This window comes from Saimiri boliviensis, chromosome 5 (assembly GCF_048565385.1).
Source record: "Saimiri boliviensis isolate mSaiBol1 chromosome 5, mSaiBol1.pri, whole genome shotgun sequence".
Lineage (NCBI taxonomy): Eukaryota > Metazoa > Chordata > Mammalia > Primates > Cebidae > Saimiri > Saimiri boliviensis.
This window is the reverse complement of record NC_133453.1, coordinates 38,032,646-38,309,461: the sequence shown is the minus strand read 5'-3', so window position 1 is coordinate 38,309,461 and position 276,816 is coordinate 38,032,646. Positions and strand designations below refer to the sequence as shown.

General features: G+C 39.5%; 2 protein-coding genes and 1 pseudogene across 6 annotated transcripts; 2 read left to right on the top strand and 1 right to left on the bottom strand.

Moving 5' to 3' along the window:
- The first annotated feature begins 23,779 nt into the window (after positions 1–23,779).
- On the top strand, positions 23,780–25,742 carry LOC101039892 (ubiquitin-like-conjugating enzyme ATG3 pseudogene; annotated as a pseudogene).
- A 31,526-nt stretch (positions 25,743–57,268) lies between these two features.
- On the top strand, positions 57,269–187,284 carry FAM117B (family with sequence similarity 117 member B). The gene is made up of 8 exons (XM_039470100.2): positions 57,269–58,086; positions 113,449–113,600; positions 142,992–143,084; positions 144,320–144,433; positions 171,137–171,280; positions 172,863–173,088; positions 174,758–174,878; positions 182,919–187,284. Exons 1-8 carry the CDS (start codon positions 57,276–57,278, stop codon positions 183,235–183,237), a joined length of 1,980 nt encoding a protein of 659 aa, XP_039326034.1. The 5' UTR covers positions 57,269–57,275; the 3' UTR covers positions 183,238–187,284.
- A 5,479-nt stretch (positions 187,285–192,763) lies between these two features.
- On the bottom strand, positions 192,764–274,948 carry ICA1L (islet cell autoantigen 1 like). 5 transcript variants are annotated; one of them, XM_074399246.1, is made up of 15 exons: positions 274,517–274,948; positions 255,962–256,130; positions 253,658–253,730; positions 253,172–253,264; positions 249,310–249,433; positions 247,616–247,814; positions 245,131–245,256; positions 243,318–243,416; positions 242,063–242,145; positions 240,115–240,158; positions 216,786–216,860; positions 213,145–213,240; positions 208,609–208,869; positions 205,744–205,827; positions 192,764–195,862 (listed from the first exon to the last, which is right to left on the bottom strand). In XM_074399246.1, the coding sequence occupies exons 2-15, from the start codon at positions 256,121–256,123 to the stop codon at positions 195,747–195,749; spliced, it is 1,635 nt and encodes a 544-aa protein (XP_074255347.1). In that variant the 5' UTR covers positions 256,124–256,130; positions 274,517–274,948; the 3' UTR covers positions 192,764–195,746. The 5 variants fall into 5 exon arrangements, with proteins under 5 accessions (XP_074255347.1, XP_074255348.1, XP_074255349.1 ...); XM_074399247.1 differs by lacking the exon at positions 274,517–274,948 and adding an exon at positions 273,856–274,485; XM_074399248.1 differs by lacking the exon at positions 213,145–213,240 and adding an exon at positions 209,266–209,298 and having other exon boundaries at positions 193,494–195,862; positions 274,517–274,946.
- Positions 274,949–276,816: the final 1,868 nt, after the last annotated feature.

Below are 276,816 nucleotides of genomic sequence, written 5' to 3'. Positions count from 1 at the left end.
CCTACAGCGCTGAAACACTGACTTAAAACGATTTACCTTTCTGTTCTTTGGTTAAATGACCATACCTGATATGGGACAAATTGTTTCATTTTGTTTGTTTTTAATAAGATAACTTAGTAAAGTAGTTCCTCTCAGATAGGATTTTCTCCACAGACAATTTAGGGTTATGAAGCGTTCTTCCAAAAGTGAACTAAGTATTTTATAACTTTAGTAATAACTTGAATGGTTTTGAGAAAATAACCTATAATATTTATCACATTGTCAGAGTCAAACAATTTTTCTTTGAATAAGACAAGTTCAAGCTCTAAATTGATAAGCTATATACTTAAAATCCTAGAAAGTTATCCATAAGCAGTCTCTTGTCTCAGGCTCTTTACCTTATTACCAATCCTCTCAAGTATGTAAAGGAAACATATTTTTAAAGAAGCTTAAAAGTAAGAAAAAAAATACTTAAAGATGCAATTCAAAGATGGATAGGTCCCAGTTTAACATTGAATTGCCTGACTTCTGTGGATTTTCTTTTTCTGGCCACATTTATTTATTTAAGCAATTTTTGTATGCCTTGTCATTTTGTTCCATGGAGATTATATTGTATCAGTGTTTATGTAAGCTGGAATCATCCTCAGTTTTCTGTTGATAATTTTTCAAATAAAGATACATGGATAATTGTAAAATACACTAACTCTTAGGGTGTTGTAATAGCTGAAACGAGATGTGTAGCTGCCATGCTTTTTCTGAATGGACAGGAGAAACATAAGCTACAGAGTTTTCATTTCTGAGGATGCTTTTCTGGAAAAAGAAAGGCTAGAAAATATTCGCACTTCCTCAGAACCCTCTTTCTTGTTAACGGGTATCTTTTGTTGGTGTGTTTTGCTCTTACATTACAGATAGACTGTCATATATGAATTTATGAATAATTTCAGTTATTTTGCTTTTGTATAAGCTGTCTGAAACCTTGCTATGCTGTATAAGTTGTGTTTGATGAATCAGTGTGAGTATAAAATAAAGCAAATCACTCTTCTTTTGTATTATCTATGGATGCCACTATGAAAGCTGACATTAAGCCACTAAAGAGTTTTCTATGAATAAGTGTAAGTAAATGCTTTGATATATATAAACCTAAATAAAAAGATTGTATTGATACAGAGACATTGGAGAAGGAGATTTTAAGGCAGTTCTTTAGGTTTAAAAAGGCTTGCTGTAAAATGGTGCATTATTCCGTTTATTAAAGATCATATTAATGACAATAGTAATTGTGTTTTTTTATTTTATGAAGTCACCAGAAATTATTGTTAGTATGATAATTAGGTATTTTGCATTAGAATAGTAAATGTTCTATCTAATATGACTTTCATAACTCAGTATCATACATTTTTAAAAATTAACTAAATTTAGTATAATAGTTGCTATTCCATCCTGACTAACATGTGAAACCCCGTCTCTACTAAAAATGCACAAAATTAGCTGGGCATGCTGGCATGCACCTGTAGTCTGAGCTATCCTGGAGGCTGAGGAAGGAGAATCATTTGAACTAGGGAGGCGGAGGTTGCAGTGAGCCGGGATCGCACCACTGCACCCCAGCCTGGGTGACAGAGTAAGACTCCGTCTCAAAAAAAGAAAAAAAAAAAAAGTTCCTTATTTTCTGACCACCTATTATATGCCAGGCACTGTGTTAGTTATTTTGCATACATTGTTGATAATTCCCACAACAATCCTGCAAAATATGTGTTACTATCCCCTTTTATAAATGAAGAAACTGAAAGTCAGAGAAATTAAGTACTTTGCCCAGTCACTGAACTGTCAAGTGATGAGATTCTAATGCATTTTACATTTTGCTTTGAACTGCAGGTTTCAAGCTCTTCTTGTGGCAAGGGAAACTCAAAAATAAAAATAAAAATAGTTCAGTAGTTAAGAGTAACCAAGAATATCCCTGGAGTAATTGAAGGGTGCAGAAAAGCTAGCAGGTACCAAAACAGCTATTTCTATTGGCCTAATATTGTGTTTATGCTTCACATCATCAAATGATCTTTTTGGTTGGATCTTTGTATCTTTAGAAAGCCTTGTTAAAGCAAAATATGAGTTTGTGAGGGCACATATTGTTTGTCTCCAAATTAATTCATTGTGTTAGCTAAGCGTCCTGGAGCAGGATCTCGTATCAATCCATGGGGCAACCATCTTTAAAAGGGTACTGGGCCACTTTTACCTATATGCCAAGGAACTTTTGCTTGTGGAAAACATGACCTACTCCTGTAAGTCTGTCGTAACCTTAAATAATACTTTATTTTAGGGATAGAAGAGATTTGGGGTATCCAGACCTTTGGACTCATATGTATATGCATAACCTTACAATCTGGTATGTTACAGGGTATCACTGCAGCTTTCTACAGAACCCACTATGTAATATTCAAAAATACCTAAATGTCCTTAGAGAAAATGCAGTGACCTGGGAAAAATGTGTAATAATAACCTGCGGAACCTTGTAATAATGACTTGCCGCAAGTAAAATATTTTAACTTACACCTATCTGATCTACCTGGTTAACATTCTTCTCTGCAAAAGAGCTAATAAACTAGTAATTAATCTTCCTCTTTATTCTACAGTGTCTTTCAGATCAAAGGCCAACTTTATATTCTAGCAGCTTTTATTTTATTGATGTAATTCATTATTACTCACTTTTTCAAAATTGAATCATTGCTGCACTGAGAAATACCAGAAAGTATAATATGATCCCTGCCTTCCCTTACTCAACAATTTCCTGGATTGGCCTTATCTCCTCCATGCCTACCTAGGAAATTATTGCATCCAATTAAGATAACATGTAAGTGCCCAAATAAATGGTAAATTATATGCTCAATATGTATTTGAAGAGTCAAAGAAGACTTCAGTTGAGGAAATTATTGTTGAACTGGGAATCGAAAGGATGGATGAGACATCAGTAGAAAAAAATGAAGACAATATTTAAAGTGGCCAGAAGTAAGGGAGGACATGGACTGGAAATAAAGCAGACAAAGTAGATCCAAACTGATACAACTTTTGAAAGCCAGATCCCAGTGTTTGGGCTGCTGTCATAGACAATACGGAGAACAAAGTTTCTGAGGAAGGAAGGACCTTGATAGAAGCAATATGATGAAGTTTGGACTGACAAGTATGCAGGATAGATTAGAACAGGAGGGATTGCACCAGGGACATGAGAGAAACTACAAATAAAATGCAATTTCCATTGTGACTAGTAAGTCCCATTTTCAAGGGGCATCAAAAACAATTTTTTGAACAACCAGTGTGTGGCAAGTGCTCTTCTAGAAGATAAACAGCCCTGCTCTCAAGTTGCTCACAGTAGATTTGGAAAAAATGATAGTGCAAATTCAAGTGTTATGAAAGTGAAAGCCCAGGATGTCGTGAGAGTACATGGCAATGATACTTAATCCAGTCTTGCTGAATCAGGTAACTTTTTGGTAACTTTGATGACCGTCAAAATGTGAGTAGGAATTAAGAGATGAGCAATGACTCTCTGCCTGAGAGGGTAAAGTTTTTTCAAGGGGATAAGAGGAAATTCAGTGAGAATAGGATTTGAGATGTTACGTGGAAGGATGGAGAGAGATGGCTACACACACAGCTATTGCAGAAGGGTTAGCATGCTATTCTTAGTGTCTGAACTTATCCTAGAAGTCACGGAAGAATTTAAACAGTGGGTTTCCAAAATAGATAACTCAGTTGGTAATATATAGAATGAATTGAGAGGAAGGGAGAAACATAGAAATACATATACCTGGCTGGGCATGGTGGCTCACACCTATAATCCTAACACTTTGGGAGGCCAAGGCAGGAAGATTGCTTGAGGCCAAGAGTTCAACACCAACCTGGCCAACATAGCATGACCCTGTCTCCATTAAAAAAATAAACAAAAAAGAAAGAAATACACAGAAGAGTTTGGTCTTGGTGAGAGATAATGAAAGCCTTAAACCAAGGTTGAGTCAGTAACGGCAGAGAAGGAGCAGCTTGGGTCTGTGTTAAAGAGAATCAGTAGGACCCAGTGAACCATTAAGATGAGCATTGGAGAGAAAAAGACTGTTAACTTCAGGGCTCTAATTTGGAAAGGGAGAGAAATGAAAAGTTTCAGAAAATGTGCAGCTGACAAAGGGTCTTCCCTTTATAAGTTTTAAAAATATAAAAATTTTGATATATTCTGTCTTGTTATTACATCATGTGTTCAAATTTTTGGTTCCAAAAATATAGATAGACAACTTTCACCGATGGTCTCTGCAGAAATGTCTCAAGAACCAAGCCTTCCTGGGTAAGTCACACAGAAATTCAGTTTGATCTTTTTGAATGAATGCGTTATGAGACCAACTTGTTGTGCACATTATTTGTACTAGGAATTTTAATGAAGTGGCCCTGTGCCTGCACTTTAAAAATGACTATGAAGAGCAGCCTTGAAAGGAACAACCTGTCCAGAAATGGGTGGTGGAAAGATGGCGAGGGGATTGTATCAATTGTAGATATGTGATCTTCCAAGTACAGCTCCCTTCTCTTGCCCAGTGCTTCCCTCTCCCATCAAGTCCTCAACTAGCTTAACTTCCCAACCTTGGAGCTCTTCAATTCCTGTCTACTTAATTAGAAAAGAAGGTGACAAAACTTCAAAACTATTTTCTATTCAAGGAAACAAGTGTCCCTTATTTGTATGTTTAATTATTTTTGAAATTGTGATAAACGGGACAGATAAAAGGGAAATTTTCCTTTGTTTACTAACTTTTCCAATGATGATTGAACTAATCAATCTTTTATATAAAATGTCATGGAAAATATGCTTAAATTCCTAAGGAAAAAAAGTATTTAAGGAAATGCATTCTTCTCTTTGAATGTCATGTAGAACTACAGAATTACTGTTTTTTTAAAAGAAACATTTTACTACCCAGGCACAGTGGCTCATGCCTGTAATCCCAGCACTTTGGGAGGCTGAGGTGGGTGGATCACCTGAGGTCAGAAGTTCGAGAGCAGCCTGACCAACACAGTGAAACCACGTCTCTAGTAAAAATACAAAAATTAGTCAGGCAAGGTGGCATGCGCCTGTAATCCAGCTCCAGAGGCTGAAGCAGGAGAATCACTTAAACCCGGGAGATGGAGGTTGCAGTGAGCCAAGATAGTGCCATTGCACTCAAAAAAAACAAAAAGAATTTTTTTTTTTTTTGTAAATAGGTAAGTTAATTTTTTTTTTTTTTTTTTTTTTTTTTAGACGGAGTGTCGCTCTTGTCACCCAGGCTGGAGTGCAATGGCACGATCTCGGCTCACCGCAACCTCCGCCTCCTGGGTTCAGGCAATTCTCCTGCCTCAACCTCCCGAGTAGCTGGGATTACAGGCACGCGCCACCATGCCCAGCTCATTTTTTGCATTTTTAGTAGAGACGGGTTTTCACCATGTTGCAGGATGGTCTCGATCTCCTGACCTCGTGATCCACCCGCCTCGGTCTCCCAAAGTGCTGGGATTACAGGCGTGAGCCACGGCGCCCGGCGGTAAGTTAATTTAACTGGCTTATCCATGATATTTGGTGATGCCACCTAGAAGTCACATCTCACTTTTAGAAAAGTAAAATTTTTAAAAAGTAAGTAAAAATGATTACATCTATCTCATTCTCTTAACCCCCACTGCCCTTTCTTAGCTGAGTTTCAAAACCCCACTGTGACCTTGGTCTTCCATATATATATATATATACATATATACATATATATGTATGGTTTCTTCCTTCTCCAAGCAATGTTATACTTTGCTGCCTGTCATCTTTCTTGATGCTCTTACCAGGTTACTGGGTTTAAGCTCCTTAACCTGAAATTCCAAATTTTCTACCTTTAGTAGCCATGTACCTTCCCAACCGTATCTTACTTTCTACTTTACACTTTATTAAGCTACTTAATTTCCTTACTAAATTGTCAGCCTTTTGCATCAGGAAGAGAGTCTTATCAGTTTTTTCCATTTCTGAAGTACCAGTATTTAATTTAATGCTATTATGATACCAAAATAGTCTTATTTTTATTTTAAAGTGCTTTCTCATTTAACCTCTATTAGCCAGGATTCTTAGTACATTTGAGTCACTCTATGTGCTGGAAAGCAATTTAACTGCAGGAAATTTATTTAGTTATTCTGTGAGATTTGTGACACATCTTTCTGGTTAAAAAGGACAAAATAATAAGCATTGAGGGAATGTATGGATGTGCGATATATACAGAGAACTTTAAATAAACGAGTACCAGTATTACCTACCTTCAACATCATGGTTTTAGAAAGAGTAAAGATAAATTTGGAAAATAGGTCTTTCTTCAATGCTTTAACCTTTTTGTTTTTTACTTCAGTGTTTCTATTTTTTACTTTACGTTAATAAAACGGTAAAATCACGTTTCTCTGGTGTTCGGGGCAAATTTGTGCACCACTTTGACCACTAGGCGGCTCTCTTATTTCATGCTCTGGTAACCGGAGGCGTCTTCGTTCTTTTCAAAGGATAGACATAACCTCTGTTGTCAGATATGGTTCATAACATTTTCTTATTTATTTATTTATTTATTTATTTGAGACGGAGTCTAGCACTGTCGCCGAGGCTGGAGTGCAGTGTCACCATACCATCTCTGCTCACTGCAACCTCTCTGCCTCCCAGGCTCAAGCAGATCTGCCTCAGCCTCCCTCGTAACTGGGACTGCAGGCGTGTTCCACTACGCCCGGCTAGTTTTGGTATTTTTATTTTTAATTTAATTTAATTTATTGTTTTCTGAGATGGAGTCTTGCTTTGTCGCCAGGCTGGGCGCGATCTCAACCTCTGCCTCCCAGGTTCAAGCAATTCCCTGCCTCCGCCTCTTGAGTAGCTGGGAGTACAGGCGCGCCCCACCACACCCAGCTGTTTTTTAGTGTTTTAGTAGAGACGAGGTTTCACCATGTTGGCCAGGCTGGTCTCGATCTCCTGACCTCATGATCCACCCGCCTCAGCCTCCCAAAGTGCTGGGATTACAGGCGTGAGCCACCGCGCCCAGCTATTTTTTATGACAGAGTCTCACTCTGTTGCCCAGGTTGGAGTGCGGTGGCACGATCTCGGCTCACTGCAAACTCCGCCTCCCAGGTTCAAGCGATTTTTGTGTCTTCGCCTCAGACAGCGCCATGCCAGGCTAATTTTTGTACTTCTAGTAGAGACAGAGTTTCACCGTGTTGGCCAGGCTGGTCTCGAACTCCTGAGCTCAAGTGATCTGCCTGCCTCTGCCTCCCAAAGTACTGGAATTACAGGTGGGAGCCGGGGTCCCCAGCGAACATGTTCTTCTTGATTATGAATATTCAGTAGGACAGGCTCTGTGAACACCATTTACGTTTAAAGAGTCCAATGCTTTCCACCGGCTGAGAAGGTTTGGGCTTGGCAGAAAGCCTACCGGTTACTTCTCTCCAGTTTATTTGCATTGCAAATAACCAAAGCCAGGCCTGAATAAGCATGACCCTGCTACCCTGTGACTTCACATTCATCCCACAGTAAAATATAATTTATAATTTCTGAGACATCAGAAAAGGTGTCTAGATGCATGTCATTCAAACAGTTTCATGGAACCCTAGCATTTGCCAGGATTCTATCAAAGTTTAGCAAAGTCCCATGAAAGCCTTTTATATGCAAAAGTTAGGCTTTAGAGTTTTTAAAAAAACATTACTGACTTTAGCTTTCTTTTTGTTTTTTGCTTTGTTTTGTTTTTTGGAGGGGTCAGAGTCTCACTCTGTGACTCAGGCTGGAGTGCAGTGGTGTGATCACAGCTCACTGTGGCCTCGACCTCCTGCCTCATCCTCCCGAGTAGCTGGGAGTATAGGTGCATGTCACCACACCCATCTCATTATTATTATTATTTTGTAGAGATGGGGTCCCACTATGTTGCCCAAGCTGGTCTCAAACTCCTGAGCCCAAGTGATCCTCCCACCTCATCCTCCCAAAATGCTAGGATTACAGACTCAGTGAGACACCATGCTCAGCCAACTCTGGCTTTCTTGAAATTTAATTTTTTAATAGGTTTAGTGACTAAAAGTGCAGTTTTGCTACATAGATATATTGCATAGTGGTGAAGACTGGGCTTTTAATGTACCCATTGCCCAAATAGTGTACATTATACCTATCAAGTAATTATTCATCTGTCACCCTCCTCCCACCCAGTGTCTATTATTCCATTCTCTATGTCCATGTGTACACATTATTTAGTTTCTATCTATAAGTGAGAGCATGCTGTATCTGACTTTCTGTCTCTGAGTTATTTTACCTAAGATAATGACCTCTAATTCCATCCATGTTGCTGTAAAAGACAGGATTTCATTCTTATTTATGGCTGAGTAGTATTCCTTAGCTTCATTATTGTGAATAGTGCTGATACAAACATTACAAGTGCAGATATCTTTTGGTATAATAATTTATTTTCTTTGGGGTAGATACCAAGTAGTGAGATTGTTGGGTTGAATGGTAGTTTTATTTTTAGTTTTTTGAGAAGTCTGCATACTATTTTTCATAGAAGTTGTACTAATTTACATTTCCACCAACGGCGTATAAGCATCATATTCTCATCACCATCTGTTAGTTTTTTACTTTTCAATAATAGCCATTCTGACTGGTATCACACTGTGTTTCTTTTTGTTTTTTTTTTAATAGAGATGGGATCTCACTATGTTGCCCAGGCTGGTCTCAAACTCCTGGTCTCAAGTAGTCCTCCTATCTCATCTTCCCAAAGTGCTGGCATGATCATTGTAGTTTTAATTTGCATTTCTGTGATTATTAGTAGTCTTGAGCATTTTTCATATATGTTTGTTAGCAACATATATGCCTTCTTTTGAAAAATGCCAGATGGGTTTGGTGGCTCATGCCTGTAATTTCAGCACTTTGAGACGCTGAAGCAGGCAGATTACTTGAGGTCAGGAGTTCATGACCAACATGGTGAAACCTTGTCTCTACTAAAAACACAAAAATTAGCCAGGCGTGATAACAGGTGACTGTAATCCCAACTACTCAGGGGACTGAGGCCAAAGAATCACTTGAACCTGGGAGGTGGAGGTGGCAGTGGGCTGAGATGGTGCCACTGCACTCCAGTCTGGGTGAGAAAGAAAGATAGAAAGAGAGAGAGGAAGAAAGGGAGGGGAGGGGAGGGAAGGAAGGAAGGAAGGAAGGAAGGAAGGAAGGAAGGAATAGAAAGATGTCTGTTCATTTTTTCCCCCAACTTTCTAATGGGGCTATTCGTTGATGTTGTTTTTTTCTAGTTGAGTTGTTTGAGTGCCTTGTAGATTTTGGAGATCCACCCTTTGTCAGATGTATAGTTTGCAAATATTTTTTCCCATTCTGTAAGTTGTCTCTCTTTCTTTCTCTTTCTTTCTTTCTCTCTCTTTCTTTCCCTCCCCCTCTCCCTTCTTCCCTCCCTCCCTCTCTCTCTCCCTCCCTCCCTCCTTCCTTCCTTCCTTCTTCCTCTCTTTCTCTTTCTTTCTTTTTCTTTCTTTTTTTTTTTTTTTGTTTTTTTGTTTTTTTGTTTTTTTGTTTTTTTTTTTTTTTGAGACGGAGTTTTGCTCTTGTTACCCAGGCTGGAGTGCAATGGCGCGATCTCGGCTCACCGCAACCTCCGCCTCCTGGGCTCAGGCAATTCTCCTGCCTCAGCCTCCTGAGTAGCTGGGATTACAGGCACGTGCCACCATGCCCAGCTAATTTTTTGTATCTTTAGTAGAGACGGGGTTTCACCATGTTGACCAGGATGGTCTCGATCTCTCGACCTCGTGATCCACCCGCCTCAGCCTCCCAAAGTGCTGGGATTACAGGCTTGAGCCACCGCGCCCGGCTTTCTTTTTCTTTCTTAATGGAGTCTTGCTCTGTTGCCAGGCTGGCGCGATCTCACCTCACTGCAACCTTGACCTCCCTAGGGCTCAAGTGATCCAAGTGATGCTCCCACCTCAGCTTCCCAAGTTGCCGGGTCTGTAGGTGTGTGCCACTACATCCAGCTAATCTAATTTTTTGTAGGAACAGAGTCCAACTATGTTGCCCAAGCTAGTCCTGAACTCCTAGTCTCAAGTGATCTTCCCAAATCAGGTTCCCAAAGCACTGGGACTACAGACTTCAGCCACTACACCTGGCCAACTATTTATTTTGTTGTGCAGAAGCTTTTTAGTTTAAGTAGACCCCATTTGTCTATTTTAATTTTTGTTGCATTTGCTTTTTAGCAAATAAATTTCATAAATTATTTGCTTAGGCCAATGTCTAGAAGAGTGTTTCTAGGTTTTCTTCCAGGATTTTCATAATTTCAGGTCTTACATTTAAGAATTTAATCCATTTCAAGTTAATTTTTATATACGATGCGAGATAGGGATCCAGTTTCTTTCTACATATGGCAATCCAATTTTGCCAGCATCATTTATTGAATGAGGTATCCTTTCCCCAGTTATATTTCTGCAAACTTTGTTGAAGATCAGTTGGCTGTAGGTATGTGGCTTTATATCTATGTTCTCTATTCTGTTTCACCAATCTAAGTGTCTGCTTTTACATCAATACTATACTGTTTTGGTGACTCTATCTTGTAGTATAATTTGGAGTCAGGTAAGGTAACACCTCCCGCTTAGTTCTTTTTTGCTTAGGATTGCTTTGGCTAGTCAGGCTGTTTTTTGATTACATATGAATTTTAGGATTGCTTTCTCTAATTCTGTGAAAAATGACATTGGCAATTTGATAGGAATTGCTTTGAATCCATAGATTGCTTTGGGTGATGTGGTCATCTTAATGATGCTGATTCTTCCAATCCATGAGCATGGGGTGCTTTTCCATTTGTTTCCTCTACAATTTCTTTGATCAGTGTTTTATAGCTCTCCTTGTAGAGATGTTTCACCTCTTGGTTAAATATATTCTCAGGTATTTTATTCTTCTTTTAAGTATTGTAAGTCGGATTGAGTTCTTTATTTGGTTCTCAGCTTCAGCATTATTGGTACATAAAAATACTAGTGATTTTGGTACATTGGTTTGTACCCTGAAACTTTACTGAAGTCATTAATCAAACCCAGGAGTCTTTTGGAAGATTCATTAGAGTTTTCTAGGTGTAAGACCATATCATCAGTGAATAGATATGATTTTAATTTGGATGCCTTTTATTTCTTTCTCTTATCTGATTGCTCTAACTAGGATTTCCAGTACTATATTGAATAGGAATGGTGAAAGTGGACTTCCTTGTCTTCTTCCAGTTCTTAGGGGAATGCTTTCAACTTTTTCCAATTCAGTATGATGTTGTCTGTGGGTTTGTCATATATAATTTTTATTATTTTGAGGTAGTTTATTTGAGGGTTTTTACTAGGAAGGGATACTGAATTTTATCAAGTATTTTTTCTGCATCGATTGAGATGGTCATATGGTTTTTGTTTTTAATTCTGTTTATGTGGTGAATCATATTTATTGATATCTATGTGCTGAATCATCCTTGCATCCCTAGAATAAAACTCAGTTATTGTGTTGTATTATCTTTTCAATGTGATGTTGGATTTGGTTAGCTAGTATTTTGGTGAGGATTTTTACATCTATATTCATCAAGAATTTTGGCATGTAGGCTGGGTGCAGTGGTTCATGCCTGTAATCCCAGCACCTTGGGAGGCCGAGTCAGGCAGATCATCTGAGGTCAGGAGTTCACGTCCAGCCTGGCCAACACAATGAAACCCCATCTCTACTAAAAATACAACAATTAGCTGGGTGTGGTAGCGTGTGCCTGTAATCCCAGCTACTTGGGAGGCTGAGATAGGAGAATCGCTTGAACCAGGGAGGTGGAGGTTGCAGTGAGCCAAGATTGAGCCACTGTACTCTAGCCTGGGTGACAGAGCAAGACTTCATCTCAAAAAAAAAAAAAAAAAAAAAAAAAAAAAAAAGAGAGAGAGAAAAGAAAAGAAAGAAAAAGAATATTGGCGTGTAGTTTTCCTTTTTGGTTGTGTCCTTGCCTACCTTTTGTATCACAGTGATGCTAGCTTTGTAGAATGAGTTAGGGAGGATGCCCTCCTCCTCGATTTTTGGGAACAGTTTCAGTAGGACTGGTACTAGTTCCTCTTTGTAAGTCTGATAAAATTAGGTTGTAAATCCATCTGGTCCTGGGCCTTTTTTGTTGAGAGATTTTTAAATTACTGATTCAATTTCACTGCTCATTAATGGTCTGTCTCTTCAGGATTTTCTATGTCTTCCTGGTTCATTCTTGAGAGGTTGTGTGTTTCCAGGAATTTCTCCATTTCCTCTAGATTTTCTAGTTTGTGTACATATATAGTCATAGTAGTCTCTGATGATCTTTTTTATTTCTGTGGTATCAGTTGTAGTATCACCTTTATCATTTCTGATTTTGCTTATATTAATCTTCTTTGTTACTTGGATAATCTAGCTTACAGTCTGTCAATTTGTTTATATTTTCAAAATCTTTTCATTTATTTGATCCATTGTTGTTGTTGGTTTTTGAGACATGGTCTTCTCTGTCACCCAGACTGGAATGCAGTGGCATGATATGGCTCACTGCAGGCTCAACCTCCCAAACTCAATCCACCCTTCCACCTCTGCCTCCTAAGTAACTGGCACTACAGGCACATGCCATCACACTTTGCTAATTTTTGTATTATTTGTAGAGACAGGGTTTCATCATGTTGCCCAGGCTGTCTGAAACCCCTGGGCTTAAGCAATGTTCCTGCCTTGGCCTCCCAAAGTGCTGGGGTTACAGGTATGAGCCACTGCATGCAGTCTGTATTATTATTATTATTATTTTTGGTCTCAGTATCATTTAGTTCTGCTCTGATGTTTGTCATTTCTTTTTTTCTGTTAGCTTTGGGTTTGGTTTGTTCTTGTTTTTCTAGTTCCTTGAGGTGTGACATTAGGTTGTTAATTTGAGATCTTTCTATCTTTTTGATGTAAGCATTTAATGCTATAAAATTTATTCTTCCAACTGCTTTTACTGTATTCCAGAGATTTTGGTATGTTGTGTCTCTGTTTTCATTCATTCCAAAAATTTTTTATTTCTAGACTGAGCACAGTAGCTCACATCTGTAGTCCCAGCACTTTGGGAGGTGAAGGTGGGAGGATTACTTGAGGCCAAGAGTTCAAGACCAGCCTGGGCAACACAGCAAGACTCCATCTCTATAATTTTTTTTTTTTAATTAGCCAGGCATTGTGGCATGTGCCTGTAGTCCCAGCTACTTGGGAAGTTGAGGCAGGAGGATCGCTTAAGCCTAGGAGTTTGAGGTTGTAATAAACTATGATCATGCCGTCATACTTAAATGTTTGTGACAGAGTGAGACCTTGTTTCAAGAAGAAGGAGAACATGAGGGGGAATAAAAGTGTTTAAAAATGTCTACCTTAATTTTATCATTTACCAACATTTAAGATCATTCAGGAGCAGGGTGTTAAATTTCCATGTATTTATATAGTTTTGAGAGTCTTTCTTGGTGTTGATCTCTAGCTTTTTTCCACCATGGTCTGAGAAATACTTGATATGATTTTGATTTTTCAAAATATATTGAGACTTACTTAGTGGCCAAGCATATGGTGTATTATGGGGAATGTTCCTTGTGCAGATGAGAAAAATGTATATTCTGCTATTGTTCTCTGAACATCTGTTGGGTTCATTTAGTCTAGAGTTCAACTTAAATCCAGATTTTATTTGTTGATTTTCTGCCTTGGTGATCTGTCTAGTGCTGCAAGTGGAGTGTTGAAGTCCCTCCTACTTTTGTACTGTTGTATTGTTGTCTATCTCTTTTCTTAGGTCTAGTAGTATTTGTTTTATGAATCTAGATAGACCAGTGTTAAGTGCATATATATTTAAGATTGTTGTATCTTCTTGTTGAAATCTTTGTCATTATATAATGACCTTCTTTGTCTTTTTTTTTTTTAACTGTTGTTGATTTAAAGTATGTTTTATCTGATACCATTACACTTCAATGTTGATGACAGAGTGAGACTTTGTTTCAAGAAGAAGAAGATGAGGGAAAAGAAAAGTGTTTTAAAATGTCTACCTTAATTTTATCATTTACCCAAAGATCATTCAGGAGGAGGGTTTTAAAATTCCATAAATTTTCCTCACTTTTGTTTCCATTTGTGAGACATTTCTTTTGCCACCACTTTATTTTAAGTCTGTAAATGACTTTACTCATTAGGTGGGTTTCTTGTAAGCAGCATGTGATTGAATCTTGTTGTTGTTCTTTTTTTTTTTTTTTTTTTTTTTTGAGAAGGAGTTTCGCTCTCGTTACCCAGGCTGGAGTGCAATGGCGCGATCTCGGTTCACCGCAACCTCCACCTCCTGGGTTCAGGCAATTCTCCTGCCTCAGCCTCCTGAGTAGCTGGGATTATAGGCACACGCCACCATGCCCAGCTAATTTTTTGTATTTTTAGTAGAGACGGGGTTTCACCATATTGACCAGGATGGTCTTGATCTCTTGACCTCATGAACCACCCGCCTCAGCTTCCCAAAGTGCTGGGATTACAGGCGTGAGCCACCACACCTGGCCGTGTTGTTCTTTTTTTTTTTTTTGAGATGGAGTCTTACTCTGTTGCCCAGGCTGGAGTGCAGTGGCATGATCTCAGCTCACTTCAACCTCTGCCTCCCAGGTTCAAGCTATTCTCCTGCCTCAGCCTCCCCAGTAACTGAGACTACAGGTGCATGACAACACACCTGGCTAAATTTTTGTATTTTTAGTAGAGACAGGGTTTCACCATGTTGGCCAGGCTGGTCTTGATCTCCTGACCACCTGCCTTGGCCTCCCAAAGTGCTGGGATTATGGGAATGAGCCACTGCACCCGGCCTAGTGTTCTTTTTATTTTATTTATTTTTTAGATAAAGTCTCATTTGGTCACCAGGCTGGAGTACAATGGCACAATCTTGGTTCACTGCAACCTCACCTCCAGGGTTCAAGCAATTCTGCTCCAACCTCCCAAGTAGCTGGGATTACAGGTGTGTGCCACCATGCCCAGCTAATTTTTTGTATTTTTACTAGAGATGGGGTTTCACTATGTTTGCCAAGCTGATCTTCAACTCCTGACTTCAGGTGATCCATCCACCTCGGCCTCCCATAGTGCCTGGATTACAGGTGTAAGCCACCACGCCTGGCCTGTTTTTTTTTTTTTTTTTTTTTACTTCATCTGCCAGCCTATATATTTTAAGTAGCGCATTTAGTTCATTTACATGCAGGGTTAATATTGATATGTGAAGTTTTATTACTGTCATAATGTTAGTTATTACTTAGTTGCTTTGTAGTCTCATTTGTGTAATAGCTTTGTAAGATCTGTGAGTTTTGTACTTTTGTATGCTTTTATGGTGGCAAGTATCACCCTTTCATTTCTATGTTCAGAACTCCTTTGAGCATTCCTTGTAGGTCTGGTCTAGTGGCAACAAATTTCCTCAATGTTTGCTTGTCTGGGAAAGACTATTTCACCTTCATTTATGAAACTTAGTTTAGCAGGATATAATATTCTTGGCTAGCAGGGTTTTTTTTCCCCCTTAGGAAGACTGAAAATAGGACCCTAATCTCTTCTGGCTTGTAAGGTTTCTGATATGAAGTACTTTATAGATGATTAGATGCTTCTCTCTTGCTGCTTTTAGAATTTTTTCCTACATAATGACTTTGGATAGTCTGATGGCAGTATAACTTGTTGAGGTTTGTCTTGCAAAGTTCAACAAGGCACATTGTTCTCTGAGCTTTCTTTATCTCTAAGTCTTTCTTTATGTCTAAGTCTCTAGCAAGACCAGGGAAGTTGTCCAGAATTATTTCCTCAAATAGATTTTAAAAAATTTTTCTGCCGAGTACAGTGGCTCACACCTGTAATCCCACAACTTTGAGAGGACAAGGCAGGTAGATCACAAGTTCAGGAGTTCAAGACCAGCCTGGCCAAGATGGTGAAACCCCGTGTCTACTAAAAATACAAAAATTAACTGGGCATGATGGCACATGCCTGTAGTCCTAGCTACTTGGGAGGCCGAGGCAGAAGAATCACTTGAACCTGGGAGGCGGAGGCTGCAGTGAGCTGAGATTCAGCTGAGATTGTGCCACTGCACTCCAGCTCCAGCCTGGGCAATAGAGGGAAACTCCATCTCATATATATAATATATATATATTATGGCTAGGCATGGTGACTCATGCCTGTAATCCCAGCATTTTGGGAGGCCAAGGCAGGTGGATCACCTGAGGTCAGGAATTCAAGACCAGCCTGACCAACATGGTGAAACCCCGTCTCTACTAAAAATCCAAAAATTAGCCAGGTGTGGTGGTGCATGCCTATAATCCCAGCTACTCAGGAGGCTGAGGCAGGAGAATGGCTTGAACCCAAGCCATGAAGATTGCAGTGAGCTGAGAATACACCATTGCCCCCCAGCCTGAGTGACAGAGCAAGACTCCATCTCAAAAAAAACAAAAAAGATGTTTACTTTTTCTTCTCTTTTAGAAATATCTATTATTTATAGGATTGGACATTTTACATATACCCATGTTTCTTGAAGTCTTTGCTCATTTAAAAAAATTCTTTTTACTGGCTGGGCATGGTGGCTCACACCTGTAATCCTAGCACTTTGGGAGGCCGAGGTGGGTGGATCATGAGGTCAGGAGTTCCAGACCAGCCTGGCCAACATGGTGAAACCTCGTCTCTCCTAAAAAACACAAAAAAATTAGCCAGGCAATTTTTTGTGACACGTGCTTGTAGTCCCAGCTACTTGGGTGGCTGAGGCAGGAGAATCACTTGAACTCAGGAGGTGGAGTTGCAGTTGGCCAAGATCATGCCACTGCACTCCAACTTGGGCAACAGAGTGAGACTTCATCTAAAAAAAAAAAAAAATTCTTTTTTCTTTATTTTTGTCTCACTTAGTTAAATCAAAAGACCTGTCTTCTTCTGCTATTTTTTTTTCTTCTGCTTGGTCTAGTCTATTTCTAAGTTTTTCATCTGTATTTTGTAATTCCTTCAATAAATTTTTTATTTCTAGAAGTTCTGTTTTTTAAAGTATCTTATCTCTTTAGTAAGTTTTTTCTTTTTTGTAAATTTGTCACTTATATCCTGAATTGTTTCTCTAATTTCTTCATGTTGGTTTTTTCACCTTTTCTTTTTTTTTATTTTTTCTTTTTTGAGACATAGTTTCACTCTGCTGCTCAGGCTGGAGTGCAGTGGTGTGATCTCAGCTCATTACAACCTCTGCCTCCTAGGTTCAAGCAATTCTCTTGCCTCAGCCTCCTGAGTAGCTGGGATTATAGGCACGCGCCGCCATGCCTGTCTAATTTTTGTATTCTTAGTGGAGACAGCGTTTCACCATGTTGGTCAAGCTGGTCTCGAACTCCTGAACTTGTGATCCACCTGCCTCATCCTCCCAAAGAGCTGGGATTACAGGCATAAGCCACCACGCTCAGTGGTTTTTTCACCTTCTCTTGGATCTTATTAAACTTTCTTACGATATATATTTTGAATTCTTTGTAATTTCAGAATTTTCATTTTGATTAGTATCTATTGGTAGAGAGCTAATGTAATCTTTTGAGGTTGTTGAAATACTCTGTTTTCTCATACTGCCAGGGTTCTTACATTGGTTCTTTCTCAACTGGAGAATATCTCACTTTTTAATTTTGAATTTACTTTCATTTGGACTGGACTTTTAAAATAATTATCCCCCTGGAGGGTGTGACTGTAATGTATGTTATGAATGATTGTTTGGCTTCAATTCTGAGTGCTGTCAGGGGGCCAAAGTTCTGTATGAATTCCTTGGTTATAGATAGCCTTAGAGCAGTGGCTTTCTCAAATGCTGGTTGTAGTGGCACCGTGCTGGGCATATTAGCAGGCTCACTACCTTCTGCAGGGCTGAGCTTATGGAGGTCTTTGGAAACTTACCTGGTTCATAGCATTGTGCGCTACTGTCAGAAGGCTTTGCATTGGGTTGTGCAGTTCCACCTCTAGGCCAGCAGGTGGCAATTATGGGTAAGAGTCAGATGCTGAGGGTATGTGCTTAATCTTTGTTTATGGGGAGGGGCTGTCTGTTATCTCAGGTGGTGAGCTGATCTGTGGGTTGGCTGATCTGTGGAATGCTGGATGCCTTGAGTTCCCTGCTTACCCCCAGGAAGAGGGGATGAAGCTGGGTGGAGCTGGACTGCTAAGCTCACCTTTGGATACCCCAATGACAGTGGAAGCACAAGCCCTGATGAAGCTAGTCCGGGGCTTATGGTGAAATGAGCTGAGGTTTCCATCACAGGCAGAAAAAGCTGCACCAGCTCCATGTCCTGAGCAAGCAGGAATGTGATCTGCCTCCCAATCACACCTCTGTCCTGGGGCTTTGTGACTCTGAGATAGGCAATGTTGTTTATCTATAGGCTGCAGTATAGCTGAGGGCTGCAGAAATGCCTGTCCCAAGGTCTTCCACTGAGATGGCTGCCCATGGAAGGGTTCTCCCTTCAGCCTAACACAGACAGCTTTGTGGCTTCCTTGATCTCTACTGCAGGAAAACTGCTGCTCCATGTAGAGAGGGAGAGGGGCCTCACTCTTTAGGCAAGCCAGGCCCAGGGTGGTGGTAGGAACACTGACAGTTGGGGTGCAGCCATTCCTAATAGCCCTGCAATGACCATCCATAGTCATACCTGTGCCAACTCCCCACAGGAACACCCTGGCTATGTACACAGCAATGAATGTAGGGAGAAGTCCCTCTCTCTATGCCTCTTCTTGAACACCAGTGCTGCCTGCCCACTGGGTGGAACCACACTCCTCCAGCACCACACCTGCATCTCTGCTAGAAGGGGCACAGTCACAGTCGGTGCACAGACAGGGAGCTCTCAGGCACAGGAGAGCCTGTACTCTCATCTCCTTTGTCCCAAGGTGTGCTTTGACACAGTGTACACTCTCTTCCCCTATGGACAGTTTGTCCTCAGGGTTAGACTTTGAGCAACCCCACAGCTCCCCCTGGATCCCACTGGCCCTTGCAAGTGCTAGTCTGAGCAAGTGCTAGGGAATGTTTGCCTGGGACCCAGTAACGCAGCAACACAAGGGCTGAGACTCCCTGGGCAGGACAGAGGCCCTCAATGGATGCAGAACCAGTATGGCACCCACCACCTCAGCTCGGGTCTAGGGCCAGGGTGAGCAATCCTGCATCAGCTGGCAACCTGGTGCTCTGCCCTCAAGAAGTTCTCAAATCACTGCTCATACTGGTGCCAGTTCAGGAGGGCAAAGGGGCTCTCCAACAGTTTGGAAACCAACCAGCAGTCTGCTGCAGTGAGGGTGAGTGAAAGAAGCTACAAACATCCTCACCTACCCTTTCCACAGGACTGCAAGTCCCTTGGGGATTATCAAACTCTTGCTTCCCTCTTTTTTCGGTGCCCCAGCTTCTTCCTGTGGGTTTTGGCACTCTTCCCTCAGTATTCCGCTTGGGCCACAATTATTAACCTTTGGTTCTTCTCTCTGAGGAGAACTGGCATTCAATGTTTCTACTCAATCATCACTGATCTTTCCGTTCCTCTTTCCCATATCAATTTCTACTCATGGCTGTTGGATAATTCGTATTTTCTCTCCAGATCTACTCTCCACTCTGCTCTCTGCTGCAAGGAGCTGACTTGTTTGATATTGAATGATTGATTGATTGATTGATTTTCTATGAGACAGAGTCTCACTCTGTTGCCCAGGAGGGAGTGCAGTGGCATGATCAGGGGTCACTGTAGCCTCAAACTCCTGGGTTCAGTCTCCCAAGTAGCTAAGACTACAGGCACATGCTACCATGCACGGCTCATTTTTTTTGTTTTGTTTTGTTTGTAGAGATCGGGCCTTACTATGTTGCCCAGGCTGGTCTTGAACCCCTGACCTCAAGTGATCCTCCCACCTTAGCGTCCCAAAATGCCAGGATTACAGGCATGAGCATAATGTCCATCTGATAACTTAATATTTTGAAGAAACAATTTCTGATTACTTTCTCTCCTTATTTTCTCTTCTCTGATAATTTCTACCTAAAAATTGCATTCTTACCAACATTCAGAATTGTTGAAGAGCCTTCAGTGTTTCTTTGTATGCTATCATAATAAAAATAAAAAGGTACTATTTTCTTATCGCTATAAACCTTTTAGATTCTTTAAGTTTCCATTAAGATTCCTCTAAATGTGTAAACTGCCTAAAGGTTTTCCAATTATAAGAACTTATATTATATTGGAAGTTTTAGGTGATAAATGAAGCTACTGATAGCTGCTTTACTAAAGATGAACATGACATATTGAGGAAAGAAGTAGACATTACTATATCTATCCTGATAAGTCAAAATACTGCCAAATAATCTGGGGAGTGCTGTGCTATCTATCATGGATTAGATCTGACTCAGCAATTAACTTTCAACCTATTGGGGTGGGGGAGGAGGAAGCTCCATCCTTTCAAAGGGATTTACACTTAAATAGTTTATATTTCTCATCCCAAAGCAGATTTGAAGAATTAAAATCAGAAACCAGGCCGGGCGTGGTGGCTCATGCCTGTAGTTTGGGAGGCCAAAGAGAGTGGATCACCTGAGGTCAGGAGTTTGAGACCAGCCTAAGCCTACATGGTGAAACCCTGTCTCTACTAAAAATACAAAAATTAGTTGTGTGCCGTGGCCTGCACCTGTAACACCAGCTACTCAGGAGGCTGAAGCAGGAGAATTGCTTGAATCTGGGAGGTGGAGGTGGGAGTGAGCCGAGATTGTGCCACTGCAATCCAGCTTGGGCAACAAAGCCAGACTCCATCTAAAAAAAAAAAAAAAAAAAAATTAGCTGGGCGTGGTGCATACCTGTAGTCCCAACCACTCAGGAGACTGAGGCAGGAAAACCTCTTGAATCCAGGAGACAAGGTTGCAGTGAGCTGAGATCTCACCACACCACTCTAGCCTGGGCGACAAAGTGAGACTCTGTCTCAAAAAAAAAAAAATAATAATAAAGTAAAAATTAAACATGGAACCAGAACCAAGATTCATCAGTTCAAAATTCTGGAAACAGCCTTTCCTAAAGTATGTAGAATTTTAGTAAATCATGCTCTATCTAGACCTTCCTCTCAATTACTTATGATTTTCTGTATCATGTGCATATTTGCATACAAGAGGGATTACTTTAAGCTCTATTCTCTAGGAAAGGAGGAAAAGCATGATGAGCATAGGGCTAAATTTAGCCAGCCAGCTGTGGTTTTTTTTTTTTTTTTTTTTTTTTTTTTTTTTGCCTGCAAAGTATTTAACATTTGTTTTTATTTGAATGGCTTTTAGGTGGGACCTAAAACAACCCAGCAACTTCCCCAAACCCAGCAACTCCCAGTTGTCTTAACCAAACTAGATTTACCCATTTATTTTACCTTCCTAACCTTGTAATCTTTGGTTTGTGCCTTCTGTAAGAACTTTCATTGCAGACATTATGTGAATAGAATAGCCTAGAGGAAATGCTTGGTGTTGTGAAATTGAGAGGAGGGGAACTTGAAAGGAGAGCCATCTCTGGCTAAGACTCTGACGTAGGGCAGATTGTCTTCCCTCTCCATGGCACACACTTGCCTTCTTCCACACAAATCCATCGTTACTCTATTTCTCCATTCTCCATGCCCCCATCTCTCATTCAAACCTGTACCTAAATAAGATTCCAATACTCATTCATGGGATAAATGACTACCCCAAACAAAACAAAACTGTGGCTTATCTTCAACCTCAAACAAACTTTCATTATATAAGCATCACCAAGCAAATGGGGTACTCAGAATCATTGTACACTCAGCTTGGTTGTTTGCACAGAGGCTTCTCTAAAATAATTTTTCTTTTAACTTGATAGGAGAAATAGGAAAAGTAGAAAAGGAAAGCCATGCTTGAGAAAAGAAAAGTGAAACAAAAAGAGTTTTAATCCAGTCTTTCAGAATGTAGGACCAAAGGGAAGAGGTATTCAGGAATATTTGCTCTAAGTCAAGCCCCTGCTTCCCTGCTAACTGAGGCAAAGAAGTGCAGAACTGTGTGCTAGTAACCTCAGATACGCACTCCAGTGCCCTTCACCTTCACAGTCTTATTTGTACTAGGATTTATTTGTACTGTTTCTCACCCAAATTTTTTCTAGTAATACCTCTGGGCTATTTATTCTTATAGTCACTCCTGTCAAAGAAAGCAGTAAATAATATCCTTTTATCTATTTAAAAGTTAATGAGGCCGGATGCCTTGGCTCACATCTGTAATCCCAGCACTTTGGGAGGCCGAAGCAGGCAGATCACTTGAGGCCAGGAGTTCGGCCTGGCCAACATGGTGAAACCCTGTCTCTACTAAAAATACAAAAATTAGCCGGGCGTGGTGGTATGTGCCTGTAATCCCGGCTACTCAGGAGGCTGAGGCATGAGAATGGCTTGACCTGGGAGGCAGAGGTTTCAGTGAGCCAAGATCACGCCACGGCATGCCAGCCAGGGCAACAGAGTAAGACTCTGTCTCAAAAAAATAAATAAATAAATAAATAAAGTTAATGAAAATCTTCCCTATAGTTTTTTCTTCTCCAAACTACAAAATCTCCTCCCCATCCCTTTAGCCTCTTTCTCACATGTCTTATTTGAAAATGCTCTTCTCATTTATTGTTAAACTTTCTCTGATTTATCTTCACCTAAATTATGGGGGCCCAAATTTGACTTTTAGTATTTTCAACTTTAGTATACAACGGATAACTTAGAATTTTCTATTGAGTAAGGTTATTGATGCTACTGATCCTGTTAAACTGCCTTTTCTGGACCAAAATGTGAGTGAAATTCAGGCTAGAATTCAAAAAGCGTAGAATTTATTTTTCAACATACAACTATGCCTCTCTTTAAGCAAATCTGCTACCTGAAAACATGACTTTATAGAACAGAAACTGATTCTTTAATTAAAAAGATTCACCAGTACTTTTCATTAACTAAACTCTCCTCCGATACAAATAGTTTTTTCAGTTACACATTTATCATGCAAATCCACATGCACCTGTAAAATTTGAGAGGGTGAGAAGAAAACTATGTGCAAATTGAAGCAATAGAAGAGCTGCCAATTGTATAGGAAGTAACAATATGTCCTGTGTCATGTAATTTTACATTGCTCTTTCCTGCACCTTCCTTAGTAAGTCTCTACCCAAAAGCAAAATTAAAGGGTTTCATTTCTCTTTCCACTAGACTAAGTACATAAATTCCTCCCCAAACAGATAGTGAGTAAACAGAAAGGAAATTAACTGCTCAATTAAAAAAAAAAAAAAAAAAGTAGGCTGGGCCAGGTGGCTTTGGCTCACACCTGTAATCCCAGCACTTTGGGAGGATCTCCTGAGGTCAGGAGTTTGAGACCAGCCAGGCCAACATGGCAAAACCATCTCTACTAAAACTACAAAAATTATCCAGATGTGGTGGCACATGCCTGTAATCCCAGCTGCTTGGAAGGCTGGGGCAGAAGAATTGCTTGAACCTGGGAGGCACAGTTTGCAGTGAGCTGAGATCATGCCACTGCACTGGGCAAAAGAATGACACTCCATCTCGGAAAAAAAAAATTAGCCAGGCGTGGTGGCATACACCTGTAATCCCAGCTACTCTGGAGGACTGAGGCAGGGGAATTGCTTGAACCCGGGAGGCAGAGGTTGCAGTATGTATATATGGAGAGAGAGAGAGAGAGAGAGAGAGAGAGAGAGAGAGAGAGAGAGGAGAGAGTACTACTAATGGCCAGAAAAGAAACAGCATGGGGGGGCTGCTGCTCGGGGTTGATGTGAGGCAGCAACAGCGGGGACGTTTTCTGACTCCTGGCCCCTGACCTGGCTGCCCTTTCCATCCCGCTGCCTGCGGGCCACTACTCCAGCCCCAGAATTCAGAATGTGATTAACAAACACAGTGAAGAGTAAAGCACTGGAAGTGGTTGAGTACCTGACCCCGGTCCTCAAGGAATCAAAGTTTAAGGAAACAGATATAATCATCCCAGTAGAGTTTGTGGCAGCTGTATATTGCTTAATCCACCACTGTCCAACATGGCAATGGGCTACAGGGGAAGAATTGAAAGTGAAGGCATACCTACCAACAGGCAAACCATTTTTGGTAACCAAAAATGTTCCATGCTATAAGCAGTGCAAACAGACGGAATATTCAAATGAATTGGAAGCTATCATTGAAGAAGATGACGGTGATGGCAAATGGGTAGATACATATCACAACACAGATATTACGGGAATAACTGAAGCAGTGAAAGAGATCACACTGGAAAACAAGGACAGTATAAAACTTCAAGATTGCTTGGCACTATGTGAAGAGGTAGAAGAGGAAGGTGAAGGAGAAGCTGTAGACATGGAAGAATATGAAGAGAGTGGATTGTTGGAAAAGATGAGGCTCCCTAGATACAAGAAAAATAGTAGAAGCTTGTAAAGCCAAAACTGAAATCCTCTGTGCTTTGCCTATTTATCCCCCTCAATCCCTGGTAACCACTTATCTTTTTTTTGAGACAGAGTCGTGCTTTGTTGCCCAGGCTGGAGTGCAGTGGTGCAATCCTGGCTCACTGTAACCTTCACCTCCCACGTTCGAGCCATTCTCCTGCCTCAGCCGCCCAGGTAGCTGGGACTACAGACATACACCACCATGCCTAGCTACTTTTTTTTTTGGTATTTTTAGTGGAGATAGGGGTTTCACCATGCTGGCCAGGTTGGTCTCGAACTCCTGACCTCAAGTGATCCACCCACCTCAGCCTCCCAAAGTGCTGAGATTACAAATGTGAGCCACTGTGCCCGGCCCACTAATCTTTTTATTGTCTCCATAGTTTTGCCTTTTCCAAATGTCATATAATTAGAATCATACAGCCCTTTCAGATTGGCTTCTTTTAATTATCAATATGCATTTAAGTTTCCTCTACATCTTTTGATGGCTTGATCGCTCCTTTTATTTTAGCACTAAATAAAATTCCATCCAATGGATATACTACAGTTTATTTATCCTTAGTTGACTTCTTATTTCTTCCAAGTTTTGGCAATTATGAGTAAAGTTGCTATAAACATCTGTGTACAGATTTTTGTGATTTTTTTTTTTTTTTTTATTAAAAAAGTTTTTAGAGATGGCTTCTCATTCTGTTGCCCAGGATGGACCTGAACTCCTGAGCTCAAGTTATCTTCCCACGTCAGCCGCTCTGGTAGCTAAGACTAAAGACATGTACCACCATGCCTGGCATGTAGGCATAAGTTTTTGATTCCTCAGGGGAAATAGCAAGGAGTACAATTACTGGATCATATGTATGAATGTGATTAGTTTGTAAGAAACTGCCAAAGTGTCTTCTATACCATTTTGATATCTCATCAGCAACGAATAGGAGTTCTTGTTGCTCGGCCTCCTTGTCACCATTTGTCATCTTTTGGATTTTAGCCATTCTAGTAGGTTTGTACTGATATCTCATTGTAGTTTTCATTGGCAATTCCCTAATGACTTATGATGTTGAGGATCTCTTCATTGCTTATTTGTCTTCTGTGTATATTCTTGGTGATGTGTTTCTGTTCAGGTCTTTTGCCCATTTTTTAATCAGACTGTTTTCTTACTGTTGAGTTTATTTTTGAAATTATTTGTATTATTTTTATTTTTTTTTAAAGAGGGGGTTTCACCGTGTTGGTCGGGCTGGTCTTGAACTCAGGTGATCCACCCACCTTGGCCTCCAAAGTGCTTGGATTACAGGCATGAGCCACCACGCCCGGCCTCTTCCTGTTGAGTTTTAAGAGTTTTATAAAAATTTTTTTAGTGACCAGAAATTATGACAAACTTTATTATTAAATGACACACAATTATAGCTACTTTTCTTTTATTTCAATTGGTTTTTGGGAAACAGGTGATGTCTGGTTACATGAATAAGTTCTTTAGTGGTAATTTCTGAGATTTCGGTGCAATTATCACCAAATCATGAGCAGTGTATGAGCAGTGTACACTGTACCCAATGTGTCATTCCTCATGCCCCCTCACCCCTTCCCCTGAGTCCCCAGAGACATTGTATCATTCTCTTCTTTTTTTTGAGACTGAGTCTCACTTTGTCATCCAGGCTGGAGTGCAGTAGCATGATCTCAGATAACTGCAGCCTCCACCTCCTGAGTTCAAGTGATTCTCCTGCCTCAGCCTCCCAAGTAGCTGTGATTATAGGTAAGTGCCACCACTATTTTTAGTAGAAATGGAGTTTCACTGTGTTGACCAGGCTGGTCTCAAACTCCTGACCTCAAGTGATCTGCCCACCTCGGCCTCGGAAAGTGCTGGGATTACAGGCGTGAGCCACTGCACCCAGCTGTCCATTGTATCATTCTTATGCATTCGAGTCCTCATAGCTTAGCTCCCAGAGTTTTAAGAGTTTTTTGTGTATTTTCAGCTGAGCGTGATGGTGTGTGCCTGTTGTCCCAGCTACTTCAGAGGATGAGGCAGGAGGATGCCTTGAGCCCAGAAGTTCTAATCCAGCTTAGGCAACATAGCAAGACCTCATCTCTAATAAATAAATACATTTTAAAAATAGTTATTTGTATATATTTTTTAAAAACAACATCTCTTTTTCCCATGAGACAGGGTCTCACTCTGTTACCAAGGCTGGAATGCAGTGACGTGAAATTATTGCGTAGGATACTAAATTTGTGGACACATGTCATTATACATTTGTGAAACCCACAGAATATTCCACACCAAAAGTGAACTCTAATATAAACTATGGACTTTGGGTGATAATGATGATATATGCATGAAGATTCAGCAATTGTAACGTAAGTACCACTCTGGGGCATGATGTTGAAAATGAGGGAGGCTGGTGTGGGGAAGGGGTCATATGAGAACATGCTGTATTTTCCACTCAATTTTTCTGGGAATTTAAACTGCTCTATAAAATAAAGTTTATTTAAAAACACAGGCCAGGAACAATGGCTCATGCCTGTAATCCCAGAGCTTTGGGAGGCCAAGACGAGCTCTGTCTCCAGCCTGGGAGACAGAGTTAGACTCCATCTCAAAAACAAAACAAAAAATAGTAATAAAAACCTACATATTGGGCTGCTTTTTTTTTAAGACAGAATTTTGCTCTTATTGCCCAGGCTGGAGCGCAATAATATGATCCTGGCTCACTACAACCTCTGCCTCCCAGTTCAAGCGATTCTCCTGCCTCTGCCTCCCGAGTAGCTGGGATTACAGGCATGCACCACCATACCTGGCTAGTTTTTGTATTTTTAGTAAAGATGGGGTTTCTTCATGTTAGTCAGGCTGGTCTCGAACTTCCGACCTCAGGTGATCTGCCCACCTCGATCTGCTTTTTATTACCACCGTGAGACTTTAGTTCTAAACAATGTCAGGGATAGAACATTCCTCTCTCCAAATTTGTTTTGTTGTTCTGAATTCTATAATGATTGTGGCTATTACTGAGTTTTATTAATGTAAGCTTCAAATTAACACATTTATATTCCTTATGTCTCAATAACCATTTTATTTTACATAAAAGTTAATTAAGAGAATTTCCAATTATACAGTCGGCTCCTGACACATGCCAACTCAGCTGCAATAGTCACGTCAGGAGTCTCACTCTGTTACCAAGGCTGGAGTGCAGTGACGTGATCACAGTTCACTGCAGCTTCACCCTCCCAGGCTCAAGCCATCTGCGTCACCAATCCCTGCTAACTTTTTTTTTTTTTTTTTTTTTTTTTTTTGTAGAGATAGGGTTTGCTATATTGCCCAAGCAAGTCTTGAATTCCTGGGCTCAAGTCATCCATCCGCCTTGGCGTCCCAGAGTGTTGGGATTACAGACATGAGCCACTGCACCCAGCCAGGAAACACTTTTATCAGATATGTCTTTTGAAAATATTTCCTCCTAGTCTGTGGCTTAACTTCTCATTCTCTTGATGAGCTTTCAGTTTTGTCTCTTCAAAGCACTGTTTCATGTGACATTTTCAATTTTTAATTATTGTGTTAAAATACACATAACATAAAATTTACCATCTTAACCATTTTAAGTCTACAATGGAGTGGTATGAATATATTCAAAATTTTGTGAATATATTCACAAAACCATCACCACCATCCACCTCTCTCTTTCATCTTATAAAACTATAACTCAGCCGGGTACAATGGCTCACGCCTGTAATCCCAGCACTTTGGGAGGCTGAGGTGGGCAGATTACCTGAAGTCAGGAGTTTGAGACCAGCCTGGCCAACAAGGTGAAACCCCGTCTACTAAAAATACAAAAATTAGCTGAGTGTGGTGGCACGCACCTGTAGTCCCAACTACTTGGGAGGTTGCGTCAGAAGAATCACTTGAACCCAGTGCGGGGCAGGGTGGAGGCTACAGTGAGCCAAGATAGGACCATTGCACTCCAGTTTGGGGGACAGACAAACAAAACAAAACAAAAAAAACTGAATCTCTGTGACAGTTTTATTTTAATTCAATCCAATATGTAAATATTTTACATTGGATAAGACTCTTTTTCCCTTTTAAAAAATAAAACTTTGTTTTTATTATAAAAGTAACATGTATTTCTTTTTTTTTTTTTTTTTTTTTTTTTTTTTTTTTTTTTTGAGACGGAGTTTCCGCCCTTGTTACCCAGGCTGGAGTGCAATGGCGCGATCTCGGCTCACCGCAACCTCCGCCTCCTGGGCTCAGGCAATTCTCCTGCCTCAGCCTCCTGAGTAGCTGGGATTACAGGCACGTGCCACCATGCCCAGCTAATTTTTTGCACTTGTTAGTAGAGACGGGGTTTCACCATGTTGACCAGGATGGTCTCCATCTCTCGACCTCGTGATCCACCCGCCTCGGCCTCCCAAAGTGCTGGGATTACAGGCTTGAGCCACCGCGCCCGGCTAAAAGTAACATGTATTTCTAATGGAAAATTTGAAAAACACAATTAGAAAAAAGAGGAAAAACCTGTGAAAAACTCTGGCACCAGGAAGACTAGTGGCCTTGGAAGTAGTCTGGAAACCACACCCTTAGCTGGGACAATTTGACAGACAATACATTAGAAGCATAAAAAAGATACTCTTTGACCCAACAATCCTTGTTTCAAAATGTATTCCAAGGAAATAGTTGGATAGGTGCCCAGAGAGTCAAATGCAAAGATGTTCTTAATTGGAAAAAAAATGGCAAACAAGCTATATTTGTTTTCTTGGGCTGTCATAACAAAGCACAGCAGATCGGCTGGTTTAAACAATGGAAATTTATTTCTCTCAATTCTGGAAGCTAAACGTCTGAGATCAATGTGTCAGCAGGATCTTCACATGGTCCTTGTAAGTTTCTATGTTCAAATTTCCTCTTTTTATAAGGATGCCAGTCATATTGGATTAAGGCCCACTGATGACCTCATTTTAAATTAATTATCTCTTTAAAACCCTATCTCCAAATGCATTCTGAGGTACTAGGGGTTAGGATATCAACATATGAATTTTGGGGGGACACAATTCAGCCAATTATGCAAACCTAATCTAAGAATTGAGAATTAGTTAAATAAATTAGGATGCAGTCATACAATAGTTCAATTGTACTTTTTAGCTCATATATGAATGTTTAATATCACCATTAAAAATGGCCTTAGGGTCAGGCACAGTGGCTCATGCCTGTAATCATTGGTGGATATGGAAGAAGTGAAAAGAAATCAGGATGTTGCCTACCAACATGCCTCCACTCTGGGAGGTTAAGGTGGGTGGATCACTTGAGGCCAAAAGTTCGAGATCAGCCTGGCCAACATGGCAAAACTCCTTCTCTACTAAAAATACAAAAATTAGCTGGGAGTGGTAGCACATGCCTGTAATCCCAGCTACTCAGGAGGCTGAGGCAGGAGAATTGCTTGAGCCCAGAGGCAGAAGTTGCAGTGAGCCGAGATCGTGCCACTGTTCTCCAGCCTGGATAACAGAGTGAGACCTTGTCTCACAAAACAAACAAACAAGGCCTTAAGGTTATATATGACATGGAAAGAATTTCATGACATATATTGTCAGTGAAAAGAACAGGCTACAAAATAATACGAGTAGTATGATCCTTGCCCTTCCTGTATGTGAAATATAGAGACAAATGCACAGAAAAATGGCTAAAAAAGTTCATTATATTTTGGGGATGATATGGGTGAGTTTTCTTTGTTTATGACTATTTATAGCTTAACTGAGAATTTAAATTTTTACCACACTAAGACTTTGACATATATGTATATATAATTATTATTATTATTTTTTGAGACAGGGTTTCACTCTGCCACTCCAGCTGGAGGGCAGTAGTGTGATCAGGGCTCACTGCAGCTTCTACCTCCCGGGCTCAAGTGATCCTCCCACCTCAGCCTTCCAAGTAGCTGGGACTACAGGCACATGTCACCACACCTGTAGGTGTGAGTTCAGAGCCTGATAGGGCTATTCTCAAACTTGAGGAGAAAATTTTAAAATGGAGTGAGTTCCCAAAAAGAAAGGAGAGTGACTGTGTCCAAAAAGGTGGGGTGGGAGGAGACGGGGTGGTCTGAAGTTACTTGCCTTTTTCTTAGTTATTGTTTTGTTTTGTCACTGGCCACCTTCATTATTCACTGAATTGAGTCTTCCACTTAAAAAAGCATATCATCTGCAAAGATCTCTGTGATTTTTAGATCTGGAGACAGAGGGTGCCTATTTATATCTCATTTTTTTGTATAGATGAGGTTTCAGCATGTTGCCCAGGCTGGTCTTGAACACCTGGGCTCAAGCAGTGCTCCAGGTCTCTCTTTTTTTTTTTTTTTTTTTTTTGAGGCAGAGTTTCACTCTTGTTACCCAGGCTGGAGTGCAATGGCACGATCTCGGCTCACCGCAACCTCCGCCTCCTGGGTTCAGGCAATTCTCCTGCCTCAGCCTCCTGAGTAGCTGGGATTACAGGCACATGCCACCATGCCCAGCTAATTTTTTGTATTTTTAGTAGAGACGGGGTTTCACCACGTTGACCAGTATGGTCTCAATCTCTTGACCTCGTGATCCACCCGCCTCGGCCTCCTAAAGTGCTGGGATTACAGGCTTGAGCCACCGCACCTGGCTCAGTCTCCCAAAGTGCTGGGATCACAGGCATAAGCCACCATACCTGGCCAGTCTTTGTAATATTTTAGAAGAACCCCTGCCCCCAGCACACACACACACACACACATACCCCAAATAAAGAAAGAAGAGGGAAAAGTCTACCCCATGCCTAAAAAATGTTTTAGAAAACAATTCTCTAGTCATGTAGTTTTCCTTTAGCAATTTCTGCTTTCTGGCTGCTAGGGTGAGTTTCAGTGGGATATGAAAGCTTAGTGTTCATTACTGTTTCTATTTGCCCCTATATAGTAATGTCCCGCTCGTTTAATGTGCAATGAAGTGCTCAGTGTACTTTTATTCCTTTTTGGAAACTCTTTGGAAAGGTTTTTGCTTAATCATAAGACATTGCCAAAGCCAATGACATTATGATTGAATGATTCATCTTGGTATAAGACTTATGATCAGACAGACTCTGAGTTCTACTCTCCAACCTGGGGAGAAAATTTTAAAATGGAGTGGGTTCTCAAAGAGAAAGGAGGGTGACTGTTCAGGGTTCTGATCTCTGTGATTTCTAGCTTTAGAGGCAGAGGGTGCCTATTTATGTCTCATTTATGAGAGAATTGACTGCAGGCATCTTTCTCCTGAAGTCTGTGATTTCTTTAGAGACTGGGCCTACCACTCCAGTTATTTTCTTCTAGGTCTGCTCTTCCTCTACTTCTGTAGCTTGGGTTATTTATGCACAAAACAGGCAGTGTTTGACTAAAAGGACAACATCTACGTCAAGACACAATAAAATAATTAGAGGTTACCTGTGTACATGATTCTACATGCTAAGCTTTCACTTTGCATAATATACCAGCATGGCCATTGAAACTGTTGTTAGTGAAGTGAAATCCAGCCACTCCCCTGGTTGTTACATGGAGTGGTGACAGATTTAGCCTCACTACACCTGCATAAGTAGGTAGTATACAACAATAGCAGAACTTGAAATTTTGGTCTTACAATAGAAGGGGTATCTGGTGTTAAGTACCGTGTCTACACCTCTGACAAGTCTTGAGAATGCCTCTAGAACTGAGAATCCTCTGCAGAAATGAAAGTCTAAGCTCTGGGAATATCATGAGATTCCCAGGAGCGGGTACTATGTATAGTGAGGGTTGGAAAAAATGCTCAAGGACAAGATCCATAGTTAGAGACAGAAAGTCAACAAAGAATACACAGTAGAAATGGGGCTGGGTGTGGTGGCTCACCTGTAATCCCAGCACTTTTTGAGGCCAAGGCAGGAGGATCACCTGAGGTCAGCAGTTTGAGCCCACCCTGGCCAGCATGTGAAACCTTGTCTCTACTAAAAATATAAAAATTATCCAAGCGTGGTGGTATAGGCCTGTAGTCCCAGCTACTTAGGAGGCTGAGGCAGGAGAATCACTTGAACCTAGAAGGTAGAGGTTGCAGTAAGCCGAGATCACACCACTGCACTCCAGCCTGGGCAACAGAGCAGGACTCTGTCTCAAACAAACAAACAAAAAAGAATACACAGTAGAAATGGAAGAAAAGCAAAAGGCAGGAGGAGAACTAAGACAGTGCTGAAAATATTCCACAGAGATAAAGACAAAATTTCAAGGAAGAATGGTTGGACAACAGTGATATAGATCTCAAAGAGAGGTAGAAGGAACAGGTCAGTGGGCTGTTTGTTAGGTGATCTTTGAGAACCTTAGTTGTTTGAAAAGTAAGTTAGAAAAGCCAGAAAATAAAGGTTACCTGGTTGAGTTGAATTAGTGGATGAAGAAGACTTCAGGAAGTTTGCTAGTAACATGAAGGTGGAGGGCAATGATGAGATACATTAAAACAAAGTTAAGGTTCAGAGTTTGTGTTCAGATTAGAATTTTTGCAATTGAGTCTCTTAATTAGATAGTATTTCATCCTTTCTTTTTCTTTTTTTCATATTATATAGCACATACTTCATAGGCAACTTCTTGCCCTTGGTTTCCCAAATTAACATAAATGCTTACGTAGATATGTCCATGTTCAGAGCAAAGCAATGAGGATGCACTGCAGAGTCCTGGCATTTTGTTCTGACCCAGGATCAAATTTGAGGTAATGATGATTTATATCTATTGTTCATAACACTCTTGGTGAACAGCATGGATGTTGCAAAGTCTGATCTATCACATTTCTGCCAGCAAGCCTCAATTAGGAATGGTCTTCAGGTGGGTTCTTGCAGCAACCCTTACTTCTTGTAATACTTGGAAGTGGGTGGATATGTAAGAAGTGAAAAGAAATCAGGATGTTGCCTACCAGCATGCCTCTGGCAATACCATCCTGAACAGAACTCATGTTTACTCTTGTTTGATCTTTGGTCAGACCTGGATAGTATTTAGATAAGGCATTATAAGTCTTTCTCTAGGCTGTCAGCTCCTTGAGAGCATGAACCATGTCTTATTTGTCTTCAGAATCTTAGGCCTGGAACAAAGCAGGCCCGTAATAAATATTTGTTCTGCAGGGCGCAGTGGTTCACACCTGTAATCTCAGCATTTTGGGAGGCCGAGGCAGGCAGATCACCTGAGGTCAGGAGTTTGAGATCAGCTTGGCCAACATGGTGAAACTCCATCTCTACAAAAATACAAAAAATTAGCCAGGCATGGTGGCATATGCCTGTAGTCCCAGCTACTTAGGAGGCTGAGGCAGGAGAATCACTTGAACCTGGGAGGCAGAGGTTGCAGTGAGCTGAGATCATGACACTGCACTGCAGCCTGGGTGAAAAAGTGAGACTCTGTTGCAAAACAAACAAACAAACAAACAAAAAACCCATAAATATTTGTTCGAATGAATTAGCAATCAACTACTTGCTTACCACCCTTATTTTATATATATCTTTCTAATCTGGGATATGATAAAATTCTATTTGTGTCATGCAGCTTGAATATTGTTCTAATATTATTCTAAAATATTAGTGATGAAGGAGACCTTAGAAATCATTTACTAGGCTGGGCGCAGTGGCTCATGCCTGTAATCCTGGCACTTTGGGAGGCCGAGGTGGGTGGATCACCTGAGGTCAGGAGTTCAAGACCAGCCTGGCCATCATGGTGAAATCCCATCTTAAAAAAAAAAAAAAAAGAGGGCTGGGCGCAGTGGCTCAAGCCTGTAATCCCAGCACTTTGGGAGGCCGAGGCGGGTGGATCACGAGGTCGAGAGATCGAGACCATCCTGGTCAACATAGTGAAACCCCGTCTCTACTAAAAATACAAAAAAACTAGCTGGGCATGGTGGCGTGTGCCTGTAATCCCAGCTGCTCAGGAGGCTGAGGCAGGAGAATTGCCTGAGCCCAGGAGGCAGAGGTTGCGGTGAGCCGAGATCGCGCCATTGCACTCCAGCCTGGGTAACAAGAGCGAAACTCCGTCTCAAAAAAAAAAAAAAAGAAAAGAAAAAAAGAAATCATTTACTATAGAGTGGTTTCATTTTGCAGATAGGAAAACTGAGGCATAAAGAGGTTAAATGACTTGTCAAAGTGGCAGAGATAGAGCCAGAAGAATCCAGGTCCTCTTGATTCCTAGTTTGCTATTAAACACCCCTAAGCCACAAAGAAGGTTGCTTCTGCTTTATTTTATACTACATTTTTTCTTTCTTTCTCTTTTTTCATGCTTTTTTTTTTTTTTTTTGTCCCACTTGAACACGAGATCAACAAGCAAATCAGAGAACCTGAAACTTTTGAGAAAAACGAGGACTGTTGGGTTGTGGCCCAGCAAACAGGGAATGGAGGTATGAGAATTTTATCTTTCTACAAAGTTATTGGGTTTACTGAAGTTTCCTGGGCCTTAGTTGAATGTGAGAGCCTTTCTCAGATGCAGGCATTTTTTTTTTTTCTGGTCAGTGGATGCATCAGAAAGGCAGGAGACCAGGCCAGGCGTGGTGGCTCATGCCTATAATCCCAGCACTTTTCGAGGCTGAGGTGGGTGGATCACAAGGTCAAGAGTTTTAGACCAGCCTGGCCAACGTGGTGAAACCCAGTCTCTACTAAAAATACAAAAATTAGCCCGGTGTGGTGGTGCACATCTGTAATCTCAAGAACAAGACTCAGTCTCAAAAAAAAGAAAGAAAGGCAGGAGACCTGAGCTCTCACCTGTGTCTGTTATCATTCCTGTGGCCTCCAGAAAGTGACATTTCCTTCCTTGGCCTCAGTTTCCTAATGTGTAAAATATGAAACTTAGAATACATGAGTTAAAAATTTTTTCGGCTCTAAAAATCCTATGATTCTACCTTCCGAATTATGAAGGATTTAATTTTTTTTCTACTGTCCAAGTAAAAGCCATACTTAAGTCCCATGGAATTTGATCACCCCTACCTTTTTGTGTGAGTGTTGACAGGCCTTCTCTTCTCTATTAGATATAATTGGAATGATTTTGTTTTCATTTTGATGGTTTCAATGATTGTTTTCCATTTGTCATTCTACCAAAGAAGTAATTGGCTCAATGGTTAAAGGTGATCTATGACTCAGTTCCGCTGGATCCCTTTCCAAGTGTTACCTTGCAAATCTCTAGACCTCCTCCCCTCTATGTCTCACTCATACAGAGCTGGATGCCAACTATGGATCCTATCTTCTTTTGCTTCTTTTGGAATTGGGAGAGAGGTCATAGGATGTCCTCAGGATTAGGGATCCAAGGAGATGCCTGGAAGGAAGAATGTGTACTCTCAGTAAAGAAAAGGGAAGCTGCTGGGTTGCTGACTCTGCTATAGCAGATGACAAGGAGTTAATTGTAACCTAACTCCTCTCCTCAAGGTGGGTGTTACTGGCTTTGCATTGTCTTGGCAAAGTCCTGTAGACATGTCATGGCAGCCTATCCCTTGCTTTCTTCTGTCTATATGCCTACACACCCAGGGATGGAGAATCAAGGGATCAGTGTTCTGGCTGCCATTGAAAGGATGCTCTGTCAGAAGCAGAGACCTGACTTATTCTGAGGATTACCCTGATGTGCAAAGCTGCAGAGCGCATCGTTATTTGTTACCTGGACTTAAAGAAACACAAGGCCCAGGGTCACGTTACTTTGCCTCTAACAGACCTCTCTTGAACTGACTGTTTCATGCCATCAGTCACTTACCTCAGCATGAAGGAAAGGTTGAAAAGGAAGAGAAACCATGATCTCAGGCAGCAACGACTAAAAAATTGCTGTAAGAATAGAGAATGCACAGAAACAGTAAGTACTATAAAAACAAGTGCAAATTAACATAATACATAGTATTTCCAGAAATATTTATAAATCAATTGCAATGATCAAACCTAGATGGAGTTAATCAGAATCATGGTACCCAGTGGGATGACTTATAACCATGAGGGGAAGTTAAATAACTTGCTCTAGATCGTGCAGCTATAAGAGAGGAACTGAAACTTGAATCCAGGCACTTTGACTCCAAAGACATTTAACATTATACTAGATTGCCTCTCTGAAGTCAAAGAGCAAGGGAACAAAACTACCCTAGTGCAGTGGTTAAGAGTATGACCTCTAGACTCAGACTCCCTGGGATTCTGTCCTGCCTCTAGCATTTATTATCCACTTCCGGACAATCCACTTAACATTCTACCCCTTCTTTTCCTTATCTATAAAAATAGGGATAATAGGCCAGATGTGGTGGCTTACGTCTGTAATCCCAGCACTTTGGGAGGCTGAGGCAGGTGGGTCACAAGGTCAGGAGTTTGAGACCAGCCTGGCCAACATGGTGAAATCCCATCTGTACTAAAAATACAAAAATTAGCCAGGTGTGGTGACAGGCACCTGTAGTCCCAGCTACTCAGGAGGCTGAGGCAGGAGAATCACTGGAACCCAGGAGGCAGAGTTTGCAGTGAGTCAAGATCGTGCTACTGCATTCCAGTCTGGTGACAGAGTAAGACCCGGTGTCAAAAAAAAAAAAGGTGGGGGGGAAGGGATAATAGTAACTGTGTATGAAGCTGCTAAAAGGTATAAATGTGGTACATAGTATGTACAATATACCGCCCAGTGCCTGAGACATAGTGATTGCTCAACAAATGTTAACTATCATTAAAACAATTATTATTATCCTCTAAGAACTTGAAGTCCTGCCAGGATAGTAACTCTAATTGCCAGAATAAGAAGGGGAAGTTTGGGTTAAGTTATTTTATACTCAGAAGTCCTCTGCTCTTCAGTTAGAGAAGATTTAGGGATCAGTAAATGACACTGAGGGAAGTGAGGAGAAACTGGGGGAAGTTCTAAGAGAAGAGTTAACTCAAAATGTCAGTCTTACAGAGCCTAGAAGAAAAATCACGTCAGGAGGGAGGGAAAGGAAAGGAAACCAAGGCTCTGGTTAGCGTAGGCCCCTCTTGAGTTGTGGGCAAGAGGGTGTGGGACTGCCATTTTATTAGTAACTTATATATTGTGCATGAATTTAACTTCCCTTTTGGTTTCCTCTTTCCGTCCTCACTATTACTAGACCCTGCACATATTGAGAAGTCATCTATGCTGCAACTCTCCCTCAGAACAGCACATACTTAAAATCAAGTTCGTAGAGATTCTAAAAGGACTTCACTTTAAAGAAAACACAAAAAGCCAATAATGTATAGAGGGCTGTCATCATTCATAAGTCAGGGAGCCACTAGTCCCCTGCAGGTCTTTTTTCATAGAGAGATCTTCAAGAAGAGGTCTTTGTGCCCCATATGTAATGACTACTTAGGAGCTGAGTCAAACTAAGAGTCTTATTTTAGTTTTCTAAATACCAAGTTTGGGCAGGCCTATGTTTTCACTACATAGGAGGAGTCAAGTATCTTTTCACTACGTGGGAGGGGTAAGTGGTTATGTTTTTTTCATGTGTTAGCTGCCTAAGTCATTCTGCTGGGTACCATGGCTCAGTTAATTTTCTCAATTAACCAAGGACTACATAAGTGGGGGCAAAGCTACACCCCACTGTGTGTGACAGGAAGTAGTGACATGGCACTCCGTCCTTTGAATTAATTCTATATTCTGGGCATGGCTAAGTGATACTGAGAAAAGATAGCAGTAATCATTAATGACATTAGTGCTCTCAAAACCATTAGCTCACAAATACTTATTGACAACAGTAGAATATCTGTAAAGAACACAGTATTTGGCAAATAGTAGAAGCTCAAATTTTGCTGACTATATGCCAATGTTTGGGCTGTGCATTTGCCAATATGCAGCATTTAACTGCATTTCTTCAAACGAAATTCAACTCTATCTTTAGAGTAAAAGGACAGGAGAAAGGGGATGAATTAGATACAATGTCGTTTGGATGTATTTTTCTCTCTTCAGCTTCCCCACTGTTAAGAAATCCCAGCTCCAGTTCAGCAGTGGTAAAGTGATTGCTATTACCGAGCAATGACTGGTGTCTGTGAGCTCATGTTGAGCGGTTGTTACAGAATTTGAAAGGGCAAGGCATATTTCATATACTAGTCCTCAACCATCTCCATCAAGCTGTCACCATAGAGACCGAGAAGTTAAAGACTTCCTTACCATCATCTTGGAAGGGAAATGTCTATTTCTGGCTGAGGCTTGGCCTCTCTGGAGTGGAGTTTATAAAGAATGTCTTACTGTCTGCTATGTAGTGAGAAATTTAGGACAAAATTTGGAGTAACCTTATTGAGTAAGATAATCAGCACTTTTAAAACAGAAAAACCTACTTAGATTAGCATAGAGCTAGATCCTACAAGTCAGTTATGACTGGGATAGAATTTAGGGACTCTGGAAATCACTAATTTTCATGTTCTGTGGCATATAAGTTATGAGAATGGTTAGGGCAAGAAACTAATTATAATCCAGAAAGAGGTAGAAAACCTATGGGACAATCATCACCCTGAGATTTTCTGCAAATAGTTGTCATAAACTTAAATATCAGTTACCAAAGATCATAAGGTTTAAGCAACTTTTTTTTAGCTGCTACTTTCTTCAATCCTTATAGATAAGACCAAGAACCTCTTCATAGGCTGCCATTTTTTGCCTTTCCTGGAATGCCAATCAAATGGCTTCTTAAAGTAATCTAATTTGGTTTTTTAGAAAGACGAGACTTTAGTCTTTCAAATAGCCTGTGTTAGCACTGATTCTGAAGCCAAGCAGGACCCATGGAAAAGCAGAATTTATTTTAGTCTATTTTACCTCTTGGAACATTAATTCCATAAGGAAAGCACTTTATTAAATTCTGCTGACATAGAAAGCTTACAAAATGTGTTTCTTGTTTTTTTCTCTTTTTGTATTAAACATTTTTCTTTGGGCTGAGCATGGTGGCTTATGCCTGTAATTCCACCACTTTGGGACACCAAGGTAGGAGAATGGCCTGAGTGCAGGAGTTCAAGATCAGCTGGGCAACAAAACAAGACCCCATCTCTACAAAAAACCCACAAAACTTATCTGGGCATGGTTGTATGTGCCTGTGGTCCCATCTACTTGGGAAACGGAGGTGGGAGGATTTCTTGCGCCCAGAGGTTGAGGCTGCAATGAGCCGCGGTCACACCACTGCACTCCAGCCTGGGCGCAAGACACCGTCTCTAAGAGAAACAAAACAAAACACAAACTTTTTTCTTTGATTGCTTCCAAAATTGCATTGGAATCCATTAAATTTTAAAATACATACTCTTGGGTACCACAAATTTACTTCAAGGAATTTCTTCCAGACAAATATTCCCATTAAATGAAAGTCTACTCTGAACCTGAAGTGCTCAGGCTAATTGCTGCACTTGGCTCCAAGAATACTAGGCAAAAGACTGGCAAATTATCTTTTGGAAACAAATCAACAGCACATCAAAGCACATATGGGAGTTCTACAATGAGGCAAGTGGATCCTGCTTAATGATTCCAAAGTGAAATCTACCAGAGGACAAGTATTTGAGTATACGGAGATAATAATCAACTATTATGCGAAAGTCACTTGACATCTGAGGAATGTCTCCATCAGACACTAAAACAATGGAATTTAGGGTAAACAAAGACAACGCAGGAAGAGAGATAAATTATGAAACATAAACAACAACAGAATGCTATGATAAGAAAGAATTATCAGTAGACAAATACTATGTGATTCCACTTATATGAGGTAGAGAAGGAGAGAATGGTGGTTGCCAAGGGCTGGGGGAGTGGGGAGTTATTGTTTAATAGAGAAAGAGTTAAATTTTGCAAGAGGAGAAGTTCTGAAGATGGGTGATGGTTGCATGATATTAATATACTTCATATCACTGAACTGTATACTTAAAAATAGTTAAGACAGTAAAGTTTATGTTGTGTATATTTGACCACAATAAAAAATTGGAAAGAAAATGAATAATGGAAGCTCTTGGAAATGAAAACTATGATTGCTGAAATAAGAAATTCATAGAGAGTATGGAAGATGAAGACAAGGAAATTTCCCTGAAGGTAGATTCAAGAGATGACATATAGATGGAAAATAGAGGACAAAGTTAACAGATCAGCCAGCAATCCCAGTGCTTTGGGAGGTTGAGGCAGGAGAATTGCTTGAGCCCAGGAGTTTGAGACCAGTCTGAGCAACATAGTAAGATATGTCTCTGTTAAAAATATTTTTTTTTAAGTTCACCAGGTGTAGTAGCTCACATCTGTAGACCCAGTTCTCACATCTGTAGACCCAGTTACTTAGGAGGCTGAGGCAGAATGATCACTCAAGCCCAGGAGTTGAGACTGCAGTGAGCTATGGTTACAGAGCAAGACACTATCTCTAAAGTATGTGTGTGTGTGTGTGTGTGTGTGTGCACGCGTGCGCACGTGTGCATGTGTGTGTGTGTGTGTGTGTGTGTGTGAGAGAGAGAGAGAGAGAGAGAGAGAGAGAGAACCTAATTCAGCACATGGGCACATGGTTTGGATAAAGAGATTTTTATGACATGATCCATTGTCATCCTGTCAGTAATCACAACTTATTCTCCACTACTCAGTTAAAATTATCATAATTCATTTATTATACATCCCTACACCAAAAACAATCAAAATGCAAAAACATAAAGCCCCCTGAGAATTAAAATGAGTGAAAACCTATTCACCTCCTTTACTACCCATGGAGTGCAATGGCACAATCTCGGTTCACTGCAACCTCCACCTGCCGGATTCAAGCAATTCTCCTGCTTCAGCCTCCCAAGTAGCTGGGACTACAGGCATGCACCACCATGCCTGGATAATTTTTTGTATTTTTAGTAGAGACAGGGTTTCACCATGCTGGCCAGAGGGGTCTCAACCTCTTGACCTCATGATCCGCCCACCTCGGCCTCCCTAAGTGCTGGGATTAAAGGTGTGAGCCACCATGCCCGGCCCAGCCTACTATTTTTTAACCAATTCAATGATAACTTATCCAACGTCTCCTTAATTTTCTCTTCTGACCCACTGAAATCACCCCTTCTAATCTTAACAGCCCAACTACTTCCTCTTATAATTCTAGCAAGCCAACATCACCTGTCCAATGAATCCCTCCCACGAAAAAGCTCTATTTTTCTGTATTGATCTCCCTACAGACTTTTAAAAATCATAATATTCACAGCCACAGAACTAACTATATTTTATATCCTCTTTGAAGCCACGCTATGTCCTACCCTAATTATCATCAGCCACTGAGGCAAATAACCATGCCTTAATGCAAGCTCATACTTTTTATTTTACACACTAGTACAATCCCTTCCTCTTCTTGTAGCACTCGTTTATACTCGAAATACCTCAGGTTCACTAAACATGCTAGTAGTAATAATACTTAACTACCTAAGAGCTATTAACCACCTGATCCAACAACCTTATTTATCATAGAATTGGATAAAAAATATAGGCTGTGGATAACCATGTTGATTCTGATCATAAAATTTTTAGAGAACCATGTCATTGGGATCATAAGATTGCATAGGTGAATAAAAAGTACCACTCTGGCTATATGTGGGCTGGGGTGTTGAGGGGGTTGACTAATGCCTAGTTATCTGGGTCACCCAGGAGATCAGGTGAAAATAGTACTAAAGTTATTAGAAGGAGGAGGAGAAAAATTAAAATATATTTGGTTGTATGGTAAGGATGGAAGGTGGTTTTGTATCAGAATAAATGCTGGTGCAAGATAGGGTCACCCCCGCTAGCAGGGTCAAAGAAAGTAGTGTTGAGGTTATGGTCAATTAATAGTATGAGTAATGCCGGCAGCTAGGACTGGGAGGGAAAGGGGTAGAAAGGCTGCCATAAAGAGGACAGATCAGATGAAAAGGGGCGTTTGGTATGGGGTAGAGCTGGAGGTTTTATGTTAAAAATTGTGGTAATAAAGTCAATGGCCCCTAAAAAATAGAAGAGACACCTGCCAAGTGGAAGGAGAAGATGGTCAGGTCCACAGAGGCTCATGCATGTGCTAGCTTTCCTGCTAAAGGGGGATAAACTGTCCAGCCGGTTCCAGTGCCTGCTTCTACTATTGAGGACGCAAGTAGGATAGAAAAGACGCAGGGAGTGGGGTGAGGGTGGGTGAAGTCAGAAGCTCATGTTATTTTTCTCGGGGGATGCCGTATCGGGTGCACCAGTTATCAGAGGGACCAGCGGTTGCCGAACCTCCAATTAGGATTGGTATCGCCATAAAGAAGATTGTAACGAATATGCATGGGCGGTAACAGTAACATTGTAGATCTGATAATCTAGCACAGTTCCCGGTTGGCCTCGTTCTGCTCCAAGTGGGAGGCTTAAGGCGGTGCTTACTATCCCTGCTTATGCGCCGAATAGCAGGTACAGTGTTTTGATATTTTTGTGGTTAGTTGAAAACGATGAATGATTGATGAACTTAGGTTGGCGGGGCAGGGCGGGGGCCGCAGGGGGGCGAGGCGTGATAAAATGGCTGAGCAAGCATTAGACTGTAAATCTAAAGACACAGGTCGAGGCCTCTTTGCCAGCCCTGTGGTGATTTTTCATGTTGAATTGCAAATTCAAAGGAGCAGCTTCAATCCTGCTTATTTTTATAAAATATTAACCCTTCTATATGCTCTTTCTTAGGAAGTAATTATAAAACAAAAAAATAAACAAACAAATAAACAAAAAAGGAAGACCCTGGGTTGAGGGAACGTGGGATACATGCAGAGACAAGTGTAGGGAAATCCTGGGAAATCATAGGATAGCTATGCAGAAATCCTAGAACACAATCTAGTTCAGACAGAGCAGGAGAAAAGGAGTTTCCATTAGGACGCCTTTAAAGGAAAAAACAAACCACTATCACTTTCAGAGAGGTTTAACAATTCTTTTGAGGTTTTGGGGAAAACGATGAAAATGAGCAAATGACTACTTTAAAAAATCATTCACTTTGGGAGGCCGAGGCGGTTGGATCACGAGGTCAAGGGATCGAGACCATCCTGGTCAACATAGTGAAACCCTGTCTCTACGAAAAATACAAAAAAATAGCTGGGCATGGTGGTGCGTGCCTGTAGTCCCACCTACTCAGGAGGCTGAGGCAGGAGAATTGCCTGAACCCGGAAGGCGGAGGTTGCAGTGAGCCGATATCGCGCCATTGCACTCCAGCCTGGGTAACAAGAGCGAAACTCTGTCTCAAAAAAACAAAACAAAACAAAACAAAACAAAACAAAACAAAACAAAATAAAACAAAAAATCATTCATGGCGGTTGCAGTGGCTCATGCGACCACCATGAATGTGACCGCCATTGCACTCCAGCCTGGGCAACAGAGCAAACAAAACAAAACAAAACAAAAACAAAAAAAATCATCCTTCAAATAGTATTTGGTTGTTTAAGCTGTGTATGTAGATTGCTTTTATACAACATTAAAATTTAAAATACTCTCTCAAGAGTGAAGACATAAATGTAAAGGTATCATACACCATTTTATGTAATTGTGTGTCCATTAGCAGGAGACTGGTTAAATTGCGGTACTGTCAAATGAGAGAATACTATGTATTCTTCAAAAGGAATGAGGTAGACTCTAGATGTATACTGAGTCGAAAAATGTACTAGATATATGTTTAAGGGAAAAAAATACAGGTTTCAAAAATTATATCCATAATGTGATCCTATATTTTTAAGCAAAAACAAGTCTTAGAAATACATATTACTTGATCCATAGAAAAATGAAAAGTTAGGGGAATTGTGGAATTTTATTTTCAAATTTAATAATTTTTATATTGAATTGTTTACAGTGAGAATGGACTTTGTATATTCAGAAAAAATCAATACAGATGAATTTCTAATAAGATTACTTTGGGCTTATAAATCAATTTTTCCATAGCTTCAGTTAACAATATTCATTCATCAAACTATTGTGCTGGGTATTAGAGAGACAGAGATGAATAAAATACATTTTCTGCCTTTAATTTTTATCACACTACAGTGGAACAGTTTTTAAAGTGCTCTGTGTTTCAGGAGTGCAATATGTGTTTTGATCTGAATTTCATTTTCAAAACATATTTTGTGTTTTTTTGAGACAGAGTCTTGCTCCGTCTTCCAGGCTGGAATGCAGTGGTATGATCACGGCTCTTAACAGCCTCTATCTCCTAGACTCAAAGAATCCTCTTGCTTCAGCCTCCTGAGTAGCTGGGACTACAGGTGGGCACCAACCTGCCTGGCTAATTTTTTGATTTTTTTGTAGAGATGAGGTTTTGCTGTGTTGCCCACGTTGCTCTCCAACTCCTGAGCTCCAGTGATCCTCTTGCCTTGACCTCCCAAAGTGCTGAGATTACAGGCCCAAGGCACCATGCCTGGCCCAAAACATATTTTAAGTATGTAAAAACCTATAATAAAAATCAATTAATTAATATAATAAATTTTATTTTATTTATTTATTTGTTCAAGATAGAGTCTCACTTACTCTGTTGCCCAGTTTGGAGTGCAGTGGAGTGATCTCAGCTCACTGCAACCTCCACCTCCTGGGTCCAAGCAATTTTCCTGCCTCAGCCTCCCGAGTAGCTGGGATTAAATGCGTGCACCACCACGCCTGGCGAATTTTTGTATTTTTAGTAGAGACGGGGTTTCACCATGTTGGCCAGGCTGGTCTCGAACTCCTGTCCTCAAGTGATCCACCCATGTCAGCCTCCCAAAGTGCTGGGATTATAGCTGTGAGACACCATGCCTGGCCCATATAATAAGGTTGTAGCTTTACATTGGTCTTTTTATTAGTACCACACTCTAACTAACTGAGCTAACTGGCCAGCTACATTGGTTTTCCTTTTTTTATAGATGGCATTTCACTCTTGTTGCCCAGGCTGGAGTGCAATGGCGCGATCTTGGCTCACTGGAACCTCTGCCTCCCAGGTTCAAGCAATTCTCCTACCTCAGCCTCCCAAGTAGCTGGGATTACAGGCATGTGCCACCACGCCTGGCTAATTTTGCATTTTTAGATAAAAAGTAACAATAGAATAAGGAACTACCCTATACTTGTCACCCTGCTTCAACGATTATTGATATTCTGCCATTCTCATAGCATCTATATCTCCATTTGATCTCTTTATTTTTTTTCCCCAAAAAGTGTTTTCCATTGCTCCTATTTTAAGTCTGAGTCTGCCTAGTTGCAGAGCAATTAAAAGAACACTGTTGGCCAGGCATGGTGGCTCATGCCTGTAATCCCAGCATTTTGTGAGGTCCAGGCGGGCAGAACCCAAGGTCAGGAGTTTGAGATCAGCCTGGCCAATATGGTGAAACCCTGTCTGTACTAAAAATACAAAAGTTAACCAGGTGTGATGGTGAGCATCTATAGTCCCAGCTACTCAGGAAGCTGAGGCAGGAGAACCTGGAGGTGGAGGTTGCAGTGAGCTGAGATTGTGCCACTGCACTCCAGCCTGGGCAACAGACTGAGATTCCATCTTAAAAAAAAAAAGAACATTGTTACCATTTGCAATTACTTCTCTGTATTCTCAGGATTTTCTCAATATTGCTCAACCCAAACAAAATACAGAAATATTTTGGATACTGAAACTATAATTTATAAACCCTAATTTCAAATTGTAGTGCTCACCAAAATAATCTTGTTGTCTGATATTACTTTTTTTTTACATTTCTTTCTTCAGGGGCTAAAATGAATACATAAACATTACTTTTAAAACTTCAAATAGTACAAAAAGAATGTATACAAAATGACATGTTCTTCCTCTCTCTACCCCTCCCAGTTCCCCTTTACAGAGGCCAGTTTCTTGGGAGAACCTCCAGAGATAGTCTACGCATGTGCATACAACTACACTTATAACTAAAGTCTTTAAAAAGCAAAGGCTATTGGTAGTATACACTGTTCTAGATCATGTTTTTGTTTAATTAGTATACTTTTTTTGAGGCAGAATCTTACTCTTTTGCCAGGCTGGAGTGCAGTGGTGTAATCTCAGCTCACTGAGAACTCCCCATCCCGGGTTCAAGTGATTCTTGTGCCTCAACCTCCTGAGTAGCTGGGATTACAGGTGCGCACCACCATGCCCAGCTAATTTTTGTATTTTTAGTGGCAAGACAAGGTTTCACCATGTTGGCCAGGCTGGTCTTCAACTCCTGGCCTCAAGTGATCTGCCTGCCTCAGCTTCCCAAAGGGCTGGGATTACAGGTGTGAGCCACCATTCCCAGCCTCAATGAACATACATTTTAATACACAGATTGAAGAGTTTCTGAAAGGATACAAAACTGCTGGCATAATGGAAACCATTTCTCTGAAAGTACAATGTCAATGAACCAAAAGAGGAGGGAGCTGGGGGTTTTGCCATGTTGGTCAGGCTGGTCTCAAACTCCTGACCAAAAGCACAATTCTGTGCTTTTCTCCTTTTTGAGACAGAGTCTTGCTCTGTTGCCCAAGCTGGAATGCAGTTGTGCCATCTCAGCTTACTGCCACCTCTGCCTCCCGGATTCAAGCAATTCTCCTGCCTCAGCCTCCCGAGTACCTGGGACTACAGGTGGGTGGCAACACACCCGGCTAATTTTTTGTATTTTAGTAGAGATGGGGTTTCACCATGTTGGTCAGGATGGTCTCGCTCTCCTGACCTCGTGGTCTACTCGCCTCAGCCTCCCAAAGTGCTGGGATTACGGGAGCCACCGTGCCCCGGCCTTACGTCAAATCTTGACAGAATATTGAAGCATGGCAGAAAAGTAGATTGTTTTAAGTGGTAATATTCACCATTTCCAAACATAATTTTTTTGGTTCTCCTTCTTCTTCCCTTTTTTCTTCTTCCCAGAATGTTAGTTAGGTACAACGTATCTTGAGCAGCTGCTGGTCTGTTGAATGTCATCCTGACTGGGCATGATGGCTCATGTCTGTAATCCTAGCACTTTGGGAGGCCAAGGGGGATGGATCGTTTGAGCCCAGGAATTCAAGACCAGCCCTGGCAACATGGAGGAACCCTATCTCTACTAAAAATACAAAAAGTAGCTGGGTGTGGTGGCATGCATCTGTAGTCCCAGCTACTTGGGAGGCTGAGGTGGTAAAATCACCTGAGTCTAGAGTTCAAGATTGCAGTGAGCCGTGGTCACACCACTGTACTCCAGCCTGGGCAACGGAGTGAGACCATCTCAAGAGTCTCTTGGGGCCGGGCTCAGTGGCTCAAGCCTGTAATCCCAGCACTTTGGGAGGCCGAGGCGGGTGGATCACGAGGTCGAGAGATCGAGACCATCCTGGTCAACATAGTGAAACCCCGTCTCTACTAAAAATACAAAAAACTAGCTGGGCGTGGTGGCGCGTGCCTGTAATCCCAGCTACTTAGGAGGCTGAGGCAGGAGAATTGCCTGAACCCAGGAGGCGGAGGTTGCGGTGAGCCGAGATCGCGCCATTGCACTCCAGCCTGGGTAACAAGAGCGAAACTCCGTCTCAAAAAAAAAAAAAAAAGAAAGTCACTACCCTACTATAGTGAAAGGATGATGGAATAAGAGTCGAAGGACCCATGTTCTAATTTTAGGAAGCCATTTAACGTCTTTAGTATCCTCACTTATATCACGAAGATACCATATGCTTGCCTTTTTTATTAGATTTTTGAGACAATCTGCTGGATAAGAGTACCATCCTATGGTGAAATCAAATTGACTTTAGAGTCTAAAATCATGGGTTTGAAATCAGTTGGTTTTTAATTTTTATTTTATGTTTTCTGCTGTGAATGGTATAGTTGCTAAATCATCCATTCCATTAACAGGAAATTATTGAGTTTCTGCCATATGCCAGCCTCTGGTAGGCATAAAGATACAAGGGTGAACAAGACAGACAGGAATTTAAATTGTGTTTTTTTTTTTTTTTTTTTTTTTTTTTTTTTTTTTTTAGCACTTAGTGTGTACCAGGCACTCCGGTAAGGCAGAGAAGTAATGGTAAATCCCCAGGTAGCCTCATGTGCTCATACAGGTGCAAATAACATCTGTGTGCTGAAACCTCATGATCTGACTTCTCTGAAACTGAGTCTTATATATCCAACATATATTTTATTTATTTATTTATTTATTTTGAGATGGAGTCTTGCTCTGTCACCCAGGCTGGAGTGCAATGGCACGATCTTGCATCACTGCCACCTCCATCTCCCAGGTTCAAGCGATTCTCCTGCCTCAGCCTCTCAAATAGCTGGGATTACAGGCACCCTCCATGGCATCCAGCTAACTTTTTTTTTTTTTTTTGAGACGGAGTTTCGCTCTTGTTACCCAGGCTGGAGTGCAATGGCGCGATCTCGGCTCACCGCAACCTCCGCCTCCTGGGCTCAGGCAATTCTCCTGCCTCAGCCTCCTGAGTAGCTGGGATTACAGGCACGCGCCACCACGCCCAGCTAGTTTTTTTGTATTTTTAGTAGAGACGGGGTTTCACATGTTGACCAGGATGGTCTCGATCTCTCGACCTCGTGATCCACCCGCCTCGGCCTCCCAAAGTGCTGGGATTACAGGCTTGAGCCACCGCGCCCGGCCTCCAGCTAACTTTTATATTTGTAGTAGAGATGGGGGTTTTGCCATGTTGGTCAGGCTGGTCTCAAACTCCTGACCATAAGGTGATCTGCCCATCTTGGCTTCCCAAAGGGCTGGGATTACCAGCATCTGGCCCCAACATATATTTTAAATAATTCACTAAAAATCAAACCTAGTATGTCCAAACCTAAACTGATTTCAATACCATGGCTGTTCCTCCCTCCACTCTTCTCTTTCTCTATAAACACACCACTATCTACCAAGATGTTCAAGCTGGAAATCTGGGGGACTTCCCTGAGAGACCTCCCATCCCTCCCATCACCTGCAAGAAATATTAACTCTATCTAGAAGGTAGGTCTTGAATCCATCCACTTTTTCTGTCTCTGAAATCACCCTTGCTCAGACTTCTTTGCAATGGACTCTCTACGATTTTCCTTACTTCCTGCTCTCCTACAAGCCACTCTCCATACAGTAACCAGAGTGGATTCCCAGCACGAAAACAACAGCAACAGCAGCAGCAGCAATAACAAACACAAACAAAACAAATAAACAAAACTGAAAATACAAGTATTCTTGTATCCCCAAGTCTTCCTGAGAAGACTATTCCTCTGGGTTCTGGAACTTCTGTTGTGCTGCTAGGGATAAATTAATTAGAGATGCAGAAATGGTGAGGTCAGAAAGAACAGATTGATATACTTTAGTTTAGCAAAGGCAGGGAGTTATTCAAGCAGCAAGCATGGAGCCTAGGAGGTGAGAGACTGAGGCGGAAGAGAGAAGAGCCAGGTCCAGAGAGATGAGAGATTAGAGGATGTTGCTGTGTTGTGATGAGAACTTGGAGACAAAGATTAAGGGTTTTAAAAATCATGTCTATTGAGACTCATGCAAAGAAATTCCCCTTTGATAACCTTTTATCGCATATAAAATATGCTTATTTCATAGATTTCAGTAAATATTAGCTAGCCTTTCATTTCTACTTTAACTGGCCTCCTTTGAGTGAGACAGTGTGCTGATGGAGGCAATGAGTGGGCTCAACTCTATTCAAAATACATTATTGTGCTTAGAATAAAATCTGAATCTCTTACAAGGGTCTAAAAGTCTATGAATCTATGCAGCTATTTTCTGTTTAAAATGTTCTTTCCGGCGGGGCGCGGTGGCTCAAGCCTGTAATCCCAGCACTTTGGGAGGCTGAGGCGGGTGGATCACGAGGTCAAGAGACCATCCTGGTCAACATGGTGAAACCCCGTCTCTACTAAAAATAGAAAAAACTAGCTGGGCGTGGTGGCGCGTGCCTGTAATCCCAACTACGCAGGAGGCTGAGGCAGGAGAATTGCCTGAACCCAGGAGGCGGAGGTTGCGGTGAGCCGAGATCGCGCCATTGCACTCCAGCCTGGGTAACAAGAGCGGAACTCCGTCTCAAAAAAAAATAAATAAAATAAAATGTTCTTTCCATGATGGCCCATGATGGCTCATTCTCTCTCTCTCTCTCTCTCTCTCTCTCTCTCTCTCTCAATCTCTTTTTTTTTTTGAGATGGAGTCTCGCTCTGCTGCCTATGCTGGAGTGCAGTGGCACAATCTCGGCTTACTGCAACCTTTGCCTCCCGGGTTCAAGCAATTTTCCTGCCTCCTGAGTAGCTGAGACTACAGGCGTCTGCCACCATGCCTGGCTAATTTTTGTATTTTTAGTAGAGACACGGTTTCACCATTTTGGTTAGACTGGTCTCAAACTTCTGACCTCAGTTGACTCACCCGCCTCAGCTTCCCAAAGTGTTGTGATTACACTCATGAGTCACCATGCTCGGCTAACTCATTCTTATCTTTTAGGTCTCATCTTAACTTCAGGAAGGACTTCTCACCTAGCTTAGCTACATCTCTACTATTGTTCTTTTTGATGGCACTCTGTGTGTGTGTGCGTGTGTGTGTGTGTGTGTGTGTTTTACAGAATTTTGCAAGTGGTTATTTATCTATCTGTCTATCTATCTCTTTACTTTTGAGATGGAGTCTCACTCTGTCGCCCAGGCTGGAGTACAGTGGCACCATCTTGGCTCACTGCAACCTCCGCCTCCCAGGTTCAAGTGATTCTCCTGTCTCAGCCTCCCAAGTAGCTGAGACTACAGGTGCTGGCTACCACCCTCTGCTAATTTTTGTATTTTTGGTAGAAACGGGGTTTCGCCATGTTGGTCAGGCTGGACTCGAACTCCAGACCTCATGACCCGCCCACCTCAGCTTCCCAGAATGCTGGGATTACAGGCGTGAGCCACCACACCCAGCTAAGTGGTCATTTATTTACACATGTAGTTACATGTGTGCACACCCATGCATGTTTCATTTACTTGCTCAGTGTCTTCAGCAGATGTAAAGTCCATGAGGACAAGGAGCTTATGGGTTTGCTCATCACTGTAAAGCCATCACAGTGCTCTGCACATAGAAGGCAGTCAATGAATATTTGTTGAGTGAATAAATAAGCTCTTGTGGAAGTTAACACTGAGAAGGAAATATAGACGCTGAACAAATAATCGTGTTACGATGTCTATAACAGGGAAGTATGATGTTACTGTAAACCCAGGGAAACTAACTTAAGTGTGGGGCGGGGGTGGGTATGACAACGCAGGCCTCCTTGATCTCACAACTGAGTAGAAGTTGGCCACGTGACAAGAGTAAGGTGTTTTCCAAGAAGAAAAAGTAGCATGCGTGAAGGACAGGATGAGAGTATTGTGTTTTTGGGGGAAATGAAAGAACAGCAGTTTGGTGGGAGCCTAGGGAGGAAGAGAGGTCTGAGGTGGGCCCATGGAAGTTATGGTAAGCCTCAGGACTGGGAGATTGGTTCTAAGAGAGGAAGCTTTAGGCTGTGTAGTGAGGTGATTACATCTGTGGTTTCAAGAGGCCACTATAGATGTGTGGCGAATGGGAAGCTTGGAGAAGTAGGGTGGGGCAGAGATGACCTAGGGAGACTGCCTAAGACTGCAGGCCAGAGAAGATAGAGGCTTGGCTAGAAGGGATGGTAGGCCTGGAGAATAGTAGTAGATTCATGGGAGATTTAGGAACAAGAGTAGTTAAGATACAGCGATTCACTGCCTTACCCCAAGGAAGGGGGAGAGCCAAGAGGACTTCTAGGGTTTTGATTTAGACTGTTTAGCAGATGGTGGTACCACTGACTGAGATAGGGAAGACTGCAAGAAAAGTTGGTTGTTGGTGGTGAAGAGATGATGAATTTACTTGTGGGCAAGGCTTGTGGTACCTGTGAGATACAGGAGATGAGAGGCCAAACAGGCACTTGAAGAGATGGCAGTGTGACAGTCAGTGGAATTCTGGGCACAAATGCAGCTACCAGTCTAGGGAGTGAGAGGCTTAGATGGGGTCCTCAGGGCTCAGCTTCCTGAGTAGCTGGGATTACAGGTGCATGCAACTATGCCTGGCTATTTTTTTGTACTTTCAGTAGAGAGGGGGTTTCACTGTGTTAGCCAGGATGGTCTTGATCTCCTAATCTTTTGATCTGCCCACCTCGGCCTCCCAAAGTGCTAGGATTACAGGCATGAGCCACCGCACCCGCCAAGACTCTTTTTTTTTTTTTTTTTTTTTGAGACAGAGTCTTGCTCTTTTGCCAGGCTGGAGTGCAGTGGCACCATCTTGGCTTACTCTGCCTCCCAGGTTCAAGCGATTCTCGTTCCTCAGCCTTCCCAGTAGCTGGGATTACAGGCACCTGCCACCATCCCCAGCTAATTTTGTATTTTTAGTAGAGACAGGGTTTCTCCATGTTGGTCAGGCTGGTTTTGAACTCCCGCTCGGCCTCCCAAAGTGTTGGGATTACAGGCGTGAAACACTGTACCTAGCCAGGACGCTTACATTTTAAGGGTCAGATTGAGAAGAAACCAGCAAAAGTGACCAAGGCACAGTCAGAGAGGTAAGAAGGACACCCAGAAATGTGTAGTGCTATGCACACACATTTGGTCTAAGGCAAATTTCAGTGAAGTAGCAGTCAGATTTTAAGTATAGAATATCACTCAGTAGTTCCAAGTTTTTATAATTCTCCTTTTTATTAGGAAATCATGTATCAACATTCCTTGGGGAAAAAAACCTCTCTTTTTTTGTTTTTAGAAATAAGGTCTCACGCTGTCACCCAGGCTGGAGTGCAATGGTACAATCACGGCTCACTACAGCCTCCAACTCCTGGGCTCAGAGGATCCTCTCACTTCAGCCTCCTGAGTAGCTAGGACTACAGGTGTGTGTTACCTGGCTAATTAAAAAAATTTTTTTTTATGGCCTAGAGTCTCATTCTGTTGCCCAGACTGAAGTGTAGTAGTGTGATCTCAGCTCACTGCAACCTCTACCTTCTGAGTTCAAGTGATTCGCATGTGTCAGCCTCCTGAGTAGCTGGGATGACAGGTGTGTGCCATCATGCTTGGCTAATTTTTGTATTTTTAGTAGAGATGGATTCTTGTCATGTTGGCCAGGCTGGTCTCAAACTCCAGGCCTCAAGTGATCCATTCACCTCGATCTCTCAAATTGCTGGGACTACAGGCATAAACCATTGTGCCTGGCCCTAATTTTAAAAATTTCCATAGCGACGGAATCTTGTTATGTTACTCAGGCTGGTCTCAAACTCTTGGGCTTAAGCAATCTTCCTGCCTTGGCCTCCCAAAGTGTTGGGATTACAAATGTGAACCACTGTGCCTGGCTCTATTTTTGTTCTTTTTTGAGACAGGGTCTCACACTGTCACCCAGGCTGGAGTGCAGTGGTGTGTTCATGGCTCACTGCAGCATTGACCACCCAGGTTCAGGTGATCTTCCCATCTCAGCCTCCTAAGTAGCTGATATTACAAGTGTGCACCACCATGTGCAGTTAATTTTTAAATTTTTGTAGAGATAGGGTTTTGCCATGTTGCCCAGCATGGTCTTGAACTCCTACACTCAAGGCATCTGCCCACCTTGAGGCTTATGCATTTTATACAATTAATTATTATAATTACAATGGATGCATAATTTTGATTTTTTTATTTTAAAGTAGAAGGAATTTGTGATTTCATAATTACCATTTTGATGGCTGTATAATGTTCCATTCAATGATATTTTAGAGGTTTGTGGGAGGATAAGGCTAATTCTGTAATGACAAAAGGAAGAAAAGAAACCACTACAGGACAATAAACTCTTTCATAAGACTCATCTTCCTTTACCATGGCAGGATCATTGTAGTTAAGCAAGCACATGAGCAAATGAGCCTATTGATCATTTTGTCTTTTTGAAGTTTAAATACAGACAAACCAATTTCAATATGTTGCTTCTTGTCTACAATTTTTTTTTTTTGAGATGGAGTTTCACTCTTGTTGCCCAGGCTGTAGCGCAATGGCACAATCTCAGCTTACTGAAACCTCCACCTCTCGGGTTCAGGCGATTCTCCTGCCTCAGCCTCTTGAGTAGGAGTAGCTGGGATTACAGGCATGCACCATCATGCCCGACTAATTTTATATCTGCAGTAGAGACAGGTTTTCTCCATTTTGGTCAGGCTGGTCTCAAACTCCTGACCTCAAGTGATCCGTCTGCCTCGGCCTCCCAAAGTGCTGGGATTACAGGTGTGAGCCACTATGCCCAGCCTCTTGTCTACAATTTTGTATAATCACGTTTCAACCTTGGTGAGAAAATAGGAAAATTTAAATTACATCTCGATAAGAGCAGGGTTAAAGTAGAGAGATAGATGTTCATTTTGTTGATCTTTGAAATACAAGGACTCTCTTTGTAGATAAGCAAGCAAACTAAAAACCAATACATCACCTTGATGCATTGTTTTCTTTGAATCTTGAACAACAGATAATGAAGCCAAGGGTAGGCATAAATGATACTTTTATTCACTGCCATTAAATCTTAAAAACAGACTGAAGAGCTTTAAGGTATCCAAGCAAGTTTTTCTTTCCTTTTTAGCATTCTTTAATAATTTTATAGTTTTATTAAAAAAATTTTTTTTTGAGACAGGGTCTTACTCTGTCTCCCAAGCTGTAGTACAGTGGCATGATCTCAGCTCACTGCAACTTTTGCCTTCCTGGCTCAAGCAATCCTTCTACTTCATGAATATCCTTTAGTACAAAGGGGGCTGAAATGGTTAATTACCTGCTTTAATTGAAGTGCTCTCATGTGTTTAAATTTAAGCCCTAAACTGATGAGAGAGGTAAGCTGTCAAATAAGATGAAAAAGAGGAATATTCTAGAACTGTAGGTCTGAGTTTCTGTAGGAAACATAACTAGAAGCAAAAGGCGAAATGGCTCCATCAGATCTCATGACTGAGCCAACGACATTTTTAAGCTCTCTGATCTAGTGAAATCAGTTGATTTAATGAAATCTAGTAAGATCTGCTGAAATCAGTTATTTAGCTCAGGCAGGCTAAAAGCCTCTTGCCGCCAACAAAGATGCCTCTAGTTTGCTGATATCCAAATCAATTGATCAGGAAGCTAAGGACACTGGGGCTGCAGGACTCCCTTTGAATTAATTCAGTAAATATGTACTAAGGTTCCTACTTTGTGCAATATAAAATACCACATTCGGCTTCCATGACATCCTTATTTATTCACTTTTTGAGACAGAGTCTCAAATATATATATATACATATATATATATCTAATTAGCCAGGTGTGGTGACACGCACCTGTAGTCCTAGCTACTCAGGAGGCTGAAGTGAGAGGATCCTCTCAGCCCAGGAGTTTGAGGCTGTAGTAAGCCCAGGCTGCAGTGCGTGGAGCAATCTCAGTTCACTGTGGCCTTCAACTCCCAGGTTTCAAGTGATTCTTGTGCCTGAGTCTCCTGAGTAGCTGGGATTATAGGCATGCACCACCATGCCTGTTTTGTATCTTTAGTAGAGGCAAAATTACACAGTAGTAATTTTGTATTTTTAGTTTCGCCATGTTGGCCAGGTTGCTCTCCAACGCCTGACCTCAAGTGATCTGCCTCGGCCTCCCCAAGTGATGGGATTACATCCTTATTTAAAGGCGCATCTTCTCTATCCATTGTTTTCAGACCAGACTTGGCTCTTTGCATGGATCCTGTTGGCAGTTTCCTGTATGCCCTATCCAGTGAGAAGCTTTTTGTCCTCACTCCAGGTTGTAGGGGGCAGATAGTGATGTCAGATCTATCCAGAGCACCAGTCAACTTAAGGCAGGTTCCTGGCCTAAGGGGTTGGATGCTTTCTCTGTGGAGGGGTAGAGGGGAGGAGAAAGGAGAAGGGATGGTAAGAAGAGATGTGGGTCTCTGAATCACATGGAGACTGTGGAAGTGCTGACCACCTTCTACACACCGCATTCTTATATGATCCTTGGTTAATAATCATAACAACAGTATGAAGCACATGGTATTGTTTAACTGCATTTTACAGATAAGGAGACTGGCTAGTGACCTACCTAAGGTCACAGAGTAAGTGGTGGACCTGGCATTTGAATTTCCTCTCCAAGTCTTTAAAAGCCTTCCACCACCACGCACAGGGACCCAGTAGGATTTCACGTCCAGAGTGAATCATACCGTGCCCTCCACTCTCACATTTTTACACGACGAAATCTGTCTAGCATGTACAACTAATAAAAATAGTAGAGGGAGAAGACGTCATGAGTAGGCAGTTTATAGCCAGAGAGGTGGGAGTACAGGTTTTGGGCCCACCATTTTTTTTTGCCTTGATGAGGAGCCCTTTAGGTCGTTTTAGTACTAGTGTCACTGCCTGCCTTCCTGAGTCTTTGCCACAACAAAGACTTGTTTCCTCCACTAGACAAAAATATGGATGGCTGACCCAGTTCTGTCTCAAACAATGATCATAAGACTCAAATAAGGCCATCTGTAAACTATAGCACTTTACAAACTGGTAAGGTAGTAGCCATATTTCCAGAGTATCAGGGAACAGCGAAGCAGCTGATTAAAATAAAGTCTTGATTATTTGAGATACAGGAGGGTAGAAGTAACATGTGGTAACTGAACTCTATAGATACTATCTAAAATCGCATTCTAACAGGCAAGTTTAATCTTTCTTAGATTTGCCTTTTCCTAGAGCTTTAAAAAATAAGAAAGCAGAGGGGTGTAAAATGCCAGTAAGATTAAATTTCTTCTCCTTTTGAGCCCTGCCCATAGGTAGATAGAATTAGGGCAGGACAAAAAGATTAAGAATAAAAGCCCGAAGGAGAGGACCGTACATGTGAATACACAGTGAATACTGGGGTAAGGAAATGAGTTATGCGGAAAAGGCTTCAGATCATCCCTGTGGACTGCTCCGGGTCTGGACGTTCCCTTTGTCAACCTTCCAGAGTCTGAGTCCCCAGGGCTCCCCACGGCGGGAAGGAAAAGGCGCGCGTGGCTAGGCGCGCGCGTACACGGGCACTCACGTGTACACACACACGCGCGCACATTACACATACACACACGGCCCGTTTCCTCTGCTCCCTCCCCGTGGGGGGCGGGTCTCTTTCTCTTTAAAGAGCAGACCGTCTCCTCGCACACCCAGGCTCTCAAGGCCTCCGGGGCCCGGGACCCGAGGTGCTCGCAGCCAATGGGAATGGTGGAGCGGCTCGAGCGCGGCTGACGCTGCACCAATGGGCGCTCGCAGGGGGCGGGGGCAGCCGAGGAGACACTATTGTTGATGAGGAGCGGCGGCGGTGGCGGCGGCGGCTGCACCACCTCGTTGCTGCCGGTCCCGGCCTCGGCCCAGTCGCCCCCCGCACCTCGGAGTCCGGCTTCGTCACCCCGTCGCGGGGGCCTGCCCTGCGGCCTCGAGAATCCTACCCCTGCAGCCCAACAACAAAACCCCCCGTCTCGCCCAGTCACCGGGGAGGGGGGGACCATGTCCCAGCGGGTGAGGCGCAATGGGTCCCCCACGCCGGCCGGCTCCCTTGGGGGTGGTGCGGTCGCCACGGCCGGGGGACCCGGGAGCCGCTTGCAGCCCATGAGGGCGACGGTTCCGTTCCAGCTGAAGCAGCAGCAGCAGCAACATGGCAGCCCCACGCGGAGCAGCGGCGGCGGCGGCGGCGGCGGCAACAACAACGGTGGTTGCTGTGGTGGCGCCTCAGGCCCCGCAGGCGGCGGCGGCGGCAGCGGCGGCGGCCCGCGCACCGCCTCGCGCAGTACTAGCCCCACGCGCGGCGGCGGGAACGCGGCCGCGCGCACCAGCCCCACGGTGGCCACGCAGACGGGCGCGTCCGCGACGTCCACGCGAGGCACCAGCCCCACGCGCGGCGCTGCGCCCGGGGCTCGCGGGAGCCCCCCACGGCCGCCGCCGCCGCCGCCGTTGCTTGGTACGGTGTCGTCGCCCAGCTCGTCGCCCACCCACCTGTGGACCAGCGAGGTGAGCGCGGCCCCACCCCCAGCCCGCGTCCGGCATCGGAGGAGGTCTCCGGAGCAGAGCCGAAGCTCGCCGGAGAAGAGGAGCCCCAGCGCCCCGGTTTGCAAAGCAGGTAAGTGCTGGGGGTCGCGCAGCGAGGGGGAGGCGGCGGCGGGAAGGGGTCCCGGGCGCGCGCTGCCATCGCGCGGGGACTGCAGCGCTGCCGCGGAGCCCGGGTGGCTGGGGGCGGGGCTGGGGGCGGTGCCGGGCGGTGGGGATCGGGCAGTGTGGCCCTGCCTTTCCCGGGCCTGCCTTGTGTCCCGTTTGCCCGCCTCATTCATCCCTCTGTCCGCCCCGCGCGGCTCCTTGGTGGTGGAGGTGCAGCCGCTAAACCTTGGGCTTGGGCTGATGAGTGTTAATGATAAACCTGGCGTCCTGGCCTTCTGCTTGTTACTGCTCACGCTCCCTTGAGGGTGAGGCTAGGAGTGGTTTGTCATTTTGTTTTAGGGACAAGGTTAATGTTGACATAGCCCATGTCTGCTGCTTCTAAATATTTCTGTTCACAAAACAGTCTCAGATCTGGGATACTGAATGCATTAGCAGTGGCAGATTTGAATCACTGAACAGACGAGGCTGAGACACCCGTGTTTGAGCATTTCCAAGACTTGATAAATGGGTAGCAAGAAGTGAGAATTAAGCAAGATTCCTTAGGAAGGTTTATGGGTTTTGTCTGAGGCTCTGGGTGTATTTCTGATTTTGTGTACTGATTCTGTGTTTCGAACGTAAAAAAACAGAATACAGTGTTTGTCTCCATCTTGTTATTGTTTTAGGGAGCTAACATCCGTTGTTTTTCTGTTTACCTGGAAGCTTTCTCAGGAAAAGTCTTGAATGGAGCTGTTGGGTGCCCATGGAGTCATTCATAAAGAGTAACTCAAAAGAGAAATTCAGATTGGGGGAAATGGAAAGGGATAAAATTTATCATCTTGTTGCCTTGAGAAAAGAAAGGGGTGGTTTTTAGTTATATATTCATTTTTGTCAACATATATCTTTGTCTTTCCCTGTCTGGGGAACTTCTGTTAGAATCTTCCAGGCAGAATGGTTGGGAATTTGAGGAAATGAATTCAGATGAAATAGTTTCCAAAATGGAAAGAGTAGAATGACTCTTTCTATTTATTTTATGAAAGGTTTTAGATAATACTATTCTGGAGAGAATTTCCCTGGAAAGTGGTGAATAGTATTTTCTTTTTTTTTTTTTTTTTTTTGAGACGGAGTCTTTGTCGCCAGACTGGAGTGCAGCTATGCTCATTGCAACCTCTGCCTCCCGGGTTCAAATGCTTCTCCAGCCTCAGCCTCCCGAGTAGCTGGGATTACAGGTGACCGCCACCACGGCCGGCTAATTTTTGTGTTTTTAGTAGACATGGGGTTTCACCATGTTGGCCAGGCTGATCTAGAACTCCTGACCTCAGGTGATCCTCCCTCCTCAGCTTCCCAAAACGCTGGGATTACAGGTGTGAGCCACTGCGCCAGACCCAGAGCAGTTTTAAACCTTTTGAGAATGCACAATGCTTTTCTAAAACTGTGATAAAAGTGCTAGACTTCCTCTCCTGGCTTCATAACCTCTGACACCTACTGAACAACTACTATGTAGCAGGTGGTTTTTATGCAAAATCTCATTTAACCCTCACTGTAGCTTTTAGAGAGGTTAACAAGTGGCATAGTTAGTATTTATTTGAACTCTGGTCAATTGTACTCCAAAGATGATGTTTTTATATTAAGAAAGTGACATCATGATGTGTAAGATAGAACCTGGGAAATGTATAGCAGGCCAAAATGACATGTACTTAGTTAAGATGTACTTAGACATCTAATGAACAAAACTGCTTCAGTCCTTCAGCCTTCTGGAGCCAGCATAGTGCATCAGGTGGAGGGGAAAGAAAGCTGCTTATAAGTGAGCACTAGAGGTGATAGAAGGAGGCGCAACCCACAGCCTGATAAGAGAATCTGGCTCTCTTAACAACTGTTTGATACTCGGAGAAACATGCTGAGAAGAACTGGGTTGATTTAAGTATTAGCAACTTGTGGCAGAAGGTACTCTTTCCCTCTGATCTCTAGGAGGGCTCTGTTTCCTGGGATCTGAGGCTACTCCTGTGCCCACTCTACATGTTTTTGAAAGCTTCCCTTCGCCAGATCATCCTATAGAGTATATGCTGTAAAATTATCCTCATTAGCTCCCCCACCAAAAAAAAAAAAAAACCAAAAAACCAAAAAAACAAAACCAAAAGAACTTATTTTTCTAGTGCCAAACTTTCACTTAGATGTGAGAAATATTATCTGTTGTTAAGTCATACTCTAGTGTGAATGTCTCAGTTTCTTAGGAATTGTTTCACTCTTCTAAATGTCCAACAATGTAGAAGAAAGTGTTTTCAAATTTCAAGTGTTCATAACACACAAACTACAATTAAATCATTTGCTGTTTTTATATAACTAGATCTGGAAGGAGAGTCTTTGTAAACTCCAGACCCCCTTTTTTCTTTCTTTTTTTTTTTTTTTTTTTTTGGGAAACGGAGTTTTGCATTTGTAGCCCAGGCTAGAGTGCAATGGTGGCATCTCAGCTCACTGCAACCTCTGCCTTATGGGTTCAAGCGATTTTCCTCCCTCAGCCTCCCAAGTAGCTGGGATTGCAGGCGCCCGCCACCATGCCCAGCTAATTTTGTATTTTTATTAGAGATGGGGTTTCGCCATGTTGGCCAGGCTGATCTTGAACTCCTAACCTCAGGTGATCCACCTGTCTCAGCTTCCCAAAGTGCTGGGATTACAGGCTTGAGCCACCACTCCTGCCTCTCACCCCTTTTTTGATTAAAGGGAGGCTACCACCAGTTTGCAGCCTTGATGAAGTGTAAAAATCCCTACTGCAAAGGGGAAGAGCCTACCCCACCCACATAGTTCTATTAACTTCATAGGACTCAAATTTCAGGTTCCATCTAGATCAGGCTGTTGGCTTCCAGGTGTCTTATCAGCTGAACTGAATGCCCTAACCTTTGTTAGGGATCCAGTATCTCAGAGTCTCTAAGTTGAAGGTGTCAGGATCCCTACCCAGTTACTTTATTCTTCTGGAGTTAGAGCTTTTTGGCTCATGGCTGATGTAGAATTTCCTACTCTTGACTAGTATAAAATAATCCAAGCACCCTTCCCTGACAGATATTTTAAACTTCCCACCTTCAGTGACTGTCATCTCCATAGCAAAGCTGTTTGTCATTAGGAACTGAGATGTTTAGAAAAGGTATCTAGGCAACAGTGTTAACCAGGAAGTTTTTGTGCCTTCCCTGCTTTTACCCAACTTTGCTTTATTTATTAAAATGTCAAATAGATTACAAATGGAGAGATAGTATAACATAGAGGTTAGGAGGATATACTTTGGGTAAGCAGTTTGGATTTAATACCTGTGTTCCACCAACTAGAAACCATGTGATAGGAAGAGTTATCTGTCTTATCTGTGAAATGGATGGTAATATCTACTTTTTATGATAGTAGAGATTAAATAAGGAAAACTGAGAAACAGCACAGTACCTCAGTATAAAAGTTAGCTGTTGTGTATCATATTAGTTTTGCTTCTAGTTTTAGTGGATGTAACATAAATTGCCAGTGTAGGTTCAGTTTTCATGGTCGTATGAAATTGCAAATTGGTGATAACGTTGCCTGTGAACATCCACAGTAGTGTTTCTCAAAGTGTGCTCTGTGGTTCATCTGTATCAGAATTACTTAGGGTGTGTGGGATATTAAAAAAAAAAATTTGGCCGGGCGAGGTGGCTCATGCCTGTAAGCACTTTGGGAGGCTGAGATCACCTGAAGTCAGGAGTTCAAGACCAGGCTGGACAACATGGTCAAACCCTGTCAGTCAAGCCTGGGTGACAGAGCAAGACTCTGTCTCAAAAAAAAAAAAAAAAAAAAAAAAAAAAAAAAAAAAAAATTGATCTTTGTCTCTAGTTCCTTGCACAGAGATCCTAAAACCCTTGTAATTTCCTGAATGATAGGAGTATCTTCTATTACTCGTTTTGAGCCCATTTCAGTCACAGCTATGTCTACTGTCTGCTCTACTGAGGTCTTAGTTACAGAGTCTCACTTTGTCGCCCAGGCTGGAGTGCAGTGGTATGATCTCAGCTCACTGCAATCCCTGCTTCCTGGGTTCAAGCAGTTCTGCCTCAGCCTCCCAAGTAGCTAGGATTACAGGCGTGCACCACCATGCCCGGCTAATTTTTGTATTACTATTATTTTTTTTTGAGACGGAGTTTCGCTCTTGTTACCCAGGCTGGAGTGCAATGGTGCGATCTTGGCTCACTGCAACCTCCGCCACCTGGATTCAGGCAATTCTCCTGCCTCAGCCTCCTGAGTAGCTGGGATTACAGGCACGTGCCACCATGCTCAGCTAATGTTTTGTATTTTTAGTAGAGACGGGGTTTCACCATGTTGACCAGGATGGTCTCGATCTCTTGACCTCGTGATCCACCCGCCTCGGCCTCCCAAAGTGCTGGGATTACAGGTGTGAGCCACCACGCTTGGCCCCTAATTTTTGTATTTTTAATAGAGATGGGGTTTCACCATGTTGGCCAGGCTGGTCTCGAACTCCTGACCTCAGGTGATTCACCCACATTGGCCTCCCAGAGTGCTGGGATTACAGGTGAGAGCCACCATGCCCGACTGAGATTGGGCTTTATAAAAACCTTTGAACAGTGATATTTGGAGGGTTGGTGAACAAAAGGTGCTCGGAGGGTAGCATGCTTGGAGAGGAAGCTGGATACTTCTCTCTTCCCCATGCCTTGCCCTGTGCATCTCTTTCATTTTAGCTGTCCTGGGTTGTATCCTTTATAATAAACTGGTAAACCTAAGTGAAATATTTCCCTGAGTTCTGTGAACCATTCTGGATAATTATGAAACCTTAGGACGGGGTCATGGGAACCCTCAATTTATAGCCAGTTGGCCAGAAGTACAGGTGGCTTGGGACTTGGTGATTGGCATCTGAAGTGCAGGTAGAAGGGTGGGGCTGAGCCCTTAATATGGGGGAATCTGTGCTGATTCTGGGTAGTGTCAGAACTGAATTGAATTGTTGACCATTTGGCATCCAGATAATTGGAGAATTGGTGGTTGGTGTTGGAAAACAACCCCAGGGTGCATGTTAAAATGCAGATTCCCAGGCCATACTCTAGGCTTTGAAAGCCTGTTCCACACCCATGATTTTGCTGTACTCTGAACTGAAAAAGAATGACCAGAAGTTCCCAAGGAAAATAGTTCGAAAACTCATTAGAGAAAAGGGAACTACAGTGTAAGTTATTTTTGTAGTGTGGCTTACTGATATTAACATATAGGTAGTGGCTGGGTGCGGTGGCTCACCCCTGTGATCCCAGCATTTTGGGAGACCGAGGAGGGTAGATCACCTCAGGTGAGGAGTTCAAGACCAGCCTGGCCAACATGATGAAATCCCATTTCTACAAAAAATACAAAAATTAGCCGGGCGTGGTGGCACTTGCCTGTAATCACAGCTACTTGGGAGGCTGAGGCAGGAGAATCGCTTGAACCTGAGAGGTGGAGGTTGCAGTGAGCCGAGATCGCGTGCACGTGTGTGTGTGTGTGTGTATGTGTGTTTGTATGTGAGAGAGACAGAATATTTAAATTATATGTATTATATATTTTATACATAATTTATATTTTATACATTTTTATATTATAAATGTTGCTTGATATATTTATATATAAATATATAAGCATATAAATATTGCTTGCCACATTTATATATGTATTTTATATATATGTAGCAAGTTGTGTTCTTTCTAGTTTCCCTTTTCCTTTGGATGTATTAAGTTGTGTATAAATTTGGTTGTTTATTGGAGTGGGGGAGTGCCCAGGGCAGCAAAAAGAGATAACTTCTTTTTTATTTTCTTTTCTTGTTAATTTTGTATTTTTAGTAGAGATGGGGTTTTGCCATGTTGGCCAGGTTGGTCTCAAACTCCCTACCTCAGTTGATCCACCCTCCTTAGCCTCCCAAAGTGTTGGTATTACAGGTGTGAGCCATGGAGCCCCGCCAAGAGATAACTCTAATAGGCACAATCAAGAAGCAAGGTACCAGAACCTCATATTTGTGTCGTCATCTTTGATCTACTTTTTAGTAGCTTATGAAACAAAGCTCTAAGAATTTATTGTTTCTCTAACATCTGGAGGATTGCTGCTAACATCACACATTCAAGGGAATTTTTTTTTTTGGAGACGAGGTCTCTGTGACCCAGGCTAAAGTGCAGTGGTACCATTTTGGCTTACTGCAAACTCTGCCTCCTAGGCTCAGATGATTTTCCCACCTTAGCCTCTCGAATAGCTGGGACTACAGGTACACGCCACCATGCCTGGCTAATTTTCTGTATTTTGGGTAGAGACCAGGTTTCACCATTTTGCGCAGGGTGGTCTCCAACTCCTGAGCTCAAGCTATCTGCCTGCCTCAGCCTCCCAAAGTACTGGCATTATAGGCACGAGCTACCATGCCTGGCTAAAGGGAATTTTTTTGGTTTGTGATGTCTGTATTTTGCAATTGAAGATGAGACAAAGTAGAAACTTCTATTAGTTTTATGTCTTGGCTAGTAGAATTTGCATTTAATTAAGTTAGATTCTGTAAGCTTTGATTGAACTACTCTGCGTTATTAACAGTGTAATGCAAAGATGTAAAAGACGCAAGGAATTCCAGAGTCTCACAAACTAGCCATGTAAGACAGATACATAAGCATGTAATGTGATGAGTTCTCTGGCCTTAGAGGGTGAATAATTCTACAGGGGATGGGTATAGAAGTTCCCTTAGAGGATATGAATTTTGAGTTGGATTAGAAAGGGAGGAACAGAACTTTGCAGTTAGATCTTAGAGGTGTGAAAATATGCCTATCATACTCAGTTCTTTGTGGCTTGAAATGTAGGGTAATAGGGTGTTGGGATGGGGAGAGCAGGAACAGTAGGAAAAGAAAGATATGTAAGTTTTCAGAATGGCTTTGAATAGAACACATGAATTAGAAAGTATTCCATGGTTAATAGTATGTGCTCTGGAGCCAGACTGTCAGGGTTCAGATCCTGGCATTGCCATTTACTTGCTAGTAGTTTACCTTTAGGCAAGTTCACTTTGCTTGTAAAAAAGGGGATACCAATGGTACTTACCATAGAGGATTGTTACAAGGGATAAAATCCTTGTAATCTGTGTGTGGGATATAGGAATCTCAATATTAGATATTTTCATATCATTATCTTCCTTCTCATCCAAGGCTTTAGGCATTCAAAGTTATTACTAGTGTTTATATTCTTCGAATAAATAAAATATGTTGTATATAAAAAATATGTTGAGTAGTGTGTGTCTTGACTGTTATCACAAAGGCATTGATAACCTGAATCTAGGTACAATGGCAGTGGGAATGCCAAGAGTAAAAGAGATTGAAAAGACTGATTTGGTGAACTGTTGGATGTAGAGAGATTGAGAAAGGGGGAGTTGAGGGTGGTAATTTGGATGGTGGTTCTAACTGATAACAGTGGGGAGAACAGATTTGGGAAAAGAAAATGGACTCAGTTGTGCATGTAGTTGGTTTGTGCTCTCAGAAACTTAAGATAATTTTTTAGGTTTTGGCAAATAACAGTTTTAAAACTCACTATACAGTTTGAACTTGGGGGTAAAAATCAGGACTCATTAATTGCAGTTCAGTAAACATTCATTTAATGTATACATCATACTAGGCATTTACTTATGGGCAACACTCAAAATGACTAATCACTAGGGTGGATAAAATGATAAGGAAAATGCTGAATATAGAACTCTGGGAGAAAACAAGCATTATTAACGGTAGAAAGAAAAACCAGTGGGGCCGGGCGCAGTGCCTCATGCCTGTAATCCCAGCACTTTGGGAGGTCGAGGTGGGCAGATCACCAGAGGTCAGGAGTTTGAGACCAGGCCTGACCAACATGGAGAAACCCCATCTCTACTAAACACACAAAAATTAGCCAGGTATGGTGGTGCACACCAGTAATCCCAGCTACTCAGGAGGCTGAGGCAGGAGAATCGCTTGAACCTGGGTGGCAGAGGTTGCGATGAGCCGAGATTGCACCATAGCACTCGTCTTGGGAACAAGAGCGAAACTCTCGAAAAAGAAAGAAAGAAAGAAAGAAAAGCCAATGAAGAAGCTTGTGAATGTGGTAGGAGGAGAAATGGTAGAATAGTATTGAGAGAAAGCCTAAAAGAAAGATTGTATTTCAAGGAGCAGATAACAAAGATTTTTAAATGCTGTGAAGAGAACAAGTAGGCTGAGCCTGGAGAATAGGCCTTTGAATCTGGCATGTAGATTAGTCAACGATCTGTGAAAGTACTTTGAGAAGCATGTTGGGGGCACAAATCAAAGTGGAGGATGAGGAAGTAGAGGTAAGCATATAAAGTACTTTAATGTCAGTGGACGGAAGGAAAGTGACAAAACTGGGTGAAGGGTGTGCTAAAGTTTCAATTATTTATAGGATGTGGAAAACTTCAGCTTGTTTATAGGTTTTAGGGAAAGGATTTATAGAATGAAAGATTGCAAATTCAGGAGAAGATGGTAAATGTAGATGGTGCAAGGTTGTAGAAAATGTGAGAGGCATGGGATCTAGTACATGGTAGAGTCTGGAAATCTCAAAAACAAATTTTCTCTTGAGGAGGGAAAGAGGTAAACTGGGCGTGGGTTAAGATGATAGATAACTCAGCAGTAGAAGGGAAGGAAGTTGAGAAAGTCAGCTACTTCCATTTCCAAACTACTTGAAGACAAAAATAGCATGCTCTTCTTAATACTATATTTTAAAACTAAAATTTATTTTTCTAAACTACATAAACTGCATAATTTAGAATGTCAAATAGTACTAAACTTATTAAATAAAATTTTCCTTTGTCGCATCCTTTTCTACTCCCTCTTCCTGGCCCCTAGAAACAACCACTTTCAACTCTGAGCGGTTTCTTTGGCTATTTACCTACACATTTTCTTTCTTTCTTTCTTTTTTTTTTTAAGAGTCTTGCTCTGCCACCCAGGCTGGAGTGCAGTATCAGGATCTTGGCTCACCACAGCCTCTGCCTCCCAGGTTCAAGCAATTCTTCTGCTGCAGCCTCCTGAGTAGCTGGGATTATTGGTGTGCACCACCATACCTGGCTAATCTTTGTGTTTTTAGTAGAGATGGGGTTTTGCCATGTTGGCCAGTCTGGTCTGTAACTCCTGGCATCAAGTGATCCACCTGCCTTGGCCTCCCAAAGTGCTGGAATTACAGTAATGAGCCACCATCCCTGGCCTACATATTTTTAAATAATATGCTTATGCTACTGCTTCAGTAATTTTTTTTTCAGTTTTATGTATTATGTAGTGACTTGCTATTATGGAAAATGTACACTTAACTCTCTAATCACCATTCTATCCAATCCTTCCATTGTAGGTATAGTACGTTTGGGTTAAATCAGCATTAATGTTATGACTGTGTAAATATTGGTTACAGTAGAATCTAGTGGTATACTACAGTTATATTTCCTTTTTTAAAAATTACTTCATGGTCCTGGAGGTTAAAATTGTTTTTTATTTTGATTACGTTATTTTCTATGTGCCTATCACAAATTTATCCTTAAGAAAGTTTTGATAATGGAAACTTTCCTGTAAATAGCTAAAAACCTGTCAGTTTTTTTTTTTTTTTTTTTTTCCTGCTTGGAGATAGCCATTTTGGAGTCCTTCATCCTCCTATTCCAAATTGGCTCATTGATCTCTGCATCTGCGGTACAGCTATTAGAATCTGGAACTTCCCTGGGAATTCTCTTCACTTCTCTCCTGTTTTGGATACCATAATTTCTGGATCTTGTTTTGCTGGAGCATATTTTCCAATAATTTTTTGCAAGAGGATACATGGGAGGTATATGTTATACTCAGACCTTGAAAATCTACAGTGATGTCTTTATACTTGTTTGACTGGGCATAGAATTAGAATTGTAGGTTGGAAATAATTTTTCTACTGAATATTGAAAGCGCATCGTCTTCTAGCTTCTGGAATTGCTGTTGAAAATTTGGATGCTGTTCTGATTCTTAGTCCTTTGTTGGTGATGGGTGCGTCCTCTCTGGAAGTGTTAACCGCCATTCTGAAATGAAGATAGCTTTGTTGTGAGGTGTTTCGTTGTTTGTTTCTGTTCACTGTGCTGGTTATTCTGTGGGCTTTTTCAATCTAGAGACTCTTTCTGGGAATTTTTCTTTTATTATTTCTCCTTTCTGTTATCTTTGTTTTCTCTTTTTGGAACCCGTGTTATCTAGATGTGGTACATTGTGGAGTACACTTGTCATTTAACAATTTCTGTCCTAGTTTCCATTTCTTTATCTGTTTGTTTTTCTTTTTTATTATGTTTTAAAATTTCAAAATACATTTTCTTTCAAAAAATTGAAACTCTGTCTCACTGTATTGCCCAGGCTGGTCTCGAACTCCTGGCCTGAAGTGATGCTTTTGCCTTGGGCTCCCAAAGTACTGGGATTACAAGCGCGAGCCATGATGCCTGGCTTGTTTTTATTTTTATCAGATTTGTTTTATTTTATTTTCAGACGGAGTTTTGCTCTGTTGCCCAGGCTGGCGTGTGGTGGCACGATCTCGGCTTACTGCAACCTCTGCCTCCTGGGTTCAAGCAATTCTCCTGCCTTTTTCTCCTGCCTTTATCTCCCGAGTATCTGGGACTACAGGTGATCGCTACCACGCCCAGCTGAGTTTTTGTATTTTTAGGAGAGACGATGTTTCACCATATTGACCAGGCTGGTGATCTGCTTGCCTCGGCCTCCCAGAGTTGGGAGATTGCAGGCGTGAGCCACCATACCTGGCCTATCAGATTTATTTTTATCTTGTGTCCCTTTTATTGATTTTTGCCTTTTGGCCATTGTATTTCAGTTCTTCAAGAGTACTTGCCTTACTGATTATTGTTTGTCCTGTTAATGCCTTTCCTTTTTTTTTTTTTTTCTTTTTTTTTGAGACAGAGTTTTGCTCTTGTTGCCCAGGCTGGAGTGCAATGGCATGATCTGTGATCTTGGCTCACCTCAACCTCCACCTCCCGGGTTCAAGCAATTCTCTTGACTCAGCCTCCCGAGGAGCTGGGACTACAGATTCGCGCCACTGTGCCATGCTAAATTTTGGGGGGAGGGGGTTTCACCGTGTTGGGCAGGCTGGTCCTGACCTCAAGCGATCCATCTGCCTCTGCCAACCAGAGTGCTGGATTTATAGGCGTGAGCCACTCACCCAGCCAGTTTCTATTAATATTTGAGACACTGAAATGCCGATTAGATGTTTTGTGTGTCTAGGTCAGGCTGCTGGCCTGGAGCATCTTACTGTAGAAAGAAGATGCAGGGACTCCCAAATGTAGGGTTTTTTTTTTCTCTTTTGGGCCAGTTTCCCCAGTGTCATGCCTGAGGATGTGTGTGGTGTCTTTAAGTCCAGAGCCTGTGTCATTAATTTCTGTAGCGCAGATTTTCCCAATCTTTTTTTCTGGTAATTCCTTGGAATAATTTCCATTTCTCAGGGAACCCAGGCATTCGTGACCTGGAAGTTGAGATATATTACTCTAGTAATAATTAATGCTCTTTTGAGTACAGACTGATTTCTCTATAAATCTGTTTATTTGACGAACTAATTAGCCTATTCATTTTGTATAGTTTTCCCCTCTCCCCTAAGGATATCATTATTGTGAGTAGTGAAGTAAAGGAAACTTTAGTTTTTCCTTCTAAAGAAGTTTCTATATGATTTTTTTTTTACCTTGTTCAAGTGATAACAATAGTTTTATCCCCAGTTTTTAGTATATAAGATGCTAATGAGATATTATGTGATCTAGGGTATGTACAAGAGACACGCCCCATCCACCTTTTAAAACTAAACATGACATTTTCACTAACTTTTCTTGGGGGAAAATGTACAGTTAGCTTAGCTTAGCTTACCTTGAAATTAATCGCTCCCCTTTTCACAGCTTTTTAAAAACTCATAAGGCAACCATAATGTTTTGATGAAATAATTTGTATAAGACAAAATGGAACCAGGCGTGGTGGCTCATGTCTGTAATCCCAGCACTTTGGGAGGCCAAGGCATTCGGATCACTACTATGTCAGGAGTTCGAGACCAGCCTGACCAACATGGTGAAACCCTGTCTTTACTAAAAATACAAAAATTAAGTAGGTGTGGTGGCACGTACCTGTAATCCCAGCTACTCAGGAGGCTGAGGCAGGAGAATTGCTTGAACTGGGGAGGTGGAGGTTGTGGTGAGCCAAGATTGCACCACTGCACTCCAGCCTAGGTGACAGAGTGATCCATCTCAAAAAAAAAAAAAAAAAAAAAGACAAAATAGGCTTTATTTTTTCTAACAATGTTTAAATGAACTTAGTAAAGTTATTTTTTACAATAGAAAAAATTATTTATAATGTTTATAGTAAAACTACTAAAACCATAAAGCAATGCAATATGAAAAATTATAGCTTAACACAGTTTCATATAAAACCTTAAAAAAATTTTTTTTGTAACATGATCTGTGTTAAACATAGGTCTAGCAGAATTGTTAATGTGTGGTGATTTATTGGTCTCTATTCTAGACCAGTACGTAAAAAGTGATTTCGAAATTAAAAATTTATTTCAAAAAATAACAAAGTTTTATCTCTTTCAACAAAATATGTACTCTTTTTTTTTGTACAGATACTGAGTTCTGGGTTGAGCTTGAAATGAGCACACTCAGATTTTATTTTCAACTGAAATGAAACTTTTTTTCCTTGCTCTTGATGCTTGTTAAACAAGGAAAAGCTTGTTGATGCATATGAGAAGTTGAAAACTACAGTAAAATATTCATTGCTTACATGTGAATGACAAGACTTTATTCTTTCCACAGAAATCTAGAACTTATTTTGGGGTAGATGAGGAAATCTTAGGTAGAGCATAGGATCAGACTGCAGCTAAATTATCACCTAAACGTCTGCTTCCAAAACAATTGGGTTGAAAACTTGTTTCTGGTCTTGCTGCTTTTCCCATGTGCTGTGCTAGTGAGTTTATGTATTTTTATTTCCTCAGTATTATTTAACAGAAAGTATATGATTTTTTTTTTTTAATTGAGGCTGGCATGTATCAGTTGAGATGAAATTAGTGCTAGTTTAACCCAAAAGAAATTTGCATGACATTTTTCTTCTTCATGAGCTAGTATAGTATAGGCTGCTTTTTGGACTCTGCTCTCAAGGAACTAACTCTGTAATTGTATGGTTTAATTTACCTGCCAGAATGTCTCTCTTTTCTCTCCTTGCTCCCATACCTCATTCTTTCTTTGTAGGTAATATGCACATGATAAAAATTATAAATGGTAAAGAGAATACAGTCAACAGTCATCTTGCTGTTTGTCTCAGTTTATTCTTCTCGAGAAATCCAGTTAGTGTTTTTTTTTGTGTAATTCTGGAGCTATTCCATGTATATTCAAGTACATGTGTATGTTGGCCAGGTGCAGTGGCTCATGCCTGTAATCCTAGCACTTTGGGAGGCTGAGGTGGTCAGATTGCCTGAGCTCAAAAGTTCAAGACCAGCCTGGACAACACAGTGAAACCACGTCGCTACTAAAATACAGAAAAAAATTAGTTGGGTGTGGTGGCGCGCACCTTGTAGTCCCAGCTACTCAGGAGGCTGAGGCAGAAGAATTGCATGAACCTGGGAGGCGGAGGTTGCAGTGAGCTGAGATTATGCCACTGCATTACAGCCTGGATGACAGAGCAAGATTCTCTCTGGGGAAAAAAATTATATATGTGGAAAACAATAGCAACAACAACAAAAAAACAAAAGAAAAAAACAAAAAAAAAAGAAAAAAAATTATATATGTACACACACACGTATGTGTGTCTGTGTGTGTGTGTGTGATTGTGCACATAGGCTTATTGTGGACTATGCATTATTTCATCAGGCTTTTATTTATGAACATTGAGATCATTTCTAGCCTTTTGCTGCTAAATGGTGATAGGTTGAATATTCTTGTATACTGTATACTTCTTTGTGCACTTATATATAAATTTACCTGTAGGACAAATCCTTACAAATAGAATTTTTTGGGTCAGCAGGGTGTGTATTTTTCTTCCTTTTGTCAGTTATATTTTGGGAATTGATATTATTTCATACCTGAATTTCATGAACATTTTCCCCATCTTCCTTTGGCGTATGCTTTATTATTTCATTTTATCTTACTATTATTTTTTGGAATCCTTGCCATTAAGGAGTAAACTCTAATTGTACAGTTTAATCTACCTACCAGAATGTCTCCCTCCCTCTCTCTTTTCTGCCTTCCCTACCGTTACCTCTTCTTCCTTTGTTCTGAAGTGGTTGTGCTAAGCATTGCTGTCTAGTAGAACTTTGTGAATGATGGTGCGTTGTCTAATATTTCATATGGTAGAACCTTATATATAATTCCATTTCCTACCTCCCATCCTTTGTGATACAATTGTTATTTGTCACATATTTTCTCTCTGTTATAAACATCGTAATGCCTTATTTATTTATTTATTATTCCTTATTTTGAGACAGAGTCTTGCTCTGTCACCCACACTGGAGTGCAGTGGCGTGATCTCGGCTCACTGCAGCCTCCGCGTCTCGGGTTCAAACCATTTTCCTGCCTCAGTCTCTTGAGTAGCTGTGATTACAGGCATGCACCATCACACCTGGCTAATTTTTGTATTTTTAGTAGAGATGGGGTTTCATCATATTGGCCAGGCTGGTCTCAAGTGATACACCCATCTTGGCCTCCCAAAGTGCTGGCATTAAAGGTGTGAACTACCACGATCGGCATATTTATTTATTTTTTGAAATGGAGTTTTGCTTTTGTTGCCCAGGCTGGAGTGTAGTGGCGGACTCTCAGCTCACCGTAGCCTCTGCTTCCTGGGTTCAAGTGATTCTCCTGCCTTACCCTCCCAAGTAGCTGAGATTACAGGTGCCTGCCACCACACCTGGCTAGTAGACTTGGGGTTTCACTATGTTGTCCAGGATGGTCTTGAACTCCTGACCTTAGACTATCCACCCGCCTCGACCTCCCAAAGTGCTGGGATTACAGGCATGAGACACTGTGCCTGGCCCATAATGGCTTGTTATTATTTTTACTTTAGGTGGTTATCTTTTAGAGCAATTAAAAGTAGGAAAAAAGGCTGGGTGCCGTGGCTCATGCCTGTAATCCCAACACTTTGGGAGGCCAAGATGGGCAGATCACAAGGTCCGGAGTTCAAGACCAGCCTGGACAAGATGGTGAAACCCTGTCTCTACTAAAAGTGCAAAAACTAGCCAAGTGTGGTGTCACACCCCTGTAATCCCAGCTACTCAGGAGACTGAGGCAGGAGAATTGATTTAACCTGGGAGGTAGAGGTTGTGGTGAGCCAAGATTGCACCATTGCATGATAGAACAAGACTCTGTCCCCTTCCACCAAAAAAAAAAAATAGGAAAAAAGTCTTCTATTTATCCTCATTTCTACTATTTTCAGCCGCCTTCATTTCTTTGTGTGAAAATAGGGTGGTTGTAGTTAGTGTGAATGAAAAAGGGCTTATTTGAGAAGTGAAGAATTGATAGGATTTGTTAACTGATTAAATTTGGTAGATGAGAGAGTAGTGATGACTGGAATTTGGAACCTACTTGGGTAGTTGGGTTAATAATGTTGCCAGTATTAACTTGTTTCATAAATGCTGTTATATATTTTCTGTATGCATACAGATTAGGCCATGGACTTTTGAGCACAATGCACTAAAATTTTTATTCAAAAGTAATAAAAATATGGAAAATTTGGAAGATAAAGGAAAAGGCTGAAGTTTAGGGTTCTCTAGAGGGATAGAACTAATAAGATAGGTGTATACATAAAGGGGAGTTTATTAAGGGCTTCTGACTCACAATCACAAGGTAAGGTCCCACAATAAGCTGTCTGCAATCTGAGGAGCAAGGAAACCAGTCCGAGTCCCATAACCTCCAAAGTAGGGAAGCTGGCAGTGCAGTCGTCAGTCTGTGGCAAAGGCCTGAGAGCTCTTGGAAAACCACTGGTGTAGGTCCAAGAGTCCAAAAGCTGAAGAACCTGGAATCTGATGTTTGAGGGCAGAAAGATACAGTACAGGAGAAAGATGAAGGCCAGAAGACTTAGCAAATCTGCTTTTCCAAAATCTTCTCCTGTCTGCTTTATTCTAGCTGCACTGGCAGCTGGTTAAATGTTACCCACCCAGATTGAGAGCGGGTCTGCCTCTCCCAGTCCACTGACTCAAATATTAATCTCCTTTGGCAACACCCTCACAAACATACTTGGGAACAATACTTTGCATCCTTCAGTGCAATTAAGTTGATACTCACATATTAAGCATCATAGCTTATTATTATTTTTGGATATTCCCATCTAATTTACTTTTTTTTTTTGAGACAGTCTTGCTCTGTTGCCCAGGCTGGAGTGCAGTGGTACCATCTCAGCTTACTGCAACTTCTGCCTCCTGGTTCAAGCAATTCTTGTGCCTCACCCTCTGGAGTAGATAGGATTATAGTTGCCTGCCACTACGACCAGCTGATTTTTATATTTTTAGTAGAGATTGGGTTTCACCACGTTGGCCAGGCTGGTCTCAAACTCCTAATCATAGGTGATCTGCCCACATCAGTCTCCCAGAGTACTGGGATTACAGGTGTGAGCCACTGTTCCCAGCCCTTAATTTATCATACTTTTAGTTTTTGTTTTTTTGAAATGGAGTTTCACTCTTGTTGCCCAGGCTGGAGTGCAATGGCACAATCTCCGCTTAATGCAACCTCTGCCTCCCGGGTTCAAGCAATTCTCCTGCCTCAGCCTCCTGAGTAGCTGGGATTATAGGCACCTGCCACCATGCCTGGCTAAATTTTTTGTATTTTTAGTAGAGATGGTATTTCACCATGTTGACCATGCTGGTCTCAAACTCTTGGCTTCAGGCGATCCACTTGCCTTGGTTTCCCAAGTGCTGGGATTACAGGCATGAGCCTCTGTGCCTGACCTAATTTACCATTCTTAAAAATTTGTAATTGCTATTTTACTTGCTGTTCTACTGGGATATAATGGGCTATATTTAGTAGTTTCTGGAAAAACCATTTTACATTAATTATATTTTCCCATTGTGCATGCATGTTGGTATTTCTAAAGATGAAGACAATTTGGGATGCCAAGGTGGGCAGATCACCTGAGGTTGAGAGTTCAAGACCAGCCTGTCCAACATGGAGAAACCCCATCTCAACTAAAAATACAAAATTAGCTGGATGTGGTGTTGGCATACCTGTAATCCCAGCGACTCGGGAGGCTGAGGCAGAAGAACTGCTTGAACTTAGGAGGCAGAGGTTGAAGTGAGCCGAGATCGTGCCATTGTACTCTAGCCTGGGCAACAAGAGTGAAACTTCATTTCAAAAAATAAAAAAAGATAAGGACAAGTGATGTCTGTTTATATTATTTTTTTAAAGATAAGTTCTCGCTCTGTTAACCAGGCTGCAGTGCAGTAACATGATCATGGCCCACTGCAGCCTCAACCTCCTGAGCTTGTGATCTTCCCACCTCAGCCTCCGCAATAGCTGGGACCACAGGTGCATGCCACCTTGCCCAGCTAGTTTTTTGATTTTTTTTTGTAGAGATGGGGTCTCACTGTGTTGCCTAGGTTGGCCTCAAACTCATGGCTTCAAGAGATCCTCTTCCCTTGGCTTTCCAGTGTTAGGATTTCAGGTGTGAGCCATCCTGCCTGGCCTGTTTATATTATTTTAGAATCCATGTTCACTTTGTTCAGAGCAGGATGTTGAGAGCACATTTTTTGACCTTACGGACTTTAGAATTTAAGAAAGAGATAATACAGATTTTTGCAATACTCAGAGGTTAACAGTACAAAGAAGAAAATATGTATATTACCGAAAAGAGTAGTGCTTCATGACAGAAACCTGATATGGCCATGTGTGATCTATCTTGAGTCAGAATGCTTTGTGTGCAGTCAGGAATTGCTGGGTGATTTGTAGAGTAGAGATCGTTCACTTCTGTAGAAAGCAGATGCCATTAATGCTATTCCTCAGAATTTTTGGAAGGTCTACTCCTGGAAATTAATTTCACAGGATTGCTCCTCTTCTACTTCAGAGATGTTATATCTCAATTGTATAAGGAAGAGTGAGGACCCGTACCTTTGGACATTCTCTCTAGCAGTTAAACTTTACCCCCCCTAAATCCCAGTAACCTGCAGTCTGGAAAGAGAGAACGTGTAAGATTTTAGTGAGACTCAATACAAATTTTGTCAAATGAATAAATAGCTTGCTGTTAAAAAACAAAAAAAGCAAAACAGGCTGTGTGTGGTGGCTCATGCCCGTAATCCCAGCACTTTGGGAGGACAAGACCAGAAGATGAAGATCACTTGAGCTCAGGAGTTTTTGAGACCAGCTTAGGCAACATAGCGAGATCATCTTTACAAAAAAATTAAAAAATTAGCCGGGCGAGGTGGCTCACGCCTGTAATCCCAGCACTTTGGGAGGCCGAGGCGGGCAGATCACGAGTTTAAGAGATGGAGACCATCTTGGCCAACATGGTGAAACTTCGTCTCTACTAAAAATACAAAAAAATTAGCCAGGCATGGTGGCACGTACCTGTGGTCCCAGCTACTCGGAGGCTGAGGTGGAAGAATCACTTGAACCCAGGAGGTGGAGGTTGCAGTGAGCCAAAATTACGCCACTGCACTCCAGCCTGGTGACAGAGCAAGACTCCATCTCCAAAAAAAAGAAAAAAAAAAAAAAGTAATATAAAAATATTAGCTGAGCAAGGTGGCACATACCTGTAGACCCAGCTGTTTGGGAGAGCTGTTTGCTGAAGTGGGAGGATCTCTTGAGCCCAGGAGGTCGAGGATGCAATGAGTCATGATCATGCCACTACACTCCTGCCCGGGCAACACAGTGAGACCCTTTCTCAAAAACAATAGCAACAAAAGAAACCCCCACAAAAGTGAAGACCCATGCCCCATCCCCTATTCATTCATTTATTTATTTTTTTTTTAGGATAGGGCCTGGCTGTGTTGCCTAGGCTCAGGTGATCCCCTCAGCCTCTGGAGTTTCTAGGATTAGAGGCATGAACCATTGTGCCTGACTTTTGTCTTTTGTGTATCTGTTCTCTTCAGTTTGGAAGCTTTGGATAGCACTGGATTTTGTCTGTCCTGAAAACTGTTTTCTTGTCTTACAGTCAGTTTCCCTGACAATTGAGACGTTGAGAAATTCACACATGTTAACTGAACCTTAGAAATCCTCATAATGTGGCCGTTTGTTTACACATTTTTCTTCATTTATTTGAATGTGTTATATCCTCTTGGCAATAAAAGTGTGGCAAACAAAAAATTTTTGTTTTGCCCTAATCATTTATTACTATGGTGGTTGAAAAGGAATGATTTTCTATCACTAATGAAATATGTCTTCCAGGTTCTCTCTTGCGTTTCAAGTCTGCTATTTAACCTACTCTGTGCATGTATATAAGCATCTGTCAGAACAGAGGTAGACCTTGTGACCTCGGAGACCCTTACTAAATTGATTCTGATTGAAAAGAAAGTATAATATTAAATTTAAATTTTATGGGACAATTTTTTTGATTTATAATATTTGCTTTAAGAACATTTACTGAGATATAAAATCTGTAAAAGTCTACCTCAAAAAAAAAAAAAAAAAGTCAGTCACCATGCCTGACATTTGTCCTTTGTGTATTTGTTCTCAACAATTTGGAGGCTCTGGGTGTCACCGGATTTTTGCCTATCCTGAGTACTATTTTCTTATAATTGAGTTTTGTTTACGAAGGTTGTACTGCTAAACCACTATTGAGTAGTTTTAACATCTTCAAAAATCCTGGAAATCCTCCTTTTGGAATTTTTTAAATACTAGAAAAAATTTTTAAATACTAGAAAAATTTATGTTGTTTCATATACACATCGTTACTCTTCTGTATTGATTAATAGTATACACATCTTGCTAACTGCATTTCAGGCTGTGTATAGTTAGAGGTAATAGAACAGGTTCCCCTTTGTAACCTTTTTTATTGCCCAGGTTAGAGTCAGACTTGGATCATATTGTATTTTTAAAAAAGATTTGAAATGTGACAAATTTGTTAATGAGTCTGAACTGTCAAGTAGGAGGCAAGAAAGTATTATATGGTGTGTTGTTATATATAAGGTTGAATACTCTTATCAAATTCATAAACTTCTAGTGGGCATTTGTTTCCCTTTTTCTCTTTATAAATTACTCTAGTAAAAACACCTTTTTAAGTGTCTCTTTGGGGCTGGTATGAGTATACATTTATATACACCCTCTTTAGAAAAAATATCCCCCAAAACAAAAAAAGAAAAAATATCCCCAGGATTAAGATTATTTGTTAAGGTTTAAATAATTTAATGCTTTTTCTGGAGTAGGTTTGGTTTTAAGAAAAATTAATTAATTTTTGGTTCTTACAGTTTTACTTTTTTCAGAATGTCATATAAATGAGTTGTAGCATTTTTTAGCTTTATTCACTTAGCATAGTGCATTTGAGATTCATTCATGTTATTGCATGTTTCAGTAGTCCATTTTTTTTTTTATTGCCGAGTAGTGTTCCATTACATGAATGTATCACACTTTGTTTATCCATTATTAGTTGAAGGATATTTGGGAGTTTGCAGTTTTGGGTGATTATGAGCTGTAAACATTTGTATACAGGTTTTTTTGGTGAACCTGGCTTTTTTATTGTTGTTAAATACCTAAGATTAGGGCTGCTGGATTATATAGTAAGTGTGTATTTGTAAGAAACTACCAGTTTTCCAGTGTCTTTTGCTAATATTTTGTTGAGGACTTTTACATCTATATCCATGAGGTATATTGGTTTGTAGTGTTGTGTTGTTATGATGCCTTTGCCTGGTTTAGGTATTGGGGGAATGTTGGCTTTATAAAATGAGTTGAGAAATGTTCCCTTCCTTATCTGTTTTTTGAAGAGGTTGTGTAGCATTGATAGTATCTCTTCCTTGATTGGTAAAATTGCCCCAGTGAAATCATCTTGGCCTGGAGGGCATGCCAAAAGTGAGAGTGGGGGAGAGAGAAGGGGGAAAGAGAAGGGGAGAGAGAGGGGGAGAGAGAAGGGGAGAGACAGAGGGAGAGACAGGGGGAGAGGGAGGGGAGGGAGAGGGGAGGGAGAGGGGAGGGAGAGGGGAGGGAGAGGGGAGGGAGAGGGAGGGAGAGAGAGTTGAATACTAGTGCTGTAATGAGAAGGGGAGAAAGAGTAGAACAGGGAGTTTGTTCTGTAAGACAGTGAACAATCAGTTGAGATAACTTACTACATTTGGAATGCTTTTGTTAGAAAAATTTTAACTATAAATTCAGCTTATTTAATAGATTATAGGACTATTAGATTATCTGTTTTTTGAGGAATGGGCTTTGGTAGATTGTGTCTTTCAAGGAATTGGTTTATTTGTGGACATGCAATTGTGATATTTCATTATTCTTTTATTGTCTGTGGAGTTTGTAGTGGTAGCATCCTTTCTTTCATTCTCGATTTGAATATTTGTATCGTTTTCTTTGGTCAGAATGGCTACAGAGGTTTATTATTTTTATAGGCCTGGTCAAAGAATCAGCTTTTAGTTTCATTTACTTTTTTTGTTATTTTTTAATATCATTCATCTCTGCTCTGGTCTTTATTTTCTTCCTCCTACTTGCTTTTGGTTTAGTTTGCTCATTTTCTAGTTTCTCAGATGGAGGCTTAAAATGTTGATTTGAGGTCTTTTTCTAATAGAAACATTTAATGCTATACATTTTTCTTTAATCTCACAAAGTTTGATAGGTATTTTCATTTTAATTCAGTTCCATGTATTTTGTAGTTTTCCTCGAGGCTTGTTCTTTGACCCACAGATTACTTAGAAGGGTTTGTTTTGTTCAATTTTTAAATATTTGGGGATTTTCCAGATAGTTTTCTTGTATTGATTTTTAAATTTGATTTCATATCAGAGAACATACCTTACTGGATTTCACTTCTAAATTTGTTGAGGTTTATGTCCCAGGATATGATCTACTTTGATAAATGTTTCACGTAACCTTGTGTATTCTGCTGTTGTTGGGTGGAGTGTTCTATGAATGTCACTTAGGTCAGATTGATTGATAGTGGTTTTTAGGTATTACATATCTTTGCTGATTTTCTGTCTGTTTTATTAGTTACTCAGAGAGGAGTGTTGAATCTCCAAATACAGTGTTTTTTTCTGTTTCTTCTTTCAGTTGTTGCTTTGTATATTTTGAGGCTTTAAAAAAAGTGCATAAACATTTAGAATTGTTATATATTTTTTGGTGAATTGGCCATTTTACTATGTAATTTCCCTCTATCCCTGGTAATTTTTCTTGTTCTGAAGTCTACTTAATTAGAGTTTGCCAGATCTATTTTTTCTGTCCCTTCTATAATTCTATCCTTTATTGTATTTAAAGGGATGTCTTATAGATAGCATATTACTGGGTCTTGTGTTTTTTTATTTTTATTTATTTATTGTTTTTTGAGACACAGTTTCACTCCATCACCCAGGCTGGAGTGCAGTGGCACAATTATGACTCACCATAGCCTTGACCTCCCAGGCTCAGGTGATCTTCAGACCTTGGCTTCCTGAATAGCTGAGACTATATAGGTGCATGCCACCTCACCTGGGTAATTAAATTTTTTTTTTTTTTTGAGATGGGTCTCACTATGTCCCCTAAACTTGTCTTGAACTCCTAGACAAGTGATCTTCCTGCCTTGGCCTCTCAAAGTATTGGGACTATGGGTGTGAGCCACCTAACCTGGCCCCTTCTGCTTTTTGTTCCACAGTCTCCCTTTTTCTACCTTTCAGATTACTTGGCTATTTTTTTAGTAATTCATTTAATTTATATATATATTTTTGACTCTTTTTGTATGTTTTGTTTTGTTTTTGGTGGCTGCTCTGGAGTTTACAATATACATACCTAACTTTGTATTTTACTTAGTGTTAATACTTTACTGCTTCAGTTGAAATGCAGAAATCATGCAATCTATGTTTCTTTAAAAGCCTGTTTACATTACAGTGATTCTATGTATTACATCTTTAAACATTGAAAGCCACATTAGTTCACATTGTAATTTTTGCTTTCAACAGTCATGCCTATTTTAATGAATTTAAGGGGAGAAAAATAATGTTTTATGTACATGTATATTTATTCATTTGTACTTCCTTTATTTCTAAAAGTTACAGTTTCTCTTTGGTATCATTTTCCTTCTGCTTGAAGATCTACATTTAGCATTTGTTTTGGAAGAGATCTGCTTCTGATGAATTATCTCGGTTTTCCTTCACCTAAGAATCTTTTTTTAAAAATATTGAGACAGAGGCTGGGCATGGTGGTTCGTGCCTTTAATCCTAGCACTTTGCGAGGCCGAGGTCACCTGAGGTTGGGAGTTCAAGACCAGCCTGACCAACATGGAGAAATCCTGTCTCTAATTAAAATACAAAATTAGCCGGGCATGGTGGCGCATGCCTGTAATTCCAGTTATTTGGGAGGCTGAGGCAGGAGAATTGCTTGAAATAGGGAGGCGGTGGTTGTGGTGTGTTGACAGTGCACCATTGCACTCCAGCTTGGGCAACAAGAGCGAAACTCCGTCTCAAAACAAAACAAAAACACTTTGCCTTTCAGGCTGTAGTACAGTGGCTCGATCTTGGCTTAGTGCAAACTCTGCCTCCTGGGTTCAAGTGATCCTCTTGCCTCATCTTCAAGTAGCTGGGACTACAGGCGTGAGCCACCATACCTGGCTGATTTTGTATTTTTAGTAGAGATGGGGTTTCACCATGTTGACCAGGCTACTCTTGAACTCCTGAGCTGAAGTGATCTACCTGTTTTGGCCTCCCAAAGTGCTGGGATTACAGGCATGAGCCACTGTGCCTGGCCTAAGAATATCTTTACTGCAGGAAATTTTCACTAGATGTAGAGTCCTGGATGTATTGTTTTACTCTTTTAGCTCTTCAAAAATGTAGTTTGTTGTCTTTCTGATGAGAAATCTGTAATCATTGGAATCATTGTTTCTTTGTATGTAATGTGTTGTTTTTCACTGGCTCCTTTAGGAATTTTCTTTAATCTCTTTGATTTTTTAGCAGTTTGATTATTTTGGGGCATACGTTTATCCTGTTCATGTTCACTTAACTCTTTCTTTTTCATGAAATTTGGAAAGTTTTGTTTTGTCAAATACTGTTTTTTCTGCTCCAGTTTTTTTCTTTTGCTCTTCTGGGACTTCACTGACATGAACTTTTTGATATTCTCTCACAGATCTTTGAGGTTCCTTCCTTCCTTCCTTCCTTCCTTCCTTCCTCCCTCCCTCCCTCCCTCACTCTTGCAGGCTGGAGTGCAGTGGCATGATCTCGGCTCACTGCAACCTCTGCCTCCTGGGTTGAAGTGATTCTTCTACCTCAGCCTCCTGAGTAGCTGGGATTACAAGTGCGTGTCACCATACGCAGCTAATATTTGTATTTTTAGTAGAGATGACGTTTTGCCATGTTGGCCAGGTTGGTCTCGAACTCCTGACGTTAGGTGACCTGCCCACCTTGGCCTCCCAAAGTGCTGGGATTATAGGCGTGAGCCACCACGCCTGGCCTTTTTTTTTTTTTTTTTGAGATAGAATCTCGCTCTGTTGCCCAGGCTGGAGAACAGTGGTGCAATCTCGGTTCACTGCAACCTCTATCTTTTGGGCTCAAGCAATCCTCCTACCTGAGCCTCCCAAGTAGCTGGCATTACAGGCGCTCATCATCCCACCTGGCTAATTTTTGTATTTCTTTTGTAGAGATGGGTTTCGCCATCTTGCCCAGGCTGGTCTCAAACTCCTGGGCTCAAGCGATCCACCCACCTTGGCTTCCCAGAGTGCTGGGATTATAGATGTGAACCACCGTGTTCATTTTTTCCCCCCATCTTTTTTCTCTCCTGTTTGGATGGGTTAATTTCTGTTAATCTATTTTTAAGTTTACTGTTTATTCTGTCACATTCTGTTACTGAGCCCATTCAGTAATTTTAATTTTAGTTTTTTTTTTAATCAACATTTTTCATTTGGCTCTCTTTTATAGTTTTAATTTCTGTATGAAAATGTTTATCTTTTCATTAATTTCAGGTGTATTTGCTCTTATTTCAGAAAGCATGATTATAATAGCTGCTTTAAAATTTTTGACAATTCCAAAACCTGAGCCATCTTAGGGTTGGTGTCTCTTGCTTGTTTGGACATTTTGAATATTTTACTTGAGACTCTGAGTCCTATTAAAGACACCTGGAAAATGTTGAGTGTTTTCTTTTAGCAGGCAATCAACCCTGGTTATGTTCGTACTACAAGTGTCATCTTACTTTCAGTGGGCTATGGTTCTAACATCAATTTAGTTTTCAAAGTCTTTGTAGTACTATTTGGATCTGTCTTTTCTGTCAGTATGGGACCTGAGTGGTGGTCTATATCTATATCTTATTTTAGGTCTCAAGATCTATGTTATACTATTTTGGATCTGTTCATACATGCACAGCTTTTGGGAGTGCCCGGAACTTCACACATAGATTTAGGAGCGTTCCTTTTTCAGCTTCCTGTTCTCCATGATTTATTTTCACACTCTGTCTCCCAGGAGATCTTGTCCTCATTCTTTTATGACAAAGCCAGGATTTTTAATCTCTCCACACTATCATGAACTTCCTACAACTGGATATGCCTCTAGACCAAGATGGTGACAGAGAAGAGAAAAATAAATACCTTGTTTGTCTCTGCACCGTTCCAGCCACAGAGCGTCTGTTCCTCTGGTCAAAGAGAAGAATTCTCTCTTAGTTTTAGGTGCCTTGTGATCACTGCTGAAATACAGTTTTGTGAACTGGTACTTGAATTTGGGCTAGTACTTGAACTTGGGCCAGAAGAGTAAAAAAGAGAGAAAAAGAGCTGGGATTCCACCCATATGCTTCATCCTGCAGGGCCCTCCTACCTAGTCCATTGGCCACAAAGGAAGTGTTTCTCCTGGACTTATACCTTCCCACTCCTGTGTAGTTTCAAGATTTGGGATGCCTTTGAATCTAATCCAGGACATATGGGAGGTGGAAAAACTCAGTGAATCACTTCTCTATCAGTTCTTCTAATTTTTGTTTTGTTCCCCAATCTAGCTGTCATTATTTACTTTTCTGAATCCTCAGAAAACTCCTCCATGTATGCTCTCCAGAGTTTTTAGTGATAATTGGTGCTAGAGATAGAAAGTGTAGTTAGTTCATCTTAGAACTGTAGGCATTTTCTTTCTCAACTCTATCAACTTTTAATTTCAGACACTTATTTGAAAGTCTCAGTATAGTATGAGAAATAGTAAAATTGTGAATATAGTAAAACAATTATAGTACAACTGTTAACTAAGTTCCTTCTATATTCCAACTACTATGCTAAGTGTTTTGAATATGTAATTTATTTCTTAAACTGCCTTTAAAAGTAGATATTATTACCACTGTAACATAGAGGTTAATTAACTTACTTGTGGTCATACAGCCATTAAGTGGTGGAACTAGTGTATAAACATAAAAAAATTATATTTTTAGGCCAGGTGTGGTGGCTCATGCCTTTAATCCTAGTACTTTAGGAGGCTGAGGTGGGCACATCACCTGAGGTCAGGAGTTCAAGACCAGCCTGGCCAACATGGCAAAACCCATCTTTACTAAAAATACAAAAAGTAGCCAGGCATGTTGGCACATGCCTGTAATCCTAGCTACTTAGGAGGCTGAGGCAGGAGAATTGCTTAAATCCAGGAGACAGAGGTTGCAGTGAGCTGAGATTGTGCCACTGCACTCCAGCCTGGGTGACAGAGCATGATTCCATCTCAAAAAAATAAAAATAAAAAATAAAAAAATCGAATTACTGGGTATGTATCCAGAGGAAATGAGATCAGTATGTTGAAGAGATACTTGCACTCCCATGTTTATTGCAGAGCTATTCACAATAGCCAAGATAAGGAATTAACCTAAATGCCCAGCCACAGGTGAATGGATAAAGAAAATGTGGGGCAGCATGGATTAACTTGGAGGATATTATATTAAGTGAAATAATCCAGGTACAGAAATACAAACACCACATGATCTCATTCATGTGGAATCTAAAAATGTTCGTTTCATAGGAGTAGAGTAGATCAGTGGTTACCAGAGGCTGGAAGAAGAGGCGATGGGGGAGGAGGTGACTGGGAGAAGTCAATCAACTGGTACAAAGTTGCAGTCAGGAGGAATAAATTCTAGGTTCTATTACACGGGTGACTATAGCTAATAACAGTGTAGTCAAGATAGCTGGAAGGGATTTTGAATGTTTTCCTCACGAATAAATGATAAATGTTGGCCAGGTGCAGTGGCCCATGCCTGTAATCCCAGTATTTTGGGAGGCAGAGGTGGGCGGATCACGAGGTCAGGAGATCGATACCGTCCTGGCCAACATGGTGAAACCCCATCTCTACTAAAAAATACAAAAAATTGCTGTGCGTGGTGGTGTGCACCTGTAGTCCTAGCTACTCAGGAGACTGAGGCAGGAGAATCACTTGAACACTGGAGGCAGAGGTTGCAGTGAGCCGAGTTGACACTACTGCACTCCAGCCTGGTGACAGTGCAAGACTACGTCTCAAAAAAAGAAAGAAATGTTTAGTGATGAATATGATAATTACCCTGATTTGATTTTATACAGTGTATTCATGAATTGAAACATCACACTCTATCCTGTAAATATGTACAATTATGTCAATTATAAATTAATAAAGAATTTTTAGCTTCAGAATAATGAAGCATTGGAAGGACTCTTTAAAATTAAACATTCATAGTTTCCACTTAAAATATTAGAAATAATTTCCACTTAAAGTATTGGAATGTTTTAAGTGCTCTTTCCACTTAAAATATTGGAAATAATTTCCATATCAATAAGTACACTTCTACAACTTTCTTTTTTCTTTTTTTTGCCTCTGTTGCCAGGTGCCAGGCTGCAGTGCAGTGGTGTGATCTTGGCTCACTACAACCTTCACTTCCTGGTTCAAGCAATTCTCCTGCCTCAGCCTCCTGAGTAGCTGGGATTATAGGCATGCACCACCATGCTCAGCTATTTTGTTTGTATTTTTAGTAGAGACGGGGTTTCTCCATGTTGGGTCAGGCTGGTCTCCTGACTTCAGGTGATCTGCCCGCTTTGGCCTCCCGAAGTGCTGGGATTACAGGCGTGAGCCACCGTGCCCGGCCTGAATAACCTATTTCTACTCAAGTTGAAGTAGTATGCTGGCTATATTTATTTCTGCTAGGTTTCAGTCTTTTGAGACCTTTGGAATATTGACAGATGAGGAGATAATTGATAAGTAGTAAAGTGTGGACATCTAGCATAGCTGAACCACAGAATATCATAGTGGATTGAGATTAGAGTGATAATAGTGAAGATAGTAGTAGAGTAGTATTAGACGTAAAATCAGTATTCCTGGGCACAATGGCTCATGCTTGTAATTCTAGCGCTTTGGGAGGCCGAAGTGGGAAGATAATACTTGAGGCTGGGAGTTTGCCTAGGCAATGCAGTAAGACTCCATCTCTTAAAAAAAAAGTATATGTAAAATATAAATATATATATATACTCTGTATGTATATAAAATATATAAATATAAAAAATATTCATATATTAAATGCAGTGGCATGCACATGTAGTACTAGCTACTTGAGAGGCCGGGGTGGGAAGACTGCTTGAGCCCTGGAGTTAGAAGGTCCAATGAACTCTGATCTGGGCGTAGTGGTAGGTACTTGTAATCCTAGCTACTTGGGAGGCTGAGGCAGGAGAACCTGGGAGGTGGAGGTTCCAGTGAGCTGAGATCGTGCCACTGCACTCTAGCCTCTGTGAGACAGAGTGAGACTCTGTCTCAAAGAAAAAGAAAAAAGAAAAAGAAGGTATAGTGAACTCTGATCATGCCACTGTACTCTAGACTGGGCTACAGAGTAAGATCTTGTTTCAAATAAATAAATAAAACAAAAGAACATTTTCTAAAGTGTGGTATCAGGTGGTAGATTTTGAGTCACATTTTCTTTATTTTCTGTATCGGGAAAGAGAACGGAAAGGAAGTAGTATTTGAGTGCATGTCTCATGCATTAAATATATGCCTCTAACTTAGGCTGTATTTATTTCCATTTCATAAATGAGAATACTCAGTCCAAGAGAGTTAAGTAATTTAATGTTTCAGAGAATTTCTAAATGTGGGATTTCAACTCATGTCTGTTTAATTTTGGGGACTGTGTTTTAAAAATCTTCTCACAGTGTTATGTAATATAATTTAGCCAATATTAAACGTGTTACAAATAGGTATCCTACTAAGCTGCATAACTTACCAAGACAAGGAATAATATATACCAAAAGTTCCTTCCTTCTTGCAGAAGGGTTCAGACAGTTTCTGGTTGAAGCAGAGAATAAATACATTGATAAATCAATGGACAGAGTGATCTGGAATAATTTGTAGAAACTGGTTGTAAAATGATGTTTTAGGGACAGACTTTTTTTAGTCTTTTAAACCCATATCTTGATTTGGTAAACACAAAAATTATGCTATGATGTTGGAGATTTCAAAATAAGCATTTCAAAAATAAAGCAGCATTGATTCTAGGAAGAAAAAACTTAATCTTTAAGATATAGATATTTTTCTGTACCAATCATGTGGTATCAGTGTGGGTGGGACTGCTTATGACCGGGCTTTTGAGTCCCAAATAATATGGAAATCCGTGAATTGTTCTGTTTTTATTATCTGAGTGCAATAAAAAAGATTAGCTTTGTAAAATAAGAGAGGATAAATTTTGCTTATTTTGGGGAGTGAATGAGAAGATGTTTTCCCCCCTCAAATTTTCTAGTTTTTTTTTTTTTATAAGTTACTTTGTTAACTGAATCAAGTTTGAATGATAAAAACTGTCCTTTGAGATGTTTTGGCTAACATGGAACAAAACTAAGAAAAAATGTTTTTCACATTGTTTCAAATGGGATTTTCAGGCATGTCATTATGAAAGTATTTCCTTTAATCATCTTTTAGAACAAAAATACTGGATGAGTATTGCTTCCCCCGCCCCCCCCCCATCCTTGAGTGCTTTATTGGGTCAAAATGAGGAAATACTTTTTTTTGAGACAGTCTCATTTCTGTTGCCCAGGCTGGAGTGCAGTGGCATGATCTTCGCTCACTCTAACCTCCACCTCCCAGATTCAAGTGATTCTTCTGCCCCAGCCTCCTGAGTAGCTGGAACTACAGGCAAGTGCCACCACACCTGGCTAATTTTTGTATTTTCAGTAGAGATGGGGTTTCACCATATTGGCCAGGCTGGTCTTAAACTCCTGACCTCATGATCTGCCCACCTCAACCTCCCAAAGTGCTGACATTATGGACATGAGCCACCATGCCTGGCCTTTTGTATTTTTAGTAGAGACAGGGTTTCAGGAAACATCTTGACCAGGCTGGTCTTGAACTGCTGACCTCCAGTGATCCCTCTGCCTCAGCCTCTTAAAGTACTGGGATAAAACACCGCCCCCAGCAGTGTTTTACAGGATTCCAAGGAGCGTGCTTTCTAGTGTAGAGACTTTGTCTACGTAGCAGGGAACGAGGCCACAGACAATTGAAGACTCATATTTTCGTCTGCAAGACCCAAGTTCAGAGGGCTTCTTCTCCACCAACTCCAGCTAGAAAAATTCCAGGGAAGGATTATGTTTCATTGTGTACCCATTTCAGAGTCAGTCAGTACACCCAGAAGAACGAAGTATTGTTACTGGCTGAGCCTTGTCATGTACTTACCCTGTTAGGGACCAGCATCTGTTACCAAAAGACAGGAAGACCTGGGGGAAATGAGTATACTGGGCAGGCAAAAATAGTGCTAGTATGGTGTTTGCATTTTGAAGTTTAATTCCTTGTATTTAAAGCTGCAAATAAATTTGCCAAATACGTGAAGCTTTACTTATTTTGAAAGCTTGAAAGTGTTAATCTTTCTCATTTCTAAATCTAAAGTAATTGTGATCTTCAATTTGATATCCAAAGATCCAGACAAATAACTTTATGATTTAAATATACTGCTTTGCACATAATTCACTGTGTTGACAGGAAGGTTGTAGTCTTGTAGATCACAAACACAGCTTTTTGTTTTGTTTTGTTTTGTTTTGTTTTGTTTTGTTTTGTTTTGTTTTGTTTTGAGACAGAGTCCCACTCTGTCGCCCAGGCTGGAGTGCAATGGCATGATCTTGGCTCACTGCAACCTCAGCCTCCTGGGTTCAAGCGATTCTGTTGCCTCAGCCTCCTTAGTAGTAGCTGGGATTAGGCAACCATGCCTGGCTTTTTTTTTTTTTTTTTTTGTATTTTTAGTAGAGATGGGGTTTTGCCATGTTTGCCAGGCTGATTTTGAACTCCTGACCTTAGGTGATCTGCCTGCCTCGGCCTCCCAAAGTGCTGTGATTACAGGCATGAGCCACCATGCCTGCCCATAAACACAGTTTTGAGAGTTAATGCTACATGGTGATTTAATTTGAGTTCCACCAAAAAAGGACCCTGAGACAAAGATTTGTTTGGTTTTAATTGACGTTTCTGGGAGTAACTCCCGGGCTCTCTTGCTTGTCCTGCTGCTAAGCTGAGTATGCTCCTTCAGATAGAGAAAGCTCTTGCAGAGAGGTCCAGATGCTGAGATACTGTCTACTGAATTGTTCATAGAAACTACAGGTGCTCTCCACAGTGGCTATGAATAGAAATGGTTAGGACATTGATAGATTCAGCTATGAATGGTGTAATATATTCTCAAAATAGGTGAGTTTTTCCTTTGATTTTTTCATAAAAATTCCCATATGTTAGTAAAGCAGGGTAAGTACCTACGCTAACCATGCCCCTCCCACCCTGGTTCAGTTTATTTGCTTTGCATTAGGGTGGTTACCACTGCCTGCTGCAGCAAATCCCAGAAAGTTTTGTGACTTAACAAATGCTCAATATAGGTTGGGTGGCTCTCTGGCAGAGCTGTCTTCCAATCAATGACTCAGAGACCCAAGCTGAAACTCCACAATCTGAGAGTTTTTTTCTGCAGCCGTGTGGATGGGAGAAAGTACATCAGCTTTGGATATATTAGTTACTTCATAACCTATGGCCATGCCAGTGGCATGGCTCCAACCTAACTGGAAGGGAGCCTGGGAATTGTAATGAAGCATGGTTTCTGACCCATTTGACCTTGAAGAATTTTCACTTAGCTGTCAAGATTTCATTAATTTTAATAGGGTATTCAAGACCGCTCAAAATCACATTTCTTCTTTTTTATTTATATGTTATGTTGAGCATATAATTACTCTTTCCTTATTTTATTTTCTTACTTTTTTTGAGACAGAGTCTTGCTCTGTCACCCAATCTGGAGTGCAGTGGGGTGATCTCGGCTCATTGCAACTTCCACCTCCCAGGTTCAAGTGATTATCCTGCCCAGCCTCCTGAGTAGCTGGGATTACAGGTGCCTACCACCATGTCCACCTACTAATTTTTTTGTATTTTTAGTAGAGATGGGGTTTCACCATGTTGGCCAGGCTGGTCTTGAATTCCTGACCTCAGGTGATCCACCTGCCTTACCCTCCCAAAGTGTTGGGATCACAGGTGTGAGCCACTTCACGAGGCCACAACCCTGTTTATTTTACAGATGCTGTAAGAGAAATTCAGAACAATTAAGGAACTTAACCAGTTAGTAATAAAACTTATAACTGATGAAGTTGAATTTGAACCAGGTCTGGGTGGTTTCCAGTTCCATACTCTATCCACTCTGCTGCACTTCTGTTCCCCTTCCCTTCAATATGGACATAGCATAGAAAAATACCCCTAGGGGAGGACACAATGCTACCAACCTCTTGAGTTGCCGCAAAACATTTCATGTTGCATGCTTCTAGTTGCCTTGCTCACTTAGTTTACTACAATAGCTACTTAGCAGATCTTCCTGACCCAGTCTCTTCTCCATACTGCTGTCCAAAAATTTCTCCCTAAAATACAAGTCTGATTATGTCATTTTCCTTACTGCATTTGGGATAAAAACCAAATCTTTGGCATAACATCTAGGTTCTTCTCTGGCCATTTATGGTCCTATTGCATGGCCATTTTGTTTCAGTCATTGTAAAATACATGTTCTAGAGCTATAATTCACCATTTTACTTCTGTTTTGGTGGCATGCCCTTTCTTCCTCCATCACTCTCAAGTTCTCATTTTTACAAGTTGGGGCCGGATGCGGTGGCTCACACCTGTAATCCCAGCATGATTTGGGAGGCTCAGGCAGGAGGATTGCTTGAGATTAGGAGTTCAAGACCAGCCTGGCCATATAGTGAGAGCCCATCTCTACAGAAAATTTAAAAATTAGCCCAGGCATGATGGCACATGCCTGTAGTCCTAGCTACTCAAGAGGCTGAGGTGGGAGGATTGCCTGAGCACAGGAGCTTGAGGTCATAGTGCTACTACTCTCCAGCCTGAGCAACAGGTGATTTTTCATCTCTACAAAAAATGCAAAAATTAGCCAGGTGTGGTGGCATGCACCTGTAGCCCCAGCTACTTGAGAGGCTGAGAAGGGAGGATCACTTGAGGCTAGGAGGAAGAGATTGCCGTGAGCCAACATTGTGCCACCGTACTCCCACCTGGGTAACAAAGTAAGACCCTGTCTCAAAAAAAAAAAAAAAAAAGTTAGGTCAAGTGCTACCTCTCTCAGAAAACCTCTGCTTGCTCTTCTAGGCATTTCCTCTCCTCTTTAGTACCCCTCATTTGTGGTGTCTAGGACCTTGGTCATACCTCTAGTGGTAGGTAACCTCTCAGATGGCTCCCAGTTGTTCCCACCTTCTGGTGTTCATGTCCTATGTAATACCCTCCTTTTTGTGTGTGAACAGGACTTAGTGACTCAATTCTATACAGCAGGCTGGGCACAGTGGCTCACACTTGTAATCCTGGCACTTTGGAAGGCTGAGGTGGGTGGATCACTCGAGGTGAGGAGTTTGAGACCAGCTTGGCCAACATGGTGAAACCCCATCTCTACTAAAAATAGAAATATAAGCCAAACGTGGTGGCATGTGGCTGTAATCCTAGCTACTTGGGAGGCTGAGGCAGGAGAATCACTTGAACCTGGGAGGTGGAGGTTGCAGTAAGCTGAGATCGCGCCACTGCATTTCAGTCTGGGGGACAGAGCAAGACTTCATCTCAAAAACAAACAAAAACCAAACAATACAGCAAAAGTGATGGGATGTCACTTGTGAGATTAGGTTACTGAAAGATTGTCACTTATGTATTACTCTTCCCTTTTTTTTTTTTTTTTTTGCCATGGAGTGAGCAGTCTTATCCTGTCACTCAGGCTGGAGTACAAGTGGCACAATCTCAGCTCTCTGCAACGTCCGCCTCCTGGGTTCAAGTGATTCTCGTGCCTCCACCTCCCAAGTAGCTGGGGCTACAGGTATACCCCACCATGCCCAGCTAATTTTTTGTATTTTTGATAGAGATGGCATTTCACCGTGTTGACCGGGCTGGTCTCGAACTCCTGACCTTAGGTGATCCACCCACCTGAACCTCCCAAAGTGTTAGGATTACGTGTGTGAGCCACCACACCTGGCTGTTCTTCCCTTCTTATTTGCTTGTTCTGAGTTTTTGTTCTGTTGGGGAAGCAACTTCCTATGTTTGTTTGTTTGTTTTAAGATGGAGTCTTGTTCTGTTGCCCAGGCTTGAGTGCATTGGCACCGTCTCGGCTCACAGCAACCTCTGCCTCCCAGGTTCAAGTGATTCTCCTGCCTCAGCCTCCTAAGTAGCTGGGGTTGCAGATGCCTGCCACCACGCCTGGCTGTTTTTTTTTTTGTATTTTTAGTAGAGACAGGGTTTCACCACGTTGGCCAGGCTGATCTCGAACTCCTGACCTCATGATCCACCCACTTTGGCCTCCCAAAGTGCTGGGATTACAGACGTGAGCCACTGCACCTGGCCTAACTTGATATGTTTATATAGTCTTGTAGAGAGGTCCATGTGTCAAGGAGCTAGTGTATGTGGCCAGCAAGTCAGCATGGGACTGAGGCTTGTCAGTAACCATATGAATGAACTTGAAAGAAAATCCTTGTTAGCCTTGGTAACTGCAGACCCAGCTGATGCCTTGATTATATCTCTGTGATAGACTCTGAGCCAGAGGTATCCAGCTGAATCACACTAGGGTTTCTGACCCCAGTCATCTGTGAGATAATAAATGTTCATTGTTTTAAGCCACTAAGTTTTGGGATAATTTTTTGTGCAACAGTAATTACCTGATACAAATGTTGATGCCTGAAAGTGGGGTGCTGCCACAGCAAATATGTAGAAATGCAGAGTAAGTGGCTGGAGGTTGGAAGAATTTTGTCAGTCATGATAGAGAAATTCCCTTGAACAGACTATTGGCATAAATCTGAAATTTGAGGAAGCTGGGGTTAAGGACTTAAAAGGAGATGAGAAGCATATTGTTGAAAAATGGAGAAAGAAGAATTCTTGTTATGTAGAGGCAGAAAGCTTAGAAGCACTCTTGCCATTAATAGCATGGAAAATAGGAAGCTTGCTTAATGAACTGGGTGTTACTAAACCAAAGAGATTTCTAAGCAAAGTGTGAAAGCTGCCGCTGCGTTTCTTCTTGCTGCTTATAGTAAAATGCAAGAGGTGCCCTGTGAGTTTTCCTCTAGTCCTATGGACATGCCACTCTTAAAGTATTTATCATACTGTTTTATATACTTAACTGTTTGTATTTCTCACTAGGCTGTGAATTCTGTGAGAGACCTTCTAACGTGTAGTGGTTTACATTTTGCTCAGGTTCTAATTTTAAAGAGAGTTACATTTAAACCTTGACTCTCTCTCTTACAGACTAAGTGACAAGTTATTTAAATTTTCCATGCCTCACTTTCTTCATCTGGAGGGTAGGATTAATGATAGTAGAATATAAACTCCTAAAGTTTCTGTGTTTTTACTTGTGTGCTCACTACTAGCATCTAGAAGCATCTGGAGTCATAATAGGTGCTTAATAAATAATTATTGAATTAATAAATTGAGTAATTTCTGCCTCAGTGTTATTGTGAGGTTTAAATTAGGTAATGCATGGAAGCAGTTTGCTCAATTCCTAGTAAGTATTAATTGCTCAATGTTTATTGTGTTTAGCTATTTTTCTTCCTATTATTCATGTAGTCCTTGATAGATAGAAAACTGTTTTGTTAATAAAACAACTCAAAAAGCAAAAGATTTGTTTGTGGTTCTGGATGATACATCAGGAATCAGTTTAAAGTATTATAAACTAATTAACATATATTATCATAATCATCATATTATTTTATCATATCATATATAATTATATTGATACGGCTCCGATGAGTGGAGGAATACCAGGGTCCTTAGTCCGCACTGAATTGGGTAAAATAACACAGACACATGTGGAGTGGTTTTAAGGAGTGGAGCATTTAATAGGCAAGAGAGAAGGAAGAAGCTCCTCTATACAGAGACAGAGGGACCCTATGTGTGGTAGAAAAGTGGCTGCTCATATGAGGAGGCCGGAGGGGATGGTGTTTGATTTGCATAGGGCTCTGAATTGATTTGACCAGGCATGTTATTCACATAGCTAGTGAAAAAACTGGCCTTCCCACCCTAGCCTTTTTACTAGGGTGGCATGATGTTCTACACACTTAGGGATATGTGGGGGGCAGCCATGTTGCCAGGCACATGTTGGGCAAGGAAGAACACAGTGAGGATCACCATGTTTGGGTGGGCTCAGTTTCTAATGTCCAACATTTGCATGTCAAAGATTCCTGGCCCAGCTGTAAGAGCCTGGGCCTTCCTGTCAGATGAGAAACATTTCTGGAGCTGCTTTAAAAGAAACAAAAACTTCCCAAGGACTCTTTTTCCTATCTGCCTAAAATAATTTCTTCATAACTTCTGTAACAATATCATAATAATATCATATATTAGTACTTGGACATGAAGAGACTTTTTTTTTTTTTTTTTTGAGACGGAGTTTCGCTCTCGTTACCCAGGCTGGGCTGCAATGGTGCGATCTCGGCTCACCGTAACCTCCGCCTCCTGGGTTCAGGATATTCTCCTGCCTCAGCCTCCTGAGTAGCTGGGATTACAGGCACGCGCCACCATGCCCAGCTAATTTTTTGTGTTTTTAGTAGAGACGGGGTTTCACCATGTTGACCAGAATGGTCTCGATCTCTAGACCTTGTGATCCACCCGTCTCGGCCTCCCAAAGTGCTGGGATTACAGGCTTGAGCCACCGCGCCCGGCCTTGAAGAGACTTTTATTTCTGGCTGTGTTGAAGAAATAGTCCTTTCTGTGGTAAACAGTGAGAAAAATGGACAAAAGATACCAATTTGGCCGGGTGCGGTGGCTCAAGCCTGTAATCCCAGCACTTTGGGAGGCCGAGGCGGGTGGATCACGAGGTCAAGATATCGAGACCATCCTGGTCAACATGGTGAAACCCCGTCTCTACTAAAAATACAAAAAATCAGCTGGGCATGGTGGTGCGTGCCTGTAATCCCAGCTACTCAGGAAAGCTGAGGCAGGAGAATTGCCTGAACCCAGGAGGCGGAGGTTGCAGTGAGCCGAGACTGCGCCATTGCACTCCAGCCTGGGTAACAAGAGCAAAACTCCGTCTCAAAAAAAGAAAAAAAGATACCAATTATTTTTTAGATAACAAATTGCAGGCATCGTGGGAATATGATTTTTGAGAAAAGGGTAACATAGTAAGGTGAGCAGTATGATTGTCTTAGATTTCTGCCAGAAGACACATTTCAGATCATACTGTAGGCAGGGGGAATTTCAGGATATGATGCCTTGTTGATTCGATGAGATAGGGATTGGAATTCAGGGAAGTTTCAGTGACTGGAAAGAGCTTGACAGTTTCAGAGAAGAGGGAACTGTATCGAAAAAGAGCTCTAGAAATGTATATTGATGCTTTCTTTAGCTTTTGCTGAAGGAATATATAGAATGTATGTACAGTGAAACTCCATTAGGCTGGACAAGGAATGACTGAGGAACTCTAAGTTAAGTAATTCCCAGAATTAGGGAGTTCTTCAAGCACTGACCAGAGTGCTAAGTTGTTTCTGATCACCCAGTATGTTCAGTAGAGACTCCAAAAGAGCCATGCCTTAAAAGTAGGGCCAAATTAGCGTAGAGTAAAGGCTACTCCTAATTTGTCAAAACAAAAGCTTAAAACAAACTTTTAAGGATCAAGTTGGTAAACAGGTTACCTAACTGACTTTCACAAGAATCTTTTAAGAAAGATAATAAAATCCCAATATTTAAAAATATAATACTGTCTAGCATCCAGTAAAAAAAATTATTAGGAGCAGGAAAATGTAAACTCTAATGAGAAAACTAAAGCAGTGGAAACAGACTGAAATAACAGAGATGATACTATATGGCACAGTTTTTTTTTTAAATTGCATTTTATGTTTTGGGGTACATGTGAAGAACATGCAAGATTGTTGCATAGGTACACACACGGCAGTGTGATTTGCTACCTTCCTTCCCTTCACCTGTATCTGATATTTCTCCCCATGCTGTCTCTCCCCACCTCCCCACCCCGCCATCCCTTCCCCATTTCCCCCCAACAGACCCCAGTGTGTAATGCTTCCCTCACTGTGTCCATGTGTTCTCATTGTTCAACACCTGCCTATGAGTGAGAATATGCAGTGTTTGATTTTCTGCTCTTGTATGGCACAAATTTTTAAAACTGGTTTTATAACTATGTTCAATGTGCTCAAAGATTTAAAAGAAAACATGAATGTAATGAGAAGAATGAAATATATTAAAAATAACTGACCAGAATTTCTCAAAAGAAATTTAACTGAAATGAAAAATTTACTGATTGAAGTTAACAGTAGTTTATCTGATGAAAAAATCAGTGGAGTTGAAAACAACAGTAGAAACAACACAAAAATCAAATGTAGAAGAAAGATTAAAAGAAATAATGAGCAGAACCTTTGTGATCTATGTAATAACATGGGCCTGATTGTACTCTCAAAAGAAGGAGGAAGAGCCCCCCAAAAAAGTTTGAAGAAATAATGGCTGAAAAATTTCCCAACTTTATAATATAAACTATAATCATAAAGACTTAAGTTGTTATTAATCTCAAGCAGAATAAACACAAAGAAGACAATACTAAGGCACCATAATTAGATGACTGAAAACCAGTGATAAAGAGAAAAAAGTTTTTTGAACGACTAAAGAAAAATGACATTTTATGTACAGAGAAACAACAAAAAAGGGACAGATTTCTTGCCAGAAACAATATAAGACCGAGCAAAATAGAATTTGGCATTGTTAAAGTGCCAATAGGTAAAATGAAACTGTAAACCCAGACTGAATTTTATACCCAGCAAAAAAATCCTTCAAAATAAAGGCTTTTTTACATCCAAAATCTGAGAGAAAATTATACTGTAAAAAATGTTTAAAGATAGTTCTTCAGCTGGAAGGAAATGGCATAGAAACTTGGTATACAAAAGAATAAGCACCTGTAATAGTCAATTAATAAGATAAAAGGACTTTTTGGATATTATTTGATTTCTTTATGAGATAATTGCCTAAAGCAAAATAATAACATATTATGTGTGTATAGTGTCTGCATAAAATGAATGACAATAGTAGCACAAAGACAGGAGGCAGCAATGGAAGTGTAAGGCCTAAGGGTCCTATGTTATATGTAAAATGATGTATTTTTATTTGAAGGTACAGTGTGATAAGTTAAAGATGCATATTATAAAACCCTAGGTAGAGCAACCAAGTAAAAAGTAAAAGAAATAGAGCTAATGTGTCAGTAGATTACTAACCAAGTCAAGATTATGAAGGAAGAAAGGGAGAAAAGAGAACAAAGCACAGATAGAGAAAAAGGAAAATAAGCAAGATGATAGGTTGGTATGACCATATAATATTAAATAGCTTAACCATTTAAATTAAAATACAGAGATTATCAGACTGGATTTAACAAAAAGTAAAATCTAATTATATAACATCTACCAAGACATTAAAGAAACAGGTTAAAAGTATAAAGATGGAAAAAGATGTACTGTATAAAACTGAGCATAGGAAAATTGAAATAACGATTACTATTTGAAGGAGACTTAAGAGTAAGGCATGTTACCAAGGAAGAAGATATTTGATAATGACAAGGGGTTAATTTATCAATTGTAAGAGTGTTTGCATTCAGCAGGAAAAATTCAGAATTCATGAAGCAGAGTTCAACATTTGTTTCCTAGTAATTGATAGTATAAATAGAGAGAAAATCAGAATTTAGAAGACTTAATAGTATTATCACCATATATAACCTAAGTTGTGTTGGTAGAATACTAAACAAAAACCGTGATAGGGACAGGAGGCAGGGAAATTCTGGGAAAAGAGGGTGAATACCTGGTGAAGGTTCTACCCTCAAGCTGAAAAGTCTGGTACCATGGCCCAATGTGAGAACTGACATCCCTGTTTTCCTACTCAAATGTTGCCTTTATGGCTCGCCCCGCCCCTCATCTTGTGCTTATAAAAACCCCAGGCCTTGCCGGCAGAAAGAGGAGAAGCAGCTGGACGTTGGAGAGTACAGTTGGATGTCAGCGAAAAGCAGCGTCTTTCCCACTGAGAGCCATTTTCATTGGCAATAAAATCCCCTACATTTACCATTTCCTATTTGTTCGTGTGACCCCATTGCTCCTGGGTACTGGACAAGAACTCAGATGCCACAAATGTGGGTGCAAAAGCCTGTCATACCCTCCACTGAGCTGTTAACTCTGAAGCCGTCTGTGGGTGACAAAGCTAAAAGGGTGCTGTAACACTTCCCCTTGGGCTTCAAGGGTCTTTTGAGTACCCTCCCCTAGATGCTACCATGGGGCTAGTATGGAGTTCGTTCTTTCTGGCAGCCAAAATTTGTTACCCTGACTCCTGCACCCTCTCACCTGCTCTCTGTCTCCTCTGAGGGGTGGAGCAGCAAGTGAATAGAGTTCGCCTCTGCTAGCGCTGAAGTGGTCGGCTAGTTCCAGTGCCCATGCACCCCTGTTACTGCCTGAGAAAGGGGTCAGGGAAATGTTCTGCTTCAGTAGCACAGTACATATTATTTTCAACTGCACCTGGAACATTCACCAGCATACACTCTTTACTGAGCCATAAAATAAGTCTCAGTAACTTTAAAGAGAGTGAAGTATAGACTATGTTCACTGACCACAGCAGAATTAAAATAGGAGTCAGTAACAGAAAGGTTCTTGAAAAATCTCAAATATTTGAAAATTAAACATTTCTAAATAATCCATGGGTCAAAGAAGTCACAAAATATTTGGAACTAAATGGTAATGACAGTACATAATACAGTTTTTGGCATACAGTTAAAACATGTAGAAGAAAATATATAGCTTTTAAATGTTAGGAAGAAAGGTCTAAAATAGTAATTTAATTATCTGCCTTAATCTAGAAAAAGAACAAATTAAAAAGTAGAAAAAAAGGAAATTGTAAAGGTAACAGAATCCAGAGAATTAGAAAACTGTTGGCCAGGCACAGTGGCTCATGCCTGTAATCCTAGCACTTTGGGAGGCTGAGGTGGGTGGATCACCTGAGGTCAGGAGTTCGAGACCAGCATGACCAACAAGATGAAATCCTGTCTCTACTAAAAATACAAAAATTAACCAGGTGTGGTGCTGTGTGCCTGTAATCCCGGCTACTTGGGAGGGTGAGGCAGGAGAATTGCTTGAACTTGGGAGGGGGAGGCTACAATGAGCCGAGATGGCGCCACTACACTGCAGCCTGGGTGACAGAGTAGGACTGTCTCAGAAACAAAACAAAAAAACAAAACAAAAAACTGTTTAGTAGAGCAAATAAGTGAAATCACAAGCAGATTCTTAGGATAAATAAAGTTGATAATCCTTTAATCTGTGAAGGGGAAAAAAGATACAAGTTTTAAATATCAGAAATGAAAAAATAGATGTTAGTATAGATCTTACATAAATTATAAGGATAATAAAGGAACATTACGGATAACTTTGCCAATGAATTCAACAACTTAGATGAAATCAACAAATTCCTTAAAAGAGACAAAATAGCAAAACCGACTCAGGAAGAAATAGATAACTTGAATATCCCTGTATCTGTTTAAAAATTCATAATTTAAAAGTCTTCCTAAAAAGAAAACTTCAGATGGCATCAGTTGTGAATTCTGTCAGAGTTTTAAGAAAGAAATAATATAATACCAATTGCCCATAAACGCTTTAAGAAAATAGAGTTAATACCCTAACTAATTTATGAGGTAGTAGTAGTCCAATTCTAAAGCCACACAGGCATTGCAAGAAAACTATAGAACACAATATTTTACCTTTTTTTTTTTTTTTTGAGACAGGGTCTTTCTCTGTTGCCCAGGCTAGAATATAGTGGCATGATCATGACTGACTGCATCCTTGACCTCCTAGGCTCAAGCAGTCCTCCCACCTCAGCCTCCCAAACAGCTGAGACCACAGGCACGCACTGCCATACCTGGTTAATTTTTGTATTTTTTGTAGAGACCAGATTTTGCCATGTTGCTCTGGCTGGTCTCAAAGTCCTGAGCTTAAGCAGTCCAGCTGCCTCAGCCTGCCAAAGTGCTGGGATTATTGGCATGAGCCACTGCACCTGGCCCAAAACTTCATGACAAAATATTAGTGAGTTGAATCCAGAAATACAAATATAATAATGATACATCATGACCAGGTAGAGTTTATCCCAAGTATGCAAGTTTGATTTAATAGTAAAAAAAATCAGTATACAGTCCATCCTTGCTATTCACAGATTTTGTATTTGTAAATTTGCTTACTGGCTAAAAGTTATTTCTGACTCCAAACTTAATACTTAATTGCTATTTTGTGGTAATTTGTGGACATGCATGTGCAGTGGAACATTTGAATTGTCCAACATATACATTCCTGGTTGAGTCAAACAAGGTTCTCTGCCTTTTTCTTCAGCTTCTGTATTATCAACAAATGTCTTTTTCATGATCTGTTTAGTGCCATATTTTTCAGATTTTTTGCTAATGATTCTGTTGTTTGAAATCATAATGCCCCCAAGCATAGTACTGAAGTGCTATTTAACGTTTTTAAGTGCAAAAAAGCTATAATGTGCCTTCTGTAGAAATGAACATGTATTAGGTAAGTAACTTCATTTAGGCATGAATTATAGTGCTATTGGGTATATAAGTTTAATGTTAACGAACCAGTAATATGTATTAAATAAGATATCTTTAAACAGAAACATATATTATGTTAAACAAGGTTATGTATTGATTTGTTGATGAAAGTGTTGTGATTAGAGGCTTATAGGAATATAACTCTATATTCCCTAGGAACAATGGCTCAATATTTGCTAATTCATTGTTCATTGTGACTTTATAGAACAAATAACTAGCATAAATAATAAGAATCGACTGTATATCTGTTACTGTTACCTAAGAGTAAAGAAGGAAAACCACATGATTCTCTCTCTCTCTCTCTCTCTCTCTCTCTCTAAAGGATTGCTTTATTATACATAAGTATATATAATATAAGCCTGCAGTTAACATCATATTTCTTTCTTCATAAGATCAAGAACAAACTAAGGATGTCAGCTCTCACAATTCCTGCTCTGATCCTAAAATTTATGTGAAACTGCAAAGACTAAAATAGCCAAAACAATATTGAAAAGGAATAATTAAAATTGGAGAATTTGCATTGCCTGTGGACAGAGCTACAGATCAATGGAAATAATAGAATCTTGAGAAATAATTCACACATCTCAATAAAGGTTCCTAAGATAATTCATTGGGAGAAAGAATAGTATTTTCTGCAAATGAGTTCTGGAACAACTGAATATTTATATAGGGGAGGGAGATAATCACTTTCCTTAAATTGTACTCAAAAGTGAAATCCAAATGGATTAAAGACTTAAATATGAAGACTAAAATGGAAAGACTTCCAGAAGAAAACATAGGAGCAAATCATCTTGACCTTGGAGTAGGCAAAGATCTTTTAGTATACAAAAAGCATGAACTGTTAACAGAAGTAGTTGAAAAATTGTTGTCTATTAAAATTAAAAATTGAAATTTGAAAGGCACCATTAAAAATTGAGAAGACAAGCCAAAAAAGACAAGATAAAACTGTTCATATGCATGTATTTGACAAGGATCTTGAAACCAGAATACATAAATCCAATTTAATAAGACAAACCACCTAGTTAAAAAATGGACAATGGATTTGATCAGACACATCACTGAAGAAAATGTGTAAATGGCCAAAAAGCACTCAAAAAGCCCAACCTCATTTGCCACGGGGGAAATGCAAATTAAAGCCACAGTGAACCATTTCGGATCTACTAGAATGACTGAAATGAAAAAATATGACAATACTAGATGTTGATGAGGTTAGTGAAACAACTAGAGCTGTAATGCATTGTTGGTGGGAATGTAAACTGGGTGCATCCAGTTTGGAAAACATTTTGGCAGTTTCTTATGAAGTGAGACTTAACACTTGTCCTAAGGTCCAGATTTCCACTGTTTACCCAAGAGAAATGAAACACTTATCCAAGATAAGTGTTTTCTGGTTGCAAGTTCTTTGTCAAATGTATGCATATGAACAAAATTTTGCCTTGTCTTCTTTTTGGCTTGCATTCTCTTTTTTTTTAAAATCATCCAGAGGTCTTTTTTTTTTTTTTTTTTTCTTCAAACACCTATTATGCCATGAATTCATAGGGAATAGATTCCAGCAGCTCAGGCTCCCTACCATTGGTTCTCACAAAGTGTTCTCTGGGTGGAGCAGGCTGGCGCTTCAGCTGAACCCAGGTACCTTTCTCTTTGGCTTCTTTCTTTTTCTGATCATTTTCCTTCATGCGTTTCAGGAAGCTCTCTCAGTTCTTAGAGTGCTTAATGTGCTCAATACACTCAGTATGCACATTAATTCTCTTGGCAAGAATCTTGTCCTTTTTTTTTTTTTTTTTTTTTTTTTTTACAACAATGCCAACAGCGTGCTGGGTGACATTGTAGACTCTTCCAGTTTTGCCATGATAACACTTGTGGGGATTCCTTTTTCAACAGTACCCATTCCCTTGATGTCTACAATATCACCTTTCTTAAAGATTCGCATATACGTGGCTAAAGGAACAATTCCATGTTTCCTAAAAGGCCTAGAGAACATATACTGGGTGCCTGTCTTTCCCTTTGTGTTCATCATTTTGGTGAATTACTGGAAGATGGTGGTTCTGGCAGAAAGGGACCTTCTCAGTTTTTAATGGTGCCTTTCAAATAGCAATTTTTAATTTTAATAGACTACAGTTTATATCTTACGACAGGTGTAAGTCTCACTCATACACTTGTTCAAGAATTTTAGTATATGACTTATTCCTAATTGTCAAACACTGGAAGCTATCCAATGTCCATCAATAGGCTATTAGAGGCCGAGCGTGGTGGCTCTTGCCTGTAATCCTAGCACTTTGAGAAGCCAAGGCAGGCAGTTTACTTGAGGTCAGGAGTTTGAGACCACCTTGGCCAACATGGTGAAACCTGCCTCTACTAAAAATTACAAAAATTAGTCAGGCTTGGTGGCATATGCCTGTGTAATCCTAGTTGCTTGGGAGGCTGAGGTAGGAGAATCACTTAAACCTGGGCGGAGGGAAGTTGCAGTGAGCCATGATCACATCACTGCACTCCAGCCTGGGCAACAGAATGAGATTCAGTCTCAAAAAAAAAAAAAAAAAAAAAAGAAAGAAGAGGTATTAGATAACCAAATTGCTGGGCTTCTTTCTCTCTCTCTTTCTTTTCTTTCTTTCTTTTTCTTTCTTTTCTTTCTTCTCTGTCTCTCTCTGTCTCTTCTCTCTCTCTCTCTTTCTTTCGTTCGTTTGTTTTTTGAGACGGAGTCTCACTGTGTCTCCAGGCTGCAGTGCTGTGGCACGATCTCTGCTCACTGCAACCTCTACCTCCAGGGTTCAAGCGATTCTCCTGCTTCAGCTCCCAAGTAGCTGGGACTACAGGTGCATGCCACCATGCCCAGCTAATTTTTTTTTTTTTTTTTTTTTTTTTTTTTTTTGGTATTTTTAGTAGAGACGGGTTTCTGGTCTCATCTGCCTGCCTCGGCCTCCCAAAGTGCTGGGATTACAGGTGTGAGCCACTGCTCCTGGCCCCACATTGTGGTATTTTGTATTGGTCTGGGTTCTCCAGAGAAACAGAACCAATAGGATATGTATATATCTTATTTATACAATAACATATACACAGATTTATTTTAAGGAGTTGTTTCATGCAGTAATGGGGGCTTAGAAGTCCCATGATCTGCAGCAGGCAAGCTGGCGGCCAAAGAGAGTTAGTAGTATAGGTCTAGACGAAGTCCAAAGACCTGAGAACCAGAGGAGCTGACCTAAAATTAACTACTACATATATGTATACAGTGGAGTACTCAGCAATAAAAAGGAATGAACTGTTACATGCAACAACAAGGGTAGATCTCATAGACACTATGCTAAGTAAAAGAAATTAAGACACAAAAAAGTATGTGTTATGTGATTACATTTGTATGACACCTTTAAAAAAAGCAAAACTAATATATATATATATATTTTGAGACAGAGTCTTGCTCTGTCACCCAGCCTGGAGTGCAGTGGCTCAATCTCGGCTCACTGCAACCTCCACCTCCTGGGTTCAGGCGATTCTTCTGCCTCAGCTTCGTGAGTAGCTGGGATTACAGGTGCCTGCCACCATACCCAGCTAATTTTTTTTGTAGTTTTAGTAGAGACGGGGTTTCACCGTGTCGGCCAGGCTGATCTCAAACTCCTGACCTGGTGATCTGCCTGCCTTTGCCTCCCAAAGTGCTAAAATCACAGGTGTGAGCCGCCATGCCTGGCCAAAACTAACTTTTAATAATAAGAGTAGGCCAGAGTTTACCTGGGTTCAAGAATGGAGAGACTGACTTCAAATGAACATGAAAAATTGTTTAGGGGTTATGGCAGTATTCTAAATCTTGATGGTAGTGATGACTTAATGGCTTATTTGACTTTCAAAACTCCAAAAATGGGTCCAGATTTATTTATTTAGAGACAAGATGTTGCTCTGTCACCAAGGCTGGAGTGCAGTGACTCAGTCAGTAGCTCACTGTAACCTTGATCTGCTAGGCTCAAGCAATCTTCCTGCCTCAGCCTCTCTTGTAGGTGGGACTACAGGCACATGCCACCACACCTGGCTTATTTTATTTTATTTGAGACGAAGTCTTGCTCTGTGGCCAGGCTGGAGTGCAGTGGCACAATCTCAGCTCATTGCAACTTCTTTCTCCCGAGTTCAAGTGATTTTTCTGCCTCAGCCTCCTTAGTAGCTGGGACTACAGGTGTGCACCACCATGGCCAGCTAATTTTTGTGTTTTTAATAGAGACGGGAGGTCACCATTAAAGGATGGTCTCCATCTCTTGACCTTGTGTTCTGTTGTCTCTGCCTCCCAGGGTGCTAGGATTACAGGTGTGAGCCACTGTGCCTGGCCCACCTGACTTGTTTTTACATTTTGTGTAGAGATGGGGGTCTTGTTGTGTTGCCCAGGGTGATCTGTCTCAAACTTGTAGCCACAAGTGATCCTCCAGCTTCAGCCTCCCAAAGTATTGGGATTACAGGTGTGAGTCACTGTACCCAACCTAGTACATTGTATTTTATGTAAATGATACCTCATGTTACAAAAGTATAATTACTAAGTGGATTTTTAAGTTTCTAAAATATCCCTTATCTTTTTGATACCGTGCCTATGAGAAATCATTTTCTCATTAGGATAACTTATTTATTAGGTTCTTCTGGGTCCGTATTAATATTTGGTTATGGGATCTGTTAATGTTTGTTTGAAAACTTAGTGGAGAAGTTAACTGAAAAAGAAACATGAAAATAACTGGAGAAGATACAAAATTAGAAATTATGGAAACTCTTAAATTTCCCCTTAGATTATAAGTAAGTTCTTATGTAGGCTTATCATTTTTAAAATGTAATTTTAAATATCTTTAATATTCTGTGTATTTTCTAATTCAATTTTTGGAGACATTTGTGATTTGACTATTATGAATGTTATGAATATCTTTGTATTTGAAGCCTTTTTTGGCATTTGACTACTCTTCTGTATGGATACCTAGATGTAGATCATTGAATCAAGGAATATGAATTTCAAAAAATACGGATAGTAAATTCACATGTCAGATTCCAAGGGTAAAATTGGGAATACAGTGAAATGTCTTCCTTGTGCCTTTGTTGTCAAGTTTCCCTTCTTGGAGGCAGCTGGTGTCATCAGAATTTTGTGTTTTCTTCGTGTGTGTGTGTGTGTGCGTGTGTGTGTGTTTGTGTGTGCGCGTGTGTGTGTAGGAAGTTTAGACAGTGGATGACAACATTTTTTTTTACAAGAATGTATATTATACATACTCTTTAAAATAAAATCAACTACATTTAATTTTACTTGAATTTCATAAGAGAAAAGGAAACTGTAATGAAACTGATGGAACCTCTTTGAATTTAAATCTTTACTGGGAGAAAAGAGCTCTGTAAGATTAAGAAAAGAAAGGTTTGGAGTAATATTTTTGAAATATTGGTAATGTATAAAAGAAATATGAATTACCAGTGAAAGTATGACTGTTTTATAACTCAGTTATTGAAATACAAATAAATGATATTTTTATCTTTTATAGACTGGTGAAAATTGATAAAATACTAAGAATGTGGGAAAATGGGTACCTTTGTGATGTAGGTTTTTGTAAAATTCTTTCAGTAGAAGACAATTTGGCAGTACTTCCAATTTTAATCTCTTATCTTGAATATAGCAATTTGATACCTAGAACTTTTGACAAACAGATCTTGAAACAAGTGTAAAAGGATACCTATCTACCATGAAAGTGTCCATCAATAGAAGATTAAGTTATTGGGAATTGATCAAATAGGTTAAAGTACCAGTATTAAAAATAGTGATGTGTTATAGATTTTAATTTATTGCCATGGAAATAGGTTCTCTACATACCCTTTTTATTTCTCTCAACAATAAGTAACTGAATGCATAATGGGACCTCATTTATATAAAATCATATGTATGTGCAGGGGTAGACAGAATTTTATAAATACTCATTAAAGTGATTATTGGGCTGGGCACAGTGGCTCACACCTGTAATCCCAGCACTTTGGAAGGCTGAGGTGGGTTCATCACTTGAGCTCAGGAGTTGGAGACCAGCCTGGGCAACATGTCAAAACCCCATCTCTACCAAATATACAAAAAATTAGCCAGGTGTAGTGGCACATGCCTGGAGTCCCAGCCACTTGGGAGGCTGAAGTGGGAGGATCACTTGAGCCTGGGAGGCTTGAGGTTGCAGTGAGCTGTGATCATGACACTGTACTCCAGCCTGGGTGACAGAGCAATACCCTGTCTAAACAAAAGTAGTTAGCTTTAGATGGTGGACTGTTTGGAATTTTTAATGGTCTTATGTTTCTTTATGCTGAATATTTATCAATTATATACTTGGAAAATTTCTTCTCCTTTCTAAACAAATAGATACGTTTAATTTATCCCTTTTGTTTGCTATAGCTGTTGGTAATGGGAAATACAGCCTTTAAGACAGTACCTGAGGCCAGGCACAGTGACTCACACCTGTAATCCCAGCACCTTGGGAAGCTGAGGCCAGTGGATTGCTTGAACTCAGGAGTTTGAGACCAGATTGGGCAAAATGGTGAAACCCCATCCCTACAAAAAATACAAAAATTAGGTGGCCTTGGTGGTATGCACCTGTGGTCTGAGCTGCTATGGAGACTGAGGTGGGAGGATCTCTTGAGCCTGGGATGCCAAGGCTGCCATGAGCCCTGATCCCACCACTGCAGTTCAGCCTGGGCAACAGTGAGACCCTGTCCCCAACAAAAAAAGTACCCAATCAAGTTCTAAAAATATTTATATCTAACACTAGTATATCAAGGTCTATAGAACCTTTATAATGGAATGCCTAAGGGCCATGGTTTGGGATGCTTTATTAGTGTAATTGAAGTTACCCAGGAACCAGTTGAACTGGTACTGATAGTTGAGGAACTCTGAACTCCAGAGCCCAAGGCGTTGACTGAAAATTTCAGTGCTACACCCTGCTGTTATGTAGTTAATCTCTCCAAAGAATTAAGTTTTAAAGAGCAGGTCAAGTTTAAGACACAGTTTTGATTTACTTTGAATTAACCAAAAAGCATGTGAATTTATTGCATACACTTGTCCTTGTTGGTAAATGATGGTAATATTAGGAATCATTCTTTTCTCAGCATCTCAAGTCTTCTTCATTTAGGAAATTAAAAAAGAAAATTATTTTTTTTCATTGGCCATTTATGACATATTGACTGTATGTCAGGTTGCTTTAATCACTGGGATGCAGGGTAGGAAATAAAATTCTTGCCCTGCAGAATCTTACTCTGTACCGGAACACAGGAGCAGTCAGGGACCCTTCCAGTGAACTATGAGTTTGGGTGTCTGTTCAAGGAAGATTTCCAGAGGAAGTTAGATCTGAACTGAATTTTGAAAGGGTAAGCATAAATTAGCTACACCAAAGAAAGGGATATAAAGGTGGAGACAAACACCTAGAGACGTGTAAGGGCACAGTACATGCTGGGAACTGCAAGTCCATGGTCTTGGTGTAGGAATCAAGGCAGTGCAGGCAAGAAAGTGAGGCTTCAGAGGCCAGATCATGAAGAGTCTTGTTGGCTGTCAGTCTCTTCCTGTGGACTTCCTTGTAAATACAGCCTTTGTTCACTTAGGCTGGGAACTTTTGAGTCATCTTTGCCTCTTCAAGTTTTCCTCCCATCACCTCCTTAATAGGCACCAAATCGGGAACTCTGATTGAAATGGAAAAATAACAAGGTAGATGTAGACTGTGTTCTTTATTACAGGCTGTGACTTATTCTTTTTAATTTGTAGGGCTTACCTCTGGCTCATAGGCCCTTAGTGTCTAACTGAATGGATTAAAGGAAGGGAGTTCAAAAGAGAAAATGTTCAGTATTTTGACACATATAACTCATCTATTCTCCATTTCATTATTGAAATAATAATCTGGTAAGGCGTGGTGGCTGATTCCTGTAATCCCAGCACTTTGGGAGGCTGAGGTGGGTGGATCACCTGAGGTCAGGAGTTGAAGACCAGCCTGGCCAACATGGAGAAACTCAGTCTCTACTAAAAGCATAAAAATGATGTGGTGATGCATGCTTGTAATCCCAGCTACTCAGGAGGCTGAGACGGGAGAATCGCTTGAACCCAGGAGGTGGAGGTTGCACTGAGCTGAGATCGTGTCATTGCACTCTAGCCTGGGTGATAGAGCGAGATTCCATCCCCCAGCAAAAAATAAATAATAATAATCCAATAATTTTAATAATCTTTGGAGGCCTGCTTGAAAAGTTAACCCTTAGATTTTTAATTAAAGAAATAAAATGACAGCAGACCCATTAGTAAGGTCTGTTGAATTAGTGTACTGGTAGACAACTGAAGCAACAGTGGTCATAGTTAGGGAAGAAAAGTGCCAGACAGCTTTTAGCAATTCGATATAATGAATATATACATTATATATATGTATAATATACACATTATATATATGTATATATGTATTAATTACATTGTGTAATGTACACAATTCATGTACACAATTCATTTACATTGTGTGTGGGCCTCCCCACCCTGCCAGCTGAGACTAGTCTTGCAACTATCCCAAAAGGGATTATTTTATATTTTTTTGGTTAGAGGAAAAATTGTGAACATGTATATTTATTGCATTTCACTTGTCACAGTTAATAATGTGGGTACATATTTTCCTGAAAATGAGTATGTACTGCATTTGTTTTCTGAAAACGTACTAAAAAGGAAAACTGAACATGGAGAGATAGGTAGCACTTATAACAATTAGGTATTGTTTTGGTGAAATAACTGTGCCATTTTGAAAGCAAATTATGTATCTCAGACATATTTGTGAAGCAGCTATTATGATTATCAGCAACACAGTTGCTATGAATATATTTAAAAAATATTTTTAAAGCCCCTGTGAAAGTTAAGCATAAATTAGCTAAGCTCATCTCCTTCCCCTGTCAAAAGATAAATGATTTAAGGGTGTTGTAGCACAGAAACCAAGTCATAAAGACATGCGGTAGAATCCAGGGGTCAGCAAACTTTTTCTGTAATGTACCACATAGTAAAATTTTAGACTTTTGAGGTCAAGAGGTAAAATCAAAGGTATCACATAGGTACTAATATAAGAGAGCACACAATTTTTCACAGATTCTTAAAGGACAAAATTTCAAAATATAATTGAATGTATTTTTTGTAATACAGCTCTAATGAGAAGAGGGAATTCTTTTTAGAGGGATAACATTTCACTTAATTCTAGTTAAAAGTTAGTGTTCCGTATCATCAAAATAATTGCAAATGTTCATCTGCTAATGCTGATCTGAATGAAATTTTACATATCATCTTTGAATATGACATTTCACCCAGACAAGAGCTATACATGGCATAACTTTGTCGTCATGATTTGTAGTGCTGAGCAGCAGCAGTGTGGAACAACTAGAGGGCCATGTAAGGTCTTTGCTGTGTGTACTTAATTCTGCCTTTTTAGTACAAAAGCAGCCACAGACAACCTGTAAATGAATGATCATATTTGTGTTCCAATAAAACTTTACTTATGGACACTAAAGTTTAAATTTGATACAATCTTTATGTCTTACAAAATATTTTAATTTTTTTTTCACCCAGCCATTAAAAAATGTACAATCCATTTTTAGATTGCTGGCTATACAAAAAACAGATGTAAGAGAGATTTGGCCTGTAGGCGGTAGTTTTCCCAACCCCAGATATAAACCATAAAAATTGCCAAAGTCTGATATAGGTATTTTTGTATTTTTAAGCATTATATTTCAGAAAATTAATAACTCGTTTTAAAAGTTTCCATTGTTTTAATACCTTTTCTCTGACAGTATACTCCTTATAAAAATTCGAACATTATAGAAATGCCTAAATTAGAAATTAAAATACCAGTTCTGTTCCCCAAAAGGTTAGGTGCATACTTTTTCCAGATTTAAAAAATAAATGTATTAACCCTCACCAGGCATGGTGGCTCACACCTGTAATCCCAGCACTTTGGGAGGCTGAGATGGGTGGGTCATTTGAGATCAGGCATTTGAGACCAGCCTGGCCAATATGGTGAAATCCTGTCTCTACCAAACATACAAAAATAAGCTGGGCATGGTGGTGGGTGCCTGTAGTCCCAGCTACTCAGGGAGCTGAGGTAGGAGAATCGCCTGAATTTGGGAGGCGGAGGTTGCAGTGAGCTGAGATCGTCCCACTACACTCCAGCCTGGGTGACAGAGCGAGAGTCTATTTCAGAAAAAAAACATCAAAACAAAAAAAAGAAAAAACACTTTTATGTATATCTAATTACTTTTTAAAACAAAATATGAGATTATACCTTTGTAATCATGTGAGGACTTGTCTTTTTTCACTGACTTTATCATGAATGACTCTTTAGATAAGGACATGTGTACCTATATGCTTATTCTTTGAATGGCCTATTATATTACATTATATGACTGCCTTAATGTATCCAATCATCTTCTCATTTTGGACACTTTGTTGTTTCTGGTTTTCTGCAGTTCATTTTTATGTGCTCTTTTTGGAAATAAAATTTTAAGCTTGATCATTAATTCTGAAATAGTTTTTTTTTAATGCCGCTTTGATTTGGGGGCTCAGTCTTAAAGGAGTGTGCACATTGAATATAACATGAATGTAGTCCATTTATTTAGGAGAACACATTTCCTTTCTTTTACTGGCAACTATGGGGTAAGGGTAGTTAGAATTATTCTAACACAAAATTATACATGGATTTATTTTCCAATTATTAAATCATATGTGAGATGTTGATTAGTATTTAAGTCTTATTTTTATGCATCAAAATTTGGCCTGCATTATTGAAGAAGTTAAGCTTTTATAAGTGAAAAATGTTAATCAAATTAGCTATTGTATTATTAACTAGAAATCTAATGTTTACTATGTTTTGATTTTCTGATATAGTAAAAACTGTTTTCTATACAGTGAAAACAGACGTTACTGCAAAATCCACTTTTTAAATGTCTTTCCTCACAATACTTATTGCATATTCTTTATTGCGACTATATTGTTTTACTATTATAATTTACATTGGATATCTTATAATTACTATATTGGCAAATACCCACTTTGTTTGCTCAGAAATGAAACCTACCCCTGTTACAAAGCTGGTGGTTGGTTTTTGTAGTTGATTTGGTTTATGCATCCCCTAGGATATTCTCAAATGCAAGGGATCAGTTAGTAAGGTGTTGTCTTAATTTTTCGAACTGGTACTAAGTTACCATGAAGCAGATATGTTATTACTCCGTCCTCTGTGAATACTGAGGAATAAAATGATCACTAAATGCCAGTATTACTTTTAAATGTTATCAAATAATATTGTCACTAATTTTTTAGTGATTATTTAGTGAGAGATTGTCACTGATTTATATTTTCCCATGATGGTTACCATCTGTCTTATTTTTATTATGTCCTCACATTTCCCTGAAACCTATCAAACAAGTGTTTAATTTATAAACAAAAAGGAGATCCAAATAAGAATATGTTGGATATGAGGGATACATTGATTCTATAGAAAATTCCTGGGCCCAATCCCTAGAGACTGATTTTGTAGGCCTAGGGTGGGTCAACTGTTTTCACTCAGTATAATTCTCTGGAGAGTCATGCAAGTTATTGTGTGTATCAGTAGCTTGTTCCTTTTTGTTTCTTTTTTTTTTTTTTAATTAAAAGAATTCTTTTTTTTTTTTTTTTTTTTAAAGATGGGGTTTCACTGTGGTGGCCAGGCTGGTCTTGAACTCCTGACCTTAGGTGATCCACCCACCTCGGCCTCCCAAAGTGCTAGGATTACAGGCGTGAGCCACCGCGCCTGGCCTTTGTTTCTTTTTATATATAGTAATCCTTCCTCGTCCATGGTTTTCTTTATGGTTTCAGTTACTTGTAGTCAACCTTGGTCTGAAAAGATTAAGTAGAAAATTTCAAGAAATAAACAGTTTTTATGTTATAAATTCACACCATTCTGAGTAGGGTGATGAAATATCTTGCTGTCTCGCTTCCCCTACTGGGCACATGAATCATCCCTTTGTCTAACTTGTGCACATTGTCTATGCTCCTTACCTGCTAGTCACTTTGGAGCCCTCCCAGTCATTGGATTGACTGTCATGGTTTTGCAGTGCTGATATTTGAGGAACTCTTGTTTTACTTAATGGCCCCAAAGCCCAAGAGCAGTGATGCTTGCTTATTGTTATAATTGTTCTATTTTATTATTAGTTATTGTTGTTAATTTCATACTGTTCCTAACTTACAAGTTAAACTTTATCATAGATATGTATATATAGGAAAAAACTGTATATAAAATTGTGTTAAACCTGCCTTACTGGGAGTCTTGGAACTTAGTTTCTGCTTTGTTTCTTTTCTAACTTATTTTATTAAAACAAGCATTTTTGTCTTAAATCTAGGTGACAAAACACGACAGCCTTCTTCAAGCCCCTCCAGTATTATCCGACGCACTTCCTCCCTGGATACTCTTGCTGCGCCGTATCTTGCTGGGCACTGGCCTCGGGATAGTCACGGGCAAGCTGCCCCTTGCATGAGGGACAAAGCTACACAGGTAGGCTTATAATAGTTCTTGTCCTGAAGTGTTTCTCTCAGAAGCCACTTTTAATATTATTCATTCTGTTTTGAGTAGAATGAACATTAGTGTATATTAGAATTAACTTGAGAAACTTACCAAAAAGAGCAGATTCCAAGCCTGACCTCGAGGTATTCTGTAGTAGGTCTCGGTTGGGCCCTGGGAATGTGCATTTTAAATAGTTAGCACAGTAATTCTGATTCATACAGATATTTATGGACATACTTTTTTCCCAATTATTGTTTATAAGTTAGTTTGCAATAGGGATGTCCACTCTTTGTCTTCCCTGGGCCACATTGGAAGATGAAGAATTATATTGGGACACATGAAATATACTAACACTAATGATAGCTAATGAGCTTTTAAAAAATTGCAAAAAATGCATAATGCTTTAAGAAAGTTTATGAATTTGTGTTGGGCTGCATTCAAAGCCATCCTTGGGCTGCAGGTTGGACAAGCTTGGTTTACAACATCATAATATATTTAATATGGAATTTGGTCTTTTGTAACAGCAAAGATTACTGAACAACTAACCTTATGTTTTTCTGCCAAAAAATGTTGGGTGATGGATGCTGTATTACTTTGCTGATAGATTCTAAAAATGTAAATATCCTGACAAAGGGACTCTGGAAGCAAAGCTTTATACTTCTAGGTTTGTAAAATTGTTTAATATAAAGGGATCTTAAAAAATCATTCAGGGCCGGATAGGGTGGCTCATGCCTATAGTCCCAGCACTTTGGGAGGCCAAGATGGGCGGATGGCTTGAGCCCAGGAGTTCAAAACCAGCCTGGGCAACATGGCAAAACCTCATTTCTCCAAAAAATACAAAAATTAGCCAGGCGTGCTGGTGCACATCTGTAGTACCAGCTGCTTGGGAGGCTGAGGCAGGAGAATCACTTGAACCTGGGAGGTTGAGGCTGCAGTGAGCGGTGATCGTACCACAGCATACCAACCTGGGTGGTAGAGTGAGAACCTGTCTCGAAAAAAGAAAAAGAAAAAACAAAGGAGAAGAAATCATTCAGATCTACCCCTTAGTTTTACAGATGAAGAAGCTGAGGTCTGAGATCATACAGCCAGTTAAAGACTGCATCTTAGTTTGGTATAATTTCTTTCATAGTAGTTACCACAATTAATTAAATATTTGTGTAGTTATTTATTTATGGCTTCTTAACATTCGCTAGATGGTAAGCTCTGCAAAGATAGGGATTGTGTCTGATTTGTCTATTGCTTTCTAATTTTTTTGTGTTTTTAGTAGAGATGAGGTTTTGCCATGTTGGCCATGCTGATCTCTAACTCCTGACCTCAAGTGTTCTGCCCGTCTCGGCCACCCAAAATGCTGGAATTACAGGCATGAACCAAGGTGTTGGTCCCAAGCAAAAATTTGTTAAAGAACCAAGTAAACATACTTTTCTGTGGTGGTTTTGGATTTGTGTATTGATTTCCAAAATTCCAGATATTCTTAGTAGGCTCAGTTTGTTTTCTGTTGATAATCTTGAAACAGAGTCCAACTATTAGGGCACATTAGAATCTGGATTACCTTGGTGTTTATACTTAAGTGCCAACTACAGGAACGAAAATGTAGATTCTGTGCTCATCAAAAGTAATTAATATTTTCTGAAATTGACTTTTTTTTCCCCCGGGAATGGAGTCTTGCTCTGTCGCCGAGGCTGGAGTGCAGTGGCGTGATCTCGGCTCACTGTCACCTCCACCTCCCGGGTACAAGCAATTCTGCCTCAGCCTTCCAGGTATCTGGGACTACAGGCACATGCCACCATGCCTGGCTAATTTTTGTGTTTTGAATAGTGATGGGGTTTTACCATATTGGTCAGGCCGGTCTCGAACTTATGACTTCAGATGATCCACCTGCCTCAGCCTCACGAAGTGCTGGGATTACAGGCATGAGCCACTGCGCCCAGCCTGAAATTGACTTTTTTAACCAAAGAGTTCTGTGAAACTCTGTAGTTATTTACAATCTGTAACTTAGCTGAGCTTAGGGCATGTAGTATGGAAAATGAATATAGTGTCTACTTGCTTTCTGCTTAATCCACTTGTCACACTTAAATTTGTAGAAAGTTTATTTCTTTGAACATTTCTACAGCACCCTTTATTTCCACTGCAGTTTTAGGTTCAGTGGGCTCAGACATTTTGTCTTATTAGTAAGAGTATGCTATCATACAAGCCATTGGAAGCTCCTTGATCTGTGGAAGCAGTTCAGTAAACCTTTTCAGCAAATTGCTATTACCTACATCCACCTATATTGAATTAAAATATAAACCCCATAATCTCTGCCTTTTTCTAAATGTCCCCCAAATTGGGAATGTTAAGGGTACAAATAAGAAAATTTAGGGCCAGACATGGTGGATCATGTCAGGAGTTTGAGACCAGCCTGACCAATAGGGTGAAACCTGTCTCTACTAAAAATACAAAATACAGCTACTCGAGAGGCTGAGGCAGGAGAATTGCTTGAACCTGGGAGGTGGAAGTTGCAATGGGCCAAGATCGTGCCACTGCACTCTAGCCTGGGCGATGGAGCAAGACTCTGTCTCAAAAAGAAAAAAAAAGAAAATTTGTAATTATCATACTGTTAATCTTATTTGTACAGCTCATGTGTAGAATATCCCAAAGGGTAATGCAGTCATAACTGGGCACTCCAGCCTTTGAGTTACATAGTGGGCTCTCATCTTTGGCAAATGAATTTAGCACTAACACAGTTAATCAAAAACTCTCAAATTCCTTATTGGCAGATACTGGTTTTCCCTAACTGTATGCTAGTTAAGTCAACTTTTAAAAATTGAAGTAAAATATGTAAAACATAAGATTTGCTGCTTTGACTATTTAAAAATACATGCCTTTGTCATTTTATTGCACTTTATTGGGCTTCACAGGTATTGTGTTTTTTTTGCAAATTGAAGGTTTGTAGCAACTCTTCATTGAGCAAATCTGTTGGTGCCATTTTCCAAAAATGCGCTCACTTCATGTTTCTCCCCCATTTTGCCAGTTCTTGCAGTATTTTAACCATTTTCATTATTATTTTATCTGTATGGTGATCTGTGCTCCGTGATCTTTGATGTTACTGTTGTTTTGAGGGGCCATGAAACACGCCAATATAAGATGGAGAACTTAATTGATGAATGTTGTGTATATTCTGATTGCTGTTCCCCTGAGTCTCTACCTCTCCTTGGGCCTCTCTGTTTTCTCAGACACAACAGTCTTGAAATTAGACAAATCATTAACCTTACAGTGGCTTCTAAGTTTGGTTAAGTGAGGTGACAAGTTGCATGTCTATTTAAATAAAAAGCTAGACATGATTAAGCTTAGAAAGCAAGGCATATCAAAAGCTGAGAAATACCAAAAGCTAGGCCTCTTATACTAAACAGCTGGCCAAGTTGTGAATGCAAAGGAAAAGTTTTTGAAGGAAATTAAAAGTACTACCTGAATGAATACATAAGGAAGTGGAACAGCTTTATTGCCAATATGGAAAAAAGTTTTAGTTATCCAGATAGAAGCTCACACCAGTCACAACATTCCGTTAAGCCAAAGCCTGGAGTAAGACCTTAATTCTTCTCAGTTCTTAGGAAGGCTGAGATAGGAAGGAAGCTACAGAAGAAAAGTTTAAAGCTAGTAGGTTGGTTCATGAGCTTGAAGAAAGAAGCTATCTGCATAACATAAAAATGAAAGGTGAAGCAGCAAGTACTGATATATAAACTGTAGTAAGTTATCCAGAAGATCCAGCTAAGATTACTGTTGCAAGGTGGCTACACTAAACAATTGTTTTTTTTTTTTTTTTTGAGATGGGGTCTTGCTCTGTCACCCAGGCTGGAGTCCAGTGATGCATTCATAGCTCGCTACAGCCTTAAACTCAAAGACCCTGGGCTCAATCAGTCGTCCTACCTCAGCTTCCCAGGTAGCTTACACTGTAGGTACACACTGACATGCTTAGCTATTTTTTTTTTTAAGTTTTTGTAGAGACGGGGTCTCGCTATGTTGACCAGGCTGGTATTAAACTCCTGGCCTCAAGCTGTCCTCTCACCTTGGCCTCCCAAAGTGCTGAGATCACAGGTGTGAGCCACTGCCCCCTCCTAGATTTTTAATGACAAAACAGCCTTATCTTGTAAGAAGATGCCATATAGGACTTTCATAGCTAGAGAGAAGTCAGTGCCTGGCTTTAAGGGACAGATCAGCTCTCTTGTTAGGGGGCAAATGCAGCTGGTGACTTTAAGTTGAAGCCAGTACTCTTAAGGCTCTTAAGAACTATGTTAAATCTACTCTTGTTTTTGCTTGATTCATGGAACAACAAAGTCTGGATGCCAGAACATCTTTTTACAGTATGATTTACTGAATATTTTAAGCCCACCATTGAGACCTACTGTTAGATTCCTTTCAGAATATTACTGCTCTTTGGCAGTGCCCCTGGTCACCCAAGAGCTCTGATGCGAGTATACACAGAGAGGAATGTTGCTTTTCTGCCTCCTAACACAGCATTCATTTTGCAGCCTGTGGATCCAAGAAATAATTTTGACTTTCAAGTCTTAATATTAAGAAAATACATTTAATGAGGCCATTGATGCCATAGATACTGATTCCTCTGATGGATCTGGGCAAAGTAAATGGAAAAGCTTTTGGAAAAGACTCGCCATTCTAGGTGCCGTTAAGAACATTTGTGATTTGTAGGATTAGGTCAAAATATCAACATTATCATGAGTTTGAAAGAAATTGATTCCAACTCTCATGGATGTCTTTGAGGGTTTCAAGACTTCAGTGGAGGGAGGTCACTGCAGATGTGGTGGAAATAGCAAGAGAATTAGAATAGAAGTAGAACCTGAAGATGGGATTGAATTGCAGCAATCTCATGATAAAACTTAAGCATGGCAAATTGCTTCTTATGGATGAGCAAAGAAAGTGGTTTCTTGAGATAGAATCTACTGGTAAAGATGTGGTGAGTATTGTTGAAATGACAACAAAGGATTTAGAATATTACATAAACTTAGTTGTTAAAGCAATAGCAGGTTTTGAGAGGGTCGACACCAATTTTGAGAGAAATTGTTCTATGGGCAATATGCTACACAAGCAACATTGTGTGCTACAGAAAAATTTTTTGTGAAAGGACCTGAGTCCATTGATGTAGCAGAATTCATTGTTGTCTTATTTTAAGAAATTGCTGGCTGGGCCCAGTGGCTCACACCTGTAATCCCAGCACTTTGGGAGACTGAGGCAGCTGGATCACGAGGTCAAGAGATGAAGACCATCCTGGCCAACATGGTGAAACCCCGTCTCTACTAAAATACAAAATTAGCTGGGCATGGTGGCGCACGCCTGTAGTCCCAGCTACCTGGGAGTCTGAGACAGGAGAATTGCTTGAACCCAGGAGGTGGAGGTTGCAGTGAGCCGAGATCACACCACTGCCCTCCAGCCTGGCGACAGAGCAAGACTCTGTCTCAAAAAAAAAAAAAAAAAAAAGAAATTGCTGCAGCCACCTCAGCCTTCAGCAGCCATCACCCTGATCAGTCAGCACCCATTAACATCAAGACAAGACCCTCCACTGTCAAAAAGACGGTGACTCATTAAAGGCTCAGAGGATTATTAGCATTTTTTTTAGTCAATATTTTAAAATTAAGGTAGGTATATTTGTTAAGACATAATATTATTGCACACTTAATATACTTTAGTGTAGTGCAAACAACTTCCTTATGCACTGGGAAACCAAAGAAATTTATGTGACTTGCTTTATTGTGTTACTCCCTTCATTGCAGTGGTCTGGAACTGAACCCCCAATATCTCTTGAGGTTTAACTGTATATAATTTAGAAGCATTAATTACATTCACAATGTTGTTTAACCATCGCTAACCATGCACCACTATGCCCAGCTAATTTTTTGAATTTTTAGTAGAGACAGAATCTTTCTGTGTTTCCCAGGCTGGTCTAGAACTCCTGACCTCAAGAGATCCCCCACCCCCGCCTCCCAAAGTGCTGAGATTACAGGCAAGAGCCGTCACACCTGATGTTAATCTCTTTTAATGGGTGAATAATATTCCATTTATCGATATACTACAGTTTGTTTATTCATGAATCTGTTGATGGATATTTGGGTTGTTGCTACCTTTTGGCTGTTATGAACAGTGCTGCAATGAACATGCAAGTATCTGTATGAGTCCCCGTTTTCAGTTTCTTTTGATGTATACCCAGGAGTGGAATTGCTGGGTCATTTGTTAATTTGATGTTTAGTTTTTAGATGAACCACCAAACTTTCCCACAGCAGCTGTATCATTTTCCATCCCCATGTATGAGAGTATATAATGTATGAGGGTTCCAGTTTCTCCATATTTTCACTAACACTTACTTACAAAATTATAGTCATCCTAATAGGTGTGATATGGTATCTAATTGTTAGGATTTGTTTCCCCATATAACTAATGGTGCTGAGTATCTTTTCCTGTGCTTACTGGTCATTTGCACATCTCCTTTAGAGTTCAGACACTTTCTTAACATCTCTGTGCCTCTGTTTCCTTTTTGTAAAATAGGAGAACTATAGTACCAATTTTTCAAGGTTGTTTTGAGGATTAAACAAGGAAAACATAAAACTCTAGAGAACAGTATCTAGCACTTAGTAAGCATTCAATAAATGTTCTCTGTTAAATTAAAAATTAAAGTGATTACCTTTAATTATTATTGGATTTGAAAAAGGATGGAATGTAGGTTTCATCTGCTAAGTAATTTGATCAATTGCTCTTGCCTTCCTGGAGCATCCTGTTGAAAAGATTCAGGATAAAGACTGCTGAGACTGATAAGCGATTTCTGCCTTAATGAGGGGTCTGTGGCACTTTTATCAGTTTTTTGCAGTCTAGACAGTGCTGCAGCACAGCATGTTGGAAATAATTTATCTTAGGTTGTAGGTGGGTGCTTTTCAGAAAGTTGCTGTAGACTTTTGGAAAATATTATCTTGTCACTGTTCTGAACCCTGGTTTCTTGATTTATTTAAAAACATTTTTTTTGAAGGCAAAGTCTCGCCCAGGCTGGAGTGCAGTGGCTCAATCTCAGCTCACTGCAGCCTCCTCCTGGATTCAAGCGATTCTCCTGCCTCAGCCTCCTGAGTAGCTGGGATTACAGGTGCCCACCACCCATGCCCACCTAATTTTTGTATTTTTGGTAGGAACAGAGTTTTACCGTATTAGCTGGGCTAGTCTTGAACTCTTGACCTCAAGTGATCTGCCCATCTTGGCCTCCCAAAATTCTGGGTGTGAGCCAGCATGCCCGGCCTGATTTTGAAATAATTATGTATTATTCTCAGGCCTTTCCAGCTCCTGGGGGAGGATTGGAAATGGCAGAAGAAGGTTCTGGAAAATACAGAGAAATACAGCATTTAAAAAATTAAGAGGGCCAGGCGCGGTGGCTCACGCCTGTAATCCCAGCACTTTGAGAGCCTGAGGCAGGTGGATCACCTGAGGTCGGGAGTTTGAGACTAGCCTGACCAAATGAGCCGAGCGTGGTAGCTCATGCCTGTAATCCCAGGTACTCGGGAGGCAGAGGCAGGAGAATCGCTTGACAGAGGTTGTGATGAGCCGAGATCGCACCATTGCACTCTAGCCTGGGCAACAGGAGCAAAACTCCCTCTCAAAAAAAAAAAAAAAAAAAAAAAAAGGTAAGAACATGGGAACGGGTTTTGAAAGATGTTAATCTCTCCCCTGTCCCATACTGAGGGACTGTCTTCCTGGGTCCGCAAAGGGCATGGTTTCAAAGACAAGAACTTCCCAGCACCATACCTCTATTCCCCCACCCAGTCCGGGAACCTAGAGTTCTTAGACTGTCTAACTTTCCCGCGTGAGAAGGTAGACAGCCCAGGTGAGCTTCCTTTGTTTCAAAAGACCGCCAAAAGCCTTAGAAGGAGGGGCTCTATTGCGAACCAGGCAACCAGTCCAGCGTCAGAGTGGAAGATCAATCACTCCAGAGGAAGTTTGGAAAAATTCTCACTGGACAAGAACTTGAATAGTGTGGGAGTAACTCTGGGGTTAAAATCCCCACTACTACCTTACCTATACAGACTCCATCTCTGGATCCCCTCCCAGGACAGCATGGAAGCGCTTGTGTGCTCCCTCCTGTTTTTTCCTTTCTCTCTGTCTTCCTAATAAATTGCTTTTTGCCAAACTCTTTGGGTCCAATATTTACTTAAACAAGCCTGCTGCACCTCCGGGGCCTCTTTGCCCATTCCTGGGGCAGGGGTGGACAAAAACCTGGGACACCTGGTTACAATACCTCACCTCATCATGACTTTGGTCATCAGAATTAGTGAATGATTAAGGTTTTAGTGTACATGATTATTTATCATCATAATTACTGGACAAAAAGGTATTATTCTTTTTTTCTGTCTCTTTGGCAGTCATTCCTCACTCTGTGTATGTTCAAATAGCCTGAGAGCCTTCTAGCTTAGTGTTCCAGCATGTCAGTGGGCCCAAGTTCCTATAAGACCGATTTGCTGTTTGTACTTCAGAGTTTGTACAGAGCTACGGTGTCACCAGCCTCTGCCCCCATACCGCCTCCATGTTCTTTTAAAGATTCTTGTCTGATCCTTTGCTAGTTTGCCTTCCAAAAACGTTAGACTAATTTATATTTCCAGCATTAGCTACCTATGTGGCAATTGTATTAATTTACTTTAAACTACCTGATTTTCAGAGTGCCTTTTCTATTAGCTGACTATGCCAATTTAGGGAGAGAAGCTGTACTGTGTATGTGTGGTTGCATTATTTGGGATTCTTTAGTCTCAGAAGGTATTTTCTTTCCAACTTCCTTAACCTAGGCTTATTTATCTTATAGGTGGTTTATCTGAGTATGTAACTTTTTGTGACCAGGTGACTGATGTCTGGTTTTCTTTCCTATTTCTTTCTTATTTAAAAAAAATTTTTTTAGAGACAAGGTCTCACTGTGTTGTCCAGGCTAGAGTGCAGTGGCTATTCACAGGCGTAATCACCATGTACTACAGCCTCAAACTCCTTGGCTCAAGGGATCCTCCTGCCTCAGCCTCCTGAGTAGTTGGGACTACAGTCTCATGCTACCACATACCTCTTTCTCTTTCCTCTTTTTTTCAGTTTCGTTTCTTTATGGCGTAAACCAGTCATCTTTTGCTTTGAAAAATCTTACATTATTTGACTCTCTCTGTTTCTGAGGCTATTTTTTTTTTTAATCCTCAAAGGTTGATTCTGATTAATATTTTAGGAAAGTGTATGTTTTTTTCTAAAAAGATCTTGGTATCAATATTTTATGGAAGTATTTTATTTTTACAATTTATAGGCTGGCATTTGTTATTTATGGAAAAGTTGTGAGTTTTCCAATTTATGGAAAAGATCTGAATTCAGAAATGTTGTAAGATGACCTGTGATTAAAACAATAAAAGTTGAATATTTGGTAAACTAGAGATTAATGTTGAATTACTGAAGGTAGCTGTTCATAAATCTACAAACTTGTTTACAGGTTGTCTTCTTTGAAAGAATAATTTGTGATTTAGAGTAAAAATATCACCACGTTACATGTTTGGTAGATCTAAGCAATACTAAAAAAGTATATTTTAATGTTATGAAATTGAAGAGGTAAAACAACTTTTTAAAAAATTACTTTTTGAGTAACATTTGCTGTTTTGAATAAAACCTTGGTCTACTGGTTAAAATTAAAATGTAACAGGAGTAGAAGAAAATGTGTAACAGTAGGAGTAGAAGAAAATGTGTAACAAAAGAAATGTTAAAAATCTTTTTTTGGGGGCCTAAATTCAGTGATTTCAGTGTAAGTTCTGTTGTTGGCCTGTCAGTAGCTTTGCCTTCCTTGGGGTAAGCCCAGAAGTCTGAGAATCCTAATTTCCAAATCTTCACTACTTGGAGTGGTGTTCCTGTGCTTTGTTTTTTCACATTACATTAAATATCTCTAAGCCAGTGACACCATACATTGTTTTTTGTTGTTGTTGTTTTTGTTGTTGTTAGGGTCTTGCTTGTCGCCATGATCGATCGTGGCTCACTGCAGCCTTGACCTACCATGATTAAACAATCCTCCCTCCTCAGCCTCCCAAATAACTGAGACTGCAGGTGCATGCCATCACGCCTGGCTAATTTTTTTGTAGAGACGGAGGTCTTATTATGTTGGCCCAGGCTGGTCTTGAACTCCTGGACTCGAGCCATCCTCCTGCCTCAGCCTCCCAAAATGTTGGGATTATAGGTGTGGGCTACTGGGTCCAGCCCATTAAATAGACTGGGTAAATCTAGCAGATGAAGGGTTATATTTTTGAACCCTTTAAAACAAATAGTTTCATGGCCAGGCACAGTGACTCATGCCTATAATCCCAGTACTTTGGAAGGCTGAGATGGTCTTGAGCTCAAGAGTTTGCAACCAGCCTGGCCAACATGGTGAAACCCCCATCTCTACCAAAAATACAGAAAATTATCCAGGCGCGGTGGTGTGTGCACCTGCAGTCCCAGCATGAAAATCGCTTGAATCTGGGAGGCAGAGGTTGCAGTGAGCCAAAAATCATGCCACTGCACTCCAGCCTGGGCAACAGAGTGAGACTCTGTCTCAAAAGTCAGTTAATTAATCAGTCAATAACATGAATAGTTTCATGATTGTGTAACTTATTATTTTTTGAGACAGAGTCTTGCCCTGTCACCCGGGTTGGAGTGCAGTGGTGTGATCTTAGCTCACTGCAGCTGCTGCCTCCTGGGTTCAAGCAATATCTTGCCTCAGCCTCCCAAGTAGCTGGGATTACAGGAGTATACCAGGATGCTTAGCTAATTTTTTGCCTTTTTGGTAGAGATGGAGCTTCACCATGTTGGCCAGGCTGGTCTCAAACTACTGACCCCTCATGATCCACCCGCCTTGGCCTTCCAAAGTACTGGGATTACAGGTGTAAGCTACCATGCTCAGCCTAATTTTTTATTTTATTGTCATAAGACATTACTCTCAACAAAATTTTATGTGTATAATACAGTATAAATACAGCAGGTATGATATTATACAGCAGAGCTCTACAACTTATTCATTTTGCTTAACTGAAACTTTATATCCATTGATTGGTAACTCTTTCTCCATCTCTCCAGTCCCTGGCAACCACCCTTCCATTTCTGATTCTATGATTTGACTGTTTTAGAGTCCGCATATAAGTCGAATCATGCAATATTTGTCTTTTTGTGACTGGCTTATTTCATTGAGTGAGATGTCCTCACGGTTTATCCATATTATCATATATTGCAGAATTTCTTTCTTTTTTTACTGAATGCTCTAATATTCCATTATATGTATGTATCACAGTTTCTTTATCCATTCATCTGACAATGGATATTTAGGTTGTTTCTACACCTTTGCTGTTGTGCATAGTGCTGCAGTGAACATATGTGAGTGCAGATACCTTTTTGAAATACTGATTTCAGTTCTTTTGGAATTGCTAGAGCATGTGGTTTTTCCATTTTTAATTATTTGTTTTGTTTTTAGAGACAGGGTCTTGCTCTGTTGCGTAGGCTGAAATGTAGTGGCATGATCATAGCTCATTGCAGCCTTGAACTCCTGAGCTCAAGCGATCCTCCTGCCTTAGCCTCCCAAATGGCTGGACTCTAGGCATGTGGCACTACAACAGAATAGTTTTTAAAACATTTTAGAGATGGAGTGTCACTTTGTTGCCCAGGCTGATCTTGAACTCTTGGCCTCAAGCAATTCCCCCACCTCCATCTTCTGAGTTACTGAGATTATTGGTATGAGCCTTTAGGCCCGGCCAATTTCTGATTTTTTGAGTGATCTTTATACTGTTTTCCACAGAAGCTGTACTGTTTCGCATTCCCAAAAACAGTGTACAAAGGTTCTACTTTCTCTACATCCTTACCAACACTTGTCTTTTTGATAATAGCCATCCTGACAGGCACGAGATAATATTTCATTGTAGTTCTGATTTACCTTTCCCTGATTAATAATGTTGACCAGGCCGGGCGCGGTGGCTCAAGCCTGTAATCCCAGCACTTTGGGAGGCCGAGGCGGGTGGATCACGAGGTCAAGAGATCAAGACCATCCTGGTCAACGTGGTGAAACCCCGTCTCTACTAAAAATACAAAAAAATTAGCTGGGCATGGTGGCTCGTGCCTGTAATCCCAGCTACTCAGGAGGCTGAGACAGGAGAATTGCCTGAACCCAGGGGGCGGAGGTTGCGGTGAGCCGAGATCGCGCCATTGCACTCCAGCCTGGGTAACAAGAGCGAAACTCCGTCTCCAAAAAAAAAAAATAATAATAATAATAATGTTGACCATTTTCTTATATACCACTTGGGCATTTGCATGTCTTCTTTGAAAAAATGTCTGTTCAAGCCATTAGCCCATTTTTGAATTATTAGTTTTATTGCCATTGAGTTGTATGAGTTTCTTACATATTTTGGAGATTAGCCTCTTATCAGATATATAATTTGCAAATATTTTCCATTTTTCAGGTTGCTTTTTTACTCTGTTGATTGTTTTCTTTGTTATGTATAAGCTTTAGTTTTTGCTTTTGTTTTTTAAATCTGCATTTGATGTCATAGCCATGAAATCATTATCAAGAGCAATATCATGAAGCTTGTCCCCTATGTTTATTTCTAGGAGTTTTACAGTTCGTGTCTTATATTCAAGTCTTGAATCCATTTTAAGTTGATTTTTGTATGGGCTAAGAGTCCAGCTTCTTTTGCATGTGGATATTCAGTTTCCCCAGCACCGATTGTTGAAGAGACGGTCCTTCCCCTGTTGGCACCCTCATTGATGATTGGTTGAGTGTAAATGTGTGGATTTATTTCTAGGCTGTCTGTACTGTACCATTGATGTTTGTCTTATCTTTATTCCAGTATATTGTTTTTATTACTGTATCTTTGTAATAAGTTTTGAAATCAAGAAGTATGATGCCTCTAGCTTTGTTCTTTCTCAAGATTTATTTGGCTATTCATGGTCTTTTGTAGTTTGACATGAGTTTTAGAATTATTACCTATTTCTATAAAAATGCCATTGGGATTTTGATAGGGATTGCATTGAATTTGTAGATGACTTTAGATAGTGTGGACGCTTTAACAGTATTAAAAGTCGTCCAGTCTCTGAACATGAAATGCTTGTTTGTCATCTTTAATTTCCTTAATCAGTGTGTTTTAGTTTTCTATACACAAGTCTTTCACCTTCTTAGTTATGCTTATTCTTAGTTATGTTATTTTTGGTGCTGTTGTAAATGAGATTGCTCTCCCAATTTTCTTAAATTTTTTTTCCTTATTTTTAATGGTTATGGGTACATAGTAGGTATATATATTTATGGGGTATCTGAGATATTTTGATACAGGTATATAATGCATAATCATCACAGTAAATGAGATGTCTGTCACCTCAAGCATTCATAATTTCTTTGTGTTACAAACATTCCAATGATATTATTTTACTTACTTTTAGATGTATAATAAATTATTGTTGTCTGGAGCCACCCTTGTTGTGGTATCAAATACTAGATCTTATTCTATCTAACTATATTCTTTTGTACCCATTAACCATCCCTCTTCCCTTCTTGCTTGCTACTAACTTCCTCAGCCTCTGATAACCATCCTTTTACTCTCTGTCTCCGTAAGTTCAATTGTTTTAATTTTGAGCATGCACAATTTGTCTTTCTCTGCCTGGCTGACTTCACTTAACATAATGTCCTCCAATTCCATTCATGCTATTGCTAATGGCAGGATCTATTTTTTTGTTGTTGTTGTTATGACTGAATAGTGCTCTGCTGTGTATATGTACCACATTTTCTTTATCCATTCATTGACCGATGGATACTTAGGTTGCTTCAAAATCTTGGCTATTGGAAATAGTGGTGCAGCAAACATGGGAGAGGAGATATCTCTTCGATATACTGATTTTCTTTCTTTGAGATATATACCTAGGAGTAGGATTGCTGGACCATATAGTTCCTCTATTTTTTGAGGAACCTCCAAACTGTTCTCCATAGTGGTTGTACGAATTTACATTCCCACCAACACTGTATGAAGGTTCCCTTTTCTCCATATCCTTGCCAGCATTTGTCATCGTCCAGCTTTTGGATAAAAACCATTTTAACTGGGGGTGAGATGGTATCTCATTGTAGTTTTGATTTGTGTTTTTCTGATGATCAGTGATATTGAGCATCTATTCATGTACCTGTTTGCCTTTTTTATGTCTTCCTTTGAGAAATATCTATTGAGATCTTTTGCCCATTTTAAGTTAGATTATTAGAGTTTTTCCTATTGAGTTGTTTGTACTCCTTATATATTTTGGCCATTAATCCCTTGTCAGATGGGTAGTTTGCAAATATTTTCTCCCATTCTGTGGACTTTCTTTTCACTTTGTTGATTATTTCCGTTACCGTGCAGAAGCTTTTTAACTTGATATGATCCCATTTGTCCATTTTCACTTTGGTTGCTTGTGCCTGTGGGTTATTACTCAAGAAATCTTTGCCCACACGAACATCGTGGAGAGTTTCCGCAATGTTTTCTTGTAGTAGTTTCATAGTTTGAGGTTTTAGATTTAAGCCTTTAATCCATTTTTATTTCATATTTGTATGTGATGAGACATAGAGTCTACTTTCATCCTTCTGCATATGAATAACCAGTTTCCCTAGCACCATTTATTGAACAGACTGTTCTTTCCCCATGTATGTTCTTGGCATCCTTGTCAAAAGTGAGTTCACTGTAGATGTATGGATGTATCTCTGGATTTTCTCTTCTGTTCCACTGTTTCTGTGAGTCTCTTTTTAGGCCAATACCATGCCGTTTTGGTTACTATTGTTCTGTAGTATAATTTGAAGTCAGGTAATGTGATTCCTCCAGTTTTGTTCTTTTTTTTTTTTTTTCTTGAGACGGAGTTTCACTCTTGTTACCCAGGCTGGAGTGCAATGGCGCGATCTCGGCTCACCGCAACCTCCGCCTCCTGGGTTCAGGCAATTCTCCTGCCTCAGCCTCCTGAGTAGCTGGGATTACAGGCACGCACCACCATGCCCAGCTAATTTTTTTGTATTTTTAGTAGAGACGGAGTTTCACCATGTTGACCAGGATGGTCTCGATATCTTGACCTCGTGATCCACCCGCCTCGGCCTCCCAAAGTGCTGGGATTACAGGCTTGAGCCACCGCGCCCGGCCCAGTTTTGTTCTTTTTGCTCAGGATAGCTTTGTCTATTCTGGGTCTTTGGTGGCTCCTTAGGATTTTTCTTTTTTTTTCTGTGAAGAATATTATTGGTATTTTGATCGAGATTGCATTATATCTGTCGATTTCTTTGGGTAGTATGAATGTTTTAACAATATCTATTCTTTTAATCCATGAACATGGGATTTCTTTCCCTTTTATGTGTGTCTTTAATTTCTTCACTCTGTTTTGCAGTTTTCCATGAAGAAATTTTTCACTTGTTTGGTTAAATTAATTCCTAGGTATTTTATTTGTAGCTATTGTAAATGGAATTTCTTTGTTGATTTGTTTTTCAGATTATTTGCTGTTGGCATATAGAAATCTCACTGATTTTAAGATGTTGATTTTGTATCCTGCAACCTTGCTGAGTTTATCAGCTTTGTGCGTGTGTGTGTGTGTGTGTGTGTGGAGCCTTTAGGTGTTTCCAAATGTAATATCCTATTATCTACAAACAAGGATAATTTGACTTCTTCCATCCCACTTTGGGTGCCCTTTATTTCCTTCTCTTGTACAGTTGCTCTGTCTGGCTCTTCCAGTGCTATATTTAGTAACAGTGGTGAAAGTGGGCATCTTTGTCAAAAGGGTTTTCCTTTTTTCCTATTCAGTATAACACTAGCTATGGGTCTGTCATAAATGACTTGCATTATGTGTAGGTATATTCCTTCTATACCCAGTGCTTTGGTTTTTTTTTGTTTTTTTTTTTTTTTTAAAATTATGAAGAGATGTTGGATGTTATCAAATGCATTTTCGGCATCAGTTGAAATGATCATGTGGTTTTTGTCCTTATTCTGTTAATGTGATGTATCACATTGATTTGCATTTGTTGAACTATCTTTGCATCCCTGGGATAAATTACACTTGGTCATAATAAATGAACTTTTAATGTGTTGTTGAATTCAGTTTGCTAGTATTTTGTTGAGTTTTGCATCAATATTCATCACTGATATTGGCCTATAGTTTTCTTTCTTTAAAGTGTTTGGTTTTGGTAACAGGGTAATTCTGGCCTCACTGAATGAGTTTGGAAATATTCCCTCCTCAGTTTTTCAGAATAGTTTTAGTAGGACTGGTATTAGTTCTTCTTTAAGTGTTTGATAGAATTCAGCACTGAAGCCATCAGGTCCTGGGATTTTCTTTGCTGGCATGCTTTTTATTATGGGTTTGATTTTGTTACTTGTTATTAGTCTGTTCAGGTTTTGGATTTCTTCATGGTTCAATATTGGTAGGTTGTATGTGTCTAGGAATTTATCCTTTTATTTGAGATTTTCCAGTGTATTTGCATATAGTTGCTCATAGTAGCCAATAATGATCCTTTGAATTTCTGTGGAGACATTTCTTATAATGTCTCCTTTTTCCTCTCTGATTTTATTTATGTAAATTTCTCTTTTTCTTGTAGTCTGGCTAAAGATTTGTCAATTTTGTTTATGTTTTCAAAATACATCTTTTTGTTTTGTTAATCTTTTGTATTGTTTTCTTCATTTCAAATTCATTTATTTCTGATCTGATTGTTATTATTTCTTCTAATTTTGTGTTGGTTTGCTCTTGCTGTTCTGGTTCTTTAAGATGCATCATTAGGTTGTTTATTTGAAATTTTTCTTCTTTTTTGATGTAGGCACTTTTAGCTATAAAATTCCCTCTTAGTACTGCTTTCACTGTATCCCATAGGTTTTGGTGTTTTATGTTTCCATTATTAAGACAGAATTTTGCTCTGTTGCCCAGGCTGGAGTGCAATGGCATGATCTTGGCTCATTGCAACTACTGTCTCCCATGTTCAAGCAATTCTCTTGCCTCAGTCTCCCAAGTAGCTGGGATTACAGGCACATGCCACCACACCCAATGAATTTTTTTGGTTTTTGTAGAGATGGGGTTTCACCATGTTGGCCAGGCTGGTCTCGAACTCCCGACTTCAGATGATCTGCCTGCCTCGGCCTCCCAAAGTGCTGGGATTACAGGCATGAGCCAGTGCACCCAGCCCTCCATTGTCATTTATTGTTGGAAATTCTTTAATTTCCTTCTTAATTTCTTCATTGATCCGTTGATCATTCAGGAGCATATTGTTTAATTTTCATGGTTTTAAAATATTTTCCAAAATTCCTTGTTATTGTTAATCTAGTTTTATTTCATTGTGGTTAAGTGAAGATGCTTGATATTATTTCAGATTTTTCGGAATGTGTTAAGACTTTTTTTTGTGACTTAACATATAGTCTTTCATTGAGAATGATGATCCATGTGCTGAAGAGAAGACTGTGTATTCTATAGCCGTTAGATGAAATGTTTTGTAAATATCTATTAGGTCCATTTGGTTTATATCACAGATTGAATCTGATTTGTTGTTGTTGTTGATTTTATGTATAGATGATCTGTTCAACACTGAAAGTGGAGTGTTGAGGTCTCCAGCTATTACTGCATTGGGGTCTATCTCTCTATTTAGATCTAATAATATTTGCTTTATATATGTGTATGCACCATTGTTGGGTGCATATATATTTACAGTTGTTATATCTTGTTGAATTGTCTGCTTTATCATTATGTATTGACCTTCTTTGTCTCTTCTTTTTGTCTTGAAATTTATTTTGTCTAAGTATGGCTACTCTGCTCTTTTTTGGTTTCTATTTGCATAGAATATCTTTTTCCATCCCTTTTTTTTCAGTTGATATGTTTCTTCATAGATGAAATGTGCTTTTTTGTAGCCAGTAGATTATTGGGTCTTGTTTTTATTCATTCAGTCACTCTGAGTGTTTTGACTGGAGTGTTTAGTCCATTTTCATTCAATGTTACTACTTGAGTGAAGACTTTACTCCTGCCATTTTGTTATTTGTTTCCTGGTTGTTTCATGTCTTCTCTTCTTTCCTTTCTTCCTATCTTCTTTTTAGTGAAGGTAATTTTCTCTGGTGGTATGATTTATTTTCTTCTTTTTCATTTTTAGTGTATATATTGTATGTTTTTTTATTTGAGGTTACCATGAAGCTTGAAAATACTCTTATAACCCATTTTTTAAAGCTGGTAACAACACGGTTTGCAAACAAACAAGCAAAAAGAAAACTAATAAAAACTCTACACCTTAACTTCCTTTCCCTGCTTTAGATTTTTTGTTTCTATTTATTTTTTATTTTACTATGTCTTGAAGAATTCTTGTAGTTATTATTTTTGATTGGTTCATTGTTTAGTCTTTCTACCTAAGAATAATTTGCACACCACAGTTACAGTGTTAAAATATTCTGTGTTTTTCTGGGTTCTTACTATTACCAGTGACTTTTTTACGTTCAGATGATTTCTTATTGCTCATCAATGTCTGTTTCTTTCTGATTGAAGTACTCTTTAGTATTTCTTATAAACTAAGTCTGATGTTGATGAAATAACCCCTGGCTTTTGTTTGTTTGGGAAAGTCTTTATTTCTCCTTCATATTTAAAGAATACTTTTGCCAGATATACTATTCCATGGTAAAAGCTTTTACCTTCAGCACTTTAACTATGTCATGCCACTCTCTCCTGGCCTGTAGTTTCCACTGACAAGTCTGTTGCCACACGTGCTAGAGTTCCATTACATGTAATTTGTCTCTTTTCTCTTGCTGCTTTTAGGATTCTTTCTTTATCCTATACTTACTGGGAGTTTTATTAAGTGCCTTGAAGTAGTCTTCTTGTGGGTAAATCTGCTTGGTGTTGTATAGACTTCTTATACTTTGATATCCATATCTTTCTCTAGATTTGATATTATCTGATTGAATAAACTTTCTACCCCCATCTCTTTCTTTATCTCCCCTTTAAGGCCAATAACTCTTCAATTTGCCCTTCAAGGCTATTTTCTAGATCCTATAGGCATGCTTTATTGTTTTCTTTTTCTTTTGTCTCTCCTGACTGTGCTTTCAAATAAACCATCTTTAAGCTCACTAATTATTTCCTGTGCTTGATCAGTTCTACTACTAAAAGACTAATGCGTTCTTAAGTATGTCGGCTGCATTTTTCAACTCCAAAATTTCTGCTTGATTCTTTTTATTTCTATCTCTTTGTTAAATTTATCTGACAGAATTCTGAATTCCTTCTCTGTGTTACCTGGAGTTTCTGTGAGCTTCCTCAAAACAGCTATTTTGAATTTTCTATCTTAAAGGTCACATATCTGTTTCTCTAGGATTGGTCTCTGATTCATTTGGTGAGGTCATGCTTTCGTGAATGGTCTTGGTGGTTATGGATGTTAGTCTGTGTCTGGGCATTAAAGAGTTAGATATTTCTTGTAGATCTTACCTGTCCTTCTGGGGAGAGCTTTTCAGATACTTGAAAAGACTGGGTGTTGACTGGGTGCAGTGGCTTACACCTGAAACTCTAGCACTTTGAAAGGTTGAGGAGGGCAGATTGCTTCAGCTTAGGAGTTTGAGACCAGCCTGAATAACATGGTGAAAACCAATCTCTACAAAACAAACAAACAACAAACTAGCCAGGTGTGGTAGAATACGCCTGTAGTCTCAGCTACTTGGGAGGCTGAGGTAGGAGGATTGCTCAAGGCCAGGAAGTTGAGGCTGCAGTGAGCCGAGATGGTGCCATTTGTACTCCAGCCTGGGTGACAGAATGAAATCCTGTCTTTAAAAAAACAAAACATAGCTGTTGTAATCGAAGCTGTGTCTTTATTAGGGTACACCCCAAGCTCAGTAATGTTGTGATATTCTCGCAGAGTTGTAGATAAACTGCCTTGACAATCTTGGTTAAGATCCAGAAGAATTATCTGGATTACAAGGCAGAGACCCTTGCTCTGTTCTCTTTCTCTCAAACAGTGTTTTTCTCTGTTCTGAGCTGCCTGGACCTGGGGGAGGAGTGACACAAACACTCCTGTGACTACTACCACTGACTGCACTGGGTCAGACCTGAAGCCAGCACAGCTTTGGGTCTCACCCAAGGCGTGCTATAACTACTATGTGGTTAGTACTTATGGTTGCTCAAGGCTCTGGGGCTCTGCAGTTAGCAGGTGGTGAAATCAGCTAGGTATGTGTCCTTTCCTTCCTGGTGGTAAGTTTCCCCAGGCCCTGGGCATGTCCAGAGGTGCTGTCGGGAGCCAGGGACTAGAGTCAAAAACCTTAGAAGTCTGCCTGGTGTTCTGTTGTACTGCAGCTGAGCTGGCACTCAGACCACAAGATGCAGTCCTTCCCACTCTTTACTCCCCTTTCCACAGGCAGAGGAGCCTCACCTTGTAGCCATCACTACCACAGACCCACAAGTAGCACTGCCAGGGCACTGCCAGTGTTCTCTTAATTCCCAAAGGCTTGTGGTTAATGCTGCCTGGCGTGGACCTCACCTTTTAGGGCAGTGGTTTCCCCTCTGGCCCAGGGAAGGTCCAGAAATGCCATCTAAGAGCCAAGGCCTGGAACCGAAGACCCCAACAGCCTGCTTGGTGTTCTACCCCACTGTGGCCAAGCTGGTACCTAAGGTGCAAGACAAAGTTCCCTTTATTTTACTTTTTCCTCTGCTTCTCTCAAGCAGGGGTATTTCCATAGCTACCATAGCTGGGAACATGCCGAGTCTCACCTGAAGCTAGCAAGTCTCAGAGTCTTATCCAAGGTCCACACTGCCTGGCCATGACTGCTGGTTTCTCAGGGCCCACAGACTCTTTAGTCAGCAGGTGATGGGTCCTGCTGGTACTGGTTCCTTTCCTTCAAGGGAGCAAATTCCCTTCTGGCCTGGGGTATGTCTAGAAATGTCCTCCAGAAGATAAGGCCTAGAAAGGGGGCCTCATGACTCTGGTGTCCTATCCTCTTTTGGCTGAGCTGGTATCCAAGATGCAAGACAAAGAATATATGTCTTTTGGAGCTGTGAACTGCATAGCCTGCGGTTGGGTGGCACCAGCACTCCCTTGGTCGTCCCTGCTCATATGTCAGTAGGTCATGTGTCCCCCAAGTCCACTGGCTCTGAGCCCAGTTCAACATTAGGATTTGCTCAGGAGTTGCAGTCTCCATGGCCTACCCTGACTTTCAAGTTTATTTGGGGCTGTAGAGCACTTTAGTCTGCAATGATGTGGCTTGGTGGAATTCAAGTTTTGGCCATGGGGTTGGAAATTCCCCTCTGGCTAAGGCTGATTTAAGTACTCCCTCTGTGGGTGGGTGTCAGCTGAGTGCAGCCCGATTTTGCTTTGTGCAGCGATGGCAGCACTGAGTTCAGTGCATTACCTCACAATTGCTGTGCTCTCCCTCTCCCAAGTGCATACCACATAGCTTGTTGCAGTGGCAAGGGGGTGGGGGTGGGGGAGATGAATGGGGCATTGGCTATTCAAACCTGTCTTTCCTACCTTCTTCCAATGCCTCGTTTAGTCATATGAAGTTAAAACCAGGTACTGTGTGTGCTCACCTGATTTTTGGTTCTTGTGAAGGTGCTTTTTTTGTGTATAGATAGTTGTTAAATTGGTGTCCTTCTGGGAGGAGCAGTAAGTGCAGCCTTCTATTCCGCCATTTTGTTCTCTAGATTCCAGTACAATACCCTTTTTCCTAATTTCCTTTTTAGATATTTGTTAATGTTTGGAAGCACATCTGACTTTTTTTGTTGTTGATTTTGTATCCTGCAGCTTTACAGAATTTGTTAGTTTTAACTGTTTTGTGGAGTTTCAGTGTTTTCTATAATAACATAATGTTGTGTCCAAATGGGACAATTTTAATTCTTGTTTTTCCAATTTGGAGGCTATTTATGTAGCCTAATTGTCCTGGCTAAGACTTCTAGTAATGTGTTGAATAGAAGTGACAAGAGTGGGTAATCCTTGCCTTGGCCCTGATCCTAGAGAAAAAACTTTGTTTCTCATCACTGGATATGGTGTTCGCTGTGGGCTTCTCCTTTATGAACTTTATTATGTTGAGATACTTTTCTGTTATTCATGATTTGTTTTTAATCATGAAAGGGAGTGAATTTTGTAAGATGCTTTTTCTGCATCTGTTGAAATGATCATATGTATTCTTAATTTTGTTAACGTGGTTTATTCTATCAGTTGATTTTTGTTTATTGAATCATCTGATTTTTTTTTTTAGTTTTGTTGGGTTTGCTAGTATTTTATTGAGGATCTTTGCATCTATATTTGTCAAGGAATAACAGTTTTTAAATGACATTAAAAATAATTTTGAAGATGTACTACAAGTTTCAATAATGAACCTGGCCCTATGTGCTCAACTCACTGATGCTTCCCCAGCAATCTATTGTTTGGAATGCTTTTTCCATCATTTGACTGGGTGACTCATACTCTGGTTGTATCTCCTTATTCCATAAAACTGTGCCGACCAACATTCCCTGTCTTTCCAATTCTTCGTTAGATGCCTTTCTTAGGGGACTTCTGTCATCATATGTATCATAATTAGCTATTTATTCCTTTTCTCCTAGAAGAAGCTCTTTGAGAATAAGAACTGTATTTCCTCTTGACCTCCAAATGTTAATCCAGTGTCTGACACATTATTAGATACTTTAATATAAATCTTGTAGTACATAAGACAAGACTGAACAAAATCAAAACATGTTTTAATTAAAACTCAATTTTACTTTTAAATCAATACCTAAGTGTCCTGTAATCAAAGCACAGCTTCTTAGTTGAGCAAAGAAAGAAATTCTCTTTTGAATTAGTAGTATAAGTAAAATTGATGTCTTTGCTAGGTATTTTTTTCCTGCCCTGAGCATCTCTGCCCTGAGCATCTTATCACTAAAGTGAGCAAAGCTGTCTGTTGCTCTTTATGCTTATTTTTATTTGTCTCAGTAGTTAATACTGTTACTCTCATCCTCTTTAATTTGTTCTTAATAAATCTATAGGAATCTTTTACATACCTTCTTTAAATTAATTTTTATTTAATTTAAATTTTCTTTAATTTTTATACTTAGAATTACTGTCATTTAATAATTTCCATGAATTTTTTTAACTTTTTATTTTTAGAAAAATCTTAAGTTTACAGAAAAGTCGCAAGGATATTAAGTACCAGTATACCTTTCACTTGTATTTACCAGGTAACATTTGCCACATTTTGCTTTATTTTTGTGTCTGGATGTACAATTATGTTGTTAATTTGCTAATCATTAGTAAGCTGCAGACATTCTAACTCTTAACTATTTCAGCATGTATATGAACAAGGACTTTTAAAAATACCAACAGAATTATCAAATTCAAGAGAGTTAAGATTGATATAATACTGTTGTTCATTATGTGGTTTATATTCCAAATTTTTCGGTTGCTCTGATTATGTTCTCTGTAGCAGTTTCCCCTGTAAGCTAGGATCCAGTCAAGGAGCACACTTGGCATTTACATGTCATTTCTCTTCAATATCCTTTAATCCAGAGTAGTTCCTCAGTCTTTTTTTTAACACTGAGTTTTTGAGTCTTTCATGACATTAATGTTTTTGAAGTGTATAGAGCAGTATTTTTTGTATTTGGTTTACAGTATATATTCCTCTATGATAAGACTCAGTTTAGTGCATTTTTGTTAGGAATACCATACGTGGTGTATGTTTCTCTCTGTGCCTGCCTGTGGATCAGTAGGTACATGAAGTCAGTAATGTTAAGTTTGATCCATCAGAACCCTTTGTAAGTAATAAGTAATTTGTGGAGAAATATTTGAGCTTATAAATATTCCGTTCTCCAAGAAACATTCATTGGTTTTTAGCATTTGTTGATGATTATTACTTAAGTCAGTTATTACTGTAGTATTTCCAAAGTGATGACTTTGTAGCTCTGTCATTCTTCTGTATTGATTTGTTGGTCTAATACTTGCTAATGGAGGTATTTGTTTTTGGAATTGTCCTAAACGGAGTTCATAAAATGTCAGTGGAAATGACCTAAGGTTTTTTCCTTTTTATTATGAAAATGTTAAATGTACAAAAAAACTACAGCTGTAATTCAAGAGTTTTAAACATTAGTCATATTTGCTTTACCTATCTTGTATGTGTGTATGTGTTTGCTGCAATTTTTGAAAGTATGTTGCAGATATCATGACACTTTTCTCTCTCGATATTACAGTATGTATCGCCTAAGAATATTTTCTGTATAGCCGTAATAGCATTAGGTCATCTAAGAATATTAACAATTCCATAATATCATGTAATAACCAGTTTATGGTAAAAATTCCCCAGTATGTCCTTTTTTTTAATGACCCAGTCTGACATTTATATATTGCACTTCGACCCAAAAGGACCCAATTCGACATTCATATATTGCTGTTGGTTTCTCTTAAGTCTTTATTAATCTAGAACAGGTCATTCTCATACTTTTTTCTTAATTACGTTAATTTTTCTTTTTTTTTCTTGAGATGGAGTCTTGCTCTGTAGCCCAGGCTGGAGTGCAGTGGCATGATCTCAGCTCACTGCAACCTCTGCCTCCTGGGTCCCAGTTCAAGAATTCTCCTATCTCAGCCTCCCAAGTAGCTGGGATTACAAGCATGAGACACCATGCCGAGCTAATTTTTGTGTTTTTAGTAGAGATGGGGTTTCGCCATGTTGGCCAGTCTGGTCTTGAACTCCTGACCTCGTGATCTGCCCGCCTCGGCTTCCCAAAGTGCGAGGATTACAGGCGTGCACCACCACACCTGGCCTACGTTTTTTTGTTTTTTTGTTTTTTTGTTTTGTTTTTTTTTTTTGAGACGGAGTTTTTACGCTCTTGTTACCCAGGCTGGAGTGCAATGGCGTGATCTCGGCTCACCGCAACCTCCGCCTCCTGGGTTCGGGCAATTCTCCTGCCTCAGCCTCCTGAGTAGCTGGGATTACAGGCACGCGCCACCATGCCCAGCTAATTTTTTTTTGTATTTTTAGTAGAGACGGGGTTTCACCATATTGTCCAGGATGGTCTTGATCTCTTGACCTCGTGATCCACCTGCCCCGGCCTCCCAAAGTGTTGGGATTACAGGCTTGAGCCACCGCGCCCGGCCTACATTAAGTTTTTATCCTTCACTTTGGAAAGAAACTAAACTTTTGGTCTTACAATTAGCCAGTAATTTTTGAGTTTTGGCACCACACAAATATCCTGTTCTTTAGTCTCTTTTACCTAATAGTTTTAGCTTCCATTGACGATTCTTGCCTAAATCAGTTACTTTCCTGGAGGTTGCATGTGCCGAAGCACACAACATCACACACAAACACAAGTGAACAAGAAAAACTAATTTTTTTTGGTTACACACAAGATGTCATATTCTATACATTTTTCTGCAACCTTGCATTTCACTTAATAGGCGATTACCTAAATTGAGCGATTCCCTCTTATCTCTAAGGATTCCTCCCCTGTTACATAGGGAGAGGGTATAAACCCAACTTTTTTTTCAAACTATTTTTGAGAGTCTCTAGTAAGATCTGAATTTAATACTGAGCCAACATTTAAAATGCAAGGATAAAAATTTAAACAATTTTTGGATTTGGAATTGTATTTATAAAGCAGCTCATCATGATTTTAGCCCAAAGTTTTCATATAAATAGTAATATGAAATGTATGAAGGAGTTGGGTTTTTTAGTTTAGAATATAAAAATAATAACACCTATAGACATTTACACACATAGATTCCTATTCTTACTCTCCTTGTTAGCTGTCACTCAGAGACATAGTAATCTGTAGAATCCTCAAAGAACCAGATTTTGTTTCTCCCCACTTGTAATGTTTTATAAAGGTCTATTATCATTTCCACTTGATTATAATGTACAAAAATATTTTCATAAAACGTATTATATTTTGGCTGGGCACGGTGGCTCACGCCTGTAATCCTGGCACTTTGGGAGGCCGATGTGGGAGGATCACGAGGTAAGGAGATTGGAGACCATCCTGGCCAACATGGTGAAATCCTGTCTCTATTAAATAATACAAAAAAAAAAAATGAGCTGGGCCTGGTGGCACATGTGGTAGTCCCAGCTACTTGGGAGGCTGAGGCAGGAGAATTGCTTGAACCCTAGAGGCAGAGATTGCAGTGAGCCGAGATTGCATGACTGCACTACAACCTGGGTGACAGTGCGAGACTCTGTCTCAAAACAAACAAACAAACAAACAAAAAAAAACTTACTCTGTTTCTATCCTGTTTTAGTTTTTTACTTGAAATTTTACTTCAATTATTACTTGAAATTTTTTTCATCAAAAAATTATTTACATTCTTTCATATAGCTTTATGATTGTAGAGATAACAAAATAAGTAATGACTACTTGGCATAATGGAATGGAAATAATAATAAACATTTACTGAGTGAATGTTTTATTCTTGGCACTGTGCTTAAAAATTAAATCCTTCACATATACTAACTCCTTTAATTACCTTATAATTTTAGTAGGTAGATGACATTATTCCTTTTCCTTTTTCTTTCTTTTTTTTTTTGGAGACAGGGTCTCGCTCTGTCACCCAGGCTGGAGTGCAGTGGAGGAAGCATAGCTCACTGCAGCCTCAACCTCCCAGGCTCAAGCAATCCTCCCACCTTAGCCTTTTGAGTAGTTGGGACTACAATCGTGAGCCACGATTCCCAGCTAATTTAAAAATTTTTTTGTAGAGACGAGGTCTTCCTACATTGCCCAGGCTGGTCTTGAACCATGTGATCCTCTAGCCTTGGCCTCTTAAAGCACCGGGATTACTAGCATGAGCCACTGTGTCTGACCTAACGTTATTCTTATGAATGAGGAATTTAAAAATTCATACAGGAGAAGCATCTTGCCTAAGATACAAAAAAAATTTTTTATTTTTATTTTTGAGATGGAGTCTTGCATTGTGGCCTGGGCTGGAGTGCAGTAGCATGATCTTGGCTCACTGCAACCTCCGCCTCCTGGATTCAAGTGATTCTCCTGCCTCAGCCTCCCAAGTAGCTGGGATTACAGGCGCCCACTACTATGCCCAGCTAATTTTTTGTATTTTTAGTAGAGACAAGGTTTCATTATGTTGACCAGGCTGATCTCAAACTCCTGACTTTGTAATCTGCCTGCTTTGGCCTCCCAATGTGCTGGGATTACAGGTGTGAGCCACCACGCCTAGCCCCAAAATGTTATTTAACTGATCTGAAACTTAAACATGTTTACCGTGCTGCTTATTCACAATAGAAGAGACATGGAATCAACTTCAATGCCCATCAACAGTAGACTGGATAAGGAAAATGTGATACATACACAATGGACTGCTATGCAGCCATAAAAGTAAATGTGATCATGTCCTTTGCAGGGACCCAGCTGGAGCTAGAGGCCATTATCCTTAGCAAACTAACACAGGAACAGAAAACAAAATACTGCATGTTCTTACTTATAAATGGGAGCCATGAGGAGAGCACATGGATACATAGAGTGGAACAGCAGATGCTGGGGCCTTGTAGAGAGTGGAGGGTGGGAGGAGGGAGAGGATCAGGGAAAGTAGTTAATGAGTACTAGACTTAGCACCTGGGTGACGAAATATCTGTACAACAAACCCCATGACACGAGTTTACCTGTTTACATGTATAATCATTACAAGTACCCTTGAACTTAAAAGTTTAGAAAGAAAAAAGAATTCATTTGCTAAGATTTTAAATTTTGTAGTATTAAGATAATTACTTTGATTTTGGTTTTTGCTTTTGACTTTATGCTCTTTGGTCCTATTTACATGTTGATCTTTGTGACAGGTATTTTAACAATGGACTTAAAGAGCCTGTGGACCCTAATATGAAATATTATAAGTACAGTAGGGGTCACCTCTGGGATGTGTGACATCAGTTGGTTAACCTCAATGTGAAACTGGAGTTTAGGGTGAAACAGGGCATAGAGTGGTGATGGGAAGTTGACCAAATTGTAGCCCTTCCTTTTGATTCGGTGTATTTAAGGCTCCTCATCAGAATGGAGTCCTTTTAGCTATAAGGAGGAGATCCAGACGTGGGACATGATTAATTAGAATCACAGTTTCTTTATTTTTGAAAACTTTCTCTTTTCTTCCCCATTTGAAACTAGACCATTTTATAATTAGTGATTGTACATTAATGGTGTACAGGATATTAAAACTGTGGGCAGTGTTTTTTGGTATTTTTTATTATTTTGAAGAGGCTATCCAGTCATTCATCTAGTGCAAAATAGAAAAGGTGCAGAAGGGTATACACTAAGGCTCTTTCTCCCCAGAGATAGCCACTGGTATCAGTTTTCTTTGTTACCATGTATTTTCTTCCAGGTATAATTTACATACACATACATTATTTTTCACAGTCCCATATAAAGGCAATTGCTATACACACTTGTACTGAACCTTTAGGTTTTTCACTTACCAGTTTATTAGGGAGATTATTTCATATCTGTATATTGTGAATTTCCTTATTTTTTTTATAGCTACACAGTACTCTGTTACAAAGGTATACCGTAATTTATTTAGCCAAGCCTAAATAAATCTAACTTATTTACATTGTTTCAGTCTTACTTGTAAGAACAGTGGTACAAGGAATAATATGCAAGTCATTTTGTACATAAAGATGTACATTTGGTATCTGTGCAGGATAAATTACTAAATAAGGGGTTGCTGTGTCAGTTTGTGCATTTAAAACTTTGATAGCAGGTGCTGAATCTCCCCCCATAAAGACTCCACACCCCCACTAACAATATAAGAGCGTTTATATTAGCAAATTGCTCAATCTTAAAATGCTTCTCTTCTTAGGGGTGAGGTTGAGCATAGTTTCATGTGCTAGGAACTCGTTTGTATTTTCTTTTCCAATACACTCTTAAAATTCTGGGTTTGGTATAACTACTTAAGGTCTAACATTTTTGAAGCTATTGTCTGCAGATACTTAAGGCAAGACTAGACATAATGTAGAAGTTAATATTATGAGCTATGGAGTCTTAGATTTATTTCTTGGCTTTGCTACTTCTAGCATAAGACCTTAGGCAACTTACAGTGTTACGTCAGATAAAGCATATGAAAGTGCAGTGTGTAGCATGTCAGAACACAAGAATGTTAGCATGCTAATAATAATAACTAACATCATTAGCTATATGTTAGTTAACTATAGTAAGTACAGTTAGTATATATCGTTAACTTTGTTCCATAAATGCTTTATTTGTAGTATAATTATAATTATGTAAAAATATTTTTTTTCCGCAATAAAAATGAAGCATGCTAAAATATTAATTGTAATTGATACCAGTTAGGTAACTGGTGCTAGGACAATTTTGAGTAATTTGTGTTATTTTAATTATTTTTAATATCTAATTTTTCTGTAATGGAAATGTGTTTTATAATAGAAAATTATGGTATACATTGTTGTGAAATGATTTTTGTTAAAGTATGCTTCCCCTCTTTTTTCATTACAGACAGAGAGTGCATGGGCTGAAGAATATGCTGAAAAGAAGAAAGGGTCTCACAAGCGCTCAGCATCATGGGGCAGTACAGATCAACTTAAGGAGGTTAGAAAAATGGTTCTAAGGTAGTGGGTGTGAAAATACAGTCCTTTTGTTGGCTATTTCCTTGATGTTGGGGCAGCAAGGATTTGTCATTTTCCATTGATTTCTTTTTTCTTTTTGGGTTGTGAAATAACAGAAAAACAATTACTGTGTTGATTTCATAAAGGTTAGAGTAGGGATATTTATTTATCACTTACTTGATTATGTATTTTTGTCTTTTTTAAGAATGTTCATACCTGTCAACATAATATAAACACCAGATTTTAAAATTGTAACAATACAACAAATTCACATTTCTTCTTCTTCTTCTTTTTTTTTTTTTTGAGACGGAGTCTTGCCCTGTTGTCCAGGCTGGAGTTCAGTGATGTGATCTTGGCTCACTGCAGGCTCTGACTCTCAGGCTCAAGCAATTCTCATGCCTCAGCCTCCCAAGTAGCTGGGAGTGCAGGCGTGTGCCACCACACCCAGCTAATTTTTGTGTTTTCAGGAGAGACGAGGTTTCTCCATGTTGTCCAGGTTCATCTCTAACTCTGGACCTCAAGCTGTCTGCCTGTCTTGACCTCCCAAAGTGCTGGGATTACAGGCATGAGCCACTGTGCCTGGTCACATGTATTATTTTTCTATATGTGGTGGTATTTCTGAAATTTAGTACTCACTATAACCAGGATGATTATGGCTCTATGCTATGATTACCATTTTCTGTGTTGCTAATTAATGACATTTTCATTTCACATATAATGTAGAAATACAAAAATTCAGTCAAAGAATAGTAAGTGATATTCATTGGAATCGCATTTGTTATTTAAAGATGATATCTGTGAATATATTTCATGGCTTGAGTTGATTTTTAAATACTGCCTAATTTTTGGAGCTGTTGAAAGTTAGGTGTTCAGTAAAGAAATCTAAGTTGAAAGAAAAACTTACGTAAGGGCAATGAGAATGATTGTTATTTTTTGAATTCTTCAAAAAAACTGTAATGTAATTTATTCTAAGTGCTGAAAACTTTATTTGTGTAGTGCTTGGGAAGCTTGAAGGCTGAGAACAGTTTTGGAACATAATATGCATACGTACATGTGTACATATGTATAAAATTACGAACAAAAAATGAGACTTTGTGATATGGTTCAAAAATTCAAAGGACTTACTAAGGGTGAGTTTTACTGGTTTTTACTAAGCAAGGATGTGTTTTTATTTCGTGTGGAAAACACTCTGGCATACTTGCTGTTTTGCCTTTTCAGATTGCAAAATTACGCCAGCAGTTGCAGAGAAGTAAACACAGCAGTCGGCATCATCGAGATAAAGAAAGACAATCTCCATTCCATGGCAATCATGCAGCTATTAACCAGTGTCAGGTAAGAGTACCAATACCACAAAATCCAGAAAAGGAATTTGTTGTTTTTCTGGTAATTTGTTATTTAATTGGGAATTATGTAGGACAAAAATGCTCAAAAATATATTTGAAACAGTGATTTAAATACTGAATCACAGTCTTTTTAAGAAAACAATATTAAGTTGACAAAATAATTTCCTTTAGTGATCTAAGTTGATATAACTACTTATCTGTTTTGATTTACCATATTTTTGTCTTTATCAATTCAATGTATTGGAGGCAGAATGATACAGAAAATCAAGCATTTGGTATGGAACAGACCCTGGCTGAATAACTTACCCTTTCTAAGTCTCAGTTTTCTCATGTGAAGATGGGGATAATAATACCTGTCTCATAGAAGTCTTTTGATAGAGACAAACCTTTACTTGTTTTGATTTTTTTTTTAGTAGAGCCCATGAACTGTTTCTTCAGTGGCTAATCCAAGGAGCACTTCTCTCTAACTGAATTGAAATTAGATGAGATCTCCTGGCAAGGAGAAAGCAAGTTTATTTCAGGTCCTTCAGGATCTTTAAAGTCCCAGAAGTGAAGCTTTGGGAATAAGGCTAGATTCAACTTACTATGTTAACAATAAAGCAGCAGGGCCTGGAAGGTAGAGGGAAAGTAGAAGGCTTAGTTCTGTGACTCTTGGATTGTTTTTTAATACTTGAGTAGGCAAACTTGTGGCCTGGAAACCAAGAACGGCCCACCATGTGTTTCTGTATATAAGGTTTTATTAGAAAACAGCTTGTTTGTTTTGTTTGTTTTGAGACAGGGTCTTGCTCTGTCATCCAGGCTGGAGTGCAGTTGGGTGATCACAGCCCACCGCAGCCTCGACCTCCTGGGTTTATATGTTCCTCCTACCTCAGCCTCCTGAGTAGATGAGACTACATGTGTGCACCACCATGCCTGGCTAATATTTATATTTATATTTTTTATTTTTTTGTAGAGATGGGGTCTGTCTGTGTTGCCCAGGCTCGTCTCTAACTCCTGGCTTCAAGTGATTCGCCCACCTCAACCTCTCAAATTGTTGGAATTACAGGCATGAGCCACTATGCCAAGCCAAATTAATAGTTTGATTGTAGTTTTCAGTAACATTTTTTCTGTATATAAGATATTTTAATTAAAAATATGGTTATAAACTAGTATTAGTGTATACTTAAATGTATACTTAAAAACCCATACAAACTAGATTTATTTCTGGAGAAATAGAAATTTTAAATTGACAGAGTAAGAAATGAAAAATTTGTAAAGACTAATAACTTTAGAATTTGGAATATTAATTAAAAACCCAGTCTCCTGACTCTCAATAGGCCGAAGACCCAGATGATTTTACAGATGAATTTGCCAACTTTCCCTTTCTTCTTAATTCATTCGTAAATAACTAGTATGTGTTTCTAAAAGATAAGGCCACTTTTTACGCCTAATCCTTCCTTATTTTTACTCCAAGTAGAATAGAGATTAGAATGGGATTTTATTGAATTAAGTGGCAACTTTTAGAACTTTAGAAGTTTCTGAAGTGATTATTTTTAGAAGTTGCATTAAAACCAACAATTTAAAAGTGGTTGTTCAAATTTCCATTTTTTTCTTCCTGCAAGTTGAATTTACTTAATAAGATTATTGGAATTTACCTGAAATTTATGTTTCATTTAAAAACATTTCCTTTGCAGGGAAGGTAAGAACAATAAAACAGAGAAACTTGAAAAATAATTCATCTAGTTTGAGTTTTGTACACTTGACACATCAAGCATCTTAACTGTTTCTCTCATTTTGTTTAGTGTTATCAGTCAACTACAAGTCAGGCACATGTGCATCATGGTAGTAATGACAGTAGTACTCATGTTTAATTGAAACTCTTAGGCCGGCCGGCCACAGTGGCTCACGCCTATAATCCCAGCACTTTGGGAGGCCAAGGTGGGTAGATCACTTGAGGTCAGAAATTCAAGACCAGCCTGGCCGACATGGTGAAACCCCCCTCTCTACTAAAAATACAAAAATTAGCCAGGCTGGCAGGTGCCTGTAATCCTAGCTACTTGGGAGGCTGAGGCAGGAGAATGGCATGAACCCAGAAGGCAGAGGTTGCAGTGAGCTGAGATTGTGCCACTGCACACTCCAGCCTGGGCAATAGAGTGAGACCCCCATCTCAAAAAAAAAAAAAATTAAAAAATTAAAACATGAAAATAATTTATATTAAGTTATTGTTTTGGTGGGTTCTCTGTCTAGTGGAGAAAAGTGCCACACGATACATGTGTAGTTTTGAGGCCATTCGTCAGCCCATACAATATTTATTAATCATCTGTCCTATGACTATGATACTCATTACGGGATGTGGTGATAAGGAAATATTGTCTGTCCTCACCAGTTCTCATATTAAAGAGATATGAGTAAACAGTTATAACACTGTATAATCAATGTGTTGATAGGGAGAATTCAGAGTGCGACAGGAGGTATGTTTATTTGGAATAGGCTGGAATCATCTTGAAAGACTTCTCAGAGAAAGTGGTGTCTAGCTGATCCATGAAAGATAATTATAGCAAGTCTTCTAGAGGTGGAAAAAGTCATGTATCCAGGTAGGAGTAGTAGTAAGAGATTAGGCCGGAAAGGTAAATAGCAGCCAAACCTGGAAGTCTCCATGTTCACTTGTTAAGACATTTAGACTTCAACCTAGGGGCACCAGGGAGCTATTTTTTTAAATGCAAGATACATGACCATTTTATAATGGTCATTATGGGGTCAGATATAGAATGAATTTGGAAGAGACAAGATTAGAAGTAAGGAAATAATTTAAGAGTAGGATTTAGTGATCCAAGTAAGAAATGATGGCCTCCAGTAGTGGAGAAACTTTTGAACTGGTGAGAACAGACAAACTTGAGTGATATTTAGAAGGTAAGAATAGTTTAATTCTATTAAAAAAGTACTTACTATGGCAAGCATTTGGATATATTATTGACATTTAATCCTCATCTTTAAGGTCGTTTAGGTGTTGGTTCCTTCTGGGGTTTGTTAATCTCTTCATTTTATAGACAAGAAAATCAAGGCCCAGAGAGGTCAAGTATATTGTTTAAGGTCACATGAGATGGCTGGAATTCTAAGCTAGGCATTCTAACCTCAGAGTCTGAGGTTTTTAAACTCTGTGCTAGCTGGTGGTTGATGATATTTGAGAAAAATAGAGAGATGAAAGTTAAGGATGATGCCAATTTAAACTTTTAAAATATGATTTAAGGACAGGCGTTGTGACTTATGCCTGTAATCCCAGCATTTTGGTAGGCCAAGGCGGGTGGATTGCTTGAGCCCAGGAGTTCAAGACCAGCCTGGGCAACATGGCAAAGCTCCCTCTCTACTAAAAACCCAAAAATAAGCCAGGCATGGTGCTGCACACCTATAATCCAAGCTACTCCGGAGGGTGAGGCACTAAAATAGCTTGAACCTGGAAAGCGGAGGTTACAGTGAGCTGAGATCACACCACTACACTCCAGTCTGGGAATAGAGCAGGACTTGTTCTCTAAATAAATAGATAATGAAAAAATAAAATCGGATTTAAAAATTTTACTTACCTCAAGACCGTGTATAAAAGTAACTCAAAATGTGTCAAAGATCTAAATGTTAAGAGCTAAACCTAAAAGCTCCTAGAAGAAAATGTAGGCATAACGTTTGTGACATTGCGTTAGGCAGTGGCTTTATAGGAATGACACAGAAAGCACAAGCAAGTAAAGAAGAAGATAAATTGTACTTCATCAAGATTAAAAACTTTTGTGATTCTAGGGACATCATCAAGAAAGTGAAAAGATAACCCACAGAACAGGATAACCCACAAATCATATATCTGATAAGGCATTTGTATCTAAACTACATAAAGAACTTTTGCAACTCAGTAATTGAACAAAAGCAATTAAAAATGGGTACAGGATTTGAACATAGAGTTCTCAAAGGAAGATGTACAAATAGCCAATAAGCACATGAAAGGATTCTCAGTATAATTTGTCAGTTGGGAAATGCAATTCAAAACTCCAATGAAATACCACTTTATGTGTATACATTAGAATGCTATAATTTAAAAGACAGATAATAACAAGTGTTAGGAAGGAATGTGGAGACATTGGAACCTTCGTGTGTGTGTGTGTGTGTGTGTGTGTGTGTGTGTGTATGTATGTATGTATATGTGTGTGTATATATATTTTTCTTTTTTCCCCCATTTTTGGCTATAAGCAATATATATATATATATATATTTCAACTTGTATTTGTTTACTTTTATTTTTTATTAATTTGATTTAACTTTATTTTATTTATTTATGTTTTAGGGATGGAGTCTCGCACTGTCGCCTGGGCTGGAATGCAGTGGTGTGATCTCGGCTTACTGCAACCTCCACCTCCTGGGTTCAGGCGATTCTCCTGCCTCAGCCTCTTGAGTAGCTGGGATTACATGCGCCCACCACCATGCCTGGCTAATTTTTTGTATTTTTAGTAAAGACAGAGTTTCACTATGTTGGCCAGGCTTGTCTCGAACTCCTGACCTCATGATCCACCCACCTCATCAGCCTCCCAAAGTGCTGGGATTACAGGCATGAGCCCCTGTACTCGGCCTAATTTTTTTTTTTTTTTTTTTTTTTTTTTTTTGAGACAGAAATTTGCTCTTTTTGCAAATAGGCTGGAGTGCAGTGGTGCAATCTCAGCTCATTGCAACCTCTGCCTACTGGGTTCAAGTGGTTCTTCTGCCTCAGCCTCCTGAGTAGCTGGGATTACAGGCCTGTGCCACCATACCCAGCTAATTTTGTATTTTTAGTAGAGACACATTGTTTTTGTCTGCTCAGCTGCCACAACAATGCACTGCAGACAGGAGGCTTCAAGAACAGACGTTTATTTCCTTGCAGTGCTGGAGGCTGGGAGTCCATGGTTGTTTAGGTGTTGGTTCCTTCTGAGGCCTCTCTCCTCGCCTTGTAGGTGGCACCTTCTTTCTGTGTCTTCACATGAGAGTCTGTGTGTGTCTGTATCCTCATCTCCTCTTCCTATGTGGACACCAGTCAGATTGGAGTAGAGTCCACTCAAAGACCTCATTTTAACTTAATTTCCTCTTTAAAGATCCTGTCTCCAAATACAGTTCCATTCTGGGGTGTTGGAGGTCAGGACATCAACATAAGAACTTAGGGAGCACAATTCACTCCATAATATGTGGTTTCACCATGGTGGCCAGACTGGCCTAAACTCCTGACCTCAGGTGATCTGCCTGCCTCAGCCTACCAAAGTGCTGGGATTATAGGTGTGAGCCACCACACCTGGCCTATTCCCTCCCTCCCTCCCTCCCTCCCTTCTTCCCTTCCTCCTAGCTTGCTCGCTCTCTCTCTCTCTCTCTCTCTCTCTCTCTCTCTCTCTCTCTCTCTCTCTCTCTTTCTTTCTCTCTTTTGTCTTTCGTTTTCGGAGTCTAACTCTGTTGCCCAGGCTGAAGTGCTGAAGTGCAGTTTCACAGTCTCAGCTCACTTCAACCTCTGCCTCATAGGTTCAAGCGATTCTCCTGCCTCAGTCTCCTGAGTAGCTGAAACTACAGGCATGTACCACCATGCCTGACTAATTTTGTGTGTGTGTGTGTGTGTGTGTGTGTGTGTGTGTGTGTGTGTGTTTATAGAAGAGATGGGGTTTTACCATATTGGTCAGGCTGGTCTCTAACTCCTGGCCTGAGGTCTACCTGCCTCAGCCTCCCAAATTGCTGGGATTACAGGTGTAAGCCACTGCGCCTGGCTGGAGCTTTGATATATCAGTGGTAGGGATGTAAAATGGTACAGTTGCTTTGGAGAACAATATGGCAGTTTCTCAAAAGGCTAAACATGAAATTGCCAAATAGCCCAGCACTTCCTCTCCTAGGTATATACCCAAGAGAACTGAAAACATACGTCCACATAAAAACTTGTACATGTGGGCCGCGTGGTGGCTCATGCCTATAATCCCAGCACTTTGGGAGGCTGAGGTGGGTGGATCACAAGGTCAAGAGATCGAGACCATCCTGGTCAACATGGTGAAACCTCGTCTCTACTAAAAATACAAATAATTAGCTGGGCATAGTGGTGCGTGCCTGTAATCCCAGCCACTCAGGAGGCTGAGGCAGGAGAATTGCCTGAACCTGGGAGGTGGAGGTTGCAGTGAGCCAAGATCGCGCCATTGCACTCCAGCCTGGATAACAAGAGTGAAACTCCGTCTCCCAGAAAAAAAAAACAACTCGTACATGTAAGTTAATGACAGCATTATTCATAATAGCCAAACCATAGAAAAAACCCAGTGTCCATTAGCTGATAAAAGGTTAAATAAAATGTGGCATATCCATACAGTGGAATTGATTTGGTCATGAAGAATGGAAGTATCAATACATGTGACAACATGGCTGAACCTTGAAAACATTATGCTGCCTGGGCATGGTGGTTCATGCCCATAGTCCCAGAACTTTGGAAGGCCAAGTTAGGGGGATCACTTGAGGTCAGGAATTTGAAACCAGCCTGGACAACATGGCAAAACCCCATCTCTACTAAAAATACAAAAAAATTAGCTGGGTGTGGTGGCATGTGCCTGTAGTCCCAGCTACTCAGGAGGCTGAGGCAGGGGAATAACTTCAACCTGGGCAGCAGAGGTTGTAGTGAGCCGAGATCATTCCACTGCACTCCAGCCTGAGTGACAGAGTGAAACTCCATCTCAATTTAAGAAAAAAAGGAAAATATGCTAGTTTAAAAAAAAAACAAAACACACAGACACAAAAGGGCCCATGACATATGATTCCATTCTTAGGAAGTACCCAAAATAGGCAAACCCGTGGAGATAGAGAATAGATTGGTGGTTGCGCAGGGCCGGGAAAGTTGAGGAGAAATGGGGAATGACTGCCAACAAGGGGTTGCGTTTTGGTGTGCTTTGAAAATAGATTGCAGTGATGATCACACAACTCTGTTTAATACCATTGAAAAAACAAAGTTAGCTAGGTGTGGTGGTACCCATTGTAATCCCAACTACTAGGGAGACTGAGGCGGGAGGATTATTTGAGCCCAGGAGTTCAAGACCAGCTTGGGCAACATAATGAGGCCCGGTCTCTTAAAAACAGCAACAACAACAAAAACCCCATAGTTGTACAATTTAAATGGGTGAATTTTATGGTATTGTACATTATATTTTAGTAAAGCTGTTAAAGAAATGTCAACCAATATGAAAAATAGAAATAGATAAAATGCAAATATAGTTGTCTAGAAATAGTAAATCAGATTAGTTGCTAAGAAAGAACCAAAAAAGTAACAAGGAGGTTAACAGTGTAGAGGTTTTTTTCAGTTGCTTACACAGCTTGCTCTGAGGTCAGACTGTTTGGCTTGAAATCTGAGTTCTGCTGCTTGCTAGAGGCATGAAGTTCCTCACCTTCTCTGCATAATAATACTAACTGTTTGTTGTGTTGTCCAGAGGCTAAAATGTTATAAAACTCTTTGTGCAATTCTAAGCACATAGTAATTTCTCAGTATCTCAGGCCATTTGAGGGATGACCTCAATGTGAAAGATGTGAACAGACTTGGTTTCCTTGCCAATTTCTCATTAAACTTTTTGAAGCTTTTATTATTGCAAAAGTACTTAAAATTTTAGAAACTAAGAAAAGTCTAATAGAAAAATTACCTCTGAAGAATTTTTAGTGAAATAAAATCCAAAGACTTGCCCTCTAAAAGAGAGCTGTATTTCTATATTTCTCTCCCCTATTCCTGACATTTTTTTCTTTTAAGTGTTTTTTTCTTTGTATTCCTGAGAGCATATCATATGTTAGATTATATTGCCTTTTTCTATTTGACATGGAAAATTGTTTGTGAGTATTACAAATGCTTCATTTTTGCTGTCTTAGGTTCTGTAAAGCATTTTCCTAGTTGGGGTTATTTAGAATAAATAATGGATCCATTTTGTGTGTGTGTGTGTGTGTGTGTGTGTGTTTGCACACGCGTGCTTAAAGCTTTTTCAATATCTTCTCAAGATAGATTTTTATATTATTTGATTAGGAAGCTTGAGTATTTGGGGGATTCTTTGTTTTTCTGACAGACATTTTATAAGTTATTACAGTATTTTGTTTGGATTTCACAATATGCAGAAGATGATTTTTACTGGGAAATTAGCCTCTTAACAATGAAGGGACAGTATTACTCTTAGGATACTGATATTGTCTACAGCTACTAGTTAACAAAAGATCATTTTTCTTGGGCTTACAGTTAGAAAAGAATTCTCACATACTTTTTTGCATGTGTTTTTCCCCTGGAAATTCAGGGGATGTTATTCATTAGGAAGAATAAACACTGCCAGGTTTCTTAGAGGAGAAGGTCTTTGACATTTCACAGGTTTCCCCAAATGACAAAATCCTCAGATGCTTAAATGAAACTGTCTCATTAGAAAATATAGCCACCACATGTCAGAATTATTAGATTGCCTGTTAGAGTCTGATGTAAGTAACAAGAGTGAGAGTCACATAAACTAATTTTGAGGTGAGAATTTAAAAAGTGTCCGTGTGTTTTCTACCTGTTGTTATAGCCTCAAGCAAGAAAGCCCTCCCATAGGATTTTCTTATTTCTTCATCTGGGCCAAAGACACGTGTTAGCCCAAGAGGGTTTGAGAGCCAAGAGACAGTGAGGTAGAAAAAGAGAGAAACTTACTTTTCTCTGAGGAATGGAAGGTGCATTGTAATTTAAAAATAAAATTACTGCCTTGCACTAAAATCTTGGGATGTCAGTCCAAAACAGGACATGAATGCTACTTAATTTTTAGAATTTTTCGGCCATTTCAAAATTGAGAGAATAGATATTTCTGCTGTGACCTTTTTTACAGAGTATAACTACAGCTTGGAAGAACTGAAAAAGTAGATACCCAGATGAGACGGCAGTGATTGCTGGGAGACAGAAATGAAGTAATAGTGACAGGATATTAAGAATCAAGGCAACGTGGTGGTCTCGAATCAAAAGCCTTTAAGATAGGAAAGCTTTTTTTCAGGTGCTTACTAATTTTTTTTTTACCATTCTAAACAACAGTTTTCAGCTGGGTGCTGTGGCTCATGCCTATAATCCCTGTGCTTTGGGAAGTCAAGGCAGATGGATCACTTGAGCCAAGGAGTTTAAGACCAGCCTGGGCAACATGGTGAAACCCTGTCTCATCAGAATATACAAAAAATTAGCCAGGTCTGGTGTTACACACCTGTAGTCCCAGCTACACAGGAGTCTGAGTTGGGATCATCACCTGAGCCAGGGAAGTCAAAGCTGCAGTGAGCCATGATTGCCCCTGCTGCACCGCAGCCTCGATGACAGAGGGAGACCCTGCTTCAGTCAGTCAATCAACAATCAGTCAGTCATCAGTTTTCACCTCCCTTTGGTTGTGTTAGGGTTTCTGGCTAATTTTTCTCTCATGAAACTGTTGAATATCATCTTACTTGCCTACCAAAGCACATTTTCAAAAAAACAAAAACAAAAAAATGCTATTATCTCTGTCCCCTACTCAGCTACTGCTTATCACTAGTGTACCACAGATTAGCCAGTGCTAGGCTGCTGATGGGGCTTGTGGGAAGTGAGGGAAGTGATTGATTTTTAGCGTTAAAATAAAAGGAGTAAAAATCAGGAACTGTAAAATTTAAACGGGAAGCTGACTGGGCTAGTTTAATCAGTTGACCTCATTTATAACAGGTATACCTAACTTTTAAGGGATACCTAAGTCATACGTGGACTGAATCTTTTAAAATAATTCTTCCCACGTTTTATTATTTATTTCAGCATATGACTGTCTCTAGGAAAGAACCTAGAGACAATATTAAGCAGATAAAGATCCTGTCATCTTTTTCCTCTATTTTTTCTATTATCATATAAAATGGACATTTTTGATTGTACAGTTTTATGAATTTTAACATGTATGTAGAGTATATCACTACCACTATAGTCCAGATAAAACATTCCCTCATGCTCTTCCTTTGTATAATCCTTCCCTATTCCTTATCTCTTGGAAGCACTGCTCTGTTCTTCGTCACTCTAGCCCTATGTTTTTCAGAATGTCATATAAATGGAATCGTACAGTATGTAACCGTTTGAGACTGTCTTCTTTCACTCAACAATAGTGCCCTTGCATTTCCTCTAAGTAGTTGTGTGTATCAATTGTTTAATTTTTTTTTTTTTCTTTTGAGATAGAGTCTCTATAGCCTAGAGTGGAGTGCAGTGGAGTGATCTCGCCTCACAGGAGCCTCTACCTCCTGGGTTGAAGCCATTTTCTTGCCTCAGCCTTTTGAGTAGCTGGTACTACAGGTGCATGCTACCCTGCCTGGCTAATTTTTCTAGAGACGGGGTTTCACTGTGTTGGTCAGGCTGGTCTTGAACTCCTGACCGCAGGTGATCTGCCCGCCTTGGCCTCCCAAAGTGCTGGTATTACAGGCATGTGCCACCACACCCAGCCAGTTTATTCCTTTTAGTTGCTAAATAGTATTCCATTACATGAATTTCTCAGAATTTATTGATATTAAATTCTTGTTGAAGGACATCTCATCTTGATTTTAATTTGCATTACCCTAATGAACCTCTTTTCTTTCTTTTTTTTTTTGAGATGGTATTTTGCTTCTGTTGCCAGGCTGGAGTACAATGGTACAATCTCGGCTCACGATAACCTCCGTCTCCCAGGTTCAAGCGATTCTCCTGCCTCAGCCTCCCAAGTAGCTAGGACTACAGGCGCATGCCACCATGCCCAGCTAATTTTTTGTATTTTTAGTAGAGACTAAGTTTCACCGTGTTAGCCAGGATAGTCTTGATCTCCTGACCTCAGTTGATCTCCCTGCCTCGGCTTCCCAAAGTGCTAGGATTACAGGCGTGAGCCACCGCTCCTAGCCATGAACATCTTTTCTTATGGTTATTTGCCATCTGTGTATCCTGTTTGGTAAAATGTCTATTCAAATTATTTGCCCATTTAAAAATTTGCTTGTTTGTTGCTACTGAATTTTGAGAGCTTATTAGACATTCTAGACAAAAGTCCTTTGTTGGATAAGTTACAGATGTTTTCTCCCAGTCTCAACTTCTCTTTTGTTCTCTTACTTTCGTTCACAGAGCAAACGTAAAAAAATATTGTTGGCTATATGTTACTATTTTCTTTCATGGGGATTACTTTTGATGTCATATCTAAGGTAGTCTTTAAAGAAACAACTTTGAGACTTGAATCAGAACAACCTACTTATAATTATCACAATAGATCACAAGATTTTATTTTTTCTCTCCACTCATATTTGTGGAAGTGAGGACATCTTTAATGGAAATGGAGAATTTATCAGAAAAGGATATCTATTCAGACTGTTTTGAATAAAAATATTTCTGAATTATCCAAGATTAGTGAAGTATTCATAGAGAATTTCTGATTATCAAAGGATAGGAAACTACTTTTAGGAGAATTTAAAAAATTTCAGAATATAAAAATTAAGAATCACATACTTTCACTCTATAGGGATAACTTTTCAATGTTTGGGGACATTTTAAATTTGGTAGGATGTAAATTTAGTCAAGCATGTTGGCACACACCTGTAATTCCAGCTACCCAGGAAGTTGAGGCAGAAGAATTGCTTGAACCCAGGAGGCAGAGGTCGCAGTGAGCCAAAATCGTGCCACTGCAATCCAGCCTGGATGACAGAGTTAGACTGTCTCAAAAACAACAACAAAAAGCCCCAGTATGTTTTGTTGTTTTCTTTGTCCCTAACTTTGAATGTTAATATTTTGTTAACATTGTTGAGATTGTCCAAAGAATGATTTTTAATGGTCTTGTTGTATATCATATTATGGATATTCTATGCTTCTCTATGCTTTATTTTGCTTTCTTTTCTTTCTCTCTGTCCCCCTCCCGTCCCCTCCTCTTCTTTCCTTCCCCTTTCCCCTTTCCCCCTTTCTCTTTCCTTTCCTGACAGGGTCTCAGTCTGTCACTCAGGCTGTAGTGGAGTGGAGTGACCATGGCTCACTGTAGCCTCAACCTCCTGGGCTCAAGTGATCCTCTCACCTCAGCCTCCCAAGTATAGCTGGGACTACAAGGCATGTGCCACCATACCCAGCTGATAATTTAAAAATTTTTATAGAGACTTGGTCTTCCTATACCACCATACCCAACCTGGTCTTGAAGTTTGGTCCTCAAGCAATCCTCCTGACTCAGCCTTCCAAAGTCCTAGAGTTATAGGTGTGAACCACTGTGTCTGGCATCTGTATTGTTAATCATTGTTATTTTTCCATTTTTCATTAATATATACCAGGCGTCCCCAAACTATGGCCCACGGGCTGCATGCGGCCCCCTGAGGCCATTTATCTGGCCCCCCGCTGCACTTCAGGAAGGGGCACCTCTTTCATTGGTGGTCAGTGAGAGGAGCACAGTATGTGGCGGCCCTCCAGCGGTCTGAGGGACAGCGAACTGGCCCCCTGTGTAAAAAGTTTGGGATGCCTGATATATACCATTGAGATGAACAATGAATAACTTGTCATCTCCAAGTGGTTTTTCAGATTAAAAGACAACAAATTTAAAATCAAGTAAATTAAATTTGCTGGGCATGGTGGCTCACACCTGTAATCTCAGCACTTTGGGAGTCTAAGGCAGGCAGATCACTTGAGGTCAGGAGTTCGAGACCAGCCTGGCCAATGTGGTAAAACCCTGTCTCTAGTAAAAATCCAAAAATTAGCCGAGCATGGTGGCAGATGTCTTTAATCCCAGCTACTTGGGAGGGTGAGGCAGAAGTATCATTTGAACCTAAGAGGCAGAGGTTCCAGTGTGCCAGGATCACACTACAGCACTTCAGCCTGGTCGACAGGAGACTCTGCCTCTAAAACAAAACAAAAAAAAAGAGGGGTGAGGGGAGAAAGGGCGGAGCGGGGGAGGGGGGAGAAGGGGTGGGGCCAAAACTGCACCTTGCTGCTTTTTTGAGCAGTTATTCATTCCAGTGATTAAAATTGATTGTGCAGAATATTCTAAGAGGTTAGAAATTGGTGTGTATAACTACATTTTTTTGTGAGTGGGATACTATTTTTATTGAGAGATTTCATTTTTATAAAGAGTAAAAATACGGCTGCATTAAGGTTACAAACAGAGAAGTGTTTTAATGCCTAAGGAGGGCATATTTACTACACTACAAAAACAATTTTTTCTGTATTTCTGAAAAGAATTTTGTTGTTTCTCAGCTGTTTTCCAAAAGCAAAGGAAGCCTGTGTTTTTTTTCCTATTTCATGTTATTTGTGATTTGTTTATATGCTTGGAAATATGAGTTGAATGGAATTTAAAAATATGAGTTTGGATGGGATGGCATACCATATTCTTGGTTCTCAAAATTTATTATTTTTCACCTTACACTTGATGTGTCAAAACAATGTGTGAAACTCAGAGGTTCTAAAATACAGGCATAGATTTTATCAGATTGTTTTGTCAAAGTAGGTTATTCGTTGATTCCTCCCCACCATTCTTAAGGACGTTAAATAATGCTGCTGTGTTAGCTCTGAGTAGAAAGGAAAAGTAAAACCTCTGTTTGGAAGTAACATTGGGTTGAATTCTGACTCTGGCCCTTTAACAAATCACTCAACCTTTTTTGTGCTTCTCTGAACTCATGTATACATTGAATGTAATTATAACAACTGTGGGGTTGTGTTGAAAATTAAGAGATAAGACTGTATATGTAAAGTTTCCCGTACTAGTCCCAGAATTTAGAATGTGCTCAATACAAAGTGGCTAGCATTATGTAAGTTTATATTTTGTGGGTTAGAAAGTACTTTGATACATTCTCATTTAAAAAAATAAGCATTTAATTTTTATCATGACTAACACTTTAGTAATACAAGATCTGATACTTTTTAGTATACAGTTACTGAATTCTAGAATATAGTGGGTACTTTGCATTATGACTGTATAGTGTATTTGTGCTTATTTTATAGTTTATGGAGCAAAATTTGGTATATTAAGCCTTTTCTGCATCTTAACTAGCTGCTGTCTAGTTACTGCAGGAAAGAAGTATGGAAGATCAACTATTCTAAATATAAAATAATTGGTTTTGGTACATATTCTCTAAACTTATATGGTCTGTAGCTATTGAGCCATATATGACATTCTTTTACCTTACAGTGAATTTCATAGCTAGTTCATATTGGGGAGTTATACATAGAAGTTATATTTATGAGCTTGAAGCTTGGTAATTTAATGGCCATGGAGGTCATTTGACTGTCTCCTTTAAATTTTTTCTAGGTACAGAAAGAATCATATGATTATCTACATTGATACAAAAAAAAAAAGCCTCTGGGAAATAACCATTTATGTTAGAAATACTTAAGAACTTTAAAGTTAAGGAGTACTTTCTTAATATGATCACACACATACACACACCTCTCTTTACCTTAAGATCCCATACTATTTAATGGGGAAACATGAGAAATATTTCCACTACAATCAGGAACAAGGCAAGGATTCTTATAATCCCTACTTTTGTTTACATTGTACTAGTAGTAGCAGCTAATACAGTTAGAAAAGAGAAGTCAGTTAGAGCCATTAGAATTGGTGATGAAGAAATAAAACTCTTTCAGATAATATGATAGTATATCTAGTATGTCTGGAAAACCTCTGAGAATCAATAAAACCAATGAAAAATTTTTATATGATTGCAGTCCATAGCATTAGTAAGCTAAAATCAATACAAATTGTGTATACAAACAGCAACCAATTAGAAGACATAATGGAAAATAAACCCCAGTTTGCAGTAGCAGTAAAAACAACTAAATACTTAAGAATGAAGTTAATAAGTACTAACGCAGTCAACATGGGGAAAATTAAAAACACTTCTGAAAGATACAAAGTAAACGTGCACAAATGTAAAATGTTTTATTCTTGGATCGTATGAGTTAATATACTTTCTAATTTAATTTTTAAATTTAACACAATCCCAATAAAAATATCAGTAAGCTTTTTTACAGCATTGGAAAAGTTGCTGCTTTAAAAAAAAAAAAATCTTGCTATCTAAAGCTCAAAGGGAAAAGTAAATATGTGAGTATAACCAGGAAAGCTGTGAAAAGGAAAAACTATGAGGATAGCTAGCTTTACCAGGTATCAAAACATACTCTAAAGCCTTTACAAGTAAAGCAGTGTGCTACTGATACATGAATTGAGAAATTCATTAGAGGAATAGACTAGAAAGCCCAAAAGTTGACTCAAGTACATAAAGAAATTTACTGTATGGTAAAGGCATCTCAAATCACTGGTCAGAGATGAACTTTTAAATTACTAGCACTGGGAAAACTGGTAGCCATTTACAAAAAGAATTAGACCACATCATATGTAAAACCTCTAAATGGATTAGGGATCTAAATGTAAACAACAAAACCATGTAAGTATTGGAAGAAGACATTAGTGAATTCTTCTGTAATCTCAGCAGAAAAGATTTCTTTGACTCAAAATTCATAATGAACAAAAGGTTCATATGTTTATGTAAACATTTTTGTATGGCAGAAAACATTATGAACCAAGTATAAAAACTGAAAAACAAAATTTTCACAACATACACCACAGATGCAAAGGGCTAATAACCCTAATATAAAGAACTCTCAGCTGGGTGCAGCAGCTCATGGCTGTAATCCCAGCACTTTGGGAGGCTGAGGTGGGTGGATCACCTGAGGTCAGGAAGTTCGAGATCAGGCTGGCCAATGTGGCGAAACCCCATCTCTACTAAAAATACAAAAATTAGCTGGGCATGGTGGCGCGTGCCTGTAATCCCAGCTACTAGCGGGGCTGAGGCAGGAGGATTGCTTGAACCTGGGAGGTGGAGGCTGCAGTTAGCCGAGATCATGCGATTGCACTCCAGCCAGAACAAGAGCAAGATTCCATCTCAGGAAAAAAAAAAAAAAAAAACTCTCAAAAATCGAGCGACATGCTGCTACCAGTGCTTGCAGGCACCCTCCAGTGGCATAAGGATGGCCTTGCCTGCTACCAGCCCCCACAAGCACCTCCTCGGGGTCTTGAGGATTGGCCCATGCAGCCTGCTGCTGCCAGTCAGTCACACAGACCACGTGGAGGCCTGGAGACTGACCTCCTCAATCCACCATTGCTACTGCACTGCCAATACCACATACACTGCCCAGAGGCCCAAGGACCTACCTGCCCAGCCCACCACTGGCACCCGAGCAAGCATGCCACATGTAAGTGCAAGGACCAGCTTACCTGTACCAACCACTACTAGTGCTTGTGTATGCCACCCGGGGGTCTAAGGACCAACGCATCAGGCCCACTGCCACTACCACTGATGCCTTAGGACTGGCCTGGCTCGTATTCCTGTACCCTGCAAAGCCTTACCACAGCCTTCGCTAACAACTCCAGCCTAAGCTGCTGAGAAACTCAGAGACAGCACGGTTGCTGATTATGGCCAAAGAAATAATACAGAGACTACACTATTGCACCCACCCAGAGTCAAAGACAAAGCTACCCAAGCAACGCAGTAGATAAATCCGTAGGAAAAAGGCTTTTCCTATGAAAGCCAATTAAAAAAATTGGAGGAAGGAAGCATCTGTTATACTAAATGTACAAGTATTAATATAAGGATACAAGAAAAGTAGAAGAGCAAGGAACCATGACACCTCCAAAGGAGCCCAATAATTCTTCAGTAACAGATCCCAAAGAAAAGGAAATTGATGAAATTCCTGAAAAACAGTTCAAAATAATGACGTCAGAGAAACTCAGTGACATATAAGAGAACACAGATAAACCTAAAAAGGTCTTCTCCAAGGCATATTATAGTCAGATGTCAAAATTCAAAGACAGAATTCCAAAAACAAGAGAACAGTCTCAAGTCACATGTAAGAGAATCCTCATCTGTCTTAGTTCATTTGTGTTTCTGTAAAAGAATACCCAAAGCTGGGTAGTTTATACAGGTAAGTTTATACAGGTTTTATTTGGCTTGTGGTTCTGCAGACTGTAGAAACCTCAGACTGCGACCACTCATGGCAGAACGTGAAGGGGAGCCAGTGTGTGCAGAGATAAACATGTCAAGTGAGGAAACGAGAGATAGAGGAGTGGTGCCAGATTCTTTTTAACCAGTAGCTATTGCAAGAACTAATGTAGTGAATTTACTTCTTCCCTAGAGAAGGCATTAATCTATTCATGAGACATCTGCCTCCATATCCCAAACACTTTCTATTAGGCCACACCTTCAATATTGGGCATCAGATTTCAACATGCGGTTTGGCGAAACAAACATCCCAGTGATAAGACCATCAGACTAATAGTTTTTCCAGCCAAAACTTTTCAGGCTGGGAGAGAATGGGATGATATATTCAAAGTGCTGAAAGAAAAAAGACTGCTAGCCAAGAATAATAGCCTTCAAAAATGAAGGAGAGTTGGCCGGGTACGGTGGCTCATACCTGTAATCCTGGCACTTTGAGAGGCCAAGGCAGGTGGATCACCTGAGGTCAGGAGTTTGAAATCAGTCTGGCCAACATGACAAAACTCCATCTCTACTAAAAATACAAAAAAAAAATTAGCAGGGCATGGTGGCAGGTGCCTGTAATCCCAGCTACTCAAGAGTCTGAGACAGGAGAATCCCTTGAACCTGGGAGGCAGAGGTTGTGTGAGCCGAGATTGTGCCACTGCACTCCAGCCTGGATGATAGAGCAAGACTCCATCTCAAAAAAAAAAAAAAAAAAAAAAAAAAAAAATAGAGAGAGAGGCTGGAAATGCTGGCTCATGCCTATAATCCTAGCACTCTGGTAGGCTGAGGCAGGAGGATCACTTGAGGTCAGGAGTTCGACACCAGCCTGACCAACATGGTGAAACCCTGTCTCTACTAAAGTTACAAAAATTAACTGGGTGTGGTGGTGCACACCTTTAGTCCCAGCTACTTGGGTGGCTGAGGCACTAGAATCTCTCGAACCCAGGAGGCAGAGATTGCAGGGAGTGGAGATTGTGCTACTGTACTCCAGCGTGAGTGACAGAGTGAGACACTATTTCAAAAAAAGTAAAGTAAGTATTTTCCAGTCAGGAAAGAACTGAGGTAATTATTAAGTGAGTCCTACATATGGAAGTAAAAAGAGAATACCATCATAAAAACACACAGACATAAAATTCACTGGTTGAGCAGACATAGAAAGAGAAAGGAGTCAAATATCACTACAAGAAACCCACCAAATTGTAAAGGTAAACAGTAAAAGAGGAAGAAAGGAACAAAGGGTATACAAAACAATCAGAAAACAAAGTGACTGATAGGATTAAATTCTCACCTATCGATAACAACCTTGAATGTAAATGGCTTTAATTAGAAGATGTAGACTGGCTGAATGGATAATAAAATAGGATTCGTTAGTATGCTGCCTGCAGAAACCCACTTCCCCTGCAAAAACACATATTGATTTAAAGTGAAGGGATGGAACAGGCTATTGCATACAAATGGAAACCAAAAGTCTGCAGGATTAGCTGTATTTATATCACACAAAATAGACATCAAATCAAAAAACAAAAAGACAAAGAAGGTGGTTATTATATGTAATGATAAAGGGATCAAGTCAGCAAGTGGATATAACAGTTGTAAATATATATGCACCTTACACCAGAGCACCTAGTGTATAATGCAAAGAGTGTTAGAGCTTAAGGAGAGAGGTAGACCCCAATGCAATAATAGTTGGAGACTTCAACACCTCACTTTCAGCATCAAACAGGTCGTTTGTATAGAAAGTCAACAAAGAAATACTGCAATTAATCTGCACTGTAGATCAAATTGAACCAATAGACATTTGCAGAACTTTTCATCCAATAGCTCCAGAATAAATACTGCAATTAATCTGCACTGTAGATCAAATTGAACCAATAGACATTTGCAGAACTTTTCATCCAATAGCTCCAGAATATACATATACATAGCAGCACACGGAACATTCCCCAGGATAGACCATATGTTAGGCCACAAAACAAATCTCAATGAATTTTTAAAAATTGAAGTTATCAAATATCTTCTCATATCACAGACTATATCTAGAAATGAATAACGAGGAAATTTGGAAACCGTATGGATACATGGAAGTTAAACAACATGCTCCTGAATAACCATTGGTCAATAAAGAAATTAAGAAGAAAATAAAATTTCTTGAAGCAAATGAAAATAGAAGTACAACATACCAAAACCTATGAGATACAGTATAAGAATTGCTAAGGGGACAGTTTATATCAATAAATGCCTACATTTAAAAAAAAGATTTCAAATAATCTGAACAGTGTACCTCAAGGAACTAGAAAACCAAGAACAAACCAAACCTAAAATTATTAGAAGAAAGATTGTTAAAGAGGTGTGAACAACTATATACTAACAAATTGGAAAACCTAGAGGAAATGAGTAATTTCATGGACACATACAGCTTACCAAGATTGAACCAGGAAGAAGTAGAAAACCTGAACAACCATGTTACTGGTTATGAGATTGAATCAGTAATATAAAGTGTCCCAACAAAGAAAAGCCCAGGACTGAATGGGAAATGTTTCAGCATATTGGTCTAGGCAAAGATTTTATGTCTAGGACTACAAAAGCCTAGGTAACAATAAATATATACAAATGAGACTATATTAAATAAAAAAGCTTCTGCACAGCAAAGGAAACAACAGAGAGAAGAGACAACCTGTTGAATGGAGGAAAACATTTGCAAACATTCATCCAACAAGGAGCTAATATCCAGAATATTCAAGGAACTGAATAGCAAACAAACCCAACGAGTGATCCTGCTAAAAGATGGGCAAACAATCTGACAAGACATTTCTGAAAAGATGTAAATGTCCAACAGGTATATGAAAAAATATTCATCTTCACTAGTCATCAGGGAAATGCAAATTAAATCCATAATGAGATGTCATCTCACCCCTGTTAGAATGGCTATTATCAAAAAGACAAAAAATAACATATCAAAGGGATACCCTGCACTCACATGTTTATTGCAGCCACTCTCAGTAGCCAGTGTATTGAATCAACCTAAGTGAAAATTGTGTGTTTGTGTGTGTGTGTGTGTGTGTGTGTACACATACTTAGTATTATTAGGATTAGTATTCCATTAATATTATGAATCCATTGTGTGTGTATATGAATACAGTTCTGTGATTTGCAGCAACATGAATTAGAACTGAAAGTCACATTAAGTGAAATAAGCCAGACATAGAAAGATAAATAGCATACTTTCTCACTCATATGGAGAAACTAAAAAAATTGATCTCATGAAGGTAGAGAGTAGAAGGATGGTTACCAGAGGCTGGAAAGGGCTGGGGTCACTGGGGGTGGGAGGTCATGGATGAAAAGAGGTTGATTAATGGATACAAATATAACTTCAGATAGAAGGAATAAGTTCTAATGTTTGATAGCACAGTAGGGTGACTGTGGTTAACAATTTATTGCATGTATCATTAACTATAAGAGAAGATTTGAAATGCTTCCAGCACAAAGAAATGTGTAAGTTTATGAATATTCTAAATAGCCTGATTTGATCATTACACATTATATGCGTGTATCATAATATCACATATACCCCATAAATATGTACTATGTATCAAAAAAACTGAGGGACAAATGACTAAAAATCTAAGAAAAGGGTGAACAGACATGTCAAGAAATATATAGAAATGGCTCTTAAATATACTTTGAAAAATGTTGAAATAACTCATACTTCAAATAATGAGAATTAAAATACATTGTCAGTGTATAGTATAAACAGTTCATATGTAAACACTATGAAGAGGGTTTCTCAAGTGAGGAAAAAACAGATACATTCCTTGCTACAAAATGAAGAAATGACTGGCTATAATTTTAAAAATTTACTTTCATTTGCTCTACAATATATAAACTAAAGGAATGAGACCACTCTTAGTTTATGAAACTTAGCAAAGTTTTAGAAAAAATCCAGTTTAGACAGTTTTGTGAAACATATATATTCATAGAGTGCAGATAAAAATATAAGAAGTAAAAATATTTTACTGGTCAGTTTGTCATTATGAATCAGAGTCCTGAAAAATCTTTCCTATCCTTTGTGCCAATAGTTTCCCCACCCCAGGGGAAACTATTCATTCTAAAGAAGTAGTTACGTATGTGTGCAAATAATTGTTTTAAGAGGATGTTCATGATGGTATGTTTCTGTAATCATGAAAAAATTGAAAATTATTTGTTTAATAGAGCATTGATTTCTTATGTAATGCACGCATAAAATGAAATACTATGCAGCTATAAAATGATTTGGTTAAATGTTTTAAAGCATAGAGCTAAGTTACAGATGCAGTATGATGTTTAAAAAAATGCACTGGGTTCAGAACACTAGGTACAATCTGTTTCTTTTTAAAAGTGTGTACATATATAGAAGAAAAAGGACTAGATAAAATAGTTTTTATAAAATTATTAATACTTGTTACCTCTATTAATTGACATCTATTTATTTTTCTTCAGTGAATATTTTTTTACTTTTGCAATAAAACAATGTCAGGCCATGCACAGTGACTCATGCTTATATCCCAGCACTTTGGGAGGCCAAGACTGGGAGGATCACTTGAGGCCAGGAGTTTGAGACCAGCCTGGGCAACATAGTGAGACCCGTCTCTAATTATATTTTTTAGATTATTTAAATAAAAAAAGATGACACTTAAAAATAGTTTCTCAGGGAAGACTTTTTATGGACACATTCAAGTTCTCTCAATCACTATATCTCTGGCTTATGTTTTAAATACATTCTTAAGTCTATTGAAAACTATAGAAATGAAGAAACTAAAGGTGAGTGTATTAGTCTCCTCAGGCTACTGTAACAAAGTATTATACATAGACTAGGTGACTTTACACAACAGAAATTTACCTTCCAGTTCTGGAGACTCTTAAGTCCAAGATCAAGGTACTAGCAGGGTTGTTATTTGGTTAAGGGTTCTCCCCTTGGGTTGTAGACAGCTCCCTTCTTGCTGTGTGCTTATATGAGTTCTTCTTTGTGTGCATGCGGATGGGAGGGATCTCTTTAGTGTCCTGTTGGACTGGCCATGGTGGCTTGTAATCTCAGCACTTTGGGAGGCTGAGGCCATCTGATTGCTTGAGCCCAGGAGTTTGAGACCAGCCTGGGCAACATGGTGCAACCCTGTCTCTACCAAAAAAAATTACAAAAATTAGCCAGGCATGGTGGCATGCACCTGTAATCCCTAATTGGGAGGTTGAGGTGGGAGGATCACCTGAGCCCAGGAGGCAGAGGTTGTAGTGAGCCAAGATCATGCCACTGCATAGCTTCGGCAACAAGTGGAGACCCTGTCTCAAACAAGAACAACAACAAAAACAAAACTACTGCCTTAGATGCCCCATGTCCACATACAGCCACATTGGCAGGGCTTCAACATGATTTTGAGGAGATGCACACATCCATATACCAGCCTTGTCGAACAAGCATCTTGTATGTTCTAGGCTGTGTGCTTGGCAGTGGCACTAAAGAGATTAATAAGATACAGTTTCTCTCCTCAGATTAATTGTAGAAAAATAATCCAAAAGAAAAAAATACCATCTCTATTCCCAGGAGTAGCTTGCTTCTGATATTTTGGGAAGATAGTCTTTCTTTTTGCTGGGTGAAATATAAATTAATGTGTGTATGCCTGTTTTATATGCGTGTATTGGGCTTTTGGTTGAATAAACTGTAAGAGACAAAAGAAGAGTGCTCTTTAAGTTCGTGCTTTTGTGAAATATCTGGGGTATATGAAACTTGTTCCAGTAGGTAGAACAGAAAATGTTGAGAAATTAGGTGTGTAAGTTTCTCTCTGCACATATAATTTGTTTATATTTGAGGAAAGGGAGAATCAAAATGTATATGTAAGGGCTAAACCCTTGAAGACATATAGGTCAAGGTTTAGTCCCATAATTTTCTGTTTGCAAATTTCCAAAATTATTTTACAATTCACCTTCTAAAAATTGCATCATTCTTCACAGATCACTCTGTTACTTGAAGTTTATAGCTCAACTGTATCTCAGTTGCAACTGTGCCACTGCACTTCAGCCTGGGAGACAGACTGAGACTCTGTCTCAAAAAAAAAGTTATGAAAATTGCATATCAGTCTGCTGAAGATCTACACTATGGAGAATGGTTCAAAAATATAAGTTGGATTTTTAAAAATTATATAAATTTTCTCTATAAAACTTATAGAACACCCAAATTTAAGATTTGTCTTTCCTTTGGTAGTAGATTCCGAGATTGGAAAAGGGAACAGAAAGAAGAGATGGAAGTAAAGGGAATAAGTAATATAGAAGCTTGAGGCTGTGGGGAATGTGGGAACAGAGAGACTTATAAAAAGGGAAAAATTGGGAGACATTATATGTGAAAGAAAGTAAGTGACACTTGAAAAATGTGAAAAGATAAATATTTTAAGAATACAATACATAATAGGAAAAATACAAAATAAAAATTGCAGCTACTGTTTTCTGAGCATTTATGCTTTAGAGGCCAGGCACCATACCAGGTTTCCTGCCATTTTATTCTTAAAGCCATGAGGTAGGTTGCTGTGTCCTGTGTTACATATGAGGACCCAATACTAACTGAGCAGTGGAGACATGCTGTCTCAGCATTCTGCATGGAGCTTCCCCTTGGCCTTTTTAAATCACAAATTTCTTGCGTTTGTGAAGGATTCTTGTTGTATTATGCTTTTTTTTTTTTTTTAAGTTTTAAAGGGGAGCAGTAATAAAAGGAGAAATACAGATTTAACACACTAAGTTTTATATCAGACAGCAGGGTTAACAGGGAATAAAACTAATGGTCATTGATTAGAGGCCCTGTTACCTTTGTCTTCTTGCCCACCTCTTCCTGAAAGAGGTTTTCCAAAGAAACTTTCCTAAATGAAGACGGGTTACTCACATTTCTTTTCCAGACAGAAAAATTTACAAGATCTTCATCTGGCATCTTGTAACTGTTGTTACTAGCTTTGGCGGATACCTCTGTTAATGCTCATTTCATATTTTATTTTGAGTGTCTTGTCAGGAAACAATATCCTGTAATTATGTAATCAGATAGTTCTTTTCAAAAGTAATACTGTGACAATAAAAATATTTTTAATTTTAAAATTTCTGCATAGATTTTGGAAGTTGTTTTGTTAAATAAATAATTTCGTGAAAATGGCCATACTGCCCAAAGTAATTTATAGATTCAATGCTATTCCCATCAAACTATCATTGACATTCTTTACAGAATTAGAAAAAAAACATTTTTAATTTCATGTAGAATCAAAGAAGACCCTGTATAGCCGAGACAATCCTAAGCAAAAAGGAACAAAGCTGGAGCCTATACTATAAGGCTACAGTAACCAAAACAGCATGGCACTGGTACCAAAACAGACATAGAGACCAATGGAACAGAACAGAGAACTTAGAAATAACACCACACATCTACAACCATCTGATCCTCAACAAACGTGACAAAAACAAGCAATGGGGAAAGGATCTCCTATTCAGTAAATGGTGCTGGAAAAACTGGCTAGCCATATGCAGAAAACTGAAACTCAAGATGGATTAAAGACTTAACTGTAAAACCCAAAACCATAAAAACCCTAGAATAAAACCTAGGCAATACCGGTAATTCAGGGTGTAGGCATGGGCAAAGACTTCATGACAAAAGCAGCGAAAGCAATGGCAACAAAAGCCAAAACTGACAAATTGGATCGAATTAAAGAGCCGCTTCACAGCAAAAGAAACTGTCATTAGAGTGAACAGGCATCCTACAGAATGGGAGAAAATTTGCATTCTACCCATCTGACAGAGGTTTGATATCCAGAATTTGTAAGGAACTTAAATTTACAAGAGAAAAAATACCATCAAAAAATGGTCAAAGGATATGAACAGACATTTCTTAAAAGAAGACATTTACATGGCCAACAAACATGAAAAAAATATGAAAAATAGTTCAATATTATTGACCCTCAGAGAAATGCAAATGAAAACCACAATGAACTACCACCTCACATCAGTCAGAATGGCAGTTGTTTAAAAGTCAGAAAACAATAGATGCTGGCGAGGCTGTGGAGAAACAGGAACACTTTTACGCTGTTGGTGGGAACGTAAATTCATTCAGCCATTGTGGAAGACAGTATGGCGATTCCTTAAGGATCTAGAACCAGAAATACCATTTGACCCAGCAGTCTCATTGCTGGGTATATATCCAAAAGATTATATAAATCATTCTACTATAAAGATACATGCACATATATGTTTATTGCAGCGCTATTTACAATAGCAAAGGCATGAAACCAACCCAAATGCCCATCAATGATACTCTGGATAAAGAAAATACAGCACATATACATCATGAAATACTATGCAGCCATAAAAAGGAATTAGATCATGTTATTTGCAGGGACATGGATGAAGCTGGAAGCCATCATTCTTAGCAAACTAACAAAGGAACAGAAAACCAAACACTGCATGTTCTCATAAGTGGGAGTTGAACAGTGAGAAGACATGGACACACAGAGGGGAACAACACACACCAAGGCCTGTTGGGATGTGGGAGTTGAGGAGAAGGAACTTAGAGGACTAGTCAGTAGCTACAGGAAACCACCATGGCACATGTACCTTTGTAACAAACCTGCACGTTCTGCACATGAGTGTCGTTTTTGTTTCTTAGAAGAAATGAAACCGAAAAAATAATTCCCCCCCCTCAGAATATAAATAATTGTATATAATAGTTCTCATGTTGCTATAAAGAAATATCTGAGACTGGGTAGTTCATAAAGAAAAGAGGGGTCTGGCATGGTGGCTCACACCTGTAATCCCAACACTTTGGGAGGTCGAGGTGGATGGATCATAAGGTCAGGAGTTTGAGACCAGCCTGGCCAATATTGTGAAACCCTGTGTCTACTAAAAATACAAAAAAAAAAAAAAAATAGTGACGGGTGCCTGTCGTTAAAGCTAGTTGGGAGGCTGAGGCAGGAGAATTGCTTGAACCAGGAAGGCAGAGGTTGTAGTGAACCCAGATAGCACCACTGTATTACAGCCTGGGTGACAGTGAGAGACTCTCAAAAAAGAAAGACAAGAGGTTTAATTGTCTCACAGTTCTGCAGGCTCTACAGGAAGTATGACACTGACATTTACTCAGGGTCTGGGGAGGCCTCTGGAAACTTACAATCATGGCAGAAGGCAAAGGGGAAGGACACAGGTCACATGGCTGAGCAGGAGCAAGAGAGAGAAGGGGGAAGTGCTTCACGCTTTTAAACAACCAGATTTCACGAGAACTCACAGTACCAAGAGGGATGGTACTAAACATTCATGAGAAATCCGCCCCCAATGCCCCATGATCCAGTCACCTCTCACTAGACCCCACCTTCAACATTGGAGATTACATTTTAACCGAGATTTGGGTGAGACATCCAAACTGTATCACTGTGGCACTAGGAGAGTTTAAAGTTGTATTTGGAAATCTGAGCTCTATTACAGTCGTAAAAGAATTTCTGAGGTTGACATTCTTTTACTATATTTCTTTATCCTTGCTTTCTTTGTAGTCGTTCACAGGTGTGAATAAATTTTCAAAACCCTACCTTCATTGTGTGGGATTTGGGTTTTAACTTACATTCATACATACTAAGGAGCAGATTTGGTCACTCACACTTTTTGTGAGGCCTGTAAACTTTGATTTATTTTTGAGTTACCTCTGTTGGGATTATGCTTCAGTCTCGAAAACTAAAAGGTAATGTTAAGCCTCTCTTCTCTATCTCATTTTCTTAAGGCTCCTGTTCCAAAGAGTGCACTTATTCCTGTAATTCCCATCACCAAATCAACAGGCTCCCGGTTCCGGAATAGCGTGGAAGGATTGAATCAGGAAATTGAAATAATAATTAAAGAGACTGGGGAAAAGGAAGAGCAACTTATAGTAAGTGATCTTGTATCTTAAAATCATTCTTGAACTCTTCTAATTATTAAAAATGTATAGTTTGGATTTCCATATTTACTTGGGTTTCTTCCTTCTCATTGAGAGAGAACAAAAATTTATTTCTTTTGAAAAACTTCAACCTGGGCAGGTGAATAAAAAGTTTTCATTTCATTGCATTTCATAGAGGCAACTGATCTGACTTGAATTTGGATTGTTGAACAGAAACTATTGTTGTTTGTCTATATTTAGAAACCATTAGGTGATATACTTCTTATATGCTTTAATTCCATTTAACAAAAGTTTAGGTTACTAATTATAGGGGGAGGAAGTTTACATGACTTTCTAAGCATGAATCTGTCTGCTCTTTTTTTGAATGTCAGTGACTATTTGATTTTGGTTGACATGCTAGGCAATGTCATAAGTACAGTTAGAAGTGATCTTTTGGCTGGGCACGGTGGCACATGCCTGTAATTCCAGCACTTTGGAAGGCCGAGGCAGGCAGATCACCTGAGGCTCAGGAGTTTGATACCAACCTAATCAACATGGTGAAACCCCGTCTCTACTTAAAAAATACAAAAATTAGCTGGGCGTAGTGGTGCATGCCTGTAATCCCAGCTACTTGGGAATCTGAGGCAGGGAGAATCGCTTGAACTTGAGGGGCAGAGGTTGCAGTGAGCCAAGATAATGCCATTCACTTCAGCCTGGGTGACAGAGCAAGACTCTGTCTCAAAAAAAAAAAAAAAAGATCTGCTTATTCTCTTTACTAATTAGAATACACCTGAGAATAGTTCCTAGGTAAAACAAATTACTGTTGAGGTTTAAAAACCATGTCACACAGTATGTTTAGTTATCTAAGCCTCTCTCTATTCTTCAGTGAAGGAGGAATTGAGTATTGTATTAATGCTTAAGATCCTCTCCCTTAAGATAAAAGGTTGGTTTCACTTAGAGAAAACACAGCTCCCCACACCCTCTCCTCCATTCTGCATGATAGGGTACAGGTTCCTTGATGCAATAAAGGTAAATTAATCCAAGGTGTGCAGGGAATTGGTTTCCTTGCCAAGTGAGCCACATAGGCTTTCCTCTGAGTACGTACTTGATTTTCTCCGGGTCGTTAGTACTTCTGTGATTAACCTTTGCCCCATTTAGGGAGGTTTATTTGAAAAAAATCCTCTCAGGGCATGGCATCAGTGTCCCTAGTTCACATGATGAATAACCTTTTCCTCTAATATGGAACCTAGTGTTACACCTGCATTTCTCCTTTTTTACCATGGCACTCATTTATAATTTTTAAAATAACCCTTAGCACATGATAAGTGATTTAGTGCAATTTGTTTATTCAACAAGCATTGGCCACCTGCTGTATGCCAGGCCCTGGGAATACAAAATCTTCACTGAAGACGCTCAGTGGGGGAGTCAGATTAGACAGAGATGTCACTAACGTGCAACATGAAGCCCTAATAAGTAGGAAAGGATTTCTTATTTGTGTGTCTCTGGCACTGTATGGGAAGGTTGACATTGGGTGCATTGCTGATGATTTGAAATTAATGGTAAATATATATATATTTTTAAAATGTTGTAACAGCCGCAAGATATTCCAGATGGCCATCGTGCCCCACCCCCCCTTGTACAGAGAAGTAGCAGCACACGCAGCATCGACACACAGACCCCTGGTGGGGCAGAGAGGGGAAGCAACAACAGCAGCCGCTCCCAGTCGGTGTCCCCAACATCGTTCCTCACCATTTCCAATGAGGGAAGCGAGGAGAGTCCTTGCTCAGCTGATGACCTGCTTGTTGATCCCAGAGATAAAGGTAGAGTGCTGGAGGAATGTGCTGCTAGATGATAACTGAATACCTCCTGTTTTATCATTCATTCTATTCATTTTCCAGCAGAACACATTTGTACTTCTTTTTTTGCACTTGTTAATACAACTTCCTTATTGGTGAGAAACACTCTTTCTGGAATAAAGGAGTTGAGCACTTGCTCTTAAAGCACTTTGGTCTCGGTCACCTGATAGTCATGATTTTATTACCTTAATGCTTTTTCAATCAGTACAAAGCCTTCAAGTTAGTGTGTTTCAGGATCTATATTTGTGACATTTTTAACAAGTATTAAACCGATTTATATCAATGCAGGATGATTGTTCAAAGCAAGCCTGATGTAAAATGTTGGAGGGTGCTCTTAAAAATAACCTTAAAATACCTTAGAAATAACCTGGAAAAAAGCAGTTTGAATGTTAATTACAAATGTTCTTGCCTTTTAAAACAATTATTAGCCTTGCATCTATGTCAGGATAGTATTTTCTTAACCTAATCCTGGTTATGTTATGTACTTGAAAGCAATAATAATGACATCTCTTTATAAATTCTAAAGCTTAGTTCAGTAGTCATTTACTTAGAACCTCCTCCATACAGTGTGTTGATTGTGCCAAAGTGCTCTGCTGTTAGGAATGGCTATTACTGCTAATCACCTAAGTAATTAAAACCATAGCAAGTGCAGAAGACAGACGATTCACTGAAAAAGTTACTCTAAACTGTGGACAGTTGTAAACTGTCATTCTTTGGACTTTTCTTACTAGCTTCTGGGTCTGATAAAACATGGGTCAGATAAAATCTGTCCCTTGATTTTCCATACTGCCTACTTCTACATCAATAACATGTAGAATTCTATAAATAAATTCAATAAAGGTTGGGTCCTAAGTATTTGATTTTAGTAACTAGTTGGCCTCTGTGAATTTCTTTTGTAGGAAAACAGGGTTGTAGTGCTACTGCCAGCAAGGAGTTCGTAGCTTAGCTGGCACAGAAAATTCAGAACAGATATTTAGCATATTACAATTTTTAAGTTAATGAAATATAAATTGAGGATATCAGCACTAAAGAGTATCAAGAGTAAAGAAATGTTCCTCCTGATAGGGTTAATTTGGAAAGATTTCAAAAAACTTGAGTCAGAGCCAGACTTTGAAGGACATTTTAGAAAATAAACAGAACTTATCCCTTTTAGGTAAGGGGAAGTTCATAGGCAAAAGAAAATATTTGGCATCCAGTGGCTCTGACTACCGGGAGCAAAGATTGTAACCAGAGGAGCAGAGAAATCAAACTGAGAAATTCTGAAGTGCAGGCCAAGAGATCAGCAACCAATGAAGAACCATTTCGGATATTTGTACTGGGAAAAATGGAAGTAATGTTTGAGTGCATTTGTTTTGTATAGAATAGAAATAAGGCAGCAAGCTACATCAGTGTTCCGTACTGAGGGTTATGTGATACAGGCCCAGTCTATGGTAATTGTAAGGGGAAGTGAAATAAAATACTGTATTTGTTTGTGCATTTATTTAACAAACACTAATTATCTCCTTGATGAATAAAGCACTGCTGCTTCCCTCAAGTAGTTCATGGGAGTGTAGTCCAAAAACAATTAAATGTAGTGTGACTATACATTTATGTAGTTGTATTTGTTAGTAATCTAATATGTCATTTCTTGCAGAGAATGGGAACAATTCTCCTTTGCCCAAATATGCAACCTCACCAAAACCTAACAACAGTTACATGTTTAAAAGGGAACCTCCTGAGGGCTGTGAAAGGGTCAAAGTCTTTGAAGAATGCTCGTAAGTATCCCTTGCATTCACCCACACCCAAATTATGAGCTTTTTTTTTTTTTGAGCTAGGATCTCACTCTGACCTAGGCTGGACGGTACCGATGCAGTCACAGGTCACACTGCAGCCTCTACCTTCAGGGCGCAAGTGATCTTCCTGCCTCAGCCTCTCAAGTAGCTGGGACTACAGACGCATGCCACCAGCCTGGCTAATTTTTAAATTTTTTTGTAGAGACAGTGTCTCACTGGTTGTCCAGGCTTGTCTCAAAATTCCTGGGCACTAGCAGTCCTTCTGCCTCAGCTTCCCAAAGTGCTGGGATTACAGGCAGGAACCACTGCGCCTAACCTGTTAGCAAGATTTTCAAGTAAGCTAAAAGAATAGTATAGTGATCACTCATATGTCTACAACCCAGATTAGATAATAGCTAACATTTTGCAGTATTTTCTAAAAGTAACCACAGTACTACTATAGAACCACAGTACTATTATCACACCTTAGAATTGACAGTAATGCTCAGTGTCAACTAATTTAGGCAGGATTTTAAACTAACAGTAGTATCTAGTGCCCTTGGTATGTGATCTCCTATATTCACATACTTCTTTTGGCTGGTACTCTAGTCAGTTACTCCCAGTTTAAACTCATAAGTCACCCAGAAAGTACACAGCCTATGGCTCCTTGCTTTACAGGTGATGACTAAGGATTTGAGGTTTGTGTGAGATTGAGCAAATTAGGTGATGAACATTATTTGAGGATATGATGACAGTTTTAGCCTTTGCCATCTAATGTCACTGTGGCTACAAGTCTGAGAGCCACCCATTTTGTCTTTTTCTTACTGTGAATCCTAAAATACAACCTGGAGATTGTCCAGCCTTCAGCAGTTCACACAATTTGCCTTCCTCTTTTATCATGAACATCTTGGAGTGATTTGAAATATGGCATTCTAGGCTGGGCGCAGTGATTCACACCTGTAATCCCAGCACTTTGGGAGGCCAAGGTGGACAGATCACCTGAGGTCAGCAGTTTGAGACCAGCCTGGCCAATATGGTGAAACCCCATCTCTACTAAAAATACAACAGTTAGCCGGGCATGGTGGTATACGCCTGTAATCCCAGGTACTTGGGAGGCTGAGGCAGGAGAATTGCTTGAACCTTGGAGGCGGAGACTGCAGTTAACCAAGATTATTGCCACTGCACTCCAGCCTGGATGACAGAGCAAGACTCTGTCTCAAAAAAAACAAAAAAACAAAAGGCATTCTTTTATTTCTCTTATGTTCTCTCTTGTCACTGCTTCCTTTAACCTGAATTCTGAGTAATCTAACCACACAAAGAGCATTGTTTTTGAATCCCTTCAACTTCTCTGCTAGGAGACACCAGTCTCCTATCTGCTTCTGTGACTGTAATTGAAAACCCTTGTTTTAGCAACTGCTTATTTTAGGTTTTTTCACCATATTAGCCTATAAGTTTTAAGTGGTACTAGCTGAGAGTTTCAGCCAGTTTTTTTTTTAGCAGATTTGTTCTACAGACTCCCTGTATCATAATTACTTGGGGAGTTAGTTGAAACTATAGATTCCCAGACCCTTCCCCAGGCTTAAGGTATGGGTAAATATGGGGGTAGGAGGTGAGCTCTGCATCTTTAACTAGTAGCTCAGATGATTTTTATGCCCAATATGAAAATACTGGCTTATACTTTTTCATGAGTATTCTTAAGAAATTAGGTCATTGTTTTCACCAGTTTGAAAATCATGTTCCACTTCCTTCTGGCTGGCCTGTATAGTTTCCATTGAAAAGTTCATTTCCAGACAAATTGGAGTTTCTTTGTATGTTATTTGCCTCTTTCCTCTTGCTGCTTTTAGGATCTTGTCTTTGTCCTTGACTTTGGATTATTGTATGTCTTGGGGTAGTTGTTTTTGTTTTGGGGTCAAAGCTGTTTGGTGTTCCTTGACCTTCCTGTACCTGGTATTTGTATCTTTCTTAGGTTTTGAAAAGTCTGTTATTACTTCTGAGAATCAGCTTTCTACCCTTGCTATCACTTGACTCCCTCTTGAACAACAATAATTCCTAGATTTGGTCTTTTGAGGTAATCTTCTGTATCTCCTTGGTGGTCTTTGTTCCTTTTCATTCTTTTTCCTTTTTTCTCCTCTGACTGTTTATTTCCAAATAACCTGTCTTTAAGTTCACCAATTCTTTCCTCGATTTGATTCATCACCTGTTTAGATTCTCTAATGAATTAATGCAAATGTATTTCTCAGTTCTAATATTTGTTTGAGTTTTAAAAATTCTTTCAGGCTGGGTGCAGTGACTTATGTCTGTAATCCTAGCCCTTTGGGAGGCCAAGGTGGGCAGATCACAAGGTCAGGAGTTCGAGATCAGCCAGACCAACATGTTGAAACCCCACTCTACTGAAAATACAAAAATTAGCCAGGTGTGGTGGCACATGCCTGTAATCCCACTTACTTAGGCGGCTGAGGCAGGAGAATCTGCCTCCTGCAACCCAGGAGGCAGAGGTTGCAGTGAGCCGAGATTATGCCATTGCACTCCAGCCTGGATGACAGACTGAGACTCAGTCTAAAAAAACAAATTTCAATCTCTTTGTTAAATTTCTTTGATAAATTTCTGAATTGTTTTTCTGTGTTACTTGGAGATCATTGAGTTTTTTTAAAACCACTATTTTGAATTATTGGTTAGCAAATTCACATTAGCATCAGCCACTGGGGTTCTTTGCTTTGTCCATTTGAGGAGGTTGTCGTTCCCTGTTTGCTGTTATTTCTTGTGGATATAAGTTGATGTCCTTGCATTGAAGGATTCGTTATTGATTTTAGTTTCCTCTGTCTGGCTTGTTTTGGTTTTTATTGGATATATTTGCTTAGAGATTCTTCACTACTAGATCGCTGCTTCCATTTTGGCTCTTGATGGCCCCTTAAGCATAGGTTCACCATGGCTCTGGTAAACAACCTAAATGCTGCTGCTCCTGAATGGGGAAGGTCCCAAAGGGAGTATCTCAGCAGTGGGGAAGGCTGGGTAGGAGTTCATGCTGAAGGGACCTGTGTGGTCCTGCTGAACCACTGTGATTTGTCATCTCCTTTCACTGAATCACAGCAGAGTTTCCAGAGCTGGACATAGCATTTCTGCCTCCCCTCTTTGCCTTCGTCTTTCCTCGGGAATATTTTTCCGTTCATGTATTCACCATGCTTCCCGTAGGTTAAGGCAGTGTCTTGTCAGGGAACCCAGGATCCTGGGGAAACTGGTTGTCTATCTCAATCTTTTTTCAGTGTAGAAACCATGAGTTGTGCTGGCAGAATGAGGGTAGGGTTGTTGCAGATGTGGAAGTCTGATTCTCAGCTTTTTCACTTCTCTGTGGCTCAGGAACTGTCTCCTCATATTTGAGTATTAGGATATTACTAGTAATAATCTCAGTGCTGCATATTTGTTTTTGGTTTTCTGTGGCAGGGAGTGAAACTATGTGCTTCTTTACTGCTATTTTGGAACTGGAAAGCAGAAATGGGCCCATTCTTTTAGGTAAAAATCTGTTGGCCCAAATGTACTTTTTTGGATTTATGCCCATCCCCTGCACCCCCCTGCTGAGATAGGATCTCACTGTGTCACCTAGGCTGGAGTGCAGTGTTGTAGTAAGGGCTCACTGCAGCCTCGACCTCCCTGGACTCAGGCAGTCTTCTCACCTCAGCCTCCCAAGTTGCTGAGACCACAGGCATACCACCACACCCAACTAGTTTTTGCATTTTTTGTAGAGATGGGGTTTTGGCATGTTGCCCAGGCTGGACTTGAACTCCTGGGTTCAAGTGATCAACCCACCTTCGCCTCCTAAAGTTCTGGGATTATAGGCATGAGCCACTGCATCCAGCCTGAGTTGAGCTCTTTGATTTACTCGTTGGCACTTAGGATTTGCCTAAGTGCTAAGTGTAGAGATTTGGTTGACTTGCTCCAAAGCAGTTTGATTTTTTTTTTTTGGGGGGGGGGAAATGACTTTGAATATTTGTTGGATTGGTATCCTGTGGTACCTGCCTTAGACTATTGCATTTGGAAAGTTTCTGAGGACTCAGTGTCTGAGCTATGTACTACTACATTATTTATCTTTAAAGGGAGGGAAGAAAAGACAGAGGGGGTGTGTGAATATGTGTCTGTCTGTAGATAGATCAAAGAAACATAAGATAGACCCTAACATATTACATGGTTTTTTGTTTTGTTTTGTTTTTGAGACAAAGTTTCACTCTTCTCACCCCGGCTGGAGTGCAATGGCACTATCTTGGCTCACTGCAACCTCTGCTACCTGGGTTCAAGCAATTCTCCTGTCTCAGCCTCCTGAGTGGCTTGGATTACAGGCACCTGCCACCACACCTGGCTAATTTTTGTATTTTTAGTAGAGACAGGGTTCCAGCATGTTGGCTAGGCTGGTCTTGAACTCCTGACCTCAGGTGGATCCACCGCCTCCGCCTCCCAAAGTGCTGGGATTACAGGCATGAGCCACCATGCCTGGACATACTGCATGTTTTATGGCACATTGATCTGTTAGTAGAAGGTAAACCTATTCTTCTTTTTTTTTTTTTTTAATGTAATGTTTATTATAATTTTCCTGGTAGAAAGACTATAACACACAAAAAATAATATTTCAATTATGTTTTAAAGACAAATTAGCAGTAGTAACTAAAAGTGGTTATCTAAGAAGTAATTTTAACCTTTTGACAATAAAATTTACTCAAAGTCTTTTTAAAAAATTAGTCTTTGTCCTAAATTTGTCAAAATTAGCGCAATAATCACTGCACATACTACCATTAAAGCAAAGGTAGATTGTTGGTCCCAATATAAAATTTTAGCTTCTTTAGCCATTCTTTAAAGAATTACTTTTCTTACTAAGTCTTACTTTTGGCTTAAAGTACTAACTCTGACCTGAACTTGGGGGTTGGGATGGGGTAAGGAGGGATCTCTGATTTCTAGAAATATTTACCTGAAAGAAAATAGGTAGTTGGATTTGGGCCCAAAAAGGGAAAAACCAGAATTTTTACTTCTGTCTCCATATTCTTTATGATAACAGCACATAGCATAGCCATGTCAGCTGCACCTAGTAAGTCCTTTTCAGTGAAGTTAAATATACTCTTTCCTGATGCCAGCTAATGAAGTTCTTCCTTAGATTTTTTTTCTTTTTTTGAGACAGAGTCTCACTCCGTCACCAGGCTGGAGTGCAATGGTGCAATCTCGGCTCACTGCAACCTCCACCTCCTGAGTTCAAGCACTTCTGCCTCAGCCTCCCAAGTAGCTGGGACTACAGGGGCATGCCACCACACCCGGGTAGTTATTATTATTATTTTTTTTAGTAGAGACGGGATTTCACCGTGTTAGCCAGGATGGTCTTGATGTCCTGACCTCATGATATACCCACCTCAGCCTCCCAAAGTGCTGGGATTACAGGCGTGAGCCACCACACCTGGCCTTGATTCTTAGACATTATGGCTTCTTTGCAATATAGAGTCTTTTTTTTAGTTATATCTACTTTGAGACACAATCCTTTTGGAATAACTGCTTAAGAAATAAAATTTTAAAAACAGTTCTGAGATTGTATTTTTTAAATATGTATGGTTCGTAAGTTGAAGAATGCTTTGAAATGATGTTAGTATTCGCAGCTTCCACTAGCATACGTGTAGGTCACATATCCTCGGGTCGGTAATGTTTTTCTTGGGTAATGCACTTTTAGAAGCTACAGAGGTTAGGAAAGTGATTCTTGGTGGCTTGGGGTAATGACAGGAACAAGGCACAAGGAGAGTGTTTTTGGTGCTTTATGTTGTCTTGATGTTAATGCTTTGTTTCTTTCTGATCAGTTAGACAAGTTATTACTGTTGACATTATTTTGTGTGAGTCTGTTTTATATTGTAAGTCTGTTTTCATGACAGCAGCAAGAAAGTAAAATCGTTTTTCAATTCCTGTCATTAAAAAAACAATTCCAGATCAAGAACTTTTATCTAAGTCAGGAAGTTTGTACTTCAGAAATGTAAAGTTTCATCCCAGAGACCTATTAGTGGCCACATGTCTTAAGTCATTTTTAAGAAGATAACTTCAAACAAGTAAGTTAATTAAAAATCTAGGCTTCATTTAGATGGAATGTTAAAATTAACTAGCCTTTTCTTTTTCTACAAGAAGTTTTTCATTCTACAAATATGAAAGTTAACTTCGATAATTCTGTCTGCATAGGAAAATTCAAGCATTATTTAATTATGGAAACATAACCTCAACTTCCTCAAGTTCAGTGTATTGAAAATCATGCTCTCAGATGATAAAAATAGAAGGGTGTGTGTTGTTCTTAATCAGTAACATATCCAGATAGGCTTGTGGCACTGAAAGTATTCAACTTATTAAGTTTTCATTGTATTCAACAAAGAATAGTGCCCCCATAGAACGTAACTTACATGATATATTTTTCTTTGTTCTGAACTGTTATATTTGCCAAAGCTATCCATAGTGTTCACTATTAATAAAACGTGCCCGTCTAATCATTGTCTACTTGGAACACATATTTTTTTTGGTGCCCACTCCCCGTCTGCTGTTTACTCATTCTTCAAAATCCAGCTCGGAGGATGACTACGAAACAAACCTTTGTTATCACCTGTTAGATTCTCTTGTCGAGGTCTTACCCTCTTCTGTGCTCTGGACATCTTTGGCAGTCTGTCTGGTAAAAGCTTGTGGATCCCATCTCTGAATAATGTTTTAACTGCATAATACACGCAAGAGGATAAAGGAAGCTAATTATGTTGAAACAGTTCTCTACCCATCACTCTTCACCCCACAAGAACTATAAATTCAGTCCACCTCGTCCTGTGGATTGTTTCAACTTTGTGTCCTCAGAATTTAGTGCATATTTGGCACACTTAGATTTTTATTGAACTGATTTAGATTTATTTTATTGAGACAGGGTCTCGCTTTGCTACCCAGGCTGGAGTGCAGTGGCCCAGTTACGGCTCACTACAACCTCCACCTCCCAGGGTCAAGCCATTATCCCACCTCAGCCTCCCAGGTAGCTGGGACTACAGGTGCATGTCACCACACCAGCTAATTTTTTTTTAAAAGGCTTTTATAGAGATGAGGTCTCACCATGTTGCCCAGGCTGGTGTAGAACTCCTGGGCTCAAGTAATCCTCCCTGCTCAGACTCCCAAAGTGCTGGAATTACAGGCATGAACCACCACGCAGGCTGATTTAGATTTTATTGTCTTGGAAGAGAGGATAATCCACCTAAGTCTTGATTGATTTAGGTTCTTCGACCTTAATTTTGCTTTAATTTTGTGGCATTTCCATGTTAACTTTAATAACATCTTTTTTTATACTTTTAATTTTCATGAAATACCATTAATGCCAATATGTTTTTCAACAATTTGGGTTAATTTTCAGGAGGACCTAGGACAAGGGAAGAATTTTCCTTTAATAAAAACTTTCAAAGCAAAGGAGTTTTTATTTTTATTTCACATTTACATTATATTGCTCAGAAAACTATCATGGTTAACTCAAAGAACTGTTTCAATCAAAGAGATTTTTATAAGCACTTGAAGATAAAACCCATGCCTACCATAATTTAGTCATGCAGTGGTGGAACTTAACAAAAGACAGACATTGTATGTCTTTAATTTCCTTGCTGTCTCCCTCCAGTATACTACAGACCTTAGAAAAATCATGGCACCATACATAAAGGCATACATGTCTTTAAACATCTAGATTTTCTTTTGTTATAGGAAATTTATTATTCCCTTGATTGTCTTAGCTCTTCATTCACATGCAGTGCTCGTCAGCCTGAGCCACCTGCATGGTAATGGGGCTCTTGAGGAAACTGAAAGCAGCAGTGATGATGAGGACTTCTTGCACTCTAAGATGCATATGTTGAATCATATGTCAGATAGCACTTTGGTCCTTAGTGTTTGAAGCTTTTGATAGAGCTTGAGTTTTATTTTCCTTTTCTGTGCTGTAAGTTAACTGTGTTTTAAAAATAAAGCTTGTTTCCAAGCTTTTTTTTTAAGTTCAGTGACTAAAAAGCATTGGGTTGTCTGTTCTGTGTTTAGGCCAAAACAGCTTCATGAAATCCCAGCCTTTTATTGTCCTGACAAAAACAAGGTGAATTTCATTCCTAAAAGTGGATCTGCTTTCTGCCTCGTCAGCATCCTCAAGCCACTCCTTCCCACTCCTGATCTTACACTCAAGGGCTCTGGCCACAGCCTGACAGTCACCACTGGCATGACCACCACTCTCTTGCAGCCTATTGCTATGGCCTCCCTGTCTACAAACACAGAGCAAGACCGAGTCTCTCGAGGAACAAGTACAGTCATGTCATCAGCTTCTCTACTCCCACCACCAGAACCAATTGAGGAAGCTGAAGGATAGGTTACAGTGCTACGTGGCTCTTGTTCTGAGAAATTGGGAACCTCCTCAGATCACTGGATTCTGATGGCATCGTGCGCTTCTGGTCAGCTGTGATGTGCTCCAGCTCTCCAGTGACATGTGATGGTGAGGCTTCTGGAAGAAAGGATCCCCCGTGATGGCTCTGCCCCACTCGTGAACGCCAACCCTCAGTGCTTAGCCTGCTTTTTATCAAAGCACTGATTGAAACAAGAAAGGTCTCATTCTTTACCTTTGGAGAGACAATATCACATTGTTTTCGAATTAGACTTCTTTAAAACACACACACACAACTTTGGAGAGACAATAAACACACACACACTATCCTTGCAAGAGACAATACACACACACACACACACACACACACACACACACACACACACACACACACACCCTTGCAAACATGATTCCTAAAGGGAGATGTGACTGATGCTGCAGGAACCATCTTTTCTATGAAAATGACTATTTTATAATATACCAATGTTACATTTTCTGAAACGTAGCAAAACAGGATGTTCAAAAGATTCTTTGGTGGCCTCTTTCTTGTTGCTTTCTAGATGTGTGCTTTTCTCAGCTGTTTTCAGCTTTGGGACCAAAGGGATTGTTGACGTTTTCCCAGCAATCTTAATCTCATGACTATGAGATTAAGGATTAATCTCCCAAACAAGGATTGATAGGTAAATGCATTGAACACGTATATATAAAAAGATAAAAAGCAATATTTGTATATTATGTGATTTATGTTTTTTGATGTCAAAAGTTTGTGCTTTGGGTGATATATTTGTATAACTGCTGTTTTCTTCACTACTATACACATTTCACCTTGTGGTCAGAAAATTGTAGTCTGAATACAAGTGCTTTAATATGTTCTCACCCATATTGGAACTTGATTTAAAAGTCAGTGAGCCAAAAGGAAACTATCCAGTGTTGATTGCTATCTAAGAGTAAGGAGCCCCGTTGGTTTTCTGTGATATATACACACACACACATATATCACACACTCTCCCTTCCTCACCACAGGTGTCATTCTACCTTTAATCATCACTGTATCATAGCCCCAAGAGATCCTGAAATGGCTGTGCATGGATTTCCTCCTTTGCCCTTGTGATGTTGTTGTCTTGTGGATTTGGTCGGGCTAGTAGTTTGCCAGGAGTGTAATCCAGTGGATAGTGATCCGAACTGTAGCCGCAGAATCCTGTGACCGACATTTTCTTTGTGGTGGTGGTTGGCCTTGAGATTTGTTGCCTACAGATTTTGCTAATTTACCCCCTAATACTTCACATAGTGTGGAAAATAGACAAGAAGAACTTGAATATGAATGATAAGCACCTTTGAAACCTCCATACAGTTTTGGATTTGGGCTCATCCTAATACAAATCACTGCCAATATCACATGATATCAGTATTTGATTTCTGGGTATGTGGTAGTGAGATTAAGGAGCAGCTCTTTTTTTTTTTTTTTTAAGATGGAGTTTTGCTCTCGTCCAGGCTGGAGTACAAAGGTGCAATCTCAGCTCACTGCAGCCTCTGCCTCCCAGGTTCAATTAATTCTCCTGCCTCAGCCTCCCAAGTAGCTGGGATTACAGGCATGTGCCACCATGCCCAGCTAATTTTTGTATTTTTAGTAGAGACGGAATTTTACTGTGTTGGTCAGGCTGGTCTTGAACTCTTGACCTCAGGTGATCTGCTTGCCTCACTCTCCCAAAGTTCTGAGATTACAGGTGTGAGCTACCACACCTGGCTAGGGAGCAGCTCTTTTTAAAAGTAAGTTTCAGCAAACTATTGAATAAAAGTATCCTTTTAATATCTTCATATATGACCTTATGATGCAATAACTTACTGTTCCTATACATACTAATATAGGTAGAAAGAAGTTTTTAAATCCTTATAAAAAGGATTCAGTTTAGAAGATTAATATGTCAACTTATCCAGACATATTCTATCAAGGAAAACCTAGTGGGTAGCAATAAATCTGAAAGGACTTCTTATATTCATGTACCTTTAAAACATCTAAGTAATTTAAAATAATCCCCGTTGAGTTTTAAATTGAGACCTATTGAGGTAAATCAGATAAATTCAAACATCTGAATAAATCTGTCAGGTTTTAGGTGGTAGGATGGATGAACTTTGGTACTTTCTCCATCCAAAAAACTATTTGGAACAAGTATGTTATGGCTTCTCAGTTATTAAAAGCTCAGTTGTTTGGAGTCCACAATTTCTCACTGCGAGCCTTGATATTTTGCCTTTCTTTCTTATGCATTATAACTTGACTATCACCACTGAGTATCTGCTGTATCAGAGTTCAGAAGAAAAGGTAAAACTGAAATCAGAATGGGGGTAGAGGAAGTTAAAAAAAAGTTATTTAAAAAGAACCCTCAGTTTTTTGATTACTTGAATTTTATTCAATCTGTGTTCTTGGCCTTGCACTTCCTTCCTCTTCCATCTCCATCTCTGCTAGTGACAGTGGCATTTTAGAACTAGAATGCCACCCTGTAAAGAGGTTTTCCGTTTTGCTCTGTTGTGCATTTTTGTCTAATTCATCTCTTTCTGTGGAGTTTCATATATCTTTAAAGTAACTTAAAATTGGAATGGAAGAACAAGTTTCAGAATTATTTACAGTCTTATAAATAGAACGTCTAGTCTAATGTTTGGTTGTAAGGAGAATGTGAATTTGCAGGTAAATGAACTGTATGGCAACCAGACAGATCCCTGGGGTTTGGGAGAAATAGAGCTTGAGATTTGAAAAAAGGTACAAGGTACAAAACAACTCTAACTGCCAGTGCCAAAGGGCTAATTTTTAAGCATGTAAGCTTTATCACAGTCTTGAAAAAATATTAACCATAGGTTCCTTCAGCTGTTTTATTTAACCCTTAGTTCCCTGGTGTTTTTTTTTTTTTAATGGGTCTCCAGCTTTCCAGTGAAATGTGATACTACTCTCAATAGAATGCATAATGTTGGTTTCTAAAATTACACTTTATAGTTGTTATTCTGTAGAAAACTGTACAGAAGGTAAATAGAATAGCTTCAATGGGAATATAATTTAAAATTTTTTAATTTTATAAAAATGTACTTCCATTGCATTAAAAGAAATGGGTAGCATGTATCTTTCAGAGAAAGGAGCTATTCTTTGGTTATTCACTTTGTCAAATCTTAGTTTTTTTCTTGATTCTTAAACAATTTCTCTGTGATGATAAAAATTACATAAATTTACTGTTTCTGATCGTGCCTAAGTCTATTACTTGTCATGGCTTTTGTAAGCAACTATGTTTAAAAAATACCAGTTTTGCCTCTTTTGGTTATATGTGGTAAGCATGATGTCAAGATTAGTTTTGAACTAGATTATTCAATTTGTTTTATGTTTCTTATACTTAATACTTATGACCACAGGCCAAATCAGTCTTAGAAGGTGCTCTTGCTAACTGTGGAATATCAGACAACATGGAAGTCCTTTTTCTCTGCTTTCAGTGGTTGGCTTTTACTGGAAAAAAAAAGTGTTAAAAAAAAAAAGACAAAATTTATAGCTTTCACTATGTCCAAGACTAGGACTGAGTTATAAAGATTTTCTTTTGTGAAGGAAAGTAAAATTTGCCACTGCTGCATTTACTTTACTATTGTAAACTTAAGTTTCATTCCTTAGTGCTTGGAATTTTGATGTCTCAAAACCAGATGAGTGGAAGTGTTGAATCTGCAAAATAAAACTAAGAATGCTTAACTTTGCACTTTAAGGTTTAAGTTTTACCCTGACCAAATTGATGATCAGCAGAGCAGCCCCGAACAGCATTTTGTTTATACAGTCTTGTTGAAGAATAGGATTTTTTTAACTCTTCATTTGTCTCTGTTGAAGCTATGTAAATCTTTTTAAAACACACTTTAAAACATTTTGTTATTCTGACAGTTATCTCAAAAAACAGCATTTCCAATGGTAATGGGTATTGTTCCGCTGTACTTATGTATTCCCTGTACCTGAACACTTGTTATTGCCTCACAAGAAAATAGAACTTTTATGTTTAAAATAAAGTCTGTTCTTCTTGAGTTTTTTCTGTGAATTTTTATGAATACTGTCTCAAATTCAAATTACATCCATTTTTGGACTCGTTATCTAGCTTTTTCTTTTTTTTTCTTTCTTTTTTTTTTTTTTTTGGCTTTTAAGTGGTATATTGGTTTTCTCAAGCTAATAGAAAAATAATGTGTTTATGTTCAACAGCAGGTTCCTTGCTCCCTCTCACTCGCCCTAGATCTGAAAGTACCTGCTCTTTGTGGTAAGTGCTAAGCACACATTAAAATATAAGCAGCACACTGAGAGATAGCTATGTGTGGGCAATTCACTACTTCACAGTTTTGTTAGAGGTAACTTAGCTGGGGCAGTCACTTAAATTCATTATAAAGTGCATACAGAGGAGTTTTTTTGTTTTGTTAATTCTTGGTAATTCAGCCATATTATTTGTGACAGTGGCTTATATATGCAAGACAGTTGTTCAATTTCAGAGGACAGTTCAGTTTCAAGGGTTTTGCCTGTATCCACAGAACAGCTGGTCAGAAGACTACACTAACTTGCAGGGACACATTTTAAGTGACATAAAAAAGTCACCACAGTAATCTGGTCACCAAGTTAAATTTTTTGTTTGTTTTCAGACAGAGTTCTCTGCTGTGTTGCCCAGGGTGGAGGATAGTGGCACAGTCACAGCTCACTCAGCTCACTGTAGTCTCAAGCACCTGGACTCAAGGGATCCTCCTGCCTCAGCCTCCCAAGTGGCTGGGACCATAGGTATGTGCCACCATGCCTGGCTGGCTGGCTATTTATTTATTTATTTAAGAGACAAAGTCTTGCCACATTGCTTAGGCTGGTCTCAAACGCCTGGCCTCAAGTGATCCTCCCACCTCTGCCTCACAAAGTACTGGAATTATAGGTATGACCCATTGTGCCTAGCCTGTTAAAATTTTTGAAATATTTCTGAGGGAAAAAATTAGCCAGTTTAGGGATAGCTAATATATTTACACAATAATTTAACAGTATCAAATGCAAAGAGAATCTCTAAAATTGACACGTGAAGTTTTCTCCCTTTCTTTCTCAGTATTCCCCCACCTCCACCTTTAAAGAGTTTGAGAAAAGCAAATATGTGACATACAGTCCTTGTAGCCTCTTCATAGTGTTGGTGGGGGCACGGGGAGGGAGATACTCTAACCCCGAAGAATGGGGAAAATGACCCTGGAGGTGCAGTGAGTCTATGGTTCAAATAAATATCGTGAACCCAAAGAGTTTTGAGGAAGAGCGATTTATTAGAAAGAAAGAAGACAGCCCCCACGCTGTCGTGGGAGGGGATCCAGAGAAGGAATCTGTTCAGGTAGGAGCCCCTGAAGTTTTAACCCTTGAGTTATTCCCTCCCCATTCATGTTCTTGTCCAATGAGGAGTTCTTTCAAACTTCTTCTGGATTGATTGATCTTTGACTCTGATACTGGATTGGCTACTTGTTTTACAACCCTAAGTCACAGAGCCCCCTCCTCCAAGAGCTTTCAGGGGAATTTGGGAAAGCCCTACCTGGCTTTCCCACTCATGGGAAGATCAGACAATTCTACCTGGCCCATGTGGAGTGGGTGCTCAAAGAGCCCCAGCTGCCTGGGAATCTGGCAAATTCCTGCATTTGAAACTCCTCTGGTCTCAGCATGGAGGCCTGAAGTTGGTGCTCAAAGAGTCCCAGCCTCCGGAGGTAGGAGCGGGAAAATTCTTGCATTTGAAACCCCTCCCCTAGCGGACTCAGGAAGAGAAGTGTCTTTAACAGAATCCCTCCATAGCACTTCCCTGCTAATGTGTAACAGATACTGTTTTTTTTTTTTTTTTTTTTTAACTTTGCTAAGATTAGGTGTGCTTTTAAAATATATATATTTAAATTCCTAGTAGAATACAGTATGATAATACCAATAGCCCTTGGAGCTCTTTGATTCAGTGTTTTCCAAACTGTTTGGGTCTTGAAATGAACTAAATGGGTTCAACTAACTTTTTAAAAAATGAAGCAGAATAGAAAACATAAGTATATTCATACATAAGGAGAGTATTTTTCACGTGTAAAACTTTTGTTAGAGATACATACATACATATGTCCTAGCTTGTAGTGTAAAAAGCATTTCTTATTGAGGGTTGTATTAAAATGATGTGAAGAATATTGCTGTAGCTACTGTCATTTAGGTTTGTCTGGTATCTTTTTTTTTTTTTTTTTTTTTTTTGGGTGAGATAAGAGTCTTGCTCTGTTGCCAGGCGCCAGGCTGGAGTGCAGTGGCATGATCTTGGCTCACTGGACCCTCCACCTCCTGGATTCAAGCAATTCTCCTGCCTCCGCTTCCGGAGTAGTTGGGACTACAGGTGTGTGCCACCACGCCCAGCTAAGTTTTGTTTTTGTTTTTGTTTTTGTTTTTTTCAGTAGAGACGGGGTTTCACCGTGTTGGCCAGGATGATCTCAGTCTCTTAACCTCGTGATCTGCCCACCTTGGCCTTCCAAAGTGCTGGGATTACAGGCGTGAGCCATCTCACCTGGCCTGTTTGGTATCTTAAGGCAGAGATGAGACTGGAGTCTTCAAGACATTGTTTCTACTGCCCTTTAATACATAGCTCCAAAATTCCTAGGTTTTATAAAAACAAACCAAAAAACCCAGAATACTTTCATCAATTTCTATCATCCTCAAACTGAGAATGTATCTCCATATATTCTAACTTTGACTTTATGCACTAGTTTAGATTAGTCTTGCTAAATCATTGTTTTATAGAAGACTATCATGAAGGCTCTGATAGTTAAAAAGCAAGAGTATAACTATTTGTCTCAATTCTGTAAAGTAATTCTTTTTCCGATCATTGGGATAATCGAGAGGAGAAACAGAGAAAGTCCTAGATTTAGGGCCACAATTTGGGTGCTAGTTCTGGCTCTGATGCCTAATGTTCATGGGATCTTGGGCCAAGAAGTCACCGTTGTTAAACTGTTTTACTTGTGTGATTAAAGAAATGCTGACAATAGTGCTATCACGTAGGAAATATGAAAATATAAAACTGTAAGCAAACATTTATCTTCCTTCATATTTTGTCAGGTAAGTTTATTCATTCTGTAGGAGAGCCAGTGGTTTTGGTTCTGGAAAGTGTTCTCAAAATTCATTTTAGCTTGTAAGGTTTAAAATTGTCAAAGATAAACTGAAATTGTAATAAAAACTGATAATGCCTATTGATAGCTTACCAAATGTCGGACACTTTATGTATTACTTTTACTCTAATCTTTATAATAACCCTTTGAAGCCAGATACTGCTATTTGTACTATCATAGAGATAACAAAATTGGAATTAGGTTAACTTTTCCATGGTCATACATCTGGGAGATGTCAGAAACTGGCTTTGAACCAAGTCCGACTTTGGAATTCAGTTAATTATGAAGTCTTGCTGCTGCTTTGCTTGCACCAGTGACACTGATAAAATAAAGATGTTAGTGTCATTGCAGATGTGACATTGGGCCACACTGCCTTGTTGTTCTTTGTGATCCTCTTCATTGCTACAGCTGCTGACAGCTTAGTTCAGAGGGTCAAAAGAAAGGAGCTGGTTAGTTATTCAGCTCCTAACCAAGGACGTTAGTGACAGACATTCTTAAACTCTCAGGTTTTTAATGTTGCTATAGCTGCAGAAAATAAAATACTTTAATTTCGGGAGCACAAAAAATTGGGGGAGCACATCTTTTAGGGAGGCAAAAACTAACTTCAGTCACATTTCTGGTGGATTTTTTAATTCATCTGGCTTTTTTGAGAGAAACACTTAAGAGAGTTGGTTTTTAAATCTCTTTGACTTGGTATGCCCATTTTAGAGAGAGAGGACAGTAAAATCATCTGGATCACAATTCAAGTGTGTGCTTGAAGGCACTACAAAAACATAAGCAAAACTATGTTAATAGTGGATATTTCTAGATGTGCTATGGCTGATTTTTTTCTTCTAGAAGATACTGCTTTAAAATGGGGAAAAAAGAAACAACTTTTTCATGTTTTTTGTGTGTGATTTTTTTTTTTTTAGGTGATTGTCAGTGAGGTGTAGCCACAAGAGATACCACAGGAGAGACACAGGAAAACAAGTTGTATTATACTCACAGGCCCTAGAGAGATGGTCACTGCATGCTGAGAGGGGGTCACCTGGGAGGAGCTCAGCCAAGCAGGTGGGGAGCAGAGTAGGCCTTAAGACATGAGCAGGAGCCTTCAGATTAGGGAGAAGCGCACAAGAAAAAGTGAGAATTTCACTGGTGCATTTAAATGTTAACTAGGTCATGGTGAGGGCAAGGTAGCAAGAGAGACTTGTGGCAGGGGCCACCCACATCACACTGGGCCAAGTGCTCACAGCTTGTTTGTGGAGATGTTGAGGCAGCAAGAAAACAAGAAGTTTAAAACATACAGTACAAATCTAAAAACATACATTGCAAAATCTTACCCAAGACACCAGTCACAACTTCATCTCCTTTTTGTATTTACTCTTTGGCCAATCGTGGTTGATTTACACCACTGAGTGAAGAACCATGGCTTGACTTTAAATGCCAAGGACAGTTTGTTTTGAACTCTTCAGTAGTCTTTTAAATGGTACAGAAAAGATGGAAAAATAGTTTATGTTGTCTTCTGGATGTGACCCATCCTGACCAACCATTTTTCTTCTCATCTTGTCCCACAGGGTTTGCCATGTTTAAACACTTTACTGTTGCTTTCAGTTCTGTTGAATTAATATTTTAAAGGTGATTTTTCCTTCCTAATTTTTTTTTCTGAAATTCTGGGACTGCTTCATTGCTCAAGGTAGAGAAATGCAGGGCCCTGCCAACACTATGGAAGACAAAAATAACTGAATCAATTCTGGCTCTTTTTATTCTTGCCTTCAATAAGTAAGATTACATACTGTGGCTTATATTTAATTGTTTGTGTCTAGGCTCAGATTTTTGATAGTTTATAGCTTTTGTTACTGAAAGTACTTATAGAAATAACATACATTATGTAATTTCCCATATCTTACATAGTTCCCTTCTATGTGAAATAAATTAGTCTCACAAGGATTTTTTTTTTTTTTTTTTTTAAAGACAAGAATCTCGCTCTGTCACCCAGGCTGGAATGCAGTGGCCTGATCTTGGCTCACTGCAACCTCTACCTCCTGGGTTCAAGTGATTCTCCTGCCTCAGCCTCCCAAGTACCTCAGATTACAGGCAACCATCACCACGCATGGCTAATTTTTATATTTTTAGTACAGACAGGGTTTCACTATGTTGGTCAGGGTGGTCTCAAACTCCTGACTTCAAGTGATATGCCCTCCTTGACCTTCCAAAGTGCTGGGATTACAGGTATGAGCCACCACCCCTGGCCTAACAAGGATATTAATTGCCCTAGTTTTTTTAATTTTCCCATGCCCACCATATTATCAATTCAATGTAGGTTGCTAATATTGTGATCTTGAGGTAAAACTCAAGTTTTTGAATAGGAAAACAGTAATTATATTTGTATTAAGCTCTTCAGGAAACAAACTTTTGTTTTATGCCATCTTGCAATCTTTATTAAAAGAGGCTCAGAAAAATAGAGCACATTTAAACTTCCTTCATTCTAATGCTGTAAGACCTCTACATTTCTAGATGGTCTATACAGATACATGAAATATTTATAGTTGAAATACAAAACACTTTTTCAGTGTGCAAATACTGAAACCTGTTTCATTTAAATACAGTTTGTTTCTAATCATATCGATGTTCTACAATTTAATGAAGGATTTCAAAAAAATACAAAATTACACCAATCTGATCTTATTATGCCCTGGTATTCCTGACTCTCCCAAAACATGGTTGTAGATACACTAGGCAAAGTTTAGCTCATCCAGTGTTTTTAAAGCTCAAACACATTCTTACCCAGTATAAAGTAAGTACAGATATTTCTCCCCATTTAAAATACCTATTTTGAGGGTTGTTCTCAGCCTGCCATTGGTTAAGGATAATTAATTTACTTCTTATTGAATGGATTATCTAGATTGAAACAAAAAGCAACCAGTCATTCTGTATTGTGTGCTTATCCATCCTTTCCCTCCTTTCTTCAGTGTGGTGGTTTTTAATATTAGCAATGTTGGTTTAATAGAGCAAAATTTCTCTTTCTGACCAGAGAATTGCTGAGCTTCAAATAACTAATCTTGAGAAAATATGAATATGGTTACCTTTATCTTAAAGTTATTGATATGCTCTTCAAAAACAGTGGTTAGACTTGTTGGAAGTTTTTTTTTTTTTTTTTTTTTTTTAATTTTTTCTTCTTTTTAAGATGGGGTTTCACCATGTTGGTCAGGCTGGTCTTGAACTCCTGACCTCAGGTGATCCGGCAGACTTGTCGGAAGTTATAACGACTTGCTAAGGAACTTAATGTTGCTCTGGGTTAAATGGAAAACATATACTCTGTTGAAAGAAGAAATGTTACAGAAACTAGTAACTGAATAATAAAAGTCCCTTGTAAGTTTCTAATGGGGAGAAACTCTGCTTTTGGAAAACTGAGGGTGTTCCTAGGATGGACTTCGGGTTTCTGCTTTTCCTGCTCATTAAAGTGTCTGTCTGTATCAGAGAATAGGGACTGCCTTGCATGCATGTGAGGGAGATAAACGAATATCCCAGAACTAATGCATTAGCACGGCGACCACTGCAAAGAAAAATGGTACAAACTCTCAAGACATAAAGTTAGCATTTTTTGAGGCACTCAAAAGTTGAGAGCACCAGAGTCACCATGGGTATAGAATTCAGATTGGGATTCATAATCATGATCTTTCTATTGGAACTTGGCAGAACAATGACAGTATTGCATTCTGGGAAATTTAACTGATTATAAAGGAAGACAGTACTTCTGAAAAGATAAATAAATAATGACTCATGAGGAATAATATTGTGAAAAGATTTTAAGAAAAGACTTCATACCTTTTTTCTGAGTTGATGTTTCTGACCCTTAGATAAGGTTGTTCCAGCCTATACAATCCTTGGCCATTTAGAGCTTGTGGGAAGTTACTATTGTAGATGACTGTGAATGGGAGGTGGACTATGTTTTACCTACTCTGGTCCAATGTTTTATACATACCATGACTTGAACATCACAGGCAATTCTCTTCTAAGTAAGCATGTTTAGAATAGGACTAAGAGCACATGGAAACTACGGTGAATAACTTAGTCAAAACGTCTTACGGAAATGCAATGGACTGGATGACAAACATAAAACACTTGGGAAACTGCTTCAAAATTAAAGGGTGGCTAAGAAAAAGGACAGGAAATTGAGTGATTGACATGTGTGTACTGTAGCTATGTTTTTATGAGCTTACACTAACTTCCATTAAATAGACTTACCCTGTAATACTTAGGTTCTAAACCCTGTAGGGGTAACAGATTTTAATAATCGAAGAGAGCCTCAGATAATGTCACCCACAGAAAGAGGGAAGTAGAAAAATGAGACATTCCCTTATTGATCACACAGAGCTTTCTGTATCTGTGCCAGAAAGTATTCTGGGTTAAATTATGTCACAAAATATACAAATAGATGTACGAATAAGATGTTCATAAGTGTCTCCTCATTCAGATAGAAATTTCCAGGTATTTCAGGACTACTACTGCCAGTTGCTTAGGGAATATTCCCCCCCTCATTTTATTTTCAGTAATAATATGAATACTGCATAATAGCATAATAATATATAGCAAGTGTATGCAAGAGTGGGTCTGAAGACACTTGCCCAAGTCTTAAGTATTACTACACATTCTGAGGTTTAGGAGATGGGAAGATAGATTTTTCTGTTTCTACAGAGGATGGGCTTAGCAAATTAATTACCCTGCTACTTCCCCTTGAAGATTTAATAATGGAATTAGAAAGTGTCCATTATTTTGTATGAATTTAAAAAATTACATTTTAGCCTCCAAATGAAAAAAAAAAAAACAAGTAGCAAGTTTCTCTGTGACTTCATTAAAGCAAACTGAGTTCTCAAATCTTATTCTACCTCTCTAACCCAAAACAAAGCTGATCTGGTTCTAATGCTATTTTCTAAAACAGAAAATACTCCCTGCCACTATGTCATTCAAAAACTGACCCCAAACTACTACCCAATTTACATGCTATTTTTTTTAATCCACATATAAAATTTTTATCTCACAGCCAGCAAGGCAACTTAAAGATAAAAGGGTTTCCAAAGAAATAAGCTCAACTCCATATTGACAGAATTATTCCTAGCCGTTATTTTGACATAAATTCCAGTATCTAAATATCGCAGACTCCGTAGTTTCTAATATTTTCCACATAGTACTAACAGCTGCAAATCCAAGATATGAAAGATGTACTTAACCTATTCAAATGTGGTCTTTACCATCTGTCTAAAGTTGGCTGACAGGTGTTATATTCAGATACACCATGCTTTTGTGTGTGGGTTCCAATATAAACTCCTTTCCACAAAGGAAATATGTTGCAAAATTGATATCTCAAGGCCGTTGAAGTGACATTATAACTTCAGTCAAGCATTAAGAAGTTCATCATCTGAATGTCCGATAGCATCTGGGTTTGAAAGTGGATCCAAGTCTGCAAATAGATTGAACCAGGCTGACATGTCTTGGTTACCATTGTTGGTGGCTATTAAAAAAGAAAAAAAACACATTAAAGAGTTTCAGTTTTGAAATCATGTTTTTGTACCACATTTATGATTTTGAATTAGGTGCTTCTTTTGAATTAAGAAAACTGGGCCAGGCGTGGTGGCTCACACCAGTAATCCCAGCACTTTGGGAGGGCGAGGCAGGCAAATCATGAAGTCAAAAGGTCAAGATCAGCCTGGCCAACATGGCAAAACCCCGTCTCTACTAAAAATAACAAAAATTAGCTGGGCGTGGTGGTGCATGCCCCTAGTCCTAGCTACTGGGGAGGCTGAGGCAGGAGAATCACTTGAACCTGGCAGTGAGCAGAGACCACACGACTGCACTCCAGCTGGCAACAGAGAGGGACTCTGTCTCAAAAATAATAATAATCGGCCGGGCGCCGTGGCTCAAGCCTGTAATCCCAGCACTTTGGGAGGCCGAGGCGGGCGGATCATGAGGTCAAGAGATCGAGACCGTCCTGGTCAATATGGTGAAACCCCGTCTCTACTAAAAATACAAAAAAAAGTAGCTGGGCATGGAGGCACATGCCTGTAATCTGAGCTACTCAGGAGGCTGAGGCAGGAGAATTGCCTGAACCCAGGAGGCGGAGGTTGCGGTAAGCTGAGATCGCGCCATTGCACTCCAGCCTGGGTAACAAGAGTGAAACTCCGTCTCAAAAAAAATAAATAAATAATAATAATAATAATAATTATCAATTATAGTTTCTTTAATTTTTTTTTCCCCTCGTAGAAACTGAGATCTCCCTATATTGCCCAGCTCAAGTGATTCTCCCACCTCAGCCTCCGAGAACACTGGGATTATAGGTGTGAACGACTGTTCCTGATTTAGGATAATTTTGAAAGGCAAATGCAGGTAACTTGTGCTTTGCTGAGCCTCCTATATTTAAATAATTGTATGCTGCTCTGAGAAAGGAATTGAGTTAAAAGTGAAAAGGCAAGCAATACTGTAGTCTTCATAGAACATTTAAGATCACTTATAGAAGACTCAGATAAGATTTAAAATTAAAAGTAAACGTTCATATCAAGTAAGAAATGACATTTGTAAACACTGCTCCAAGTTGATTTATGTTTATTATAAAAGTAGTATTACAAAAATACTAGACATAAGGAACAAATTCCACCTTTACTGACACCCTTCCAGTCACTATTCACACCCCCCAACCGCAGAGAATGCTGGGGTAAGTCCCATTCTGGTGTATTACTAACAGTATCACAATAACGTTCATTAGCATATATTTCAGTCAATGGATAGATGCAACATTTCTGTTGGATATGTACTTAGAAGTGGAATTGTTTGGTCACAGGGTATATGTATGTTCCAATTTAGTAGAAACTGCCAGTTTTCCAAATGGCTATTACCTATTTACACTCTTAAAAGCAGTTTTTGAGATTCTAGTTTTTTGTTTTTTTTGTTTTGTTTTGTTTTTTTAAGAAAAAAAAGAATGAAAGAGGGAGAGAGAACAGGAGTCTTGCTTTATTGTTCAGGCTAGAATGCAGTCTAAAAATGGGTATTGAAAACCTCTTTTATACCAATAATTGTGCTTAACAATGGAGACAGGAATGAATAAGGGAGGAAAATAACAAACAAGTAGCCAAACAATATTTCATTTAAACCTATGAAATGCTATGCAATTACTGAGGAGTGATTTACTTCCAATTATGTAGTCACTTTTAGAGTAGGTGCGATGTGGTACTGGTAAGAATGTATGTTTTGTGGATTTGGGGTGGAGAGTTCTATAAATGTTTATTAAGTTTACTTGTCCCGGGTCTGAGTTCAAGTCCTGGATATCCTTGTTAATTTTCTGTCTCGTTGATCTGTCTAATATTGACAATGTGATGTTAAAGTCTCCCATTATTATTGTGTGGGAGTCTAAGTCTCTTTATAAGTCATTAAGAACTTGCCTTATGTATCTGGATGCTTCTGTATTGGGTGTGTATAAATTTAGGATCGTTAGCTCTTCTTGTTGCATTGATCCTTTTACCATTATGTAATATCCTTCTTTGCCTCTTTTGATCTTTGTTGCTTTAAAGTCTATTTTATCAGAGGCGAGAATTGCAATGCCTGCTTATTTATTTATTTATTTATTTATTTATTTGCTCTCCATTTGGTTGGTAAATCTTCCTCCATCCCTTTGTGTTGAGTCTTTGTGTCTCCTTGCATGTGAGATGGGTCTGGATGCAGCATATCGATGGGTTTTGGCTTTTTATCCAATTTGCCTGTCTGTGTCTTTTGATTGGGGCATTTAGTCGATTTAAATTTAGGATTAATAATAATATATGTGAGTTTAATACTGCCATTTGATGCTAGCTGGCTGTTTTGCCCATTAGTTGATGTAGATTCTTCATTATGTTGATGCTCTTTGCCTTTCAGTTATATTTTTGGAATGGCTAATACTGGGTTGTTCCTTTCTATGTGTAGTGCTTCTTTCAGAAGCTCTTGTAAAGCAGGCCTGGTGGTGATGAAATCTCTGAGTACTTGCTTGTTCACAAAAGATTTTATTTTTCCTTCACTTAGGAAGCTTAGTTTGGCAGGATATGAAATTCTGAGTTGAAAGTTCTTTTCTTTAAGGATGTTGAATATTGGCCCCCACTCTCTTCTGGCTTGTAGGGTTTCTGCTGAGAGATCTGCTGTGAGTCTGATGAGCTTCCCTCTGTGGGTAACCTGACCTTTCTCTCTGGCTGCCCTTAGCATTTTCTCCTCCATTTCAACCCTGGTGAATCTGACATTTATGTGCATTGGGGTTGCTCTTCTTGAGGAATATCTTTGTGGTGGTCTATGTATTAGCTGGAGTTGAATATTGTCCTGCCTTACTAGGTTGGGAAAGTCTTCCTGAAAAATAACCTGAAGAATATTTTTCAGCTTGGGTTCACTCTCTTCGTCACATTCAGGTACACCTATCAAACGTAGATTAGGTCTTTTCACATAGTCCCATATTTCTTGGAGACTTTCCTCATTCCTTTTTACCCTTTTTTCTCTAATCCTGTCTTCTTGTTTTATTTCATTGAGTTGGTCTTCGACCTCTGATATCCTTTCTTCTGCTTGATCAATTCAACTGTTAAAACTTGTGCATACTTTGTGAAGTTCTTGTTTTGTGTTTTTCAGCTCCCTTAATTCATTTATATTCCTCTCTAAATTGTCTATTCTCGTTAGCATTTCGTCAAACCTTTTTTCAAGGTTCTTAGTTTCTTTGCATTGGGTTAGAACATGTTCTTTTAGCTCACAGAAGTTTCTTATTATCCACCTTCTGAAGCCTGATTTTGACAATTCATCACACTCATTCTCCATTAGGCGTTGTTCCCTTGCTGATGAGGAGCTGTGATCCCCTGAAGGAGGAGAGGCATTCTGATTTCGGATGTTTTCAGCCTTTTTGCGCTGGTTTCTTCCCACCTTTGTGGATTTATCCACCTGTCGTCTTTGTAATTGCTGACTTTCAGACTGGGTCTGAGTGGATGTCCAGCTTGTTGGTGGTGATGTTATTTCTGTTTCTTTGTTTTCCTTCTGTGGATGCCCCTCCCCCACAGAGCTGGACCTTCCCGGGTTCAGCTGTGCTTGCTGTGAAACTCTTAACCATCAGCGTTTCCAATTGCTGTTTTTTTTTTTTTGGTGGGGGGGCGGGGTGGGACCAGCCAAGCCCGATCACCTGGCTCCCCGCCTCAGAGTCCCCTTTTTTTCTTTTCCTAGTTGAACAGTCGATTCTCTCCCAGGTGCCCCAGTCGCCCGCCAAAAAGGCGCCGGGATCTACGCAATTTCCCATGTGGCAACGGCACCTTTGCAGCACTGGCTAAAACAGTGGCTCTGAGATTCGTGGCACTTTTCTGTCCAGGAATCTCCCGGTTTAGCTACTGGCTTCAGTCCCCTTTTCAATCAGCTGAATGGGCGACTCTGCCTTCCCAGAGCTCCAAACACCAACTAAATGGGCATCCAGTCCCGCATACTCTGCACTGAGAACTGCTGTGCCAGGACACCGGCAAAACAGCCGCGCCGACCAAAAGAGTTGTGCTGGCGACCCGTGGGGCTCCTCTGCTGGGAATCTCCTGGTCCGTAGGCAACAAAAATTCGTCTGGAAGTCTGGCGTCCACTCACTCCCTGCACCTTCACTGGGAGCTGCAATCCTGAGCTACTGCTAATCGGCCATCTTGGATCTTTCTCTGAGATTCTAGTTAACATCTTTTTGTCAATTACAGATGTTCTTTTCTGTTTCATTTTAGCCATTGCAGTAGGTAGGTCTTGGATTACATTTTCCTTTTAATTTGTACTTCCTTAATGACTAATGAAGTGGGGCTCTTAATGAAATAATTTTTTGTGTGTTTTAGATGGAGTCTCTCTGTTGCCCAGGCTGGAGCTCGATCTTGGGTCACTGCAACCTCCACCTCCCGGGTTCAAGTGCCCCAGCCTTCTGAATAGCTGGGATTGCAGGCACCTGCCACTGTACCAGGTAATTTTTGTATTTTTAGTAGAGATGGGGTTTCACCATCTAGGCCAGGCTGGTCTCGAACTCCTTATCTTGTGACTCACCTGCCTCAGCCTCCCAAAGTGCTGGGATTACATGCGTGAGTCAAGGTGCCTGGCCAAAAAAATTTTAAAGCTGTTAAAATTTTTTATTTTAACATAGTCATTCACCTCTGTAATCCCAGCACTTTAGGAGGCCAAGGCAGGTGGATCACTTGAGGTCAGAAGTTTGAGACCAGCCTGGACAACATGGTGAATATCCGTCTCTACCAAAAAATACAAAAATTATTGCTCCCAGGTATCATGGTGTGCCTGTAGTCCCAGCTACTTAGAGGAGGCTGAGGCAGGATAATTGCTTGAATCCGGGAGGTGGAGGTTGCAGGGAACCTAGATTGTGCCACTGCACTCCAGCCTGGGTGACAGAGCATGACTCTGTCTCAAAAAAAAAAAAAATTCAAATTTGTTAGAATTTTTAAGTTTAGTTTTATTGGACCTTCTTGGTGAGAGCTCTTCTTTTTTCCCTAAATTTCTCTTCAAAAGTCAGCCTCAAGAATTACAGGTAATAGTGCCTTTGCTTTTTTGTGTTCATTTCTGAAATTTACTTATAGTGTCTTTTTAAATGATTAAGCACAACTTGTTTTAGCTGGTTGTTTTTTTTTGTTGTTTGTTTGTTTTTTGCTTTTTATTTTTTTGAGATGGAGTCTCACTTTGTTGCCCAGGGTGGAGTGCAGTGGTGTGATCTTGGCTCACTGCAACCTCTGTCTCCTGGTTTCAAGCAATTCGCCTGCCTCCGCCCCCTGAAGAGCTGGGACTACAGGTGTACAGCACCACATTTGGCTAATATTTGCATTTTTATTCAAACTCCTGACATAGTAATCACCTGCCTTGTCCTCCCAAAGTGCTGGGATTACAGGCATGAGCCACTATGCTTGGCCTTAGCTGGTTTTTAAAAAGTGTAACAACTGTAAGTACTCTGAATCCCTGAGGAATGGCTGTATTCTGAACCTGCCAGTGTAAATCTGTGAGTTGCTTAGAATTGAGGAATTCCCCTACTAGCTGACCTCACAAAGTACTGGGAAGAATAAAATAGATTTCAGGAGTCCATACTGGTAGATATCAATGAATAAGTAAATAAGTAGGGAACAAGGGAAAGCTTTCCCATACAGTAGAACACTAACTTGTAAATACAGAAGGAGTTAGAAAATTGCCATTTGGCAGCAACCATAGTAATATGTTTCATGCAAGAATTATCATAAATGCTAAATGTGGGCAAAACTTCAGTAAAAATAAACAATTTACAATATTTCGAAACACTTCCCACAAGACACTAATTACAAAGGGAAAAACACAGTACAGCTAGTGCTCGACTTAACGACCACGATTGGTTCTGACAGACTGGTAACACAATCTGGTCATAAGTTGAGTAGGCTATATGTACAGTACTGTGAAATGATGTTATAAAAATCTTTAAGTCATATTTTATCATAATTTTCTTTCATTGTTATATATCATAATTTTCTTTGTTCATTTTATGCCATTTGTATCATCTATACACCATTTTGTTTCTTATTATATTTTTACATTCGTCAGGTTTAAGTAAAACACTGCATTACCAGTACAACTGGTTTAATATTATTTGCAAAACATACAAAATTACAAAATACAGGTGCATACAAAAATAGAAAATACAGGTATAAAAAATACCACAGGAAACATTTTCCCAATTGCAAAACATATCAAAATATATAAACATGTACGAAACATTTTATTGGCCGCAGGTGCTTGGCTGGGGATCGTTGATGTCGTCATCTGAGGCAGCAGTTGGGGTTACTGGAGTTGGTTTTTTCATAACATGGTGAGCTTTGTCTGAATTGTATGTTTCTTTTTTTCTTCATAAATTTCACAATATGGACGAAACACATCGTGCGCCATCCGTTCAATCCTTGCAAATTGTTCGATGTTTGGGTCCATTGCTTCGAAATGTTTAAGAAGTTTATTCAGTAAAGATAAACCGTCTGATAATCCCTTAGTGGTGAACTTTCTTTCTGGCTCCTCCTCTTCTTTCTCTGCTTCTCTTCTTTCTTCTTCCGCCACTTTCTTCTTCCAGTTCGATTAGCTCTTCATTTGTAAGTTCATCAACATTGAAAATCTGTTCTGCTAGATATCCCTCATCTGTAATTAATTCATCCAGACTATCAACAAACTTACGTGCTCCTTCCTCATCCGCACTCGCTGCTTCTCCAGTCACTCGAACACTATGCATTTGGAATCTTTTCTTGACTCTCTGGAACCAGCCAGTGCTTGCTACAAATTCTTGACTGTAATCTTCTCCAGCACACTCCTTCAGAGTTGGAAATAGACTTCTCACCTTCATCTGCACAGTAAAAAGACTTAATGGTGTCCGTTTTTGAATTTGATCTTCCATCCAAATGTATATAGCAATTTCTCCATTTCGTGGATGGGCCCGCTTCGTTGCTTTGTTAATAACTGTTGATTGCATAGGTGCAGAACCTTTCACAGCTTCACGAATTCTTTGTCTTTCAAAATTGTCGACACAGTCGAGTGTGATAACTTCATATCACGTGTGATCACATTCACTTTCTTTCGTCCTTCATACTGCTTAATTACCTTCGTTTTCGTGTCGAGATCGATGGCCTTTCTTTCCTTCTTGGCAGGCTGAGGCGTAGACAAAGACAGTTTCTTCTTGGTAGACATCTTGGGAGGGGTTTGATGAAAAATATCCAAGACACAAAACACAAATTGCTGTACCGAGTCTGGGATAACAGTTGAAATGGTGCACATGGAGATGGTAGTGCTGGCGGAAGCTGGTCCGCACTGTCGTACGCCCAGCTGGGCAACGTTTGTGCTGCCAGACGCAGAGCAGTCGTGGCTAGCGATTGTGGTTGTAAAGTCGAATGGTCGTAAGTTGCATAGGTCGTAAGTCGATCAATAACTGTACTAACTTTGTAGTGGAGAAACATGCTGACACCACCATAACCAAATGATCAAGGCTAACATCACCAGGAGTGAAACAAAATAGATATGCACCTCCTGATAGGATTTACTAAGAAGGGACATCGCCATTCCTGCACCAGTGGCACTGCCAAAATGCATAACCTCAGTGTAATTGTGAAAAAACATCAACTAAATCCAAATTCAAGGAATGTTCAAAATAAAAGACCTGTACACTGCAAAATGTCAAGGTCATGAGACAAAGATTGAGGAACTGTTCCAGATTAAAAGAGACTAAACAGACTTAACTAAATGCAGTGGGTGATACTGCCTTGGATCCTAGACTATGAAAAACTAAAAACAAAACTGAGACTTCAGTGGGATAATTGACAAACTCTGAAAAGGTCTACAGTAGATAATGGTCGTATGGCAACGTTAATTTCCTGATTTTGACTGTTGTACTGTAATTATGCAAAAGAATTCCCTTGTTTTTAGGAAACAGACAATGAATAGTTAGTGGCAAAGGGGCATCATGTCTGCTACTTAAACTATTTCAGTTCAGAATAAATTTATATGATATAATGGGGGGTGAGGAAGAGACAGAATATGAATGTAAAGCAAACATGGTAACATTTTGGAAACCTAAGTGAAGAAGGTATGGTAGTATTTTGTATTAACTTCTGTAGTCTTTCTATATGTCTGAAATTATTTCAAAATTTAAAAATATTGGTATGACAAGGATTCCGAAGTCAGCCTGAAAGGGATCCCACTGGCCAACACAGGAACAATGTTAGCACCAAAATCAGTAAGTTCAGTGGTGATTATAAACCACTGAACCAAAGAATATTTTAAAACCACTGGTGATTATAAAACCACTGGTGATTATAAACCAAAGAATCAGGCCAGGTCCAGTGACTCATGCCTGTAACCCCCACACTTTGGGAGGCTGAAATGGTTGGATCACTTGAGGTCAGGAGTACGAGACCAGGCTGGCCAACACAGTGAAACCCCATCTCTAATACAAATACAAAAATTATCCAGGTGTGGTGGTACACATCTGCAGTGGAGGCATGAGGCTGGAGAATTGCTTGAACCTGGGAGGCAGAGGATGCAGTGAGCCGAGATCGCACCATTGCACTCCAGCCTGGGCGACGGTCTCCAAAAAAACAAAACAAAAGAAAATATATGAATCTATATCGATAATAGATAAATGAGGATAAGAGAGAACTCTTGTTTACAGCAGAGTATTGAAGACCAGTAGAGGGAGTGAATTATATCTCAATAGGCTGTTTATAAAAAATGTGATCCATGGATGAATAGATAACCAATTGTGTTATACCTACCAAATGGAGTATTAGTCTTAAAAAGGAAGGAAATCTAGTCACTTGCTGCAGGATGAACCTTGAGGACATTATGCTAAATGAAATATGCCAGTCACAAAAAACTGCATTATTCCAGTCGTATGGGCTATCTAAAGTAATCAAACTCAGACAAAGTGGAATGGTTGTTACTATGGAATTAGGAGAAGGGGTTGTTTAATGGGTATAGTTACAGATTTACAAGATGAAAAAGTTCTGAAGATCTGTTTCATAGCAGTATGAACATGCTTAATACTACTGAACTGTACACTTAAAAATGGTTAATATGGTAACCAACTTAAGTGCTTGAATGCATTCTTTGTCAACAGGCATCATGTAATCAGAAAGCATCTTGTATCCCTAAGTTTATATTCATTACCAACAAACCTTAACACAAACTATAAAAGATTACAGTACAAAATGTAGCTCACAGTTTCTTTCTTTTCCTTTTTTTTTTTATTTTTATTTTTATTTTTTTGGTGGAGACAGGAGTCTTGCTCTGTTACCCAGGCTAGAGTGAGTGCAGTGGCATGATCTTGGCTTACTGTAACTTCTGCCTCCCAGGTTCAAGCGATTCTCCTGCCTCAGCTTCCTGAGTAGCTTGGATTACAGGCACGCACCACCATGCCTGGCCAATTTTTGTATTTTTAATAGAGATGGGGTTTCACCATGTTGGCCAGGCTGATCTCAAACTCCTGACCTCAAGTGATCCACCTGCCTCAGCCTCCCAAAGTGTTGGGATTATAAGTGTGAGCAGCTGTGCCCGGCAATTTTTTTGTTTTTGTATTTTAGTAGAGACAGGGTTTCACCATATTGCCCAGGCTGGTCTCCAACTCCTAACATGAGGCAGTCTGCCCACCTCGGCCTCCCAAAGTCTAGGATTACAGGCATAAACCACTGTGCCTGGCCCCAAGCTCACAATTTCTATTCAATGCTTTTCACAGTGAGGGATAGGCAACACAGGTTTCATTTGAATAATAACGCATTATTAAACTATTTTTCTGGACAGTGAGGTGAAAACAATATAATGTGATCCTTTTGTAAATTTATTTGAATTCAACTGATTCTTAAAGCAATGGTAAAGAATATGTAAATAACTTACATCTCATTAATTTCTTTGGACTCTGTGAAGGCACTGGCTGGCTATCAGAAAGACGAAACTCTGATTCCTCTTGGGAGACCCAGCCTAGAGAAAGGAAGTAAAAATTGTCCATTGTTAATCAAATAGGAAGAAGCATCAGAAAAGCAAGAAAAGGTAAAAATATCTAAGCCCTCCAGTCTTTGTACCTGGGTAAGATTCTATAGTATAAGACGTATAAAACACTGAAAATTTATCTATAGTCTTATATTTTAATCATCTTAGTTTCAGAAAGAGTTGGATCTGACTTCCTTATATTTTTCAAAGTGGTTTTGAAATAAATATACGGGATTTAAAAAAAATAATTGAAATGCAGACTATATAGGAAGAAGTTCTAAAGAGTCAAAAAAAGGAACAGGCCTGATAATTGGAATGTTTAAACCTATAAATATGTTTATACCCTTGGACTCAGCGATCCAATTCCCAGAAATTTATCTTAAGGAAATAATTTAGCTAAAGGAAAAGTACATGCATGATTTTTTTTTTGCAGTATTATCTGTATTAATGAACACGTAGAAACAATAAGGAATCAAGTAGATTGTGTATAAAATGACAATTCTTTGTAATTAAAACATGTCATAAATACCCTATGAGAACATGAAAAAATGTTTGCTACAACATGAAAACCATTTATGCTATGATTAAGGTACAGCACTAGAAAGGAATTTAGATTATCCTGCCTAATCCCTTCCTTGTATAGAAAAGATCATCTGAGGCCCAACATAGATAAGGTTCCTCAAACATAGATCTTTTAGCTCTCAGGAAAGCTCACTTCTCTGGTCTACTTCATAGGTGAGAGAAGTAGATATAAAGGAAAGACTGGTAGAGTTCTGTACAAAGAAGCAGGAGGCAGATTTTGGTCCTGACTTACCTATTTAAACTGTCTGATGACCTTGAGAAAGTTACTCAAAAACTGTGGGTTTCAACTGCTTCAACTACTAAATGGGAATATCCTGTCTGTCTGCAGGTAGGGATCAGAGCACATATTTTGAGTGGTGAAAATATAATCTTGATATTACACTGCCAGAAACTAAAAGTTTAGCACTGCTAGAGACGTGGGAAGTTATGGATGAAGAGGGAGGAGGTGATAGTGGAGAAGGAATCAGTTTGTAAATCTTTATAGCTACTAGGCCATTGATATGCCACACAAGAATAAATATTTTTAAAGATTTTACTGTAGCAAAATACCTGAATTATCCCAGATAGAGTGACTCTTTATCAAATAATATTGTCCATTTTTACTGTTAGTCTATTCAATAAATTCTTACTGAGTGATTTAACTGACATTTAGGTTTTTTGTTTTTGTTTTGGGACAGAGTCTCACCCTGTCTCCAGGCTGGAGTGCAGTGGCACGATCTCGGCTCACTGCAACCTCCGCCTCCTAGATTCAAGCGATTCTCCTGCCTCAGTCTCCCAAGTAGCTGGGACTACAGGCACATGCCACCACACCCAGCTAATGTTTCTATTTTTAGTAGAGATGGGGTTTCACGATGTTGGCCAGATGGTCTTGATCTCTTGACCTTGAGATCCGCCCGCCTTGGCCTCCCAAAGTGCTGGGATTACAGGCATAATCCCAGCCGACATTTAGTTTATTAACTGAGCTAACTGCATGCTGCTGTCAGAGATAGCACAAAGATGACTCACTCTGCATGTCATGCCTTGGGATGCTTGTAGATAAAGTATGTATGTCAATATTTAATACAAAGTACAATGCATTAAGACACTGCTAGATGCCGTGTGGGATCCCCCCCATCCAGGGGTTAAAATCTACTGGTATGTGAGAGACTGGGATGTAAGGCAAGATAAAGTAGGATAGAGCCATGAAAATAGATAAAGCAAAGCACCATGGGAGGCCAGAGGAAGGAGAAACCATTTCCATTTGGCAGCACTGTGGAAGACTTCAAGGACTGACAATCACAGAAAAAATACTGGATTGGGATCTAATACTCAGGCCCACATCCAGGTTCCATTACTGAACATCAAAAGCACAAGCAACAACACAAGCACAGATAGATGCATCAGAGGGCTTTGGAGCACTCAATGTGATGGCAGAAAATGGCAAGTATTCTTACTTCACTTTAAGAGGAGATAGGAATTATGGGTGGAAATGCAACATAGGCAGGTTTTATCCTGGAAACTATAGTGTTTCATTTTAAAAAGTATAAGCTGGTACTGACATCAGAATCTGCTGCTTGGAGAGAGAACTCCACGGAAGTGTGGAGGGTGAACCGGGAGTCGGAGACCTGTTAGAAACTCACAGTAACCTAGGAAACCAAATGAGGCTCTAAATGGCTCTGGTGTGGAGGCAGAGAATAGTGGGACATTTAAGATAGGTTTCAGAAACAGAACTGACAGGATTTGGTAACCAATATGGATGTGGGAAACAAAGTGACCCCCAAGGTGCAGGATTGGACACAGGATGGTGGACTCTCTCCTGCTGCCTTGCCCAGAAGGCTGTCCTGGAACCAGCCTCCAGAGCTGTTCCTTTGTCTTGTTAACTCTGAACACACCAAGTTTTACTTGATGGAAGAAACAGTATTGCCTGCCCTAGGTACAAGTAATTAGCAGGTCAAGTGTTTTAAACCTGACACCTGGGAAAATCAGTGAAGAAAACATGGGGTCTGGTGAAGGTGCGAGGGAAGCGGCCCTTGCCTCAGTCTGTTGACACATTCCAGAGACGACTAATGTTTTTCCAGTTGATTGGTGGACTGCAGATTTTATCTAATAGTGCTGACATTAAAATCAATCTTACTGATTCTAGCATCAATAAGCACACAGTTTTGCTCATAAAGTAAAGCTCATGTGTCCAAATGTTTCATAGACACTTACCGTTGAACGCTCCAGCCGCATGAAAGCCAAGGTCAAAGAGTTGTGAAGGAAGGAATTGAGAAGAATGAACGAGGGGTTCAGACCCCATGGAAGGCTCTTGGGACGGGAGACTGGCACTGGGGCTCCAAAAGGCAGTCTGGCATTCTTGGGTAAATTCACTAGTACTTGAAGAACCAGAACTTAGGAGGTTGTTCAGAAATGAGAATTCCTTCTCAAAATCTTCTCCTTCCAGTGAATCCACAGGTAGATCTTTTGCGACTACTGAGTGTAAATAAAAACAAAGTCTTTCTTGATTTTAGGAAATGAGAGTAAGGCATAGGACGAATCAAATTTGTTTCACTGTTTTTATACTATATTAACATAATTTTAAGTGAAGAACTAAATTGACTGCAAATTTATGTGAAACTATTTCTAATTAGGCAGGATTTAGGCCAAAATGGCCACATTTCACAATGAAGATGTAAGTTATGAATAGCTAGCTATGAAACAATTAAGCTACCACCTAAGTCAGAAATGCAAAAAGGAGATGCAAAAAGACATAGAAACAAATTAATAATACGAGACTTTAATACACCATTCTGACTTAAAAAACAGGCCAAGAGGACAAGAGATTAAAGAGCATAATCAATAATGTAGTTATTTTGGATATACACCAACCTTGGTAATAGAAACATTCTTCTTGAGCACACACTGAAAATGTACAAAAGTTGATTATACTAAGGCACACACAAAAAATCATTGTGTTCTTAAAGTAGGAACATTACACACAACATGCTCTTATCATAATGCAATAAAAAGAGAATTCTAAAATTAAACTGTAAAAACAAATAGGTTCTTCCATCTGTAAATTTTAAAACCTATTAAACAACTCTTAGTTGAAAAGGGAATAGACTTTCTGAAAAATAATGATGAGGGAAATATTTCATATCATAATCCATGGTGCTAAGTAAAATGTATAGAAGACCATTGTTTTGGACTGAGCTCCTATACTAGACCCAACAGATCAAACCAAAATGGGGTCGATAATGCCAAGTTCCACATAACCAAATGAAAACTAAGTTATCTGGCCTTTCAAGAAATCTGGAGAGAGACATCATAGCCAAGTCCCCTCTGCTTTAACTGTTACAAGAAAGGTAACTTTGCAATGATCAGTCTACTTTTTGTTTTCTGTTTCTGCTTTCCTCCATCCTTTTCTGTCTATAAAACCAACCTCCTCAGAACACTCATTCTATTTTATAGAATAGGGTGTTGCCTGATTCTAGAATTGCAAGTAAAAGCCAATTAAGGTCTTTAAATTTGTTGTAATTTTACCTTTTGACAATGGAATACTTAAATGGCATAAACAAAGGAAAAATCAAACACTTTTAGCAATAAAAATGAAAGGGAGGGGCTTCATGGACCTGCACCCCAGCATAATTGGTGAAGGTTATTTTTCAAAATAACTTTTATTTTTCAAAAAAAAACCAAGCATTTAAAGTCTCTGTAACTGGTCCCAGGGATGTGCAGCAAATGAATAAATATTTGCTTAAGAAAATCTGTAACTTAAGAAAAACAGCAAGAGTTTGTGGTATTTGAACTGAGGACCACTCCCATCCTCCCACTTCCCAACTTAGCAAGATGGGGATTCCACTCCTGTCTGGTACAGCCAGAACACAGGGCTCCTTCTCCCTCCAGCTATCAGTGAAGGGCTAGCATCCTAGGAGGAGTAGGATGCCAGCATTTCACATCCTGTCCCCAGTTACCTGTTGCTGAGGTGAGTGCAGTCAGTAGATGATAGAGGCTCCCATCCCCTTCCCAGATCCCATTTATGGGTTGGGAAGTCCGAGTTTGTTGTGGTGTCCTGAGAATATAGGGCCCCTAACCACTTGACCCTGCTAGTAAAGTGGTGGTTTCATGAAGAAAGAGGCAAGCCAAGAAGACCTAAGGCTACTGTCACTCTCCTTACCTAGCACTCATCTCTTAGAGTAAGGATGACACACAGAAAGTAGCATGCCATTATCCCCACTCCCAGCTTAAGCTCTGACTCAGAGATTTTCCTTGCGGGGAGTGAGGAAGAAGCAGACCATAAAACAGATAGTTCCTAATCCCTTTCCAAAGGCACCGACTTCATTTGCAACAGAGTGTAGGAAGTTCAACCCTAAGGATGTTCTCAAAACAGTGTAGGTTGTCGCAAAGAGGCAACTGGGAGAAGACTCATAGTGTCATTAAACATGTAGGCTAAACTGTAGGCCAGCTACTTTGCCTGAAGGAACCAGGAAAAAAGCCAGCTGGGGTCAACACAAATTTCAGTGACCTTGAGAACTGTTTGTTCAAATGAGTCCAAATTTGATTGGTATATTGTATGGAATAATTTATGCTCCAGGGCAGTGCTGAAATCAATAGAGCAATCAGCTGGAAGAAGAAAAAATGACAAACTGGACTTAAAAATTTTGTGCTTCCAAAGGCAAAACTGAGAAAATGAAAAGACTGGGACAAAGTACTTACAAGTCATATATCTGATAAAGGACTTTATCAAAAAATATGTAAACTCTTACAACTTAATAAGAAAAACCCCAATTTAGGCCGGGCGCGGTGGCTCAAGCCTATAGTCCCAGCACTTTGGGAGGCCAAGGTGGCTGGATCACGAGGTCAAGAGATTGAGACCATCCTGGTCAACATGGTGAAACCCCGTCTCTACTAAAAATACAAAAAATTAGCTGGGCATGGTGGCGCGTGCCTGTAATCCCAGCTACTCAGGAGGCTGAGGCAGGACAATTGCCTGAACCCAGGAGGCGGAGGTTGCGGTGAGCCGAGATCGCGCCATTGCACTCCAGCCTGAGTAACAAGAGCGAAACTCCGTCTCAAAAAAAAAAGAAAAAGAAAAAAAATAAGATAAACCCCAATTTAATAATGGGCAATAGATTTGTTAACAAGGAAGATATATGAATGGCCAATAGCACATAAAAAGAGTCTCAACACCATCAGTCACTGAAGAAATGGAAATTGAAGCTACAAATTAAAAGCACTAGAATAGCTGTGCCCAGTGACTCACGCCTGTAATTCCAGCACTTTGGGAGGCTGAGGCAGGTGGATCACCTGAGGTCAGGAATTTGAGACCAGCCTGGCCAACATGGTGAGACCCCGTCTCTACTAAAAATACAAAATTAGCCAGGCATGGTGGGTCATGCCTGTAATCCCAGCTACTCAGGAGGCAAGGCTGGAGAATCACTTGAACCTGGGAGGCAGAGGTTGCAGTGAGCTGAGATTATGCCACTGCACTCAGGCCTGGGCAACAAGAGCAAAACTGTCTCAAAAAAAAAATTTTTTTTTTAAAGCTGTAGAATAACTATTAATTAAAATATACTGTACATGGTGGCTGCTGGCTGATGCCTGTCATTCCAGAACTTTGGGAGGCCAAGGCAGGTGGATAACTTGAGGTCAGGAGTTCAAGATCAGCCTGGCCAGTATGGCGAAATCCCTTCTCTACTAAAAATACAAAAATTAGCTGGGCATGGTGGTGCATGCCTATAATCCCAGCTACTCAGGAGGCTGAGGCAAGAGACTCAATCACTTGAAACCAGGAGGTGGAGGTTGCAGTGAGCTGAGATTGTGCCAATGCACTCCAGCCTGGGTGACAGAGTGAGACTCCATCTCAAAAAAATAAAATATAGATAATACCAAATGTTGGCAAAGATGTGGAGAAACTAGAACCCTCACATTTTGCTGGTGGAAATAAAATGGTGCAATATATTGAAAAAAGTTTGGCAGTTCCTTAAGAAGTTAAATTTACCATACTACCTCACAATTCCACTCCTGGGAATCTAACCAAGGAAAATGACAATGTATGCCCACACAAAGAGAAGTATGTGAATGTCCAGTGGTGGTATTCTAATAGCCAAAAATTATAAACAATCTAAATGTCCATCTACTGGTAAGTAAACATAAGATGGTATATCCATACAATGACTGAATACTATTGCTCAACAAAAAGTAATAAACTGCTGATATATACAACGTGAATGACTCTAAAAAACATTAAGTGGAAGGTGCCAGAAATAAAGGACTACCTTTTTGCATGGCTTCATTTATATTAAATGTCTAGAATAAAGGCAAATTTATAGAGACAAAAACAGATTACTAATTACTGACAGCTTGGAGTGAATCAGATATTAAAACAAGTGTGAGAGAATAATTTGGGGGTAATGAAAACATTCTAATATCCAATTGTGGTAATGGTTGCATAATCTAAATTTACTAAAAATTATGAACTGTTATAATTAGAATGGGTGAAATTTATGGTAATTAAATTATACCTAAATAAAGCTGTTAAAAATCAAAAGAAATTTTAAACAGCTCTATTGCAAATAAATTTAGAAGTCTAGAGAATGAATAATTTCTTATATAATTTACTAAAATCAATCCCAGTACAGATTAAAAGCTTAAACAGACATTTAATTTCTATATACAGAGAAAAAAACATACACACAAGAAAGCACCAGACCTAGACATTTTCATAGATTAAGACATGAATAAGAGGCTGGGCGCAGTGGCTCACACCTGTAATCCTAGCACTTTGGGAGGCCAAGGCAGGCAGATCACCTGAGGTCAGGAGTTCAAGATCAGCATGGCCAATATGGCAAAACTCCGTCTCTACTAAAAAAAAAAAAAAAAAAGAAAAGAAAAAAAAAAAGAAAAATTAGCCAGGTGTGGTGGCTGGTGCCTGTAATCCTACCTACTCAGGAAGCCAAGAGAGGGAGAATTGCTTGAACCCAACAGGTGGAGGCTGCAGTGAGCAGAGATCATGCCACTGCACTCCAGCCTGGGTGACAGAGACTCCATCTAAAAAAAAAAAAAAAAAAAAAAATACAAGAAGAGCTGGGCGTGGTGGCTCACACCTGTAATCCCAGCACTTTGGGAGGCTAAGGTGGGTGGATCACCTGAAGTCAGGAGTTTGAGACCAGCCTGACCAACATGGTAAAACCTTGTCTCTATTAAAAATACAAAATTTGCCAGGTATGGTGGCATGTACCTGTAATCCCAGCTACTCAGGAGGCTGAGGCAGGAGAATTGCTTGAACATGGGAGATGGAGGTTGCAGTGAGCCAAGAACGTGCCTTGCACTCCAGCCTGAGCAACAAGATAGAAACTCCATCTCCAAAAGAATGCAAATATAGTAGTAAAATATTAGCAAGTGAAGTAGTATAAAATGACAAAGCTGGACTTAAAACTCGAATGCAAAGATGATATAATATCAGGAAATTTATTGCTGGCACAGATACTGAAAAAGCTGCCAACAACATTCAACAACTCTTCGGGTGTGGTGTTAATGCACCTGTAATCCCAGCTACTTGGGAGGCTGAGGTACAAGAATCCCTTGAACCCAGGAGACAGAGGTTGCAGTGAGCCAAGATCACACCACTGCACTCCGGCCTGGGTGACAGAGTGAGACTCCATCTCCCAAAAAAAAAAAAAAAAAAAAAAAAAAAATCAACAACCATTCCTAATAAAAAGTCTTGAGAAAATAAGTATGTATGGATACTTCTTTAACATCATGAAATATATCTTGGTCCAAAGCCAGCATCTTAGTACAGAAATATTATAGGCATTTCCACTAAAGCCAGGAAATGTTCACTACTAGCTAACATTGTTCTGAAGGTAGTACCCAATGTACACAGGAGAAGTCTATGCTTTGGTAAGAATAAAAAACAAGATGATCTCTATTTTCAAATGATACAACTCAAATAATAAAAGAATTCAGCTATATACCAGGATATAAAACTAACATGCAAAAGTGAATAGCATTCATATATACAAAATAAAACCAATAAAAATATATAATGGGGAAAGAAACCCATTTACAATAGCAACCAGAAAGATAAAATACATAGAAATAAACTTAACAGGAAATGTTCCAAAACCCATACCAAAAAAAAAAAAATCTCTGAAAGATATACAAGTAAACTTTAACAAATGGAAAGATGTCCCTTGTTTTTCATTAGGATGTCTCAACATGATCAACCTGTTAGTTTTCACATTTAATGTGATTACAATAAAAGTATCAATGAGCTTTTTAATAAAGATCCACAATTTTATATTCAAATTGAAAAAGAAACATGCAAAAATAGCTAAGAAAATAATCTTTAAAAAATGAGGGGGGGATTCTAGCCTTACTAGATATTAAAACAACAAGAAAGTTTCTATAATTAAAGCTCTGTGGGCTGGACAAGGTGGCTCATGCCTGTAATCCCAGCACTTTGAGGGGCAGAGGTGGGCAGATCACTTGAGGCCAGCAGTTCAAGACCAGCCTGTGCAACATGGTGAAACCCTGCTTCTATTAAAAATATAAAATTAGCCAGGCATGGTGGTGCATGCCTGTAATCAGAGCTACTTGGGAGGCTGATGCAGGAGAATCACTTGAACCCAGGAGGCGAAGGCTGCAGTGAGCCAAGATCGTGCCACTACACTCCATCCTCGGCAACAAGAGCAAAACTCCACCTCAAAAAACAAACAAAAAAACTATGGGGCACTGTTGCATGCATACACCAATGAAATATAAAGAAAGTCTAGAAATACACCCAAGTGGAAACAGAAATATAGTATATAAGATGTTACCTCCAATTACTAGGACAAAGATGGCATTTAAAAAATATATATGTGGGCTGGGCAAGGTGGCTCATGCCTGTAATCCTAGCACCTTGGGAGACCAAGGTGGCAGGTCACTTGAGGTCAGAAGTTTGAGACCAGCCTGGCCAACATGACAAAACCCTGTTTCTACTAATATACAAAAAAAAAGCTGGGCATGGTGGCACACACCTGTAATCCCATCTATTCAGGAGGCTGAGACAAAAGAATTGCTTGAACCCAGAAGGCAAAGTTTGCACTGAGCCGAGATCATGCCACTGCTCTCCAGCCTGGGTGACAGAGCGAGACTGTCTCAAAAATAAAATAAAATAAAATAAAATAAATTATATATATATATATATATATATATATATATGAGAGATATATAATATATATATTATATAATAAAAATATATATAATAAAATAAATTTTATATATATATGATAGCCATTTGGGGGGGAAAAAAGCAGGGGATAACATTTGATCCGTTGCTAACACTGTACACATGAAATAACTTCAAATGAATTCAAGATCTAAATGTAAAAAAAATACTGTATAAATACCAGAAGAAAGCATAAGAGAATTTTTTTATAATCTGGGTTTAAGAAAAGCTTTCTGACTATGACTAAAGTCCAGATCCAATAAAAGATTAACAAATTTGACTGTATTTAAAATTTTTTTTTTTTTTTTTTTTTTTTTGAGACGGAGTTTCGCTCTTGTTACCCAGGCTGGAGTGCAATGGCGCGATCTCGGCTCACCGCAACCTCCGCCTCCTGGTTTCAGGCAATTCTCCTGCCTCAACCTCCTGAGTAGCTGGGATTACAGGCATGTGCCACCATTCCCAGCTAATTTTTTGTATTTTTAGTAGAGACGGGGTTTCACCATGTTGACCAGGATGGTCTCGATCTCTCGACTTTGTGATCCACCCGCCTCGGCCTCCCAAAGTGCTGGGATTACAGGCTTGAGCCACCGCGCCCGGCCTTGTATTTAAAACTTTAAAAACATTTTTAACTTTAAAAAATTTAAAGAAACAAAGTCACAAGACAAATGACAAACTAGGAGAAAATACTGACAGCCAAATTGCTTGAGAAAGATATTCGAGGTAGTTATTTAATGCTTAGGAAGTACCTTAATTTACTCTTGATCTTCATTTTATAGGTAAGAAAACTAGAATGTTGGGGGCACACTTCTGTTTCTTAAATAGTGATTTTAATTTATTTAATGTTGAATGACATTTACTATTTTGCTAGTATCTAATGACACTGATAATACAAAAAATTACTTTCATTCATTCATTCAACAAATATCTACTCAGTGCCTATACTGCTGGTGGTTGAGATACCTGAGACAGAAAAACAGACACAGCCCTAGCTGTCCTGGCTATATACATTCCGATAGGGCCCAAACACACAGAACAAAGATTTAATTTCCATTGTGATATGCTACAAAGTAGAGGCATGTAATTGCATTCTTATGTAGAGACTGAGACAGTTTCTAACATTAAGGAAATAAACATTAAATGAAAATTGAAGAATTTTAAAGAATCATTTATATAGAGTGAAATGATTATTTCTTACCATTTTCAGAGTTAGAAAACTGAGGTGCTCTAAATTCTCTCATTTGAGAATGTTTTTCCTTGTGATCTTTGTTTGCTAAAACAAAAGCACATAAAAGAAAAGTTGAACAAGAAGAAATTCAGCAAGAATATTTACTGTAATATTTTATCATTAGGTCAAGTGTTTAATTGACCAAATCAGAGTCTAAAACATACAAAAGGGAAACATAAAAATTTAAATAATCTTATATATAAAAATCACATTTGTGTGTATATATGTGTGTGTGTCTATATATATACATAAATATATCAATATAACATCAGAGGTATTTAGGTGCTCTATTAAGTCTGTTGTCTCCTTGAAATTTTTTTGTTGTTGTTGTTTTTTGTTTTTTGTTTTTTTGAGACGGAGTTTCGCTCTTGTTACCCAGGCTAGAGTGCAATGGCGCGATCTCGGCTCACTGCAACCTCGGCCTCCTGGGTTCAGGCAATTCTCCTGTCTCAGCCTCCTGAGTAGCTGGGATTACAGGCTCGCACCACCATGCCCAGCTAACTTTTTGTATTTTTAGTAGAGACGGGGTTTCACCTTGTTGACCAGGATGGTCTCGATCTCTTGACCTCATGATCCACCCGCCTCGGCCTCCCAAAGTGCTGGGATTACAGGCTTGAGCCACTGCGCCCGGCCGGGTCTCCTTGAAATTTAAGTTTTCACATTCCAAAGTCCGTTCCTTCCTTGGTGGACCTATTCTTATTCTATGCTCTCTGATAGGCCATTTTATATTTGTTCCACCTGATCTCCATGCCCTGACACTCTCTGACACAATGGATGTTTATTTTACATTGAATGAATATGGTTTACGATTTTATTATTGTTTAATTGACAAAAGTGTATAATTTATCACATACAGCATATTGTTTTGATATATGTAATACATTGTGAAATGGCTAAATTTAGCTAATTGTATTACCTCACATACTATTTTTTGTGGCGAGAACACTACTCTCTTAACAATTTGTTAATTGTCAGAAATGTCTATTCATGTCCTTTGTTGTTTTTGAGACAGAGTCTTGCTCTGTCAGCCAGGCTGGAGTGCAGTGGCACAATCTCAGCTCAATGCAATCTCCACTTCTGGGGTTCAGGTGATTCTCCTGCCTCAGCCTCCTGAGTAGCTAACACCCCCAGCTAATTTTTGTATCTTCAGTTGATACGTGGTTTTGCCATGTTGGCCAGGGTGGTCTTTAACTCCTGATCTGAAATGATCCTCTCACCTTTGCCTCCCAAAGTGCTGGGATTATAGGTGTGATCCACCATGCCCAGCCTCTCTCAATAATTTTCAAGAATATATTGTTATTAAACACAGTCACCACATTTTACAATAGATCTTTTGAACTTATTCCTCCTGTCTAGTTTAAATTTTGTATCCTTCAGACATCTCCCCAGTGCTCTCTCCACAACTACCTACCACTCACTCTATTCTCTGCTTCTATGAGTTCAACTTTTTAGATTCCACATATAAGTTGGTATTTGTCTTTCTGTGTCTGGCTTATTTCACTTTGCATGATGTCCTCGGGGTTCATTCACTTAGTCACAAATGACAGGATCTCCTTCTTTTTGAAGGCTGAATAGTATTCCATTGTGTACACATATCATAATTATCTTTATCTGTTCATCTGTTGACGGACACTTACATTGATTCCATATCTTAGCTATTGTGATTAAGGATATGGTCTACTTATTTTCTGAGAAAGGGTCTTATTCTGTTGCCCAGGCTGGGGTGCAGTGGCATGATCATAGCTCACGATAGCTTCCACCTATCAGGCTCAAGAGATCCTCCCACCTCAGTAACTAGGACTCCTCCCAAAGAGCTGGGACTATAGGGTATGTCACCATGCCTGAATAATTTTTAAAACTTTTTTGTAGAAACAAGGTCTCACTATGTTGCCCAGGCTAGTTTTGAACTTCTGGACTTAGCCTCCCAAAGTGCCAGGATAACAGGTGTGAGCCACCATGCCTGATCAAGGATATACAGGTACTGATCGACTTACGACCATTCGACTTTACAACCACAATCGCTAGCCATGACTGCTCTGCGTCTGGCAGCACAAACGTTGCCCAGCTGGGTGTAAAACAGTGTGGACCAGCTTCTGGCAGCACTATCATCTCCGCATGCACCATTTCAACTGTACATATAGCCTACTCAACTTAACGACCAAATCGTGTTACGACCGTTCCGCAGTCCCGACCATGGTCGTTAAGTCAAGCACTAGCTGTAGTTTACTTTTAAAAAGTTGTACATACTTGTGAGGCATGTTAAATTTTGTTACATGTATATAATGAGTAGTGGTCAAGTCAGGGTATTTAGGGTGTTTGTCATCTGAGTATAATACATTTATGTTAAGTATAATAACTGTGGTCTCCTATCAAACATTGATATATTCCTTCTATTTAACTGTTTCTTCGTACCCTTTAACTCACCTCTCTTCATCCTCCTCAATCCCCCCACCACTCACCCTTTCCAGTCTCTGTTATCTATTTTTCTACTCTCTACCTGCATGTGATCAAAATGTTTAGCTCCCACATATAAGTGAGAATGTGATATTTTTCTTCTTGTGCCTTGCTTATTTCACTTAAGATAATGACCTCCATTTCCATCCATGTTGCTGTAAATAACAAGATTTCATTCTTTTTATGGCTGAACAGTATTCCATTGTGTATATATGCTACCTTTTCTTTATCCATTCATCCACTGATGGACCCTTAGGGTTGATTCCGTATCCTCTCTATTGTGAATACTGAGGAATAATCATGGAAGTGCAAGTATCACTTTGATATGTTAATTTCTTTTCCTTTGGGTAGATAACCATTAGAGGATTGCTGGATCAAATGATAATTCTATTTTTAATTTTCTGAGAAATATTGATACTGTTTTTCATAGTGGCTGTATTTCATAGTGTTTTTCATAGTTTACGTTCCTACCAATAGTGTGTGAGAGTTCTCTTTTCTCTGCATCCTCACTAGTATCTGTTATTGTTTGTCTTTTTAATAACAGCCATTCTGACTGGGGTAAACTGATATCTCATTGCGGATTTGATTTGCATTTCCCTGATGATGAGCAATGTTTAGCACTTTTTCATATGCCTGTTGACCATTGTTATGTTTTCTTTTGAGAAATATCTATTCATGTCCTTTGCCCACTTTTTTTCTTTTTTTTTTTGAGATGGAGTCTCACTCTGTCACCCTGACTGGAATGCAGTGGTGCAATCTCAGCTCACTGCAACTTCCGCCTCTCAGTTTCAAGCAATTCTCCTGCCTCAGCCCTCTGAGTAGCTGGGACTATAGGTGTGTGCTGATTTTTGTATTTTTAGTAGAGACGGGGTTTCACCATGTTGGTCAGGTTGGTCTCAAACTCCTGACCTCATGTACTGCCCACCTCAGCCTCCCAAAGTGCTGGGATCATAGGCATGAGCCACCGTGCCCAGCCTTGCCCACTTTTTAATGTTTATTTTTTTTTAATTATTTGAATTCCTCCTATATTCTGTATATTAGTCCCTTGCTGGATTGATAGTTTTCAAATATTTTATCCCACTGAAGAGACTGTAGCTGTACTCTCTTGATAATTTATTTTGCTGTTCAGAAGCTTTTTATTTTAATTAAGTCCCTTTTGTCTATTTTTGGTTTCGTTCTCTGTGCTTTTGAGGTCTTAGTCATAAATTCTTTGTCTAGAAAAATATCCAGGAGCACTTTCCCTAGGTTTTTCCCTCATATTTTAATAGTTTTGGGTCTTACATTTAGGTCCTTGAGTCATTTTGAGTTGATTTTGTATACGGTAAGAGATAGGAGTTCAGGTTCATTCTTCTACATGGGGCTATTAAGGATATGGTCTGCTTTTAATTCAAAGGCTGCTTTATTCTTTTCAAAACAGGGCATAACAATAAGCAGCATCTTCACATTTCTCACTTAAGCTAGAGCTTGAGTACTAGTGATCTCATCGGAAAAGAATATGCCAAAAGATAGCATACTCTTTTGTGATCAAAAAACAGCACTGTCTTGTGTTTTTAAATGTTTTAAACATTTAGAAAGTCAAATATACAAACCAAATCCTCCAGAGGCAAAACTCTACTAAAAAATTACTTCCAAGTTTTAAGCCTATATATCAAGAAAAAAATAAAATAATTATGCCCTATTGCAACAATGGGAGCCAGTTTTTGAGTCAGTTTTCTACATGATCCATTTTGTATACATTGGATACCATTTCTATGTCATTTGTTACTCAGCATAGACACACATAGAGACAAAAAAAAGTACATGATTTTTACACTTTCTAACATATTCAACTATTATTAGGGCCATTTAAAAAAATGAAATGTAAATTTCACCTACATACAAAGGTGGACAGTGTTGCTGTATAGAGAGCTTAAAGAATGTAATATATCTAAGGGCAAGAAAGTAATAGCTCTATTACACTATTATTAAAATTCTATGCTCAGTTTGAGATACTATAAAGTAATATGGAAAAAGTAAAAAAAAAAAAAAAAAAAAAAGTAAAAACAGCCAAAGTAATTAAAAAGAAAACAAATTCAAAAGGAATATTTAAGTAAGTAAATCAGGATTATTTAACCTTACAATAAGGAAGCTAAAGGATGAATTAGGTTTGTTTTTTTTTTTTTTGAGACAGAGTTTTGCTCTTGTTACCCAGGCTGGATGGAGTGCAATGGCGCGATCTCGGCTCACCGCAACCTCCGCCTCCTGGGTTCAGGCAATGCTCCTGCCTCAGCCTCCTGAGTAGCTGGGATTACAAGCACGCACCACCATGCCCAGCTAATTTTTTGTATTTTTAGTAGAGACGGGGTTTCACCATGTTGACCAGGATGGTCTCGATCTCTTGACCTCGTGATCCACCCGCCTTGGCCTCCCAAAGTGCTGGGATTACAGGCTTGAGCCACCGCGCCCGGCCATGAATTAGGTTTTAAGTTCAAATACATAATATAAAACAGAAATATACAGAAGATTAAAAATTTTCAAATGGACTTTATCATTAAAGATTTTAGTTGAACATAGGAGAAAAAAAACAGAGGAGAAAATCTAGGAATGGAAAATATTCCAGAGGTGGCCAGAGAAAGAAGTGAGAAGAATAATCCTGGTTGTGGGGAAGGGAATAGGAATTGCTGATGCAGAGGCAGAGTCACAGCAAGGAAGGTTGTAGGATGCAGAAATAGAGTTTGGGGAATGGAGAGATGTGTTAAAAGATCTTTAAGGAAATGTTGTTGGGTAAGATGAAGGGTAACCTCCCTCCTCTCTCTTCCCCAGAAATTTTCAATAATGATCTGCTTTACCTTACAGTGCTTTTGGTATAGATTCATGTAGTTTGTTTTCGTTTTATTTTAATGCTACAGATGCATGACATTGGGATTAAGATAGACACATGAGTGAGAAAGGTCTAGCTCAAAGGCTTAGTTTTGTTCCATTTTATGAAACACCATTTGAGTGAATATCTCAGAGCATAAATCTTTGAGGGCATTTCAAATTATTTCCTCAGTAGAGTTCTTAAAGTAAAATTACTCAAAATCTGGAATGTTTACATTCTTCAGAAAATTTGTCCCAGTTTCCATTTCTACAAGTAGTGCTAGTGTTCCGTTTGGTCTTGGGGACACTGAATATATTCAAAATGTTCGTAGCAATACAGCTAATGAAAAATGCTACCCAGAAATTTTGTAGGCTAGATACTCAGAAGCACCCTCCCTTGCAAAAAAAAAAAAAAAATCCTTACTAAATCTATAAAATATACTTTTTTCTCTGCTCTCCTGGCTTCTCTACATAAAATATAGGTTTAATGCACTGCTGGACTTGTTAGAAGTAAACAAAACAAAATGTAAGCTGAAACCAGAGCCAGGAGAGAGAAGCAGCAAGCAAAGAAGAACGGCAAGTGTGTTCTGGGCAATGCCTTTGCTGACACTGACAGACAAAGCCCTTGGCAAGCACAAGGAAACTAAGCTGAACCCACAATTCCTAAGTTAAACTAAAGGCTCTGGGAGAGGGTTAAAGTGGTCACCAGGCTGTGAGTATTCCTTGACTCTGGAAAGAGGCAATATGAATTTTCTTTAACAAAAAATTCTGTCTGGTATTCACAAATTGCTAAAGAAACAAGCTACCAGATGAACACTGGGGAAAAAAAATAGATTTAGACCCCCTAAGAACTTCACATATTTGTATTTTTAGATATGGATGTGAGTCAAAAGTGAGAATGAGCAAGGGACTATAAGATTCACTAAGCGAATTTATAAAACAACAAATAGAACTTTTATAAATAAAAAGTATAGTTGTTTGGGGGAAAGAATTCTTAATGTATACATTAAATAGTACATTAGATGCAAGAAGATACAATTAGTGAGAAACAAATCTGAAAAACAGAATGTAGTATAGCAGGAAAGGGGGATGAAAACATGAAATAGAAGTTAAAATATATGAGGAATTAATGACAAGGTCCACCCTAAGCTTATTAGAGTTCTGGAAGCAGAAAACAGAGAAAATGGAGGACAGGGAATATTTTTAAAGGTAATCATTGAATCATTCATATTTTATCACACTAAAAAGAAAAAAAGTTTGAGCATTTTCCAGAACTAGTAAAAGATACAAATATAAGAAATACAATTTATACCAGCAAAAATTAAAACAAATAAAAATTACATATTTAGATACTGTACTGAAAGGGCAGAATACCAAAAACAAAGAGCACATCCTAAAAGCAGTCAAATAGACAAGTTGAATTCACTATAAAGGAAAAATAATTAGCCTAACTGAAGATTTCTCAACAGCAACCATAGAAGGCAGAAAACAACAGAAGATGCAGGGTGTGATGGCTCACACCTGTAATCCCAGCACTCTGGGAGGCTGAGGTGGGTGGATCATTTGAGGCCAGGAGTTCTAGACTAGCCTGGCCAACACGGGGAAACCCCATCTCTACACAAAAACAAAAATTAGCAGGCATGGTGACATGGGCACCTGTAATCCCAGCTAGTCAGGAGGCCGAGACAGGAGAATCACTTGAACCCAGGAGGTGGAAGTCACAGTGAGCCGAGATTGAGCCACTATACTCCAGCCTGGGCAACAGAGCAAGACTCCATTTCAAAAAAAAAAAAAAAAAAAAAAAGTATCTAAACTAAAGGATGCAGTCAAGGAAAAAAGAAAATGAACTCACAATGAAGATCTGAAATATAGAAAGAAATAGTTAAGACAGGAAGAATACGAGTAAATCTCAATTTTTTTTATAAAACAAGAATGATGTTCTAATTTGTAGAATATTAGAAAAATCAGAAATAGAAATAAAAGTTGTAACTTTCTTTTCTTTTTTTTTTTTTTTAAGACAGAGTCTCACTCTGCTGCCAGGGTGGAGTACAGTGGCACGATCTCGGTTCGCTGCAATCTCTGACTCTGGTTCAAGCAAGTCTCCTGCCTCAGGCTCCCGAGTAGCTGGGACTACAGGCGTGCATCACCACGTCCAGCTAATTTTTGTATTTTTAGTAGAGACAGGGTTTCACCATGTTGGCCAGAATAGTCTCGATCCCTTGACCTCGTGATCCACCCGCCTCAGCTCCCAAAGTGCTGGGATTACAGGTGTGAGCCACTGTGCCCAGCCAAAATGTATAACTTTCAAATCAGTAAATGGCGAAGTGGGGAAAGATGAAGAAAACTTCTGAAACAAATGAAAAAAATAAATAATTCAAAATGAGCCAAACAGGAGACCAAAGAATGGGAGTGGAAGAACAAAACCAATGAAAACAGAAAATATGGGTCCAAATATAGTGACAATAAACATAAATGGACTAAACTTACAAGTTAAAAGAATAATAAGTTGACATACCAGGCTAAACACTGACATACTGGACTGAAAAAATTGAGCTAAATCTGGTTTATGAGACATATCTCACTTAGAAGGACATGGTGAGGGCTAGGCATGATAGCTCACACTTGTAATCCCAGCACTTTGGGAGTCTGAAGCAGGCAGATCACCTGAGGTCAGGAGTTCAAGACCAGCCTGGCCAACATGGCAAAACCCCATCACTACTAAAAACACAAAAATTGGCTGGGCGTGGTGGTGGGCGCCTATAATCCCAGCTACTCAGAAGGGCGAAGCCGGGAGGCAGAGGTTGCAGTGAGCCAAGATCGTGCCACTGTAGTCCAGCCTGAACAACAGAGCAAGACTATGTCTCAAAAAAAAGGACATGGGAAAACTGAAAGGAATACAAACAAAATATCATTTAATAAAGCTAGTTATGCTCTACTAATATCATATAAAGGAGACTTTAAGCCAAAAATTCATTATTATTATTTTGAGACAAGTTCTCACTCTGTCAACCATGCTGGAGTAAAGTGGAGCAGTCTTGGCTCACTTCAGCCTCAACCTACCAGGCTCAACTGATCCTCCCCCCTCAGTCTCTAGAGTAGCTGGGACTACAGGTGCATGCCACCACACCTGGCTAATTTTTTGTAAAGGTGGGATTTCACCACGTTGCCCAGGCTGGTCTTGAACTCCTGGGCTCAGGTTATTCACTTACCTCGGCCTACCAAAGTGCTGGGATTACAGGTGTGCGCCACCACACCTGGCCCAAAAAGCATTATTAAACCCAGAAGCGGTCACTATATAACAATAAAAAATTAATTCACCAAAAAGATATAAAAATTCTAAACTTGTATATGCCCTCTACCCCCAAATTCTCAAAATGCATCAAGTAAAAAACTACAGGACAAAGCTGAAAATCCAATTTAACAGTGGAAGATTTTAAAACACATTTCTCAACAAGTAAACAAAAATTAGTAAAGATATAGAAGATGTAGAGCAACACAAGTAACAAGCTTGATTTAACAGATATAAGTAAATAAACTCCTATTCAACAGTTTGAGTATACCTTCTTCTCAAGCAACATGAAACATTTACAAAATATGGCTACTTGTTATTCCATAAAGAAAAAGTTCTAATAATTCAAAGAATCAGTGTCATAAGAACACATTCTCTGACCATGATGCAATTTAGTTAAAATCAATAACAAAGAGATGAATTTTTCTATTTCCATAATTTGGCAATTCAGTAACACATTTCAAAATCACTCATGGCCATGAGTCATGCAAGATGGAACGAAAAATTTTTAAATAATTGAAATTGAATGATAATGAAAATACTACATAAAATGTATGGATCTTCATACAATGGATTCATTTATAAAAAGGAAGGAACTCCTGATACAAGCCCCATCATGGATAAACCTGAAAAGCATTAAATGAAGTGAAAGAAGCTAGACATGAGAAGAGCACATATTGTATGATTGTATTTATAAATGTCGAGAGAATACAAATTCATATGAAAAAAAGTAGATTAGTAGTTGGGAACAGGGTTGCAAATGGGCATAAGAAAGCTTACTGAGGAAATGAAAATGTTCTAAAATTGATTTATGGACATGGTAATGCCACTCAGTAATAATTAAAAATCGCTGACATATACTTGAAATGAGTTTCATAATACATAAAGTATATCTTGATAAAGCTGTTTTAAAAGCAAAGTTGTAAGATATAGGAAAATTAAAATTCTGAGGTAAATATAGCTTTAAAGATGGCTGGGCACGGTGCCTCACATCTGTAATCCCAGCACTTGGGCAGGCTGAGGCAAGAGGATCCCTTGAGGCCAGGAGTTCAAGACCAGGCTTGGCAACAAAGCAAGATAACAACAACAACAAACCAGAAAGAAAAATATCAAAGTAAAGAGAGGAAAATAGTAACTATAGGAACTAAAATTTATAAAATAGAAAATAAAGATTCAATAGAGAGGATTAACAAAGCCAAGAGTTGGTTTGCTAAAATAATAATATTAAGCCATTGGCAAGATAAATCAAGAAAAAAAGGAGAAGGAACAAATGAATATCTGAAATTTAAAAGGGAACATAACTATTGACATGGCAAAATTTAAAAGATAAAATAATAGCATGAATAGACGGTGAGACTACAACAATGTTCCTTGTATTTCCTTTGTGACTTAAATGTTCTGTATTTGTGGGATATAGGATCATACACACATGCAATTAGCTAACCTTTTGAACATATATTTTGAAACTAGGTTAGGTATACGAGTTCATGATTACTATGGTCTCTTACATTGTTTCTTTTATCAGTATAATCTATTTATGCATGTACTTGAAAATACCTCAACTGGGACTATGGCTCACCCCTGTAATACCAGCACTTTGGGAGGATGAGGTGGGCAACAATCGCTTGAGCTTGAGTTTGAGGTCAGCCTGGGCAACACTGCAAAACCCAGTCTCCAGAAAAAAATACCAAAACTAGCTGGGCAACATGGCACATGCCTGTAGTCCCAGCTACTCAGGGGGCTGAGGTGGGAGGATCACCTGAGCCCAGGAAGTCAAGGCTGCAGTAAGCCATGACTGCAGTACTGCACTCCAGCATGGCTGACAGGAGTGAGACTGTCTTAAAAAAAAAAGAAAAGAAAAAGAAAATACCTGTCACATTTATTGGTTACCTATTATGTGTTATGTAATTTGCCAGTATTATCTCTACATCTGTATCCCTAATGTCCCTGGTAAGATAGGCATATATAACTCCTATTTCAGATGAGAAAACTGAGAGGCATAAATAATAGGTTTTAAAAAGCCAGGATCCATACTCATATTTTTCTGTTTCCAAAGCCTGTACTGTTCTTTAACACAGTGGTTCAAATATATGTTGACTGTTCACGTAACATGTATTTATTTAAAAAAAAAATAACACAAATTTCATTGTTAGGAAAAACTCAAAACTTAATCAGGCAACCCTATAAACTGGACTTTTGCATTTAAAAGCATCTCTTTGGGGAGAGGCCTACCAACTGGTTTAATAGAACTCTCCTGCCATCATTTCCCCCCTGTAACCCACAGGAACAAACACCAAATTGAACAACTATTCATACAAGAAAGAACCTTCATAACCAAACATTGGGTGAGAGATCACAGTACCTAGTTTTAACTACGTATCACTGAAAGAGGCACTGAAGAAAATAGGAAAGACAGTCTTAAATTGCCAATACCACCATTTCTCGATCTCTTGGCAGCAGCCACATGGTGCGGAGAGAGAATCTATGCTTGTGGGAGAGACAGTGCAGTGATTGTGGGACTTTGCGTTACAACTCAGTGGTGCCTGCCACAGCTGAAAGCAACATGGGGCAGAATTCAGCCAGTACTCACAGAGAGAGCAGTTAGATCAGCCCTAGCCAGAGGGGAACCGCCCATCCCATTGGTCAAAATCTGAGTTCAAGCAAGCCCCACCATGGCAGGCTAAAGCACTCTAGGGCTCTAATTAAGTTTGCAAGGCAGTCTAGGCCACAAGGACTGCAATTCCTGGGCAAGTCCTGGTACTATGCTGGGCTTGGAGTCAGTGGAGTTAGGGTACACATGACCTAGTGAGATACCAGCCAGGAGCCAAGGAAGTGCTTACATTACCCCTACCCCAATCCCAGGAAGTGCAGCTCACAGCTCCAGGAGAGACTCTTTTCCGCTTAAGGAGAGCAGATGGGAAAGCAAAGGGGACTTTGTCTTGCAACCTGGATACCAGCTCAGCCACAGTAGGACAGAGCACCAGGCAGAGTCCCAAGGCCCCCTTTCCAAGCCCCAGATCCCTGATCACATTTTTAGACACACCCGGGGCCATAACGGAATGTACTGCCTTAATTAAAGGGAAGGACCCAGTCCCGGAATGATTTATCACCTGGTAACTAAAGGGAACCTGGGCCCTGAATAAACATCAGCAGCATTCAGGCAGTACTCACCATGGGACTTGGGTAAGAGCCAGGGCTGTGATGGCTTCAGGTGTGACCCAGTGCATTCCAAGCTATGGTGGCCACAGGGAGGGATTTCCTCTGCTTGAGGTAAGGAGAAGGAAGAGTAAAGGGAACTTTTTTTTGCAGCTTGGGCACCAGCTTGGCCACAGTGGGGTAGAGAACCAGGAAGTCTCTTCGGGTCCCCAGTTCCAAGCCTTGGCTTCTGGATGGCATTTCTGGACCTGCCCTGGGCTAAAGGGGAGCCCACTACCTTGATAGGAGAGTCCTAAACCTGGCAGCATTCACCACAAGCTGACTGAAGGGGCTCTAGGCCTGGAGTGAGTATCAGCTATAGCCAGGCAGTACCTGCTACAGGGAGAAACTCCTTCTGCTTGAGGAAAAAACAGAGAAGAGTGGGAAGGATTTTGTCTTACAGCTTGGGTGCCAGCTCAGCTGGTACAGAATCGAGAACCAATTAGATTCCTAAAGTTCCTGACAGTAGGCCCTGGCTCCCAGATGGCATTCTAGGATCTGCTGCAGGCTGGGGAGTAGCTTGCTGCCCTGAAGGGAAGGACTCAAACTGGGCTGGATTTGCTACCTGCAGATGGAAGAGCCCTTGGGCCTTCAGTGAATATTGGCAGTAACGAAGCAGTGGTAGCTGTGGGCCTAGAGTGAGACCCAGTACTTTGCTGACTTTGGAGAGACTATTTGTTTGGGGAAAAGTGAAGGAAGAGAGCAAGAGTCTCTGCCTGGTAATACAGGAAATTCTCCCAGATCTTACCCAAGACCACCAAGACAGTATCTCTAACAATTCAGCAAGAGCCACAGCATTACTGGGCTTGGGATGCCCCCACCAATGCAGATATAGCTATAGTGACCAAAGATTTAGATGACAACTCAATGCTCTTTGAATACTTAGAAAACTTTCCCAAGAAGGACAGGTACAAACAAGCTCAGTCTACAAAGACTATAATAAATATGTAACTCTTCAATGCCCAGTCATTGACAAACAACCACAAGCATCAAGACCATACAGAAAACCATGACCTCACCAAACAAACTAAATAATGTACTAGTGACCAATCCTGAAGTAACAGAGATATGTGTCCTTTCAGACAGAGAATTCAAACTAGCTGTTTTGAAGAAGCTCAATAAAATTCAAGATAACACAGAGAAGGAATTCAGAATCCTATCAGATAAACTTAACAAAGAGATTAAAATAACTTTTTTTTTTTTTTTTTTTTGAGACGGAGTTTCGCTCTTGTTACCCAGGCTGGAGTGCAATGGCGCGATCTCGGCTCACCGCAACCTCCGCCTCCCGGGTTCAGGCAATTCTCCTGCCTCAGCCTCCTGAGTAGCTGGGATTACAGGCATGCGCCACCACGCCCAGCTATTTTTTTTTTGTATTTTTAGTAGAGACGGGGTTTCACCATGTTGACCAGGATGGTCTCGATCTCTTGACCTCGTGATCCACCCGCCTCGGCCTCCCAAAGTGCTGGGATTACAGGCTTGAGCCACCGCGCCCGGCTAAAATAACTTTTAAAAATCAAGCAGAAATTCCAGAGTTGAAAAATTCAGTTGATGAAGTGAAGAATGCATCAACATCAACAGGAGAATTAATCAAGCAGAAGAAAGAATCAGTGAGCTTAAAGACAGGTTATCTGAAAATACAGTCAGAGGAGACCAAAAAAAAAAAAAGAATAAGCCAGGCATGGTGCTTCATGCCTGTAATCCCAATACTTTGGAAGGCCAAGGCAGGTGGATCACCTGAGGTCAGGTGTTCAAGACTAGCCTGGGCAACACGGTGAAATGCAATCTCTATTAAAAATATAAAAATTGGCTGGGCACAATGGTTCACACCTGTAATCCCAGCACTTTGGGAGGTCAAGGCAGGCAGATCACCTGAGGTTGGGAGTTTGAGACCAGCCTGACCTGATTGAAAAACCTCGTCTCTACTAAAAATACAAAATTAGCTGGGCGTGGTGGCACATGCCTGTAATCCCAGCTACTTGGGAGGCTGAGGCAGGAGAATTGCTTGAACCCAAGAGGCGAAGGTTGAAATGAGCCAAGATCACACCACTGCACTCCAGGCTGGGCAACAAGAGTGAAACGGTGCCTCAAAACAAAAACAAAAACAACACAAAACAAAAAAACACCAAAAATTAGCCAGGCGTGCTGGCAGGCACCAGTAATCCTAGCTACCCTGGAGGCTGAGGCAGGTGAGACAGGAGAATCACTTGAACCTGGGAGGCAGAGGTTGCAGTGAGCTGACATTGTACCATTGCACTCCAGTCTGGGTGACAGGTCGAAACTCTGTCTCAAAAAATAAAAACAAAAATTAAAAAGAATAAAAAACAATGAAGCATGCCTACAGGATCTAGAAGATAGCCTCAGAAGGGCAAATCTAAGAGTTATTGACCTAAAAGAGGAGATAGAGAAAGAGATAGGGTTAGAAAGTTTATTCAAAGAGGTAGTAAAAAGAACTTCCCAAACCTAGAGAAAGATATCACTAGCCAAGTACAAGAAGGTTATTGAGCACCAAGCAAATTTAACCCAAAGAAGACTACCTTAAGACACTTAATAAACTCCCAGAGGTTAAGGATAAAGAAAGGATCCTAAAAGCAGCAAAAGAAAAGAAACAAATAACATACAATGAAGCTCCAAAATGTCTGGCATCAGACTTTTCAGTGGAACCCTTATAGGACAGGAGAGAGTGGCATGACATTTAAACTGCAAGGGAAAAAAACTTTTACTCAAGAATAGTATATCCAGTGAAAATATCCTTCAAAAATGAAGGAGAAACAAAGACTTGCCCAGGCCAACAAAAGCTGACAGATTTCATCAATACCAGATCTGCCCTACAAGAAGTGCTAAAGAGAGAACTTAAATCAGAAAGAAAAGAACATTAATGAGCAGTAATAGATCATCTAAAGGTAGGTACAAAACTCATTTGTAACTGTAAGTACATAGAAAAACACAGAACATGAGTCTGGGCAAAGATTTCTTGAGTAATACCCCCAAAGCACAGTTAAGGAAAGCATAAATGGACAAATGGTATCATCATAAATGGAAGTTTAAAAGCTTCTGTCCAGCAAAGGAAACAGTCAACAAAATGAATAGACAACATGCAGAATGGGAGAAAACATTTGAAAACTATCCATCTGACCAGAGATTCATAACTAGAATATATAAGCAGCTCAAACAACTTAGTAGGAAAAAAACTCATAATCCAACTAAAAATGGGCAGAAGATTTCAATTTCTCAAAGAAGACATCCAAGGTGAACAGACATATGAAAACATGCTAAATATCACTGATCATCAGAGAAATGCAAATCAAACCACGAGATATCATCTCACCCCAGTTAAAATGGCTTTTATCCAACAGAAGCCATAATGGGTCCTGGTGAGGCTGTGAAGAATAGATAACCCTTGTACACTGTTGGTGGGAAAGTAAATTAATATAACCACTATGGAGAACAGTTTGGAGGTTCCTCAAAAAACTAAAGACAGAACTACCATATGATTCAGCAATCCCACTAATGTGTATTCATCCAAAGGAAACAAGATCAGTATGTTGCAGAGATGGCTGCACTCCCACGTTTATTGCAGCACTATGTACAGTAGCCAAGATTTGGAAGCAACCTAAGTGTCCATTAGCAGACAAATGGATAAAGAAAATGTGGTACATATATACAAGGAGTACTATTCAGCCATAAAAAAAGAATGAGATCCAGGGGTGGCTGGCAATGGCTAAATAGGAACCGTTTCAATCTGCAGCTTCCAACAAGATCAATGCAGAAGATGGGTGATTTCTGCATTTCCAACTGAGGTACCTGGCTCATCTCATTGGAACTGGTTAGACACTGGGTGCAGCCCACAGAGGGCAACCTGAAACAGGGTGGGGTGTCACCTCATGCAGGAAGTGCAAGGGGTTGGGGAACTCCCTCCCCTAGCCAAGGGAAGCCATGAAGGACTGTGCCATGAGGAACAGTGCACTGTAGCCCAGATGCTATGCTTTTCCCACACTCTTCGCAACCCACAGACCAGATTTCCTCCAGTGCCTATGCCACCAGGGCCCTGGGTTTCAGGCACAAAACTGGGTGGCTGTTTGGTCAGACACTGAGCTAGTTGCAGGAGACTTTTCTCATACCCCAGTGGCTCCTGGAACACCAGTGAGACAGAACCATTCACTCACCTGGAAAGGGGGCTGAAGTGGTCTAGCTCAGTGAATCCCACCCCCACAGAGCCCAGTAAGCTTAGTTTCATGGGCTTGAAATTCTCACTGCCAGCACAGCAGTCTGAAGTCAACCTTGGACATTTGAGCTTGTTGGAAGGAGGGGCATCCACCATTACTGAGGTCTGAGTAGGCAGTTTTCCCCTCACAATATAAACGAAGCTGCCTGGAAGTTCAAACCAGGCAGAGGTCACCACAGCTCAGCAGAGCTGCTGTAGCCAGACTGTCTCTCTAGATTCCTCCTTTCTGGGCAGGGCATCTCTGAAAGAAAGGCAGCAGCCCCAATCAGGGGGTTATAGATAAAACCCCTATCTCCCTGGGACAGAGCACCTGAGGGGAGGGGTGGCTGTAGGCTCAGCTTCAGCAGACTTAAACATTCCTGGCCTGCTGGCTCTGAAGAAAGCAGCAGATCTCCCAGGACAGTGCTCAAGCGCTGCTAAGGTCTCTGCTAAGGTCTCCTCAAGTGGGTCCCTGACCCCTGTGTCTCCTGACTGGGAGACACCCCTCAGCAGGGGTCGACAGACACCTCATACAGGAGAGTTCTGGCTGGCATCTGGTGGGTGCCCCTCTGGGACAAACCTTCCAGAGGAAGGAACAGGCAACAATCTTTGCTGTTCTGCAGCATCCACTGGTGATACAGATAAACGTGGTCTAGAGTAGACCTCCAGCAAACTCCAGCAGACTTGCAGCTGAGAGGTCTGACTGTTGAGAAGTAAAACTAACAAACAGAAAGGAATAGTATCAACATCATCCAAAAGGACATCTACACAGAAACTCCATCCAAACCTCACCAACATCAAAGACCAAAGGTAGATAAATCCAAAGATGAGGAAAAACCATCACAAAAAGGCTGAAAATTCCAAAAACCAGAATGCCTTTTCTCCTCCAAAGGAACACAACTCCTCAAGGAAGCTAAGAACCTTGAAAAGAGGTTATGGGAACTTCTAATCAGAATAACTGGTTTAGAGAAGCACACAAATGACCTGATGAAACTGAAAATGACAAGGATAATGGAACCAAGTTGGAAAACACTCTTCAGGATATTATCCAGGAGAACTTTCCCAACCTAGCAAGACAGGCAAACATTCAAATTTAGGAAATATAGAGAATACACAAAGATACTCCTTGAGAAGAGCAACCCCAATACATAATCATTAGATTCACCAAGGTTGAATGAAGGAAAAACCATTAAAGGCAGCCAGAGAGAAAGTTCAGGTTACCCACAAAGGGATGCCCATCAGATTAACAGCAGATCTCTCTGCAGAAACCCTACAAGCCAGAAGAGAGCGAGGGCCAATATTCAACATTCTTAAAGAAAAGGATTTTCAACCCAGATTTCATATCCAGCCAAACTAAGCTTCATAAGCGGAGAAATAAAATCCTTTACAGACAAGCTAATGTTGAGAGATTCTGTCACCACCAGGCCTGCCTTACAAAAGCTCCTGAAGGAAGCACTAAACATGAAAAGGAAAAATTGGTACCAGCCATTGCAAAAACATACCAAATTGTAAAGACCATCAACACATGAAAAAACTGCATCAACTATCAGGCAAAATAATCAGCTAGCATCATAATGACAGAATCAGATTTACACTTAACAATATTAACTTTAAACGTAAATGGGCTAAATGCCCCACAATTAAAAGACACAGACTGGCAAACTGGATAAAGAGTCAAGACCCATGGTCTTGCAAATGGAAAGAATAAAAAAAGCAAGGTTGCAATCCTAGTCTCTCATAAACCAGACTTTAAACCAACAAAGATAAAAAAAAGACAAAGAAGGGCATTCCATAATGGTAAAGGGATCAATGCAACAAGAAGAGCTAACTATCCTAAATATATATGCACCCAATACAGGAACATTCAGATTCATAAAGCCAAGTTCTTAGAGACCTACAAAGAGTCTTAGGCTCCCAAAAAATAATAGTGAGAGACTTTAACATCCCACTGTCAATACTAGACAGATCAATGAGACAGAACATTAACAAGGATATTCAGGACTTGAACTTAGCTCTGAACCAAGCAGACCCTAATAGACATCTACAGAACGAACCATCCAAAATCTACAGAATATACATTCTTCTCAGTGCCACATAGCATGTATTCTAAAAATGACCAGATAATTGGAACTAAAACACTGCTCAGCAAATGCAAAAGAATGCAAATCATAACAAACAGTCTCTCGGACCATAGTGCAATCCAAAGAACTCAGGATTAAGAAACTCACTCAAAACTACATAACTACATGGAAACTCAACAACCTGCTCCTGAATGACTACTGGATAAATAGCAAAATTAAGGCAGAAATAAATAAGTTCCTTGAAACCAATGAGGACAAAGATACAACCTACCAGAATTTCTGGGACACAGCCAAAGCAGTGTTTAGAGGAAAATTTATAGCATTAAATGCCCACAGAAGAAAGCAGTAAAGATCTAAAATCGACACCCTAACATCATAATTAAAAGAACTAGAGAAGCAAGAGCAAACAAATTCAAAAGCTAGCAGAAGACAAGAAATAACTCAGATCAGACCAGAACTGAAGGAGACAGAGACACACACACACAAAATCAATGAATCTAGGAGATGGTTTTTTGAAAAGACTAACAAAATAGACAGACTACTTGCTAACCAGATGAAGAAAGAAGAAGAGAGAAAAATCAGATAGACAAAAAATAATAGAGGAATATCACCACTGATCCCACAAAAATACAAACTACCATTAGAGAATACTATAAACACCTCTAAACTAGAAAATCTAGAAGAAATGGATAAATTCCTGGACACATACACCCTGCCAAGACTAAATCAAGAAGAAGCGGAATCCTTGCATAGACTAATAACAAGTTCTGAAATAGAAGTAATAATTAATAGTCTACCAACCAAAGAAAGCCCAGAACCAGACGGATTCACAGCTGAATACTACCAGAGGTACAAAGAGGAGCTGGTACCATTCCTTCTGAAACTATTCCAAACAATAGAATAAGAGGGACTTCTCCCTAACGCATTTTATGAGGCCAGCATCATCCTGATACCAAAACCTGGCAGGGACACAATGAAAAAAGAAAATTTTAGGCCAAAATCCCTGATGAACATCGATGCAGAAATCCTCAATAAAATACTGGAAAATCAAATTCAGCAGCACATCAAAAAGTTTATCAAGTTGGCTCCACCGCTGGGAGTTAAGTCTGGTTACAACATATGCAAATCAATAAACATAATCCATCCCATAAACAGAACCAATGACAAAAACCATGATTATCTCAATAGATACAGAAAAGGCCTTTGACAAAATTAAATACCCTTCATTCTAAAAACTCTCCATAAAGTAGGTACTGATGGAACATATCTCAAAGTAATAAGGGCTATTTATGACAAACCCACAGCCAATATCATACTGAACAGGCAAACGCTGGAAGCATTCCCTTTGAAAACCGGCACGCGACAAGGATGCCCTCTCTCACCACTCCTATTCAACATAGAATTGGAAGTTCTGGCCAGGGCAATCAGGCAAGAGAAAGAAATAAGGCATATTCAAATAGGAAGAGAGACAGTCAAATTGTCTCTGTTTGCAGATGACATGATTGTATATTTAGAAAACTCCATCATTTCAGCCCAAAATCTCCTTAAGCTGATAAGCAACTTTAGCAAAGTCTCAGGATACAAAAATCAATGAGCAAAAATCACAAGCATTCCTATACACCAATAATAGACAAACAGAAAGCCAAATCGCTTGTTTGTTTGTTTTTGTTTTTGAGACGGAGTCTCGCTCTTGTTGCCCAGGCGGGAGTGCAATGACACAATCTCGGCTCACTGCAACTCCACCTCCCGGGTTAAAGCAACAAGCAATTCTCCTGCCTCAACCTCCTGAGTAGCTGGGATTACAGGCATGCACCACCACGCCCAGCTAATTTTGTATTTTTAGTAGAGATGGGGTTTCTCCACATTGGTCAGGCTGTTCTTGAACTCCCGACCTCAGGTGATCCCAAAGTGCTGGGATTATACGTGTGAGCCACCGCACCCAGCTGAGAAAGCCAAATGTTGAGTGAACTTTTATTCACAATTGCTACAAAGAGAATAAAATACCTAAGAATACAACTTACAAGGGATGTGAAGCACTTCTTCAAGAACTACAAACCACTGCTCAAGGAAATAAGAGAGGACACAAACAAATGAAAAAACATTCCATGCTCATGGATAGGAAGAATCAATATCGTGGAAATGGACACACTATCCAAAGTAATTTATACATGTAATGCTATCCTCATCAGGCTACCATTGACCTTCTTCACAGAATTAGAGAAAACTACTTTAAATTTCATATGGAACCAAAAAAGAGCACGTATAGCCAAGACAATCCTAAGCAAAAAGAACAAAGCTGAAGGCATCATGCTACCTGACATCAAAGTATTACAAGGCTACAGCAACTAAAACAGCACTGTACTGGTACCAAAACAGATATATAGACCAATGGAACAGAACAGAGGTCTCAGAAATAACACCACATATCCACAACCATCTGGTCCTTGACAAACCTGACAAAAACAGCAATGAGGAAAGGAGTCCCTATTTGATAAATGAAGTTAGGAAAACTGGATAGTCATATGCAGAAAACTGGAACTGGATCCCTTCCTTATACCTTGCACAAAAATTAATCAATATGGATTAAAGACTTAAATGTGAGATCTACAACCATAAAAACCCTAGAAGATCATCAGATGATTTATGATGGCCTTGGTGAAAAAGAAAGAAAGAAAGAAAAAAAAAAAACAAACCCTAGAAGAAAACCTAGGCAATACCATTCAGGACACAGGCATGAGCAAAGACTTCATGATTAAAACACCAAAAGCAGTGGCAAGAAAAGCCAAAACTGGCAAACAGGATTTAATTAAACTAAAGAGCTTCTGCACAGCAAAAGAAACTATCATCAGAGTGAACAGGCAATGTACAGAATGGGAGAAAATTTTTGCAATCTATCCATCTGACAAAGGGCTAATATTCAGAATCTACAAAGAACTTAAACAAATTTACAAGAAAAAAACAACCCCATCAAAAAGTGGGTGAAGGATATGAACAGACACTTCTCTTTTTTTTTTTTTTTGAGATGGAGTTTCATTCTTGTTACCCAGGCTGGAGTGCAATGGCACGATCTCGGCTCACTGCAACCTCTGCCTCCTGGGTTCAGGCAATTCTCCTGCCTCAGCCTCCTGAGTAGCTGGGATTACAGGCATGCACCACCATGCCCAGCTAATTTTTTGTATTTTTAGTAGAGACGGGGTTTCACCATGTTGACCAGGATGTTCTCGATCTCTTGACCTCATGATCTGCCCGCCTTGGCCTCCCAAAGTGCTGGGATTACAGGCTTGAGCCACCGTGCCCGGCCTTTTTTTTTTTTTTTCTTGAGATGGGGTCTCACTCTGTTCCCCAGGTTGTAGTGCAGAGGCGCAATCTCAGCGCACTATAACCTCTGCCTCCCGGGTTCAAGCAATTCTCCTCCCTCTGCCTCCCAAGCAGCTGGGATACAGGTGTATGCCACTCCACCCAGCTAATTTTTTATATTTTTAGTAGAGATGGGGTTTCACTGTGTTAGCCAGGATGGTCTCGATCTCCTGACCTCATGATCTACCCACCTTGGCCTCCCAAAGTGCCAGGATTACAGGTGTAAGCCACCATGCCCAGCCAGAACAAACACTTTTCAAAAGAAGACATTTATGCAGCTAACAAACATGAAAAAAAATTTATCATCACTGATCATTAGAGAAATGCAAATCAAAACAACAATGAGATACCGTCTCATGCCAGTTAGAATGGTGATCATTAAAAAGTCAGGAAACAACAGATGCTGGAGAGGATGTGGAGAAATAGGAATGCTTTTACACTGTTGATGGGAGTGTAAATTAGTTCAACCATTGTGGAAGACAGTGGCAGTTCCTCAAGGATCTAGAATCAGAAATACCATTTGGTTCTAGCAATTACTGGGTATATGCCCAAAGCATTATAAATCATTCTACTATAAAGGCACATGCACATGTATGTTTATTGCAGCACTGTTCACAATAGCAAAGACTTGGAACCAACCTAAATGTCCATCAATGATAGACTGGAAAAAGAATATGCGGCACATATACATCATGGAATACTATGAAGCCTTAAGAAAGGATGAGTTCATGTCCTTTGCAGGGACATGGATGAAACTGGAAACCATAATTCTTAGCAAACTGACCCAAGAACAGAAAACCAAACACTGCATGTTCTCACTCATAAGTGGGCACTGAACAATGAGAGCACATGGACAGAGGGAGGGGAACATCACAAACCGGGGCCTGTTGGGGGGTAGTGGGGTAGGGGAGGGATAGCATTAGGAGAAATACCTAATGTAGGTGACAGGTTGATGGGTGCAGCAAAACACCATGGCACGTGTATACCTATGTAACAAACCTGTACATTCTGTACTTGTATCTTAGAACTTAAAGTATAATCATAATTTTAAAATTTTAAAAAGAATAAGATCCTGTCATTTGCAACAACATGGAATGAAGTGGAGGATATAATTGTAAGTGAAATCAGCTAGGCACAGAAAGGCACATTTTGTATGTTTTCATTCATTTGTGGGAGCTCAAAATGAAAACAACTGAACACATGGAGATAGAAAATACAAAGATGTTTACCAGAGGCTGAGAAAATTAGTGGTGGGCAACAGAGATGATTAATAGGTACAAAAACATATAGTTAGATAGAGTAAGATCTAGTATTTAATAGCACAACAGGTAGCACAACAGGGTGACTCCAGTCAACAATAATCTATTGTCCATTCAAAAATCACTAAAATAATATAATTAAAATATTTGTAACACAAAGAAATGATAAATGCTTGAGTGACGGATATCTCATTTACCCTGATGGGATTATAATGCATTATATGCTTGTTTCATAATATCTCAGCTACCCCATAAATATATACACCTACTATGTACCCATAAAACATTTCAAAGCCCAAAAATTAAAAAAATAAAAATGTACCTATTTTTGAGAATCCTGATTCCCTAAAGAAGACTATTAGATCCTCTGATCAGGTACTCTTAGAAATATAACAAAAGGTATTCCCACAGAAGGGACTTACTTAGCCTGTTCTGTTAATTGAATGGATAGTAATATAGTATCCATTATGGCGATACTGGGCTGAGGTGGGCAGACCACTTCAGGTCAGGAGTTCGAGACCAGCCTGGCCAACATGGTGAAGCCCTGTCTCTACTAAAAGGCTGTGAGAAACTATTTTGACATTTAGAATGTGACCATTTCAAAGTAATAAATTTACCGTCTTACCTCGTTCACTCTCAAAGCTTGCTTCCTCATCAGACAAAACTAGTCTGAAGTAAAACAAAACAAAACAAAATGTAGATTTTTGGTTACAATACGTTTGCGATTCATATTCCCCAAGCAGTTTTACGTGATTAAAAAAATGTTTTTACTCAGGAAACATAAAATCATTTTCCACTAGATCCCCTAAAATCTGCATCTGGTGAATTTCCTACTTTTTCTATAGCTCTACACAGACCTTTCACCCCTTATTCCTTCAATAAACACTTACTGAATATCTACAAAGCACCAGTCATCATGCTCAGCGCTGTAGGCACAGTGTTAAGTACTCAATCTTCAAGAACCTTCACCATCAAAGCCATAGAGTAAGAAGTTTCATTTTCAAGTCTTGAAAGGTTTTAAGAACACTTGGGAACTAAATCAAGGGAATGAGGAACTCCAGGAAAGATGGAGTACCCTATTTTGAACAACAAAGTTATGTTTGCAAGACACATTAGCCTAAAATATCCTCAATCAGTACTAATTCTGGATATTCATAGCATCTGCCTAATAAACAAAAAGTTAAGACGAAGAAACTGAACACAGACATAGTCACTATACCTGGGGCCTGACCTCACAGGTGCTAGTATTGAAAGTTGTTTGGCCCTTATTTCTAAGTTTGTTAATATATTGAATCTGGTTAAAATGAGAATAGCAGCTTTGAAATAAAAACAAAGGGACAATATAATATAATAAAAGGGAAACAGGTGACATGAAGGATGTAATGGCAAGAGCATCTATTTTCAGGTAACCAGTCCCAGTCCTACGTGTGTTATTCTGGAAACAGATTTTTAATATATTTCATAGCTGTGGGTACCTGTCCCTTTCTTCTCTCAAGCTGCCCCTTTTAAAAGTCACTAGAGGAACTTGTGGCTTTTAATACAAGGCTTAATATTCCAAATGACAGACTCTTAATCACCCCAATCAGTTTGACACTCCTGTCATGTCCTTTGCCTGCTATGTTAAAAAATGGAAAAAAAATTATGCAGGATCTGGATATTAAGAAAAAAATGGGAAAAAATACATCAAGTTTTAAAACAAATTGCTAAGGTTTGAATTTCTCCTCATCAAAACTCTTCTTGAAATTTGACTCCAACCTCTCAACATGGGAGTATTGGGAGGTGGAGATCTAGTAAGAGGTGTTTGGGTCATGGGAGCAGATCCCTCATGAATGGTTTGGTGCCTTTTTCATGGTAATGAGTGAGTTCTCCCTCCCATGAGATCTCTCAGGAACGCTTCTGAATGGGTTGTTATACAGCCAGCACACCCCTTGATTTTGCCTCTTCACACAGGTCTGCTTCCCCTTTGACTTTCTCTACCATGTTATGAAGCAGCACTAAAGCCCTCACCAGAAACCAGGGCCATGCTCTTGAACTTCCCAACCTGCAGAACCATAAGCTAAACTTCTTTATAAATTACCTTGTCTCAGGTATTCTGCTATAGCAACACAAATAGACTATGACACAAATGTTTAGTGTTGATTGGAAAAATGACATAGAGGCCGGGGGCAGTGGCTTATGCCTGTAATCCCAGCACTTTGGGAGGCCAAGGCAGGCAGATCACGAGGTCAAGAGATCAAGACCATCCTGGCCAATATGGTGAAACCCCATCTCTACAAAAACACAAAAGATTAGCCGAGCATGGTGATGGGTGCCTGTAGTCCCAGCTACTCAGCAGGCTGAGGCAGAAGAATTGCTTGAACCCAGGAGGCAGAGATTGTAGTGAGCCAAGATCATGCCACTTGCACTCCAGCCTGGTAACAGTGTGAGACTCCGTCTCAAAAAAAAAAAAAAAAAAGCAGGAAAAATGACACAAATAAATATTCAATAAGAGCAAAAACAATTCTTTCCACATATATCATATGATAGTATCAAGGATTTCTATAGCATGACACATATGACTTATGCCTGCTTACTTATTAAGGTGTTCAGTAAGAAAACCGCCTATTTGTTCTTCTTTATAGTCTTCACTAAGCTTGCTTGGAGTGTCTTGTAGTTGCTAAGGATAAGAAAGTCAATGTTAAGTAGATAGAAAGAATGTTTCTTCTTCTCTGCAAAGAAAATGAGAATAAAAATTCTAAAGAATCATATGAAATAGGAAGTTCTGAACTAGAAAGTGAAAGATATAGTACATGTATGCTAATGTAATCCGAACTGAGCTACTGAGCTCCAAATACTTGTTTCTCCTGGCTTCCTGTGTAAACTGCACATACTGTGATGTGGGGTAGCCATAGATTATTTTAACAACTTTGTAAAAGGCCTAACGAAGACTTAAACTGTGTTGCTGTCCTGTATTGCAATGCTCTAAATACAGCTAAAGATTTTCTATTTTGATTCTGAGCAGAAATTGGATATAAAATTTGCCTAAATATATAGTATGCCATACAGTGAAACATTTATTATAAAAAAAGTAAAAACAAAACAAAACAAAATGAAAAACAACCTAATTCAAGGGCATCTTTGGGGCTGGAAGATGCTGTGTCAGAACATGACTTTAACATCCTTCCTAAACCCTAGGAATATGTAAGATATGAGCCTATCACAAATACCACATTCAGCTTGAACAAACCAGCCAGCGGCGCTTTCAAGCTTTACTGAAAGTAAGGCAGAATGAATGGTAAGTTAAAAGGTACTGAAACCTGGCATAATGTTGGTATCATGAATTATATCTAGGTACTGAAACCTGGCATAATGTTGGTATTGTGAATTATATCTAGGTGCTGAAACCTGGCATAATGTTGGTATCATGAATTATATCTATGACAATAGTGTAAAAGTAAAACAGTAAAGTTTTTCTCTAACTGTTAATATTTTCAGGTAGATAATCTGGTCACTTTTGAGAACACATGACCACTTTCCATCACTTGTTCTTCTTAAATTTTTCCTTTCCATAGCCTTTTCTTATCTCTTTTGCTTTTAAATTTTTTCAAGTTCTCCCCTCTTTTTCACTGTCCTACTACGATCTTGAGCCTGCCAGCAGTATTCCTATGTATTTCAGTGCTGCTGGCAGCATCTGCAATTAGGAAAGTGCTGATCCTTGGCTGAAGGAAAATGTTTCTCAATGTCTTGTAAATTTTAAATTAACCTTGGCAAAAAAAAAAAAAAGTTTCAATGTTACCACCCAAATGAAGTGTAATACATCTAAACAAGAGAACATGGAACACCATGTACCTTGAGAGTTACAAAATCATATGGATGAAAGCCAATACAGGCTTCACGAATTTGGGACATCATTCGAGCTGTTTTCTCCCAGAATCCAAGCAGTGTTCTCTGCAAAAAAAGAAAAGGTGACTCTACAGTTCTGATTCCCCTCCATGGTTTTTTAAGTGCTGTATTTCCTTACTAGTTTAGTAGAGGAACAGTTGACAAATAAGAAGCAGCAGGAACTAAACTCAGTTTTCCAAGTTTGGGGAACCATAAAGCACTACAAATAGTCATTTTGCATAAGAATTGGCATCTGTGTCTGCACGTGTGGGTGTTGTCTGTATAAACAGCACAGGAATGTACACTGGAGCCACCTAGAGAGTGATTGCAGCTAAGAGAATGAAAACTGAAGGATTAGAACATCTGAGGTATTAAAGGGAGAAATTTTAAAAGCACAAAAATACCTATCTCTATAAAAGGAGGGGCATATGTGTAATCTTTATGTTAAGAGGAATATATAAACTTTTTTTTTTTTTTTGAGACGGAGTTTCACTCTTGTTACCCAGGCTAGAGTGCAATGGCGCAATCTCGGCTCACTGCAACCTCCATCTCCCGGGTTCAGGCAATTCTCCTGCCTCAGCCTCCCAGGTAGCTGGGATTACAGGCACGCGCCACCATGCCCAGCTAATGTTTTGCATTTTTAGTAGAGACGGGGTTTCACCATGTTGACCAGGATGGTCTCGATCTCTCGACCTTGTGATCCACCCGCCTCGGCCTCCCAAAGTGCTGGGATTACAGGCTTGAGCCACCGTGCCCGGCCTATATAAACATTTTTTAATTGGAGAAAAATTCCATTTACCACTAAATCTGGCCTTTCATCTAGAGTTCAAGAAAGATTTGCCAAAAAAAATGTGTTCTCAAGCTAACTCAAGTAATAGGAAATTTTTCTTGCTGCTTCAAGGTTCCTGATTAAAGTGAAGGTGAAGAATGGAGAGAATAAAGGAGAACTGAACTCATAGCTAGTGTGCTTCAGGCAATGCCAAACAGTTATCACACACCGTTATTTTAAAGTACATCCTTTTTCCATTCCTGAATCCCACAGAATTGAACTGAAATAGGCAGACTCCCTAAAAGCAGGAGTGAATGTCCATTTCCTATAGTTTATTACTCTTTTAAGTACAGTTTATTCAATTTTTTCTATTTAAAATATATGTAAAAATCAGTAACTGCTATTAACATCTAACTTATTCATTGTGTGTTATTTATATGTGATTTATAGTAACATAAGCACAAGTGAAACTTCTGAGGTTAAAGTGATATGGGATGACAACTTGGCAGAATGAAAAGAACACACAATCCAGAATTAGAAAACTTTGGTTTCTAAGCTCAACATTACCTCTCACTTTAATTCTCATAGGTGTCATTTTCCTCAACCGTAAAACGACAGAAAAGTTTTTAAACTTCTGGGGGCACAGCATCTTTGCTTCAGATGAAATTGTATATAGAACCTTCAAACCCAGAAGTGGAACAACTGTGGTTAAACCAGGGCAAATGGGCGTTAGAATTTGCCTCTTCAACATTCTCCTCTTCAACCTCAAATGGTCCATAGGTCTTTCTCTCTCCTATGACACCAAAGAGAATATCTACAGAAGTAGACAATCTCTAAGGTCTTTTCCAGAACTTTATGACTCTCTGACTTTCATAACCTCAATAAAGCAATTATAGCAAAGCCAAAGGAACCTAATCACACAAAATTTTCTGCACCCTTTAGACAACTTTTAAAAAGGAATCTCACCACTCATCTTTACTGCAAGGGCATGCTGATCATGGAGGTGGGTACCTGGTAGGTAGTGAGAGAATGAGATAGCATATTGCAGCGACTAGCTCCAAGTAAGTCCACTTTCTGACAAACATCCATCTTTAACTTGTCAAAAGAAGCTTTGCTATTTCTCACTTGCATCTGTACCTGCAATAAAAATGCTAATTTTTATTATAGATATATAGTATAAATATAGTATATTATTACAGATATAAATATATTATGCAGGTTCATATTTTCAGAAATAAATTATAATAAAGACTAATTACTTTTCCCTGTATCATTAATAGTTCATGAATAATGATGAAGATTTTGGCAACTGTTAGTAATTGTAGGAGATTCTTTCCAGAAGATATCTTTATGCTGAGAAAGTATGAGATAATAGATGGAAAGTACATAGTTTTTAAAAAAGTATTCCAAATAAAAAGGAACATCTGAAACTATTCATGGATAGGACTTAGCTAACAGCAGAAGAATAAATGGAAAGGGGACCTTATTAAAATGCTGAGAAACATTAGTAATATTTCTGAACCATGCAGATATTTATGAATTTTAGTAAAGATCTATTACATTTCTTGAATAAATGGTGAGTCATGTCATTGGGTAATGTGAATAGTCAACTTAATATATTAATTCATTCAACAAATATTTGAATATTTGTTGAATGAATTAATATATTAAAAAGTTAAGGTACCTATTACATGCAAGGCAGTGTTCTGGGCACTGAGACATTGTGATGAACAAAACAATGTTCTTCCCCACCATCCGTGGGTAGGAGGCACTGGGAAAAAAGAAGTACATAAATATATAAGATAATCTCAGGTTGCAGAAATGAGTGACTGACTACCTTAATAAAATGACATGGAGGTCCTTGGTGAGATCATTCATGATGTTTGAACTGGGACAGAAAGATGATGAGCAGGCTAAGCTAAGACCCTGGGGAGAGCATTCCAGAACCAGGGACAAGCAAGGACAAAGGTCCTGAGAGTGGGAGGTGGTGAAGACCTTATCATGTTAGAAGAACAAGAAGGAAGTGGGTATAGCACATTCTTCCTGGAGTGTAGAAAGCAAGTACAAAGTATGGCTGTGGAGGGACCAGGGATCAGGCCATGCAGGGTTTTAGGGGTCCAGATAGGGACTTGGATTGTATTTGATATGGTTTGGCTGTGTCCCTGCCCAAAACTCATCTTTTATTCCCATGTGTTATGGAAGGGACCCAGTGGGAGATAACTGAATTGGGGGCAGGTGTTTCCTGTGCTGTTCTGATGATAGTGAGTAAGTCTGACAAGATCCGATGGTTTTATTATTTATTTATTTATATATTTAAAGATGGGGTTTCACCATGATGGCGAGGCTGGTCTTAAACTCCTGACCTCAGGTGATCGACCCACCTTGGCTCTCCCAAAGTGCTAGGATTATAGGCATGAGCCACTGCACCTGGCCTAGATCTGATGGTTTTAAAAAGGGTAGTTTCCCTGCACAAGCTCTCTCTTTTTGCCTGCCACCATCCATGTAAGACATGACTTGGTCCTCCCTGCCTTCCGCCATGATTGTGAGGCCTCCCCAGTGACGTGGAACTGTAAGTCAATTAAATCTCCTTATCTACCCAGTCTCGGTTATGTCTTTATCAGCAGCATGAAAAGAGACTAATACATTATTCTTCTTCTAAAAATTGAGGTGAACGTTGCATGACATACAATTAGCAATTTTAAAGTTTTCAATTCAGTGGCATTTAGTGCATTCACAATGTCGTTCAGTCACTCCCTTGGACTGTATTCTCACTGTCAAAGATTGTAAAAGGGGTGAAATATGAGGTCGTGGTGGCCTGAGGCCATGTATTCACCTACTTCATAGGGCTGTTGTGTGTAATCAATGAGGCAAACCACTTAACAGCTGGCCTAAAAGTCCTGGCTCCATCAATATTAAATATTATGATATTTATTATGGGTTCTCTAAATATTTATAAAATAAATGAAAAAATGAATTTTATTATTTATGTATGGTAGAATTAGGGGATATAATTTGTAATAAGCAGTTTACTTAGCAAAAATGTATGTTTATACGTAATTACTTACCAAGTTTGTGGCCAAACTTTGAATTGTGACCAAACAAAAATTTTGACAACCTTCATATTTTCTTGTAATTAACAATCATTTGACATGAATTTTTACTTAAATTACTTTTGTCCTCTGTAATAAACTATTTTCTTCCTGCAAATGAATCTCAGAAGCCCAAGCAAGCAACATTTAATAAGTAATTTAGATCTATCATGAGAGGGATTAAAAAAATTAATAAAAAAGGTAGATGGGTGTGAAGATGTCACTCCAGGAGTAAAAATAAAAGTGTGACAAGCTTTTGTACTTCCAACTACAGTCTCCAAGCAACCAAGAATTTATAATGAAACATATATTTCTCAAAAAACATCTGAAATTTTATGATCTTAAATTATTCTATGGCAGTTTCATATTTCATACACCAAGAAAAGGAAAGGGATACATTTTCATACTTTTCTAAACTTTTCCATTTGCTTTAAGGTGTCTGGGTCCAGCTCTTGGGATACATCTTTCATCCACAGCAGAGCTCCTCTGTATTCTGTGCGTGCCTGCTCCATCCGATTAATTGTCATCAAGGTATCAGATACCGCCCTTTGACTGAATGTTGCTACTTCTTGCTTCAGACGAGACAGAGGAGTACACAGGGCCAATCTAATGGCAGAGAGGTAAAAATCAGAGGGTTGAACACATCGTAAGTAAAACAAAACAAAGGTTTAAACCAATGATAAAGCATATTTGCTAACAAGATGAATCTACAAGTAAAAAATTATTAAGTTCCGTAAGGAGATTTAGAAAAAAAATTAGAATCATATAGCTAACTCTGAATTATCAATAAAGATGTGACAGCTGGACATGGTGGCTCATGCCTGTAATCCCAGCACTTTGGGAGGTGGGCAGATCACCTGAGATCAGGAGTTTGAGACCAGCCTGACCAACATGATGAAACCCCGTCTCTACTAAAAATACAAAAAATTAGCCAGGCATGGTGGTGGGTGCCTGTAATCCCAGCTACTCAGGAGGCTGAGGCAGAAGAATCGCTTGAACCTGGGAGGTGGAGGTTGCAGTGAGCCAATATTGTGCCAGTGCACTCCAGCCTGGGCAACAGAACAAAACTCCATCTCAAAAAAAAAAAAAAAAGATGTGTCTACACCTCCTCACTTGTTACTTTAGGAAATATGTCATTTTTGCAATACTTTGGATGTTATTTCATGTATAAGTAACCTGCCCACTAAATCTGCCATTTAGAGGACAGTTCTGAGGGGAACAGAGAACCTGCATTCATAAAGCATAATCCAATTAACAGAAAGCCTTCATTTGACAAGTTCAGGGAAAACCTGGGTTTGGAAAAGCAGGTAAGATGCTAGGAGAACTAATGAGTATGCAGTTCTCAGCGGCTGAGGATGAGGACAAGATAAGAAGTTTTTTTTTTTTTTTTTAAACAAATTAAATCCAATTCCTCTGCTCTGCTTTTGGCTTAGTGGCATTGAAGGTCTGTACTTAGTACCTCATGTCACTTCCTTCGAGATAGATTTTTGCACTGATGTGATGTTTCAGAGTAAAGCTATCTCAAGCTGTACATCATTATTATAGGTCTGATAAAGACTGTTGTATTCTTCTTCTTAAATACAAAGATTTGGGCTATGTTTAGGAATTACAGAAGATTCTTTGCAGCAGGTATCATTATAGTAAAAACTGAAATAATAACTGGAAAGCATGCAGTTAAGAAGAAAAAATTTCTCCTACTTAAAAAGTACCAATATATTTATAGTATAATATCAAAAAGTGAAATTGAAAAAAAGAAAATATACATTTTTAAGATGTTAGTTATTCTGTGACTGTTACATTAAACCAGTTGAGAGATATAACTGACACTTGTCTGATTGTAGGGGAAATAAAAGAAAAATAAATACAGGCCTAAAGACTATTTCTAGAAATTAAGCAATCAAGAACATTAATCATTAAATAATTATTTTGCATACAAAATTAGTAATTAAGAATTAGGTGTCAAAACATATAACTGCAATATATTTTTCTTTAACCCTTTATTAGGCTGAACAGTGATCTTTACAAATATAAAAATTTAAGTACATATGTCAAAACTATCAGATTGACTACAGATTCAAGATGATGAACAACCATGGTAAACCTTTGCTTGGCTGAAGAACAGAGTGCCTTGCCAGTGGCATCCATCATTTTGCCAGCTTGAGTTGCATCGCGTTCCGCTTGAAACTTTAAAAAGAGCCCTAGCTCATTTTCTTCCTCTGATATAACTAGGAAAAAAATTACAGTGTAGTTAATTGTTTCCTTTACATCATTTGTTTAAAACATACACACAACTAAAATTCTCACAGTAATAACTTTCTCTACAAGATTTACTTGGGGAAAGAAGAAGAGACTTATTTTTTAAATGCAATTCCCAGGCTCCATTTCCAGAGACTCTACTTTCCACAGGTTTAGGGAATGTGGCTTCTTATCAGCACTTCAGATGGTTTGATTTTTAGTGACAGAAATCCCTCAAAACTACAAAATAAAGCCATAAATAATGCATTTTCAAATGTGCAGAGATGTATTTTAGGACCACTGCCTCTTAGAAAGTATTTGCTTCCTACTTAAACTTGTTAACTTAATTCTTGACTCCCATCCTGGCTTCAGTTTCCTATGCTTGGTATTCCAGACCCACAGATGTCCAGAGTTCTGCTCCAGCAACCCTAAACATTGTCATCTATAGCAGACAAATGTGTGGGGGGGCAGGAGAACAAACTGTCATCTAGTGCACTGCTGCTCAAAGTGTGGGCCATGGACTAGTATTTGTCCAGAATCCTCTGTTAACAAGCTGCGACAAGCGGAGAAGTAAAGAAACTGAGAATAATTGTGTAGAGACTTTTACCAATTTGACTGAGCATTTTATATTTGTCAAATCTAATAAAGTGAGCTTATAATACATTTTTCATGTATTTTATTTCATTTTTCTAAAAGCTATTTTTTTAAAAGATGGGGTTTTCCTCTAACGCCCAGTCTGGAGTTCAGTGGCTTGATCATAGCTCACTGTAACCTTGAACTCCTGGGCTCAAGTGATCCCCCTGCCTCATCCTCCTGAGTAGCTGGATCTACAGACATGAGTCACAGTGCTTGGGTAATTTTTTAAAAGTTATTTTAGAGGTAGGGTGTCACTATGTTGCCCAGGCTGGTCTCAAAACTCCTAGCCTCAAGACATCTTCCCACCTTGGCCTCCCAAAGCACTAGAATTACAGGCACAAGTCCCAGTGCTCAGCTAAAAATTCATTTTTATTGAATTTTACAAAGGTATCAGTTTACAACAGATTGAAAGTAAACCATGAAACAAACAAAAATAAAAAAGTACTTCACCACAATTTAAGAAATTCTGATCTAGTGTCAGCTGATCCTGTAACCACAGTAAGACTAATGAGGGGGAAAGCCCAGTGCTCCAATTACAAGCTTAAAGTGAATAAACAACAACAAATGTCATGCCTAATTTTATCCCAATTCACTGATAGAAAAATAAAAGTTAAAAGTGAAAGGGAAGTGCCTGGCTACTTGTGTAGCTGCAATAGAACTCAGGCCTCCTCATGCCGGCTCCCCATTTCCCCTGCTCCCCCAACCATGCCTGCAAGGGTGACCAAGGAGAGCACAATGGTGTAATGAGGAAGGTATCTACAGTCTGTAGTCTCATCTCTAATAAAACCATGAACAACTGACCTGATCCAGAGCGAATGGGGTTTGGGGAGTCATGCTAATTTAATGCTGATTACTTAAGAGATGTACAGTTTACATACTTCCTTTGAATCAGAACTTCATAAAGTATACCCTAATGAAAACTACTAGAAAATATTCATTTGGGTATGCTGGTTCAAAAAGCACTTTGAGTACTTGGAATACTTCATTATCAAGTATCAACTGAACATAAATGATCACTGAAGCTTACCTTTATCACTGCAGAAAGGGCAGTCAATGAGGATAATCTGTGCTGCTTCTATGTTGGGACCTCCCTGCCAAAATCTACAGAGACTCCTCCCTGACATGTTCTCCTGAGTCAAGAGATTCCCATAAAGTTATGGTGCTGGACTAACCTACTACATTTGTCTGATGTTACATCCAATAGATGTATTAATGCAATTGTCTTCAAGAAATCACATATTTATAGACAATCTTGAAGTGAAAATACATAATTAAATCTATGTATATGTATCTCTTCCTTATCCTGAAAAGCTCCATCAGAGTGCTAAAAGATCTAGTGATTTCAGGGTATATAAATTTGCTGATTTTTTTCACATTTTCATTTCTATCACAGGAGTCACTGGTCCAGTGATTGTGATGGCCAGATGGCCATTTACTGCTTGGTAATCTGAACCACAAATTTCCTTTGTTCCTTTATCCTCCCATTAGTTTCAATAACAAACTCTTCTGCCCATGCAGGCTGTTCTCATTCTTTAAGCTCTTTAAACTCCAAATCTCTTCTTTCCTCTACATGTTCAACTGCTATAAATCTTTAAAGTTTTACCTCAATTTCTAGCTATGGAGTTCCCATTACCAATTACTCTTATCCACAGTTATTTTTCACTTTTAGGAATTCAGAGTTATGTCTGTATCATTATTCTGAACTCAATTACATACTACTTGTATCATCTCTCTTTTTGTTACAAAAAGTTGTTTTTTCAACTATTTCCTTGAGAAAAGCAAATGGCAGGTAGTCAAATACTTGGGGCCAGGCACAGTGGCTCATGCCTGTAAATTCCAGCACTTTTGAAGGCAGGTGGATCACGAGGTCAGGAGATCGAGACCATCCTGGCCAAAATGGTGAAATGCCATCTCTATTAAAAATACAAAAATTAGCTGGGCGTGGTGGTGCTTGCCTGTAGTCCTAGCTACTCAGGAGGCTGAGACAGGAGAATTGCTTGAACCCAGGAGGTGGAGGCTGCAGTGAGCCAAGACTGCACCACTGCACTCCAGCCTGGGTGACAGAGCGAGACTCCATCTCAAAAAAAAAAAAAAAAAAAAAAGCCAACTTGAATAATCATGCTTTATTGGATTTCTTTATTTAATGGGACAATGTATAAGCTTTGATTATAAAGCAATGAGATTAATTTATATAGCTACATGAGAAAAATTATTGATTCACTGAAATCAAATATTTATCGAGTACTGACCATATGCTAGACATTGTTTCTAGACTGGAGGCACAGAAATAAACAAAACATTATAATTCTGTCTTTAAGGAGGGTATAATCTAGTGGTGTGAAAAAAAACAACAGATAAATGCATAGAATGTTGAATACTGTTAACTGTTCAGGGAGTTTTGGTGGAAAGGGATATTGTATTTTTTGTGCCCTCTGAGGGCAGGGAGTATGCATTTTAGATATGCAGTTCAGGGAAGGCCTCATTTAAAAAGATGAAATTTGACCAAATACCCAAAGGAAGTTAGGGATTCCACTATGCAGATATGCCTACTGTATAAGATATTAATATGGCTAAAGACAAGAAGGTTTTTAGGACGTGTAATTAGAGAGGTAGCCATGTCCAGTAGGCCCACTGTAATTAAAAAAGGAGAAGAGATACAAAGATTGAGTTTCAACCTGAACAGGTCCAAAAGAGAAGAGAATAGGCAAAGGCAGGATGCCAAGAAGGAGTGACCAGTAGGAGGAAAACCAGGAAAGCCAAGTGAAGAGAGTGTATCAAGGAAAAGGAAATAATAAACTGTGTTAAATAATGTGATAAGCCAGATTTAGACAGGAGTTAGTTAATCATGACCCCGAGAAGAGAAATTCAGTAGAGTGATGGAGATAAAACTTGACTGGAGTGAGTACAAGATAAAGTGGAAGGAAAGGAACAGAGACCATGCATACAGATAATTACATCACATTTTTCTGCAAAGAGGAGCAGAGGAATGGAATTTAACTGCAAGGGCAAGTGGGAGTCAAGATAAAGAGGTTTAAGTGATGGAAACAAATCCATTTCAGATGCTGGGCAGGCCCAGGCATGGTGACTCACACCTGTAATCCCAGCACTTCGAGAGACTGAGGCAGGAGGATCACTTGAGGCCAGGAGTTTGAAAGCAGTCTGGGCAGCATAGTGAGACTCTGTGTCTACAAAAAAATACAAAAATTAGCCAGGTATGGTGGCACAGGCCTGTAATCCCAGCTACTTGGTAGGCTGATGTGGGAGGATCACTTGAGCCCAGGTGGTAGAGACTACAGTGAGCTGTGATCACACCACTGCACTCCAGCCTGGGTAACAGAGGAAGACCCTGTCTCAAAGAAAAAAAGGAATATCAGCAAAAAATAAATCTGGGTCAGAGGATTTGATTAACTGAGGAAAAAAGGGACAGAATACTGGGGTCTTTGAGAACAGGTCACTGTAAATATTCATATTTTGTCATAAGAAGCTATTCACAAAATAGTTTTACTACTTTTATATTAGATCTTTAATTTTAAAAAATGGTAACAAATATTATCATACAGATATCTATAATTTCATACCATTGAGTCTTAGCTGGTATTTCTCAACTATCTTCAGAAGTTCAGTGCATGTCTCTTGAATGGAGTGAAAAACCTTGAAATAAATATAAATTATATTAGGACAATTTAAAAAACCATAAACAAATATATGTTATAAGCACTCCAAAAGCATAACATTTTCTTACAGGTATTATATCTATCTTAAAAATATTATATCTATTTTTCCTTGGCTTTGACATACTTCAATTTTTGTTATATATCTGATGTAGAAAGTACATTCTCCCATGAGAGTTGGAAAAATGATAATATAGGGGAGTAAACAAAAAATTAAAACTGAAGAGTTTGTCCTCATCTCAGCCCCAAACCATCTAAATAACAAAAAGACAAATCTAATATAAACTACATCAAATATTGCCAACCACAGATGAACAGAGTACAGACAAACTTAGAAAGTGTTAACTCCAAGTCTTGGCTTTTCTCCCATATTGGTCTAAGCAAAACAGATTACTAAATTTACCATAAAACTTAAATAATGTATTACAACATCAAATATAAATTATTTTTAGATTCTTTTTGTTTAGAATTTTCCATAGATATTAATTATTTGATTACTACTGCTGCTAATTGCTAACAGAAAATATCCAGTTGTCTCTCATTTCAAAATAAAGCACATGAAAATTTGAGATGGGGACACACTATACACACGACATAACTCTTCACACAAATGTAGGTGTTTCCAGATAAATAAGCTGGCATAAGTTTTAGTGTACAGCCTTCTCACAAAGTGCTACAATGAGAATTTTTTTTTAAGCAAGGGCTGTCTGTTCAGAATCATCTTCACTGAAGAATTTTTATGTGACTTAGTTAAAAAAGACCTTGGTACTACTGTGTAGTAGTAAGCCCTAACCCTTTGATTGTCAAATGCCCAGTATCAAGAAACCTGCACATTCTATCTCTAGAGCAGTTTCATTATTATTTTGATGTTTGATCAAACCTACAGAAGACTGACAATAAACACTAAAATATTAAAGGAGGGGAAGGCATCAATTTTCCTTATAAGTTTAGACATGTTTGAAGTGCAGTGGGTATTTGAATTTGGCAATTGTAAGATCGGTTTTAAATGAATGTGGAAGAAGATTAGAAAAGAATACGAAAAAGGTAGTTCTACTAGGATGAAGTGATTATGCTTGATTTTTTTTTCCCCACAGGTCTTTTCAAGATTTACATACCATTCCTTTTTACTTTTATAATAAACCTGTTTCTCATTCTTAAAAAATAGTACAAATGTAAGAGAAAGTTCTTGGTTGATTCCAAATATTTATCTAATGGACAGATTTACACTGAATATAAAACACGTCACCCACAGATGACCTAACAATGTAAAACAATATCAAAACCTCATACATTCTCACTTCTCTGGGAATAAATCTAGAACAATATACTGTTGTGTTAAAACATGCAACATCAATAATAATAAAGTCTTCACTTTTACACATTTGTCATTGAATCCTAAGAATACTTTTCAACAGAAACAGTAAAAGCTTGTAAATTTTTATGTATTTCTACATTTGTTTCGGCAATGATATAAGTTTACTTTATGCAGAAGAAAATACTTGATCAAGACCAGTTTAATTAGACCCATATTTGGAAGAATCCTACCATAATAATTATATTCCAAGCATAACAGAATATCTGCCTGGAAATATTTGAAAGAGTTAGCTTGAATTAGAATATATATGTTGAGTTAGTAAATCTGCATTTAAAAATTCAGACTTCTGTATTCATTTATATGAAACTCTTCTCTAATTAGCCTAATTACTTTAAACCATTTATTGGTTTAAAATTGTTCCATGGCAATTATTTATTTAAAATAAAAAACAGCCAAAAAAGGCATTAGGAAGTATTTCAATAACTCTTTTAGTAAAATAGAAATAATAACTCTTATCTTCATTCACTATTTGATTTTAATTATTTCAGTGAAATATAAGACTTCACATCAAAGTACTACAAAACAGTATGACATGATATATAATGAGTATATAGTCTTAATTGGGACTGTTATTAATTCACTAGCTTAAAAATTGTAATATGTGTGCCAGAGAAACTACTTCATATTTTATCTAATTTAGTGAATACCAATTTTGCAAATTCTCAGTTTGTGAGAACTGTGACCTCCTATTTAGAGCCCTAATTGACAGCTGGATACAACTAAACATTCTATTATCAAATTGGCATTTATCCCCACAAGCTCTCCAGTTTGAAAACTTGTTGCAGTCCCCCATGATGTCCCAAATAATAGACAATACACAGAATGCTCAAATTTACCTCAAGTTTAGCATCCAGTTCAGCATCAGATGCCACCAAGTGCTCATCCTCTTTTTTTCCTGTTGCTTTGATAAAGACCTGTTTAGTTTTCCAGTATTTCTTCTGCATTCTGCTCACTACTGACTGATTGTCTTCTGGTCTGGGTTGCCCAAATGAATCCATGGAGTGACTAAAATGAACAGACTAAAACTGAACTTCTTAAAAAAAAAGTTTATATAATAATAATAATAGAATAAAATGTATATAATAATAATTAATATTTAGCTAGCCAATATTTAATTTGACAAATGGAAAAAAGGTATTAAATGCAATTTTTTTTAAGAGTAAGGGTCTCATTCCATCACCAAGGCTGGACTGTAGTGGTGCAATCATAGTTCACTATAATGTGGGCTCAAGAAATCTGTCTCAGCCTCACATAGCACTGGGATTACAGGTGTGAACCACCACACCTGGCCCCTAATATTAATCTTCACAGTCAAACATGCTAATGCTTGCTTTATATGGTCTAAATGTATAATTTCAACTTGCACAAGAAACAGGCAAAAAATTAATTATATTTACATTAATTTCAGTTGGATGACAAAGGTAATAAAACTTATGATTTTACAATTATGTCTAGAAAATATATTTTATTTGACTGATATCTATTTATAGATGTTTATTACTTTCTAAGTTTTGCTTTTGTAATAAAACTGCAAAATGAACAAACTTGTACATATATCTTTACATACTATCAGTTCCTTAGAAAAAGTTCCTATAGTTATAATTGCTATGTCAGACAAACATTCATTTAATAAATATTCTCAGATATGCAAAGATTCCAACACATACTCTTTAAAAATCACTCAAAGAAATATTTTAATGCCCAATAAAGTCTACACAAATAAACTCCTTAAGTATAAGGGAAGATACGTTATAAAAGAAATACAGATGGACATTGTAAACTGTAAACATAAAAATTAATGTCTAAGAAGTTATTCTTAACAAGGTTAACATGGCTATGTAAGAAAATGCAAATGTGAAAAGTATTTCTTAAGGATATTTAAAAAGAAGAAATACTACTAACAATTTGGATCTAAAGCCCAAATTATTCCAACAAACTGTAAGAGTAAGAATAAAAGCGAAATGCTCAAGTATGTGACTCATTAGTTATTTCCAGGCACATCAATAGATGCTATTGTATTTTCCATGATAGAAACGAAATAGAGGTTCAATTTCTTTTAATTTGAAGTAATTACTAATTAAATAAAAATAGGAAGTCTAATTTCCAAATTACTAGGGGTAAAACAAAAGAGCCAGAAAAACTATAGCAAAAGCAAAAGACCAAGTGAGTAAAACAGGAGTAAGGCAATATAACACAGTACAAAACAAGAAGATGGAAGAAGAACAATTATATTATTTAGTATAATAGATGCAAACTTCTTTTTAAATACAAAGAATCTCAAATCATAAAAAACAAAAATCGAAATTCAACTATATGGTATTTGAAATTCATCTAAAACAAAATGACACAGAAAGATAAAAATAAAGACATGCGTTAAGATATATCAGTTAAATAAATACAAAAAGAAATTAGGATAGCTATATTAGTATCAGACAAAGTAGATTTAAATAAAAAGCATAAAATGAACAAGGACAAGCTGTAAAGTCCACAAAATGGCCAATTTTCTAGATATCCTCTGGATTATTTGCCTTTGGATATCCTCCTAGATTCCTGGGCAGTAAATATTAGTCATCATTTAATTGCCAAACTTCCAAATATGTTACCCTGGATAATTTGTCTGGACATAATTTGGAACAGAAAATAATGTGGGAACTTAATTTGGGTACATAGGGAGCATGGATTTGATATAGGCATTATACTGTTCTGACACATCTAGTGTCTTGAAGGAAACTTAGTTTTTCTTTCCCATCCAGTTTCTTTCTGCTTTTGGTTGCTCTCAACTGCTTTCAGTCCTCCTCCTCCTTCCTTCCACCCCCAATTTTAAAATAATTATAAGCAGTCTAACCATATGACAAACTGTTAATCTCTTCTACTAAACTGACTGCTAGTTTAGGCTCTATCAATTAGGAGAACAAAATGCTAGGGAATATCAGGGAAGAATACCTCTTCCCTATGTCAACTTCCATGTTGATGTAGCTCAAACAATATATTCCTCTCCTCGCAACCACTCTCTCAGTATCTTCTTCTTGGAAAAGAAAGAGTAACTTATCTGATTGGAAATTTGACACTAATAAACTCGACTCCTCTATATCTGAAAACTATCTTGCCTGCAGAGGGCACACATTCCCTGGCAAAAGGAGAAAGTGACTGGGAGGATAAATCTGCAAGAGGTGAGATTTGTACATTTGTGGGGTTTTTTTGTTGTTGTTTTCTTTTGTTTTATGAGACAAAGTCTCGCTCTGTCACCCAGGCTGGAATGCAGTGGCGCAATCTGGGCTCACTGTAACCTCTGCCTCCCAGGTTCAAGCTATCGTCCTGCCTCAGCCTCCTAAGTAGCTGGGACCACAGGCGCATGCTGCCACATCCAGCTAATTTTTGTATTTCAGTAGAGACGGGGTTTCACCATGTTGCCCGGGCTGGTCTCGAACTCCTGAGCTCAGGCAATCCACCCGCCTCAGCCTCCCAAATGCTGGGATTACAGGTGTGAGTCACCATGCCTGGCCCACATTTGTGGTTTTTATGACCCAGGGCACTGCTAAATGTGCTTGCCACTGGAGGTAGGTTAGGCAGGAAGCCAAGTCTTATGGGCTTGATACATCAGATAACAGAGTTCAATGCTGGCAGAACTTATCAGATATTTAGGAGGGATTTCATAAAAGGGAAGAAGACAAAGAGGAGGTAAACCCCAAAATATGTATATAAAGTCCTCCCAAGACCTGTGCTAGTCACTAAACTAATTATGAGGCAAGGGAGAGAAACCCAGGAATCGTGGCATAAATTGGCCACTGAAAGATGAAATAACTAAGTGAAGATTTTGGCACTACCACTAGAGAGGAGACAGTTTGGCGTATGAGTTCAGTCCAATTAACTGGCTTCTAGAATAAAAATTATGTTTCAGAGAAGCAAAACAGAATCCGGAATCTCTCAAATGTATCATTCAAAATGCCAAGTATTCAATAGAAAAACACTAGACATACAAAGAAATAGGAAAATGTGACCCATACTCCGGTGGGGAAAAAGCAGTCAATAAAAACAGACCCCAGAGATTTCTCAGATACTGCAATCAGGTAATTACTTTAAAGCAACGATTAACATACACACAGACTGAATGTAGGATGTATGCATGATAAATGAACACATTAAAAATATTAGAAAACAAGCAAAACTCTCCAGTTACTAAGTTCAGTAACTATAATTTAAAATTCACTGACGCTGAGTGTGGAAACTCATGTCTGTAATCCCAGCATTTTGGGAGGCTGAGACAATTGGATCTCTTGAACCCTGGAGTTTGAGGTTACACTGAGCCATGATTATGCCACTGTACTCCAGCCTGGGTGACAGAATGAGTGACAGACTGCCTCTTTAAAAATAATAGAGCCGGGCATGGTGGCTCATGCCTGTAATCCCAGCACTTCAGGACGCCTAGGCAGGCAGATCACAAGGTCAGGAGATTGAGACCATCCTGACCAACATGGTAAAACCCCGTCTCTACTAAAAACACAAAAATTAGCTGGGTGGTGTGTGTCTGTAATCCCAGCTACTAAGGAGGCTGAGGCAGGAGAATTGCTTGAACCTGGGAGGTGGAGGTTGCAGTGAGCTGAGATCACGTCACTGCACTCCAGCCTGGTGACAGAGCGAGATTCCTTCTCAAAATAAATAAATAAAATAAATAAATAATAACTGGACAGGATTAAGAGCAAACTGAAGATGGCAGAAGTGAAAGTTTTTTCTTAACAAAAATTACCAATCTAAAAACTGGGGTGGGGATGGGAGGAGGAAGAAGAACCAAAAGAAGAGAAGAGATAGAATGGGACAGAAAAATATTCAAAAAAGTAAAACATCCCCAAATTTGTTAATGACATTAATTTACAGATCCAATAAGCTAACTGACAAACTCCACAAAGGATAAAGAAAACACAAATATACATGCCATAGACAAACCACTTAAATCCAGATAGAAAAAAAAAAAAGAAAAAAAAATAGCAAAGAAAACCGATCTTGAAAGCAATAAAGAAAAGTGGCATAATACACACAAGGTAACAAAAATACAAATAGGTCAGTTCTCAATAAAAACAACAAAAGTAGGCCAGGCGTGGTGGCTCACACCTGTAATCCCAGCAATTTGGGAGGCCAAGGCGGGTGGATCACGAGGTCAATAGATCAAGACCATCTTGGTCAACATGGTGAAACCCTGTCTCTACTAAAAATACAAAAAAATTAGCTGGGCATGGTGGCGCGTGCCTGTAATCCCAGCTACTCAGGAGGCTGAGGCAGGAGAATTGCCTGAACCCAGGAGGCGGAGGTTGCGGTGAGCCGAGATCGTGCCATTGCACTCCAGCCTGGGTAACAAGAGCGAAACTCCGTCTCAAAACAACAACAACAACAACAACAACAACAACAACAAAAGTCAGACTAAATGGAAGGACATATTTAAAGTACTGAAAGAAGAAAGATCTGTTGACACCTAATTCTACATCTATTGAAACTGTCCTTTTAAAAATGAAAGTGGTGGGAGCACAGTGGCTCAGGCAATTCCAGGACTTTAGGAAGCTGTGGGGGAAGATCACTGGAGCCCAGGAGCTCAAGACCAGTCTAGGCAAGATGGCAGGACTTCACATCCACAAAAAAATTTAAAAAACATTAGCCATGTATGGCAGTGTGAGCCTGTAGTCCACGCTACTCAGGAGGCTGAGGCTTCAACCCAGGAGTTTGAGGCTAAAGGAGTATGTACTAACTGAATGCAAGGAAGCTAAAAACCTTGAAAACAGGTTAGATGAATTGCTAACTAGGATAACCAGTTTAGAGAACATAAATGACCTGATGGAGCTGAAAAACACAACACGAGAACTTCATGAAGCATATACAAGAATCAATAGCCAAATTAATCAAGTGGAATAAAAGATATTAGAGACTGAAGATCAACTCAACGAAATGAAATAAAGTGAGAAGACAAGATTAGAGAAAAAAGAGTGAAAATAAATGAACAAAGCCTCCAAGAAATATGGGACTATGTGAAAAGACCAAATCTACGTTTGATTGGTATACCTGAAAGTGACAGGGAGAATGGAACCAAACTGGAAAATACGCTTCAGGATATTATCCAGGAGAACTTCCCCAACTTAGCAAGGCAGGCCAACATTCAACTTCAGGAAATACAGAGAATACCACAAAGATACTCCTTGAGAAGAGCAACCCCAAGACACATAATCAGCAGATTCACCAAGGTTGAATGAAGGAAAAAATGTTAAGGGGAGCCAGAGAAAAAGGTCAGGTTACCCACAAAGGGAAGCCCGTCAAACTAACAGTGGGTCTCTCGGCAGAAACCCTATGAGCAAGAAGAGAGTGGGGGCCAATATTCAACATTCTTAAAGAAAAGAATTTTCAACCCAGAATTTCATATCCAGCCAAACTAAGCTTCATAAGCAAAGGAGAAATAAAATCCTTTACAGACAAGCAAATGCTGAGAGATTCTGTCACTACCAGGCCTGCCTTACAAGAGCTCCTGAAGGAAACGCTAAACATGGAAAGGAACAACCAGTACCAGCCACTCCAAAAACATAACAAATTGTAAAAGGCCTTCAATGCTATGAAGAAACGATATCAACCAACAGGCAAAATAACCAGCTAGTATCATAATGACAGGATCAAAGTCAGACTTAATAATATTAACCTTAAATGTAAGTGGGCTAAATGCCCCAATTAAAAGACACAGACTGGCAAATTGGATAGAGCCAAGACCCATCAGTGTGCTGTATTCAGGAGACCCATATCGCATGCAAAGATATATAAAGGCTCAAAATAAAGGGATGGAAGAATATTTACCAAGCAAATGGAAAACAAAAAGCAGGGTTGCAATCCTAGTTTCTGATAAAACAGACTTTAAATCAACAAAGATCAAAAGAGACAAAGAAGGGCATTACATAATGGCAAAGGGATCAATTCAACAAGAGCTAACTATCCTAAATATATACGCACCCAATACAGGAGCACCCAGATTCATAAAACAAGTTCTTAGAGACCTACAAAGAAACGTAGACTCTCACACAATAATAGTGGCAGACTTTAACACCCACTGTCAAAATTAGATCAAAGAGACAGAAAATTAATACAAATATCCAGGACTTGAACTCATCTGTGGAACAAGAAGACATCTACAGAATTCTCCACCCCAAATCAACAGAATATACTTTCTTCTCAGCACCACATTGCACTTATTCTAAAACTGACCACATAATTCAAAGTAAAACACTCCTCAGCAAATACAAACGCATGCAAATCATAACAAACAGTCTCTCAGACCACAGTGCAATCAAATCAGAACTCAGGATTAAGAAACTCACTCAAAACCACACAACTACTTGGAAACTGAACAACCTGCTCCTGAATGAATACTGGGTAAATAATATTAAGACAGAAATAAAGATGTTCTTTGAAACCAATGAGAACAAAGATACAACACACCAGGATCTCCAGGACACACTTAAAGCAATGTGTAGAGGGAAATTTATAGCCCTAAATGCCCACATCAGAAACTGGGAAAGATCTAAAACTGACACTCTAATGTCACAATTAAAAGAACTAGAAAAGCAAGAGCAAACAAATTCAAAAGAAAAGAGAAGACAAGAAATAACTAAGATCAGAGCAGAACTGAAGGAGATAGAGACACAAGAAACCCTTAAAAAAAAAAAAATCAATGAATCCAGGAGCTGTTTTTTTAAAAGATCAACAAAATAGTTAGACCACTAGCCAGACGAATAAAGAAGAAAAGAGAAAAGAATCAAACAAATGCAATAAAAAATGATAAAGGGGATATCACCATTGATCCCACAGAAATACAAACTACCATCAGAGAATACTATAAACACCTTTATGCAAATAAACTAGAAAATCTAGAAGAAATGGATAGATTCCTGGACACATACACCCTCCCAAGACTGAACCAGGAAGAAGTTAAACCCCTGAATAGACCAATAACAAGTTCCAAAATTGAGGTAGCAAATAACAGCCTACCAATCAAAAAAAGTCCAGGACGAGATGGATTCACAGCCGAATTCTACCAGAGGTACAAAGAGAAGCTGGTACCATTTCTTCTGAAACTATTCCAAACAACAGAAAAAGAGGGACTCCTCCTGTACTCATTTTGAGAGGCCAGCATCATCCTGATACCAAAACCTGGCAGAGACACAACAAAAATAGAAAATTTCAGGCCAATATCCCTGAACATCAATGCAAAAGTCCTCAATACACTACTGACAAACTGAATCCAGCAGAACATCAAAAAGCTTATCCACCATGATCAAGTTGGCTTCATCCCTGGGATGCAAGGCTGGTTCAACATACACAAATCAATAAAAGTAATCCATTACATAAACAGAACTAATGACAAAAACCACATGATTATTCTTTGTAGATGCAGAAAAGGCCTTCAATAAAATTCAACTCCCCTTGATGCTAAAAACTCTCAATAAACTAGATATTGATGGAACATATCTCAAAATAGTAAGAGCTATTTATGACAAACCCACAACCAATATCATACTGAATGAACAAAAACTGGAAGCATTCCCTTTGAAAACCAGCACAAGACAAGGATGCCTCTCTCACCACACCTATTCAACATAGTATTGGAAGTTCTGGGCAACCAGGCAAGAGAAAGAAAGCAAGCATATTCAAATAGGAAGAGAGGAAGTCAATTTGTCTGTTTGCAGATAACATGATTGTACATTTAGAAAAGCCCATTGTCTCAGCCCAAAGTCTCCTTACGCTGATAAGCTCAGGATACAAAATCAATGTGCAAAAATCACAAGCATTCCTATACACTAATAACAGACATACAGAGAACCAAATCATGAGTGAACTTCCATTCACAATTGCAACAAAGAAAATAAAATACCTAGGAATACATCTTACCCGGAATGTGAAGGACCTCTTCAAGGAGAACTACAAACCATTGCTCAAGGAAATAAGAGAGGACACAAACAAATGGAAAAACATTCCACGCTCATGGTGAGGAAGAATATCAAGAAAATGAACATACTGCCCAAAGTAATTTATAGATTCAATGCAATCCGCATCAAGCTATCACTGACTTTCTTCACAGAATTGGAAAAAACTACTTTAAATTTCATATGAAACCAAAAGAGAGCCTATATAGCCAAGACAACCCTAAGCAAAAAGAACAAAGCTGAAGGCATCACACTATCTGACCTCAAACTATACTACCATGGTACAGTAACCAAAACAGCATGGTACTGGTACCAAAACAGATATATAGACCAATGGAACAGAAAAGAGGCCTCGGAAATAACACCATACATCTACAACCATCTGATCTTCGACAAATCTGACAAAAACAAGCAATGGGGAAAGGATTCCCTATTCAATAAATGGTATTGGGAAAACTGGATAGACATATGCAGAAAACTGAAACTAAATCTCTTCCTTACACCTTATACAAAAATTAACTCAAGATGGATTAAAGACCTACAACCACAAAAACCCTAGAAGAAAACCTAGGCAATACCATTCAGGACATAGGCATGGGCAAAGACTTCCTGACTAAAACACAAAAAGCAATGGCAACAAAAGCCAATATCAACAAATGAGATCTAATTAAAGTAAAGAGCTTCTGTGCAGCAAAAGAAACTGTCATCAGAGTGAACAGGCACTCTACAGAATGGGAGAAAAATTTTGCAATCTATCCATCTGACAAAGGACTACTAGCCAGAATCTACAAAGAACTTAAACCAATTTCCAAGAAAAAAACAAACAACCCCATCAAAAACTGGGCAAAGGATATGAACAGACACTTTTCAAAAGAAGACATTTATGCAGCCAACAAACATGAAAAAATGCTCATCATCACTGATGATTAGAGAAATGCAAATCAAAACCACACTGAGATATGCCACGTCAGTTAGAATGGCAATCATTAAAAAGTCAGGAAACAAAAGATGCTGGAGAGGATGTGGAGAAATAGGAACGCTTTTACACTGTTGGTGGGAGTGTAAATTAGTTCAACCATTGTGAAAGTGTGGCAGTTCCTCAGGGATCTAAACTAGAAATACCATTTGACCCGGCAATCCTATTACTGGGTATATACCCAAAGGATTATAAATCATTCTACTATAAAGACACATGCAGACATATGTTTATTGCGGCACTGTTCACATGAGCAAAGACTTGGAACCAATCTAAATGCCCATAGACTGGATAAAGAAAATGTGGCGGGGTAGGATCCAAGACAGCCGATTAGGAGTAGCTCAAGATTGCAGCTCCCAGTGAAAGCACAGAGGGTGAGTAGACGCCGCATTTACAGATGGATTTTTATTGCTCACAGACCAGGAGATTCCCAGGCAGAGGAGCCCCATGGATAGCCAGCGCAGCTGTTTTGGCCGGCACAGCTGTTTTGGCCAGCGCCCCGGTGCGGCAGATGTCTACACAAAATACATGGGTCCAGGTGCCGTTTTAGCTGGTGATTGGAGCTCCTGGGAGACAGACTCACCCATTCAACTGATAAAAAAGGGGACTGAAACAGGGAGCCAGGCCAGGGAATTGCCAGGCAAAGAGGCACCATGAATCTCAGCGCAGCTATTTCAGCCGGCACAGTGGGTCACCACATGGGAAATCACACAGATCCCGGTGCCTTTTCAACAGGCAACTGGAGTACCTGGGAGACAGAGTCACCCATTCAAAAAAAAAAAAAAAAAAAAAAGGGGTGTCTGAGGCAGGGAGCCAGGTGATCAGGCTCGGCTAGTCCCACTCCCACAAAGAAAACAGCAATCTGAAATGCTCTGGATTGAGAGTCTCACAGCAAGCACAGGTGAACCCGGGATGGTACAGCTCTGTGGGGGAGAGGCATCCGCCATTACCGAGGCAGTCCACCACTACGGAGGTAGTCTGCCATTGCTGAGGCAGCCTGCCATTGCCGAGGCAGCCCACCATTACAGAGAAAGTCCGCCATTACAGAGGTGGGCCACCATTGCCAAGGCAGTTCTAACTATACCTATATAAACAGGACTGCAGTGAAGTTCACAAAGCAGCTGGGCAGAGCCCACAGCAGCTCAGCAAAGCCTCTGCAGATAGACAGTGATTAAGCTGCCTCCTCCCTGGGTAGGGCAGCCCTTAAAAAAGGCAGCAGCACAACAGAGACTTATAAATAAAGCCCTAACTCCCTGGGACAGAGCACCTAGGAAAAAAAAAAAAGGGGGGGTTACGAGTTCTGCTGCAGCAGACTTAAATGTACCTTTCCAGCAGCTCTGAATGAACAACGGAGCTCACAGCTCAGCACCTGAGCTCCTATAAAGGACAGACTGTCCCCTCAAGCAGCTCCCTGACCCCCGTATATCCAAGAGTCACCTCATAAAGTCAAGCTCAGACTGACATCAGGCGGGTATCCTTCTAGGACAAAGATAGCAGAAGAAACTGACAGCAATCCTTACTGTTCTGCAGCCGCTGCAGGTGATCCCCAGGCAAGCAGGGCCTGGAGTGGACCTCAGCAGTCCTACAGCAGAGGGGCCTGAATGTTAGAAGGAAAACTAAGAAACAGAAAGAAGTAACTTCATCATCAACAAACTGGACATCCACTCAGAGACCCAATCTGAAAGCCAACAATTACAAAGACGACAGGTGGATAAATCCACAAAGATGGGAAGAAACCAGCGCAAAAAGGATGAAAACACCTGAAACCAGAATGCCTCTCCTCCTACAAGGGATCACAACTCCTCACCAGCAAGGGAACAGGCTGGATGGAGAATGAGTCTGATGAATTGACAGAAATAGGCTTCGGAAGGTGGGTAATAAGAAACTTCACTGAGCGAAAAGAACATGTTTGGCTGGGCACGGTGGCTCATGCCTGTAATCCTAGCAGTTTGGGAGGCTGAGGTGGGCGGATCACTTGAGGTCAGGAGTTCAAGACCTGCCTGGCCATCATGGTGAAACCCAATCTTTGAAACAAAAAAAAGAGAGAGAGAAAAAAAGAACATGTTCTAACCCAATGCAAAGAAACTAAGAATGTTGAAAAAAGATTTGATGGAATGCTAACGAGAATGAACAACGCAGAGAGGGATATAAGTGAATTGATGGAGCTGAAAAACACAATACGAGAACTTCACGAAGCATACACAAGTTTCAACAGCCAAATTGACCAAGCAGAAGAAAGGATATCAGAGGTCAAAGATCAACTCAATGAAATAAAATGAGAAGGAAAGATTAGAGAAAAAAGGGTAAAAAGAAATGAATAAAGTCTCCAAGAAATATGGAACTATGTGAAAAGACCTAATCTGTGTTTGATAGGTGTATCTGAATGTGATGGAGAGAATGAATCCAAGCTGAAAAATACTCTTTAGGATATTGTAAAGGAAAACTTCCCCAAGCTAGAAAGGCAGGCCAATATTCAAGTTCAGGAAATACAGAGAACATCACAGATATTCCTCAAGAAGAGCAACCCCAAGGCACCTAATTGTCAGATTCACCAGGGTTGAAATGAAGGAGAAAATGCTAAGGGCAGCCAGAGAGAAAAGTCGGGTTACCCACAAAGGGAAGCTCATCAGACTCACAGCAGATCTCTCAGCAGAAACCCTACAAGCCAGAAGAGAGTGGGGGCCAATATTCAACATCCTTAAAGAAAAGAACTTTCAACCCAGAATTTCATATCCTGCCAAACTAAGCTTCCTAAGTGAAGGAAAAATAAAATCTTTTGTGAACAAGCAAGTACTCAGAGATTTCATCACCATCAGCCTGCTCTACAAGAGCTCCTGAAAGAAGCAGTAAACATAGAAAGGAACAACGTGAAACAGCCACTCCAAAAACATACCAAATGGTAAACAGCATTGACACAATGAAGAAACTGTATCAACTAACGGGCAAAATGGCCAGCTAGCATCAAAATGGCAGGATCAAATTCACACATAACAATATTAACCCTAAATGTAAATGGGCTAAACGCCCCAGTCAAAAGGCACAGACTGGCAAATTGGCTAAAAAGCAAAAACCCATTGTTTTGCTGTATCTAGGAAACACATCTCACATGCAAGGATACATAAAGGCTCAAAATAAAGGGATGGAGGAAGATTTACCAAGCAAGTGGAGAGCAAAAAAAAAGCAAAAGTTGCAATTCTAGTCTTTGATAAAATAGACTTTAAACCAACAAATTTCAAAAGAGACAAAGAAGGACATTACATAATGGTAAAAGGATCAATGCAACAAGAAGACCTAACGATCCTAAATATATATGCGCCCAATACAGGAGCACCCACATACATAAAGCAGTTCCTAATGACTTACAAAGAGACTTAGACTCTCACACAATAATAGTGGGAAACTTTAACACCCCATTGTCAATATTAGACAGATCAACAAGACAGAAAATTAACAAGGATATCCAGGACTTGAACTCAAGTCTGGACCAAGCAAACCTAATAGACATTTACAGAACTCTCCACCCCAAATCCACAGAATATACATTCTTCTCAGCACCACGTCACACTTACTCTAAAACTGACCACATAATTTGAAGTAAATCACTCCTCAGCAAATGCAAAAGAACGGAAATCATAACAGTCTCTCAGACCACTGTGCAATCAAGTTAGAACTTGGAATTCAGAAACTAACTCAGAACCGCATAGCTTCATGGAAACTGAACAACTGGCTCTTGAATGTTGACTGGATAAACAGTGAAATGAAGGCAGAAATAAAGATGTTCTTCGAAACCAATGAGAATGAAGACACAACATACTAGAATCTCTGGGACACAATTAAAGCAGTGTCCAGAGGAAAATATATAGCAATAAATGCCCACATGAGAAGCAAGGAAAGATCTAAAATCGACACCCTACCAGAAAAATTAAAAGTGCTGCCGGGCGCGGTGGCTCAAGCCTGTAATCCCAGCACTTTGGGAGGCCGAGACGGGTGGATCACGAGGTCGAGAGATCGAGACCATCCTGGTCAACATGGTGAAACCCCGTCTCTACTAAAAGTGCAAAAAATTAGCTGGGCATGGTGGCACGTGCCTGTAATCCCAGCTACTCAGGAGGCTGAGGCAGGAGAACTGCCTGAGCCCAGGAGGTGGAGGTTGCAGTGAGCCGAGATCGCGCCATTGCACTCCAGCCTGGGTAACAAGGGCGAAACTCTGTCTCAAAAAAAAAAAAAAAAAAGTGCTAGAGGAGCAAGATCAAAAAAAGTCAAAACCTAGCAGAAGACAAGAAATAACTAAGATCAGAGCAGAACTGAAGGAGACAGAGATACAAAAAAAACCCTTCAAAAAAAATCTATAAATCTAGGAGCTAGTTTTTCATAAAGATCAACAAAATAGACAGACCACGAGCCAGATTAACAAAAAAGAAAAGAGAATAATCAATCACATGCAATAAAAAATGATAAAGGGGATATCACCACAGATTCCACAGAAATATAAACTATCATCAGAGATTATTACAAACAACTCTATGCATATAAACTAGTAAACCTGAAAGAAATGGATAAATTCCTGGACACTTGTATCCTCCCAAGCTTAAACCAGGAAGAAGCTGAAACCCTGAATAGACCAATAACAAGGTCTGAAGTTGAGGCAGCAATTAATAGCCTACCAACCAAAAAAAAGCCCAAGTCCAGATGCGTTCATAGCCGAATTCTACCAGATATACAAAGAGGAGCTAGTACCATTCCTTCTGAAACTATTCCAAACAATCCAAAAAGAGAGAATCCTTCCCAAACCATTTTATGAAACGAACATCATCCTGACACCAAAACCCAGCAGAGACTCAACAAGAAAAAAAAAAAAACTTCAGGCCAATATCCATGATGAACAAAGATGCAAAAATCTTCAATAAAGTACTGGCACACTGACTGCAACAGCACATCAAAAAGCTTATCCACTATGATAAAGTAGGCCTCATCCCGGGGAATGCAAGGCTGGTTCAACATACGCAAGTCTATAAACATAATTCACCACATAAACAGAAACAATGATGAAAACCATACGATTATCTCAATAGATGGAAGAGAAGGCCTTTGACAAAATTCAACAGCTCTTTATACTAAAAACCTTCAATAAACTAGGTATTGATGGAATGTATCTCAAAATAATAAAAGCTATTTACGAAAAACCAACAGCCAATATCATACTGAACGGGCAAAAACTGGAAGCATTCCCTTTGAAATCTGGCACTAGACAAGGATGCCCTCTCTCACCACTCCTATTCAATATAGTATTGGAAGTTCTAGCCAGAGCAATCAGGCAAGAAAAAGAAATAAAGGGTATTCAATTAGGAAAGGAGGAAGTCAAATTGTCTCTATTTGCAGAAGACATGATTGTATATTTAGAAGATCCCATCATCTCAGTCCAATATCTCCTGAAACTGACAAGGAACTTCAGCAAAGTCTCAGGATACAAAATCGATGTGCAAAAATCACAAGCATTCCTATACACCAATAACAGACTTAAAGAGAGCCAAATCAAGAACGAACTGCCATTCACAGTTGCTACAAAGAGAATAAAATACCTAGAAATACAACTAACACAGGATGTAAAGGACCTCTTCAAGGAGAACTACAAACCACTGCTCAACAAAATCAGAGAGGACAGAAACAGATAAATAAACATTCCATGCTCATGGTTAGGAACAATCAATATTGTGAAAATGGCCATACTGCCCAAAGGAATTTACAGATTCAACACTATCCTCACCAAGCTACCTGACCTGTAGGCATCACACTACCTGACTTCAAACTATATTACAAGGCTACAGTAATCAAAACATCATGGGGCCGGGCGCGGTGGCTCAAGCCTGTAATCCCAGCACTTTGGGAGGCCGAGGCGGGTGGATCACGAGGTCAAGAGATCGAGACCATCCTGGTCAACATGGTGAAACCCCGTCTCTACTAAAAAAATACAAAAATTAGCTGGGCATGGTGGCGCGTGCCTGTAATCCCAGCTACTCAGGAGGCTGAGGCAGGAGAATTGCCTGAACCCAGGAGGCGGAGGTTGCGGTGAGCCGAGATCGCGCCATTGCACTCCAGCCTGGGTAACAAGAGCGAAACTCCGTCTCAAAAAAAAAAAAAAAAAAAAAACATCATGGTACTGGTACCAAAACAGAGATACAGACCAAAGGAACAACAGAGGCCTCAGAGGCAACACCACACATCTACAACCATCTGATCTTTGATAAACCTGACAAAAACAAGCAATGGGGAAATGATTCCCTGTTTAATCAAAGGTGTTGGGAAAACTGGCTAGCCATGTGCAGAAAGCAGAAACTGGACCCCTTCCTGACACCTTACACTAAAATTAACTCCAGACGGATAAAGACTTAATCATAAGACCTAACACCATAAAAACCCTAGAATAAAATCTAGGCCAAACTATTCAGGACATAGGCATAGGCAAGGATTTCATGACCAAAACAGCAAAAGCATTGGCAACAATAGCCAAAATAGACAAATGGGACCTAATCAAACTCCACAGCTTCTGCACAGCAAAAGAAAGTCATTCGAGTGAAACAGCAACCAACAGAATGGGAAAAAATTTTTGCAAACTACACATCTGACAAAGGGCTGATATCCAGAATCTTCAAAGGACTAAAACTGATTTACAAGAAAAGAAACAAAAAAGCCCATTCAAAAGTGGGCAAAGATATGAACAGACACTTTACAAAAGAAGACATATATGAGGCCAACAAACAGATGAAAAAATGTTCATCATAACTGGTCATTAGAGAAATCCAAATCAAAACTACATTGAGATACCATTTCACACCAGTTAGAATGGTGATCATTAAAAAATCTGGAGACAACAGATGCTGGAGAGAATGTGGAGAAATAGGAACACTTTTACACTGTTGGTGGGAGTGTAAATTAGTTCAACCATTGTGGAAGACAGTGCGGTGATTCCTGAAGGACCTAGAAACAGAAATTCCATTTGACCCGCACACAAATGTTCATTGCAGCAATGTTTACAATAGCAGAGACTTGGAACCAACCCAGATGCCCACTGATGACAGACCAGTCAGGGAAAATGTGGCACATATACATCATGGAATATGCAGCCATGAAAAACGATGAGTTCGCGTCCTCTGTAGGGACATGAATGAACCCGGAAACCATCATTCTCAGCAAACTGACACAAGAACAGAAAATCAAACACCGCATGTTCTCACTCATAGGCAGGTGTTGAATAATGAGAACACATGGACATAGGGAGGAGAGTATCACACACTGGGGTCTTTGGGAGGGAAATAGGGGAGAGACAGCACGGGGTGGGGAGCTGGGGAGGGATAACATGGGGAGAAATGCCAGATATAGGCAATGGGGAAGAAGCCAGCAAACAACACTGCCATGTGTACCTATGCAACAATCTTACATGTTCTTCACATGTACCCCAAAACCTAAAATGCAATAAGAAAAAAACAAAAGGAAAAGAAATGCTAGAAAGAAATACAAAATGTTAACAGTTGTCAATGTCAGCTGCTGTAAATATAGATATTGTGTTACTTTAGTCTGTATTTTTTATCTATCTCAACTAAATTAATAAAGAAATCAAAAAACACTAGTGTTACATGCAAATGAGTCTACAATGGCAAAATAATAATGAGATACATAGAAGGTGTCTGACTTTTAATAGTGAATACTGGATCCAAACACAAGTTTGAAAATTTTGATTTCAGAAAAAACCACAAAACTTAAGGGATGAATGAAAAAGACAAAATGAAACAGGGTAATAAGAACAATATTAAATAACAAAATCTACTTTGAACAAGGAAATCTTTCCAGTTACAGACTATTTAAAAATCGTTCACATATCCTATCTGTTGTTAAAGAATATAAAAATAATAAAAATTCAAAGGAAGTATAGTGAGTACTGAAAAAGCTAAGTAAAAAAGTAAAGAAAAAATGTAAATACAGGATCACACAATGAAATCACCAAGTTTGGCAGTATAGAACAAAACAGTGTATTAACCATTTTCTATCTAGTATTTTGATATCTGGTCCTAGTTGCATAACTGGTATAAATTTTAATACTTTTTATGATAAACATTTATAATAAAAATATGGCATTCTACTTTTTCCACCAGTCTCATATTTGCAATTTTTCCTCTTTGGACTGGGTGATCTCTGAGCACCGTTTTAACTCTAAAATTATACTGGTAATTAGAACACTGCCTTCTACAGAGGTGTTTCAATGACTAGACAGACAAACAATCATTTTGCACTATTAAATAAATAGAGACTTCAAAGGATACTGGGTATGATAGGCACAGATAACAATTATTAAATGAGCTAAAATTTTGGTCATATAAAAATACATACATATCATTCGGGGATGTTTACTTGGCTAATAAATGTATCATTAACTCCTATTAAAGGATGAGGCACCTGTGGCTACTCAATAAATACTGATGTGAAGATGATTAACGTAATATCGTCTTACATTAGGTCGCCTGAGTCAGAATCAAATAAATCAATACATAAATACTTCTGGTGAAAATCAAAACCACGGAAAAAATGTTATCTTCCCAACAATCTATTTTACAGAGATCCATAGTTTATAACAGCTTTTATGCTGTGTGCATCAAGATCATCTATTACACGAAAAACGATTCCACCCCCTCTACTGGAAAAGCCCCAGTATCGCGAGTGAGTTGCCAGGATGATCTCCCTGCTTTTCCCCCTCCGTCTTCCTTAGCAGCATCACGTATCTGACCACTGACATCACCTGGGCACCTGACCAGCTGACCTGCGTTTCCAGGAGCCAGATCTGTGCCGCGGGGCTGGATTCCCGGCCTGGGGAGCAGGATCTGTGCGCGGAGCCCCTCGCGGGGCTGTGCATTCTGCAGTCCACGGACATTTACTATGTTTTGTTTTTATCCATAGATTACCAATTAGTTTCTAAGTAAGACATTCCCATTACAAAATAATAGTGAAATAAAAATAAACACCACTTCAAAAGGAGGCCAGCAGGGAAGCACCTGAGGGCTGTTTGAGTGATTGGCCGCCGCCCCTATTAGGAGCGACCACCACCACCGAGGAAAATCACCCCAACGAGCCCCAGGCCGACGCGCTCCTTCACAACAGCGAGCGTGGCCGGGAGGTGCCCTTCGGCCGCAGGAGACCCGGCCACACCAGAAACAGCTCCTCGCTGGTTTTGCCTGGATGGAGGCCAGAATAACCCGGAGCAGGGCTTCCCCCGTGAGAAGGCCGCAGGTAGCGGCCGGGGTCCCAAAGAGAACCGAAGAAGAGGAGGCCGGCAAGGCCCTGAGAGGCCGCACGGGCGCGTGGCTAGCGCCTCCCGCCGCGCCCCCGCCTCCCGGCGTCGCCGTGGGAACCCGGGATTTGGCTTCTGGGCCTGACCGTCGCCTGAGGGAGAAGAGGGGCAGCGGAAGGCCGCAGACGCTTACCGCGCCGCCGGAGCCGCGAGGTGACGCTCCTCCGCCGCCTCGGGTTGCGTTCGGCCGCCCGGGGGTCCGTCCCGGCACCCGTTCCGGCCGCCGCCCGCGAGCCCCGCGCCGCCTCCGGGCCGCTCCAGCAGCCCGTGCCGCTTCGCTTCCGTGCGTGGAGGTGTCAGGCTCCCGCTGAGGGAGGCGGGAGATTTAAACCGCACGGTCTGGCGCCCGCGTTCGCCCGCCTCGGGCGCCGGCCTGACCCCACCGCGGGCCCGGCTCCGGACCGGTGCATCCCACGGTCCGCCCTTGAATGAACTCGGGAACCCTCTCTATACCTGCTTTCCCATTTCCTCTTTACTTAATAAAGTGAAATGACAAACACCAAGCCGGTCAGAACATCACGAGGAGGAGCTGCGTGTGAGCCTTTTGAGGCGTGCGGAAGTGAAAGGCATTAGCCCAGGGCCCTCCCGGCTCCCTCCCAGCCCCCGCGGCACCTGCTAGCCTTCTGGGGTCGCTCCTGAATCCTCGGGCGCTCCTCGGCTCAGCACCACTGCTCCCTACGCGGAAAGCGTTCGCGCGCTATATTTAATTCTCGTGTGATTTAAAGAGCTATAAATTAACCGTTCATAACCAGTCTCAAATGCACAAATCCATATCCATAATGTTTGTGATAAATGAATCTTAAGGAGTAAAAGGTGAAATCGGATCCTCAAAGTCTCAGGAAAAAAAAGGCAAAACTATGTTACTACTGGTGGGAGATAATTTAATAAACTCAAATGCATTCTTTTTAAGGATGACTCCAAAACTTAAAGCAACTATCCTAAAACAGCAAAATATGAATTACTGATAATTACAACTGTGACAAATAGAATAGCAAAGAATTAAAAAGTTACACTCGAGGTGATAACTAAGCTGTATGATCACAAAAGACAATGATGGGGTGAGATTCCAGAATATTAACAGTACAAAATACTCACCTTAACCATGAAAGTATAATTTTAGAATAGGAAAAGTGGCAAGCTACAGAGGGTTAATTTGACTGAAAACATTAAATGTCTTAGACTTTTACCCTGAGATATTTGGATTTCAAGGAACAGGCAAATACCTGAAATTATGTGCAAATTTTTTTTTTTTTTTTTTTTTTTTTTTTTTTTTTTTTTTTTTTTTAGGAAAGGGTCCACAGCTTTCCTCAGAAGGGTAAAAATTAGCGTTTGGCAAACATGGGTGATTGGCGTATGAATGAACTGAAACAGATAGCTAATTAACAACTGAAGAATACATTATAAAATATCGGAAAAGAACAGATTATCTTTCTCACCCAAGGAATAAGTAACTAACATGGCAAGTGAAATGACTTTCAAATGTTACTATGCCCCATGGTAAAGTTCTTGGGGTATCTTAGAAAATGTTTGTTCCAACAAGATGAAGTTTAAGTCAAGAGAACAGTAAATATCTTCTTCAGCTCAATCTGAGGCCGAGCAAGGAACACATCAGGAAGTCAGAATAGTGGCTATGGGCTGGGCCTATTGCTTTTATTCACTTAACTGGGGAAAATTACAGAAAGATATAGTGTCTCCAAGCCATCAATGAAGTGTACTATTTACATATTACCACTTTTTCTTCACAAGTCACTACGCAAAGATGGCACAGTGTAGGAATAGTATTGGCAAATAATGTAGAGCTAGCTACTGATGCTCCTCCTGGACAGGAATCAAGTCTCACTCATATTTCACAAAAGTCTGTGGAATTAATTAATCTTCCTTTAGCTGTTGGATAAAATGTTTAAATGGCTTGCACTAGGACAAGTGCGGTAGCCCACGACTATAATCCCAGCACTTTGGGAGGCTGAGGTGGATGGAGCACTTGAGGTCGGGAGTTTGAGAACAGCCTGGCCAATATGGTGAAAGCCTGTCTCTACTAAAAATTCAAAAATTAGCCCCGTGTGGTGGTGTGTGCCTGTAATCCCAGCTACTTAGGAGGCTGAGGCATGAGCATCGCTTGAACCCAGGAGGCGGAAATTGCAGCAAGACAAGAATACGCCACCGCACGCCAGCCTGGCAACAACAGAGCAAGACTCTACTTGGACTAGTCCCTTAACAAAATGAGGCAGCTCAGTCATTACAATTTAGTTTTGCATAAAACCTCTTTAGAAAAATGAAATAATTTAACACCATGAAAATAATTTTCAATTTCATTTGGAATTACATTTATTGAAAGATCATTTAACTTTCTATCAACATATAATACACTTACACTAAGGTAAAAAAAGGTTTTCCTCCATTGTCGACTTCTATAAGCTAACTAGACAAGAACAT

Bases quoted from the DNA above. Each gene is read 5' to 3' on its own strand.
- FAM117B (XM_039470100.2), top strand. From the start codon at position 57,276: ATGAGGAGCGGCGGCGGTGGCGGCGGCGGCTGCACCACCTCGTTGCTG. The intron at 171,281-172,862 runs GTAAGTGATCTT...ATGTTGTAACAG, and splicing joins AAAAGGAAGAGCAACTTATA to CCGCAAGATATTCCAGATGG. The intron at 173,089-174,757 runs GTAGAGTGCTGG...CATTTCTTGCAG, and splicing joins TGTTGATCCCAGAGATAAAG to AGAATGGGAACAATTCTCCT.
- ICA1L (XM_074399246.1), bottom strand. From the start codon at position 256,123: ATGGATTCATTTGGGCAACCCAGACCAGAAGACAATCAGTCAGTAGTG. The intron at 245,257-247,615 runs GTATGAAAATGT...TTTTTATTGCAG, and splicing joins AAATGGAAAAGTTTAGAAAA to GTACAGATGCAAGTGAGAAA. The intron at 216,861-240,114 runs GTAAGACGGTAA...CTTTTGTTTTAG, and splicing joins AAGCTTTGAGAGTGAACGAG to CAAACAAAGATCACAAGGAA.